This window comes from Phalacrocorax carbo, chromosome 9 (genome assembly GCF_963921805.1).
Source record: "Phalacrocorax carbo chromosome 9, bPhaCar2.1, whole genome shotgun sequence".
Classification (NCBI taxonomy): domain Eukaryota; kingdom Metazoa; phylum Chordata; class Aves; order Suliformes; family Phalacrocoracidae; genus Phalacrocorax; species Phalacrocorax carbo.
In genome coordinates this window covers 24447749-24728444 of record NC_087521.1, presented here as the reverse complement: position 1 = coordinate 24728444, position 280696 = coordinate 24447749, and the positions used below count along the sequence as shown (strand labels likewise).

Here is a 280696-nt window from a genome sequence, read left to right as displayed (position 1 = left end):
CTGTGTATATACATATACATCCAAACTAGGTATGTATATTCAGTGGTGGCACCTCTTCAGGAAATGGCAGCTTAATGCTCAGTACGGACCAAAGAAGCAAAACAAGATGCCTGACTGTATCAGTATTAAAGGACTGTATAATCTCGAGCACACCCACTGTGTGTGAATACCATGCTTCCTCCCAGCTCAGCAGAGGTGTACAAACAGAGACAGAACAGATTAGGCCTCCAAACTGGAAAAAGGACGACTGAGGGAGGTTATGACAGGGGTCTGGAAAATGATCAGTGGTTTGGAGGTGAATAGAGACAAACTAATCATTACTTTGTATAACACAAAAACAAGGAGGCACGCACAGAAATGATTCGACAGCAAGTCCAAAAGAGGAAGATATTTTCCACAACAAATCGTTATATGGAGGAACTCATTGCAACCGGCTGTTGTGGAGACCAAATCAATAAATCGGCTCACGAGAAGCCAGGGAAAGTGATGGGGGATGGATCCAGGTGCTATCACTGGTCTCAGCAGGAGCTCTGTACTCTGGGAATTACTGGAAGGAATGACAAAACACCAAAAGGCCCAAGAAGACCCCCTAAATGGCCCAAGCTCTGAGGATACACAAAGCTCCCACTGCATCCTTCTGCCTGCCCATCTGCTCTCAGCCCAGCAGCCACTTAATCCTCGCACCAATCTCCACAGCCTCCTATAAACTGCCCCTTCCCTTCTTCCTCCTCTGAGACCTGCTGCCTGCAACCAAGGCCCGTCCCTGTGCTGCAGCCCCTGCCAGCTGGATCCTGTGCCCAGTCTGTCCCTTCGAAGGTTGCCCACCTTGCATGCAGGGTGACAGCACTCCTCTCCACCACCCCCATGGCTCTGACTGCAGCAGGAGGAGAAGCAGGACACCCTGCTGCCCTTTAAAGAAAAGCAGTACACCACTTGCCTGTTAGGCTTTCACAGGACAACTCCATTAATGTACTATTTCTCCATACAAGCTTTACTTACCTGGCTGGAGACAGGATGCTAAGCTACCTGGATTTTTATCATGTCTATTTTGCTGCCTATGGGTCTCTCATGTTTCTCAGCACTATATGAGGCTGCTGCTGGAGTTTTTGTCCCCACCATTTCCAAGGGGTGCTTTCCCCTGCTCCCCTCCCGCAGCATCTCCATATGGCCATGCCCTCTCCGCAGCAGGAGGGAGAGGCTGTAACTCACAGCACCCCCTGTTTTTGCACATCTGATGCAGCAGTCATCTGCCACGCACCTCCAAGGGTCAGATCACTTCGGTTTCCAAATGGAAGCAATGACTGTGCTAAAAGGCTACAATCTGCAGGTTTTCCTTGGTTTTCTTGTGTCATTTCTGCTTGGATTTGAGACTAGCAGGTCTGGCATGGCCAAAGCCTGCCAAGATTTGGGTTTCTTGGCCTGCGCAGGGCAGGAGTTGAGTGCCATCAGCCCATCCAGTTACCAGGGAGTCAGAAGGATCAGACACTCATCGTAAAACTGTGAAGGCTGTAAAAGCCTGTCAGAAGATCCTGGGCTTCTACTTTTGGGTGGCCACCATGCTTGGCAGAGGGGAGGAAGGACACCCGAGGTGCCCTGTGAGAACAAATACACCGGATCACTTCATCCACAGACTTGCAGCCTGTGGGGGGAGAGGGGAGTGCTGCTCCTCCGGGCATTTTGGTGGCCAGCATCGCTTTTCTGGCTTCACATTGGATAGCACAAGGGTTTGGTGGTAATATCGCATGACAAGCTTAGAGAAACACTGACTCGTGATAACGGTCAAACGGTACAAAATGTTAGAAACCATTTGTCAGTGTAGAATGAAGGAAAAGGTGGCTGTATATTTTAAAATATTGTTTGGTTTTTGTTACATTTAATCTTAACATAGATTTTTCCTGAACCAGTAATTCCTTCCTTGGTTTGAAATACTTGCAACAACCCTGGAATGATTTTCCCCTCTGTTTTGGGCACACATGCTTTCACACAGATTTTTTTTTTAATCTGGAAATTATGTTGTTGTTATATTCTCAAAGACCAACAATATTATCTACCTACTATTTCTGTTTACCTTAAATGAAAATAGATTTTTTTAGGGGTTTTTTTTGCCTGTTAAGGCTGTGGTTTTATAGCCTCTTGTTTTCAGAAAAAAAGCTACCGTTTCTTCCCACTGGTCAGGCAATACATATCATGATATAATGCTATGAATACCTATCACTAGGGAAGAGATAGCTAATCATCAGAATACCATCACCCAGAGAAAGTGCTTTAAAACTTTAGTGGCTAACTAATGAAACCCTGTCTTTAAAGTCACTCAGTGAACTTCCTGATGAAATGTTGATTTTCTGAGTTTCATCAATGTTTTTTTTCAGCATACCTCAAGAATAGATCTACTTAGAATAGATAACTATCTGTAAGGTGTTCTTCCATTTGAAATCACTTTCAGAATAATTCCTGTAGAAAATTCCTGCTTGTACCTTGTTTGCGAGCAGATAATAATATGTTTGGCATTTTATAAAATTTGATGGGATAGAGAGGCCATGTGACATATTTCTGATCCCTGCGTAGTTCAGGCAAGCTCTCAGAATAAAGCTTCTCATGCAAATATAATTATCAGCTGATAACTCGCCTTCCCTAAGGGTTCAGCCTGGGTAGATTGCAGAAATTACCTTACATTTCAGGCTTTAAAGATAAGCTTTAATAAAAACTTTTGCTTCAATTCTAACAAGCTTTAGTACAACCTGTTGTTCATATTCTACGGTGTTTCTATACCCTTGAGTGAAAGGTATGATACCAAAGGACTGTCATGTTTTTGGTCTGCCACAGGCTGCACTCGGAAGGAAGGAGTGCAGGCTTGGGCATGCCGAACTTCCCCGCCTGTCACCTTCCTGCTGGGGACTGAACTGCCATCGCGTGGACGTTTTGCCAACTTGCACATTCCCATCAACACAAAGAGCAAGGGAGACGGGAGCTGAACAGAGGAGCAGAGAGCTGGGAACCATTAATTGGTGTGAAGTTACAAGGTGAGTTTAAAAAACTGATGGAACATAGGGTTAGGCCAAATTCCTGCTCTCTTTTGCTTGAATTTTCATAGCCATTTAGTTTGAAAGCATTTCCTGCTCTCTCTTGAGATGCCCAGTATCATGTAGACTGTAAGTAAGGACAGCACAGGCATCTCTTGAGCTGGGAAATACCTTCAGCAGCACGCAGTTAGCCAGAGGGCTGGGTATCCAGGGGCAGTCTGAATTTACCGATAAAATACATTTCTAAATAAAGAGCTTTTTATTTTATTGTTAAATGTCTCCATCTGTTGTGTGCTACTGGTTAAGTACAGATGGTGATTAAATTAGTAACTCTCCTGTAGAATTTACAGTCTAAAACCTCACTCCGCTGCCTAAAGGTCCATAAGGAACTGGTGGGGGTCTAGGGCTAGCATAAGCACTGCACTTCATCCATCTCCAGCAGAAATGCAAACTTCAGGACTGATTTTACTAAGCATGGCCTCCTTTCCTGGGCAGAAACACTGTCCAGGTGGAATCCAGGGACCAACTGCTGTTTAGGGATTTCAGTCCCTCTGCCCAGCTCTGGCAACACTGCCACACATGAGCAATGCCACGTGAAGCACTCGTCCGTGAAGACTTTAGGAGTTAGCCGTGCCTGAGACATGGGCTCCCTAATGCACGTGGCCATGCAGGCGTTATGCAGGGATGCAGACTTTTGTAGATGAGCTGTGAAACATCTGAACATTTTGTTTAACTGAAGGCAAATAAATTCATTGTGTCTGTACACAGTGTGCCTTCACCTTCCTCCATTTGATCACCTCACGTGGTCGCTGTAGTGTGGCAAATAACCGTTTGCTTTCAATAGTGCAAAAGATAAAGTTCTCTGCTCCAAGGATTGGAAAATTCAGGACAGAAAATGTATATCCTCAACCTTTCTTGTTGTATGATGGCAGCTCAGCTTACTATTGAATCTAGCATAGCCTCAGAATTCGGACAGGTTCAGTTATTAATAAATAAATTAATAATCCAGTTATTAATAAAATTAAAAGAAAAATGTTACTTCTGTTCAAAAGTAAGTACATAACTTTCCTCAGTTTATGTATACGTACTAATATGGATAGAAAATGTAAATCAGTAGGCCAATTCTGCTGTTATTTGTGTCAGTGTAAATAATAATTAAATCCAGCCAAGCCAAAGTTAGTGAGGGCAGTAATAATGTTTTTGGAAACAGAAAATGACCCATTATTTTAATCTAATTATCAAGAAACAGGAAACTGAGAAGTGGTATCAAGTTAGTAACAAAAACTTGACCTTCTGTCTGATGCTGGGAAAATCAGCTCCCCAGGCACAGAGTCCCAAGTCACGAAACCTGCTGACCAGAGCATCTTCACCACCGACCCAGCAGCGGCTGCTGTGGCTGGGCTAGGCGAGGACATCTCCAGCCAACGGGACCGTGTGAGATGAGACTGCACGACAGTGTGCTGTGGCATGCCACAAAGCTGCGGCATGCAGAAGAGGCAGATGAAAAACTGAAGCGAGATCTTTCTTCTGTGATGAAGTATGAAGGATAATTTCCTTTCCCACTGCTCTTCCAAAATAAAACCTCAGGTGATGCAAGATCTTCTCAACCTGCCTATGCAGAACAGCAGATGCCCTGAAAGACCTTCGCAGTTCAGGACTTTCCCCATCATGCTGGGCATAGCATGAGCCTCTGGGATCCCAGCTCCCAAAACAGCCCCTGCTGCTTCCTCCAGAAGCTCCTTTCCTCTCTAAGATGTCTGTAGGTGCCATACTGGAAAGGTAGGGACAGCACAAATGGTCTAAAATCTTGGTTTAAAGAATTGCTACACACATAGGAATGAAATACCTTGTGGTCTGCAACTCATCTGACATCTCCCTGAAACCACAATACAGGGCACATGGTAAAAGTAAAGGGGGGGGAAAGAGTGAGCAGTCCGAATACTAGTGATACTCCCTGTGTCAAAAGGAGGTACAGAAATGTAAAATAAAGCCATCATTTTGTCTCCCTATACTTTTGATCAGCTCCAAAGAGATTTTTGTTCCTGTAGCATCCAGAAAACAAACGATCAACAGACCTACATGGTTTTGCAATGGGAAGTTCAGTTCTTCAGAAAAAACAGCCACCTTGGGTTTACACTTCACAAAGGCTTTGTCTACCCTAGTAATTCGTGGTTATAAGGCCAACAGGTAGTGACTCCTGACCTAGCCCAGGGTGATCTGGGAGGGTGCACGTTAGGCCGGGCCATGGGCGTGCACAGCTCGTTGCCTTCCAGTGCCAGGAAATGTTTCCTGGTGCCCCTGCCTTTACCAGGCAAAAAAAAATCCTTCATTTCGGGGTAGTGACAACCAAATGTGCTCCAGTGTTTTCTCGCTTTGGGGCATCACGTCCTGACTTGATCAGGATAAAGCCTTTTGCTGTGTGGAAAGAAGGTGCTGGACCTTGACACCTTTCAAGGCCATCAGAGGCACCTGCTCAAGCCTGACATGCACTGTTGTACTTTTGTCTCCTGCCCACTCCTGGCAGATGTGGAAACGAAAACTCTCAGAGAATGTAACTGCTCATAATAAATGAGCTGACCTAAAACCAGACCTTTTGCCACAGATTAAGCTACACTGGATGCAGGAGTCAAACACACCTTTGCAAAACAGGATGTACAGTGGGTTTAGATGTTACTTACCCAACACGGCCAAATACAGACCTTTGCAGTGATTTTCACCCTGAGTCAGTTGTCACCCAGCTCATATATACTGAGGTCCATACGGACTGGAAGAAGCAAGCTGATCCTTTTCCGTCAATAATATTTTCCAGCATGGAGTGAGCAAGTAATTGGCAAGTTAGTTAATAATAACAACGAAACAGTCCAAGGGTTTAGTCATTGCCAACAGCTAATGGCCCTGAGGAACACGCTACTTGATGTCAGTGCTTACAGCTGGCTGAACACTAGAGGCTTTTTTTTTCCTTAAGAATAGCATCCCTATTTACCACATTATTGTTAAGGAATGATTGCTGTTACCATCATAGCTGCTTTTCTGACTACATTGCAGCATTGCTCAAGGCAGCTCTATAGCTGCACCTGTGCCCCAGAGTAAAGTCTAGACACGAAAAATCCCAGGAAAATCATGCACAAGGCAGCGAGGTATTGACACACATCAAATGAGTTTGGGGTCTTACTTCTTTAAAGGAGGAAAAACTACTATGAATTCTTAAAATGTAAATTTGGGATGCAGTTATTTGTTCTCAAAGGATGCTTACACCTCTCTTCATACAGAAAAAGTGTGTTTATGTCTGAAAGTATCTAAAGGGGCCAATGCATCTCATATGCTGACCTTTTAAAGAGGTCTATTGGCATCCTTCAGGGAGAAAAAGCAGGCTTGGATATCAGTATGTTGTGACTGGTTTTCTCCTCTGCACTTCTGACTTTCTATGTTGATCATAACCAAACCGTGCTGGGCTGAGCTCACGCACAGCAGGGTGGATACGTACTGGGGACCCCTCCATACCACCATATCAACACTAACTAAAGAAGAGCCAGGCTCTGCTCGGTGCATTCCTGGAAGTGTTTTGCTGGGTTTGGGCTGTGGGCCAGCAGCGCAGGAGCTGCTCCCTTGGCCATGCTGAGGCCTAGCACAAAGGTGCTGACTCGTGAGAGGTGGGGGAGAAGCTGGTAGGGGAGATGAAGGCAGGAGAAACACCATGGCGGCACGTGAAGTTGGGCCCCCAGGCTCATCTCTGCACCTGGTGCCAGTATCACCCACAGTGCCATCGCTGAGCTTTCTGAACCTGAGTCATGGATTCAGTGTTATTTAATTACAGGCCACTGTGTTTAGTAAGGTGATATATGTGCCTTGTGCTATTCACACCCTGCAACCTGACACAGAGAAGCTGGGCAGAGGCCAACCTTCCCCATGGGATGTCCTCGTGGCATGCTCCCTCCCAGGCTCAGCACCCAGGTTTGCCAGCATTTGAGTGAGCATCCCCGCTTCAACATCCTACCTCTTTCATTCTCTCTCCATTGATTTGGCAGCAAGCTCTAAAGTTTTTTTTGCAGGTACTTGTGGGAGAATTTGTCTATCAGTTGCCTTAGAAAGAACATGGTAAGTTCAAATTATTTTGGCCTGAAGATAATATCTATGCCACAGACTGCAACACAGCGTGGTGGTGCTTGGGCTGGCTGCTGGGTATCAGGAGCAATGCAAGTGAAAAAAACCCTGAGCTCTGCACAGAGCTACTCTGCCTTGGAGGTAGAGAAAAAGAGGTAGCAAGGCTGGGTCTACACTGTTCCCTTAGAGATATGCTGGGTCCTCCATGTAATACAGCTGTGCTAATATTAGGAAAAGAAAAATTTGTAAGGAAAGATGCAGATGTTCCAGTCTCAGTCACAGAGGTGAATCAGGATAGAAGGCAATAAACCGTATTGCTAGTAGACCAAAGTCTAGGACTGCCACACAACACATGAGGAAGAGTAGCTGCACTGTGGCAACCAGCATTTTTCTGGTCTGTTTTATGACCTTTACCTTGAATGAGCATCCAGGTGGTATACTGGCATGTTCAAAAGTACAGCAGGGTTTATCAGTTTATCTAAAGCTCCATTTGTGTGACACCATGGTATATAAATGCATTTTTAAATTAAGAAAAATGCTATCAATAAGAATCCTATGAAACAGCAGATGATATATCAGGTATTTAAATGTACATGTACTTCTGTGCTTTGAATAGTACAGGCTCATTACTGAAATACCAGGGAACTAGACTGACAAATACTAGGATTTAGAGTAGATATGTTTTAAGTGTGGGAGGGACCACGATGGTCAGAAGTATCTTCCCAGAATCATAACAACGTACTGAGCTGGCAGGCACAGACACGCGTACCGAGCTGGCACACACCTACTTGAATGCTTTCCCTATTCAGTGTAGGCTGGGAGAAAGGATAAGAGGGGAAACCCCCCCTTATTTGCAAGTCTTGTCTCTTCCTCTGCAGATAAATATTTCCCGTGTGAAGCCTGCAGCACCCACGTAACGCCGGCAGCAAACACTGGGGGTGTACAGCTCTGCCGTCAACGGAGCCATGGCAAACCTCGCTCTTGCTGACGGCTGCTCCTCGTGGGCTGGTTTCCATATGCCTTTAGCTGTCACTAGAGACTGCGTGCCACTAAGTGACTGCCAGCCGGGGGTTGGTGGCAGCCACCACCAGCGATATGCAAGATGTAGGTGGCCTCTGCTTATGCTCAGGAGGCTCAAATGGGCTACAGCAGGCATAGGGCAACTAATAGTTAGAACAGATAAAGAATACTTAAGTATGTGGAAAATGATGGTGAAATTCCTGTCTAATTGGTCTATGGCAGACATCCTTGAATCATCTCTGTTTTGCGTTACTTTTGTTATGCAGGTCTTTTTTTACCCAGAATTTTTTAAGCATAACTATGATCAAGATTCTTGTTAAAATCTCACAGCTCGAGCTAGCTGAAGTTTGGCTACGGAGCCAAAAGAAGCGGAAGAGAATCTGGAAGAAGAAAGATTCTATCTCCACTTGTTTTTTTCTTCCAGCCCTCCAGTCCCATCAGGCCAAGAGGTGCCAACTCTTTTAAAAGAAAAATTTACAAAGGGCTGTCTTGTTCCCTGAACGTTTCAATGTGCCTGAAGTGAGTTTCTGCACTTTAAACAGACGCGTTTGCATCTTCACTGCAATGGGAAAAGCCTAATGACATTCTAGTGCCTGATAGCATTTGTGGGTTTTCCAATGAAATAAGAGCAATATTTTGCAAAAGGCACTTTATACATCCCTTTACACTTCCTAAGAAGTAGGGAGACAGAGCTATATTCCTGATCGTCTGCTTTTGAAGGTATTCTTCAATATAAAAAGTATTTAATGGGTATATCACAAAATTAAAGAAAAACTATTTAAAACAAATTCATTTACTATATACATCAGTATTTTAGGCTTAAAAGGACACTGTCAACTTGTAATTGGGGAATTAAATATCCATAGCTTTAGAGAAAAGGCTTTGCTCACGAACGTTGCTGGATGCGCTAGTCGTTTTACATTTGTTGCATTTTGTCTTTCTCATGTTCTTGTGTGAGCAGCAAGATAAAACCTACCCTGATTACATCAGGAAAAAGTTAACCAGGCAAAAGGCTATCAAACAGAGGGACCACAAGAAAGGAGAACATGTGTCTCCAATCAGCACTCAGGTGAAAAACGCATTTCAGACAAAATGAGTTCTGTGGTTTTTAAAATATCCTTTAAAAAGGGGTAAATATTACAGGATTATTACCCCAGTACGTTACCTTTTGTCTAGTTGTTCACACCTGCAAAAACTGAATGCAGAAACACATGGCTTCACAACATTTGGGAAAGTGGAGAAACAGGTACAAAGTATCTCCAGGGTTAAACTGGATAATGGCCCTGTCCATGTAAAAAAGGCCAGATTTTCGTTTTGCTTACACTAGTGTAAACTAAAGAAATATTTTCCAGGCAGAATTTTCTAATTTATCTGATTTTGCTTAGATGCAATTATCTTTGATAACCAATAGGCTTATACTAATAAAAAGCATTACAAAAGAATAATTTTCCTTTAAACTAGTGAATGGAAAGTTAAGAAAAAAAATCTATTTTTGTGTTCTGCAAAGAAAGGCATGGATTTATGCATACTTAGAAACCACCACTCAGAACTGCAGGTAGCAAAGCAAGCCAAACACCACAAACACTTCCATAAGCAAGAGCGAAACTTGGTCATTTGGGAATTTATTTTTTTTGGCAAAACACTGTGAAGCATGGCTGGGGAATGTTGTTTTTTGAAAGGTCAAAGAGCAACAGGATGCATCTTTTTTCTAATCTATAATGGCTGATGTTTGGGTTTTTCTTCTTATAAAAAACCCCATACAAACACAGTCCCTGCCCATGACATACTCAAGTCACTGCTTCATTTTACTTTTTCTTTCCCTCCAAGGCAGATGGATGGGGATGAACACAAAGAAAACAGCAAGATTACTTCAAACAGATGCAGCACCCCCGAGGCTGAGCAGACCCTCCTCAATACTGATGCTGGTTTAGAGGGTTGGACAAGAGGAGACATGCTCTGAGTCCCGCCAGCTCCTGTGTCACCAGTCTGCCACCTCCTCCTGGCTGCACACCACGCCGGCATCCTCCTCGTGGGAGCAGTTGTGTGTGCCGACTTCAGCATGGTCACACTCCAGCAGTGTCTTCTCCTGCCCGGAGCACTGGACGTCATCCAGGAGAATGCGAAGGGTGGTCCCTTCCCCAAACTCTGCCTTCTTGCTGGCCCGCACCACGTAGGGGAAGCCCAGCTGGCGGCACACCACGGCGGCAGCGGGCGAGCCCCAGCCATCGTCGCACACCGTGCCCCACTCACCGTGGATATAAACCTCCACCCGGCCCCAGCTCCGTCCGCGGCCCCCCTGCTCCATCAGCCGCACGGCGCCGTTTTGCAGCGGCGGGGCCGTGCTGGGCGGTTTCTTCTTCCTCCGCCGCCCCCTCCTCTCTCCTCTCTTCCTGGGCTTGGGAGTCCTGCCGCTCGGCGCTGGGGTGGTGGGCGTCCTGCTGCGGTTCCCCGGCGGCGGGGCCTGGCCCACCCAGTCCACAGCCGGCGCGCGGGGAGGTTCGGGGTCCGGCCTGCCTCCCCATGGGGCCTCGGTCGTGGCCTTCAGCTGGGGACGTGGCGTCGGTGTTTTCACAATAAGCTCTGTTGGGGATAAAACCCAGGAAACCATGAGTTTGTCACTCTACAGACACTACTTAAAGACAACTATACAAAACCAGCACTGATTTTTGACTGGTTTAACTCATTTCTTGGAATTTGCTCACTTGATCCTGTTGAGAAGCGACAAGGCTCCAGGTGAGCCAATATTTCCTCGGCAAAAAATGTCGGCTGCCTTTAGTTAGCAGGGAGGACTGCAGGGCTTAACGCCAACCAGTAAGCCCCTCCCAAGAAGGAAACTCCAAGCAGTTTACTGGCAAGACCTCCACCTGGCCATTAAAGGGTGGACGCTGGAGTTTCACAGTCAGAAGAGGAGTTCCCCAACCTACCCTTCTCCCCGGCTGAAAGCATTTTAAAGACAGGCACTATTTCTGCTCTTCTCTTCATTACTAATGATTGGATCGCTACCAGACCCGGAGCACCAGCCTCCCCACTGGGCCAGATGCTTTATTCAGAGGAGCTGAAACCAGGAACATTCAAAATCAATTCTCTCTGGCAACTGGAATGTGCAAAAGGAACAGAGTTGCCAGGACAACACATAAAACAGGATTTGGGGTTGGGTTTTTAGTTCCTTATGAAAAAAAATAAAAGAGCCTTGAACTCTGAAGAGCTGAAAATTCTTTGCTGTCACAGTTTCCAGGCGTTATTGGACTTGCTTATTCACATGTGCTCTATTTTTAGCTTAAAAATAAGTTTTTAGCTTGTCAGAAAGAAGCAATTCAGAATTACTCAGAATAACAATCTACTGAGCTGGGACGGTGTCACATACATTTGCAAAGACATCATGACTTTTTGAATTACATCCTAGATTTCTCCATTCTCATTCATCATTTGCTTTGTAGTACAGAGAAGAGGAGAAATATGACCCTTATTTGTGCTTAATATCTATTGTCCCCAAAAGACAAATGCTTGCAGAGGTCCAGTTTTTCCCAAAAACACTCTTTGGAGAGGAATTGTATTAGTGGCATGAAAGTATTTCCCTTCTTTGGAAGCTGAAGGTCTGAAAGTAAGAAACAAATATGAAAGCCTTACCTGTGCACACCTCAGTTGCTGGAGCCTGATCTGGCAAAGCACTTAAAAATCCTGGAACTCATATAACGATATGTAGGACTGCATGAAAGCTGATGGCCACCTGGGAGTGCTTTTCACCTCACTAAATCAACTCATTATATATTACTCTTCGCCAAGCTAGTTATTAAATATGCTTCCAACAAATGCAGTCGTCCAGCTCATGCAAGCCGCATGCCTTGGCGATTCTTTTACATTCACACTAAACACTAACCAAAAAGAGCAAAATGTTTACAGCTACACATCCTGTTTCCATGCTTCTGAATCAAAATCTTCATGCTTGGTTTTCACCTACACATGAATTTAGTTCTGGAGACACTTAGCAGAATGTCTCCTGCTGTTTCTAAGTTTTATTTTATGATGAAAACTACCTTGGAAACAAACCCAAAAGATTTAGTTATGTATGTAGTTTAAAAATCTGAACTTTGGACTTGCACGCAGAATAATGCATAAGCAGAAACAGAGACAAAGCTGGTTGAACACGAACCAAGTTAATAATATTTGGAAACTGTGTGCAGAACTTGCAAGGAGGATGTTTCTGGAGGTGTGCTGAGTGCTCAGGCATGTCAACAGTTAATAATTAGCTTTAGATCTTGTTCCACCTTAAAGACTCAATCTTGCGAGGTGCTGAGTGCCCTCATTCCTCCCTGAAGTCAAAGCTGTAGGAACCATCAATGACTCAAACACAGTGTAACATGATTAATGTAATTAAAAATTAAGCAAAAGTGTTCTGACATTAGAGATCCTACAGTAATAGTAACTTCACGACAAAGTTATTAGAGTATTGCCTAGGTACTTACATGTGTAAACAAAATGCACAGGGGAAAAGAAAGGTAATGCTGCCTAATCTAATTTCGAGATCCTAATCGCATATTCAGGGTTTTGCACTTAACATAAATAGCATTTGGCTTGCTGCAGATTCAGCTACATCGCTGACTGCTCCAGCTTTAGCAGTACAGTACTTCATTCAGTATGAAGCAATCAAAAAGCCCTGGAGGGTTTGGATAAGCCAAAAGTTCACCTGAATGGTTGATTACGCCAATTCTTTTGGGAGCGTTTTCTCATCCCATATTCTCTCACTTAGGACTAACAATGACTCAGCCCTCATCTTGTTCAATGAGCTATTTCCCAACCCTTTAGCCATCATATCCTTCAACTCCTGAAGTGCTTCTCACTACCTGAAGGCACTGCAAAAAAATCACTTATTACTGAAAAGCACCATCGAGCACAGGATCTCAGTACAGAAACAGTTACAGGGAAATGAAGTTGGTGGTAATGGAACAGGTATGATGTAGCACGGAAAAGGGAAAATGTACAGGGGCAGAAACTACAGAGAAGATTTCACATGTCCAGGAAAGGGGAAATACCTTATGCCTTATTTGGACCAACTCATCAGATCCAAAACAGCTGGTAAGAATTAATTTTGAGGATACTCTGAAGAGTCAAGTTCTGGGTGGTCTCCACACACACATGTGAGCCTCGAGTTTATATTTACTGCCAGCTAACATGCACCAACAGTAAGCAGCAACAGTGACACTCACTCTCTTTTGGCACAAACTGGATGAGCTTGCTTTTTACTTTCACTGGCGATGGCTCAACTCGGCATTTCCCTGGTGGTGCTCTCCTGCAAAAAAAGGGACACATACAGTGTACAATTAATTCCTTTTCCCTGGCATCATGAGCCTTTGCTTCCCATTGTTTTTCAATGAATGCAATGCTCACTGGAAAAAACAACCTCTGTTTAAATGATCCAAGTAATCTCTTACAGTAGAAAACAATTAAATAATCACATATCTGCTTTGATCAAAGTCCAAATATTCACAAGGCAGTGGAGTCCTCTGGTTGTGTTTTCACTTGCTATTGCTGAATCCATTAAGGAAATAAAACATTGGCAGGTTCAAGCATTACAGAAAGAGATTAATCAACTTGAAAATAAAAATCACAAAACTACACAGTATGTGTTGAACACCTGACATAAAGGTCATGTGTATGCAAGTTTTCAGGCTGTCTTTGGAGAAGCGAAATAACACACTATTATTTGTACATAAAGCCCAAACAAAAGACTCACTACTGCAAAAGTAGTTCCAAAAATGCATTAGTTTCAAACAAGAGCTCTGAGTGTCTCCTACAGGGGCTTCCTCTTAGAACAACACATTATTTTGACACAAATTCATTTGCCATGGAGGTATATCTCACTTCTGAGAAGTTACATCCAGTTCATCTCATCACTTTTTCCTATGCTGGCTGGCTCGTTAATCTCCAGCCTTCTTCAAAGGTTTTCAAACTGGTTCAAAAATGCATTGTGTTTGCATTTGGAGGATATAACTCCTTTGTAATTAGGACTGTTTGCATCTGCATGTCTGTGGAAGGCAAAGAGCTCCCCTCTAAACTACTGCCACAGGGACGTTCCCTACTTTTACGAATTTTCCTATGAGTTCCTTCTTACTCATTTTGCTGTACTCAACACACTGAAGAAACTCAAACCTACAACTTTCTTTTGACTTCTGCTTTCTTTTTTTTTACTAAGGTTGCATAATACTAGCCGCTTAATACACAGTTTACAGGAACTCTTCTACTGTGTTAGATAATGGAAAATGCTCCAGACAGAGGAGGAGTCAGAGGAAAACAGGAGGCAGCTGTGGGGGCTGTTTAACTTTGGGGTCTGCTTCCAACATAAAACAGAAAAGTGGTTTGGTTCAAAATGCGCACATAGCTAAAGCTGTAAATGTAATCCTTTTAAAAATACAAAAACTACAAAAGTCTCACTCTGCATGTCTGGCGAAAGTATTTTGGTGTTTTGCCAATAATAGTAATGCTTAAAAAACAGGAAGATGACAAAACCAGCTATAAGTATTCCCATAAAACACAACTATTCCCCGCCTTGCCCAGCCTGAAGATACTTGCACATGGGATCCAGAAGGTGTAGCGATGGTCTTACTTCCTTGTCCAAACCATTTTCCAATTTGAAACATAAAAAAGAATGTACTTAAATTTGACATTCATTTCTGGTTTGCCCGAGGAAGCACTGCAGGTCACGCTGGTCAGCTTTGGCTGCAGCTGCCTGGCCTCAGGGCTCTTATGGGAGACGCAGCTGGCTACAAGGGATGGAGAGGAACTGAGAATAAACATCTTGAGAAAAGCTGCCTCCTTTTGGGCAGAAATCTAGAAAAACTTTGCCTGAGAAAGAAAAGTACTCCGTTAGTTTCCAGGAACAGATCTCCCAACCCACATAACACCAACAGGCCCCATAACAAGTTGGTGATCAGCAGGCAGCATAGGCTCCCATGACCGCAGGAGCAAAGCAGACCCACAGCAGGTTGCTCCAGCCGTTCCTTGATCAAGTTCCACATAAGGGCCCAGCATGGGTGAAGAACTAGTTAGTTAGTCAGTCAGCATCATTTACCCCATCCACGCCTGGACACACTGCACCACACTGAGGCTTTGTAACAAGAACATCTCATACCTAGAGGTGTCCACCACTTTGTACACCACTCCATGGGGAGCTGTGGCACTTGGTACGCCAGTAGACATGAAGTAAAGTTCTCCTGGGGAAAAAACCAAACACAGCATGAAAACTCTCCATGGAGCTCCTGCCCTGTACAGCAAAAAGGCATTAACTCTGCCTCACAGGTCAGAGAGCATCAGGAAACCCAGGACCAACACGGACATCTGCCTACTGGAGGAAACAAGGCAGGTTTGTATTTGGGTTTGTAGTGAGAGTTTATCTGCAGTCCAGTGCCATAAAATACTCTTAGTGAGTGGGAGCTTTTTCATATTGTTATGAAATATTATTTGGACAAATTTCCACTGCAGGTTCAGTTGCCCAGACTTTAGCTGTCATCTCAGTCTGATCTGTGTCCCTTAACTTCCCTAACACAAACCCTGAATTCCCTTTGTTGAAACAAAATGAAAGGAAATTAAGTATGTTCACACTGTCTTCTGCTCTTTTGGATGAAGCACTCCTTTGGGGTGAATTACAGAAGAACAAGATTTTGCTTTTGCTTTCTCTAGCACATTCAGAAAGTGAGATGTATCTCACATGAAAGGCATTTAGTTCATCACAGCTCTGTCAGGTCATATGGATAGGGCTCGACCTTCAGCCAAGCAATGTCCATCACCATTTATTGGACTTATTTTCTTTTAACAGCATTTCCATCCGTCTCCTGTTGTGCAGTGGAGGCTGGGATAAGCAGTCCCTCCAGCACTCTCTTTTTTGCCAGCTCAAGTGCTTGAGAGGTGCAATGAAAAGGATCTGAGAGAAAAAAAATTTTGCCGAAGTTAAAAAAAAAAAAAAGAAGGCAATGGAGACGTGTTTAGTGAGTAAGGCAGATTTCTTTGGGCATCCTATGGGTACCCTAGGGGAAGGAGCAGAGGGGTCAGAGTGAGCAAAGGAAGATGTGGGCAGGAGAGGCAGCTCCTGCTGGCTGCTGAGCCTCCCTCCTCCTCCCTGCTCTCTGTGCTGCCCTGGCCGAGCGCCTCCGGATGCTCCCACGGTAAAAACCAGCCACCCCTGGCTGGTTTCTTCCTTTTTCTGGTGGGCTCCATTAACCACAGGCCAGAGGCAGCCTTGACCCAAACAGAGATGGGAAACACCTGGCACTGTGTCTCGCAGTGCAGTGATGTGTGATACACATCCCACCCCCTCTCCCGGAAATTATCAGGCAGAAATATGGATGCTGCGGCCATGAAGCACACTGGCTGTATCACCTGTGCACCCCACAGACATAGCACAATGCCTGGGGTGTCCCTGACACGTTCAGCTGCCAGGAAAAGGGACTGCTGGCTTCATAAAAGCCAAAAATATAGGTGTCCCCACTGCATAAACACATCCACTGCACCAGCCAGAATAACATTCATCAAAGCAACAACCCCAAAAACAAACACTTTCATGAAGAAAAGCTTGTTAAAATAAACTGTGTGATAAACTTGTAAAAAAACAGACTCCCAGCACACCAAAAGGTGAAAAACTGTTCACTGCAGATAAAGAAAACTCACTAAACTTCTATCAACAGATTTCTTTCCATTATAATAAAGCAAACACAGGCAAATAACTACCTCTGAGAACAGACTCCAGCCCAAACTTCCACCCAGCTCTACCATACTTAAGCAAAGTATGCATGAAAAGTGCAGGGCAAAAGAAGGGTGGCAGCGTTTCAGCCCCGCTGTGCAGAGACTCTGCCCACAAGTGCAGGACGAGGAAGATGCCGCTCCCCACGTGCATGAGCAAGGGCTGCAATGAACAGCTTGATACTGCACTTGGCAGCACTCTGCCTTGGCATAAAGCTGATTTAAACTAAGTTATTCTGATTTTAGGATAAGATATCCGTCTCACCACAGCAATGCAAAACAGCTCTAGCTTCCATGAACATTAAGCATTAAATAAAATGGATTTTAACGCCAAAAAAAGATAAAATTTCAAAGTCAAACTTTTGAATTAATACTTAATTTGGATGATCTGCATTTACATGATAAAATTTGAATTTATATGATGTTCCACACATGTTGCATTTGTGCAACATCCACAACCGACATAATCTGCAGGAAAAACAGCAGTTTAAAAATTGGGGCATTCTGGAAGTGGGTGCTTGTGACCACAAGCCAGGACCTCCCCACAGCAGGGCTCCTGCATTACTGAGTCACACACGAGGCTACTTAGCAAGGGTCATCCTCTCCCTGTCCCCAGCCAGCAGCAGCATGCTCTGCCAGGCCCACCGCGGGGCTGGGCAATTAACCATACCCTTGTACAAACAAAGGTAGTGACCACCAGCTTTCACCCTGGGACTCTTTATTTCCTCCTTCTCAAACTGCAGCAGCTCCCCTCTAGAAAGCAAAATATCTCCAGTCTTAAAAACACAGCTATGCAAAGCTCTGCTGAGACTACATCCCTCAGTCCTACGCAAGGCAAAATCCCAGCTGACACTAATAAAATATGGACTTAAGCAGCCTTTTGCTTATGCCTCACTTGAGACATAACGCAGGGCTTTCATTCTGCTTCACCTCGAGAGGTACAACTATTCCAGGCCAGTGTGAGCAGGTGCATAATTATTGCTCATTACATCTGCTTCCCTGTATCCATTAATAACACCAACAGCCTTCTTGACTAGCCAAGAGCATAGAATAAGTCTCACTTGGGTATTAGCTTCTCAGCCTCTCAGGGCCTGCATTTCCCATGGCATGGCAGCGTGAAGAATGAGGTTTCTTTTCTAATTGTCTTTGCCTTCTGCTGTTCCCCATCCCTCCAGACCATAGGTGTGCGGGCAGCAGCCCACCCACACTCAGTCTTGCAGGGAACTGACCCTCCAGCTTCCCCCTCAGTCACTGCGCGGCATGCTGGCCACTGGAGGAGGTGCCTCAGAATTAGGACTGTGACTTTGGTTTGATATTCAACATATTCATCAGTGACCTGGATGATGGAATAGAGTGTAACCTCAGCAAGTTCGCTGATGACACCAAGCTGGGAGGAGCGGCTGATACACCAGAAGGCCGTGCTGCCATTCATCGAGGCCTGGGCAGGCTGGAGAGCTGGGCCGAGGGGAACCTGATGAAATTCAACATGAGCAAGTGCAAGGTCCTGCACCTGGGGAGGAACAACCCCATGCACCGGTACAGGTTGGGGGCTGACCTGCTGGAAAGCGGCTCTGTTGGGAAGGACCTGGGAGTGCTGATGGACAAGTTGACCACGAGCCAGCACTGTGCCCTTGTGGCCAAGAAGGCCAACAATACTCTGGGCTGCATTAAAAGGATTGTGGCCAGCAGATCAAGACAGGTTATCCTCCCCCTCTACTCTGCCCTGGTGAGACCACATTTGGAGTACTGTGTCCAGTTTTGGGCCCCCCAGTTTAAGAAGGACAGGGAACTGCTTGAGCAAGTCCAGCAGGGAGCCACGAAGATGATCAGGGGACAGGAACATCTCCCTTATGAGGAAAGGCTGAGACACTTGGGTTTGTTCAGCCTGGAGAAGAGAAGACTGAGGGGGGATTTTATAAATACCTATAAATATCTAAAGGGTGGGTCTCAGGACAATGGGACTGGACTTTTTTCAGTGGTCCCCAACGACAGGACAGGGGGCAATGGGCTCAAGTTGGAACACAGGAAGTTCCACCTCAATATGAGGAAAAACTCCTTTCCTGTGCGGGTGCCAGAGCAGTGGCACAGGCTGCCCAGGGAGAGTATGGGGTCTTCTTCCCTGGAGACATTCAAAACCCACCTGGACGCGGTCCTGTGCCCCCTGCTCTGGGTGTGCCTGCTCAAGCAGAGGGGTTGGACAAGATGATTTCCAGAGGTCCCTTCCAACCCCTGCCATTCCATGATTCTGTGATTTGGGAGATGCTGGGAATCTCACCCACCAGCATTTTAAAGACTGACAGACTCATGCTGTGCCTCTCCACCACCCACCGCCTCCCAGGAGCCCCCTCTGACCCACTCTCTGGTGTTTTAATCCAAAGAGAAACCAGTAGCATGCCATTCAGTGTGATATAAAGTTAAAAGATTACCTGCTTCGTCTTCCGCAAAAGAGATGATGTACTGATAATAGTTATTGATAAGCCCAGGGAACATGCATGTTTGCCCTGTCCCCATGCAGATTTCACTGTACTGCCATTGTCCGGTAGCACGATCCTCCTTCAGAGACATCAGGTGCCTGCAAGGCAAAAAAGCACTTGCACCAAGCAACCAAGGTAATGATTTATGAATATTAATCAGGACACCTGAAAGGGCGTTCAATGCTTCCCACCCGCATTAGCTACTACAGGAAGTGTAGCTCCTCCAAGAAACAAAAGATTGTTAATATTAAAACATATTGTCTTTCAACACTTTGTCTTTCAGGGGCAACACAAGCACAGGAAAAAATTACATAGGAGGGTTTAAGGGATGTCAGACCGGGGGGACCTTGCCAGAGATGCAAGCACTTGGCTTCACCACAGCTCTGTGGCAGAAGACCAGTGAGTGCCTCAGCTGGGGCAGGCAGTGCAGGGGCTGCGCATGAGAGGCCTGGGAGATGCAGATACAGCAGAGGCAGAGGAGGTGGGTGGAAAACATGAGACTGCCCCTCATGCCTGCCTCATCACAGGTTTGCAACAGACTCAGCCAGAAAATAATTTTTTTTTCTTTCAGTTTCTTCTGTGTCTGGAAACATTGCATCAGAGTGGGGTTGGTTTTTTTTAGGATGCATTCAAATGACTTTTTACACCGCTTCCAGGACTTTAAATGACATCATAATATTGCCCCTTTATTTGTACTGGCACGGTGTGACACAGCAACATCAACAGCTGCTGGAATGCGAAGATTGCATTCCTGCACAGCACCATGGACTAAAAGTTACATAAAACACGCCACATGAGCCCGAGCAGTCGGGCTTTGCCCAGCGCTTGCGACCAGCAAGTGGCAGCTTATACTGCCTGAGCACTTGCAGGCAGGTGTAGTATTGCTGGAGGGCTTTGGCTGGGGGTACAGTGAGTATCTGAAGTATTTACTTACCCACTCATAAAATCACCAAATATGTACAGTCCATTCAAGTTTGGAGACTCACAACCCCGATAGACATAGCCTCCCGTAACGGATTTCCCCATTTTGTGTGGATATGCATAAATTGGGAGCACATCATCTACAGGGAAGAAAAGATCTGTGACTTGCCTTGTTTTATATATGATGCAGAATAGCTGTTTATCTAGGTAGTTCTGAGACTAGCACAATACTATCAGGTTCATCTGAGCACCTTATTTAAATGAAGTGCCAATGGTGTCATATTTAGTTTGATTTTTGCCTTTTCAGAACCACGTTCGATAGCCCTGTCTGTGCTGACCAAGGACAAGCTAGCTCAGGAGACTGGTGGCTGTTTCACTTGCAATATGAGCTGAATCCCTGATAAGCCTGAGTGCTCTCTATCACCGAGACACCTCACCGTTCTCCTCAGCCCTTCTCTGCCTGCTGCAACCCAGCTCTGTTAGTGCTGCTTCTGGCCCATTTCTGTACAGCCTGGCTGGTTTTGCCTTGAATTTGCAGGTTACTCTTAGAGTCACTGCACCCATGCCAGAGACGTTTGCCCAATGCAGCTTTGTTTCGGTGGTGAAAGGGAAAAAAAGAGACAGGGTAACTCCAGACTGCAGGCGCAGATGAAAAGATATGTCATACGTCAGCGCAAATAGCTTCTGTTTCTCTGAGATGGGGGAGCTTAACCTGAAAGGGCCATCAAATATTTATGGCATGGCACAGGAAAGATGTAGTACTGGCATATTCATTGTAAAATATAAGTTAAAACACACGACAGAGGCAAAATAGAGGAGGATGCCTTCATTTTGAGGGTCTCTATTGGATGCTTCCTCCCCTTTCTTTTGAAACTCCTGGGGTACAGGTATTTCCTCGGGTACCCACCCCTCCTCTTCCTCACAGCCCTTCTCCCTGCCCGCGTAGCAGATGCCTCAAGCAGCAAATCCAGCAGCTCCACCAGTGGGGAACTTGCACCAGGGGCATTTCATCTAAAGCAAGTGTTCTCAACACTGCAGCTGCACTTATCATGTTAAAGGGGCTGTGACATTTCACTATTCTAACAAAAGGCATCAGAAATTGTTCCAAATCCCCAGAGACCTCAGTAAAGTGCTTCCCATGAACGCTCATGCAGGCGCTGTCACACACACAGGAGCACTAAATGGGCTCTCTGACAACTGCTTCAGCAAAGGGGATGCAAAAGATCTGCTCCCTGCTCTCGAAATTTTTATAAAAAACACTTAATCCCTACCACTGTTCTTGTAGCTAAGTTAATAAAAGGAAGGAAGTTAAACTAAGTTAATAAAAGGAAGGAAGTTAAACACCACCACACAGCACACAGAAGAGGAAAAAAATGAGAATCTAGGCTAGGGGAAATCAGTGCCGGCCCACTGCCCCCCTGGATCTCTGGGGAGATGCTCCAGCACAAGATGTGATCCACATCTGACCTTGCAACACAATCCACTATGACTTCCCAGGTGCACTAGAATTTAGCCAGCCAGCACATACCCTGAACCCAGGTTTGAAAAGTAAAAAAAATATTGTGGTTTTCCTTCTTGTCATAGCTAAAAGAAATAAAAATACACTGTCATTCAGTTACCTGCAAAGCAGGCAGTCTGCAAACTGGTTGGCCAGCTTACACAATATGTTTCTTTCTGCTTTTTTAAATAAGGACGCTACTTTTGAGTTATGGAGAAAAAAACAGTTCTCCAAATTTTTCTCACTTCTGCAGGAAAGTTTATTTTATATGGAAAAGATGAAATTGTCCCCCTAAATCACAGAATCGCCAAGCAATTTGACTAACAACACAGATTGCCTAGAAAAACAACAGCTAGCATGTTTCATTTTCCTCCTAACTAAAAAATAGTAACATTTGGACTTTCAATATTTATCTCCAAGTCAGCTCCCTCCCAGAATGAGACTGCATAGATTTACATCTCAGAAATGCGTGTTTTCCATCAAGCAGCCAGGCTTTGAAGGCAGGAATTAAAAATGATGGCGCAGAAAACTGCACGGTGTGAGACACAGGTAATTTAGAGAGAACATCTGTTTACCTATTGAAGAATTGGCGCAAAGTTTTTTATCGTAGCAGCTAAACCCTTCCCTTGCCCTCCAGCCGTAATTTTTCCCCTTCTCAACAATGTCGATTTCTTCGTATTTATTCTGCCCCACGTCTCCGCAGAAGAGCCGCCCTTTCCCTTCCTTGGTGTGAGGATCGCCCCTGTCGAAAGAGCAGCGCCACATATTTCTCACTCCGTACGCATAGATTTCGGGACGAGCTTTAGGGTCATTGAGAAACGGGTTGTCAGGAGGGATTCGGTACAGAGGCCCACGGTCGTTGTTGTTCACATCAATCCGCAGCACTTTGCCCAGCAGGGTTGATCTGTGTTGGGAGAAGAAAGGAAAGAGCACAATGAAGAAATAAAACCAAAATTTGGTTAAATATATCTTCTTGCTCAGAGATGGCTTTTTGGAAAGCCTAGGGTTTCATTCTTTCTGGTTTGGAAAAGACAAGTCTTTAAATATCTCTGAAAAAACCCAACCATTTCAAGATCACTTCATTTGTCCCAGGCCACTGAAGAGCCTTTATGTGGCACTGACTTCCCACGACTCACTGCCCCACGGATGCACACTCATGGCTTGGAGCTGCCGTAGGGATGGGTCCGCTCTTCCCATTTCACACTCCCCTCCTCCAATTACAGAAATCTGGGCTCCGAGCAGGCATCTGGAAGGCTCAGCAAGCTATTGCTGCTCACAGGGAAAAAAGACGCACCTCGATAACCTCCCCTAAGGAAAACGGAGTTACACGGGAGGTCTATGTGCCCGCGTGTGAGCACAAGCATCAGTGCGGGTGTTAGGTAAAAAGTGAACCTGAGACAGAAAATCCCCTCCTGGCCTACCCCCGCCAGTTTCTCTTCTCAGCCCAGGAGTGACAGGAGGGACACACAATGCACACAAGGTTTTCGGGGCTCTCACTTGTTCTGGGCGTTTCCAAAGGTCCCAAAAGGATCCCCAGCCATGCCTCCGTCTCCAGTAAATATATAGAGATACCCATCATCTCCAAAGAGCAGCTCTCCTCCGTTATGGTTGGAAGCGGGTTCTTCTATTTCCAGGATTATCCTAACCAAAAACAGGGAGGAAGCATTACCTACTGCACAAGCCCTAAGCAAAGGGCAGAGCAACATCACTCCAATGTTGCCCTTGACACAAGGAAATGGCTACAGATCAGTTTTGCTGCAAATTCCTCCATATCCATGTTACTGAATTTTACTTGGGCATAACTGATTTTCTAACCTTAAATAATTCCAACATATTTTCCAGGTTACAGAAACACCAAATTGTGTAATAAGGAAAATGTGGGAAATCACATGACAGAATATACTTTTAATTAACTATACTCTTCCTCTGATTCTTCCTCCTTGATAAACTTCCTTATTTTTATTTTTTTTTTTTTAAGAAAAGGCATCTTGGCTTAAATCCAATTGTATACTGCAAGAGAAAGGACTCAAGTCCATCTGTGCATCTGTAGAGCATTCGGCTCAATCCTGACAGGCACTTTCAAGGTGAACCTAAAACTTTTCAAGCATTAAGTAACAGCAATAGTTAAATTCTTAAAGAGAGAAGAATCCTTAAATGATAATTATATATGCAGGACTTTACCAGATTAAAGAGTGGTTAAAAGCAGCCCCACCAACAAATTAACATTTTGACAACAGTTATTCAAAGCTGCACCAACAACCTTTAACTTCATTTTAAACCCTAATTCTCTCTTACTTTTATCTGTTTATTTTACGCACCTGGCATCCCTTTTGTAGTAAGAAAAGGGTGAAATACATAAAAGTATAAATTTATAGAAAGGAAAAGCCACAAATACATGCAGTGGAGGTTCCCAGGTGTAATAACTGAAGCTTATTTTACTCCAGCTTCTAAAAAAGGCCAGACTTCGTGCTGACAGTGCCTCTTAATAGCTGCAAAACCAAGCGATAATGATCACTTACACCACCTCATTTTTAGTGAGTTTTCTTCCCTTCTGCAAGTACTGATAGTTTGTTATCAGATCGTAAATTGTGGAAAGGAACCCAGCTATGTAATTATTCTGTCACCTGCTGCTGAACATCACCACTTCTGAGCGAAGGTAACTGCGCAGGAGCGCACAGACTCCAGCCGGCAGCAGGAGTGAGGGAGGATCCCGTATGGACACAAAGGTGAATCCTCCACAACTTCCCACAGAAGATGGAAGGAAGAAAAACACACTGAGCAACAATCTGCAGGCAAACAAGACATACGCCTTCCTGCTAAGGCAGTGCACGCCACGTGTCTGCCAAAGCTGCCTCTTGGGCAGCATCTGAGGATGAAGTCAGTGGGAGCTGTGCCTACACAAGCACAACAGGACCACAATTTTGTTTTCTTAAGCTTTCACCATACTAAATAAGCACAGAAAATGTTAAAAACATAGAGCCTGAGGATTTTTAAACAAGAAAGCTCATGGGCCTCGACATCTGCAGGTTTATGCTCCTGACCTGCTTTCCTGAGGACCACGTTTAAATTCCCCTCACCTGTCACCCACGGTGCTGCTTACACTGAATTGCTGTCATTGCTTTATAAACCAGCATCCCCTTTCTATCATTAGGCTACATGCATTTTTCAGCTAGAATCATCCACTGCTGAGTATTTGGAAAGCCCTAATAAAACCCATGTAACAAAACAAAAATCTTAACATTAATAATAGTCAAGGGTCTCTTAAAACAGTGGTTCTATTTTGTGGTTCTGCACCAGGTTATAAATCTACAGACTGCCTCCACAAGCAAACCTCTAATCATCTGTGCATATTAATGTGGATCAGCTGCAGGATCAGACTCAAACAAATCAAATTTCCAATCAAAATGCACTCAGTAACATCATACTGGTTTGCATTTTATTTAATTTGATATTAAATTTGTAATATCACAGGGTTGAGCTGTCATTCAGATAAAGAAATGTGGGGCCTAATCCATCTTTGGTCTGGTATCACTGAGTTTGTTTATACTGATTTTGGAAACCTTTGGCTTCGGAATGAATTTCACTCACGCTTTGCAGAAGCTTATTTTAAAGGGTAATAATTAAAATACCAAAAAAATCCCAACCAAAAACCAAACCCCAAAATACTAACTGTAAATCACGTTTAATCAACGTCCAGTTAAATCTTCTGTCATACCAGAACAGAGAAATGTAAATGTTTTATCCCCGAGCACTTGCAGTTCATCCACAGAGGACGGGCATATTCTCTGTCCCAGTAAGCTAGATACAGAATTGGACTAGCTTGCTGCCACACTGGAATGCAAAAACTATATTAAGCTAAGTAAGTCTCATTCATTAATAGTCTTTAACAATGCACAAGCTGCCCTCTGAGATCTTAAATACATTTGCCAGAGAAACATGTGTACAATACCTTTCAGAACCATGGTCCAAAGCATTCATGTCAGCAGGAGAAATTCTGAACTCACTGATTCGGATTCTCTCTTCATAATGAACTTCAACTGAATAGTAGACATACACTTTACCATTAAATTTGAATTTAGGATGGAAGACAATACCTAGAAAACCTCTCTCGTCTCCTTCCCAAGGTGAAGTGAGTACAGCTTCGCTGATGTTCAGAAATGGCTTTTTGAGCCTGGATTGATCGGGAAGGTAGGTCCACACCAGGCCAACCTGCTCCGCGATGAAGAACCTGTGGGTGCCATCATTGGCGTGCACCATCGCAACGGGATTGCGCAGCCCGTTGGCGACCTCCACAAGGCAGAGCTGGAGGCAGCCCTCTGCGTCGGCTGTCACTAACCCCAAGTTTTGGTTAAGGTTCTGATTATCCAGCAGGTGTGGAAAGCAGTAGTCTGTGTCCTCCAAGGACAGGTAGCGGCAGAATTTTGCCATGTTGTTCTCCAGGGCAATTAACTCTTGGTCTGCAGAGAGATAGCGAAAAATGGAGCGGCATTTTTGCCACACTTGCAGGCAATAATCTTGGCAAAGTCCTGGTATCGTCCGCACGGGGGTGGAGGGATCCTCGGCGTCGTACAAGTGAGCTGCATATGGAGAGCATTCCTAGAGGGAGAGAGAAAAAGCCTCAAGCCATTTCTTGGACCAGATTTGAAACAGCTAAGCAGCAATACTAATTGGAGAAATTTCACCTTAATTACAACGTATGTTTTGCTTTATTCTGAAGATATATTGACAGAGGAAAAGATCATAGAAAGGAGGTTTATCTCAGCATTCACAGAAATGATCTTCAATATTCCTGGTGAAAGCTGGCTTCCTCATGCAGGTATTCATTTATTCCAACCATAGCACTAACTCAAGAAAACCAGTGATGACACATACCTTGCTACATCACCCTAGTAGGCTGTTCTGGGGAAAAGACACTTTTCTGTCTTTGATGCTTTCACTTTATCTATGAAATAACGAGCAGATTCACCACAGCACAGCAGCAAAACCAAGGAGGAGTTAGCTGAGAAGATTCAGGTCCTGCATCTCCAGGCTAAGGAGGGAATGGGAATGGTCGGCAGGGCCAAAACCTGCAACTTCCATACCTCATCATCTGACAGTCCAGGCTTGCACCTCAAACACAGACATGATCTGCAAGTGGGAAGAAGCAGGATGAGAAAGTGTAGGAGTAGAGAAGGACACCCATCCTTTGTACTGGACAGTGCACCCAGCCCTGGGATGCTATCAGTGCATACACCATCCTTGCTCAGATCTAGCTGCCTTTGCTGGTGTATATTTGCCTACAGACACTTTATATACCTGAACAGAAGAGGTGAAATACATCTCATGATCAAGACACTTATCACCAAGTTCTGCGGGGGATGCTCAGGCTACAGGATTTCAGACAGTGAGCACCAAATGGCCATAATCCAGGCAAGGTCCAGTGACAGCGGCTGCAGCACTACCCTAGTTTATGGAGGGTGCAGCCTTGTAAATCCACCTAAGGACTGAATCAAGTTCACGTAGTTCATTGTATTCTCCACTACGAGAACTCTGACAGGCACATTTTCCTTATGTGAAAAGTCACTGCAGTCCAGGAAAACTGTCTGTAAATTACAAACTGAGCAAAGTGACTCAGTTCTGCTTTGTAAGGGCTTTTTCTTGTAATAAACACAGAACATTTTCCAGTTGTAATGCATCTTCCCGACAAGCATCTTGAAAGTGCTCTCCAAATAATGTAACATGACTCAGTGGAGGCTCAGTTATTTCCACAGGGCAGATAAAGAATTGAGGCAAAAAAGGTAGGAAGAGAAACTATGCTTCTTGAATAAATTCTGCATTTTTTAATTCCTAGATGGCACTTCTTCCCAACAAAACCGGCTTAGTTTAAAAAAAAACAAACCAAAACCAGAGAGCTGTTTCTAAATCTATAGGGAGCTATTTCTTAATGCAGATTACAGCACTATTCAATAGTTGAAAAGATATAACATCCAAGATACTGATGTATTTAAATTAGCTGATAAGTACACACAATATTTAATTTTTATTTTCCATTAGATACCATAATAAACTGAGAGGCCATATAATACATCATTAGTGCACAATAAGCTTTCCTCCTGGAATGTCAAGTCATTCATTGCAAAATGAAGGTTATTATGCCTTCAAATGAGCAGCAATTAATGTAGTATAAAGGAGATTGTGTGTGACACAAAACACTGAAATTACAGGGGCAGATTGGGTAACGGCACTCGGCTCGGCTACACGAGGTGTGCCAGGGACAGAAAGAGCCGGAGCATTGCCGATGCAGTTGTTATGAGTGAAAATTTGGCCTTAGAGAACAAACTGAAACAAGACAGAACGGGAATGTGAAGGCAGGGCTGGATGGGAGCTCAGTCTGTTGCTGCCTATGGAGGTGTCACATTCAGAGAGGAAGACCACTGCTGGGGTACCGGCGTGTATCTGGTTCTCCAAAAGCCTCTTGCAAAGCAAGCAGTGATCTTAGGCATTATAAAGCAATGTCCTGGCTTCAGCATCAGAATTAAAAATGGCATAGGGGTATGGTTTCCCTGTCCCTTTGCCACTGCAGGCTGTTCAGCCCAGCCTCAGGTGTACTTGAATAGCAGACAACATTGTGGATGACTTCTTCACTCCTTACCACGTTCCTGGTGGCATACGGCTGGCTATTTATAGCAGCATTAGGCTGACAGTGATGTTCAGCGATCCATCACTAGCCAGACAGAACCCATGCATGTGTCTAGGGTATCTTCCAGCCACATTTGGAATATCTTCTAGCTTTCATTCCACAAGAGATGGAATGTGACTCCTGATCCTGAATTTCTCTGCTTCTGAAGCTAATGATGCAGTCCTTCACCCTTCACATCGCCTTGTCACATTCACTAACTCAAAACACCACGAAACTCTACACTCGGTCACAGCCCAGCCCAATTCTCATTTCCAAATGACATGGTCTGTTCATTCATTTTAAACTATGATGTGATCCAAAGACCAAGGAAACTAATGGGCAGGCAATCAGTAATGTCAGTAGGGCTGGAACAAGCTCACACTATGAAAATAACTCACCAGAAAATAAAACAAAACAAGTGACATTAAGATGTTAGCCAAATCCATCCTATCTGTTCCAGGAATTCAGAGGCAACTATTTATCTGAGGAATTGCAACAGTCTGAATTTGGACGAACACCCACATCAAACAATGGCTTATTTACTGCTGCTATCAGCCTGGAGGAAGCAACAGGAGTCCTCAGGAAAGCGTCTAACTTTCACGTAATCCCTGACCTTCCCTGTCCACCTCCATGCAGAAAATCAAGGCTTTAAGCAAGCTGTTCCCCGAGAAGCAGAATGAGGCATCTGCTCTCCCACAGTTTGGTGTCGTGCATCCCACCACAATAATCCACACCCACACATGTCTCCGGAGACCTGCTGCCCCCACCAAATTACCCCAAGGTGTTGAGGCCATGGGGCAGGCAGGGAGATGTCCCACTGCAGCTGTCCTCTCCCCCACAGCCAAAGGCACCCTCTCAGCCTGCGTGTGTCAGGGGAAACCCCTATTTTGAGGCTGGGGGATCATGGGCAGCACCGAGGGAAGGATGTTTCTGCTCTTCCACTTTCCCTTCCACAAGGAACAGAAACAGCACCACGTAGCAAATCACAATTTAAGACAGGGTAGGAATCCTCACCACAAGTACAAGCTGAGACACTTGTCAAAATAATTTGATCACGTTTGAGAGAAATCACAAACTGTGAACAGAGACAGAAGTGTGCTGAATAAGTCACAGAAACCCGCTTATTAATTCAGGTCTAGGATACAAATTGTATATATAACGAATGAATGGAAACAGAGTGTTCTGGAGTGTTTGCAATGCCTGAACTTCCATTTTGTGCTTGAGCAGACAGAGTTGGTGGTTTGTAGCCGCATCTGGGCTGATGATGCACTGAGGTCATCAGAACATTTGAGTGAATCATTTTTCCCATACTGAAATATTTCACGGCTTCTGAACAAATTTTCAGTGGTCGGGTTTGTAACGTACACAGGAGACTTAGTCATCACTTGCAGAGGCAGAAGGAGTGCTTAGCAGGCACTGCTAACTGGATTCCTATCCGCAAACGGACTTTTGGACACCACTTGTTTCAGGAATATATTAAAAGGTTTTTTGCTTCCAGTACAGTATGAGATGAAATAAAAGGCAAATCTGTTGTGCAAAAGGGTTGGCTTTCTCTTCACGCTTCCAGGAACACAAGAGATACCCTGTAAAATGCTAGGAGCGGGACTTCTGAAAAGCCACTTTGATCCCATCCGAGCACAGCGGACAAGACTCCTCTGTCTGAATTAATTTAAAATTTATACTTGCACTGCACAGAGCTGCCACTGCCCTGTCTCAGGGGCATTTTCGTACACACAAGGCCACCACTAGTGACAGGGCACGGACTGGGATCATCCTGTTATCGTATCTGACCACAGAACATCAACCCTAAGTGGAAATCTCCCCCGTGTGGGATGGTTGCCACAGAGGTTTCTAGGTTACATCCTCCGATATTACACTGCACCCATCATCAGGACTGTTAGCACCTGGCACACGCAAAAAGCATGTCCGTATGCTGTAACCCAGTACAAAAACCCACCTGATCCCATGAGTAGGGTGTAACAAGGAGCAAGGTGCCTGCCGATCCCCTCCTGGATTGGCACGAGGTCCAAGGATCTAACCCTGGCAGGGTGAGGGGAGCCTGCAAATTGTAACTGCCCACACACCCACCTCAGAGCACTGTTGCTCATAAGTTAAAGCGGAACAACATCCCTATTCCTCTTTCAAACACCTGCCAAAGGTGGAAAAGTCCACTGGGAAAGCTAATGATGGACAGTTGCTCCTGACAGTGCCTGGGAGCACGTGTCTAGGCTGCTGAACTAATCCCTGATGCACCCGTACGTGGGCCAACGCATCCAAGCCTGGGCTCGGGCGCTAATGCCACGGCTGATGCATGTGTCGGGGGTCTCTGTACACCTGTCTGAGCTGGACACTAATGCCACAGCTCACACACCCCTGGGCTGTCCAAAGCCGCTGCACCAGTGCTGATGAAGCCCTGTACAGGTGGATGCAGCTATTCCTGGGCTGATGTGCCCATGTCATGGCTCATGCACCCGTGAGGTCCAAAATACCTCACAGGGTATTGGTGCCTGGATCAACGCACCCTGCACAGACCAATGCACCCATGCCTGGGCTGTAGCATCCATCCCTGGGCTTGATGCAGGCCCGCATGGATGGATGCACCCACAGCTGGGCTCAAGCACGCAAACCTGGGCCAAAGCACCCTGTGCGGCCAAAGCACTGGGGCTGAGTCCCCCTCTGTGGCTGAGGCCCCCCCGTGCAGCAGAGGCCCCCGGGAGCCCCGTGCGGGGGCCGGGCGGGCCGGGACCCCTCACCTGGCAGAGCAGGTCCTGCAGGTGCCCGGCGCAGGCGGCGTAGGTGGGCCCGTCGAGGCGGGCGCTGAGGCGGTAGAAGCGCTGGAGCAGGGCGCGGTCGCGGTGCGGGTCGCAGCAGCCGAAGTCGCCGTAGCGGCGGCAGAAGGCGAGGCCCCGCGGCGGCCGGAACGGCGGCTTGAAGTCGAGGCACTGCGGGTGCGGCCGCGCCGGCCCCGGGGCCAGCGCCGCCGCCAGCAGCAGCGCCAGCGCCGCCCGCAGCCCCCGCATGGCCGCCCGGCGGGCGCGGAGGCGGCAGCGCGGCTCCCGGGCGGGCCGGCGGCGGGGCTGCGATCGGATGGGCGGGGAGGGGACGGAGGCTGCCTCCCGGCCCGGCCCGGCCCGGCCCGGCCCGGCCGCGCGGAGGCTGGGCCGGGCGCGGCGCCCCCCTCCCCCGCGGCAGAGGGGCGCGGGGAGCGGCCGCCCCGAGGTGTCCCCGCCGCCGGACGGGCGGCCCCGGGCCTGGGCGGCCCCGCGGGGCAGCGCCGGGGACGCGGCTTCCCCCGCAACACGCTGCCGTTTCGGTGGCGGTGGTGGACAGGCGCTTTTAGCCTGATTCCGCCCAGACCGCAACCGGGCAGGTACTCGGCCGAGGAACCATAGAATCGTTAAGGGTGGAAAAGACCCTTAAGATCATCGAGTCCAACCCCCGAGGAGTCGGCACGGGGGTCGTACTGGAGCGCTGGAATGTATCACACTGGAAACCAGTTGCTTAGACTGACCTCTCACATGTTGGCTGCTGGGCTCACTTCTGTTTTTTCTTGTATGAGGGAAATATGATGGATAATAGTGCTCCGAGTCTATATGGTCGACGGACATATTCAAAACCAAGAAAACCTGGCTTCGGTCCAGGTAGTGCTTCTGCGTCCGTGGGCATCCTTGGGCAATCTCATCCTGGCATGAGATTCTCATGAGACTCAGTTCTGAGGCTGGAAAGGAGAGGTCTGGTGTAGCCTTCGCACCATGCGGCCCTAGATAGCCCAGGCGACGCGTGCCCCTTTATAAAGATACTCCTCCCACTCAGAATGGTGCTCCCTCCGTGCTGCCCAGGTACTCCCTGCCCAAACAAAATAACATTGCTGATGATACTTTCCCTACCTCAAAGTGCTTCATGGCATACCCCGGGAAAATATTTACTCCAAATGCTGTGGTTTTGTGTATCATATATGTGATGTTATCAGCTAGTAAGAACAAGCCCCGTGTAGGTGGCATTTTTTTTCTGTTAAACGCAGCTAGCCACAGTGTATTTCAATATTAATCTGCAGACTGCCCATAAAAGACAAAGAATGTGGAGTTCATGCTGATATGCTATTTTTGACTCCTGCCTTGAGACCAAAGAACTGCAGTACGGTGCATATGGACTTTAAAATCACTGCATGGCTTGGAACATCCTGCCAGGAGACCATATGTGTTACAGCATTTAATACGAGTTTGTTTTTCTCTCCGTATGCTTATGTAACTGCTGCTAAGGTCACTAAAACCTTTGCATATGTGCAAGCAACCGGAATACCTGATGATCCCACTTGAAAATTCTCCACCCTTTTATTTTTGGTCATTAAAAACCACTTTTTCATGGATGACCTTGGTAAGTGACATTCAGAGTCTGAAATAAAAGCATATTTAATTTTTTTTTTTCCTTCAGAGTAAAAGTTCTGGAAGCTCTACATAAAAATTTAGAGGAAAAAAACCCCTGTCTCAACCAAGATCCTTCTGCATAATGATGTGCCTTCCACTGCCCCTGAAACTTTGCACACCGTGCAAAAAATGAGCATGCAGTTATGCAATCACATAACTGTGTAGAACAACTGATATAAAGGCATCTTCCTATTCATCCCAGTTAATCTTTTACTTCTGTGGTTAATACTGGCTGTTGTCTCAGTGTTTGTAATGATTTTCAGCCATTGTTAACATCACAACAATGCTTAATATACAAAGAATGGATTGCAATAACCAAACACATTCTGTGATAATGAGATTTGTCTTACAACCTCTTGATTTGCTATTGCAGCTCTTGATTAGTTTGGCATCTATGCAACATTTCAGAAATGAAAGGAAAATTAAATGCTGCACATATTTAGCAGTGAGTTGTAGAACAAAAACTATAGATCTGATCTGCTCATCACTGCAAAACAGCACAGAGCAGCTTTGGGAAGTCCTCTGTGTGCATTTACAATACATGCCCCCATGCCGGAGCTCCCCGTGTTTTGTTCATTCAGGAAGGGCAATGCTTTGGTTACCTCTCGGACTGGGGGCTGCACAGAGATTCACGGGCAAGGCACTGAAACGGAGACCGTAGCTGCCTCGGCCTCGATAACGAGCTAATTCTGTCAAGAATGGCTCATTTTACATCTTGTCGTGAGCTGTATTTGGAGGCTTCCCAGGCCACAGGTAGGAGCTCATGGGCTGTGTTTGAGGGATCCGTGCCGTGGTGGATAGGAACACACAGCTCTGGCTTTTCTCTCCAGCCCTGCCTGGACACTTGCTGTGTGATCATTCCCAAGCTCCTATCTTTCTGCCTGGATTCTCCCATTTGTAAAACGAGGATAGCCCATACTCACCCGCCCCATGGCAATCTTTCAAGTGTCGTTTATTGATACTTTTAATCACTGTTTTGTTATTCTTTATGAGATCTCTGCTGAGCCATTGCTACAGACTAAGCTCAGGAGGGGAACTGTTGCCCTCGACCTGAAATGCTAAATTTGAAGTTGCCCTTGTTGCTACCTGAAGGCAATAACATGCATCTGTGGAGCAATTACAGGCTGGGGATGGGGTTTGATTTCAACAGTATTCACCAAGACCATGTGGAAGTTTGAGAACTTGTTACTCAGGAGGTTTTGTATTAAAATTTTAAATATGGATAATTTGAACATTCGTATTTGTGCTTAATGACCTGTATCAATCAATTGAATATTTTACACTGTGTATAAGTTCTTGAAAAGATTTTTGGTTGTTTGTGGGTTTTTTTGGGTTTTTTTTGGGTTTTTTTGTTGTGTTTTTTTTTTTTAATTAATAGATTGGATAGCTCCTATTCCCTCTGAAGTCCATAAGAGTTTTACCAGTTGACTTCAATTAACTCTCAAAATCATTGTTTGTATCGATGGATGAAATTGAAGAAGGCAGGTGTGAAAATACAGAATTTGTTTGCACACAACACAACATTAAGGCAGAAAAAAACTACCTCTATAAAATATTGGCTGGTTTGGGGTACCAAACCTGAAATCCTTAAGGCAGTTAAAGCAACTGATAGTTGTAGACACTCTGCAGCTCAAAACAAGAGTTTTATGTCCCTCAGGCTGAGCTCCTTAAATGGGCAACATCCAGATTTTTTATTCTTTCTGCATAGGTTAGAATTTGGTAGCATTCATGGGACAGAGAGAATGTGGGCACATTGCTTAGAAGTGTAATCAAATTGCATTTGATCAAATTGCCAACGTTTGACCAGGTGTCTAGAACTCCATCCTCACGTGCAGTTTGGGTCAACAGCAAGAGTTTAATGCTCTAAGCTTTAATAGTCAAAGGACCTACTGCTCTTACCCAAGCCAAATGTGAACACCATCCCTTAAAAGGGATTAAACACAGAGTTATAACTCTTTGTAGGCTTTGCTTCCTCATTACATGTCTGATCGCAAAACCCTTCTGTTCCTCATTTGTCTTCTAAGTGTTTTATTTCCCTTCCTGGCAGAGATTCTGAGAACAGATTATTATTATAAGAATGAAAGAAAGAAGATGTGTGTGTGCAGGTACACAGCATATACACACAAACCCACAGATGCGAGCAAGGTAGCGCTTGCCTTCCAGTGAACAGAAGCCATGCTAGGCAGCAGGGAAGCGATCCGCTGGCATGCAGACTGCTCATCCGCACAGCTTTTAGTGTTCTATACAAACAATAGAAAAAAAAACATATTAAGTCTTTGGAAAGATGCAAGAATAGTTTTACGGCACAGCCAAAACCAAACGGGCATCTTCTCGTTTAAGGTGATTTGTCAGGGAACACAAGGATGCGCTGAGCGGTGGCTGGTCACGCTGGCTGCGATAAGCCTACTGACACATGTTGGTATTAAAGAAGCGTTTAATGCAAGAAACCTGAGGAGCCAGCCCAGTGCAGGCAATATCACGTGCTATATCAAGAATATTATCAGGGGATTTGATAAGCGGAAATCCCGCTGCCTCTGGACATGCTGGGATGACTCAGATGTGGAATGAAATGTACCGCTGCAGCACTGAAGCCCTAATTTCTCCTGGAAATAGAACCATGCGACTCCCTCATATCCTTTAATCCTGTTGTGATGAAGCACCTCCTCCTGCCTCAGCAGTACCCTCTGGTGCACATTCCTGGGCTCTGTGTCATACGTCACAGCAAATGCTTGTACAAAACACTAGGGCCGCCCTGCAGACAGTGTAAATCAGTGGAGCTCAACCATATACTTGCATGTGATATCCAAGACTCCCATAAAGGTGGCATGCTGCTAAATGCTTTTCCTGTCCTTCCTATGCTTGTTTTATACACAAGCAGGATGTAAACGTCACAGTTTTACAGCAATCAGATAACTCCTCTACTTCTTTTGCTTTACAACTTTCTACCATAGAAATTCTATCACAAGGGCCCTAAAGAGACCATATGGGCAGTAAACATTCCTTATGTATCCCATGTACAGAAAGGACATATTTTCTTATTGGTTCACACAAGAGCAGATCATGCAGAAATTATTGTTTTTTAAATTACTACTATTTTCCCTGCAGTAACAGCAATACAACAGTGAGTAACTACCCTTGAATGGTTTCTGTCTATTTTACAGCAGGGGGATCTTTTCCCCTTTTTGGTCACAAGAAAAATAATAAAGGCATTAAAATGTACGTTTCTTTTCAGAAAGTGTTGTATTGATTTTATGTAACGTCTGAATGCTTTGTGTTGTAGGTTACATATAACCATATAATTTGTCTGTAACAAGAAATAGACCAAAAGACTTGCTCAGTGAATTGTGCAAATGAGCCTTTCCTCATCAGTGATCCAAGGCATAATAAAAAACCCTGCTTTTTTAGTTCCCTCTAAGAGGTGAAAAAGCTCACTTACAGAAGCAAGTATATTCCACTGAAAGAAAAGGTGATTAATTGTAGATTGAACCCATACAGAAAAGGAAAAACCCAGTTTGGATCCATGCTTTTGTTCCAGGATCATTCAGTCTCATCTCTAGTTTGGAGAGAACAAGGGGTTTTTTGATTAACAACCACAAAAATGTTACTTTTATGGAACAAAGCTAACAGCAGCCAGTGCTGCCATTACTCCACCCCTATTGAAGGACAAGGAGCTAATAAACAGGTTGTTCGGTTATTTTCTAATAGCTGAAAATAGAAGGCATAGCCAATAAAAGCAAGCTGTAACTTGAAAAATTCAAAATTCTTCCTTGAAGTAATCAGGTCTTGCAGCAAAAGAGAATAGATGCTGGTCTAGAAACAGAGAGATTGCCAATTTAGTATTTCTGAAACCTTTTGACTGAGCAACGAGGTACATAACATTGCCAGCTCTTGCAAGCCCTCAGACGATTTTGACGATTTTCATAAAACATATATCTGGGGACCGAATGATCTTTCAGGAAGGACAAAAGAGGAAGGAAAAAAGCAGGAGTTACACAAGTCCACGTAGACAACTTAGTGGGCTCTCTTCTGGAGGGGCAGGGACCATGCAAACTTAGACTATGCATAGCGTAGGGCCCCCAGAGGGTCCTGGCCCTAATTGGCAGCTCTTGGGTAGTTACATCCCTTGCATAACTGCCCCCGTACTAGCAGGCAGCCAGTAGCCACACTGCCACTGGTTTCCAGTCAAATCCAGTGTCTTCATGAAATATGCAAGGAACGACATTTTCTGCTGAGGGAATATGCAAATTTTCAATTTATTTAGAGAAGTATGGCATTTAAAGAAGGCCAAAGGTGTCGCGCTCCTCCATCCACTGATTTTGTGCCTTTTCTTTCATGTTCTCTGGGAAAAGTCAAGAAGAAATGCATATCATCATTTTGCTCCCCAAAGCTGGGGAGGGCTTTGGCCCCAGAACTGCTGTCTGCCACCGTGGGGTATCATCAAGTGTCTCTCCTGGTAACAGTAAGTGCCACAGAGGTCTGAGGAAATGGCAGTGCTGGACTGGCTTCAGAGGGTCTCATAGCCTCAGCCAAAACCTACTCTAGGTGCAATAAATGGAAACTCAAGGGAAGTGCTGAACATGTTCAGATTGCTTAGATGGCTGTCCTGCCCTGCAGAACGGGCTGTAATGGAGCAACAGTACTGTAGACTGTTAAATTTTTTCACAGCCTAACTCTGGTGGAAGTTCATCATGAAAAGCTTTTTACAGTAAGTCCCAAGTGGGTTAGGTGCCTGCCATGCAGGCTCAGTGTCTGATGTGCTTCAGCATCTTTGGCATTCCCACTGTCTGTACATGCCTCTAGAACTTTGCAAATCCAGCTCTAAACCCTTATTGATTTAAATCATAGGATTAAACCCTAAATTTTTAAAAATGTCATTTTCAGACACTTAAGAGTTATTCTGCAATAATCAAGAAGTCTCATCTTCTGTATATCAGTTATGATTTATGACTCAACCTGACATAGCTCAAAATGCTAAAACAGATTGTGGCACTTACAAAGGGATGCAGCAACCTAAGAGTGACAGCTGAAAGGGCACGGCTGCATCGACAGTCCAAGGCTCAGGTACAAATTCTAGGTGTTGTACAGAATTTTTATTTTTGCAGACTTTTCTGAGATCTGTTGGAAATAACTGTAAATCAAGAGCTATATTTATTTGATGTTTAACTCATGAGCAATAGTATCTGTTGCTGTATGAATATGTGTTTAAAGTAGTTTCTCCTCTTGGCTCTCCCCTGGCCTCCCCTGGCTGCAGCATTTTCAGTGGGGGCCTAACAGGTGTCAAGGGTTGGCAGCTTTGGCCATTGCAGGCAGGAAGGAGCAAAGCTCAGGAGCCGAGGGGTTTTCCCTGGCAGTGACCTGCCACAAGCCCTGAGCAGGTCATACCTGGGAAGTGATGGTCTGATCACCTCCCACGGCTTCAGTGGCCAAGCAAGAGGGAGGTCAGATAAGGAGGTCTTGAACTAACTACAGCTAATATATGTCAAAATTAGCAGCCTGAATTACACACACAGATAACTGGGAGGTCACTGGAGATCACACAGCTTTGCTATTTCTGGATGCCCTTGGGGTGTGCTGCAGTAACCCAAGCTAGATTGAGCAGAGCCTGGTTCACTGTACCGACATCTGGGTCTGGAGCAGAAGGAAATCCCCTTTCAGCAAACATCAGTAGTGAAAAAAGCATCGCTGCTCCTGGTGCTTTGGCTATTCATCAGCTGCAGAGGATCTGGTGCCGTTTCTAAACTCTGGCCTTGTTTTATGGAACCCAGGCAATGCTCCATGAAATGCTGTTGTGGTTCAGCCCCAGTCGGCCAACTAAACACCACACGGCCGCTCGCTCACTCCCCCCACCCCTGTGGGATGGGGGAGAGAATCAGAAGAGCAAAAGCAGAAAAAAAATTGTGGGTTGAGATAAGAACAGTTTAATAATTAATAATTATAATAATGGTTATTATTATAGTAATAACAATAATGATAATATAATAAAATGGAAAAGGGAAAAAGGGAAAAAAACCAGAAACACAAGCTATACAACCGCTCACCACCTGCTGACCAACGCTGCCGGTCCCCAAGCCGTGACTGCTGCCTCCCTCCCCCAGCCAGCCCCTCCCAGGTAACATACTGGGCATGACGTCACATGATATGGAATATCCCTTCGGCCAGTTTGGATCCACTCTCTTGTCTGTGCCCCCTCCCCTCCCGGCTTCTTGTGCACCCAGCAGAGCATGGGAAGTCAGAAAAGTCCTGGACTAGCACAAGCACTGCCCAGCAACAACCAAAACATCGGTGTGTTATCAACATTGTTTTCATACTAAGTCCAAAGCACAGCACTGTGCCAGCCGCAGTGAGGAAAATGAACTGTATCCCAGCTAAAACCATGACAAATAGCCACCATTTATCCCTTGGCTGAGAACAGCTTCTCAGGGGCCCTCAGTTCTTTACTACCCCCAAATGCTTGTGTGGGGAGCAGACAAGGTGGCCTTGCAGGGTCACTCCAAGCCCAAGGCAGGCATTGAGGTGTCCCAGGATGGGTTGTCTCCCACAGAGGAGATGGTTGGCCTGTTGGGACAACACAAGTCTTGTAGCCATGCTGAGCTTTCATGCATGAAGGTCCACTGGGGTACAACCACTTCTGGCAGCAGAGTCTCAGGCAGGTTGTGGAGATGCCCAACAACGCATACCCTGCTACCATATGGATATTTTCTGTGTCTGACATGGCAAAGCTAAAGGGATCAAGTATTAGTGCTTTGTTTTCGTGGGGTTTTTTTTTGGTTTTGTTTTTTTTTTATGTGTGCTTTTTTTTGTTTGTGGGGTTTATTTGTGTGTGTCTGTTCTTGCTTTTTTTTTAATGCAACATGTGTACAGTGTTTTGGCCTCTGGTGGATCTAAATCCAGGTTTCACTTTGGAGTCTTTGCCTCAAATCTCATTCAGTAACACCTAAGAGCTATTACCATACAAATAGCTGCCATGTGAGCTGTATCAATGGTATCTTTATTAGCCTCTCTTCTAGCTTGCTGCAGATGGGAAGTTGGCTTGTCAGAGCCCTGTCCTCACCAGAGAGTGCCCATGGTTAGCCTTCTCCCCCTCCATGCCTCTTCATCCAAGCATGTACAGCATTGCCAGCTTTCTTCTCTGGAAGCTCTGGTAGAAGATTTCCTGACTATCTCAACTAAATAGTCACAGAATCCTGCATCAGTCTGTACATTTCTCTGTAATGGGAACCAGCTAGCCTCAAAGAGGTTCAAGGGTATTTCCTTAGAGAGTTATCAAAAGACAGGAGATCTCTACTTGTGTTGCCTTCCTAGAGAAAGCTGTTTGGGAATAAACCATTATTACTCGTCACAGGGGAGAAGTATTAAGTGCCTTGTGACTTGCACAAAAGGGTCTTTACAGGTTGCCCAGAGAGGTTGTAGCTGGAAATATTCAAGGTCAGGCTGGACGGGGCTCTGAGCAACCTGATCTAGTTGAAGATGTCCCTGCTCACTGCAGGGGGACTGGACTAGATGGCCTCTAAAGGTCCCTTCCAACCCAAACTATCCTATGATGCTACGCTAAAGATCCTGCCTATGAAGCAAAATGTTGCCTGCATCTATACTTCATGTTGCATGACTCCATCTCCTGGCAACCAGGGGTAAATAAAGCCAGATGCTATGTGGGGGTCTCAGGATCACTCTTGGGCTTTTCTTGTTACATGGAGTGTGTGTGTCCCCTGGCTGTGCCAGTGACATCCTGGGGATGTAAATGGGAGCTCACCACCGGGCTTGGATGCCTCCAGTGTGAGACCCTCCCATGGTCAGGCCAGCCTGAGGTGGCCAAACCTGTCTCTATTATAACTGCTGTGTACAAATTGGGGGTGCTTGCCCCATACCTGCATGGATCTCACCTTTGATGCTTTAAGGAAGGTTGAGTCCAGCCAGTGGTAAAGGGGTAGCCTGGATGTTGACAGTTTGAATTCAATTTCCTTGTAATTAGACCACCATGTATTAAAGGTGTTTGTGACATGCAAGGCAGGAGCTTGGAACACGTAGTCTAATTTCAGCATTTAGTCTCTCCTTGCCCCTGTTTCCATCAGTGAAATGGGGTGACAGTCCTTCCTACTTCACAGTGCTTTAATATTGTACCAATGCAAGCTATAAAAACACCCAGAAGTTCTCTTTCCATCTTCTCAAATAACGATTTTATTCATTTTGGACAAGAACATCTTATAAGACTTTAAAATACAAGTAATGGAAACAAATATTGATAATAATGAAAATAGAGAAGCTATAGAGAAATGGCAACTTATGCAGCAGTTCACTACAACATGCGAAAGGCTCCTAGAAATGGAAGAATTCCTCCTTCACAGTGATGACTCTTGCCCTTTAAAAACAGCCAGATGAGACTCTTTCTACCCACAGGGCTCTCCTGCAGTGACAGCTACATTAACCTTTGCTGACAAGCACTTCTCTTTGCTTGTAAAATCAGCTTAGTGAGTGCAAAATTCTTCCAGACTTTAAAATGGTTACTATCAAACGGAGATACGCGTCATGCAAAACAAAACAACCTTGTGCCTTACAATTACTCTTGTGTTATTAGCGCTGCTCTGCAATCACTGGATGGGCTGATACAGGATGATGTCTGGGCATCTGTCTGCTTTGGCTAATACTGCAGAATAGATGTGAATGCAGGAGAGGACACAGGGCTTTTTGCTGCACTTCTCTCCCTGGGCATTTTTGCATGCTTATCACCACATTGTCTGCGCAGTGAGCAACATAAGAGAGGAGCTTGGATTATTTGTCTGTTGCTATTAGAGCAATTCCTCAAAACTGCACATAAAGCCAGCATGCTCCCTCCTGCGCACGGGCACACGTGCACATGAACGCACGCTACCTTCCTGTCATCCTATTTCCTCCTATTAATTTCACATCCTTCTTGCTTATACGCCTGAGCAGTGCTTTATATGCAAGAAACTCCTCTCCAGTCTCCTCCTGAACCCATCACAGCACCAAGCCTTTGAAATTGGGTCACATGAGCTCTGCCACCTCACCAGAGTCAAGCTTTTAGATCACCTAGGGCCATTTCAAAGACTTTGTAGCCCCATGGATTGAATTTAAACTATGCAGTGGATGCAATTTTGATAGAGTTGGTAATTCTATCATATTTCTATGACATTTTTTGATTGCTGGCCAGAAATACCCATGAAATGCAAGTCAGGCTCGCAATCTACTCCGCCCCTGCCAAAAATCTGTCATGTCCAGAAGACCAGATCTCAACAAGGTACAGGAATCCAGTACATCACTGAAGAGATTAAAAATGCTTAGAATAGAATAGAATAGAATAGAATAGAATAGAATAGAATAGAATAGAATAGAATAGAATAGAATAGAATAGAATAGAATAGAATAGAATAGAATAGAATAGAATAGAATAGAATAGAATAGAAAAATGCCCCAAAAATGCCTGAAATTACCTTTTTGGGTAATTGGCTAATTTTGCAGTATAAACACAATACATTGTTATACTGCCTTTCCTTTAAGGCTCAATTGCCAATCCATTATATTTATTGCAAAACTCCTACTGAGCTCAAAGATGCAAACCTGGCTTTCAAACCTGTCTTTTCACTGTATTTGGTGGGACTGGAATTGCCTGAGTCAAATAACTGACTGTTAAAACCTTAAAGTAAAATATTAAATCAAATGTCAGAAAGGAGCAACATTCTGCTGCAACAGCAATGGGAAATTACTTAGCTGCAAGCACAGATGCAAATCAACTTAAGTTACTTTTCTAATAGCTTCCAAATTAAATCGTTCCTATTATTTGTATTATTCTAGGATGTTGGACTTGTCACCGTCTTTGTAGGGATGCAATGTTAACTAGCAAATCAGGCAAAGGATGCTGAATTTCTAATCAGCTTGTTGTGTGTACTTAGTATTAAAAGGTGAAATTTTGGAGCTGACCTTGTCTCCTACATGATAAGATTTAATTGTATAGCACTGTTCGTTAGGAAAGAGGTCCATGAACTCTTGCTAAAACTAAACCAAGTGCCATGTGGAGTATATTTATGAAAATTTTTTTCATGGTGCTTAGAGGAAAAATTATTTTCTGTCTCCTGTATACCCATGTGAAGGACTGCCAACATCTTGTTTAACGGAGGTATAATTCAATTATTTTGACACTGAACAAGAAAAGAAATCCAAAATAAATACAGCTGTGGAATTCAGAGCCGTTTTCTGTTGATCACAGAGGCACAGTCTTCACCTTTGTAAGTCAATGGCAGCACAGCCCCTGACTTCATTTGGGCTAGGATATTTTGTCCTCCAAGCTTGCAAGTGAGAAAGTTTAAAATAACCCACTAAGAAAGGAAAAGACCATGGAAAATGCACCCATAGTGCATTGCTCAAATGGATTTTACAGCTGTATGCTACAGACAGCTCATAAGCCAAAGCTCCTATCTCCAAAACACAGCACAGTCATTTGGATGGTGAGCTCTTTGGGACTGAAAGTAATTTGTTGGGTGCTTGTTCAGCACCCAGCACAGCTGGCTCCGGTTCCCAGGGATGGATCCCAAGTGCTACTGCAATGTCTCCAAGTACTAAACCTAATTGTGGCATGTGGGAAGGAGGTTATGAAAGAGAAGAGTAAAGGAGGTATAAACTAGGATTTAGGAAGAGTTTTTACAGCATATATGCAGTGATGAGCAGCATTTAAATTAAATGAATGATGGGGCTGATGTACCCCTAGAAAGCATTACAGGAACACCAGCAGCACATGCAGGTTGGGGGGCTCATGGGCTTAGGAGAAAATGCTGTAGCTGCTGCAGGCTAGTGGTGCAAGCAAGCCCAGAGCTGCCTCCCCAGCCTGACCAGCAGCTCTGCTGATTAAGCTATCAGAGGTGGGATTCAGAAGTAATCTTGCTTGTCCCTGGGTCAGCAGACACTAGGAGGAGCGGGAAACAACCCTTCCCAGAGCATTCAAAGCTGAGTTTGCAGAAGGGAGCACTGAGGAAGGTAATGGCTTTTTAAAAGTAATCAGCAGAAACAGAGGAGCATTAATTCAACAAACAGGGTTGAGATGCAGGTCCTGCATGACCACATAGCACATCACTCCTCTGCTGCTGCCGCCGTGAGCAGCCTCTCTGGCTGCCACTGTCCCTTGGGTGATGAAGGGGGCAGAGAGGCTCCGCCTGCAGCCCCAGGCTCCTCCATGCACTGGTTCTACCAGCTGGGGTGCAGTTGGCCCCTTGCACTTTGCTGGGGAAGTGGCGCTGCAGACTTTGGATGTATTGGTACAAGCCAGCTCAGGTCTGCTAGTATTGCTAGCCCCAGCTTGCAATTAGCCAGGCCAGAGCCAGGCTTGCTCCAACAAGGCTCAGGGATCTGTGCTGTGCTGTGCTTGGCAGCACTGTGTTATCCATCTTTTTCCCTCTTCTGTGGTATCCCAGCCCCATACAAACCCGAATGTAGAGGGTAGAGGCTGCAGGGGGCATGAAGCAAAGCACTAATGCGCTGCTGGTGCCAGCAGACAGCCCAACCTCTCCTTCGTGAATTTGCACACCAAAGATGCTGGGACGGGCTGGCACCCCATCCAAATGATTCCAGTTAATGGAGCTAATGAGGCCTTACACTTGTCACTTGTGCAAGTCTTTTTTTTTTTTTTTCCCTCCTAGTATCCCTGCCCATTTAGCAACCTAGCATTAACAACATGGCTAGCGGTGGTCAGCTACAGGTAATAAGACTTCTTCCTAAACAGTATGCCCCTTTACTAGGAAAGGGGATCATTTAAAAGGAGTATACCACTCATCCCTCCTGGTCACCTGTCCGCTCCCCCCAACCTCAAGATAAATATTAGCTGTTCTGCTGCCAGAGGTTCCCTCTTGGCCCCTCTGTGCTCATCTTGCTCAAACTCTAACACCTTCTGGCTGGAGCCTGGTTTTATTTTGTACCTCATGAAATTTTGAGCCTTTTTTTGATCAGCACCAAAAAATAAATCTGATAATTGGCTCAGACAGCAGTTACTTTGGGGATGTTTTTTATTTTATTTTGGTTGGTTTGCACCTAAATTGCTATGAATAATAAAACACCAGTTCAATTTCTCAGTTTTAACAGATGCAACTGGCTGCTGTGTTTACTTCACAGTTTCAGCTATGAATAAAACTAACCAAAGCATGTAAAGAAACCTGGGTGTCAGAACAGCTCAGAAAAGGGTCAGTAGTAATCTAAAACTGTGGTCGGAATGTCTGGATTTTAAACCTTGAAAGAGCCATGGGAGGGGGAGGCTGTTTTTTACTGCACTTAGACACTGAAATTCACAGGTAGGAACACTGCCAGTTTAACTGCTGCAACTTCTGTGACTTAGACTATCCACAGTTTCTAGAAACAAACTAACAAGGCCTCAGATGGGTATTTGGGAAGCAGAGTGATTATTATTCCAATCTGATCCAAGATCTAAAAGAATTTCTAATTTATCATATCAAGGTTTTCTGATGAGTAGTCATGAGGGACATTTCAAAGGTCAGGAGAAATGAAATGCAGATTTAAATTCAAATTAATCAGAGGCAGACTCTAGACTGGCTTACACTTACATGGGTAAACATTCACCGTGGGCTATATATCACTCCAAAATGCAGAAATATGATCTTGAACAGAATTTTAGAGCAGTGGAAAAAATGTAAACCGCAGGAAAAAAGCTGTGATTGTAGATGAAAACCAGACAGCGGCTACTGAGGAGCAATGGGGCAGGGAAAACAGGTGGCTGTGAACTCTGAGAGTACCCAGCCAATCCATATCACACACTGGAGCAATCTGAAAGCTGCTCTAATTGATGCCATCATTAGCCTCAAGACAGTTTTCCTTGGTCTGCCCCCTGACTTGCTCCTTTTCTGGGATTTGCCCCTCTTGCAGGAGCGGGAGGGGATCCCTGAGGACCTGTTGCCGCAGCTCTATGGATGGCTGTGCCATGGCACAGAGGCCATAATGCTGCCCAGGTCTGAGGCATAGGGATTTCATGTGTGAGCTGTAGAAAGTTTGGAGATTCTTGGTCAAAAGTTTGTCAGGCATATAGAAGCTCTGGTAGATGTGTTTGCTTTATTTAATCCATATGTTTGCCCATTAAATAATTCAGAAGATGTTACATTAAACAGACTTCAGAGAAAAGTGATGGAAGTGCATTTGCTGAAGCAAGAGCTTGTATAATGAGACATTCCATAAAAGAAGCTGGACTTTTAAAGTCAGAACGGATTAAGGGCATGAATTCATGTGTCCCATGAGAACTTATTACTTATAAACTCGAAGGACATTCAGAGACCTTCAGAAAGAAGCAGCTCTCACGCTTGAGTTTAATTTTAATATCGTTGCAGTTGTAAATAAATTGTTTTTATAGTTGTTCCAGTGTGAGTAAGAATTTTATCTGATCACCCAATTAGCAGTATGGGGGTTTTGTAAAGAATGAGGAATTTATTAGGGATTATTCTACACACTACTGAAGACAAAAAAAAAAACTAAAACAAACAAAAAAGAACTATAAAAACCATGCCTTTCTTTTAAGACTACAAAAAAGAGAATTAAATTATACCAAATAAATCACTTTGAAAACAGCCAAATGTGTCTTTCTCTATCTGTGCCATTGTTACAACATAATCAGCCTGGACACTGATAACAACCTCATCAGGTTCATAGCTGATTTCACATTCTCATACAGTAATAATCGTATTATGATCACTCTAACTACGGTGTTGCCAAGGCTGCAGGGAAATGATAATTTGCCTTAAAGTGATACCTTCAGTGGTGTGTGAAAGAAAGAAACCCAAACCGGAAACTTTCCCATTAGTCCCCAGTTGCAGCTGAGGGTCTTGTTCCCCAAACCTGGCTGTGGGTGCAGCTGGGGCAGTAAGGATGAGAGGGATGGTGATGCAGGGGCCTCATGCTGCCTCTCACCCTGCTCTATTTCCCTTTCCCCCCTCATTTTCACAGAGAATTCAGCCATCCTTTGGTCATCCCAGTTGCGGGGAGGTTAGCCTCCTTAGCAGTGATTAGGCATAGCCAGTGACTTAAAAACAGGAGTCCTGCTCTTAGCTCCCACTAATGAGATAAAAAAAAAGGGCTGTATAAATGGTCACTCTACTTTCACTCCTCTGTGATTTTTCTGTAGCAGAAATAACATGTCTCACCTAGTTTTCTAGAAACAGTTTATTTTAAAATTGCTTTTGAGCAGTTCAACATTATTCCTGCATCAGACACAAGCTACCCCTGTTATAGATGTGTGCAAAATGTGATAGAGTATTTCAGTTGGAAGGGACCTACAATGATCACCTAGTCCATCTAAGGCTGCCCCATATGACGAACTGCTTTTGCCCAGCTCAGGGGCAGCAGACTTTTAAATATCACCCATTAACCATGCCTGCTGCCAGTGAGACACTTTCCTGCAATTCTTCAGCAAGGTTTACCACTCGTACACAGTAGGTGAAAGATGACAACTGATCTGAGGCCTGGTTCTCATTTGATGAATTCTGCTAATGAAGTAACATGTGGACAGTCGACAGCTTTCATTAGTTGTCCATTTTTTTCATGCAGTAACTGCTATGCGTTAGGTTCATAGCCAAAGTTATGCAGGATTGTGAGACAGGGTCTGAGAAGGGGAAATATTAAGCTTTCTTAGGTACCAGGTTGCCCTCTCATCATAACTTTAATGTTAAATAATGATGTAATCAGTTAACATAATGTTTTTTATTAAAAAGATCTGATCTCATTTATCAACCGCAAATTAATTTCACCTTTTCCCACCTATGAATCTGAGATTCATTTAAGACTGATCATGCTGTGTGTGAAAGCAAGTCCTATTCTTACGTAGCCAAAGTAATATTTGCAGTGTGCTTACACCTAAGTTGCATTTCTTGCTGTATCAAGCCTTTTGTGTTTCAGTTGTCAAATACAAATATATAGAAGTTGCTGTTCTGAGATTTTTAAACCTATAGTGTTTTGTTTTGTTTTGTTTTGTTTTTAAAACAAAACTATTAGCCCAATATTTAAAGCACTTTAATGACATGATCGAAAAAAGTCTCCTTAATTTGTGTTCTCTTTGTCCGGCTGCTGTAGATACAGATCTGCCATCTCTTGCCTTGTACAGAAGACTTTGGTGGGCAGGGACAATTTCCCTAAGATTAAAGCAGTAGACTTTGAGAGTCTTTTAGCACTATCACAGTAAAGAGCAGGAACAATAACGAGTGTGTGGAGTTGTTGAAACATGTAGACTTGATATTTCCAAAGGCTTAACCCTTCTGTTTATCCCAGGGGTAGCAAAGGGAAAGGGTAGTTTAGCATAAAACATTTTTCCTCCATCAGCGCACCCCACTCCTGGCTTGGACCATACTTCCAAGCCCATCTTGGTGAATAAGTAATTAATCTCTCTTATATCTACTAAATCACTGTCAGGGACGAGGCTGATAATTGGGTTCTCTTTGTGGTGTTGAGATGTGGACACCTGTTAATGAGAAAGTTAACCAAGGACACCAACCCAATTGACACCAACCATTTAGCAGCTGTCAGGCAGTAATGACACCCAGTCACTGCCGTCTAGCTTGGGTTTGAACTGGTAACCCAGAAACAAAGGGCTCGTATCTCATTATTGCCGATCCCTCAAGCCACCCCATCCCCCCGCAGCAGATGTCTATTGCATTAGTGTCAAAAAGAGATAATCCTGTGTCTAAAAACCGGCACTGGAAGAAGTTTGCAAAGGCACATCTGTCCAGGACCTAAAAGCATCATCCTGCACCCAAAAAGTGCTGGGGCAGGGTGCTGGGGGGCAGGGATGTACTGCAGGCTCCATCCCCTGTTCTCTCATCCCTTTGCATCCCAGTGCCCAGTATACTTCCAGATGGGAAAGAGGCTTCAAGTCTTTATTATGTTCTTATTAAAACCACTATGTGTGGTCTTCTAAAACAGCTGGGGGACAGAGGCAGGGGCACCAGATTACAGAGAGGTATAAAATCCATTCAAGTTAGCCTAGCTGCTCCCACTCATCCCAAGAGAGGATTCAGCTCACCCAGTGAAACTAAAATGACTAGATGTACCTGTCTAGCATATCTGATAAGTACAAGGACTGCAAAATAAGCTGCCTCTAAGAAGATACGTAAAAATACCAGCAGCCAAACGCACTTTAATTTTGGCTTCAGTTTATCAGGAGTCAGATCCAGCTGGTATTCAGCAGCAACCACAAGCTAGGCTGTATTTACAAGCCCCAAAACAGCCTGTTCCTGGGATAGAAATGGCAATAAGCCATTACTTGAAGAAATTACATGTAAAAATATCCCTTACAGCTAGGAAGGGATATTTCTCAGGTTTTAACCTGGTGATGCTGAGCTCTGCCTATGGAAACAAACAGCTCCTGCCCTGGTAGGGACGCTGCTTCCAGCAGGACTGGTGCTCAGTGGCGGGCAGGGTCCCCTCCCAGGCCCCACCGCAGCTTTTCTTGCCTGTCAGGTCAAGTAAGTGAAGCAAAGAACAAAAGCAGGACTGTGTGCGGGAAGGGAATGGGGCGGCAGCAGTGGCCTGTGGCTCCCACAGCACACCTTGCCGTTGTCCTGGCCCCCAGCAGTAAGGAGAGACCTCTGCTCAGGGGTTAAAGCTGAGGAAATGCTGCTGATATTGGTGGCGAGGTATAAGTGTGAAGAGGAGTTGGCACGTCTCTGAAAGGTTATGATGATGATGATGATGTTGATTATTATTATTACAATTTTTATGACAGTCGTTTCTGTGGTCCCCAACTGCAGACTCCAGCCCATGAAGGGTAAAGCACTGACTGCAGAAAGGCTTCCTCCTCTCTCAAGGACACCAGAATTGCATCTAGGAATTACTTGCTCTTCATTATCTGCACAAGAGCAGCAACAGCAATCCTTCTGTACAGTAAGCTGTGCAAGACGTCGATGTGCTCAGCAATCAAGGGGGTAGGAAAGGGATGTGCAGCTCTTGTGCTGTTACAGATGTCACACAAACGTGGTTCTGGGAGCGGGCAACAGCAGACAGGCTCGAAGGGAGGAGCAAATACCAAGTGGCTGAAGGGGCTGTCCCACGCGCAGGAGGATCGGGAAAGGCTCTGATCACTGCTTTCTGCTCTCCAGGCACTGGGCTGGCTCCTGGGTATATTTTCCTGGCTCCCTGTGATGGAGTTAGACCTAACCTAGACCCTTGCCCTGACCTGCCTGCTGGGGGAACTTCCCCCTTTTCTTCATCCCTCTCTCTGGTTTCATTACTTACACAGGGTTTGCATGGAAATGAGCCTCCCAGTTCAGGTAGTGTGAAACTCCCTTTCCCACAGCCTCTCTCCTTCACTGTCCTTTGCAGGTCCCTCACCTGCAAACAAAACAGAAGTACCATGTACAGCAGTGACTACTGTTTTTCTTGACACAGAGAAATTCATTGCCTGGGACTGTTTCTGTAATCAAATATCCAAAGCTAGACTTATTAAAATAAGGACTGTTAAGATAAAGCTTTGGAAGCTTTATGGACAGACTGGATCCCATCTTTTGCTGGTGGCAACGCGGCTACTCCCTTGTTGGCACTACACCATTTGTCACCACCCTGCCATGTTTTCTACTCTTGAGCACTGGCTGAAGGCCAGCCCAGCTCAGTAGCAGACCAGTTGCATCCGTCAGCAGAGAGCCCAAGTCCACAGGGCCCAGCTGGAAGCACCAAGAGGGTTGTTCAAGCCACTGCACATTTTAATGGGCAGGTGATCAGACCAGAGCAATCTCACCCATAGGGCTGGTCCTCATGCGTGATGCTGTTGGTGATCCCAGCAATAAGGCTGACCTAAAGGACACGGGGTTAAACCACAGGGAGCACATGGGCATAATAAATTTGCTTTGATTCGCTCTGTTCAGCCGGAACTTTGGTTTCCGGTGTTGTCAATTCTGGAAACTTTCCTCAGCATTACATTCACTTCTAATGAAGGCAAAGCAGGGATTGTGGCAAACAAGTTCAAATCTGCAAGCAGAATTGATCAGTTAAGCCCGGTACGCCCTGCATGCTATCAAAATCAATGTACATCATGGTTTAAAGAAGTATCTGCACAACAAAACTCGAGTTGTACCCAAAATGTGAATCCTCAAGTTTGTCTGCTCTGGAAATGAGGGAAGAGACTAAAAATAAGATCATAAAGATGAGGATCTTTGCTGCTCTGGCTGCTTGGCACTAGAATGGTTCCTGAGTCTGACAGATTATCTCTGCACCGTTAAAAATGATCAGAGCCCTAAGGCAATTAATTCCTCACTTTCAGACTTTTACTTCTGCAGCAACAAGGATTGCCACCAACAATAATGTGAGTTGGTGAGAGGGGAGGGTTTGGTGCGGTGGTAAACAGCCACCCAGCAGAGAATGAGCGGCAAATACAAAGGCATGGCAACCTGCCAGCTGGAGGGAGAAGCCCAAGGCAGATCAGCGCTGCTGCGACCCTCTGAGCTGGGGGGGAAGGCAACACCAAGCAGCAGCACGCCGGTGACCGGGGCGCAGGGAATTTAGTGGCAGGCAGTGCCATGCTGGGGAAGGTGCTGAGCTTCACCATGGCAATCTGATTACCCTGCCACCACCTGGGCTTCCCTGGTCTCCTGTGGGGAGGGCGTGGTGTCCTGCCTCCACTTTGTATTCAGATGGAGTCCCCATTGGTAACGGTGTCCCTGTCTGACAGCAGCGGTGGACGTGGGCGGAATGCAGAGAGGCAGCAGTCACCTGCTGCCAGGATCTGCTGCGGCCACCCAGGCCAGGGAGGGGATTTCAGCCGAGCCAGTCAGTGTATTGACTGAGAGGAGCGCCACGTAGGAGGTCTAAAATTACACTCTTGGTTCAAGTTTGCAGATGTGCATCCCGTGGTCCCCAGCCCCGACCACGCAGCTGGCAAGGTGTTGGTGCTCGCAAGGCGTTCCCCAGCACCCAGCCCAAAATATCAGACCCAGCAAGGGTCACAGGTCTGAACTAAGGGGCGGGAAGCATTGAGTAAAAAACAAGTCTGCAAACTCCAGGGGATTTCTTATTTTCACGTGCGCAAGAAGAGACGAGCTGGAAGCACTACGTTTTTATGTTAATTGCAAGCGTGATTTCCCAGAGGGCTTTCCTTCGTTCAGTTTGGTGTGACGAAGAGGGCCCTGTGGAAAAAACACCAGTCTGGCTTCCATCCAAAACATCTTCAGAATTCAGGAATCTCTGATGCACCAGCACCATAAACAGCTTATCTCCAGCCTTTGCTTTGGACTTAATTGTTTTGAGAGGCAGTTGTTACGAGAAACTGAAAGTGAGCCATAGTCTGAAGACCTGTGGCAGCAACCCGGGGTTTTCCACGACGTCTCACAGAAAGAGCACTGGGGAAGGATGCTTTGTTCTTTCTTTCCAGTCTGGGTCCAGTTTTCTTTCAAATACCACACAAGGCGAAGGTAAAGGGTAATGTGTCCGATTGCAAGGAAATCCCTGTGTCTGGTGTATCACCCCACACCTTGTAACACTATTGTAGCTCTTCCTTGGAAAAACTGATGACGGGTTTTGTGTAAGAAAGAAATTTGTGGAGGTTTTTATTTTTGCATAGGTTGTACTAAAACCAGATGTCGCTTATGCCACTGTTCCTTTAACTTGCACTGCTTGACACTATGAATTATTCAGATATCTCTGTGATATATAGAAGTGGTGTCAGCATTTTAGGGCATGACTCTCCTTTCTCATCTGCTATAAAATCCCAGTGGCTTCAGTAAGCTATAAAAGGCAAAATTAGGTCCTCAGCAGTGTTGTTGTCTTGCAAGCAGAAAATACACTTTACTACTGAGTGAAGGGTACCAACAGGCCTAGCTGATATTATAAAACTGGGTATTTTTATGTCCCTGGTCCATCAATACAACCAAGAGGTCATTTATTCATTTGGAAATGTGAAATAAGAGTGTAAAGAAGACTGGGGATAGTGTAACGTTGGCTATTTTCTCTACTGCAGAACCACTCAGGTTTCATTGACCTCATGCTGCTAATACCAATGGCCTCATCTGCTTCAATAGCGAGGTGTCTGTTCTGTAGCCACCAGTGCCAAGCTCAGTGCCTGGCCCAAGCACGGAGCTGTGCCAGGGAAAAGGAGGATGTACATGGTACGGAGTGGCAGCGGGGGAGCCCAGAAGAGCCCTGGGGGCTGCTGCATCCCGCAGAGCATGGGCTGCTCGGGGGGTAACCTGCCAAGCTTGGAGGCTGCTCAGGCTGCAACCACTCGCCATGAAACTGAATGCTCCCTGTGAACACTGCTGATATTTTTCCAGTCTTGTTAGTTTTTTTCCCTGTTTTTAAATCAACGATGACAAACATCATTCAGTTGAAACTGGTCTAAATCCGTGTCACACAGGGAACAGCACTCTGACTAACGCAAACCATCTGCAAAGAGCTCTTAGAGTTGTAAGGAAAACACAGAGTCAGTGAGAGAAAAGAAATGCATTTAATAAGAATATATTCTCATCAAAGCCAGTGTTCAGATCACCAGTGGCTTAAATTATGCAGTTCTAAATCCCAGGAGCTTCCTGGGCCTTGTGCAGTGGGTGGGTGCTGCGCACCCAAGAAAGATGTGACTAAAACCTGGGAGTGGTGTCTTTGTCTTGTGAAACAACCTCCTGCTAGTACCTCCAGTCTGCGGGGGCCAAGTTGTGCCCCCAGACACTGAGAGCCCCCTTCTGTGAGTTCTGCATGTAACTCAGGGCTGAATTTGGCCTCCAGGATGTGCCCTGATGTCACGGTAACTGAGGGCTGCAGTTTAGTGATGCCGAGATGGATGCAAAACCTTACCTTCCATTTCTCCCACCTATTTGATGCATTACCTGTGTTTATAAAGGAGTATTTACAAAAGGCAAAGACCTATCAAGCTATCTCTGGCCTTCTTCCCAGGTTAGATAGGATAGTAAATATTTTTGGAAGGGATGTAAACCTTAATGATTCTGGGAAGAAGCCAAGGAGTACCAGATGGCAGAGAGGAGGAAACTCACCCTATGGGCAGGTTTTTCTCGGTATTCTCATAAGCATCTGGTATTTGCCACTGGCAGAGACAATACAGGGGCCAGTGCTCTGATCCAGTCTGCCTGCCTCCCTGTTCCTGCTACTGGCTGATTTCTTACCTATTCAGAAGAAGTTTGGTCAAATTTTTATTTCTTACACGTACTTGGATTCAAGGTCTCAGCGGTACTCCTCTGGGTAGATGATGGTGGAGGAGGTGACTCAGCTCACCAGCACATGGCAATCCTGGTGATTCAAACATTTTAACAGGAGCTTGGGGATTTTCCTTAGTACTTGAAAAAAATTGCTCTGATATTGTATGCAGCCTTGTCACTGCACAATGCAGTTGGATCCCCACCACACACTAAAGTAGCAGGGAAATTTTTGTTCTAGCTAGTATGTATGAGTTTGGGAAGTGTCAATCACCTGCAGCTCCCAGCTAAGAGCAGCATATGCCTATTGCTTCTCAGGATTTGTCTTCCAGTCCTTTACCAACATACAGATTAGGGATGAAGGAAAATAACTCTATTGCATTGCAAGAAATGGTTAGAAACTTCTGTGAAAATGAAGCTTTGGTGAACAATGTGGGTGAGGGGTCTGGAGCAGGGACCCTGACATCTTCCTGGAATGCAAATATGACTATAAGGCAATCATCTTACTCCTTAAATAGTAGACAGCCCAGGGCCTGCATGGCAGGAGGCTGTACAGCAGGATCTCTCCTTGAGTAGGGTCGCTTCTCAAGGCTACTGCTCAAGGTTGAGAGATTCCTTGCCACAGCCGATCCTCAGTAAGTGACTAACAGAATGCTAAACTTTGAAATCTTAGCTAAACCATGTAAAGGATTGACTGTGCATATGTAATCCTTTAGACATAAACCATTGACCAAGTCTGGGACTAGGATTGGATCCAGCCACACCCAGACTCCTCTCTGAGAAGGAGTTCAGAAAGAAAGGGGGTCCTTTCTGAACACCGTGACTCAATGGGAGGGTCTCCTGGACAGTTTTGTCTGACCCTGTCCTCTATGCAATAAATAATCAAGTGTACCTTGTCATCGAATCTTGCTAAACCACTGTCGCATTTACCATTGAACCTTGTTAACTCACTCTTTTATATCAATAAAGTATATTTTTGCTTCTCCCTAATGGGTGAAGTGCATCACTCCATCTGCAAGAAAGGCACACCTTGAGCACACACACCTCCCATACCTTTGTTCAAGGACCAGCTCTCCATCTCTCCTGGTCTCCGGTTTGGATGCTGCTCTTTGCAGCAGTGTTTAGAGGCTACCACTTATGCCTTTTGGAGGACCTATTCTTCTGGTACAGCAAAGAATTTGCTGGTCACAACGATAATTCTTCTCTGAATATCTTTAAGGCTTTCAAACAAGTCAGTCCATTTTAGAATTTTACTAGCAGTTTCAGGGCACAAAATAAAAAGGCTTTGTGGACACAAGATGAAACCTTCCACTAAAACATACTACTTTCATAAGGAGAGTGAATGAACTGGATGGCCTGGTTATATTGCCAGAAGCCAGCGTTACGGGGCGTTGCATAATCTAAGAGACTGCTTTTTCCTCATAGCTCAGCATGGAGGGATGAAGGCTTTTCACAGGAAGGTTCGGCTGATCTGGGAAAAGAAAGGAGAATAACGCATGACAGTTCTTCAGGTAGCTGCTACCTGGAAGAATGTTCTGGCTGAAAATAGTGCTTAATCAGGCTATAAGCGAGGTGTCTATCTTGATAGCAGAGCTTAGGAACATTACACATTTTTTGTTACTGCACAGCTTTATTGCACAAAACAGAGCTCTGGCTGTTGCAATCTGGATGGTGTATTTCAAAACACTAATGGAGGATTAGTCCTTGGCACTGATTTATGAGAAAATACCAATGCCGCAGAGGATTTATAACCCATGTAAATGATTCATGGAGTACATGTTTTGCGAGATGGGTCCTCTGTATGCGTGAACTGGAGCATGGCCTTGATGCACACACGGCGGCATGTACTTCCTTAGCTGCCTTGGAAAAGCAAGGTTCTGGGAGAGTCCCACTGGGATCCCTCCTGCCCTTCCGCCCACTCCCACACCTGACGAGTGGGCTTTGGGAGAGCCACGCCTCTCGGGGGGTGGAAGCGGTAGCACGGGCTTGAGCTCTGGTGGCGGCTCCTGTAATACTAACGTAGCCCTGTAGAGGGAATGCTTTGGTAAGACTTCAATGAGGCTGTGTATCGTTGTGTTGTATCAGGGACCAAATTCATTCTTTGTGTCACCTGCTGAGTTCAGGAGTTAACATCAAGAGCAGTTTTACCCAGTAGGTTGGGGTTTTTTTTCTAAAATTCTTATCATGATATAATTAGCTTTAAAATTTCACCCCTGACTGAAGAGGGTAGAAGTGTCCATTTGATTCGATGGAAGGGATAGGCTCTGATGCTCTCTTACATGGGCATCAAAAGCTTAAGATGACATGCATATTAAACATGCTTTTCACTGGCAGCTTGCAGGAGGCCCCATGGCCAGATGTAACAAAAGGGAATCTGTGGCGTGTTCTTTACCAACCTCTCCTACACTTCATTTCAAACTGGCACGGGGAAATCATAACGCCTTCTGAACAACACCGGGAAATGGGGCTTGTTCACTACAAAGGAAATCACAAACCCATAAAAAATACTCTGACATTATGCATTATTTGTGTTGATTAAAAATCTGCTTGCAACACTGGGCTTGCTATTGATCCTCAAACTGTGCACTGACCTAGCCTTTTCCCTCCAAGGTATCAAAGCACTTAAAAACCTACCTCATCCCAGGCCTCAGATCCACTGTGCCCATAGATCGTCTGGGCCACAGACACTTTCTGATACCTCCAAGCTTTGCCCCTCTGCTCTAGCACTGCTGCTTGCCTTTCCTAGATGAAAGGATTTTCCTCTTCTGCAATGCAACATCCACCTCGAAGGGAAGATGAGGGAGCAAAACAGGCGAGGTGTCTGCTCAATTCAGGTCTCACTCACTCAAATGCACTGATCCCATTCTGCTCTTTTTGTTGCTAATGGAGGACGTTTCACCAGGTACTCATCAGGACCAGACACCATCTGGACATCTGGCAGCTTCGATGCCACCTCCAGACCGTACAGGGCTCTGGATGCCCGAGCACAGCAGGTTGCCATGCCTCAACGGTCACCTGAGCACCAGAATGACAGCAAACCCCTTGTGGATAGCGGCAGGGTGGATCTGTGCCATTAACATTTCCGAAAGCACAAGACATGCCCACTCAGTACTGAAAGCAAGTCTTAATCATCACAGGGACTTCCTCTTTGGATATTAATAATCTCCTCACTTCCTCTGAGGAGCCCCCCTGTCTGCTGGGCTCAGTCTCTGCAGAAGCATCAATAAAGCTCAAACTTTCAAAGGTTTCACCTAGAAAAAACAGCTTATCTTGGAGAAGAAATGAAGCAAACATCAGGCAGGCCCAGCAATACAGTGCCTGGGTCAGGCACCACCACAGCGTAGCTGTACCCGTGTCTGTGGTGCAACTGCTGAAGGCTTCTCCTCCCCTGTTGACTTTGGGCAGCGATGAACAATTGCCCTGCAGTGTCCCCCTGCTCTGCTCCTCCTTCCCTCAGTCACTGGCCGGGGATCTGCTAGTCAGATCAGCTCTTGGGAGTGTCTGGAAGAAGCACTTTCCGCTTCATGTGGGGAAGGATGTGATTAAAGCCTTGTAAATAAAAGGCATGACTCAGAAAATGCCCGGATGCCTTCAAGCCACGATACAGCCACAAGCAGTGGCAATGTGCCCCATTACAGAGGGTGCTGCCTTCTGGTGGCCTGGCTCAGGGTGGTGGGAAGCAGGAGACTTCGCACAGCCTCACCACACACCCCACACTGGCCATGGCCTGTCTGGGACCTGTCAGAGGGGGGCCAGGCTGCAGGAGCAGTGACCTCTCCACACAGATGCCTGCTGGCTTCCACGTCCTAAGGGATGACTCTAATGCTCAGGCGGCAACCTCAGGAAGGGCTGACCGGCCATGGCTGGGACTGCACCTCCTGGAGAGCTGCCACCAAGGTGGGAAGCCAGGTCAGAGCACAGCTGGTCCTGGGTGGGCCCTGCTCTGCCTGCTAGGAGCGATCCCCCCAAAAGGAGCAAACAGCTGGCTGGCACAGTGGGGTCCCCTCCTTTCCTGGGAACTACCCTGCTGTGGGTATGTGCTAGGGGACAATTGTCCTCTTCACATCTTCATGTCTGTGCCGCCTGTTACCAGGGGTCCGTCACCTGCTTATCCCACATGGAATGAACTAGTGTCCATGCTATAACCTCAGTTCCTCTTACCTTTTTTGATAATAAAGGGATAAAAGCTACTCTGGGAGAAGGGCCAACAGCACCCGCGGAGGAGATGAACTCCAGCAGGAGCAGGGAAGTCCTGCTGTTCTGCTTCAGCAGGGAACAGGCAGTTGTCTTAGTTTGCCAAGGGTATATCTGGGCTCAGAAACCAAGGAGCACAGACTCGTGCAGAAAAACATCCAAGAAACTGCAGCTTTACTGACTGAGACTTAGTAAGATAACACCAAAAGGCAGAAGTTGCAATCCTCCATCCCTCTCGTTCTGATGTTCCCTCCATGCACAGGCCATCTGCTCTGCATCCCACGCTCTGGCATCAGATTTGATGTTGCTTTATAGCTAGAGGGTGTCTTGACCAGCTTTCCAGTGTGGTCGGAAATCTGAGGTTGCACTGGGTTAACCCTGGAGTCAAATCATTTACCAAGGTTCCTCAGGAACACAAAGCTGGTGATTCCCTGTGGCTTTTTAAGGATACCTATGTGGGAAATAGCCAGCAGCACTGCTCTGTCCTGGTGCATCTTTCATTTTTACAATGTGATACTGGCCAAAAACAGCCTGCAGAGAGCTAGTGTAACCCAAGGAAAAGTGCATTAGGCTAAAAGTCAGGGGATATGATGCAAGGATATAGGAAATCTGCCTACATGATGCCTAGGAAATCCACTTTATGAACTTTACCAGGCTCTGTCTGATGCGTGCAGAAGTGGTGGTGGCATGTGTGCTCCTGAGAGTAGGGATGCTCAGGACCTGGATGGATTTTACCGAGGAGTGAGCGGTGTGTGCCTCTTCAGGGCAGTTTCCTCCCAGAGCACAGCACAGCGCGGGGCCGAGGTCTGAAGGACACGCCGGCCGCAGGAGCGGAGAGGCGGCAGGGATGCTGGAGCCGGCTCCTTCAACCTGCAGGCTCCGGCCGAGGCGGAGGGACGCGAGGACAAAGGCGGCCGCCCCAGGGGAGGGCGGGCAGAGCGGAGCGGGGCCGGGCCCCGGTGACAAAGCCCGTGGCGGGAGGGGGGCAGCCGCAGGGATGCCCCGCGAAACCCCGCTTCGCTCCCAGTCCCTCCCCGCGCCCGGCGGAGCGGGGCCGGGGCCGGGGCCGGGGCCACTCCGGCGCCGCTTCCCCGGGCCGCCCGGCGGGCGCGTTTTCCTGCCTGTCCGGCCCCACCCTTCCCCGCGCTGGTGCTCCCTCCGGTAGTTTTTCTTTAAAAAAAATAAAGATCAAACAACAAGAAAAGGCAAAAGGGGGTGGAAGACCCGGGGGGGGAGCGGTGGGGCGGCAGGGCAGGGCGGGCAGCGGGAGGGGCCCCGTCCCTTTGTACCTGCCGTTGGAAGGCGCCAGCCCGCCCCGCATTGGCTGCGGCGGCCGCGGCTCCGGTAACCCGAGCCGGCGGCGGGGCGCGGCGCACCGCACGGCACCGCACGGCACCGCACCGGGGCCCGGCCAGCGCCCGGAGCCCAGCCCGGCGGCCGAGGGGGCGGCGCTGGCCTCGGCCCGGCTCCGCTCCGCCGCCAGCAGCCGCCTCTCCTCCGGCGCTCGGCTGGGCTCGGCTCGGCTGGGCTCGGCTGGGGCAGGGCCGCGCCTCCCGGCCAGGCAGGAGGTGGGACCAGCCCCGGCGCTGCCGCCCGCCTCCTCCCTCCCTCCCTCCCTCCCTCCCTGCCGAGGGCTGAGCCATTCCGGGAAGGATCCGGCTCCCCCACCGCTCCTCGGCAGCACCGCACCGCACCGGCATCGGCCGCCGCCGCGCTGGGCTCGGCCCCACGTCGCCGCGGGGCTGCGGGCGAGCTGCGGCGGAGCGGGGCGGCGGGGGCGCGGTGCCCGGTCCGCCGCGGCGGGGAGCGGCGGGGAGCGGCGGGGGGGCGGGGGCACAAGTGGCCGGCGCGCCCGGGAGCGGGGCGGGGGGCCCGGCCCCGCGTAGTTGTTTTGCCCGGGGTAAGTTGGGCGATCCCCTGCTGAGGCTTCTCCTGGAGGGGGGGCAGCGCTCGGCTCCCGGCTCGCTGCCCGCCCCAGCCCCCTTGGGGGGGCGCCTTTTTCCCCCCTTTTTCACCCCCGCGGCTTGTGGTTTTTTTTATTTATTTATTTATTATTTTTATTATGGGGTCTGTGGGGAAGCAGATCTTCCAGTCCGGCGTTGCTCTTCTTCCTTGTCCAACGATCTGCGGAGAACTATAATATTTCTTCCCCGAGATGCTGCAGTGAATTTTAGTCCCAGGAAATCAGGCGAACAAAATAATCCGAATAACCCGAACCATTTGTTAACCGCGTGAGAGCAAACGCTGCCTAGGCACGGATGATGGCAAAAAATTCCCTGGAAGGGTCTAAAGAAGACCTGAGCAAAATTTCGGAAGAGGAGATGCTGAGGTGGAGCAAGGAGGAGCTGGTGAAGAGACTGAGGAAAGTGGAGAATGAAAAGATGAACTTAATGGTGGAACACGGCAACTTAATGAAGGACGTGAACCGGCGGCTGCAGCTCCACCTGCACGAGATCCGCGGGCTGAAGGAGGTGAACCAGAAGTTGCAGGACGACAACCAGGAGCTGCGGGAGCTCTGCTGCTTCTTGGACGACGACCGGCAGAAAGGCAAGAAGCTGTCGAGGGAATGGCAGCGCTTCGGGAGGCACACGGCCAGCGTGATGTGGAAGGAGGTGGGCATGTACCAGCAGAAGCTGAAGGACCTGGAGGCGAGGCAGGAGACCCTCCTGCGGGAGAACGTGGAGCTGAAGGAGATGGTGCTCATGCTGGACGAGGAGCGGAGCGGGGCCGGCTCCCGGAGCTCCATCGACAGCCAGGCCAGCCTGACCAACCTGAACGGCGGCTCGGCCACCAGGGACGTGGGGGACGGGAGCAGCACCTCCAGCACGGGCAGCGCGGGCAGCCCCGACCACCATCACCACCACCTCCACCACCACAAGGCCGCCGACAGCAAGGCCGGGGCCATGCGGAGGTCTATGGATGACCTGTCGGCGCCCCTTCACCACCGGAGCATCCCCAACGGCCTCAACGGTGAGCCCCCCCCAGCCCCCCAGCCCGCAGGTGCCGCCCGCCGTGCCCTGCGCCACCCTCCCGGCAGGTCCGGTCCCCCTCGGCCGTGGGGCGAGGGGTGCCGGGGGAGGGGGGTCCTTGCCGTCCCCACCCCTGCCCATCCCTGGTAACCTCTTTGGAGGAGCAGCCCCGGGGCCGGGAGGGCCACCTCTGTACGGGGGTGTGTGTGTGGTGCTCCTTGACTGCGTTAGCTGTGCCTGGGGCTGAGGGTCGGAGCCTTTTTTATCCGGAGGGTTGGTGTTCTGCTTTGTTTGTTTGGGTTTTTCTTTGACAAAAACCAGCCTGAGTTTTCAGGGTTAAATAAATACTGATTTTTCCATCTCTTCCTCTTCCCCCCCCCCCCCCCCCCCCTTAAATGTTTCGGTTTACGTTTGGCTTGCATGTTTGCAAGTTTAGTAGGATTGGTATAAAGCCTGGATGTGATCTGGGAGCACCTGATGAAAGCGCAGGTCAGCCCCACAGAGCATCACCTGCTAGCTCCGTGGGCTCTCCGGGCAGGCTGGCTCCGGCATGCTGAGCAGTTTTGGAGAGGTGCAACTCGGTTCCCCCCCACCGCTCCCCTACTCCGCTTCAGACAGGTTTGTCTGTAGAGAAGAGGTTGCTCTCGAAGGGACGCTGTACTCACAGTTTTGTTCAGCCTAGTCATTAAAGTTAGAAACAAGCTCCACTGTGAAATCGTGCCAAGCCTCCTCTGACAGTTTGTATTCAAGCGAAGTTTCTCCTGTTATCTAATAGAGATCAGGCATTAAAATAATAATGTTAGAATATCTTTAAGATGGAGATTTTTTTCCTCTTTTGAAACCAACAAGACCAAATACTTGACTTCTAGAAGGAGTAGTTTGGCCAAGAGGGTGCAACAGGAATCAAACCAGGCACCAAGCTAATTAATTGTCGTATATAAGATTCCTTTTAATGTTCATAATCCTCTTTTCCAACCAGAGAGGACTGTTTTGTGGTTGGGATGCCCTTGCCCCTCCTCCAAGCACAGAGGTGGGGCTGGAGCCCCAGAGGTTGGCTCCTACCGCTGGTGTCAGCAGTGGATGTGTTTACCAGATAACTGCCTTCAGCTCCCAGAGCTTTTGGTGGCCCTGGTGGGACCAAGGCGTGCTTGTCTTTTTTTTGTGTGATTTATGGCAAGTCCTTCTGCCCCAAGGGATCTGAGGGCACACAGCACCGGTCAGCCCAGTTCTCAAGTTCATGAATTTGCCATGCGCGGTCCAGTTGTTGCAGCTGCATGTCTCCGCTCACAGCTGGAGATGTTCTGGCCACCTCACCCAGTAGACAGGGATTGCTGGTTTCAAGGGTGACCCAGTCACCAGATGCTGCAGGGTACAGCAAGCATCTTTAAATGTTTGTTGTTTTTCCTCTCTCTCTCCTAGTGCTGTGTAAATCAGAAGTATCTGGTTTGTAAATCTGCAGATAGCTTCTGCTCCTGATTTGACTTGACTTTATTTTCTTAAAGCATTGCTTGCTTTACACAGAGGCCCGGAGAGCACTTGGCAGATACCGAATGTGCTGTTACTGTCTTGGGACAGGTGGGCTTTGTAGTTCTGGTTTGTGAACCTGAGACCACATCCCCTTTAGGGATCGACAGCTGACTAGGACAAAGCCAGTTGAATTCACTCCTGTTAGCCCAAAGCTCTTGTGCATATGGGACACCACCGCGGCCTCAGACCTGTCCCTTAAAACCCGGTGTGAGGCACCGTGGGGTTCTTCACATGGGATTCAAGTCACCCCTGCCTGGGCGAAGAGAAAAGTCTCTGCTTGCAGAACTCAGTCCTTATTGCCATCCTCAAACGCTGTGTGCAGGATGGTGCCCAGCAGCATCACTTGGAGGGGACCGAGAGCTGAGTCTCATGACCTACCCTATGTAGGGTAAGTGCAGAGAGGGGTGGTAGAGCATCAGCATGTGTGCATGTTCCCGTGTGTGCCAGTGCACCCTTTCTCCTGCTCCTGTATAGAAAGGAGGAGTATGGGCTCCAGCATTTCGTGATGTGAGCTTAGGTTTTAGTGACTTCTGATTTCGGGGTGCATGGGGAGGGTGGTCTCTTTGGGAAGCACTCTTTGCTGTGAACATGCGCGGCTTCATTTCTGAGGTTGGGACAGATATGATCAGCGCTTTGAAAGCTAATAATCCTTGTAAAGATGCAAACAAGTCTCATCTCTCCACTTAGGTAGTAAAGCTGTAAAATGACTTGAATAGTTGTCATTCTCAGATAGCATCGGCATTCAGCAAGGCCATTTCCCTGACTGTGCCTTTGGAAATGCCTCTCAATACATATGCAAATGCAGAGCTTATCAGGCCCCTTTTTTGACTGACAGCAAGAAGTCGGGGGTGGGGTGGGGTGGGGTGGGGGGGTGGGGGAGCTTGCCTGGGACCAGACCGAGCGGCAGTTCTGTTAAGCCTATGACAATGTGGAAGAGCAGGGCAGGTGGACGTGAAAAACAAACCCAGCAGTCACGCGGGTAGTGGAGCTGTCACGGAGCATCTGGCAGAGAGCATCGTTCCATGTCTCCTGGTGCCATCTCTGCCTTCTGAGCATGCAGCTTAGATCTCAGCCTTTTTATACTCTTTTCCTGATGATTTTTCTTCCCCTGGGAAAAAAAAACTGAAGGGCAGAAGAGGAGAAAGTGTGGCCTTTCACTTTTTGGTTGCAAACTTCAGTTTGGTTTGCTGTTGTCTCATGTCTTTAAAACACTAGATAACTAACGGGTGGATAAAGCAGAAACTGCCCGGCCAGCTCAGCGAATACGGCAATGAACAGCCCTTGTATTCTTTCTTGCAGAGGGTGGAGGGGGATCTCAAATGGATGCAGGGCAGGGTTTAGCATTTACGGTGGGAAGACAGCAGAAGCCTTGGACTACTGGTCGGGGCAAGGCATGGCAAGCTGTTTGCTAGAGCACTTTTGCATACGGAAAAGCTGGAAAGTCCTGAAATGTGCAGCCCCTGCTAATGGTATCAGTGGGGCTTCATGTGGTGCTCTGCTTTTCTAGGTATTAAACAGGGCTGCTTCGCTTGTTTAGTGCTTTTCTAAAGGAGTCAAGAGTATGGTGGCTGTTAAAGGTCCTATGGAGGTAGCTTTTTAATGAAATCTTAAGTAGCAAAGGTGGATTAATTGTTTGATTTTTCTCTTCAGCAATCCTTTGGAAGAGAGTTGGTAAACCAAGGCTTGATTTACTGGCCCACCTGACCCACTCCAATGTGAGGTGATGAACTCTAGTTTTGTAATGTAAATTCTGTATAAATGGTATAAGTTTAAAAAAAACAAAAAACCCAAACCAACCTGTGATCCACCTTCCGTTTTCTGAATTCTGTTTACTTTTATAAACTGGCTTTTTGGTGGCCAATACCTGGAACCTGATGATTAATTATCCACTCACAGAAGATAAGGTAATAAGTATAACTGATAGCATGAAAATGGCTAATATGAGATCACACATGTAATCTTATGCAGCTCTGGATATTCTGCTGAGAGCCAAGAGGAAGTTGGCTTGATCTGAACGTAAACTGTGTTTCCATTCTCCATGTGTGAGCTGGGTCCTGGGCTGCGGGTCAGGGGCATCTCCAAGCTACATGATGGGAACTGGCCAGTTGCATCTGTGTTGAGTGACATACCACGGTTCCCATAAATCTACCCACTGACCCAGGACGGAAGTCAAGGTGCTGTTGCTGTGTTGTGCTTGTGAGTGCATTGGCTTTCCTTGTATGCACAGCAGGAGTCTCTGTGTGTGTACGTAGTCTTTCTGCATGTCCAGTTTTAGGCAGCCCCGTTGGAGCGATAGCCATTGCTACTGCATGGTTCCTTCCAGAATAAAGTTTTGGGGAAAATACTGAATAAAGAAAAGAGGAAGCCACACTGAGTGATATTAGCATGACCTGGGGAAAGGAAAGAAAGCCTTCGGGTACCATAGGATACGTCCTTGGACTGTGAGGTATGTGGGAACTTTGGGAGGAGTGATTTGAAGCTCCCTGGGGCCAGGGCAGCGGCTTCCACTGGTTTTAGCCTTATCTAGATCTGACTGGGACAACTGTTTATCCATCTGCAAGCCTGGAGGCATACAGACTCACTAGCTGGTGATATGCCTGGGACAAAATTCTGTGCATGCAGGCAAAGCTTTCAGGCTTTAATTTCCATCGCCCCCCATCAACTGAATGTTGTTCTTAGAACTTCTTCACCTTCCACTGAAGCTGTTTGCTCTGGGTTGCCCAAATAGGCATTTGCTTCATTCCAGTTGGGTAAAATGTTAATGCATTTCCTTATCAATGTGAACCGTTGGTTTGTTTTTGTTGTTTTTTTTTTTTTTTTTAAATTATTAAAAGCATCAACACTTAAAAAGTGGTCAGAGACCAAGAAGAAAGCCGTGGATATGGCAGATAGCCTGTACGAGCAGAGACATTAATCTATGGCCTCTTGCTGTTGTCTGCTCCAACGGAAGAAGAATGGTCTCTCCGGGTGAGGGGGTGGGAAGATCTCTGCTTCTATTGATTCCCACTTGTAAATGTCCACATATTTACCTAGAGGGTACGATATATTACAGTTAAAATGGTGGCAAAGAGAAATGGCTGTTCCCTGTGGGTTGATATTGATCGGACGTGCAGCTACCCTGTACTTATGTCTCCTCTTCTTCACACACCCTTTAGGCCAAAGTCCTTTGTTTTTATTAGTGTATTTATAATCAATATACATATTATTTATTATGACGTATTAATGAGGCCTTTGAGATGACAAGATGCAGGGGCAGAAGCAAAGGGTGAGGTTCATCCCATTTAATTTGAGATATCTTCAGTATAGACTTTAACATCTATGTCCCCTTGGGCTTCCTTTATTGGCCACGTGGAGAAAGGCACTTTGGTGTCATGATTTATGTCAACTATGTCTGCTTTAGAGGGAGAAGAGTTGTACGCTAATTGTGCTCTTTCTCTCTGCTGATGGGAAGGCAGCCTGGATGGCTAGTTCATGTGCAACCTTCTAAAGTCAGGTGAGATAGTCCTATTCGAGGTGTTGTGGCGACCATTGTCCACTCTTCCAGTGCAGCTGACCAGCCCTGGTGAAAGAGAGGAAATTGCCTTTCTCAGTAGCGGTCGGATGTCACCCCTTGCAGTCCCCGTGCTGCCTTGGCACAGCAGCCTGGCTTAAAGAAAGCCCTGTTATCTGTGATGGGGACCTCAGAGCTCAGTGGCCCCTGCCATGCTTAAGCAGAGGTTCAGCTACTTGACCAATTAATATCTTTCCTATATCAAGAGCACTTTTCATCCTCTGAACATTGCTTTAACTTTTCTTTTTTCAATGCTGTCATATTTAACTTGTCAATATTTTTGGTGCTGTAGGCTGCTACATACAGGTTCCTTGTGATTAAGGCAGGAAACCTGCCCTGGGCTGGTATACTAGATCTAAGACCTCTGTAGAAACACCTGTTTCCGTCTCTTCTGTAAGCTCAATGAGTTCTGCTCATAGGCTTATCAATGCTGAGGTCTCAGGCACTAAAGGTACAGCCTGAGTTTCTTGTAGCCAGTAGTTGCTGGACACTTGTCCAAGGGGCTTGATGGAGGGCTCTGCCTGAGGCATCTTTGTTGTTGGCCGCTCTTGCCTTCTTCCTGGGGCGCTGCCTGTGTGCCAGCCTGCTGGGCTCCCAAACTTCAGGGTAGCTGGTGTCCCTGCAAACAAGGCTCAAGACACTTAAACTGGGAGCTAAAATTGGGCCATATCTGGAAATACATTCTCCATAGTAGTGCATTCAGATTTGTTTTCCTCTTTCAATTTCTATAGAGATATCTTGTTCTCAGCTGTCCCGTTGGAGGAAAAAACTTTTATTGATTAAAAGGCAATTTTCTATGGGCCTTTGATGGAATTATCCACTTATGCTTGTCAAAAGCAATCAAAATAAGGGGAATAAACTGTGTTGGTTACATGTAAATGATTTGGTCCTCTGGAGGCATTTAATCAAATAAAGCTGAGGATCGAATTAAATGGCGATCTAATTAAGTGGCAGGCATGGGAACCCAAAATGCAGCCTTGGCAGGTGTTACACTCTGTGTGTGTGTGGAGATGAGGGGCATGAACACTAACACTAACAGAAGCATTGCATCTGAAAGCTCGAGGGTTAATGCTTTTGTTGGGACAAGGCTGACCACATCCATGCAACCTGGCCGATACTGAAGGCCTAACCTGGGAGGCACTGGGCTTTTTATCTACGCCAGCATGGCTGTGGCCTTGCTTGCATCTCACACTGAGATATCTGTGGCAGGGTCTGCTGATGCTGTCCTCTCAGGCTGACCCTGTGGCATCCTTCTGTATTGGGGCTGCTCTTTGGAGATGCTCTGGGAGCACAAGGATGGACAATGGCTGATCTCGCTGGTAGGTGAGATGGAGATGAGGTGTTTAAACTGGGAAAAGTGTCTGGTATACATCAGAAGGTGTGGAGTGAGGAAATTAAAAAAATTATAAGCCCATTTAACATACACTTAAAACACTTGGCCCCAGGAAGGCTGAGGTCCTTTCCATGCTCACAATCAGGCCTTAATGCATCCCGCTGCAAAACACACAACATTGCTCAAGTGGAAGAGGGAAGATTTGGGGGCTGCACATCCAGTTTTCCTGCGAATTAGCAGCAACTGGCTGGGTTTGCTTCTGCATTTTGTATTTTTAACCTGGCTTTTTGTCTGCCAGCCAGAATTCATCCTGCCCTGTCGCCAAATGTCATTATCCCCTTGTGGTTAACTTGCTGCAATTCATGAAACACTTGGCTGCCATAAATAGTTATGTGTAGAGGTTCCTCCGCACGTGGAGCGGGCAGAAATTCGCAGGCAGTGCTGCTAGGCACTCATACACTAACATGTCCACCAAGAGAAAGTTGACCCACTTCTGCAAATAGATAACTCCTGGCAGAAAAACTAACACTGTCTCAGAGAATCTGTCTTTCCTTTGCCTACTGAATTGTGAAACAAAAAGCAAGCGAGCTCCATCTTCTGAATTAACAGTGAGGTGAGCACAGTACTTCCCATTGAAATAAGAGTATAAATCAGCCCTTGATCTGAGGAGGGCTTAAAATGGCCACAATTCATTTGTGGGTGTTTTTTTTTTACTATAATGAACGCTTTTGTTAGTGAATGAGGTGTGTAGAGTTCAGGACTCAGCTGCTATTAGGCATTAGGAAACATTTATCACCATGGCAATTGAAGGCTGCTGTACAGGTTATTTTGAACACTTTTCTAGTGACTCATGTCTGGGCCGAGGCGGTTTATGTCAGGTTACTTTGGGCCCCGTGCGTACAGGTATATGTATACTCTTCCCTCCCTTAAATTGCTTCTTCCCTTGCTCTTTGTCCCTCTCAGGAAGCTCATTACTTGCACTGACTTCTTATGTCTCCAAGCAATGGTGGTGCCCAATGTTCACCTTCCTCAGGGACTCTCCTGCAAAGGGTCTTTGTGAAACATCGCCCTTGTGAAGTGCATTACAGGTTATTTGTTGGTTAGATTTGAGACTGGGGCTCTCTAAAGCACTGTGTGAAGTGCTGTCAATATTGCAGCCGTGTCGCCTGGCTTAGCAGGTGGCTATAGACCCTCCACTTCCAGGGATCTTGCGGTGAGATTGAAGCCATCCTAAACCTGATGTGAGTTATCTCGTTGTCTGCATGGGTTTTTCCTACAGGCTTCTAGGATGGAGGATGGGATGCCTCTTGTTTGCCTGGGGTAGGTGTGGTGGGAGAGGGCTGTGCTGTCTGTAGTGGAGGGAGCAGCAGCGAGTGCTGGGCTTATGGCATCAGGGCTTTGGCGAGCTGTGAACTGCAGTCACAGGGGTGACACGCTAGCTGTCTTGTGTGGTTGTGTCAACCCTGGCTTGCTGGCAGAATTAGTTCAATCAAAGCTGGAGCGCTCTGAAAAGCCCTTCAGACATTGCTCCATCCCCCAGCTCTGTGCAGTGGTGCTCAAGACTGTGTGCTACTGCTTCCCTCCCCCATTTCATCCCCAAACTCCTGCTGCTGGGGTTTCATTCATGTGCAGGGCGGTCAGCACATTTGAATGTTTGTGGGAGATGGGGGAAATAGTGTGCGGAGCAAATGGATGGAGCAGGGCTCGGGCTGGAACGCAAGAGGAGATACTTTGCTGCTGGTTCAAACTGCCTCCAGGGCAGTAGGATGCTCCAGGGCTGCCTATGCCTTGGGGTTTGGCAGCTGTGTCTGACCTGCCCCTGCCTTCCTGGGACAAGGAAATGAGGCCATGTGCGCTGAGAGCCCCACTTTGGGATGGTGGGAGAGCTGTGCAGCGACTGCTGCAGAATACCCATGGAGAGGAAGGGAGCAGGCAAAAGGACCACTCAAAGTAGGGCAATAAAACCAAACCGTTATTTCAGAAAATAAGAAAAAGTAAGTCTTACAGCATTTCCAGTCCCCAAAGCTTAATATTTCTATGGAAACCAATGCAGCATGAGGCTTGCTGTCAGTCTCTGATCTAGTGGGGTTGACTAGATTTTAAAAAATGTTTGGCCATCCCCACATCTTCCATCCTGGATCATCTGAAGGCAGGTTGCTGCCCATCACAAATGCAAGGTTAAAACCTGCATTCATGGTTTCCAGCTCTCCATTAAGTGCTAAGTAGTCTCTGGAGGGTTGGCATCCATCTTTCATCTGCAGTTTTTTACTTGCCAAGGTACATTTAGTTCACTCTATGACACTTATTGATAATGTCTTGCCTATAAATGCCACTCATGTGACACTGTGCTGCTTGAAGGATGGCCGTGACTTCGTGTTAGGCCCTGGACTGATTATTAGTGTGGTACATCGCAGTGCCCAGTGGAGTTACTGTAGGGACACTGTTTCACTTGAATGGAGTGACGACTTGGACACCTGCTTTGGCCTTTTATGCAAAGGAGATTCATAATGTCATTAATATCTACAAAAGGACATAATCTGGCCTATTTAGGTAATAATCTGCTTGATTTTTGGCTAGCCAGAGGACTACCTCTGGTTATATATGTGCAGCTGCTTACCCATGTCATGTTGATGTTTTCACTAGTTTCCCCCCATTTTTGTTTTGAGTAGGATCTACTAGAAATGGCTCCAGGACAACCTACATAAAAGTCCACAGTTTTATGCCAGAGTAACATTGTCAGGTGCTAGCAGAGTATCAGTAATAAAAAAACCCCTCCTTTTGGTTGATGCTGAATCTTTTTCAGCTCCTAACAAAGGTGTTAAGAAAATTTTATTTTTATGTACAATCTTAAAGGACTTTTGTGATGCACGGTATTATTTTGTCTTCCTGGTTTCCTTTTCGAATCTCCCTTACTGGGGTTTGCAGCCTCATATTTATATATTTCCCGGCAGCTGAATGTAACTTTGATCTATGCTTTGGATCTGCAGAGCTTTTAATCCCGTTCCATTGAGTTAAAAGCTTGGTTGCTGTTGAATGTGATACATAGTTATAGGTTATATGATCTTCATCAGCGGCTCATGCATCGCACAAAGATGGCATATTGTGAAAAACTGATAAAATGTCCCCTTGTTCGTTTTCCTGATTGTAACTCAAACCCAGCATGGGAGTAAGTCAATCATTTGCTCCCGTGCAGACTGCTGATACACCTGTCCTTTGCTGTTATGTATACCTGTGTACTCACTTGCTTTATTTCAATTATTCATTCATTTCTTTGTGATGCTTATTTTTGAGGCAGTTGAGTATTTCAGCCAGTGCAGCAGGCTTTCTGTCTTCCAGTTCTGATAATCCAGGCCACGCTGATGTAGCTGCACGTGTGTGACTGTATTCAGCCATCTTCTGAAAGTTGTTCTTTTTGAAGTTTTGGTGTAGCTGTTTGCTTTCTGGATTCTGAGCAGATTATTTTGAAGACTCCCATGCTTGTCTCCTGGCCTATTGTAAAAATACGGCCCTCTCTTTACGAGGTCAGTGAAGACTATTGATTTAGGTGTAAACTTTAAAATAACAAAAGAAGGGTGGATGGTTTTGCAATTTAAAGCGCTGGATTGGGATGCAGATTTTGTGTGCTTTCCCACTGTGACATGACTTTCTGAAGTAGTCTTAGGTAAACGATGTGATCTGCAGTTCTTCTTTTATACAACCGGGATAATATGTTTCCTTTGTCTTCTCCAACTTTCTTGTGGTTCATTGGGTCATTTTTAGCATGCTTATACAGTGCTCAACAGAATTAGACCCTTACCTCAGATGGGGCCTCTCACCATTGCTATGATACCAGTGATATCAAAACAACACAGGTTTTGAGCTATAATGAACTAGCAAGGAAGGAGCAGCCTTTATAGCAACTCCAGGCATTTCTAATTCCCACTTTTGGAGTTGTTTCAAATCCTGCTTCAACTTCACTGGGATAAAAGCACTTTACGTGTTCGGGTGCTTCATTATGTACTGTATATACTTCTTGGGACCATAGGGCGATGAAGTGTGGATGGTCTCCAGCCAACTGTCAAAAATAGAAATTTGTCAAATAATAATTCTTCTCCCAAATGAGAAGGAGCAAAACAAGTTGAAGAGCAGTGTTTGCCTCTCCACGGCCAGAGACAAGTGCAGAAAGATGCTGCTTCTGTCACAGCAACAGGTTACCTCCATACCTTTCAGAGAGTAGGACAGCATCTGCTGTTATTTCATCTCATCCCATCTGCGTTCCCCAGCTGAGTATCATATTCTATATGTGTATTTGAAATACTGTTTATCTGGCAGCCTAGTGCAGTTTCGGCTGAGGTGAAGAACCACAACTGTGAAGCGGATGGGTCCTTGTTGTCACATTGCTCCCGTGACACTGCAAAGCAGCAGTGTCTTTGCCGTAATTGCTGATGACACCTTTCCACTTTCCAATTAAATTCTTACCTGATCCCTTGATTGCTCTATTTCTGACGCTGATAATTTGGTAACTCCTAACAAGTCCTGACTGAAAAGTCATCAAAGTCACACTTGGGTGTGAACCCAATGTTTCTTAACCACCTTGGGCTGTTATTCCCATTTGCGTAGTGGAATTTGTAGGGAGTATCTATTTGTCACCCTATCACTGAATCATTAGGAGGGTGACAAGACTGCAGTAACTCTTCCTAGGCAATTAGGTATGGAAAGTTGTCCGTATGAGTAGTATGGGAAGTTAAAAGCCTTAATTTTCATTTGGAATTGAAGCCCTAATGACTTTCCACTCCCACAGCTCATAGGGACCTTGTTTCAGCCTCAAGCTGACCAAGAAAAAGGAGGGGGGGTTTCTTTTATTGCAGACATTTTTTGTGCAGGATTTTTATGAAAAAGCAGATTTATGAGTCACTGTTCTTTGTATAAAAGATAATTACTGGAGTAAAACCTCAGAAAAGTGACATTTTATGACTTTGCCGCTAGCCACGCAGTGTGAGCTTTTGCTTTCTCTCTTTTCAGTGAGTTAAGTTAAACAACATCTCGGTTCGAAAGGACTAATTATATTCCTGTTTGTTGTTTTCCTTATACACTAAATGTTTTCTATGTGTAAAGCTAAGCAGTGGAGAGGGGGAGAGAAAGGATCACCCCAAATGAATGCTATTTAATAATTTAAAATGATGGGTGTAGATCCTGTGGGGTTAAGTGGCTTGTTTTATTCTGTCACATCCATCACTTGCAGCATAGTAAGGAAGAGAGAGAAACTGGATCACACAAATACTTCTCTTAACCATAGGACCATAATTATGTTCCTCTGGAAATTTGTTCTTTAAAAACACATTCCTCTAAACAGTAATGTTTAATCTGTGCTTAAATGTAAAGCTATGTGTTTATCCACTTCTATTTTGTAGGTTTTTTTTCCCGATAAGTAAAGGCAGCATTTTGTAGCGCAGGTACATCTGCTGGCTAATGCAAGGGAGAGCTCAGGGTGGGTGTGTACATAGAGGTGGCACGTACAGGTCACAGTCCTGCTTTGGCTCTGCAGCAGCAGGTCAAGAGTTTGCATGATGGCAAGCAATCTGGAGCATCTCCGTTTTTGGGCATCCACCTGGGATACCTGAAGGGCATCTTCCGTTCAGAGGACAGGTGCTCAGCATTTTCAGAGTATTAAGTATTCTGAATGTGATTCAGACTTTGCTCTTGGCGGTATCTGAGGTGACTTGCTAATATTGTTGGCCATGGGGCTGTGCACTTGCAAAAGTGTCACTGCAGAGCTGTAAATGCCCTCCGTCTGTGACAGCGTAGTCCAGCAAGGTTTCTGATCCCACAGCTGTGGAGACAAGTCTGCTCCAAGTCCTACGAGATGAGGAACGGATCACATAAACAGCAGCTGATGCAGTTGTTGGAGAGGTCTCTCTTTTTCCTTTCAGCCTGTTACAGCATCTTGGCCAGGTTGGATAGGAAGGTTTCCGATGGAAAATCTGCTGTCCTGTCCTTTCATTCTGCCTTATTTGGATAAAAATTAGAGGGCTGTCCTTTTTTTATTTTTTTATTTCGCAGTTTGAAGTAAAGCAAATGCAATATTTTTGGCGAAGGCTTGGAACCAGCCCTGTAAAAGGAATGTTATCTAAAGGATAAAACTCCCTGACTGTGTTATGTTTAAGGATGGTGATATTTGAATTTGGCCTTTTCTTTTTAAATGAGAGATTTAATATCTTAATGTCTGGATTTAAACCAAAAACATATCAAACATAAAGGGACAGGGTTGTTCTGTTGAAAACCACATCTGTAGAGCTGGAGGGAAGGGCTGGGCAGCATGGTGTGGGTGGCCTGGGGCAGGTAGCATGGCATGGGGGGCCATGGAGGTGCCAACATCCTGGACCTGCTGCAGGAGGGTAGGGAGCAAAAGGACAGTTGCGGGGAGAACTTGTGTCCATCTCATATGAAGCTCTCACACAGCCCTTGTGCTGAGATGGGGGGAAGACGTCCTCACGGTGGGTGAGGAGTGGGCAGCAAGAGTTGCCTGCCTAGCTTGGGATGGAGTTGGAGACCACTGTGAAGGGGTGCAGCAGTGGCCTGAAGGAGGAGGTGGAGTAAGTGAGTCCAAAGATGTGGTTTGGGAGCTAGCCGATTTCACTGAACTGGAGTGCGCTCCCTCCAGCACAGCATTGATGATGGTGCCTGGAGCTATGAAGATTGTATTTTGATCAGCAAGTCAAAAGCAAGTCTACCACTAGTTATGAATACATTTCCAGAATTGCAGGTGAAGGAGATCCCAGAATAATAATGGGCAGAAAAAAGTTGTCTGAAGGAACCAGTTTCCTTGATAAATGCTGGAGGAGGTACAGATGTGAACTCTGCCCTCCTTCCCATCTCAGCTTTTTAAAAATGTGCGAACAGATCTAGTACCTGAGCTTTGAACCTGTTGAAATCCTGAGTAGACATAATGCAAGACACTGAAAAACCGATAATGATGGAGTTTTGAAAATACAAATGGTTCAGCTGAAGATGTGTGGCATGAATGAGGAAAAAGGTGCCTGTGTGTCCTGTGCTGTATATCGTTGACCCAGTTGGTTATTCAGTGATGAAGTCTGATCTGTGTGTTTCAAATGACAGATCTGGGTTCTGAAGTGCTTATGATTAGATTAGGACTGTGTAGTAAACCTTAATGGTGCATGAAAAGCTACTGCTGGATTTGCAGTAATACGTACTTTTCTGCCTTAGAACAGCATGGATAATACTTTATGGTTGTATAACTCCTTCCAGACAAGGAGTCTAGGAGGGCTTTGTAAACGCTAATGAGTTTGGCCTCATAGCATATTTATAAGCTAGAGAAGTAGCATTATTCCCCCTTTTTATGGTTTGGATGTTGACTAGCCTAAGTGTGTTAAGAGCAGGCAACAGACCTTTCATCCTCTGACCCTTAGTCCTGGGCCTTATCTGCAGGACTCGGTAGGCTTTCTAAATGTGTCTGAGGCATGCTCAGAAATTTACTGCAGATTCAATCCAGCAGAAGGGTTGTTTTTTGCAAACCTCTGGGTATCCATTGTAAAGCAAAAAGCATTGTAATTATTTGACGGTAATTTCTTGCTTGCCTTTTTGTTCTACAGCAACAGAGATTGAAGCTAATCCTCTACTGGAATGAAATCAGTTTGGGCATTATGAATATCGTTTCCTTGCCCAGAACAAAGAGGCTAAGCTAATGTGAATGAAAACTCCTGTTATCTTTACATGGGAGTTGCAGGTGGGTAAGGAATGCGAGGTCAGCCAGGATTGGGAGCAGATAATTGCCTGTGTCAAAGGGCAGTGAGAGTGATGCCTGTGAAAAGCACCCTGCAAAGTAGGTGGGATGAGCACACAGAGATTTTTCTTTATCAGCTTCTTCAGTTGTTCATCCCTGAATGTCTTCACTATTTGTACTCGTTTATATAGTGGGATGTTCGGTAGTGTGAGCATTGTGTGGTTTGTAGATAAATTTTATAAATATTTTCTGTGTGAATTCAGTGTTTGGTGTCAATTGCCAGCAAGATGGTTCTAGAGGGAGAAGTCCTCTTTGGCCACAGGATGAGCATATACAAGCGGACATTTCACACCCTGCTTTCACATTCCTAACCTGAAAAGCTGCTTCCAGATCGGTGCTTTTTCAAGGACTGGAGGCCAGTGAGGATCTCAACTGTAAAGCTCTAACTGTGGAGGTGATTATCTTCATGATATGCATATACATCTAGCAGAGTTGGTTGTTAGGGTGAGCAGGATTTGTGGTCTCAGATATTCCTTCTTTGCCCAAGGTGGTCAAGCCAGGAGACTAAGGGTCTTGTGAAGCTGTTTTCGAGCTCCAAGTTGGGAGGGATGGTGACTGTAGTGGATGTTCGGTGGTAAGGACTGGAAACAGAAGAACATACCTGTATTTTCTATAGTAATTTTATTAGAAAAGACTTGGGGAGTTTCCTAGGAAGATTTACATGTGGTTGATTATTATTTTTTGGCATGATGGAGACTGCAATAATAAGCTAGTTGGCACTTGAAAAAAGGTACAGATTTTCTTTTTTTCAGAGGCAACTGGTTTGTTTACTGTCTGTATTCACACATGTAGATCAAACTTGTTTCAGCTTTTGAGATGTTACTGCGCTGAAGAAGGCCATTTTTTGAAGCTGTTTACATCCAGTTAGCTGAGTTACACCAAGGATGAATTTGGCTTGTGGTCTTGTGCTATGCAGGTTATGACCGTGTGAACATGAAGAGAGTTGTTTGGTTTCTGTCAAATTAATACTAAGCATATGAATGGCAGCTGGGGTCATAAGCAGAAGGAAGGAAAGATTTGAAGTGTATGATAAGGTACATTACCCGAATGATTTTGGGAAGGCAATCTCTGGGCTATCAGTATTTCCTTCTACCGTGACATCCACAGATCCAGAGGTATGAGAGCCGTACTACACTGGGTTCTGGAGCTGAAATTGTGTTCAGTGTATTGCTGCACTTCAGACATATGTCTCACTGAATTAAATGGCGTTAAAGCTGTTGGCTGTTCCATATGACTGGCCGGTGTTTTTAGTCTGATTTTGGTCTATTAAATTCTATATTGACATGTGACCTTTTTACTTATCTGGCTACTTCTGAAATGCAACCTAGCCTTAGCTCTTCGGCACTGAACAAAAGCTTTTCTGAAACGCTGTTTGCTCACGGCTACAAATCACAAACTTCAGGTGATTAGCAAGAGGCTTTGGCAAGTCATGCAGATACACAGGGTATTTCAATATGTGACGTGGCATTCTTGCAGAGCTGGGAGCTGGAGCTCCTATAGAGAGGCTCTTACTTGACTGCGCAGTGCTTAATCTTTCTAATGCAGCCCATAATGTGTAGTGAAAGATCTAGATAATGCAAGAAAACAGTTATTTATCTGGGATTAGCCTACATAAAACATTTACATTGAGCAGAAACTAGGCCAGAATGCCATTCTTTTGTAAATGATGATGATGAATTGCGACCTGATCCAAAGTCTTTTGAAGTCAAAGGAGCTTTTGTAGTTCCTGCAGTGAATGGACTTTGGACCCCGGACTTTGACTTAGTGGACCCTTTGGACCCCTGGACTTTGGCTTATTACTACAGTCTACGTCTATCAGTGTTCTCGTTGCAAAGAGGAAAGTCTTAGTTTAAAAAAAGAAAAAATCAACCCCAGCCCCCCAGGCAAGCACACGAAATAAGCAGAGTACAATTAATATAATATTCGTAACAAACTCTCGGGTTGGCTAGTTATCGATGCCTCTTTATGAAGAATAGCCTGCCTGCTTTTCTGAATCCCTGCTCTGCTAGCGGTGCACAGGGCATTTTCCTGATGATTTATTATGGTAGGAGCTACAGAGTAATCCTTGGTAAATAGATTTGTACATGTGACACTCTGCTGAATGGGAGATTTATACTTGGCTATTCCGTTGCTGCTTATTACCATATGATGTTTCATTGAATGCAATTATATGTCTGCCTCTACTCTTTAAAGGCTAGAACTGTTCTGCAATATTACTATCTTCTTCTGCTCAGCAGAGCCTCACAAAGAGACACTTTCTGATGTGACGGATGGGGTTTGCAGGTTTTGGCTGTTAGCAAGACTTGTACTGTTATGCTGAAGGTGTTTTAGAAGTTGAGCTTAATTTTGCCAGCTGCCTGAGCTCTCACAAAGTTTGTCACTGCAGAATTGACCTGGTTTGCTGTGACTGGCTGTTAGTTGGGAAGATCCTTGTAAGTCTTAGAGGACGTGGAGGTATTCCATCTTGATGAATTCAGTGTAATATATTCATTACACCAGCTGAAAATCAGAATAGAGTATTTTCTCTGATGTTTGGAGAATGGTTTAGATTTTTATTAGCTGGCATTTGTCACCTAGTCTTTGGTATAGATTCTACTATTTACTGAAAACATTCTCATTAAACTAAAATAATTTCTTTCCCCTTTGGAAATCAATACAGTGTAAAACGTTTTCAAATCAGTGGCTTAAAACAATGGGATCCGCTGAGTATTTTACTTAGTATAGATGTTTTGGGAGACACCCTGGCTGCGATGAGGTCTGTGGCAAAACTTCCCTTGGCTTTGGAAGGACTAGGATTTCACTTCTTATTTTCTGTTTGCTCGTAACTTTTTATTCCTGGCTAGTGCATATTACATCTTTAATGATTTCATTTTGACGTGGCTTTTAGAAACCGTGACCTTTTTTGTCCACGGTCAAGCCCTGTGTTGCTGTGCCGTTGTGCTCTGAGGCCTCATTCACAAACATCTCTCCAAACACGTCTCTTTATCCTGTGTCCAGGGATGCGAGAGAATCCCAAACAATAGCGAGGCTGAGACAAAAGCAGCCATTGTGGAGGGGGCGCTGGGGCGGAGGCGTGGAGGGGCCCGGGAGCCTCGGCGGGCTGGGACCATTGTGCCCGTAATTGGATTTCTGCTGGTGGTGGCCAGCCGGTGGGAGCAGGAGCGGGAGCGGGACCTGCTGGGGCAGGCATGCCCGCCGCAATAGACCTGGCAGTGATTGGAGGAAGCAGGTGACCTTTAAAGCCCATGTTGTCGAGCGAGACCTAATACGGTACAAATGCACCAGGTTGCAACTTTATTAGTGATTAGACACAGAGATAAGCCTCAGCACATTGCCTAATCTGCAGACCCTAATTCCAGGCATTGAAGTCAGGGATGCTGATGCAGACTGAGCGTCCGTTCAGTCTGAGTGAGCCGGAGTGACTGCAGACAGTATGACAGGGAGTTTCTGGATAGCCTGGGTCTTGGGCGGGTCGTGATCAGCCTCTGCTCTGGGGGTGCTGGGACAGGGAGGAGGCATGGAAAGTGTGAAACTGCGGAGAGAGCCGTACAATTGTTGTCTTCAGGCCCAGGATAACTTCCGTGGTGGCTGATCAGAAGAGTATTTACAGCGGGCAAGGATTCGTCCTTCCTGGCAAAAGTAAGGTGAAGGCTACATCCTGAAGCAGCTTGTCAAGTGGAGTTTTTAAGGGGGAAACAAACTCTTCTATATTTCCATTTTTCCATCTGAAGCTGTGCCTGCGTGCTCTGGAGCTATTCTGAGTTCTTCTCATCTTTTGGACAGGGTTCCCTTTCCTGCGGACCCGAGTAAAGGCTTACACGGGTTTGGCCCATGCTGATTGATCCATGCTGGCTGCGGCTGAATCCTACTAATCTGTCTGCATGAATGATGGTGGAAAATGTTAGAGGTTGCAAGCAAAGATGAATCACTGTAGGCCATGGGTTAAGACAGCATGGCAAGTATAATGCTGTGGTATGTTCTGTTATTGGATTTCCTCCAAGGATTGCTCTTTGAGAAGTTTGGCCTCACAGCATGCTGCAGAGACCTGCTGCTTGGTGCCATCCTTTAAACATAATGTGGGAGCCTTCGGTTGGATCGTATACAGATCTTGGTCTGTGTTACAAATATATGCATTGCAGTGCTTGGCAGATTCACTGTGCAAATCCAGACAAGCCCATGCAACCCTAACTTTTAAATCCACAGCTTGTAAAACTGCCTCTGAGAGCCACTGCAAACTTCTTTATCCTGGACTCTCTTGGGTGGCATCTGCCTTGTCTTCAGACCCACCTAGACAACCACACAAATACGATCTAAGAAACAAGCTTGCCAACAGCCATACCTTCTTTAACTTTGTCAACCAGAGGAGCTCTTTTTGACCTTTATTTGGACAAACTGGTATTAAACTAGTCCCACCGACCTCTGTAGTGACAGGATGACCTATTTTTTTGTTTTAATCTTGTAAAATGATGTTGTTAAAGTTACTGCATCTCACTGCCTTTGCCCCTTGCCTCCAGGCAAAACCCATTTCAGATTCCTGCTTCTCTCATTTTCTCTTAGCCCTCTGTAACTGTGTTGTGACTTGTATTTTGGAACACCTGGCTCTGTATTTGGGGGTGAAAAGGGGTGAGAAGCTTCATTTCCTGTAAGAGAAGTATCACTGGGATAACATTTACCCCCAAGAGGTGGCAGGCCACAGAAACTTCCTAGGGGAAACCAAAACCTTGTCCTTGTGATGTTAAATTCTCCAGTTTGTTAAGAGGTAATTTGGAGATGTTAAATTCCACGATGGTCCATTCAGAACTGGGGCGTGACCTGGCCAAGGCTGAGCTGTAGGTGAGACTGTGGTAGGTCCCAGGTCAGGGCTCCTGTCCCTGGGAGAGCACCTTGTTGGGCTACTGTATCAACTGCCCTGCAGCTTTGCATTGTTTTCCACTTTATCACTCAGCCAGGGCTCGTTGGCTGTCTTTTGCCTCCAGAGTTTTGGAGAGGAGCCACTGACTTCCCTTTCTATTCGAGGAAGCTCTGTGTTAACTAGTCCGCTCCTCTGGCTAAAGAGGTGTGAATCTGAGGAGGAAGTTTCGGTTGCTGTGAGCAAATCTGGGAGTGGGCCTGAGTTGTTGACGCCAAAATCTGTGGTCAACACTGATACAGAGTGCATGTGTGGTGCCAGGTGGCATCTCCAGAGCTGTTTGGGCATCTTCCCTGCAGGTGTAAAATGAATTTTATTGCACCAACCTTGTGTTTCATGCATCACTTTCCCTCAGGGTAGGATTAAACTTGGTTCAGGTGTGCTTGGAGAAGGTGAAGCAGGAGCTTCAGTGGGGAGAGCTTGCTCTGCCCATACCTCCATTGCTTGTCTGCGGTGGGCAGTGTGTGTGAAGGTTTCCTGGACTGATGCAAATTTTGGCTTTGCATATCTGCTGGTTTTGTTTTCTGCTTGCACCTGATGCAGCTGGACCATGCTTTGCTCCAGAGCAACGTTACTGCTGCAGTAGACACCTTCTACGCCATACACTTCTGCCAGAGCTGTTCAGAATAAGATTGGACCTCAAGCTTTAGGAGAAGCCTAAAGCTTTCTGCAGTAGAAGAGGGGAACTCCTTGTTTGCTCTGTTGTCTTGGAAGGTGGTGGTGTGGCTTTTTCTCACCCCCTTCCTTGGTGGTAAGGACAGCACAAGCAATAGATACTTGAGGTAACTTGTATTCGCCTTATGAGAGAGAGCACATGTCTCGGGAGGAGGCTTACCAAGCAGTGTGCTCTTCACTGCCTGCCGGCATCTTCTTCCTCCGAGCCGGCAGCGTTGCTGTCCTCTGCTGCGAGGCCCCCTCCCCACCCGCGGCGGTGGGGGCTTCTGGGGCGCCCCATGGGGCCAGGAGAATACTTTGTTCACTAATCTCCAGACAGTGTGGCCTTAGTTAAATAAATCCATGCCTATAGGCAGTTTTCTGGGGCTCATTATAATACTAATTCAGTTGAATTCCTAATTAGGGACCAGTGGTTTTGTGTGGGTATTTGAAGTTGGTGTAACTTTCTTAGCGTGGAGGAATCATCCACCAAAAGCTGCTTTGGAGACAGAGGCTGGAATGAAATCAGAATCTAAAAAAAGATGTCTGTAAAATAAAACAACTATTTAAAATGTGTTATAAAGCTGGTGTGTTACTTCAGATCAGCCAGGATGTGGAAATATTCTTCTAGTTGACTTTTTGTGGAACATCAGCAAGAGAACTGTGTAAACATGTTCATAGATGAAGAAATGTCTCTGCCTTGAAATACTAGGGAGGACGGTTTTCAAACCCAAGTCCAGTGTTATTTCTTTGGGTTAGGTGAGAGGGCTGCTTCAGGCAATTTGAATCAAGATTGAATAAAGGCAACTTTAAAGAGGGGGAAGGAATCCAAAGCAAGCCCTGCCTGACCCCCTCAATATCTGGGAAGATACCCCAGCAATATCCCTCTTTGACCATTCAGGGTTAGATATGTCCAGAACAAGCAGAACTGTGGTTCCTGCTCATGTATTTTGGTTTTGTAAATTGAAAAATATAACATGTCCACGCTCTGCACTGTATTCTGGCTTAGGCTGATGATCTCTTCTATTTATATTGCCTCTTCTATTTGAAAGGGCTACATTGCAAGGGTTTATTTAGTTCAGGGAGTGTTTGTGCATGTGTTTTTTAGTTGGTGTTGCACTCTATCATTGCTCTAATGGACCTGTGGAGGAATGTGATAACAATAGTTAATGCCGGCTGTGCTGTTAAATAATAGGTCTTTCAGGAAGGAAGTGAAGAATAATTTATGTACAGGAAAACAGAGCAGGTATACAGAGAACAATAAAAATAGATAAGCTGTGATTTCATTAACACAGTTGAGCCAGCTCCTATAGCAGAAAGGTGCTTGGGCTCTGTGATGCCTGCTGGTGCCCTCCTGTGTGCTGCCAGCATTGGCAGCTCCGTGAGGATGCCTGGGCTCCAGGAGCTGAGGCACTCCGGAGGATGCGAGGATGGGGAGTGGGTCAAACCCCGGGGGCTGTTCAGCCAGCGCTGAGCACTGGCAAATGCACACATCCAGCAGCCCAAAGGTAATGTCCTTGCAGATAACACTGCAAAACCCTGCGCTTGTCAGCATTTCATGAGGGGGTGAGTGTTATCCCCTAAGAACAACTTTGGTGTGAGGGGCACTTCTGGAGCTTGTTTATACTGGGAGTGGGCTATAAACTGTGACCTGCCTTTTGATTGTACCAATACACTCGTTCTTGTCTAAATAGATTTGTGCATTAGCGTACTTAAATTATGTGCTGGACACTCTTGACTTTTGTTTGGATAGCCTGCCTTTTGTATTTAAATGTAAATAAATACTGATGGAGTAGATCGTGCTCCATCTGGGTTAGGGGGCTGAACAGGAGGCTGTGCCATGGCTGTGCTCCTCTGAGCTCCTCAAATAAACAGAGACCTTCTCAAGGGCTACTGGGAGAGCTCCCCACTGCTAATTTTAAAAGTAACCTATAAATCAAAGTGTGTCTCTCATTTTCCTCCCTTTGGCATTCCACTTTTGAAGGAGGTTTACTTTTGCGGTGCACAGCTGCAATGTCAGCTTTTGATTACTCCTTGCCTTTAGTCATAGAAATGTATTATTTAAGTGTAAATACATTCTCACAAGAAGCGGTATCCTGTGTCTAAGCTGTCAGGAAGTGATTGCGGTTTATCTTGTCAAAGAAACTTCTTACCTCTTCTGCGGTCTTCACCTGACACCCCCCCACCCCAGCCTGAGTCCCAGACCCTCTCTCTGCATTTCACTTGTGCAGTGGGAACCCCCAGAAGCCTCTCAAGCAGGGCAGACATGAAAGCAAAGAGATCCCAGCCGCATACTTGTAAAGGAGTAGACCACCTGTGTGATGGGGCACCTGGGCACATAGGTCAGCAGTATATTTTGAGAATGTGTATTACCTGTGATGGGGCCGCAGTTTACATTCCCATACAGCGGGGGACCAGGTAATACTATCTGCTGCCTCTGGCTACAGCCCCGCTATCACTTTTCTACTAAAGTTCAGATGGTAATTTTAAACCATGGGAAAACATTTTTTCTCTTTGAAGAGCATTGTTAGTCACTTGAAGTCTCCTCCCTTCTTCCTTTGCTGAGTGCATCAGCCCTTGATCAGATTGCGGGGAGCCCACGATTCCCCAGGTGCCGTGGGAGGGGGTTGCCCACTGTGGGGGTGGATGTGTGGGGCAGAGCGGGCTGGCATAGTTTTTCTTCTGGGTTTGACTCACGTGGACGTGCTGGTCTGTGTTGGGGGCGGGGCAGGAATGAGACGGACACATCTGAATTAATCTTGGATCAAATTAACCAACATTTTAGAGGAGGATTTTTGCAAATCTGCAAATTACAGTTATGTCAAGAAAATACTAATTGCCTGCAATTTTGCCTCTACCCCTTCTCACCTCCCAGCCTATCTGTGTTCCCTCACTGAATAATATTCCACCTCTCTGGAAATGTAGTCAACTGCCTGCATGTATTTCAATGGAAATGTCATTACATTAAAAATGCTTAGTTTCTTACGCACTGCCAGGTGTTATTGGCACAAAGGGGAAATCTGCACTTTAACAGATCCTTGGCTTAATAAAGAAGTGAAAATGATGCCTCCTATCTTAGGGTTGTTTTTTTTTTTTTCCCCCAAACGTTATCCGAGCTCTCCTAGGAACAATGCAAATTCACTCTAAAGTACTTCCATTTCAATAGAACTGACTTTTTTTTTTTTCTCTCAAAATACTGGGATAAGGGAGATCTGATAATGCAGTCTGGGGTGAAAAACCTCTATAACATGAGCTGTTAATATAAAACGAAGAACAACACATACTGTGTTGCATTAAAAGATAAGGCTACAAAGGTGTGGTGCTTTTTTTTGTGGGTTTTTGTTTCCTCGAGGCAAGAGCTGTGTTTGGTCAGGACAAAGTTGGGGTGGAGGGGGCCGAATTCATTGCTGGTGGAATTGCACCCTTGATGAATGCATGCTGCCTGGCCACAGATCCTTTTATAGACATTATAAATAGAAGGTCTTGCCTAGAAGGTGATGACTGATGATAGGAAGCCACTCTTGAGATTTTTTTAAGCTTTCTGCCTTTCTGTCAGAGGTCTTGGAAACTGTTTCTACCAAACATGTCTCCAGTCCCAGGGAGGGTAAGGAAATCCCCACCAGCAGCCTGGTGCGTGGCAGGCGTGCTGCTTGCCCTTACGCTAAAAACAAACCAAAAAAAAACCCCAACAAAACCAGAGCTTGTGCCGCCTCAAACAAAAGGCAGGGCTTCAGGGAAGGGTATGCCGAGAATCTGACCCTGGGAGTGCAAAGCCAAAAGGGCAGCGGCGGGAGCGGGGTTACGGCCATCCTGGCGCGGCAGCTTCCAAGCTGTTTATTCAGTTGCCATTTAATGAAAAGCTTGGGCGGTTGCAGGCACGTCATTATTTATTTATTTGTGCTGCTGGAAGCTCTTATCTTTAGGAGAGTTTATGTTTCTGAAAGTGATGTGGCTTGGGTGTTGGAGAAGTGTGGTTGTCTTTCTGAAGAATAACTTGTGGCATTGCTTGCTCTGATGGCCTCGGTCTCATTGTCTTTGGTGGGCTTGCTCTGGTAATAATCTCACAGCTTCAAAACTGAAAGTAGTGTTGTTAAACTAGAATTAATTATCATAGAATCATTTAGGTTGGAAAAGACCGTTAAGATCATCGAGTCCAACCGGTAACCCAGCACTGCCAAGTCCACCACTAAACCATGTCCCTAAGCATCACACCTACATGTCTTTTAAACACCTCCAGGGATGGTGACTCAACCACAGGGCTTGGCAACCCTTTTGGTGGAGATATTTTTCCTAATATCCAATCTAAACCTCCCCTGGTGCAACTTGAAGTCGTTTCCCCTCATCCTATCTATAAGCATCTCTTTCTAATGGAAAACAGACACCCAGAAAATGCTCTTGCCCAGTGAGAAAATATTGGTTCATTTAGTTTGCTTTCCCTGGTACAGGCTGCAGGCTGAAGTGCACCCTCTGCCATTTGTGCCCAGCCTTATTACCGCTGTTTCTGCTCCAGACAGCTCAAAGGACCAGTCCAGATAGTTGCATGATCCTGTTAGAACTGGGCTTAAATGCACAGGCATTCCCAAAAACGTGATAAGCTGATAGTTTTTTTTCAAAGCGGTAGAGTGCTGTCAATCCATTGATACCAGAGGATTTGTAGAAATATTTTGCTTCTGTGCACCAAGCCCTGTGATCTTGATGACATCCAGGACTTGATATTTCCATGAGGTTTTCAGCAAGAATATTGAATTAAAATTCAATAACATTCTGCTGTCTTTAATGATACCCAGGTGGAAAGTACAGGCAGGTAATTACATGTAATTTTCACTTTTTTTTTTCCTGAGACAGACAACAATCTTCATATATACTAGGATGAATGGCACAGAACAATCTTGCATGGAGTGTGCCTTAATTAATACAAATGTTAACTACTCTTACAAATAAGTCACATTTAAATGTCAAACACTTGTTATTCATTGCCTGTGAGTAATTTTACTTGCTTGCATATGTGTGAATTAAGCGTATGTTTTGAAGTCATGAAGTATCTGAGGTCATTACTAAAAATAGTGAGTGTGCATTGTTTGTTTGCCATCAAGAGTTAGAAGAAATTCTTGATCACAGATGGTTTCTTGATGCATGGTGTTCAAAGGAGGGAGAAGTGCTCTGAAGCATTCATGTGGTGCTACAGGAGCTTCCTGAGTGCTGGAGTTTAGGCAGATTTTTTAGGTTTTGTTCAAAATTTCCTAGTTCGTACAAGTGGTGAAACCATTGCTGCATGGGTGCCCTTCCCAGGTGAAGAGCTGTGAATCCAGATATGCCAGTTTAAAAAGGGTGGGAGACAAAGCATCATCCTTCTGTTTGCTTTCCCTTTGTATTCACTAGTGTATTTATCCTATTGCAAAATGATCAGCAAAGAAATGGTTACCAGCCTATGCATTTAAATAGCCTTTATATGGAAATACGTGGAAGCAGTTTGAACCCTGCTGGGGCTGTGCTGGCTTGAACTTTTGTTTCCTGGTAGTGTTGCTCATTGTAGGCAGCTCCCGTGTCCTGGCAGCTGGAGGAGCCTGCCCTGCTGCGGGCTGACACGGGCCTTCAGCTGCTGGGCTGTTGGATCTTGCAAAGGGCAGAGCGGGCAGGCTGCCTGGTAGCCCGAACTGCTCCAGCCCCTCACTGCTGGTGTGGTTGCTTGGAAGAGCCCTTGGTGAGGATGTTTGGAAGTGTCCTTGTTGGAGACACTCAGAAAAGTCCTTGGTGGGGATGCTTAGGAAAGTTGTCATGTAACCAATCCTTGAAGCTGTTTATCTGGAATGGGCATTGGTTTTTCTTCATTCAGGAATACCTCAGTCACAGCTTTTCCTATTCTAAGAGGTAGAAAGTGAAGTTTTCCTGTGGCGAAGCAGGTGGAAAGGGAAGCTTTTCAGGAAGCCACAAGGCAAGGGCCAAGGTGCTGCTTTCCAGTTGTGCTTTAAGGCTTCATGCAGCTGCTGCTGCTGAGACGACTGGTTCATGAAAATGCTCCTGGAGCTATAATTCTCTCAGAGCAGCCATCTCATAAGCTTGCTCATGGGACTGTGCAAGCATCTGAAGGAAAAGCAAGCTCTCTCTGCTACAGAGGCTGTCCAACACAGAAAGGTTCATTTGTAGAGCAAGCCAGGGAGCGGGATCTGCAGCGCTCGGACCTACAAAACCCCTCGTTGTTGCAAGCTGCGCTGACTCTTGCCTGAGCTGGCTTTCCATGTCCTGCATGGCCTGGCTGTTGAAGCTGCGCTGGATGAGAAGGAGGTGCAGGGACTGAAGAAGCGCTGTCAGAATTGGAAGCTGAAAATGATGCTCTGCATCCATGCATGCTACAGGGAAAAAGTATCCAAAGTCTGGCCTCCCCTTCAAAACTTTTCGTATCCATTTACACCTCTTCACCACAGTGGAGTCCTATCTGATTTTATTCTCTTTGTGGAGGAGACCGGGATGGGGTGAGGGAGAGCAGGTGAGGAACAGCAGCGTGTGGAGGACTTTGCCTGGGATTTAAAGTATGTGCAGCTCATGCAGCGTTCAATAAACGAAGCAATGACCCCTTTGTGGCATTGGAGGAAATCCACCACGAGTGAGCGGGCCGGGGGCCTTGTTTTGGAGCAGAACTGCTTCGCAGAACAGCCTGGTTAAGAGGGGAGACTGACACACAGACCTGGCTAGCCTCCTGCCTCCCCAGCCCTCTGCCTCCACTGGTGCTTGGTGCTGGGACCTAGGAAGGGGCCTCTGATTATTTTATTGCGTGGTTTAGGGCTGCTTCTGGAGCTGTCTTGGGCAATGTGGCTTTGGGGAGAGCTAGTCTGTGCTTTGATTAGGCAATCTCTGAGCAATAAAGAGCCTTAATTCTGTTGCACCAAGGGTCCTGCAAGGCAGACATCAGAGCTGGAAAAACAGATATTTGAGTGAAAGGATCCATCCTGGGCTGCTCAATTTCTCAGTGCTAGGTAGAAAAGAAGAATTTCAGCTGGTGTTACTAATCCCTTCCCATAGCGTGGCCCTGGGTGACAACAAGAAGAAAAAATATTCAAGACAGTAATGAAAGAAATGAAGGGTGACCCCCCCCAGACTGTCCATAATCTCGTTTGTCAGAGATGCTCTGGCAGACTCCCTTGCCAGCCCAGGTTCCTGCTTTGAAATGCCCCTGACTTTTATCTAATCTCTGCTAAAGCATCCTGAGTGATAAGGGATGTTTTTATTTTCTCCATTCCTCCTTATGCTTTCCAGGAGGCAATAAGTATTTCATAAAAGCACAAAGCTGCTGTTTTAGGCAGCAGTACGCTTGTTAGCTACTTGAATCAGGCACCCCATCTTGCTTAAGATTTCATGTGGGACTGACTCCGCTGGCAGCAATAAATAACAGCAGTTCCCTGTTGTGCAGATGGAGGTGTTTAAATGGTCCTTGCTTGGAGGTAGCAAGTCAGCCCTGGGCGTCAGCTGCGGTTGGGTTTACAATGGCTGCATTGAAGTCCTAAGTGACATGGTCCTGTTTGCATCCTGCAGAGGTTGATGTATATCAGGGGTGGCTGTCAAGCTCTGAATTTCCATCCAATGAGCTGGGGTCATGAGCTGATCATGCTGCAGAGCCACCAAAATGTGCCTATGACCTGCTCCAGGATGAGCAGACAGATGGACTTCAGTACCTGCTGGGCTCTGAAGTTGTGCTTGTGGGGACAAACTGGAGCTGCTCTCGTGGCTTGAGCCTTCCCCCCCCCCCCCCCCCCCCCCCCCCCCGAGCCAAGCCAGCAAAACGGGTTCAAACAGGCTGCTGCTGCTGATCTGCTTAATGTCTCGACACGTTGTAATAGCACATCATCTGCTGCTCCTGGTGGGAAACGGGGCTGTTATCAACACTGATTTGAAGTGCCTGGTCATGTTGCTGAAACGGATACAATTTAAGTCACAGAGCTGACCTGCTTCATTAAAAACTGGCTGCATTTATTTAGTTTTGGATTTTTTTTTAATTAAAAGTAAGTAATTATTCCCTAAAAAGGGTTAAATGGAAAAAAAGCTCCCAGTCCTAAGTCTTTAGCTTGGCTCATTTGATGCCTTTGGGTTTCTTCTTGTGGCTGTCCCTGCAGCTCATTACAAGGGCTCCTCTCTGAAAGGAGAGCTGGGAGTGAGTGTAACACTGGGAAGGAGGAGGAGAGCGTGGAGCTAAACCTGCTCTGTTCTTGCATGCTTGCCAGGGCTGGGAGATCGAGAAATGGGAGCCTCCCAAGGTGTGTCCAGGTGTGCTGCCGCAGCATTACGTGCCCGGCTCTTTGGGTTTGGTGCCCGCCTCTTGTGTGTGTTTGCTGTACCCTGTGTAGTTACTCCTGGCTCAGGCATAGTTTTAGCTGCAGGAACATGCTGTGCATCCCTGAGGGATGGGAAGAGAGTGGTAGTGGTGGTGAATGCACATGTGTGCTGGTGTGATGGCATCAGAGCAAGGAGAGGAGGTGCTGTCTCTTCTTCAGCTGCACACTGGCATTGTGATGATGATGCAACTTATGTGTGTTCAGAGAAGGCTTTGGGCAGAAAAGTGGCATTTCTGGAGCTGGCTGGCCCAGTGGAAGAAGTTATAGTTCTTGGTAGCGTGGGACCAGCCCGTGCTGGTTAGTGGCTCCACTGATCTGCCACTGGAGCAGGTCCCTAATTAAGCGGAATCAGCCGTGCTCACAGATTGTTTGGATGAACTCTTTGCCTAACTTGACTGGACCCAAGCAGTCAAACTTCTGGGGCAAGAGCCTGTGTTTTGGTGTAAAAGGAGGAATGGGTATATTGTAATTGTGCTTGTTAAAATAAGTATGAAGTGAAAATAAAGCATAAAACAGCAGCAAAAGAAGGCAGATCAGTGAGCAGTGAAGATGTGGAGGAGGAACGACAACATCAGAAAATGAATCTGGAAGATAAGAAAATGTAGACAGGATCAAAGGAAATAAATGCAAGGGAAAGGCATGGTCAGACATAGCTCCCCCTGAGCGCAGGGTGTGCGGACCCACTCTCGCAGGTGGTTGCAACAGCCCTGCCTGAGGATGCACTGCGGGATCCGTCTGCCTTGGAGGGAGCACATGGTCTCCTGGGTCAGGGTCTGGCCTCCTAACTCCTTTTGCATCAGCAGGGATTCTGTCTGAGAAAGGACCGCTTGCTGAGTATTGAAAAAGAGAGCAGCAATACAGCTGCCATCTCTTCTGTGAAAGAGTAGACTTCAGCGAGTTTTTTTTTTTTTTGGCCTGCATTTGGAAAAAAATAGTGGCAAGAAGCCTTTTCTGAAGCTACTTGGTCTTTTTAAAGCCTACAGAAGATTTCTTTTTGCATGTTCCACCTATTTGAAAAGATGTGGGAAGGTAGGGAGTGAACTGCAGCACTCATCAATATGTACGTGAGCTCCTTAAACAATAGCTAATGAGATTGATCTCAGAATATAGTCAGTGATTTATATGAGGGTGGCAGTTAGCATAAGGCTTATGAATTGCCCTGGGATTTGAATAAAGTTTATATTTTTCAGGAGAGAGCTCTCCAAGCCTTACTAAGCAGTATTTCATTGTCAGAACTGAAGAATGTCCAACTTCCTCTTCCGAGGGCAGCGTTTCAGCGTATCGCATCCTTATTTGTCTGTGATGTTCTGCTTCGATGCCTCTGTCCCGCTGTGGGGTAAGAAGCTCCAGTATGAAAGCCCCAAGGCCTTAAAGAAGAAATCTCTCATAATAAAACTATATTGCTTTCACGCAAATGTGGAATCCAAAGCCAAATTTGCCTTTGTAACAGCCACTTAGAACAAGATTTAATTTGATCTGGGAATAACTTTTTTCCTCCCCCCCTTATTTTAAGATTTTTTTTTTTTCTCTTCAGCAGAAACCAACCTCTTCAGTTGTGTGGAGTGAGTTGTTGGCTGCTGTGCTCAGGCCGAGTTAAAGGTTTGCTGGGGCCATCTGAGTCTTTGGAGGGAATGCACGTTCCCACCTGTCTCCGTGGGTGGGAGCTGACCTTGGGCTCACTGCTTGACAGTGGCTGTGGTAATGGGGCTGTAAAACCTTTAGGAGTCCTTAGGCACTTCCAGAGGAGAAATAACAATTAGGTGTTATGCACGATTCGAGGAGAGCATAGGCAGATCCCTGGTGTGTATGCGGGGAAGGTGGGAAAGTTAATCACAGCCTAAGATGGGAATGCTCTACCACGGTGGGTACCAGCACAGGATCAGATGCACCTGGAGCAATTAATCTCTGAGCAGAAACGGGGAGGCAGCCCTTGCAAAGCTCCTTGTGTGTCCCTGCTTTAGCTGTGACGTCTCCAGTCAGTTGGGGATGAAAAACTTTTGTTTATTTCTGTGTCTGAACAACAGCTCAGGCAAGGCTTGTTGTCTATGACTGGGCTTATAATGCAAATAACAACTACATAATAACAATATTTAAGCAAAAGATTGGTAGCAGGATTAGGATTGCAGTCTGGGTTTTTTTTTAATATTTTCTGGGGTTCTGTTGTTAAGTAAGTGCTGATCAGCTCTACCTGACTGCTTGTCACGCAGCATTTATGGAGAGAGATTTTTGTGCATTAGTAATATCTTTTTATAGAGGTTCGTGAGATGAAACTGTTCAGCTGTTTTGCTGCAGAAATGCTCTGTTGAGTACTTCTGGGGGTTTTCTTTCCCACTGTTGCACTGTCCCTGTAAGACTATAAGACTGGCATTTAATGTGATTTGGAGCTTTAGGCCAAAAGCTGGTCCTTGCTTACAACCATGCAGGTGGTTTTCTACACTTTGGGGTGGAAAGAGGGAGTCTGAGCCTTTTAATTCAACAGATCTATTTATTTATTTTGCTGAAGTCAGACTAGCTGCTTCCCTCTAGAAGCAAGGTGCCAGATCTGGAACTGGATTTGGGGAGGGGCTAGGAAGGAGCCTACGGACCAGGTAGTGTTCCCAACCCCTGGCTGTGTTCCCCCACAGCAGGCAGTGGGTCCATGCGGCGCAGGGCTGTCTTCTCTCATCTGCTTCCTTTGCCAAAGAGAGTGGCCAGTGGGGAACTGGTGCTAATGATTTGGTCCAGGCCAGGTGGAGATGAGTGTCTCCTGCTTGGGAGGAGTGGGGAGGCTGGTGTCTTGTGTTGGTGCAGTTTTAGTCCCTTTGAGAGAAGGGGAAAAGTAGCAGTTGCTGGACCCCGTTTGTGCCCCTGATTTAGCCGCAATGGCCCTTTGCCCTGCTGCTTTCTCACATTTTCTTAACCCCTCTTGTGCGAATGTGGAAATAACCTGGTTTTGGGAGAGTAGGTGTGTAGCCCAAATTCTCAGCCATGCCTGAGTGCCTCATACCTATTGAAAGAAAATTGAGTCAAGTACCTAAATGCTCTTTGAGAATAATGTACATTACTTTGGAGTTTTGGTGAATTATTTGCTATATTAGTCGAGTACTGTCCAGAGCGTCAGACGTAAAGCAGGAACTGACCATTGTGGCAGCAAGAACATTGTGCTTGCTCCAGAGCATTTCCATTTAGAGGCTGGAGACAACTGGCACCTGCTGGGACACATTGTCACTACATGTTGTATTGCTTGGCCCGTACCAGTGTTTCTGTAATACCACTTTGGGGAGTGCAACCAGTAATTCTGCACTTGCATTGTTTTTTTTTGCGATCAGTTTTTCCCTAGCAATTTTCTGAAAGATGCAGGAAACTGCAGATCTGGCAATCCCAATCTTGGATCCTCTTGACCCTTTCAAAACTGGAACAAACATTGTCTGATGCTTTAAAACCTTCCCCCTGCAGGGCACTGTGGATGGGAAGTTGAGCATGTTTAGTTCTTGCAGAGCTGAGCTCTTAAATTGATAGTGCCTGTAGTTATGTGTAGCTCTTGTGATGGAAAATAAGAGAAACATCTTAAATCTTTAAACCTCTCAAGGCCATCCTTTCCCTGCCATGCTGAGAAGTGTGTAACTCCATATAATATCAGAAGAAATCCGACATGAATGTAGTCATGCCAAGATGTGCTTACAGATAAGAAGCTCTCTTGTACTGGGTATGAACCAGCGCCTGCCAGGGTCACTCATGGCAGTCTTTCAAGGCTACTGTGAGCTGTTGTTAATGTACCTGGCTTTTGAAACCATTTCAGAAAGCCACAGAATGTTGCTGTAGTTCTCCATTCACACCGTGTGGATCTCAAGGGTTATTAGTTCTCGTGCTGAAATATTTTTTCTAAAATGACTGTGGATGGCACATATGTCTGACCAGATCTGCTTTGAGTTCTGGAATGAATGTGGGTTGCACTTTCCTTTTATTTAGATTTGGTTTAACTAATGAGAAGCACAAGTAAATGTTGTTTGTTGCCTAGAGGGAGATCTTGAATGTGGATCATTAAGAAATGGGGTCAGATGAAGAAGAGAAAATATCACTGTCCCCAAACTGGAACTTGCAAACCCATGCACTGTGCAACGCCCCACGGAGCTGGAAATCTTCTGTCAGTGCTCATGAGTGCGATGGTCTGCAGCGCTGATAGCAGTGCCTGGCTTCAGGGTCTGTGCTACCCCTACATGTCACAGCCACTGTGTTTCAGAAGTCTGGATTGCATTTCCTCCTGGAGAGTTGTTATGTGCTGTGAGCAATCAGACAAATTTGAAAATGAGTTTGTTTTTAGTAATAAGCCTTCATGGCTCTTGCAAAGTGGGCCTTTCCAGACTGCCTGGGACAGAGGAACAGCTCCAGCTGACCTCTGGTTTGGGAAAACTGACAGCTCACATGGAGGTAAGGTGAGGTTGTCAGGGAAAGGGGGAAGAAAGTTTTTCTCCCACTTATTCTGAAAACCCACAGCTTGGCAAAATATACGTTTCTCCAAAATTCTGAAAAAAATTGAATTAATGTAGCTATAAGTTATGTGAAATAAAATCCAAAGGCATTAGCTAGAATTCCAAACTGTACAGTTATATGAATCCAGAGACCCACACAACTACATTTTCGTATCTGATGTTGACATATTAAAATTCACCAGTTCACAGCCAGAGTTGTCCTTAGTTAATTTAACTAATCCCATAAAATTCCTGAGATGCATCATGACACCTCATCATGTAAATATAAGCCGACATGATTAGGGGAGAACCACTTGCTTCAAAGAATTAATATAGCTGAAGAACTGCTTACAATTTAGAAGAATTAAAATAAGATGCTAAGTATGTCTCCTTATGTCCCCTTGTTAAAGCCAGAACTTTATTAGTTTACACAGCACCTGATTTCTGAGAGCATATTTTAGCCAATGGCTTGTTTACACTTGTTTCTGTGCCACATTGACGGTCGTCTGTTTGGGGCTGCAATGCAGCTTCCGAATGGGAGCTTTAAGGAGGAGGTTGTTCATCTTGGTGGGCTGAAGTGGCACCTTAGCTCCAGAAATGTGCATTCTCCAATGTGAGCTGGCCATTGCCATGCCTTAGAAGGAGGAAATGATGCCCTCAGGAAGAAGGAGCTGGAAGGGAAGCCAATGTTTTAGCTGGAATGCTGAGTGGGGGCTTGCCTGTGCTGTGTTGGGAAGCACAGCCTGGTCCACCTGTGTCGTCTTTGACCGGGAGCCTGGTTTGACCTTCCATGACTGTGTCTGATCTTCAGCATGGGGAGATGCAAAAGGCTTGAGCCTTCCCTTGTGCAGCAGTTTAAGTGGAAACTGTCTGCTCTGAGGTGTATCTAAGGCATATGCATGTCACAAGAGTTGGGTTCAAAAGGTTGATAGGTTTTTGGTGCCTGCTTAGACACCGGGTTTTTTCCCCGCAATGGTTAACTGTCATGTTTTGCGTCTTAGATATCTGTGCAGTGTATGCATGTACAAGCAGACAGAATACACCCTTTGTGATTACAGCAGTCTGCTTGTGGACTGAGGTGGCTGGCAACAAAAGTGTTCATGGAGATTTTCCCTCCATTTGAGAGTACAAGGCTGGGGCTGCATTAGTGACAAGCTGACTGAGGGACACCGGTTCAGGAGAGCAACGGCTACACTCCAGAGTTTTCTGTGATTCTCTGCCAGCTCCACGGTCATTTGGAAATCTTGTCCTTCTGAGCAAGACCAGCTGCTCTGGACCTCCTCTGCTATATGGAAGCCAACGTACAAAGCAGATATGCTCTTGTGGTTGCCTGTTTTGTTGGTAGGAATTTGGGACCTACAGAGCAGTAGTCCTAGGAGGGCTGGGCTTAGCATGAAAATGTGGACGTCAAGAATGGGCCTCAAAACAACCAATGGATTTGAAAATTGTGAGGCTGACTTGTGAACCACTGCTATTAATCGAGTAAGCAGCAATAGGACATGAAGGAGTCTTCCAGGAGTCATCTAGCCCAGTTCTCTGCCCTAAGGCAAGACCAGCTCATATCTAAATAGGTGTTTCAATGACCTAGTCTTGAAAACCTCCACAGATGGCTACTCCTCACCAGGCAATGACTTCTAGTATGGCACTGTCATTCCCCACTGGAAGGCTTTTCCTAACCTCTAACCTAAATCATCATCACTGCAATTTAGGTCTAGTTTTGCCTTGTCCAATCTGCCATGGGAAAGGAGAACAGGTTATTCACTCTTTCCAGCTACTTGTCATGTATTTTAGAGATAGTTATCATGTCTATCCTCAGTCTTTGCTAGACTAAACAACCTAGTTCCTTCAGTCATTCTTTGTAGGTCATGTTTTCTAGGCTGCAGAGAAGTCTTGTTCCCCAGTGGACTGTCAAATCAATCTGCTTCCTTTTTTGAAACGTTATGCCCCAAACCAGCTGGCTGTGCGAGGGCGGTGCTAAGCAGAGAGGAGCTTGTACAGGCCGTCTGCTGGTCACCAGGAGCTCAGTGTGTCAGTCTCCACTGGGAATAACAAGCTCCTTGAGCAAGGCATTGTAACTGGCACACATGCTTCATGGCCTGGCGTCAGAGAGGGAAGAACCTCCTCAGCACATGGGCTGGTGCCTCTGAGGTTCCCACATGTCCGAGGGGGTTGTTGGAGCTCTAGTGGAGTTTGCAGCCTGGGCTGAGTTTGTTGGCAGGACTAGAGGTTCCCTGAAGTATCTATGAGCAAGTCTTTGCTTTTGTAGTCCTGAATTCCATTTTTATTGTTGCTATCTTTTCTATCAAGCAGAAATACATGAAAAAGAGGAGGCTGAGGGAAGGAAGCAGAATACTTGATTTCTCCCCTTGGCTCGTGCAGCAAGTTACCTGAGTTTCCAGAGAGCCTCTCAAGCTTTGCCTCTTAAAAACTTGGCAGGTTGCCATTGCTTCAGGAATTGATTTTTTTTCTTTACTCCTAGAGTTTCAGCTGATTTCATAAGAAACTGTTGGAGTGTGGTGTGTGGGGAGACCTTGTGCAATGAAACCAAACCAAGGGACCGTCCTTATTGTCTTAGTGTGACACAGGTTGAGGAACCTCCTCTGCCTTGAAATCACAGTTTATGCTTGGGCTCAAAATAGGCTTCACAGAAAGTGGTTGCATGGGAGGGGCCAGCTACCCAGCATGTTCTGTTCAGCAGCAAAAGTGGTTGCTCACCAGCTTCTCTTTCCTTGCCACCAATCTGCCATAATTTACCTTGTCCTCCCCTGCAATGACCATGAATTCTAGTGTCAAAAAGTCAAGCCACCTCCTGCCATACAGTCACACGCATGGTAAAGGCACCTCAGCAAAGCAAGTTCCCAAAACATGGCCAACAGGTACCTTGCAGCCAAACCGCTTGCCCAAAGCCAGGCGTCAAGCCCGTGTCCCAACTGGCATTACCTGTGGCAAAGGGATGACTAAAGGAGCCCTCCAGCCTTTTTCCCAGAGCTCAGGATCACACCCCTGTGCATTTTTCTCTCTGCTCGTTGATGGATGCTGCTTCCATGCTTTCCCCTCCCTGAACACGTGGGCTATGTGCCAGCCCTGGGAGTTGCGCAAGCACGCAGCCTTGCAAGGCTGCCAGGCGTGGGGATGTCGCAAGACAACTCAGGGCTGTTCTTGCAGCATTTTGAGGTGATAATCCTAATTTCCCATTTCTTCAGTAGTGGTAACAGTTTTAAAGAATGGAAGATAATTACCCTGTGAAACAGATTTGATTTCCTACCAGGGCTTTTGTCTCTGCCAGTTAGTCTTAGAACTTGAGAGAGAATCACTGATCATGACTGATCATTCAACAGTTCACCTGTGGATTCGACCTTGGAGTATTTGTACAGACTCAGTGGAGCTGTTGAATACAAATGGTTTTTTTTACTTCCTTGGTATTTGCTAAACATTTGGGTCTCGATCATCTGCTGACTTGCCGTTTCAAGCCACACGTGCCAACAAGCAAACTCTGCTGTTTGCACCACTTGATCCCCTGCCATGCCACGGGTTAAACAATAACTGCGTCGGGACATTCATTGCTTGGGTAAAGCACCTCTTGGAACTTGAAACTGGGGCTCTGCTCCAATACACAGCAAGAGTTATGGCCTCGTGGATAAATTTGATTTAGCAGAGCTGAAGCTGTAATAAAATGATTGTATCAGATTGCAATGTGTGATGGGGTGTGGATGGGGGGTCAGGTGGGGCTCAGATACCTCCTGAAAATGTTGACTTTTCTTTTCCATCCTCCTCTCCTTTAAAACCTTGCTAAAACAACGAGGAAAAAACAAAGCAGATAGGTTTGGAAAGGATCAATTCTGGCTGACTGACTTCAGAAGGACGGGTAATTTTAAAACAACAGCATTATTTCTCTGAGGTTGAACTGACTCAGGACATTTCTTCTCCCCTTTCTCCCACCCCAAGGGATAGATTTTATTTTGTTACAAGTACAGGTCCAGCCTGAGGAAAAAAAATTGTTTTTGTTTGTTAAATATTTTTTGGGGGAATTGTCATGGAGAATTAGCCTGTGTGTTAAAATCTTTGAGAAATGGACTGTGCCTTGGTAGTGTCTGTCTTTCTCTGCTCCTTCACTGTCCTGCCTTGAAACACCTGGTGCCTAAACCAGGCAAAAAGCAGCAAGAGACTGCTGGCAGTAGAAGGAAAGGAGGGCGGAAGATCAACTTGATTGTCTACTCTATCCAACACCCCGGTGGGATTAATGCTTTGGCCTATGATTGTTTGTTTGCTGGTTTTGTATGGAAGACAGGTTGTTATCAATAAGTGCTGGATGGAGGCGGACCAAAGCTGTGGAACAAGCCAGGCCAACAGTGTAGGTACAACCACTGATGCATCTGGAAAGGACAGGCCTGTACCTGGCTTCAAAACTGGCATTCAGGTTGTTGCTGCTCCTGTGTGAGTAGGTCTGTCAGTTGGCTAGGGTGGCTTTTCATACATTTTTTGGGTTTAACCACCCATTATTAGCGTGCTTGCCCTGGCTGAGAAGGGTAGGCCAGCACCAAGTCTGTGTGATGGCTGGAACCTGTGACCATTTATTCATGAGTGTCCTCAAAGCAGAAGAGATATAGAAGGCTTATTGGATGTGGTTGTATGCTCCAGAGCTCCCTGGGAGGGGATGAGGGCCAGCCATGTGCTGTAACATCCTTGGAATTAAGTGATCTCTTCCTGGAAAAAAAGGAAGGAGGGGGAGGAACGTATCAGGGCATTATGAAAGGAGAGGTGACTTTTCTCTTCAGGAGCAAAGCAGCTCTCCTTCACCTCACCATGCTTCAGAGCCCCACGTTGCCGCCAGGACTCCAGCCATGCAGACTAACATGAATTACATTAACATACACTCAGTGTAACATAGTCCAAAGCTTGATTTTATGAAGGCTACAAAGTGAACTGGACTGGGGAGGTGGGTCAGCTTTCTCCATACAACTAGTTTTCATTAAAATGATTTGGAGGGTGTGCCTGCACCTTGTCATGGAGTGCAACCCAGGGACTGACGGACACCCATGAGAATATGTATTGGTCAGCAGCTGGCTGAACATGAGCCAGCAGTGTGCTCAGGCGGCCAAGAAGGCCAACAGCATCCTGGCTTGTATCAGGCATAGCATGGCCAGCAGGAGCAGGGAAGTGATCGTGCCCCTGTACTCGGCACTGGTGAGGCTGCACCCTGAATACTGTGTTCGGTTTTGGGCCCCTCAGTACAAGAAAGACATTGAGCTGCTGGAGCACATGCAAAGAAGAGCAACGAAGCCAGTGAAGGGTCTGGAGCACAATTCTGATGAGGAGTGGCTGAGGGAGCTGTGGTGGTTTAGCCTGGAGAAGAGGAGGCTGAGGGGAGACCATATCACTCTCTACAGTTACCTGAAAGGAGGCTGTAGCGAGGCAGGGGTTGGTCTCTTCTCCCAGGTAACAAGTGAAGGACAAGAGGAAATGGCCTCAAGTTGCACCAGGGGAGGTTTAGATTGGATATTAGGAAAAATGTCTTCACCAAAAGGGTTGCCAAGCCCTGGAACAGGCTGTCCAGGGAAGTGGTTGAGTCTCCATCCCTGGAGGTATTTAAAAGAAGGGTAGATGTGGTGCTTAGGGACATGGTTTAGTGGTGGACTTGGCAGTGCTGGGTTAACAGTTGGATTTCATGACCTTAAAGGTCTTTTCCAACCTAAATGATTCTATGTTTCTGTGAAGGCTGTAGCAGTGGATCGGAGCATAATGTAACCTCCTCGGGGGAAAGTTGTGCGTCAGGACTTGTTCACTTGGCCGCAGCGCTATCCTGCTCTACTCGCTTGAGATCTGCTCAGCATTGCTGTTGATTCTCCCTGCCACACCTACTGCAGGGAGCAGATAAGCACTTTTGGGGGATGATGTAAGGTTTTCCATGTTCGAATGCCACAATGCTGATTTTAGGGCAATAAAGCGAGATTACATCCTGCCTAATAATGAATAGTGCTGCTCGGATAGATCTGACCACTTAGTTTCAGATCTTGTGCAATCTGGAGAAACAGCTGATGTTTGTGGAAAACAGGTGATCACAGTGCAGTAGCAATACTGAGTGAGAGTAGTTGTCGGTTAGGTTGCACGTGAGATTTCTTTACATTTTATATATATGTATATATTTACAGAGGTTATAATTCTAGCAAATCAAGTAATAACAATAGTGGTTGCAGTCTGAGAATTGTGTTTGGACATTTTGTGGACGCAGACATTTTCTGGCATTGAGGACTATAGTCAGTAGAAACCCTGCTCATTCCATTAAAAATAATGTTCGTAATTGGTCTGTTCAAAATTCACCAGTACAGATCATTGCTTTCCAGAAGCAGCATTTTATGCTTTTCATTGGACATTGCTTACAGCATCAGTGGACAGTGCAAGGAGAAAAATGTGCTCATTAGATATGAGCTTAATTGAGAGTGACATGGCTGGGTATTAATATTAGTCTTGCTGCAGGCTTTTCCTTTCCTTTTTTGTGTTTATAGTCATGCTAGTAGATACTGAGCATGTTATCTGTTTACCAAATTCCACAACAGTGCCACCAATAAAAGGGATAGATTTCCCACTGTATTTCTAAATGGAGATGCAGCATCAGGGGTACATCTCCAGATGTGGGAGCCAGAGCAGCAAGTGCAGGAGGGCAGGGCTCTGCCTGGCTCCAAGCACCGGCTCACCCTTGCTGCTGATGTGACCTTGTTTTTTTGATGGTATTTCTGTTTGCAGGAATCTGTGGTTATGGTAGCTTATGGAATTTAACTTGGCATTTGTTTTTCTGGGGAATGGTCTAGTGACAAGAAGCTGATGCACATTTCTTTGGGGTCCTGTCCCTGGGCACTCCTGTCTCTTCCCCCTCCCCCCCTGAATGTGCTTTGGAGAAGAAATAAATTAATTAGATGAAATGGAGGGGTCCGTTTTCACTGACAACAAGAGAAGCACGCTGGGAAACGTGGGTGAGCGGGAGGCTCTGATTGGTGCAGTGGGAGGCGGTGGTTTGTATAAATAGTGGGATGCGCTCCTTTGTGCCTGAGAGGTTTCCCATGTAAGGCAGAGCAAAAATGACAGGTGTGTTGCTGTCACAACTAATTCAACTCTTTTTGGTACATAAGCTTTTTTTTTTTAGGGCACACTTCCTTTCTTCCAAGCCTTTCCTTGCCCTGTGCACTCTGTACATAGACCTGTGAGGCACGAGACTGTGCAGATGCCTGCTGCACGGTGGTTTGCGGCTGCACAGTCCCTGGCTCCACTCACTGTCCTGCTGCTCACGGCCAGGACAAACAATTACCCAGAGCGGTTTGTCTTACAATTCAGTGCCATCTGTGCAGGGCGCCTTGTTTGCCGTACAAAAGGATTTGGAGGGGCTGAGGGGCTATGGCTTTAAAAACCCCCAGCTGAATGGAAGAAAGGATGCTGTCACCCGCTTCTAACTGCATGCAAGAGCATTATCCCCTTCTGAAACGTTCAGCGTCACTTTTATTACCTGCAGCCGTGCCAGTGCTCGGCAGCATGGCATTTGTTTGGGGACAGGGTAACAGATTCAGTCATTCTGCCTGCTACTGATACGTTTTCTTTTGTTTATATACGTTTTTACAGGGCTTGGTCTGACAGTTTTGTCTCCTGGGTAATTAAGCTGAATTATTTGAATTACTGAAGGCTCTGAAATTAGCACTATCATTTTTAATAATTAAAATAAAGTAAAACTGAGCCTGTTTCACGAGTTACGTTACTTCCTCTTCCTGATTTTGAAGGTGTGTGTGAACTTGTTTGGAAGAATGTGAGCACTCAGGTAGCTTGGTTTTAAAATTTTGTTTAACAAAAATATGGGAAAAAAACTAGGTCTCCCATAAGGTCTCTGGAAACATCCAAGCCTTAAAAGAAAACAGAGCAGTAGGTAGGAGAAGTCAGTGTATGGTAGGCACTGCTGGTAGCAGTCTTTCCTGCCTTCTGCTCTAGGCAAATACTAGACTGTGTTAGAGAGTAGCCTAGAGCAGGGAAGGAGCTTTACAGATAGATTATTTTCTTTGGTTTTTTTTTTCCTTAAGTTGTAACGCTGCCCTCAGAACTTTTACTGGCTTGATTATATTATGTGTTTAGATCTTTTAAAAATTTTTCTTCAAACATTTGAATTTCATTTTTCAAGTCAATATTGGGACTTCCTGTTTGCTGTGGAGTTCGGAATATTCCTCGTTTGCTGTTTGGGAATTGTAGGATGGTGGATTTCAAGAAGCATGGTTTGTGTATCGCCAGTGATAAGACTGAGGTTCTGCTCTTTGTTCCCTAACTTTGGGCCAGTTGCACGCAGCTGCACGTCTATGAACAACTTGGGCTTATTTCTCTCGACAAGGGTTTACAAAATCTGGCTCTTACCTTTCTATACCACGTTTTACTGTTTCTTGCAGAGTCAAGAGCTGTTAGCATGGGTAATTACATTTATGTGTGTGCAGAGCTGCAGCAAGGGAAGGGGATGCTCCCCATGGGGGTGGTCAAATGGGGACTTGAGAAGCTCAAGTCGCACCACCTGGCAGGGATGAGCATTTAATGGCAGTGAGGGACCAGTGGGAGGCAGAGCATTGGCCAGGCCAGGTCAGAGGATTGTTCAGGCTGGAAGGGACCTCAGGGGATCTCTAGTCCAACCTGCTGCTCAAAGCAGGGTTGGCCATGAGATCAGAGGAGGTTCCTCAGGGCATTGTTCTTTTGGATCTGGAAAACCTTGAAGGCTGGAGACTGCTCAAACTCTTTGGACAGCCTGTTGCAATGCTGGACTGAAGGAATGAGGAAGCTCCACAGGCATGTAAGTCTTTCTGTGTCTCTACTTGTGCATATGTGATGTCTAAAGCCTCAGAGGAGAAGGTCACAGGTGGATTAGGAGAGCTGGAGAACAGGAGGAGTGGGTCCAGCTCCAGTGAATTTAACTGGTTTATCTATGCACACCCAACAATTTTTATTGATAAACATATTGTGGTTATTTCCTTGGCAACAGAGTCTGTTATGGCAACAGCTGGCTCTGAGTTTGCAGCCTGCAGGTAAGGGAGACGAGGTGATGGAGAACTTGGCCAGGGCAAGGGCTGGGGCCAAGGTGCTGGATTTTCTAGGGGAGGAAATACTGGCCATGAGCTCTTGTTGCTGCATGAGACTTCACTGCTGCTTTCAAATTTGCCAGCTGCTGCAGGGCGCTTGCCAAGGAAGGGCTCGAAGATGTGGCTTTACCTGTGAAATGTCAGCAGCTCTTATGCTTCAGACTGGTCACTACATGAAAACGAGGAGCTGGTGTGTGGTTAAGGTGCTGGAATTGGCCTCAGACTTCTCGTGTAACCATAGGCAAGTCACTTAGCTTCTCTATGCGTTGGTTGCCATCTGTGATACCGGGATAGCAAGGCTTCTTCCATTCATCGTGTCCAGCTGAACCAGGAGCTCTTTGGGCAGTGGTGGCTTCCCTGGGCATTGTAAAATGGGGCTTCAGACCCTGCTGTGGGTTGTCCGGGTGCTGGTGTCACACCCAGCTCCAAGGCCAACATGCTCAGGTAGACCACTGCTTTAAAAATAAGGAAGATTGTGGTATGAGCCAGGAGGACACATTCCCTAAAGCTTGCCACCCACCGGTCAGTTTGAGTGGGCCGAGGTGCCGAGTGTCAGGTCCTCTGCACGGTACGGGGGACATCTCTCCCTCCCTCGTCCTGCGGAAGGAGAATCTGCTCGTTTACGTCTCTGCAGCTGTGCTGTTGCATTTTGGGTTTGCAGAGCCTCTTCGCTCCCCACAGAAGCAGGAGCACCTGCTTATCCATTTAAGGTCCTGCATGGCAGTGGGTGGCTCAGACCTGCCCGGAGGGGTTTTCAGCATCTCTCTTGGAGGACCACTTTGGGCTGAGTTTGCTGAGCTCAGGGGGAAAGGGGACCGGTGGGAGGCACTGGACGTGGCTGCATCATGGTCCCCATCTCTGAGGGGTTCACAGGCTTCTGAGTTCTTGCTCTGTCTTGCACCTATTTATCACCACTGAGCATTTGCAAGAAAATAAGAGGCATTCTCAAATAACGCTGCTGTTACAGCACATGTTTTAAACATTTTTAACTTTCTCTACCCTCTGGCCTATGCTCCCTCTTGTCCCCTCGCAGAGGAATGGGTGAAGTGTGAGGGTATCACTTGGGACATGTGTGTCCTGGAGAATATTCACCAGAGCATCTCCCAGATCACTTGCAAAGGAACAGTTCAGGATTCAGATGCCGAGCTGGTACTTCAGAAAGCTCCTTCAGATTAAATACTTGGCAAATCCATTTTCACATCTCTGAAACTGTGGGAAGATTTTTTTAATTGGAAAATCTGGTTTGGTCCCTTCCTAATTTTCAGGAAAGACTGATGGAAGGATTATGACCAATCCTAATTTTGCAAATGAGGTAAGGAAGCAAAGCCAGTACAATAAAACCACAGGGTAATGTGTCATCTTGTGCCCTTTCTTCACTCACTAGGCGCATAGAGTTTAGTTGTAATGATGTGTGAACTTTTTTCCAAGTAAATCTTCTGGAATATGTTTTGCCGAAGGAAAGAAGTCTCGGTAATACCAGATCTCATGATATCTCCCTGCTGTTTGGGGCATGCAAATTATGGGCGAGTTTCTAATGTGTTAAGTTCCCACAAGCCTAAACCAAATCCTTAAGGAGAAACCAGTGGGAAAGACATTTCCCAACACAGCAGGACTTTTTTTTTTTTCTTCCCACTAGCCTTGCAAAGAGTTTTTTTTTTTAAACTATTTAATGAGCATCAATATTAGCTCAGATTCCTCCTCTTAGGAACAAAATACATGAACTTTCCCATTGCCATGTGGGCATGTTGCCTGGGCAGGGACTGGTGGATTCATCCTGTTGGGGCTTGGGTTTCCCAGCATTTTCATATCGGTGTCTTTGAACTGACTCCTTGATGCCGAGCAGGTGAAAGCCTGGGTGACCACGCAGGAGGGTGTGAGGAGCTGCCCTGAGGATGATCAGAGGGCAGCGGGGCTGGGAGGTGCAGGGCACAGTGCTGATGTGCAGATGGGTGCTGCAAGAGCAGGTTTGGTGTCTCGTGGGGGCTGCGATGGCAGGGGAGAAACCTTGCTGTGGGATCACACCTACCACTGGTGGAAAAGCCCGTCTGGCTCGTCCTGCCTGTCACTGTAACATTCATGTTGAACTGGCCCTCTAATGTGCATAGTCTTCCCAGGCAGCTGCTTTTCCAAACAGGTGATCCCTGGCTCTGGCTGATACCTGCCACTGTTGTTATTTTCTTGGTTTCCAAGTGCTGCATCCCATTGCAGTCTGGGAACCAGGCACAAAGCATTCGCCCAGTATCTTTTCCCCAGGTAAATATTGCTTTAGACGATGCAGCTGGATTATGCAACACAGATAGGTGGGGCCGATCTTTTTTCTGCTGGCAGTAGAAAGGGAAAGTTGTTTTGCTAAGATAAAAGTGGGATTTTCTCTAATAGCTTGGTGCGCAGTATAACATCCCATTCTCAACTGTGTTATCCTTGGCAGCCGGGGACTGCTGGAGCTCTGTTTATGGGAGAAGAGGCAGTGGCTGAATCAGACAAGGTTTTGGGAGTACATCATTTTTGACCAGAGTTTTGAACCTGGTCTCCAGGGGAAAGGAAGGGGAGGGCTCTGCATGCGCCTGGGGTGGCACGCGGGGATGACAGTGCTGGCTGTGCCTGCCCCCTCCAGCTGCGAGCCTGCCTGCACTTGTGGGCCAGCATTGCTCTCCTCTTGCCGTTGTTCTCCATGCGCCCGTCAGCTGAGACGCAGCTCCCGGCTGTGTCCTCGTGCTGTTGCCCTGCGTGGATCTCACCAGAGATTTGCTGTTGCTGTTACTGGGGCTCTGCCACTGCCTGCCGGCTGCCTGCGTCTGCATGGCAGACGTCTTCCCCAGACGCTAGCAAGGCTGTTAGTGCTAAAATTAGAGCAGTGGGTTGTGGGTCCCCGAATGCCGATGGCGGCACGTGCATCGCCATGGGGCTGCCCGCTCCCCGCGGCGGCAATGCTGCGGGCAGGGCTGCCCGCAGCCTGGGAGAGCCACTCTGCAGCAGAGCACAGCCAGGCAGCTGCCTCGCCCCGCGCCCCTGGCTCTGCTGCCTCGGCGGCACCCGGCGCGCTGGTGGTCTGAACGAAGTGGAGCAGTTTGTGCTCTTGTGCAACCGACTGACCGGCAGTTTGGGGGCCAAGAGGGAACAGGATGAAAAGTTACATTTTCTGTTTTATATCTGTGTTTTCTTGCCCTTGATGGTGTCCTTTATGGGCAAAACCACAGACAAGTAAAATAAGTGTGCGTCTTTTTCATATCTTTAATTATAATTCACAAAAGGTTTTGAAAAGTCAAGGATGACCCAGTAACTGTGGTAAACTCCCCATGATAAACTTTCCAAGGGCTTTGTGTGATGAAGGCCCTGTGGCTCTTCTGGCAACTGCAAATCCACCGGGTAAGTGTATAGTACCTTAACAAGCTGCCAGTGGAAACATGAGAATATTTTGTTATGGTGTTCTTTAAGTTATTGTCACTGAACTAGTGGTTCTGGCATCTGAATATTTGAGATCTTCTTAAAAAATGAAGGCAATGCCAGTACAAACAAAAAACCCCAAACAGTGTATCTTTACCCTTCCTCCGCTGCCTAAATTAAAATTAATTACCAAGAGCAAAAATATTTGCACTTTATTATATGGGGACTGACTTTTCCGACTGAGGGATCATGAGATTGTGAAGAAAATTCAGTCCAAGGATGAGCCCAACTTGGAGTCTGTTAAGTAGTGTCTGTCGTCTTCCCTTCTTCAGTCAAGCTGTATTAATCTGTCTGAAAGCTCACATTCCCAAGGGCCACCCGGTGCTTGCTATACTGTGGCAGTGACCTGAAGGAAAGTGTGTTACTTGTTTTGTAGAAAAGCTGGAACTAAATTTTTTATTTAACCAAAACCATCAGTGAAACAGCAGTTGAAGTGCTAGAGGATCCTAAGCCAAAACGCACTTTTATCTATTGCCTCCATCCTGGACATGCCCATCTCTGCATGTGATTGCATTTGTCCAAAAGATCCATTACCCCTTTGCAGGCATACAGCTCATCTGGTAGTAATGAGACATGGGTATTCAAGTTGGCCAAATTCATCCCTGAGGTCATTTCAGTGACTTCAGTAGAATTAAACCAGGACTGATTTTGCTCCTGAATCTTTATGTTTGCAAATTAATTTGGGTGGAATCTACTTTTAATTATGCTGTACCTAATTATAGCAGATTTACTATCACAAGGGAGGAATGCTCTAATATCCAGAACAAGCACAGTTAGTATGGCCATCCCCTTAGATTAACGTTACATTGATGCTATGTGTGACGTGGTGATGTGTGTATATGTATATGTATGCAAAATGCACCAGTATTATAGGATGTGTGAGACCAGAAGGGACCTTTGGGGTTGGTGAGTGTGGTCCTGTGCCTAGTGAGTCCTCCCACTTGGTCCTGCCTGCCTTCTGAAATTTTTGTCCCTACTGATTGTATTGCAAGGCTGTTCCTGAATCTCGTACTGCCTTTTCCTAATTTCTGGCCTAAATGTCTTAAAATCTAGTCTATGTTCATATTCTCATCCCTTTCAGCTGCTGAAAATTTTGCTTTCCCTGCCATCTTGTAGCCCAAGGCAAATACTGCTGAGTCCTGAAGGAACACAAGCCTGTCGGTGTGAATCCTGAGTTCTAGTATCACTATGTCCCTTTCATCCTAATAGCAGTATCTAACCTCATAATCTTTATTATGTATGTCATAGGCAGCCCTGCAAAATGACCCTTAACCCTTCAGCTCCCACCTGGGAACCTGGGCTAGTGCAGTACACTGGAAGAAGACCTATAGGAATATAGTCAAGGGCACCTTAAAATTCCCAGATGGTTGTTACATTTATGGAGAAACATATTTGAGGTAGCTTTGGCTCACAGAAAGAGTAGTGTGACTCCTCTGGCTTGCGCTATGCCGCTGTGCCTTGCAGCTCTCTGCTCAGCATTTTTATCTGGTGTGCCCTCCCTGGGCTGTTTTGAGTGAAGATGAACATCGGTGCTAAGGGTCTTCTCAGGGATGTGCAGCACTGTGCTAGTGAGCAGGACATGTCCCTGCCCCCTTGGCTGTGCCAGGCACGTGGGGAATAGCGGGGAGAAGGCAACCTGCTGCCTGAAGCGCAGGGCTTGGGGGCAGGTGAGGAAGAGTCTGCTCATGGCTGTGCTGAAGGCTGGTGATGCGCAGCTCTGATGCAGCAAAGCATATGGATATATGACTGACTCTAGGCGCTGGCTTTTTATCATTCCTTGGGTTACTGAGCTGTTCATCCAGGGTGTAACACTCCCTTACCTCTGCAGGAAGCTTCACTTAGCTTTATTGATATGTAGTTTATTCACATTTTTTCCCTCGAAAGAGAGGCCCAGGGCAGCGCTCATGGCGGGAGTTTGTATGGCCTGGCAGTGCCAGCCTGGTACCCAGAACTTTATCAGGTTGTGTGGGAAGTGCTGTAAGCACTATGTAGCGTATTGGCAGTACCAGATTTGTTCATGGTGCAGGGACAACACGGTTGCTACCCAGCGTGGTTGGGATGCTACCTGGACTGAACTACTGCTGTATAACAACATGCTGTGCTTTTCATTCCGCTTAGCCGAGTGTCCTGCGCCATGGAGGGGAAAAACCAGCGGGGAGCTATTAGCTCCAGTTCGGAGATGAAGCGCTAGGCATGTGGTTTTGTGAGCGGCTTCGATTGACCTCGTGTTGGGCAGCTGCCAAGGGCTGGTGCCAGCTCCCCATGCCCAGCTGCACGTCCCCTCCTGCCTCGTGCTGGCCCCAGCCGGGGGTGCTGTGCGTCACTGGGTCGGGATGCCATGGGGCAGCATCGCCCCTCTAGGCAGCTGCCTGCAGTTGGATGGGCCCAAAAGTCTAGGTCTTGCCTATCGTTAGTGGCAAGCATTTAAGTATAACATAGACTTTCTAGCCCCCAGGCTTTGGCTCCCTGCCTCCCCCATACTCTAGTCTTTGCCCTCCTGCAGTCGCTCTTACAGGATTTCCCAGATCCGAGATCCCTAGCCAGCAATGTTATCTTCTGTGGCTGAAAACAGCACTTTTAGGCACTGAGGGAGTAAGTAGGAACCCTTTTATTTTTGTGATACCTCTTAATGCATTTTGCTTGAGGAAGTGTTGGTTAAAAGGGTCGAGTAGGGTTAGAGAAGATAAATTTGGGCCTCTGGGTGTGCTGTAGCTTGATGGGCACGAAGCTCTTTTTGTCTCTGCCCCTGTCAGAGACTCGCAGAGCTGTCATATCAAAGGCTGGCACCGGCTACTGCAGCACCATCAGCACTCGCTTTTCTCCTCCTTCTGGCAAGAAATTTGCGTGGAAACCATTTATATTATTTAATAATGATGACTAATACTTGAGAGTGGATATCTGTGCAATGTAGGACTGTGTCTGTCTGAGGTCTCAGCACTTACCCTCTGTTTTCTGTGCCCAAGAGCACAGCCTTCTCTAAAAGATAAAAATGAAAAATATTTTGAGGAATCCTTTTCATTCTCCCTTTTTGAGGGTGAATCACCCTGAAAACTAGTTCTCTGAGACTGCCCATCTCAGTGTGTGTTGAGGAAAAACTGGGTGATAAGTAGTTTTGGGGGAGAGGCAAAGAAGTGCTGGCAGCCCTTGTCTCTTCTGGAACATGCATTCTTGTGCACTTTTGAGGGCATTTTGTCCCAGCACTGGGTAACAGCCAAACCTCCAGCATCTTCCTCCTTCCCTCCCTTGTGTGTGGAGGCAGCAGGGTTACACAGTGTAACCCCCTGGTGTAGGGACAAGGGACACACATCTTCATGATCCTGGGGGTTGTCAAAGGCCGGTCTTGGCTCCTGGTAGCAGCTGAGGATGGCAGGAGGATTCTGAGCTATGAGGTGAAGGGCAGCTGGGCTTTTGCAAAGGTACCCCCATGCAGTCCTATCCCAGTCACTGCAACCCTCACAGCAACCCACAGCCCGGACACCCTGTGCTGGGCAAAGTCTGAAGAGCTCCTTGGAGGGTCCCAAGCAGCTCAGTATGATGGAGCAGCCTGATGGAGCACCCTAAAATTAATCCACTCTGTGACACGTGCAGCTGGTTGGGCTGAGCTCACCGGGAGCGAATGTTTTGCCTCACACATGCCATTTTTGAGCACCAAGTTATGACTTCTGTATTGCTCTGCTTTGGCCTGAGTGTCCTGCTGCTGGGTACTCATGAAGCCTCCAAGGTCTGAGAGGTCTCTGTTTAATTTAATATTTTTTTTTTTGAGGGGAAAATGATTTACTCAGTTGCAATCTTACTCTTTTCTCCCCATCACCTCTCAGGACAGCGCCTGCTTCCTTTCTAAAGAAGCCATTAGCTTACATGCTCTGAACCAAAATGTTAGCTCAGCTGTAACAGATGGATGGATATGGGTATCATGTGGCAACTTAATGAATAATATCTATCACCTAATTTCCTGAAAGTTGGCATGTAATGAGGCTGGTGCCATGATTATTACCTCTGTAAATCATGACTTTAAGATGATGACAATCCCTCCTGCCCCAAGGATACAGGACAGCCAGACAATGATGTACACTTAATTGCTGTGTGAGAGGCAATGTGTTCAGGAGCATGCCATTGCCTCTAAATTATCTTATGCAGCACAGACGCTAGAGGAGATTAGTGCAGATTGGAGGGGAGGGAGGGCCCTGACGTGCTGTGAGGTGCTGTATATATTTGTGTGTTTACTCACTTGAGCCAGCCGGTGGTGGTGGTGTGAGCTGGGCGGGGTGGGATGGAGGTGAGACTCCCAGGTTTGCCTTCTTGGTCTCTCCCCAGGACTGAAGGAGCAGTGGATGGAGAGGGGATCACTCACAACTGGGTGGAGATGCTTCCTTTGTTTTTCTGACGAGTGCTTGTGGCGAATACTTCTTTGGACAGAGGACTGTGACCTCCTAAACGGTGACCTTGGCTTGGGGGGGTGGAAGCTGCCAAACCTCTACCCAAAACTCCTTCCACTACAGGAAATCTCTGTCGCCGTTTCCTTCCTACCACACACTGCAGCTGGCCATAAAGCAGAGCTGATGCCCACATTGTGGGCTGTTGGCTTGCTCATGCAGCTGCTTGCTAGCCGAGGGAGGCGTCCCTGCTTGCAGGGCCCTCCCAGACCATCTTGTTCTTCATCAGTTGATTGGTAACCACTCCTAGTTCAATTCTTACTCTGCTGGGCTTTTATGGTGTCTTTCATTGGGTGCTATGCTCTGACAGTTGACAGGGATGTGGCTGGATTGTGGATGGATCAGGTACTGCAGCTGAGCCTTGGAACCTTGGAAAGCTGCTACTGCCAGCCTGCCTGTGCTGCTGGTTAGTGCTGCTTTTTTTTCTGTGTTGCCCCCCTTGCTTGAGTACTTCTTTGTGTTTAAGTGTTCTTTCCCTTTTAATTCTGCCCCCATCTCCCTGATGCGCTGGCCAGCGTGGTTACAAGCTGGCTGGCTGTGGGGCATAGCAGTGGACGTGCTGCTGCTCTGGTCCTCTCCTCCACTTCGGTTCTTCCAAGCCGTGTGATGAGCGTAGGTGACAATAGCCTCAAAACTGTGACAGGAGCTGCTTTGAGTTGGACGAAACATCCCACTGGTCTGATGTCTTGTCTCCAGCAGTGCCCAGGGAAATTAAAACTAGGGCAATGTGATGATCGCATACAATTATGTGTTTCCCTACAGTGCTTGTTTAGCCTCCAGTGATTTGCAGCACAAGGACTTCCCAGACCAGGAGTGTTACCTTCAGGTTTGGTGGTCCCTGTGCAGCCACCAGCAGCATCATCATGGCTGCTTCCATTTCCTGCAGCGCAGCCCCCAAATCCAGATGCTCGCCTGGTTTGCAGGGAGATGGCTCTAAAACCAGCAATACCATAACGGCCTGGATAATGTGAGCCACAGGCCACTTCCAAAGCCACCCCGTGCTCTGAACCACGTGGGATGGGATTGCTTGGCTGCATGTTGCCAGGGAGCCACCAAGGTGCTGGAAGAAGAGACCCACTACACCAGCAGCCCCCCATGTGTGCGGGGGAGTGGCGTGCCTGAATTAGCCTCTCGTCCCTCTGATGTTGGCTCCCACAGTGGTGACCAGTGTCACCCTCCCCTGGCCCTGGCCTGCCGGGCTCCCAGCTGGAAATGCGGGCAGGTTCTGCAGAAGGAAAGTGAGGGCGTGAGCAGCCTGCACGAGCACAGAGCCAGAGGGGGCATGTGTGACTATCTTGGTAAGATCCTTCTGTGGCTCTGCAAGCAGCCACCCTCAGGAGCACCCTTGGGTTTGCTGTTTCCCGAGGATTTTTGCAGCTGAAAGGTGGCCTGGAGCATTTATTTGCTTTCCTTCCCCCAGGTAAGCAAATGCCATCCTGCCAACGCTTTGCAATGACAGAAGATGTTCCTGTACCTGCTGGAAAGAAGCTTATCTGCTAAAGCAATGGTGGCCATGCCAACTGATTTCCCAAAGTAACATGGGTTTCTTCTCTTTAATTCTCCATGGTGAACTGGTTGCTGTTGGTCTGAGACTGCGCTGAGCCCTTTTGTCACTAAAGACATTGTAGTGCTTATGGCATTAGCGGTTACATAAGCTGACTGTCTCCGAGGGGGCTTTGCCTGGCGTGATGCTCCTTTAGGGTTAGGTAAGAGCCAGCCACAGAGCAGGGGGATGTGAAAAAAAAATACACATCTGTAGTCAAGAGACTTATTTGAACTTAACACACGCTGCAGGAAAACCCAGGTTTTGGAGTTTTCATGTATTCTCTCTGGCTCTGCAGATTAGAGGGGGACCGTGGGAAAGCTGCCAGAGCTTGGAGATCAATCCGGCCTTTGTAAATCCTTTCATCTGACTGTCGGCTTCATACAATTGAGTGTAACCCAGTTTATTATTGTTCGTTGATTAAATTCCTGTTGGTCAACACAAATAGTGCTGCACAGGCTGTGTGTTTGTGGGATGTAAATTGGCATTGCAAAGCATTTCCTAGAGAAAGGCAGGGACGACCTGTCATTTAAAACCACATTCAGGGGATGTTTAGGGGGAGAAAGGACAAATCCCTCCATGCAAGCGACTTTCCAGGCATTTCTCACGTGTCTTTGGAGGCTGAGCCTGCAGTGAGCGACTGTGAGGCTTGGGTCCCTGCTGTTCTGGCAGTGAAGGCAAGCAGCCTCCGGAGGGATGTGCTCACCAAGCCCCTGTGTCTGCAGGGTGTGGGAGGCGTGGTGTGGGGTGGACCCAGCATGTATAACTAAGATTAATGGGATGAAATTAGGTGAAGGAGAAAGTCACCAGGAAATGTTTCCTCAAGGTGAAAGCTATTAGGCTGCAGCAGTTTCTCGAGGGAAGTGATGGTTGCTTACTTACTTGGATCATATTATAATGAGAACATGACAAAAACTTGGCTGGGAAGAGGAGATGGGTGACATCAGCGGCTTTAGGGGGCTCTGGTGGGACGTGAACCCCCCCAGGAACAGTGTGTTTCTGGGAGGGATGGAGGGAGCAGTGACTGGGACTTTTGCCTCTCTGCAGGGCAGGGTCTTCAGCTGTGGTTTGAACCCAGGGGAGCTGGGGGTTGCTGTCTGCCAAAGCAAGACATTACTGGTACCTGGCAGCAGGGGCTTGTCCCAGTTTAAGGCAGAGCTCTGGCAGGCCCTGAAATGGTATGCCCCAAATTTGTTGCCCTTCCTCTTTCTAAATACTTGCCTGGCTTGTAAGGAGGGAGGAAGGCATAAGACAGAGTTCTTAAGAGCGGGAGCAATTGGCTAACAAATAGTTTGGGAACCTCTGTGCTAGATGACTTGAAACATCTTTATGCTTTTATAAATGGTGTTAACTTGAATGTCCGTCTATTTTCCTTCCACATCCTTGTGCCCAAACCAAAGCAATCCCCTTTATCTTTGGGTGTAACGATTTGTCTCCCATCTCCATGCAATATGCACACCTAGAAAATAAGGCCACCTGCTTATTGAAAGGATGCCTGTGCTTAGTAGTCTTTTTTCTTCTATGCGTGTAATGAAGAGGTATTTGTGGAAAGAACGTCATCTTCTCTCCCTCTACGAGTTCTCAGATAGTCCTGAGATGCGGGCGCAGATGAGCCCCAGGTGACCCTCTGCAGTGAGCAGACAGGAGATGCCTCAGGCTGTACATGATTTGGAAGGAAGGCGTTCATGTCAGGGTCCCTTTCTGCATCCCTTCCCTTTGTCCCAGCGCTGCCATGATGTGTGTAACCAGAACTGACTCATGGACGTGACACTATGGAGCAAGCAGGGGCCTTACTGCTGAGAGCCCACTCTTCAAGGCCAAAATGCAAAACATGCCTTCGAAGGCCAACGTGCAGAGGTGGATCCTGCGGCGCCTGCATGCTGCTGGAGCAGCGAGGTTGAGAGCGAGCCATGGAGGCCACCTTGGAGACCCAGAGAAGTGCATGTTAACTGGCATTGCAGAGAGCGGTCAGGCCACAGTCCAAAGGTCTTGAGTGAGAGGTAATAAACCTGTTAATAAATAACAGGGAAAGCTGGCTGCATTGCATAGTTTCAGTTTTTGAATGTAACCTCAGGGAAACATGGTAGAGGTTTGCACAGTCCTTTTGCAAAGACGTAATGGGCACTTGTTTGGCTTGTGGGAGCAGTAAGACTCCAATTGCCTGGTCTCTGAATCATTGTGGCATTGATTTTATTTTCCCCAGTGGCCAAATGCCTGGGCTCTCCTTGGCTGCCCCAGGCAAGGTGACAGCGCAGCTCCCTGCTTTGCTCTAATCACCAGGGGACTTGTCCTGCGGGACGCTCCCAGCCGCCTTCCCTTGCAGGGGCGGTTGCTCAGCATCCCCTGGAAAGGGTCAGTGCTGTCAAGGACCGGCTTTGTAGAGCACTTCGTAAAAGTCCTGGCTGGTGGTGGTAGCATGGTGGAGAGGGAGTCACAGTTATCAGAGAGATTTATCTGAGGATTTACTTGCTACTTCTAAATGATTTCTTCTATTTTTATTGCAGTAATGTTGTACTTCTAATTTATTCTAAAACAGATTTTGTTTCCTGTTGTCTCATTATTTCAATCCAGCCCAGTGATACATTGTAATCTGCTCCTCCATCTTGTTTCTACTCCCTGTAGACATTATGCTGTTAGGAAGTGCTTAGGTATTGTCTAGCCTTTCTTTCCAGGCATTAATTATATGTTTACTATATTGAGATTCATAAGCCAGGCCACGTGTCACACACTGTAAGTATCTGGAGTCTCTGTTTTGCTCGGTTTTGGGATACAGCATATTTTTGGCTGGCCTATTGCTGTTCCCAACTGGCCCTGGCAGAGCACGCGCTGGTTTGGCATAGCCAACACATTATGCTCGACAGCCCTTTTCCTGTTTAATTTCCTTTCGCTAGCTCCTGCGGCAGGGCAGCGGGAGCAGGCAGGAGAGGGCTGCAGGTAGGAGGTGGGGCATCGCTGCTTTCCAAAATGAGGATTTCCCTCCACCCTAGCATAAGGCCATAGGCAACACCTCTGCTCTCTTTGTGTAATTTGATGGCATGAAGGGGCTCCTCTGTGTTGAATTTTATCTCAGGTGAAAGCTGGCAGGGATTGGATCCATGCCATCTTCCAGCTTGACACCGAAGGGCCATACAGTGAATTAACTGTGCACACTTTATCGTTTTTATGCGTGGCTGTTTTTCCTGTCTGTACTGAGTCCTTAAAGGTGTTTGGTAAGAAACGCACCTTCTTCCCACGGTCACACAGCCATTGGAATGTGTTTATGAAAAGTGAGTTAAAATACTAGGCAATCACAGCACATAATGTTTAACTACGGTCTGCAGTAGGAGAGCGTGAGGCTGAGTGGTTTTCTGCTGCTGGGTGGAAAGGAAGAACCGGGCAGGGGAAGAGGGAAGAACCAACTCAGAAAATACCTCAAATCGGAGGGGACTGTGTGGAAGGGAACGGGGTCCCTCAGTGCTCTGGACTGGAGCAGAGCTTTGCTTCCCGAAACACTGGCTTGCTGGGAGAGACAAGCACATTAAAGCAGCTAATTGCAAAATACATGTAGATTCAAAACTGAAGTATGGGTGAATGCTGGGACCTGTGCAGGTGTCCGTCCTAGCTGGAAGGAGCCACTGGATCTACAGCTGCAGTTATTTTTGGTGAATCGGACCGGGCGCGGGGTTTCTGCCTGCAGCGTAGCCAAGCTTCGTGTCCTTGGCCATAGACATCCGTTGTGTCTTTGACACAGACGTGCACAATCCCCAACTCCAGAAGAGCTTAGTGTGCAGGGACTTAGCCATTCCCTGGTGATTGCCTTAAGCTATGGGCTTGTGGCTATTTTAGGCTTTCTCCCTTTCTGAGGGTCTGACCAGAAATTTCATCCTGAGCTAGAAATTGCACATAATTGGAATCGCCTGTGTTAAAAATGGTCACTTGATAAATCAGCGTTTTCCTATGAAAAACTGCTTTACCTAAAAATTCCCAACCAGCCCTCGTCCCAAGGAGCGTGGCAAGAGTGGGTGACACCGTGAAACCACGTGTCTTGCTTGTCCCTTGGGTGAAAGCCCTCCGCTGCCAGCCCCAGCTGTGGGAATGAGGTTTGTTACCATCCTGCCCAGTGTGTAATTGCCAGCCATTACCGGATAAATGCTTTTTGCTGGAAAAAGACCAGCAATTTTTAACACCTTTGCTACCTCGCGCTTTTTTAGGCTCAGGGGGAGAGATGGGGGCAGCCAGTGCTGGGGCTAAGGGGGGGGTGTGGGGCAGCCTGGACCTGGGCGGGGGGCATAACGAATTCCTGGGCACACAGAGGCGGTTCAGCAAGTGTTGGGCTCCAGTGGGCCTCTGGGTGGAAGGTCTTTGATCTGACTCCAGCCTTTTCCCACCGAGGCATTGCTTTTGAATGCGTTCCTGCTCTCAGTCTTGCCACGCATGGCAGACAAAGGCGAGGGGAGCGGGGAAGGGGGGGGCCCTGTTTACCCTCATCAGGAATGGTCGAGTGGCCCAAGTCAATAGAGCCTATTTTTCATTAACCTAATCATTAGTTTTTTCTCGCTGCCAATTACATTTTTCCTGTCGGAATTGAGAAGGGCATTGTGTGCATCTATGAGATTTTTTTTTTTAATAGGGGGCTGCCTGAACATGGTGGGGGTATTTGAAGAGTGAAAATTAAAGTTTAATTTCTCTCTGGACGTAGTGGAAGAGGACTTTTTGAGTTTTAATTATCACACAGCTTGGATTCCTGACGTTTGAGGACTACATTGGAAAGGCTGGTTTCCATTGTGTTGAGTGGATAATTATGCAGCCCTCTCCCGGGCTCACTGTGTTTATTGTCCAGAAGAATCTTCCCAAGCAAAAGGGAGGAGCAGATTTACAATCCAAAATGCATTTTCAGAGCCTGCAGAAGTTTCAACTTGATGTTTGCAAAGAAAGACTTTTGCAAATATATAAGATCTTCTTATTTACCCTTTTAACAAAAAAACACAACCCTTTCATCAATTTATCTGGTAATCTGCCTTTCCCCCCACAGGTTGCTTAGGAAGTAGTTTTGTAAACTAAAGAAAGCCCTTCTGCAGCCGGACTGCTTTGCGCTATCAGTTTCTAAGCAGGATTCCTTCAAAGGCAGTGGGAATTTCTGCATGAAACCTACTGTCCCATTTGTATGTACGATGTTGAATACAAGATTTATAGCCATCTGAAACTTGGCAGTGCTTCTTACCTGGGAGGTAAAGTTAATCTATCCAGGAGAAAATGTTGAAGGATTCAAACGAACCTAAAATTTCAAAGCAAAACTCAGTCACAACTGTTCTGTTTCACAAGGCTTTGGATTAACCTGATACCCTTCCCCCAGGCTTTTGAACTGTTGGTGGTTAGAAGTTTGCCATAAAAATGGAAGAAACTTCAGCAAAGGTCTCATCAAATATGGTGAAGCTTTTGCAACTGCAGCACCCTACCTCCTCCCCCCGCCCCAATCTTTCAAGGGTGGGATCAAATCTGCATGTGTTTGGGAAGGTTCAAATCTGGGGGCAAATGTATTGCGCAGCTTTGGTCATTGTGGTGAGTTCAAAGAGAAGAATAGTGATTGTGGGTGCTCACTATTTCTCCTTGCTGAGAGGTGGAGTGGCAATAGTGCACAATGGAAACCAGGGAGCAGGTTCTGGGATACGCTTGTGCTCATTTCAGTGGATTTGCCAGAGGTAACTAACAGGGCAGTTGGGCGTGCAAATGTTTCAGATCAGCCTGTTTTCCAGAGCTCTCTGGCTGGGACAAAGTGACAAAGGGCTCTGAACCCAACTTGACTTTCATTTGCAACTCTTTTTGGTTTCACTAGTGCAAACTCAAGAGTCTCGTAGCTACCTTCCTATCTTGAAAGACCATGTGGTTGTTTTGGGGAAGGTAGCAGCTTATTATGGGGGTTTCTGGACTATTAAATTAGCTTACGGCAACTTGGTCTCCACTCCCCACATACTCAGTTTTCAAATTAGCACCTCTGTACTTCGTCTTGTGCAGCCCAAAGACTCATAGACACGGACACAGTTGTCTCTGTAGCCTTCTGCAGCCCCTTCCTCTGTCACAGTGCCTATGAGCCTTGACTGCAGTTGGACTGTCAGTGCTGCTGAGGCTGTTTCCTAACCCACATGGTTTCCTGGCATTTCCCAGCTTGTCTGCATTCACTGAGCATCTCTTTTTTAAGCTTTTTTGGCTAGAGACCATATGTTGTTACTATAGTCATACCGAGCCTCATGCATGTTGGCCTTCTGTGATTTAGGACTGTGAATTTCTGTGGAAAAGCTGGGAACAATAACTCTTAAAGATAAGAACTCTCTTTTTTGGAGGGGTAATAACTCTTGAAATCTCTGACTATGTTTTAAAACAGCCAACTGTTTCCAATATAACCTTTTTATTGCAAACATCCTATTAGTATCAGAAGGCCCTACCCCAGCACTTGTTCTTCTCCACACACCCTTGCCAGCTCTGCTTTCTTCTTTGCAAGCCACCATGCTGTTAGGTGAGACTTTCTGCATGTGATGGAAAACCAAAATGCATGGATGGTTTTGGGTTACTGAATCTGACATGCCAATCAAAGGCTGTTTAGTGATTTCATTTTTGCCTTCAAATAATTGTGCTTGATTTCTGGAATGTGAATGAAATAGCCACAGATTTTCTCATGCAATATTTGTACAGGGTAGGCATGGAAAACAGAACTGAAGGGGTCTTGGGGTCACCTAACCCCTCCCTTTGCCCCAAGACAGACTTAGCTCTACCTGAACTACTATGACAGATGTTTGTTTATGGTAGGCCTTGTTCTCACCAACAAGGAGGGGCTGGTGGGGATTGTGAAGCTCAAGGGCAGCCTTGGCTGCAGTGACCATGAAATGGTGGAGTTCAAGATCCTTAGGGCACTGAGGAGGGCACACAGCAAGCCCACTGCCCTGGACTTCAGGAGAGCAGAATTTGGCCTCTTCAGGGATCTGCTTGGTAGAGTACCATGGAGTAAAGTCCTGTAGGGAAGGGGGGCCAGGAAAGCTGGTTAATATTCAAGGATCACCTCCTCCAAGCTGAGGAGTGATACATCCCAACAAAGAGGAAGTCAGGCAAAAACGTCAGGATGCCTGCATGGATGAACAAGTCACTCCTGGACAAACTCAAAACACCAAAAGGAAGCCTACAGAGGGTGGAAGCAAAGACAGGTAGCCTGGGAGGAATACAGAGAAATTGTCCCAGCAGCCAGGGATCAGGTCATGAAAGCTAAAGCCCTGATAGAATTAAATCTGGCCAGGGATGTCAAGGGCAACAGGAAAAGCTTCTATAGGTATGTTGTTGGTGATAAAAGGAAGACTAGGGAAAATATGGGCCCGCTCTGGAAGGAAATAAGAGACCTCGTTACTCGGATGTGGGGAAAAATGAGGTACTCAATGACTTTTTTGCCTCAGTCTTCACCAGCAAGTGCTCAAGCCACACTGCCCAAGTCATAGATGGCAAAGGCAGGGACTGGGAGAATGAAGAACTTCCCACTGTAGGAGAAGATCAGGTTCAAGACCATCTAAGTAACCCAAAGGTGCACGGGTCCATGGGACCTGATGAAATGCGTCCATGGATCCTGAGGGAACTGGTGGATGAAGTTGCTAAGCCACTGTCCATCACTTTTGAGAAGTTGTGGCAGTCCAGTGAAGTTCCTACTGACTGGAAAAGGGGAAGCATCACCCCCATTTTTAAAAAGGGAAAAAAGAAAGACCTGAGGGGCTACAGGCCAGTCAGTCTCACCTCTGTGCCTGGCAAGATTATGGAGCAGATCTTCCTGGAAACTGTGCTAAGGCACATGAAAAATAAGGAGGTGATTGGTGACAGCCAGCATGGCTTCATTAAGGGCAAATCATGCCTGACAAATTTGGTGGCCTTCTATGACAGGCTTTGAGCATTGGAGGATAGGGGAAGAGCAACTGGCATCATCTACCTGGACTTGTGCAAAACATTTGACACTGTCCTGCACGACATCTTTGTATATTGGAGAGACATGGATTTGATGAATGGACCACTAGATGGATAAGGAATTGGCTGATTGTTGCACTCAAAGAGTTGTGGTCAATGGCTTGATGTCCAAGTGAAGACCAGTGATGAGTGGTGTCCCTCAGGGTCTGGTGTTGGGAGCAGTGCTGTGTAACATCTTTTTGAGTGACATGGACAGCAGGATTGAGTGCCACACTCAGCGAGTTTAGCAACAACACCAAGCTGTGTGGTGTGGTCAACATGCTGGAGGGAAGGGGTGCCATCCATAGGGACCTTGACAGGCTTGAGAGGTGGGCCCGTGCGAATCTCATGAAGTTCAAAAAGGCCAAGTGCATGGTCTTGCACCTAGGCTGGGGCAATCCCAAGCACAAATGCAGGCTGGGTGGAGAATGGCTTGAGACCAGCCCTGAGGAAGAGGAGTTGGGGGTGTTGGTTGATGAGCAGCTCAACATGACCCGGCAATGTGCGTTTGCAGCCCAGAAAGCCAACCATATCCTGGGCTGCATCAAAAGAAGTGTGGCCAGCAGGCTGAGGGAAGTGATTCTCCCCCTATACTCAGCTCTAGTGAGACCCCACCTGGAGTGCTGCGTTCACCTCTGGGGCCCCCAACATAAGAAGGACATGGACGTACTAGAGTGAGTCCAGAGGAGGGCCATGAAGGCCCTCGTTTGAAGAGTTGAAGAGGAGGGTTGTGATCAGAGGGCTGGAGCACCTCTCCTATGAAGCCAGGCGGAGAGAGTTGGGGTTGTTCAGCCTGGAAAAGAGAAGGCTCTGGGGAGACCTTAAAATAACCTTCAAGTACCTGAAGGGGGACTATAAGAAAGCTGGCGAGGGACTTTTTATAAGGGCCTGTAGTGATAGGACAAGGAGTAATGGCTTTAAACTGAAAGCGGGTAGATTTAGATTAGATATAAGGAAGAAATTCTTCGCTGTGAGGGTGGTGAGGCACTGGAACAGGTTGTCCAGGGAAGTTGTGGATGCCCCAACCCTGGAAGTGTTCAAGGCCAGGTTGGATGGGGCTTTGAGCAACCCGGTGTAGTGGAAGGTGTCCCTTCCCATGGCAGAGGGGTTGGAACTAGATAATTTTTAAGGCCCCTTCCAACCCACACCATTCTATGATTCTAATGTGCCTGTGAAAGCCGTCATCAACAGCAATTCTACCACCTCCCAAGGCAATCTCTTCTAGCCCTTAAATATCCCTGTTATTAGAGAGCTTGCTCTTCCTGGGAGGTCATGGAGAACAGTTTATTCACTTCATGATTTTTTTTTTTAACTTTTGGACAATCATTTACATATTGAATCTGTTTACTACATCTATGTTTGGTCTTTTATTTGCCTGGCTAAACAATCTGGGCTCCTTCAAGCTCTCCTGCTAGATAATACTTTCCATACTCTGATCCTCCTTATTTCTCTCCTGAATTCCTTCCAGCTAGTCCGCATGAGTCTTGAAGCATGACGCCTAAAACTGGACACAGATCCCTATTTGAGATCTTTAATAGCACCAATGAAGGAGGATTATTTCGCCTGTTTACATACAGGGCTCTTGTTTCTGCATCACTATATGATCCCACATACTGCTTTTGCTCAAATGAGACACTGTTTCATGTCCAGTTTATGATTGCAATAGCCCCCAACTTCCTTTTTCACAGAACTGATGCATACGAGGAATCGAAGGATGCTGCCTTCGAAAAGTCTAGGTTGACCTCTGCAGAGGTTTTGAGTGTGGCACACTGGCAATGGGATGAGCTTAGCCTTTGGTTGTTGTGTAGAGACAGGGAGAGTGGTTACTGCAGTGGTAGCCAAAGTCAGGTGGGAAGGGCTGGATTTTGGAGGTGGCAGGGAGGGATTAAGTAACTGGATTGGTACAAGTAGAAATGAGTACAGCCTGTCCCCTTGGTTTTAGGGTTTTTCCCTGGCACTGTACTCTCTTGGTGACTTCTAGAGGCTGCGGCATTTGTTGAGGTGCCCCCAAAAGGAGGGCATAGAGCAAAGTGGGCTACTCTTTCCGAAGCATCCACACCATCCCAAATGTTTTGAGTCATTTGTAGCTGGTGGAAAGCCACTAATCGGCTTTGGGGCTTTTTTTGACCAGGTCATGTGACCATGCTACCAAGATTAAAGCAGCACGAGGAAGGAAAAGAGGCTTAAACAGATGAGGGTGCCTGGCAGGTCATTTTAACCTTTTCATAATCATTAAAGCTGCAGAATCCCATTAATGGTGAGTGACTTGCAGCTCCGATACCCAAACGAGTGCTGGTGACACAGCTTTCTGTTCACCTCTGCCTTCCCCCAAGGGAGAGTCTGGCACAAATGGCTTGTAGGGTCTGAACTTCAAGCAGAGAGTCTGGCAGTTCCTTTGTGTGTATCGAGGAGTCCATCGCACCAATGAGAAGGAATCCATGGATCTATCAAAAGCGGAGGATTTGTCTCTCTATATCTAAAATTAGACTCTCATGGAAAGTCCTGCTTAGGCCATACTGTGGTAGATCAGCCCTTGCCCATCTGTGGCAATAGTAGAGAGGTACAGGATAAGGAAGATTATGATGATCTCCTAATTCACTGCTTTGGCACTGGTCAATGGGCTATGGCTTTACTTTGCTGGGATTGGTGACAGCAGAAGCTGCAGTGCAGCTCTGACAGGGAAAGCAGAGTTTTTTGGATGGATCTACGTTGACTAATGCACAAGGCAGTCAAAGAGCCTTCAGTTTGTTGGTGTTACTCATCTTTTCCTCTCTTGCAAGTTTTCATGAGCACAGCATCATATCCAGTAGTCAGTCTCATCTTCCCCTGTCCTTCCTTCAGCTTCTGCATCTTTTGTTGTCATATCATCTAGTAAGCATTGATAGAGAAAAGCTGGTACCATAGTATCTGGAAGGGAGGATCACTCTGATCCACCTGCAATTTGAACATTGTCCTACTTTCTCTATAATTGTCTTTTCTGCATTCAAGCAATCCTTCACTGAGTACATCTACGTTGTTGTACAGCAAATGGCTTCTTAAAGAGGCCAAGGAAAACCTGAATTCTGCCTGGTGCCACTGGGTTGTGATGGGTGTTGCAGGTATCACAGCACCTGGAACTGATCCAGAGAGCACCTGCCTCCCTCGGACAGTGCAGGCTTCTGTGTGCAGGGAGCAAGAGTGCCGCAGCGGATGTAAATTGGCTTTCCCCTGATACATGTACACCAGTCAAGACTGTCTGGCTGTGCGTGTCTTGGACATTAATATTTCTATCACTGTGTTTGCTTATTGCATCTAATTACAGTATGTCCACTCTTGCTTGAAAGCTCAGTCTGACGCTGGTCCTCAAAAAACTCACACTGTTCTCAGAGCAATGCCTGCAGTCAGGTGTTAAAATACAATTTGTGAAACAAACGCAATCTTTTCCTTGGTTGTTTACCTTCAAAATCTCTGGGGGATAGAAGGAACGATTTCTCCAGGAAACCTGGACAAAGAGTAGCGACTAATAGCCGGGGCTGAGCCTGTCTGTCATGCAGGCAGCACGTCCTGAGGGGAGCACATCCCAGCAGCCTGGGGAAGGTGCCATCCTCTTCAAGCAGGCTTACAAGGAGAGCTATGGAAAGCCCTGGAGAGCCGCAGCAGCACTGTCTGCCCTTGCCCACTCCCGGCAGCAGAAGAGGAGCTACCGGTTGTCCCCCTCAGGAGAGGGGAAGCGTGGTGTCAGACTACCAGACAGAGGTGTTTTACTACCTTCCTGTTAAGCAGGTTTTACAGGTTGAGTGGGTTAGACATCTCCAGTGGTTCCTGCCATGACAGAAGGATGGCCCCTGCGAAGACTGTCATGTAAAGGTCACCCAAGCAAGGAAGAAGAAACCAGTGGCCACTTTCTGATGGGATGGGCCAGCTCTCTCCCAGCTGCGCCGCAGTACGCAGGCACACACATGCACACGCGTCTCCTGCCCAATCAGCCGCCTCCTAATGAAATCCTGATAAGATATCAGGAGCTCTTGAGCTCCTGTTGACAGTTGTCATGGGCAGATGTTTTGCTGTGTGCTGGGATGATGTCACGGCTGGAAGTCGCAGTAGTGAGCTGTAAAAGCCGAAGGCAGGAGAGACCTTATCAGACTGTTACAGACTGGCTTGAGGCCTCTAAGCTCCCAGACAGGCCTAATGAACTGGAACTGAGTTGGGAGCGTGCAGTCTTGAAAAACTTTGGACCTCGTAGTTACAGGCTTGCTATGAAATATTAATTAAATAGCTGCAGTGGCATATGTCCCATCCTGCCGGAGCAGTGCTTTGCATCAGCACAGCCGTGTCGCCAGTGCGTAACCGCTGCATTGTGAGACTTAAAAAAAAATCATTAGTCTGAGACCAGATTTCTTTGTTGTTTGTGATTGGACTGACAACGGCACTTCTCTGTTGTTTTGACTAGCGTTTGAATACCTGTTCTATATCTGAGCTATCACCTGCACCTTGAAAATGAGTTCCTACCGGTCTTAGACAGATGTTATCATGGGTGGCTCTGGAAGCTACATATGGGCAGTGTCTCTTCAGTAAAAGTGTGCTGCAGCACCTCAGCTATGGAAATAAGATTTGGCCTTAGTTCTGTTTCTGTAAGTGCCCTCCTGCCACCTCTTAAACTCTGCCTGACAGAGTGCAGGGGAAACTCCTCCCAGTACAAGCCATGGTGAATGAAGTGGTAGGGCATGAGGTAGAGCAGGTTGGTATGGTTTGCTTGCAGAATATCTGGTAAAGCTACAAAAGGCTGAAGCTTCTGGCTGCCATAGACATTGTCATTGAATATTCTCTTACCACGCCCCAAGGGAGACCCCAAATTGTGCCCAAGCTCCTGCTGGGGAGGTGTGGGGATTGGGGTTAGCAGAGCATCATATTTTGGACCTGAGAGAAGGAGGGTTTAGGTCGGTGAGGATCTTCACCTCACTGCTGGAGTACTTCATTTGGCTTTTACATGCATTTTGTCTGCAGACCTGCCCTCTCATCCACTCACTTGCTTTCCCAGCTGCATTTAGTGATATTTTCAGTGGGGACTAGCTGGGTTGGAGCCTGGGTGACACTTCTACTCAGGCTGGAGAGCTGCCTTTGTTCAGTGATGACAAGGGCTAATGTGGGAACGGGGACCAACTCCCTTGGACACTGGCAGCATCCTCCAGGTTCTGGAATAAGTGGCTGAAAGCCCTCGCAGTGCTGTAGTTGAGGGCAGCATCTGCAAAAGCCAAGTAACTCAGAAGTGGCTTTGTGGTGTCCTTGTTCATATTTGAGCCATCCACTGAGTTAAGCCTGACATGAAAATTGCCTCACACACCAGTCTGAAACAGGGCATCAGGAATGGGGTTTGCTGGTAGGAGCAGAAAGATGGGGGGCTGCCTAGGAAAAAGCAAGCATTGTGGGTTTGTCTACCTCTCTCAAAAATTTCCTTTGATGACAATATAGAGAGATGTGAGCTTCATCTGCTTCCCAGCTGCTCTGAAGGAGCACTGTTACTTTAATAAATGAACTTCTTTACAAGAGGTAACCACTGGCCCGTTTTTCAGCCTGCTTGTCTGTGTCAAGAAGCAAAACCAGCAGAGCAATATGAGCCTGAAATACGGTGTTGAAGAGCAAAGGTGTGGTAACAAAACTGCCGACAAACAGCGAAATGTTTTATTGAGCACAGGTGAAGGTCTTTTTACGAGACAATCTTTGATGGAAGGGGAGGAAGTGAAAATGTCAGCAGCCCATCATGTGAAGGAGAAGGTGGCAGCTGGCCACAAGGTGCAAACCTGGCAAAGCATCACTCTTTCTTGAGGCTTTCCTCCTTGGGTTTTGATTTGGGAGAATGCCTTTAGGGTCGCTCCTTTTTATAAGGGAAGAGCCTTGTTTGCAGGACATTGACAACATAGTGCCTTAAATCACACTTAGTAAAAGTGGCTGCTAGGGAGAAAATGCAGTGGGAGGCAGCGGGTGTCCAGCCCGCTGGGGGTGTGGGGTGCCTCCATGGTACACGCAGGGATGGTGCTGGAGCAGAGCACCATGCTCCTGACCTGCCAGACAGCACCCCAGCCAGACACTGTGTAACCCCTCTTTATAGCTGACGTAGAAAAGACAAATCAAACCCCAGTGGGATGCCGTGGAAGAGGACTAAAGCACCTCTGTTGGCTTGAGTCTGCTCGTGCCGGGTTGTTCTCTATTGCCCAGGCTGGGTGTAGGGGCCGTCCCGCTGTGAGGGAGCCTGTGTTGGAGGGCTCTCCACAGCTTCCTTGTCTCACAGAACCTGCATTAACCTTTCCTTGCATCTCTGCTGTGAACTGCCCTAAGGAAAAGGATTGCATTTTTTTTTCTTATATCCATTTAAGAATATCATTGTCAAAAGTTCTTAAATAGAAGTGTCTCGATCTCAGCCATGTAGCTAACATACAAACCTCTGCTCTGCATACTCATGGTTTGGAGAAATGGCAAACAAGGAAATAAAACCATTTATTTTGCTACTGTCAAAATAAATGTATAATTCATTGTATCTACCCCTCTGACAGATTCCTCTGAAATCTCAGGTGAAGATTGGACAGGGTCTAGTGTTTCCAAGTGTCTTTTAAAGTGACACTGTTCTGTGCTCTGCAGGCTGAGGGATTGTTTTGATTGTTAAAACAGTTTCTAATTTATGTTTTAGAAAAGCTTCAGGAGCCAGGCTGTTCCCTGCTCTCTCAGAGGCCACTGAGTCAAAACAAGGTAGAGTGATTTGTCTTGCCTCAATTTAGCTGTAATGAGTATTAAGTGGTTTATCTATGTGGAGAAAAGTTATTCAGTTAGATTACATCCAAGTTGAATTACACTCCGTTCCAGATGGATTATATTTTTTAAGACAGTAAATCTTGAGGAGAGTGGATAATAACAGTAATGCTCCTTCCTGGGCTGGAATGTGACTCTTCTACCTCTTGTGGAGATAATATGTGGGTCTACATCCAACTAGTTTTTCAAAGGCTTTGTAAAGAAACAGGCCTCCAGGTTTTACGGCTCTGTGAACATTTTGGCTTGAAACATTTACATTGTACAAGTGAGCGATGGCTGATGGTGATTATGGTTTTCATCCATTTTGCTGTTGTGGGTAGCAGCCTGGCAGGGCCTGACTCTGTCTCTCTCCCTCAGCTCTTCTGCACTAAGTGTGATGGCTCTGACAGGGAGGGTGTTGGGTGAGAGGTGAGATGTTTTGATGGAAAATTCCTTCCTTCTGGTGTTATCTGGTCCACTAAGGCATCTATTGTTCATGCAGCTGGTGCTTTTCGCCCTGAGGAGTAACCGGAGGAGGATGTTGGCCCTGCTGGCATCCCACGTGGCACCAAGTGCCACACCATTCTCCCAAAAAGCTTATTCTTGGCCACGTGGCCTTGATCACCATCCTTGTCTGCTTCCCTGATACTGTGCCTCCCCTCACTGTGCCACACTTCTACAGAGCCAGCCGGCATAAGTTGACTGGCCAGGGTAGGACGAGGTGTCGGGTCACCAGTGAGGCACCAGCAGGCATAGGTGGACTCGAAGTCAGTGCCATGAGGTGGTCACCCAGGCAGGTGTACTGGGATACATGCCAGCACCCAGGGCTGGGAGCCGCTTGTTCCACCGAGGAGATGGCATTTGGGCTGGTAAAGGTGGAGCATTCCTCGTGGCTGGTGGCAGGCTTTGACAAGGCGAAGGGGACTGTCTGTTTAATTCCCAATGAAGGGGACGAGGGGGTCCAAGCTGCCAGCGATCCAGCTCTACCACCTCTCCTGGGTGGGTCAGCGAGGCTGTCCTCATCTCACAGCTCTGGGGCAGGCAGGGGAGGAGGGAGACTCACTGATAAGAGGAAGGTCAGAGGCAGAAAAATGTTGGGAATGTGTTTCTTGATCCAATGTGGGAGAAGACGCAGCCTGGGGTTTTGCTGCTCAGCCCAGCAGTGTTACTGCCTGCCGTCACGAGAGTTATGGGATTTTTTTAAACCTGAGATCAAGATGCAAACGGCTCATCTGGCACCTATCTCAACACAGGCAGGTCCAGAAGATGGAGGCAGTTCATCTCTGAGGGCACAGTGAGGATGGTGGTGGCTCTGAGCACTGTTTCTCAGCCTTTGCCTGAGGTGAAGCATCTTCTGCTCGCAAAACAGCTCATTTGCTTTTTTTTTTCTTCTTTTCTCCATATGTTTTATGTTGCTGTGGGGTGTTTTCTGTCTGAGGTCAGACATTGAACATAGTTTGGAGTTGAACGGTGGCATTAGAAGAATTGTAGCAAATTTCAGATCCGGCTTTCAAGGCTGGAGATAGCTGCAGTGTGCATTTGCTTCTGGGGACGTAGGGACTGCATTCCCAAGGGGGTACCCTTTTTTTGCCAGGGATATGAAACCAGTGAGGAAATAATTCTCTTACCATTTCCTTTTCTTTGGTAGCTATGCCCTGGTATTTCCATCAACCAGCCAGTCTTTTTTAGTATCCAGGGCCTGAACACAACAGTTTCTGTGTCACCATTCAACTGCTTAACCTTAATTTCATGTAGCTGTTAGCAGTGCTGGAACCTACCACAAACACATGTTGAAGAGGTTGCTCATGAGGTTCAGATTGTCAGCCTCCATCTTGGGTAACTTCCCACGGTGCTTGAACACAGAGCTGCTGGAGAGGTCCTTCTCCAGTTCCTCTGCCCTTCATGAGCATGGGACTGGGAGAAAGGGCTTGTCTGCATCAGAAATATTTCCCATAAACTTTTTTTTTTAGTAGCCGTTCTTTGCACACGATGTGGTGTGGTGGTCCACAATATAAACATGTATTGGTGATAAGAGAGTACAGAGGTGGGGAGGGCGGGGGAGGTTGGGGCACAGCATATAGCGGGCTCCCTGCCGCTTGAGAAACAGGCTTGGACTGCTCACAGGCACAGACTTAGTAAGTGTGGTTCTTATGGAGCCTGTGTCTGTTGCTGCCATCACATTGAGATCTTCTTTTGCATTATCAGGCAATTTTACCCTTGTTAAAGCAAGTGTTGCTGGCTGTGCAATTTATGCATATAGAGACTGTGCTTGGTCCAGAGGCGTATCTCTGATTCCCAGGCAGGCGTGGATTGAGCCTCTCCTTCGTTGCTGCTTTGAATCTTTCCTTGAAGCTGCTTTGAATGCCCGATACTTTGAGATAAAAATCAGGACTCCTGTATCAGGATCACTGCATTCATTGTGTAGAGGCACTCAGCTCTCCTGCTGCCCTGGCAGCATGCAGGTACCCGTGAAGCTGGAGGGCAGATGGGGAAGGACATCTTATCTGACCAGATCTACCGATGGAGGCTGTTGTATCCAGCACATGAGTGGAAATGGTAGAGTTTCTGGTTGTCTTCAGGCAGAGCCAGAGGCTGTTCTGAGAACTGTTTAGCCAAATGGGTATTTCTGGACTGAATTTAGGGTTAAATTAACAAAGTATGGTGGCCTAGGGCACAGAGGAGGTCAGACCAAAGGGTCCCTGGTCTTCCTGGCTTTGTATCTAAGAATCTCAAACTCCCCTCTTGCCATGCTGGAGGACAGGCTCGTTACTAATTCAGCAAGTTGTTCAGGCTGATGCTGAATTCTTGCTGACTGAAGTACTGCTCTTCTGCAGCATTATACTTGCCACCTTTTGATATGCATGACTAAATTCATGATGCTGTTGGCAGGAGGCCTTCGCGGGGAAGGTGCTATGGATTGGTCCCATAACCTACTTGGTTTGCCCTCTTCCCCTCTGACCTGGAGACTCCTCCCACGTTGGGGTGGTTGCTGGGCAGAGGTTGTGGTCCCTGCATCTGGGGGTGATATTGCTGTGAACCTTACCACCACTTATACTGTTCACTGAACTTAAATAGCTTCCTACCGTGTCTTAACCTTTTTCATGAGGACTTGTTTGGATTTTCTGGTTTTGGACAAAGCACAATCCAAACAAAAAAGTGAGCATATTTCCTCTGAGAGTATTTGTGCTTTAGATGGGCACTTGACTCCGATCCGTCCTGCTGTTTCTTTATGTGCGGTTTGGCACTTGTCTGTGGCAGTACTTTTTCAAGCATATTCCAATTTTTCTCTTGAATGGTCAAAGCACCCCCAGTGATTAGCTGTAGCTTGCATGCTAGCTCTTCTGCTAAACTGCCCGCAGAGTGGCCAAGAAACGGCATTCAGGCTTGCTCGGCAGCTACTGGCAAAGGCAAAGATAAGCCTTTTAGCGCAGAGCCAGCCTAAACCTTATATGTGCGCGTGGGTGTGCGTTTGTGTGCGTAGAGATGCAGCCAGTGGTGCCTGCTACCCATGGTGGGCCTGATCCTGAAAGGTGCTGGCAATTGCCAATGTGCATCGGCGTGAACACCCAGTTCCTCTCCAGTTCACGCTTGGCAAGAAGTCCTGTGGTTGAAGAGCACATTTGCAGTCATGCTGTAATACATGGAATGACGTAAAATATCATTCCATTTCATATTTGTGTAGAAAGTGTTTGAGCTTTTTCATATGTTTAAGCTGCAAAACTCTCTTTTCCTCCTGCTGTAACAACTCACAGCCTCTGCTACCAAAATTAGTAGAGGAGAAATTTTGTAAACATCCAGATGGATAGAAGGAACTATTGCAAACTGCTAAGCTATAATGAAAATGGAGAAAAGGTTTTCCCAGGTTCCTTTATTTTCTTCCCTGTGAAATTTGAAAATGTGTTGCTTCAAAGCATGTCTCAAAACGAAAAACAGATGTTTTGGAGAGCAGTAAGCCACCCACAGAGCTCTCCAGCAATATATCTTCTACGCCAGGTCATCCTATCTGGTGTTGCTGTCTTACTGCAGTGGTAAACTGGCCATTACATTCCTTCAGGTTGAATATTACCGTTTTATGTTAGGTTATTCTGTATTTTATTGTCCTGGTATTTCTTCTGTTCAGTGTCACGTGCTTCCACTAGAAAAGACAGATGTCCTGGGTAGGCACTTGCTATGTACGTCAGGCTGTGTGCATCCTGCAGCTCTGTGGTCTTGCTGTATACACTTCTTCCCCTTTTACAGCACTGGGACCTGTGGCAGTGACCTCCCTGTAGAGCTGTGCCAGCAGCTTGTTTTTGTGAGTTTTTCAGTTGTTTTTGGAAAAAGAAAGGCACGTGTGTGCAGTTGTTTATTCAAACCTAAAAGGAAGCATCTTGTTCTGTAGTTGAGTATTTTGGTGCATTTTAGATGAATAAGAATGGTGTTCGAAGCTAGGAAATTGCTTCTAAAAGAATTACGAAACACAATATTTCAACTTCAACCTCCCACCCCCTAACCTGGTGGCACTGATATGGATTCACAGAAGATATTGCTATTGCTGAATCTCACCTTTTTAGTGAAAAAAGCTTTTAGCAGAATCCGCTTCTTGCCCTATACGCTTCGGCTTTTATTCATTAGGTGTTTCCCAAACTTGCCTTCCACAGAGGGGGAAAACATATTGCTGTCTGACAGTACTTGCCTGTCACATAAGAAGCCTAAACGTGTTTTTTCTCTTTTCCTAAAGATTCGTCTTCCAACTATATCAGGCAACTTGAAACAAAAGTGAAACTGCTGGAGGATGACAACAAGCTTCTTTCCCAGGTAGGTTTTTTATTGCCTAAGAGATATTAATGCGGCTCAGTTCTCCTGTTTCTGTATAGTTGTGTCTGACTGCCCACTTGGATGCACAAAGGCTTTCAGTGGATGTCCTACCAGGGGAAGAGCATAATGGCCTTTTAATATCAACCCCTCACTCATAGAACTGGGTCTCCTTTTGTTTTAAAAAAAAAAAAAAAAATTAAAAAAATAATATATGCTCTGTTAGTGTCCTTGTGTGTTTTGGAGATACATTAATGCCTCCCTGCAGAACACCTTGATCCACTGCTGCTCTTGGGGATGCTGTGAGGGTCTGGTGCTGCCTGTGCCCTTGCTGTAGGATTTTGTCTTGCTTGCCCATTTACATTGACTTTTATCGTGTTGAAAGAGGAGGCTGTAGTCAAAGGACAGCCTTGGGAATAGTTTTATGCAGTGCTGGCTCCCAGCTTTTATTTGAGATCTTGCTTAAAACCAGACAGACCTCTTTAAAACTGTCAATTTTTGCTTGCATCTGCCCTTCAAAGTCTCCTCCACGTGCCACTGGGCTTTTGATCACTCCTGGTGCTTACCTATCTGTATATAGGAATGTCAAGCAGCGGGAAGAAAACCGTGATTCTGTCTGGTATGTCCCCTGGATCCCCACAGAACACAGCACTTGGTGTAAACAGAAGCAGCTTTGCTGAGATCAGTGAAGACTGTCTATTCAAACCATTGTAAGAGTTACTCTTTTTCTCTTGTTCTTTGCATCCTTTCACTGCTGGACTGTTCTACCTTCCTGGCATTTTAAAGGGTTTTTTCTATACGTTGCTTCTTACTTCAAGCACTGAGTTTCACAGTCATTTTGTTCCAGATTCTTTCCAATTATAAGGACTGGAAGTAAAAAACCCCTTCTAATTTAAAAAAAAAACAAACAAACCTTTTTGCCAGTTTATGTTGTGCTGTTCTTTGCTTTTCTCCAAGTCTGAAAATAGACTGCTCCAGGATAACACATTTCTAAAACATTCCTGCTTTAAAAAAAAAAAAAAGAAGGCTCTGTATTTACTGAAGTTACAGTAAAATAATTTTGTTAAACCTTATTTTTACTGAAATATATATTTTGACCTGACTGTGAGCTTTTTTTAAAGATTACCCCAAATTTCCAGTGTACTCGTTGACATTGCTAGCCATGAAACAAAACTCACAGGGCACCGAAGGGTTAAAACCCCCCACAAACGTTCAACTCAAGAGCTACTGACTGGCTTTATATTTATTAATCAATGCTATTTTAATTTTAACTCCCTCTGTCTTTCTCCCAACCCATGAGTGAGCTGGTGGTCGTCAAAACCCTGACGCTATTTAATCGGAGCTATTGATGAGCAGATGGGCTGTGCATGGGCAGTTGGATTCGGGGATGGGCTCGATGTGCCCTTGGCCCAGCTTCATCCTGCCACAGCCAAGCACAATATTCCATCGGATCTGCCTTGTGAGGTCAAAAAAAAGTGGTTGGTAATTAATGGGTGGTAAATTAATACGGGCTGAATAGTTGCCTGGGCTTATTGCATTGGGAGGATGAAGCCAGTTAGTCTCAGGGTGCTTGAGGCTGAAGCAGCCCCACACATCAGCCCTTCACCTTCATGCTGTCCGGGGTGGGAAGGCTGTGCCTTTTCCTCCGTGTGCACAACTGCCCTCAGGTGTCCTCACCTTTCAGGCTCTGTCACTACAAATGTTTCAATCCAGGAGGGAAGGAAATTATCGTAAAATAGCTCTGTGCTCCGGAGAGGGCCAGCCACCTCCCTGGCAGCTGCAGCCGCCAGCACCAGCCTGGCTCTGTACAGCCCCTGTGCCCTCCAAAAAGACCAGGATCCAACTTACCTCAGATGGCACTCGAGAAATACCTGTTTTTTATCGTAGCACCAAGACAGGTCTCCTTAAAGTAACAGAAGTGTTGAAGCTGCCACGGTCTGGGTTAACTCCCTGGGAATCCTGAGCTGCGTCTCCTCTAAAGCTGTGATGCTACAAACCTAGATTTTGGTTTTTTTCTCTTTTAACGAGAAAGATGAGGAGAATCTGTATAGGCACAAACTGAAATGCGTATGTACACATTGCTCAGAGCACTTTCCCGGAAAAGTATAATCTACTTTATTCTTTCTTGCTTCATCTGATTGGAAAGTGTTTAGCTGTTGCCATGCAGATCTTGGGATAAGACTCTAGTCGAAAAGGATCCTGGCAAACTTTCCTCTTGTTTTTAAAGTTGCCAGGTGATCCTGGCTGTTTGAACTCTGTAATGCCAAACTGGCTTGTCAACACCACAGTCACATTTTAACTTGGCTTGGCTTTCTCCCTGGGAGTATTGACATTGCAATAATATTTGCAGTGTGGTGTCAAGAAGTTCTATCGCCAGCGTGCTGAGGAGTGATGAAACCTGACGTTGTAACTAACAAACAGTGCCTGTGCATTAAGGGATTAGCAAATCAGTGGTGGTTATGGAAGTCTTCCTGGCTTCTCTCCAAGTGCTAAACATAGAGCTGAAACAGTGCTTCATCCAGAGACACCTGAGAAGGTCAGTGCTGCAAATGATATTGCAACCTCTGTGGGAGGATTTAGATTACAGTGGCCGGTGACACAATGCCCCTTTGCTAGCTGGTGCATCCTGGAGATTTGCTGCTTTATCTTCTTCGGCATCTGGGGTGTGAAGCTATGCAGAGAGGTGGTGTCTTTGTACCGCCTTCAGGCATGGAATTAAGTTGGTGCAGGGATCCTTAGCCTGCACTTTTTCTCCTGCTTCCTGACATCTCCTTTCTCCGTAAGCACTTCAGAAGAAAATCTCGGTGGGAGAGGCGAGAGCTCTCCAGCCTGTGCCGAGGCAGCCGCTCTGCGCTGCACGTGTTACCTGCAGCACAGGCGTGCGGGCATTCACACTGCTCTTTGCCTGGTGACTCATTTGAACAGATTAAATGGAGAGAGCTTTTCCTCCCCTTGGTAGATCAAGAAGTACCATTTCACGAGCCACACTTTGCAGTGGGAGGGAAGTAAATGCAGAAGTGGATGTTGTTTATAGTAGCCGTGTATGGATTTTTTTTTTTTTATTATTTCTTTTGCTTTCTAGGCAAGGAGATGTGTATTTCCAGTTGGGAAATGAGCTGCTGCTGACATTGCTAACCCATCAGTAATCATTGCTTTTCTCATTCTCCTTTCTCTGAGGAGAAATTACTCCACTTTCATACCTTTCTTTGACTAAGGTTTACACTGTAATGTTTTGCTGGCATGGCCATGCTAACTAGAAAGTCATGCTCTTGGATGGCGTCACTGTGCTGGCAAAATCCCTGGCAGCAATTCTGAGAACACACAGTTTTTGTTGCCCTGGTATATATTGGTTGGTGAGATGCTGTAGCAAATGCTACTACCAGAAAAGTCCCCTTGATGCCTGCTCGCTGGTGCTGGTAGGCGCCTGTGGTGTAACCACAGTGGTGGGGACCCCACAGAGCAGGCGGGGACCTCTGTGTCCTGGGGTTAATGGTGTCAGCCTTTCTCACAAGTGTAACTGGTTTCTGGAAGTTTTAGTCAAGGTGTGAAGAAGATGAACGTAAGCTCTGAGGAATGTTGGGTGTTGGCTTTGGAGAGCTTCACAGGCACCACTTTTATAGGCTCAAATTCTCTAGGGAAGAAGCACACTTTCTGTTATGTGCATGCTGTTAATCCATGCAACATCATGTCTGTTTTTCCTCTGTGTCATTGTGGGGAGTGCTCAGGAGAGCTGGTGTTAACCTCTCTTTCACAGTGTCTGGTTGACTAGATGAGGGTACCTTCCATGTTACTAAGATATAACTCCTGAGAGGAGAGACCATATTTCCTTTCCTTTCCTCTGAGCTGAAAGTGTCCAAGCAGGAAATAGACCCCTTAAACTAAAACTGGACTTGTAGTTATACCCTTTCCCCTTGAGATTAGAGAAACGCGCGTTTATGAGCTTGGGAGCTCCAAAGGTCAATTCTGGTTAGTTTTATAACTAATGCATGCATTTTAGAGATAATAACAGTGACAAACTTCTGGCCATTCTTTCACATTATTTTGCATTTTTGGCTCATTCTGTGCAATGGCAAGGATTGGGCATTTTTAACCAAAACTGAAGTTCACAGGCTTTGTGGACTCATCACCCTGTTCTCTCCCCTCATAACTAAGGCCTGTGTACCATAGGCTGGCTGTCAGGCCTTGTTTTGGTTTATAGTCTCTGCTGAGCTGTGCCTGACTTTTCCCTTCAGAACAGGAATGGCAGAGGCATTTTCCTACTCAAAGATGCCCAGGGCACATTGCACACCTTTGTTTCAAAAAGACCAGCTTTGAACAAAGCAGATGTATTGGGCAGGTGAGACTGAATAACTGGGACAATGAGGTCCTGGTACATCTTTCAGGGAAGATTTCAAGTCCCCTGGTTCAGAGCAGAAATACAATAAATTCTTCTCTAGGGAGTGGACAACTCTTGGGATTTACGAGGATCATCAGAGTATTTAATTAAAAAGTTGCCAAATAGACTTCAGTATTACCAGCACTTCAGAGCATTTCAGTATCTGCCTGCTGGCTAACTGGGATTTACAGTATCCTTGAAAGATCTTTACAGCATCCCTGGAAGGTCTTGAAAATGGTGCTTGATCTTATTTTTAAGAAACTGCATATTTAGCCTGAATTAAAAGAAGGCTGCAGCTGTACAGATAGTAAAAGGGAAGTAAATAATGCCTGTAAACACTGCTATTAAAACAGAGCTGAGGTTTTTGAGCTAGGAGCTTCCATGGTAAGGGCATCTAGAGGCTGCCTCTGTTCTTAGGCAAGTATGAACTTGGCACAAACATGCACTCAGCAGACAGTTTCTAGCATATTTTTCAGAAAATGAGGGGGGAAAATCTGGACCCCAGGACTGAAGAGAGCCTGAGAATCATTAGTACTGCAAATCTCTTCCTGAAGAGTGGAGGACAGAGGAGAAAAAGAAACTGCCCACAACGTGCTGGCTGGCTCCAGGAGAGTTGGAGTGCAGTTTCCTCTGTTGTTTTATTATCCGTCGCTTCTGTGCCAAGTCTGCCATTAACAGTTCCTGCTTGTGGAGTTGCCTCTCGGCTCTCAGAGTTGCTACTGGGTCTTAACGTTTGGGCCTCTCCTTGAATTGTGGCTCTGGAGTGTTGTTGTGAGGCCATGGCTTGTGCCAGGAGCGTTGCACATGCTTACCGTGAGCGCAACAAAATTACAAACCTGTCTTATTTCCCCAAAGTCTACCTACTGTTTGTGTGTGAGGAGGATAAGTATAATGGCTTTAATTTAAGGTCTCACAAGGGAAATTGGATATTTTTGTAATAGAGAGCAACTCAGACATGAAAGCTTTCCAGTGCATTTGGTCTCCATTTAAATTCAGAATACTGAAGGGGACGTGCCCTGGTTACTATAATACCATTTTTTATGTGCTGTTTAAATGTTTAGCTGCATATTAATTTTAACTAATCAAAAAGGAGATGCATATTTGGGGCCTCATCCAAATATTCCTTTCAGGTTGGTGGTGGGACTTTCTACAGGACTCCATGCATTTTGGAGTACAGCTCACGCAGAAGCAGATTCTCATGAGACCTTTCATGAGACCACTCTCCAGACTTTGATTTAGGCATAGCTTACATGCGTAAATGCAAAAAATGTTGACATAATCCTCCAAATGTAGTTTCCTTAGCTGTGGCAGCAGAAGCTTCAAGAAAACATAACATGCAAAATCAACTTATGTCCAAGTGTGTTTCATTTCACCTCCTTTTATGAATTAAAATGAGGCTGATCTGACCAATTTGCCATCAAATGAGTGGACTTGAGATTTAAGTAAAAACCCCATGTATTTATTGAATAAAGTGGGCTCCCCCCCCTACAACTGAGAGATGTCCAGTTTGATAAGAGCAGTTCAAAGATGTCTCAGATTTGCTTTCAAGAGACCTTCAAGCCCTTTAAGACAGTGGAGTTCCTTCTGTTGACTCTGGTCATAAGGGTCTTGGGCTGCTATCTACCAAAATAAATATTCTCTTGATATTCACCTGCCATTCATGGGTAAGAGAATGTCTAAAAAGCTGGATCAATGACAGAAATGAGCTTTTGCAACTTGTAATGAAAGTTGGATGGTGTACTGTGTGTTCTGGGGCTTGTCACCTGTGGAATCAAGGGATTTTACGAGAATGTCACCCGGCTCATATAAATTGAGCTCCCCAGAAACCTAGGAAATGTAATTCAAGAAGTTGAATAATAGATGGACAGAAACATACAGTGTTGTTTGAGTCTTAGGAATTTGAGACAATCATATTATTTCTTGCAACTTAACTAAAAATTTTCAAAGGACTGGAGCTGAATTTCTGTGTAAGAGAGTGTGAGTGTGAGAGAGATGCACACACGCAAAGCTCTGCCATGCCCCATTTGTTTCTGTTGTGGGTAAGCAAGAACATTGGGTTTAATGAGGCTCAGTTTAACCTCCAGCTGTGAAATAGGGGATTAGTCATATCCTGTGCTTAACCAGCTTTGTAATAATTTCATTAGATTCCACTCTTTTCTGTGTATGAGGACAGGGTCAGGGAAAAAGCTCAGAAGTGCAGTTAGATCAGGCTATGAAGAAGCAGCATTTTGTGTCTTTGAAACATGTAGAGAGGTTCAAGTACACAGATTTTCAGTGACTGGTCCACCTGAGAAGGACTGAATAATGTTTGAAGGGAAACTAAGCAATAGCTGCAGAGGCTTAAAAACAAATTTTTGTGGTAAGTTCAATGCCAAATTAAAGACCAGCTCAAGAAAGATTCAGTGTCTGATATCTGAAAACAACATGGGGAGGTATGGGAAGGCTGTTAATCATTCATTGCTTTTTTTTTTTGGGGGGGTGGGGTGGGGTGGTGGGGGGAAGAGGCTTTGCCCAAAACTGTAAGTTTGTGACAAAATTTTTTGGTGTTGTTTTGCTTTTCATGAAGCTAAAAATGCAAATCTAAATCTCTGTAGGAGGCTTTTAAAGAGTATTCATACTATCTCATGAAAATTAAGACTGGCCATAACTGATTCTTCCCAATTATTTGAGTTCTGATTCAGCAGAGGGCTTTGAACATCTGGGTGGTCCTCCAGAAGAGAAGGGCTTGAGTGTCCATCTTGCCCTGAGCGCCATTCGAAAGAAGAGAGGCCAGCAGAGCCTTTGGCCACCTCGGTCCCAGCATTACTTAAAGCCTGCAAGGGACCTTTTCTGATTTATGAGAAAGGAATTCAGGCCTTTGCCTTCCTCATTCCCAGCTCCCTTGTTTTATGGGGTATGGGGAGTGCCTTGTAGGCAGCCCCAGTGGCATTGCTGCTGATGATCTTCTGGGAGGAGGTGCAGCTGTTCCCTTTGGTGGTGTTGCCTGGAGTGCAGTTGACAGAAGAAAATGAAAGGTGACTCCAGGGGATGGTCCAGTGAGTTTATCTGTGTGCTTAATACTACATCCACATCTACATCTACTTGCCTGATGGAACTGGGGCAGCATTCCTTAGCTTCTCCATTGACATCCCTAATAAAGAGACTGATTTTGGTGCTAATGAGCCATGGATGGGCTCCATTTGTCTGAGACTCCTAAACTCATTGCATACAAGCAACAGACCAGACAAATGTCAATGGTTATAGCTCCATTTGGCTTTGTTATGACAGTGTTATTGACTATTGAGCTGCATTTCTATTTGGGTTATAGACTGTGATCCTTGAAGCTCAGCTGCGCCAGCCCATATTCTCTGTTGAGCAAAGCCTGCCAGTTGTGTGATTATAATTATATACTGCAGTTTGCTTTGCGCTGATTATCTGAGTGTCCCATGAGTTACGGGGTTGATCTTTCTCTGCTGATCTAAAACAAGAGGAAAAAAATATAGACACTCTTGAGTATTCACAGTGTACTGAAGTTCCCTACCTCAGTCACTACAGAGAATGGAGAGCTTTGAAACTTGCACTGCTTTTATTGCCTGTACCCCACTGACATACTAATAAAAATATTTTTCCAAGAGTGGTTTTACATGGCAAAATCTGCGAAGCCTTTTACTGACTGGTATTTATTAAGCCTTTCCCAAAGTCTTAGCTCTCCTGACAATAGAGAATTCCAGTTGTCACCACTGCAACCAGATGAAATCTGCTGCTTTGCCCCTCCAGCTTGTATGAATGCAGCTCATGATATGAGGGGAAAGTCAGCACACAGGCAGAAGTGGGGATGCCTGTTCCCGTGTTGTGTTTGCGAATCACATAGATCCAGCCATGGCACAATGTCCAAATGCATCCTTACAGCTCCCTGTGCTGCTGCTGTACAAGGGCCTTGCACCTCATTCTGAGCATCGTACCATTTCCAGTTCCCCATGAACAACTGAAAGTGGCCTTACTGATGACACTGGCTGAGGTTGGCTTGTGACCTGCTGGCTGAATACTGGAGAGAGAATTGGGAGAGTAGGCCTCTTGGCAGACCGTCGTCCTCAAAAGCCTTTGTCACCAGTCTAAGGAGTGATCCCTGGATGTGCTGCATGTACAACAGGGATATGAATTTAATCTCTCCTGTTACAGAAAGCTCGTATTATTACATGACATGGAAGATGTTAAATAGTTTTAATCTCATCCCTTAAATTTTTTTCTTATTTGCAGAAATCAAATACGTTGATTTTTATTGCATTCTCATGTGTGTAATTTCCAGCTTGCCTGATAAATGCTGTTGAAGCTAATGGGACTCTTCACATATACTTAAAGTCAGATATGCGCTTTGCTGAGCTTATTTTTGCTTGAATATGTCTTGTAGTGATAACTGCAATTACTGAACCTTAATTCAATTATTTGCTAGCTTCACACAATTAAATTGCCATCCCTCAACTTCCTGATGCTTGAGACCCTAAAACATGGATTAATGAAATAAGGAGGAAATCTTTGTGCAAGGTCATGTGGTAGGGGATGTTTGTTGGGGCACGAGGGCGCCTGAAAGGGCCGCTCACATGTGGTGCTGAGGTCTCAAGACGCCGGGGCCATTGCCCTGGTGCCCGTGTGAGAGCTGCACAAGGCAGGTGCTTTGCAGCATCTCCTTTGTATTATTTTAGATGCGTTTCTGCTTTGCTTTACCTCAGCAAAATATCGCTGCTCTGCTGGACTTATTAAGGATAACTTGGGCCAGGGCCTTCTTACAGAGTGGTGTGTTCTGATGCTGCCATTGAACTCTGGCTATAGTAAAATATCTGTAGTTGTGAATGAGAGTAAGGTAAGCTTAATCAACTGTTTGTGGGGTCGCCGTGCTAAAGATTGGGATAGTAAGATGTTAATGTTTGTGTGCATAATAACGGGTTCTGCAAGACTTCATCATTAATATGGGGAAAGGGGTCAAAGTTCAAATAATAATTTTATCCTGTCAAGTGCTGCGTGTAAGACCAGCTTATTTTGGTCATCTGTGGTAAAGATGGAGTTTTTCTCCAAGATGATAAAATAACTTTTTTCTGTTAAGTTTCCAAATGTATAATGTTCTTTTGTTCCCTTCTAGCTGGCTGGCGGCAACAGTTTACCAAGAAATTTCAGTAAGGTAGAGAGAGCTAATGCATCCACAGACAGCTTCTTGCATCTGGGGGTTGCCTTTTAATATTGCTGCTGGTTGTTTGGGGCTCTGCTTCTTCTTTCACATGCTAATGTTGGCGATTTCCATTTTTTAATCGTCTGAATGTATTAAATATGCCCCTAATTATTTTTTATTTCCCTCCTCTGCTTGTGCAAAAGACATTGGTTAGTAACATCTGAGTTTTGACCAACTTCAGATCAAAACTATTTACCTACCTGAAGAGAAGTTGGTACTTCTAGTTAAATTGCTGCAGGAAGTAACAGGGAAAAATTTTGAGCTAAACATTCCATTTAATTACCCAGTTGCAAACAATGGGTTGCTGAGTGTCAAAATTGAGGCAGTTTCAATTACTGGAACAATTACGGTTTAGAAAATTGTTGCCGGTAGGTTTAAGAATTTATATTACAGTGACAGGCAAGTAATTCAGGTAGTGGGCAGCACAGGAGTCTATAAAGATGAAGGCAGCCTGACCCAGTGCACTGAAATAAAACCTTCCTCGTTTTTCTCTTCACAAATATATATAATCAAGCCAAGGTCTCAGCAGAGTTTTCCATCTAACATCCAAGATTTATAGGGTAAAACTAGAATATGAAGTAAGAATGATATTTTTTTCATATAGACTTTTTTCATATGGAGAATTACCCAAATCATAAGCCCAAATCCTCATGTGCTTACACGGTTAGGGTGGGATGCCCTTGCCCTGTTGCTAAGGTCCAGGTTCACTGTGATATTTAAATGACAGCTAAGGGAAATCCTGTGCTTTGTAAAAGGGTTGAGTAGCCACAAAAAAATGGTAATCACTTGTCTCTCTGAGGGCTGGGTGATGGTGTGTCATATTCATTTGTCCGAATAAAATCTTCTGAACTGGTGTCAATAAGGGTATCTTCTGTTGCCAATACTGAGTTCAGCACAGTATTCCTTTCCATCTAGTTGCATTTCATGTTAAGATACATAATTTCTTCTAATGCTATGTTGAAGAGCAGATTTAATATTAATATATTTAAGTGGTGTGGTGTGTAATCTGCTGTCTCTTGAGCTTAGTGCCAGTGGGTCTGCGTTTAGGAAAACGAAGCTGATTGATTATTATAAAGCCTCTCAAATGACAGTCCTCTGGGAGGTCTGCTGTTGGTCGCTCATGTATACTTGTTTCTTCTCTTCATTCTGGACACATTTTCCATCTGTTTGTAGAGGGAACCCCCAGAGGTAAACGAAACGGGGCTTTGTAGGACTCCTGGCATTTGAATTGGTGCTTGTTTTTTTGTTTGTTTGTTTGTTTTTTGTGTTTGGGTTTTTTTGCCTTTTTTGTAATTTTTTTTTTTTTTTTTACCGGCATGTAGACCAGGAGAGGCAGCTTTCACAATGCAGGAGGTTACAAATGAGTTATGAAGAAGTGATGAGAACAGCATCTCAGGTGCTCAGACGTAGTTCTCAGGTGCCACCAGGGCTGTCCCTCCGGGCTCCCACCATGCACCAGAAGGATGTGGGTCTCTAGCAGCTCTTCATCACATCTGCCAGGCCTCCGTGGGTGTCTTGGATACGCTCAGGCACAAAATGCCTGTGTGTAGGCACCCAAATTGCTCCAAGGAAACGCTGTAGCCTGTTGGGGGAAGGGAAGCCGTGGCTCTTTGTAAAAGCTTTAATATTTCCGCAGGGCACAGGGTCAAACTGATCATTTATGATTAATTTCTTTTTTAACCTCTGTTCAGCCTTCAGCTGTTACAACTTATGCAAAAGGAGAAAATAGTGTTTTCAATTAAAGGCTACTTATGTAACAACCCTGTTTTGAATGCTAATTTGTGAATTACTGGAAGCTGACAGTGTCGCTTTTTAATTTTCCTTGGTCACTTCGGCACATAATTCTAATTGAAATTGTTCTGCTTTTTTTTGCTAATCTCTTTCATAAATGCTGAAAAATATCTGTCAAGTGAATTTCTGTCTTTCTGTATTTAATTTCTGTTAAGACTGGTTCAACTTTTCTACACCAGAGTGCCTTGGAATTAAATCCTTGTCTTCTTTTTTCTCCCATCCAGCAGAAGTAACACTGAGGGGTAACAGAAAAGATGATTTGTCTAACTTGTCTATAAGTTTTGAACACTTTATCTTCACAGTTGGTTCAACATGGCGACTGCACTGATCTGACTTTACTGGACAGAAATGGAAAGGAAAATAAATGTTTCTTTTTAGTACTTTGACCTTAAAATACCACAAACACCATCCATCTTCGTGTGTTATTTGTGTTATTTTCAAATTGAATCACTCAGCACATCAGGTCAAAAAGTCAGAGGCCACTATTTCTTCTCCCTGCTAGCAGGATAGAAAGCTTTGATAGGAACAAGTGTTTGCTGTTCTTTAAAAAAAGGTAATTTTAGGCTTTGGTAACCACCAAGACTTTAATTTCTATCCAAAGTATTTAAAATGATACGTTATTTTTTATGGGAAATACATACTACTTTCCACCCATGTTAATAATCAAATTGCTTCTGTTTTCTAGACAGAGAAGAAGTTGGGTTTGCAGTCTATTTTTACTAAACCTTTGCTAAAGATTTGTTGGTCCTGTTCTTTTCTCACTGATGACTAGGCAAAACTCCCGTCCCTGCCAAAAGGGACGTGTCTAGGTCCATTTCTTTCATAACAGGGCTGACAAAGGTCTCGGGCTTTGGTCCAAGAGCAGTATCTTCTGGGGTCGCTTCAAGTTCTGCCTAGTTGAAAAATTTAGCAATAAATGTCATGTCTTTATTTCCAGATAATGGAGAGTTATTGTGTCTGAGGGATCACTGTGGAGCTGTCAGCACTGATAGTGTGTAGCACAGGGTCGTGCTGGAGGCGAAGGTGTTTTGTCTGCAGGCTCATCCCTGTGCTCATCAGCCGGTGAAGGGAGGCAACACCATGTAGAGTGATGTTGAGTTAGACCTAGGGTAGGTCCTGCACTTTCATACCACTGTGAAAGTCAGGAGATGCTTTCTTTTTCTCAATTTCCTTTTCCATTTTCTCTTTTTTTAAACATTTGGATGAAACTAATGAACGAGAGGAAATGGCTTCAAGCTGCCCCAGGGGAGGTTTAGATTGGATATTAGGAAAAATTTCTTTACTGAAAGAGTGGTCAGGCATTGGAACAGGCTGCCCAGAGAGGTGGTGGAGTCACCACCCTGGAGGTATTTAAAAGACGTGTAGATGTGGCACTTCAAGGCATGGTTTAGGAGACATGGTATTGTTGGGTTGATGGTTGGACTTGATGATCCTAGAGGTCTTTTCCAACCTGAATGATTCTATCATTTTAATGTTTGAAAAAAATGTACAGTAACAGAGCAAGAGCTACTCCAGAGTAGTCAACGGCCAGTTGTTGGCATTTGCTGGGGACAAGTGTATTTCAGGTTGTGCAAGTTGTAAACTTGATCAGGTTAAGTAAAGGCTATGAGTCTCCTCAACTCTCTTTTGGTCTCCTTTTCTGTGTCCTGCCCTCTCTCTCTGCTCCTCAGCTTAGAAAACATTCTCAATAAAAGTTCAATCAAAATAGCACTCTCCCATTGAGTTTGAGTTCAGGTGAAAATGATTTTGCTGATAAATATCTTGAAACTCCAGAAATCTGAAATAATTTTACCTGAAGGATAATTTATTATAGACATGTTGCCCATTAATTGAGATAATCTCCAACAATGATGATGAACAGAGATGATCAGGGATGGTACTTTTAAAATACCATTCTGCCTAGAAAAGCAATTTGGGATCCACTTACATCTCAGTAATGAAAATTGGGTAAGGTAATAAGAGATTTCATTCTGTGAGTGAATTGACAATGCAAATACCAGGATTTTTAATTTAGGTTTAAGTGGAGTAATGGCTACTCATTCTGATGCATCATTAGTCATATTGCTTTTTAATGAGGGATTCACTTTCTTTTCCTGGTTAGCTCTAACACTGATAGCAAAGCCCGATGAACGCGTGATTGTTTAGGGAGGGCTGATGAATATGTGTCACTGCACCATTTTAATTTAAAAAAGGAAGAAAAAGCAGTTTTCCTTCTCTGACGAAGAAATACAAATTTGCTTTTAGTGCAAGGAAAAGAAATAGTGCAGAACTGTGATTGACAGACTGTTGTAAAAAATACTTAGAGTAAGATACATTTAGAAACAAATTCTAGAAAATACAGAAGGAAAATTGCATTGAGTGCAGTGCTTGGGAAAGGGGCTGGCTTTACAGCTGACAGCGATAGGAAAAAGTGGTTCTTTGGCCATCTACAACACGGATGTGTTATAAATAATGGCAGATGAAGATTCTTATTGCCCTACCAAACCCACCCCATGCCCCAAACACCTCATTCCTCTTCTGGATAGAGCTCTGATCAGTATTTCTATTTCTTAGATGTCTTTTATTTTCTTTTTCTTTTCCTTTTAATTTTTTTCCCTTTCTTTTCTTTAATTAAGAGCTTGTTTTGATGTTCATTGAACTCAGTGGGAATCTTTCCACCAAATTGGATGCATTAGGACAGATTCATAATCAGCAGTCACTCTAACAACCTAACAATAGTTTTGTCGCACACAAGTGCACTGTCTTAAATGGGATTTGCTTAAAAAAAGCAATAGAACTAATCCATTACAAACACTTGTTAGAGCAGAGTTTTGACTGTATCTGTATATTTACCAACCCAATTTCAACCAATTTAAGCCAAATTGAAATTAATGCAGACTTTTGCTCCAGGCAGGAGCATAGGGCAGTTAAATTAAATCAATTTAAACTAGCGTATTTATAGCCACAGCAGTATGATATTGTGTGTTGACTAGACATGGGTCTGGGTGCCTTATTTCCTTTGGTGGGCAAGGCATTTTGACTGTCCGTGAGTTAAAACTGTAGTGTGATGAAACACATGCTACATCTAATGTAGACCAACCCATTCAGATTTGGGGCCAAGAGAACAAGTTTCTGGGAGACAAACAAATGTCCACCAAATCTCTTTCTCACGCCTATTTCTACACTCCTGGTGCCCCATAAGCACGTGGCACCTTGCAAGTCTCAGTGCATTTTGCAAAAGTCAGAGCAATCCAGGGCCTCTAAACACCAGTGAGGCAGTGCATGTCCTTCTGGAGCAGAGCCTTCGAGGAGATCTGTGACCTCTGGGGTCTCCAGCACGAAGCTACAACCTCACATTTTCTCTCTGCTGTTTTATTCTGCTTCTCCCTTGCCCGTGCAAGTGCCTGTTCATCACAGATGTCAGGGAAGGGTACGTGAGCTCCTGAGCTGGCAAACTAAAGGAGTGGGTAGCAGTGTGTCGGGACCTCACCTCGGGACCTCCAGGGGGTCGCTGTCCCGCTGCGCACATACAATAGTGAAGAAGAGGTTGCACACAGCAGGGCAGTGGAAGCATAACCAGCCAGGGTACAAAACCTTTCAGAATAACCACCAAGAGACCCCTACACATCCCGTGCCTGGGACAATGCCAGTAAACTAAGAGTCTTCTCATCATCTTCCTTTGTGACCTGCTAACCTTCCTTTGAAAATATATACCTCCCAGGCATGGTGGAGGAAACTCAGTTCTGCAGCAGTCACTTTTTAGCTTCAGAAGGAGTTATCTCCTTCAGATCTTTGTGTCTCTGACTCTCTATTGTGAAATGCAAAAGGAACATAGGCCACGGTCTTTTCTGATGCTACCTTGTAAATTCAAGGGAATCCCAGACATTGAATATGCTGAAGTCATTCTGTATCACTTGACTCCATGTGCGGTACAACAGTTCCCCGTAGATTGGGTGATATGAGACTAACATCCGTTTCTCATGATGGCTTTCTTGAAAACTGCCCTTCTTTTCACAGCTTGTAAACAGAAAGCTGATAGGGTGAGTGTGCCAGAATGGTTATGAAAGCACTGGGTCACGTGAGATGTTTTAACCTAAGAAAACAACATTTTGAAATAAAACCGAAGCTGAACATGTCCTAAAACAGGCCATGTAGCTACAAGAAAATGTTTTTGACACTGATAGAAAATTCTGTATCCACTCTGAACGCACCAAGTCTTCTCTGCTAAATGCGATCAAGAAATCGAAATGAACTTTCCATATTTCCAGAGATCTGTGCACGGCCACAGTCCCCAAAGTCTCAGTTTTGGTCAGGCCTTTGGGGTTACTGAGGGATTTTTATACAGTTGAGCTGATTTATGAGGTTTCCTTTTAAATTTTATTGCACCAGTGGCTTTTCTTTGGTTCTTTTGAAGTAGAAAATATTTCTGCTGCGAATGCAAGTTAAAAGTCTTAATGGAGCATAAAAATCTGAAAGGTCATGATTTTACAGTTTTAAAATAGACTATTGAATATTATCTAATTAATATATAATTTGAATTATATTGAATAAAGTCGACTAATAAAATATCAACAGTGCACTGCTTGATACTCTTAAAAATATGGAAAGTTAATGAGTGTGTTTGTTAGTAATAAAAAGATATAATCTCCCGGAGCTTTGATTTTGGCTACTGGCGCATAGGCTTTTTATGGGTGTACTTCTGTAAATGAGAAACTCTTCTCATTTAGCACCATCCCATTTCAGAATGACAGAAAGTGAGAACTAATAACACGAGGCAGCAGCTTTGTCCCAGGGAGATTATTCACAGCTCTGGACACCCAGTGCTGCTTCTCCCTCTGAGCGCAGACTATTGATTGCATTTATCTGGTTTCTACGGTCATACAGACTACCTTTATTTATTTGACTTTGTTTAAGACCTGTGGGTGCATACAAATTTATAACCAAATAAGAAACCGCTCCTGTCACACACATTTTGCAAGCTTACGCAAATCACAGTAGCACGGTTTACAAACTCTCATTGCTTTCCACATGCAGGTGATTGGAATGGCCTATGCTATTTTAAAAAGAAAAAAAAATCTAGAAAATGTCTCCTGACGGATTTCTTCTGCTGTTTTTGATTTAATCTGAAGTCTTAAAAATATTTTTTCATTTGCATTTTAATATGTTTTTAATGGATATGTAGGGACTTCGGTAAAATGAAAATGCCTTCTTGCTTTATCACTTAATGGAGGAGACTTTGAACGGTTCACCTCCAGCTGCTTGCAAATGTTTTCTCCAAGTGTGGACATGGAAAAAGCATTTTACTACAATGTTCACTGTCACTGCTGTCTCAGGGAGAAGTAATAGGAACAGATCGCAGGACAGAAGCGGTCATGGAAAAAGCCAATACAGCAGGAGGGGCACAGCTTTCCTTCTTCTTAATATGGACTGTCCTGTTTTCTGTTGTTGTCTTCACAGCAGTCCAGCACGGGGGACCTGAGGACCCTGAGGAAAGGGTTGTCCCCGTACCACTCTGAGTCACAGCTCTCATCACTGCCGCAGTATCAAGACGCCCTGCAAAACGTAAGAGATGTTTCCTTACCTATACAGCAGAGCCGCGGGTTTCCCTGAAAGCGGGTATGGCTGGAGGGGGGGCACATGAAGATTACGGGGGAGCTCTCGCAGCTGAGAATTCACCCTGGAACTGATGGTGCAAGTGCGCAGCTGAAACCTGCAGCTGTTGGGAGGATGGGGAGCTCCTGGTAATGTTGATCTCTACCTGGGTTTGGATCATCAACCTCCCAGCATAGGTTTTTCAGTTAACTGATGGTCACTGTCTTGCATCTTTTAAAGCAAGGGTGTGAGTCTTGTTACACCTGCACCTCCTTCTTTGTAAATGCCCCGTATGCCTGCTGTCAGAGCTGGTCGTGGATGGGGCGAAAGATGGTTTGCCAAGTGTCTGGCGGTACGTGGTCAGGGTTGCTTTAGCAATTAAGTTCTTAGGACTTTCATTGCAGGTTTTTCGGAATCACAAATGAGGTTTATGTTTCCTAAGTTTTGCCTGCGTTGCTTTTTCTCAAACAACAGAATAATCTTTATTGAAGCCTCTTGCAAAAGACATATACTGTGCTGCTGTGCCAGGGCTCCTCCTGCACTTGTGCGCCAGGCATGGCTGAGGAGGCCGAGCCCTGCCAGATGATTGTCTTCCAGATGTTTGCCTGACTGCCCGAGACACTACATTTGCTTGGTGACATGGTTTTCTAGATTGAAGGAGAAGCTAGATGCCGACAGGGAGTCCTGCTGTGAGTGGGCTGCGAGTGTCATGATCATGAGCAAAAGCCTGATGGTGGCACACCCGGGGGACCTCCTCCCACCCCACGTCTTCTGCTCCGTGTCCAGGGCACTGGTCAGCAGAGCTGCAGGTACTGTAGGACCAGTTGTATGTTGGCTGCCTGCTTGGGTAAGAGTCATTCTGCAGATTTAGTGTGCCTTTTAGAGCTGTGAAAAAGGGGGTAATAGTAACTTCAGAAAGTTTGTATAAATAAAACTTGTGTGAAAGCAGAGCTCCTGCTGAAATGCAGGATGGATGGAGACCCTCCAGCCGAAAAAAAGGGACAAAACCATGCAAATGAAATGGAAGACTGTGGCTGAATATCCACTTTTTGGGGCTTTTGCTTCATTTCCCTGTGCTCAGGCTTTTGATCCCCAGCTTGGTTCCAGGTGGGGGACACTTAGCCTGTGCTGGTTGCCCCAAGGAGTGCCACTACACACAGTTTTACGTTCATCTTGTGGGTCGGGCCAGGATATGGCTGGCAGCTTTCTGCAGAGGAGCTGTGCCTAGGCTGGGAGCTGGCAGGAGACTTCCCTGCCTGTGCATCGGCCCCCACAGCTCACTGGGGCTGCGTGAGGGCTGACGGCAGAGGGTGCTGCCTGCTGGAGCCCTTCCTGGACACTTGTCCCTCCTTCCTCAAGGAAGAGGTGGCACCTGGCATTTATGGAGAGGCCTGGGTACTCATGACACTCATCATCTTCTGTCACCCTGGCTCTGTTCCACCTTTGCAGGAAGATGATAGAGAAAAACCGAAAACAGCTCTGGATCCATATCCACATCATCTGGGATACTTACGTAGCTATTTATATACTTATTCCTACCAAAATCCCTTTGTTTTGTGGCTTAGCGTGATATATTGCATTTGTGATGAAGGATAATGATGACAAATTCATGCAGATGTCTTTGAATGTCTTAGGCACCTCCCAGAGGTGGACAGTTAGGCGTACCCGACTTTCTCTGCAGCCTTTTTTTTTGATAGAAGGCACGAGTTTGTAGGAAATTTTTCCTCTTTGTGCCTGTGCAGGCTTCACATGGGTGAGTGATGACAATGGGTGTTGGCTCCAAAGCTGTCACATCCATTCAGGATTTCATCATCATCAGTGCCTGTTCAACTCTTCGGGTAAGTTCCTTGGCGCATCCCTCACTGTCACACAGTTTGCATGTAGGCATCACTCCAGCTCTCCATGGCCCTGATGCACCTGAATTAATGAAACAGTTTGGTGTTTCTAATGGATCCTGGATCGTAGACACCAGTGTGCACTCAAGACACAATTCAAAGACACTCATAATTGCAATCTGTGCACTGTTTAGTCAGTGGTGCATCATGCAGAAGGTGAGTTATAGACTTGCTCTGTGGTCTGCTGCAGTTACGAAATATCCAGGAAAAGCAGTCCCAGGGGGTTAGTTCTGACCTACAAGCCCCTAGCCATTGCAGGGGAATGTGTAACATGAATGTTCGCTTAAACTGAGAGCAGGCTGGTCAAACTCCCCCGCCCTGAGAACTGCAAGCCAGGGTCATCTCATGGTGTACCAGAGGCTCCCTGTGTCCTTTGGGAGGTGAGGGTGATTCCCTCAGGTGGCAACAAGCAGCTGCTTGTGGGACCTGCCATTCCGCCAGGATGAGAGGGGCAGGCTCCAAGCCAGGCTGGTTGGGCTGGCTCAATCTTTCCCACCATTGGTAGCCTCCAGACCTGCTCGGCCTCGAGTCAGATGATAACCCAGGCATGGGAGCTGACGTTGAGATACCTGTAAGCAGTGCAATGCTGCAGATCAGTGGCCAGCCTGGTGTCTGGGTGTCAGCAATGGAAGTGGTCCCAAAGGATCCTTGGAGGGCTTGTGCTTGCATTTGCTGTCTTCAGTACTTTGGTTCTCCATGGTAGCTAGAACAGATTTTTTCACCCATGTTGCATTAGTGTTTTACCTGCACTGCATATGTTCCCTTTGTGGCTCCTCCATGTGGATGTGGCAGCACTTGGGATGAGTTATTGCACTCAGATTAGCAGCCCTCTGATTTACCGCAGGAAGCTGTTGGAGGAGTAACGCTGGGGACTCTCAGATGTGCAGCCGGAGTGCACAGAGAAGGTGACACTCAGTCTGTCCTGGAAACTCTTCCAGGTCAGAGCTCTTCTGGAGTTTTACAGTACCGGGTGGGAGTTACTGACTTCCAGTTTTGTTTGTTGGCTTTGTCCAAGGAGTCTGGATTGCTCAGTCATAGGGTCTCACCTCTGGATAGCGAGGTGGTAATTATATTTCAGTAACACTGAGAGTTTTGGGAGAGGAGCAGCGGTTTTGGGTAATTGCTGTGGCAGGGGGAGGAGGAGCCCTGTTGGTGCAGTCAGGACTGGGAGCTGTGCCTGCCACCATGGAGGGACTCTTCTCTTTTCATCCCTCCGTACCTCAATATTGTCCTTGAAGGAATTGGGTGGGAAGTCACCCATTCCATAGCATGCTTTTCAGGCAGTTCTTTATTACTAAGATAGATAGCACTAAGTGCTTCAGGATCCTGCAGGGGTGGACACTAAAAGGCGGTGTTTAATTTTTGGAACAGTGTAGTGTTGCTGGAGAATTCACTTGTTTCTCTCATGGGCTTTCTCCAGCATTAATTGAATTGCGAGTGAAGGCTGGGAGGTGGAGTTGTCCACACTTGGTGTCAGCTGTCAGGTCTCTCGCTCTCCGTAAAGCCACCCTACACTGTGCTTAACCTTTGGTCACATCTAGTGATTGCTGAGTTATGTTTCTGACGTGGGGAGAATGTATGATGGAAAAGGAAATTCCCCATCCACAGCAGTAAGGTGGCTCTTTTGTTAGTAATAGTCATGTTTCAGCAATTCATTTTCTAAGAGGTGCGATCTCAGCTGCTGACTTCTGGAGCATTCAAGGCCCCTGTAGCACAGCCGAGGGTGAATGCAGTGGCTGAGGCATGGTCCAGAGCTCGCATGTCTGTCTCTTCTCTGCTCCCTTTGGCTTCTTGGGCACTCTGGCTGCCCATGTGGACACACGGTCCCTGCAGACCTTCACATTGCTGCCTGCTGCCCTGCGGCTGTGCTCCAGGCATGTCTCAGTGCCCAGGCATGGGAGGGGGCCTGAGGGCTGCTCGTGTTCCTATGGTTGGAGGTACCTTCACTTTGAGAAGCTCATAAGCCAGCTGCTTGGAGGAGCTATTTATCCACATCAGGATAAAACACCATTAAGTGTGAGACAGCCTGTTACTAGCAGTTGGAGCTAGCCTGGCTGGCTTAGACTTAGAATTTAGCAGCGTTCGTGTGATTTATAATAGGAATCCTGCTTTTGGTGAAAGTAACTATAGAGGTTTGTAATGGAAATATTAAGCTTAGTGTGGATGGAGTGTGAATGGAAAATGTGTGTGAAAACACCAGCAGGAACACTAGAGCAAGGGATGCAGGGATGGCCTGCGCTGACGAGCAAAGACACAACCGACAGCAAACAAGTGGGTTGTTGTAGTTTAACCCCAGCCAGCATCTGAACGCCACGCAGGCGGTCACTCACTCCCCCCACCCCAGTGGGATGGGGAGAGAATCGGAAGACCAAAAGCAAGAAAGCTTGTAGGTTGAGATAAAAATAGTTTAATAATTTAATTTTTCTTGTTCTTGTTCTTCTTATTTTTATGTAATGAAAAGGAAAACGAGAGAGAGGTGAAACCCAGGGAAAAAGAAAGAAGTGGTGCAACCGCTCACCACCTGCCGACCAACGCTGCCAGTCCCCAAGCCACGATCGCTGCTCCCCCCCTCCCCCCGCCAACTCCCCACAGTTAATACAAATGAGCGTGATGTTGTTCGGTATGAAATATCCCTTTGGCCAGTTTGGATCAGCTCTCTTGGCTGTGTCCCCTCCCGGCTTCTTGTGCACCCGGCAGAGCATGGGAAACTGGAAAAGTCCTGGACTAGTGTAAGCACTACGTAGCAACAACTAAAACATCAGTGTGTAATCAACGTTATTCTCATACTAAATCCAAAACACATGGATATACCATATAACGCATACCAGTTACTAGAAGAAAAATTAACTCTATCCCAGCCGAATCCAGGACAATATCCACCCCTTATTCTATGCCATTTATGTCATGCCCAGGTCCTACCCTTTCGAGTACATTCCAATTAATCACCACTGACAGCAAACAAATGGGTAAACACCATGGGGTGTGTGGTTTGCATCAGGACCAGGAGGTCTGTGCTGTGATAAGGCCACAGCACAGATGGCTCATCACTAGAAGACCTGTTCCCTGATAACGGGAGCAAGGTTACACTGTGATGTGCCATTGCGCTTCCTGTGGTTCCGACAGCAAGGCTTAGATAAGGTGCCCAAAATGAAGGAAAGGAGACAACAGGCACAGCTTTCCTAGGGTTTATGGGGGGTGAGTAAGCAAGATGCTGAGATAAAGATCAGCCTGTAATAACCGTTGAGTCCTAAAGCATGCGAAAAATGTGTCCAAACCCAGTTCTTTGCTGACAATGAGGAGGGATGCCAGAGCTGCATTAGGACTTGCTACTGGGTGTCCCTTGTGCTCTGTGTCACGCACAGTGACCCTGACCACGCCACATGGACATCCACCTTTTGGTGAGTGCATGAGTGTGAGTTCGTAGGTGTGCGGGTGAATGTGACACATTGGAGAAATCAGTTTTAGGTTAAAATAAATATCACCTTCCCCTTCCTTAAGTTTTTGTACTGAGTTTGTACTCTGATAGTTTTCTGTGACCCGTTGCTGAGGAGCAGGAGCTCCCAACTGTGCTCTGGCCAGGTGCAGGAGGATGGCTGTGGGTGCCGTAGGTGGTGGCTGGAGGAAGGGACCTGTGCTCATCTGGGGTCCAGAGCTGGGAGTCCCCGGGGAAAGTGCCTGCAGATACACTCTGCGAGGCCTGAGCAAAGCTCCCTCTTTTGAGAAGACAGTGATGACAGTGCCATTGCCCAGCCTTTCAGTACATCCCTAGGGACTACAATAAGTACCTCCAGGAAAAAAGTGAGATTTCCATTAGGGTATTCAAAGCTGCACCTCTCAGGAGTCTCGTTTAGACTACAGTCCGGGCTGGGAAGAGACAATTCCATCTTCCTCCCTAAATCTACTCCAAAACCAGCAAGGTCTATAGGAAAACAAAGAGGCAGGACAAGTGTGGTTATGTAGCACAGAGCACTCGACTGAGAGGACCGCTGAGTCCCTGGCTTCCCAGCACTGCCTCTTGTTACATTTTTCTCCAGTGCCTGTTCTGTGCAGGATGCAAAGCCTGGGAGGTGGCTCTGGCTGCAGCACTGGCTTCTTCAGCTCCTTCCCTTGATTCCCACCACGCTGTCACAACCAGCTGCGTTTCATAGCTCTGCCTTGCAGAGTTGCTTGCGAGAAGCGTATTTCATTTTGCCAGATGGCATGCATGCTATTATAAAAACAAACCCAAATGTTTGTGGTCTGTAGGTGTAAAGAGAAGCCGTTAGATGGGGTGGGAAAGGATGATAAGAGAGTCCTTGGCTGACGTGCTGGCTGTCTCCTGAGCCTGCAAGACTGATGGTGAGGGGAGGTGATATGAGGGCACATAATAGTTAAACCTCAGCCACAGTGTAAGTCCTGTCTCTTCCTTCTGGCTGGAAAGATGGTGGTTTCCATCCCATTAGGCACAAGGGATAAAGCAGAAGAAAAGTGAGGGGGTGACTCAGTATCTCTCCCTCAGCTCCCTGCAGAGGAAGGACGAAGCTGGCCCCTGCACCAGCCAGGTGTAGGTGGGGAGATGTGGCTGTGGCCCAAGCCGGGTCTTGGGACTCACTGGGGAACCCAGAGTCCCTTCCTCAGCCTGCATGAAAGTAAATCTGCTCCTCTCAGGGAGAACTGGATTGGCTTCTTAAAGCCAACCTGACTTTTAAAATCAAGTTTGAAATGGCCAGAGACCACTGTTCCCATCGGGGTGCCCAGGAGACGCTCCCGGAAGAGCTGGGGGAGCCCTCTGGGCATTGATGCCGCTGCAGAGTCACCTGGAGCACTTGGGGACCTTAGCATGCCCCGCGGTGTCCCTGCACAGCACAGCGACCCTGCTACTGCCAGCATCGAGCCCCTGGCCCCCTGCTGTGCTGCACGAAGCCCCTGGGCGTGGGGATGCCTGGGCTGCCCAGTGCCTCTGGCATCCCCAGGACTGCTCTTGGCAGCTTAAGCATTGCTTCACGGCCTCTCAAAATGCCTTCAGTCCCTTCTGTCACTCCACCAAGCCCATCCTGTGCAGCACTGCAATGGTCCCCCGCCTTCTCCCATCCACACACCCCGTCCCTGCAGCTGTCAGTTGAGCTGAGTGCTGCCGGCATGTGTCAGAGGGCGACCCCAGGCCTGTTTCTTGCCTTCTGCCCGGCAGTGGTGACAGCCACGGTCTCTTTTTAGGCAGGGGGAAACAATGATCGAGGAGTGCGGCAGAAGGCAGCTCCTTCCCACCGGCAGCATCGATACCACCACGATGCTATTGAGCAGACAAAGAGAGAAATTGAAAGCAGCCGTTTTGCTGCTGTGGCAACAGCGGCTGCGGAAGGGAAAGTAAAATGAAAGGTTTGTCGGGATTTGCAGCCCAGGGAGCACTATTGTGAAGCTTCAGAGTGTATTACCAGCAGCTGAGAACAAACCAATCCATTTTTGAAGGCAGCTGCCCTTCATCAGCAGTTATTGCAGCCACTCTGAGCAGCGGGTGGCTTTTTTTCCCCCATGGCAGCCAACTGGCACAAAGTTTGGCAATGACAAAGTTTGGGGATTTGATGAGCAGAAGAGGCACTGGCAGGCCATATCCATAGTCTGCCCTTACAGGTAACCGCAGGAGGCAAGTACAATTCATCTGCTTTAAGGATCTGCTGTAGGTTCTCATGCTTACTTATTGTGTGCGTTTGTGTGGGGCTGGCAATGGGCCAGGGGGGAGACAGGGGCACAGCAGACCCTCGCTCTGCCCCAGGCCTGGGAGGAGGCTGCTTTGCCAGCGATGGCTGGTGCAACCGGGCTGAAGTGAAGACCTGGAGGGGCAATACAGTTGTACAGTTGTGCGCAGGTATCCTCCAGCATCTGTGTGCATCCTCCACCCACCCAGAGGCTTTCACTTGGGCCATCCCCAAATCAGATTTGCTTCAAAATCAGGGAGGTCTTAAGAATACCCACTGTTTCCTTCTGTTTCCAAATGTGCCTGGCATTCCTTTATTAAAAGAACTAGCAGCTCTCAAAATACTTATGCTGATAGTGCCCCTGTGAGTCAGTCAGAGTTAGTGCACTCTGTCTGCAGGTACATGGGCATGGGCTCGTTCTGCCCGTAGCAGGCAGGCTTCTTGTTTCCTTGTATCAGGCAGTTACAGGCTGAAACTGCTCTGAATATGTTATGTTGACAATAATTTCACAGTCTGAGGGGGCAGCTGAAGCTGTCAGTGGGACTTTTTAACAGTGTGCACCTGTTCCAGCTCCGCAGCGCTGTTACCAACCCAAGCAGCGACCACTCTCCTCTCCCCTTCTGCTGCTGGAGGAAGCTGGCTCACCGGCTTTGCATGCACCAAGGAGTTTCCCGGAGCTGGAGCTGCGATCCGCCGTTAGCGTGGTGCTGAGAAAAGACACCCTTCCTGTTTGTAGATGAGATCCAGTTGCAAACTGTGTCCTGACTTCATTTATTCTGTCTGGGGCAGTCTCTGAAATCCTCCTTTTCCTTTGGTGCCCCAGCACAGCCCGTACAGCCAGTGCTGTCATGCCTGCTGGGGAGAAGAGCTATTCTTTTGTCGGGTGTCCTTAATGTTCATGCTCAGAAAGCAATGAAACAGTTGAATTCTTTCTTTATTAATCAAAAGGGCCATGTAAGCCCTTTTTGTTACTTAAGTAGATATGTGTGGAGGCAGCAGAGGCTGTGAAGGTGCAGGAGGTGGTGGCTGAGCTGAACGGACAGGCTCTGCCTGGGTCCTATGTGAGTGAACCCAGCAGTTAATTCATGGATTTAAATGTTTACATGACCAGCTGCTGTCTATGATTAAAGGCAGCAAATTAAGTCATGCCAAAGGAGATTAGCATCTGCAATAAAGTCCCTTGATTTTATACGGAAGATGCTAATATGGACTACTGAGGTCTCCTGCCCTCACTCCTGCTGGTGACCAGGACACGTGTTGTGCTGGGGGGCCGGTGTCTGCCTGCGGGATCTCCCACGTGTTCCTTCTCGTGTGCCTGGTGGCAGGGTGTCAAGCGCTCGCAGCTGCGAGGCAGCCCGCTGTGACTTTGGGAACGTGGGGCCGTGCAGCCATTTAAGTGCACAAGGCAGGAGCGGGTGGTTTGTTTTGAGCTGGATGCTGGCAGGCTTTCTGCACAGTAGGCACAGAATAACAATAACCAAGTGTCATCATTGCTTTGGATCATCTGCCAGGCAGACTGGATGCATAAGGGACCTGGGTGCTCCCTGGCTCTGGCAAGGATGTCCCCTGCTCAGGCACGAGAGGTCTGGCATTGCCCACAGCAGGGTGGCAAAAAGACTGCACTTTGCACAGTATGGTTTGCAGAGGAGCCGACACCGGTTGCTTCTTTGTGCCTCTGGGAAATCTCCTTCTTGCAGCCAGCGAGGAGCCCTGGCGCTGCTGCCAGGGTACCTTCAGGCAGCCTTGTCCCTGCAGAGCCCTGAAAGGAGCCGGGCCCCCTCAGGAGCACCAAGCGCGGTGGCAGTGGCAGAGCTGCCATGGGCATGAGAAGATGCAGCAGGGAGGGAAGGGGCTTTGAAAGGAAGGGAGGGTGAAATGTCAGCCTGGAGTCATGTCACGCTTCAGTGCCGCACGGCACCGTGGCTTTCTTTCAGCCGTTAACCCCCCCGCAGCTGCAAGGCAGCCGAGGATGGGAAACATGGTCCAGGCTGCAAAATGATGAGGGGGTCTGATCTGCCTTGGTAGGGCCCAGGGAATTTCTCAGGCTGGTGGTAATGCGAGATTTTTTTTGTGTGTGTGATCTCCCGGGGATGCCACTCATCTCTGTGTTAAGGGAGATTTCTCTTTCTGAAATGACTGCCTGTCTGCGTGAGCCTGGTACTTGCCCTCTGTGCCGCCTATGCGACGTTTCTGATGGGGACACCGTGCTTTGGGGCTTTGGCGCGTTCCCTGAGAAGGTCCGGGGATCCTTCTCCCGTGCCAGAGCAGCCCCATGCTCTCAGTCCTTGGTTTGCCGCTGGTTTTCCCCATCTGCTCCCCAGTGCTGTCTCTGGCTGGAGCTGCTCCAAGTGCTTTCTAAACTTTGTAGCCACAAGTGCCATTCACAAAACGAAAATAAGCTGGGCCCCCAGTTCTGCCAGCATGCCGGGGCTGGGGTTTGTCGTCAGACAGAGCATCTTTCCATGTTACTGCCCGGCTCTGCCACCCACTTTCCACGTGGCTGTGGGCATGTTACTGTCTCCTGCTTGTCCTTTAGCAGTTCCTAATTTACAGAGCGGTGTTAGCACCTTTATTTGTGTAAAACACCTGGATGGTGATGGGTGCTAAGGGAGGGCCCAAGTATAGTTGAAACCTGGGTAAGCAGGCTGCAAGCAAAACCACTGCGAGATAAATAGACGTGCCTGGGAATTTTATTGTGAGTTGTCTGACAATGCCTGCCTATAATGTAATTTTCCTTGTTCTGTCTCAGCAATAAAAACTTCACAGTGTCTGATATAACTCCATTTAGCTTTAATGTTCTCTGAACTATGCCATTAGAAAAGTGTGGTTTATTTAATTGGGACTGAATCCTAAATGTCTGCTTGTTTTTTGAAATGGTAGACAAAAATTAATAGAAGGCAAGGAGAGGATGCGAGGTTCAGAAGCATTACTGCTTGCTTGCATGTTCCACATTGCTCTGAAGCATCCTCGGTGCCTGGGCTGTGACGGTTAGGTGAAGTAAAATCAACATCACTTCTCCTCTAGGTTTTGAAACTTAGTCTTTGGCAGACTTTCTGCAGATCAGGAATAACTCTCGGAGCTGAGGTAGGAGAGGATGTCATTAAAAGGCAGAACTTAATTGAGTAGAAAGAGATTGAAAACTGGTGGCAGGACCAAGGTCTCATATCTTCTCAGATCCCTGGAGGAATCAAGGAGAAATTTTTTATCACAATGTCTTTGTTCCTTTTCGAGATCCAACCCAAAACCTCTAAGAGAGCAGTCACCTGTCATCCCCAGTTAGGCTCTCCTCTTCATGGGTTCCAAAGCATTCCTGCTGTTATTAAGAAATATTCCTATTTTAAGTCTTATTTTGCCTCTGTGTCATTATCAGGAGTTCTCAGTGTGCCCTATTACAGAGTTCTATTGGTTTTGTTCCTCCAAATATGTAGGAAAGGACTACCAAGAGCGGTGCTTTTCAGCATCTGTGCTGGACCACATCCCATGCAACCAGATAGAGCCAACAAGGACTCATTCGGCAACTTGGTCTTAGACACTGGCAGTGCCATCGTGGCTTGATATAGAGCAGCAGATGTTCCCCAGCAGCTGTGAGTTGAGGCCTCTGTTCTTCATTTTTTGTTGTCAGATTAATGAGGATCATTGGCAGTATTTGTGGTCTTTGGATTTTCTTTCTCACATCAGCGCTGTTGCTTTGCTGATTGTCTTTGGGTTCTGGGCCAGGGCAGTGAATGGGCCTAGTTTGATTTGTTTTGTTTCCTGCTTTGGATTTGAGGCTGTCACCAGGTCAAGCATCATTCTTAGCAATAGATAACTGGGGGATTTATCCCCTGTGTGTAGCATATTGCTTCAAGGATGCTCTGGCATGAGAGACTGCAGCATTCCTCTCTCTTTTCTTAGTCCGTTAATGATAGAGCTGGACTGTGAATCTCCTTACAGACTTGGAGATTGAACCACAAGCCCTGCAGGCTCCAGTGAGAGGTTTCTGGGAGAGTCTCAAACAGAATTGGGCTTCTCTGGTGGATTTGTGGTTTGGGCGTGCATGATGTGGGGCTGGCGGGATGGGAGGGGGGCTGCTGCTATGTAGGAACAGTAAGCTCTGAGAAGTGCATTGGTCCCATCCCAGACACCAGTAATTATCCAGCGCTGATCTGTTTGAAATGGAGGAGCAGGCGAGGGCTGAAAGGGAAATGCTTTCAGTGGTGCTTCAGTACTGCTGCCTGCACAGAGGCAGCAGAGGAATAGCTCTTGTCATGGTTCCCCCAGTGGGAGAGGGGCTGGGTACATGGGTAGCTGGCACTTGCCTCCCATGAGAGATGCAGAAGAGCCTCAACAGGAGCCTCCCGGGACACTGCAGTCCCAGAGCCATCCTGGCAGCAGATAGGGCTGTGCTTTCCAGGGTGGAACTCATCAGAGATCCACGCTACAGTGGTCTCAAATGCTCTGAAGGGCCACAGTGGTTTGCAGAGCAGCAAAAGCACCAGCTTACCTAGGAAGCATCGGATGGGTCACACACCACTCCACAGCCCTTGATTCCCTAGGACTTCTGCTTCTTAAAGACATATCTTTGAGAAGAGTCTCTGGGTCTCAGAGGTGCAATATTCAACAAACCCTGTGCATAGGGAAGATAAGGTGCTTCCTCCAAGCACTCGGGAACTACAATGCATCAGATACGTAATTTAGAGCCTCCCACTCTTAATTAGGCTGGTAATTCCACCACTGGGCAGCTCTTTCTTTTGGCAGCATAACTGTGGCTGTGGATGAAACAGAAAGCGGCGTGCAATGTAATTCTACCCAGGTGACCATTTGACATCGCAGCATAGATGTACTGTTGTTTTCTTTTTGAATTACAAATTAGTCATATAAGTGATGAGTTAAACAAGCTAACTTCCAGTCTCACCTCTGCTGCTGTAAACCTGGAGCAACTCCAAGCTAGTTGGGGCCAAAGAGAATAAGAAATTTTGCATTTTGAAATAACTCAGCTTCTCATTCTGTTGAGGTTCAGCCTCTGCAGAAGTGAACTAGAAAAACGACCAAGATGGTATTTCTCAACAGCTTTATTATAAATATAATGGCATCTTTTTGGTGACTTCTGAGCTGTCTTTTAGCAGCATTCATTGATATAATTATGTGGCACCTCAGCCATATGTCTGAGGATGAAGAGTGAACCGTCTCCAAGCTACCAAGCGCTATGAAAACCTAGCAAGTGGAAAAGCCAGATGTCCAGAGAGTAATGTCCATAATACACAGAGTACATGTTTGATAAAGCCAGACAGGGAGAGAAAATTGAGAGTGATGATACATGCCCCAAAACACACCATATTGCTTTTTGCCTTTATGGACAATTTCTGCTCCTTAGGATGTAACCAGATTAACCTTGCTATTGTTGTCCATCAGGGTGCTGAGTCAGCCGTGTTCCCATGGCTGTGAAAATGTCAGCTCTAGGGAACGGGAAGGGCATGGGTTTCTGCAGTGATGGAGGTCCTCAGAGTAGCTGAGTTAAAGTGCTGGGGTGCAGCTGTGGTAATTCTTACCCACAGTTTCCAAATGCATCTATTTTGGGCATGAGGAATCTCCTCCATCTGTGTAATTTCAGCTACTACCTTAACACTGACTTCCTGAGATTTCCCCCGTCCTCCTGCCCTCCTGCCCTTCTTCCAATCTCCCATCTCTGGTTCCCCCTCCCTTGCATTTCATCTCAACTGGTTTCCTGCTGAGTAAAATGCACATCCTCCTCTTTCTTCCCATTCCCTCCCTTCTCTCCCACTCTTGGCAGTTTTCCAGTCCAGCAACCTTGACCTTATCTCCAATTCCTTCCATTTCCTCCCCTTTGGCTAACACTATCGGTGAACTCTGCCCATTTTCCTTTCCTCCATCCTCCAAAGGCTGGCCACGCATCCTGCTGGATATGCTGTAATTTCTTTCCTTGCTGACTACAGTCCCCTCTTTTCTGGTCTCCTTTATGTATGCCTCCATGCAGGAAGCTGATAGGGTTTGGCTGAAGGCTGAAGCCTTTTTTTTGTGAACCACACTGCAATCAGTGGAAATGAAGCACCTACCCCCCCTTTATAAAACTTTGACTCTTTATGTTCCTGGAAAGAGCCTTTTCTAAGGGTGCAACTGCACAAAAAGCACTAAGTGTAATGATAACTATTAAGCCACCCTTAGCAGTGTGGGCATTTTTACTTGTTGCATCCTACAGTTGCAAAGAGCAGAGATGTTGGTGAGATGCTTGCTTGCTCCCCCACTTTCTTCATGTGCATGTTTGGCCTTTTGTAGTAACAGTCTCACATGGTGGGGAGGTCCCTGTGGCTTGGGGCATGGCGGGCCTGCAGCATGGTCTTTTGGTGCCCTCCCCATTGGTGACATCCGTTTCAGTTGGCTGGGGGTTTTGGCTTCCAAGCTAAGGATCAAGGGTCATGACTTAGAAATGAAGTCACCTGTTACTGAGACTCCGATAGCAAGTTTTGGGTCTACCTCTCTAGTTGCATCCCTCATTCTTTAACATTATTTTCCTCTTCTTGAGTCAAATACTCTACCTAAGTTCAGGTGGAGCTCAGTTGATTGCCCTCGCTGAATTTCAGCCACTTGTCTGAGAAGGAAGGTGACCTTTTGAGCGCTTTTTCTCTGATACAATATATATATCTGGTGCATTACTGTGCTTACAAGATCACTTCTATCATGTCAGTAAGGTGATTGATTAAGTATGATCAAGCTCTTTAAAAACATTTCTTTCTAATTTTTCTGGTTGCATTTGTATTCTGTAATAATTTTGAGAGTGATTACAATCATGGAAATACTTCGTAGCTCATTAGTGACTTCAGTTCTGTGAGAAGCTGCCGCCGCCTGTCATACAGACCTTGTGATCTACTCTGGTTTGGTCAGAAAACTGTATTTAAAATGTTGTCAGCAGCAGGATCCAGCAGAATTCCTTTTACTTTGTCAGATTACTCTCAACTCGGAAAAAATATTGGATGTTAGACCTTTGCTTGGTATTTCCTCTGTTACTTCTAAAGAGGGCTATGGGGGAAGATCCATATCAAGTGTGGTTTGTGGCCACAGACTCCTGAATATTCTGCTTTCCGTTGTCATGATCTTGGTCATTTGTGGAAAGAAGGCAGGTTTCCTGCTGAAGCCAGAGGAATTATACATGTATTGGTTTGTCTGACCTCTGTGGGAGACTGATTCTGGAAGGACTCTGTTGCATTTACCAGCCCTGTGAGAAATTTGTAACCCATTTTGCAGTCTTAAGTCTCAGCTGTAGACTGGCTGGACCCAGTCCCTGGTGCTCCCTCCCCAGCCTCTGCCTTTTCTGTGTGAAGTTATGGACAGGGTGCCTGAGGGCATGTCCCCAGCTGGCCACAGCTCCAGCAAGCTGTAACCCTCTGCCAGCAGGTCCAGAACCATACCCAGCCTGTGAGTGTCTCTTGGTCTCTGTGCTTCAGCAGTCTGTTAAATCTCTTTGGAGAATTATTGTCGAGTTATGAAGTCTAGTTTTCCTTTTTCCTGAGATGCCTCCCTCTCAGAAGGAAGTTCTTGTATCACCAGCAACTCAGTTCGTGCAGGTCGCTATTATGGGTAAATGGCTGTTGGTCATGACATGGGTTAAGCACAGACCGGTGGCCTAGGCATGAAAGGCTTTAATGCTATTTTTGTCTGTAGCGTAATGGATTGGCCCATCTTTTTCTTTTAAAGTATGCACGTGAATACTTTTAGTAGTAAAAAGGCCCCCACAAGCTAAAACATTTGGAAGAGTGAGAGGTGGTGAAGTGCCCCTCTGTTAGTCCGCCTTTCTGTCACAACTAGCTTGCTGGCCTTGGCTTAGAAGGCAAGGCGATGAGATGGAGCATAAAACATGCTGTGTTTTTAAACATGGAAAAGATGAGAATGGAGTGCCTCGTGTGTTGAATGTCAAAGCATTCCTGTGATGGTGCTACATGCCACTCTGCCATCCTAATTTGCTTTCAGAGGCCCCCAGTATGATGATTCTTTGTGTTTCCTAAAGGATGTGAGGACTAAATACGAGTTTGGTCAATGGTGTCATTGTTGATTTCTCCCACTGCTACAAAGCAATGCACAAATGTTAGGGACAGGCAGGGTGCATCTCACTGAATAAAGATATTGTGTCTCTCATAATCCAAGTCAGACGCCTTTAAAAAAGGAAAGCCCTATGAAAAGTGCTTACAAGGCTGTTTGGACAGTAGAAATCTTTTGTAAAGTGTAATTTCAACATCCTTCCCAATGGGATCCTTCATGCAGGAGAACTGGCCAGCACTTTGGAAGCAAACCCAGCCAACATTAGGTATGGACATCTGCTTGTTTTAAGGTTGCCTTCACAATTTTCTCTGTAGCTGAAGATTGGTACTTGATGTATATGTGAAAATGTTGCCAGAAAAACAATGAAGTCATGCCAACTGTTTCTTTCACAAATGCAGCTTCTTAGAAGTGACCGCTTTATGCTGGAAAATCATCTTGTTTGCATTGCTCCCTTGGCTAGAAGGATGAGAACTGTTTGATCTTGTCCTTGTACAAAGCTATCCTAAGTGAGCAAAAAACTTTTCTTGGATCAATTTGGCTTTAAATGGGGGTGATCTCCTGCCTGAGCAGATCGAGACTGACTGACAGCAGGCTTAAATGGCATTAAATCAAGGCACTTGTGAGGAAGGGGTAGTGGTGTCTTTTGTCTTTGCAGGTGGCTGAAGGGGATTGAATTTGAAAGAAGATAGTGCTCAAATTTTCTGGATATTTTCTTCCTCCTTGCTTAAGTCACCCAAAGGGGATTAAAGTGTATCTTCTCTTATTTCAACAGGGACCAGCTCGCATGACATCTGATCTTGCATCTTCTCCTGCAGGCGGATACGTCCCTGTTGGTCAGAAACCGGAGGCTGTTGTGCATGCTATGAAGGTAAGGATGCCGCTGACGGCCGTGCAGCACGGTGCAGTACAGGGCGGTGTGGTGCAACAAACACCGAAGTGGCAGAACTAGATGCTCGTTCTTCTTGTGGAAACACAACAACTAGAAATACAAAGTTAGTCCTCAGGCAGATTATCAGTAACCAGCACCTGTATCATGACGAATAATCATTACTTCAAATAGTTGCAGAGTTAAGCAAGATCATGCGTGACTATTTTTTTCGGTGGGAAACCTCCAATAAAAGCTGCTGAAGGTGGTGGTTACGCTTTCTGTTCATTAGTCCTGCATAAACTGGGTCTCTGGGATGAAAGCAGTGACAGAAACGCTGTTTTTAAAAGGGACACAAACCTGCAGTTCCTATGTGTGTTTTGTTATTGAAAGTCCTGCAGCATCTTTCAAAGGAGAAAGACTTTATTTTATGTAAATACACGTCAAACCATGGCATCATACCCATGTAGATGTGCATCATCAGCGGAGATTGAAGTCAGGACCATCGGCAATAAAAACCATGGGACACGGCTAGCTGAGTTAAAGGAGAAAACTTGCACCATGATTTCACAGCAGTTCTCAAGTCCTAGTGACAATTCGTTAGCAGGAAAAATGTAATACCCTGGTGTTACATGTTTAACTAGTTAAGCAAGTTACTTCTGAGTGTCTAAGGGACACAGAAGCACAAATCCTTTCCAAGGTGCCATAGGGATGGCAGGAAAGTCTCTAACTAAATTAGGCTCTGGTTGGAATGTACCGATTTATAGATTTGGAATTTTTGAAGCTGAAAAATTTTGTACAGGGTTAGAAAGCTTTCGTTAAATCAAAGGAGGATTCCTGGATGGCTACTCTGGAGATCATATTCCCATGGTTATAGCTGGAAAAAAGGTCCAGCAGTGGCATCAGCGCTAGCTTGGACCATCCTAGCCTAGGAGGCTGGTGTGTACAAAGCTCTTTGCTTTGTACCTCTCCACATCTGACAGCTAAATAAATGGCACAGACGTTGCTCGTAGCTTTGATTTACAAGTTCCCTAAATTTTCTAGTTTTTAGTGTTTTCATCTTACTTTTTTGTGCCTGTCCAGGGTCTTTTGGCTCCAGGACAGATGTAGCAGGTGCTGGTGGTAAAACCAACAAGTGTTGGGAGAAGCAGTAGTGCAGCTGGCAAGGGTGTTTGTTCCGCTGGGCAGTTGCAAGATTGTGGGAGGATATTGAGTGTCAGTGTTTCTCGGGTAGTTCGTCTTCTATGCATTTATGATGTGTGAGGAATTATGAAAGGAAAGACAAGTTTGGTTTGATTTGGATCAAATTTGAATTTAAATATAAAAGATCCTTCAAGCTGAAGAACTTTATTTTTCAGCTTACTTGAGGCTTTATAAACCCAGATTGTATAACTCTCATTGGATCTTAAGAGAAGGCTGTCCAGCACTGTCAAAGGTTAAAAAATACCTTTAGTACAGTTTTTACGAGTTCTGAAAGGAGCCCTGACCACACGAGTGGCAGTTCACTTGCCTACATATATTTGTCCTGTGTTTTCCAGACAAGTTTCTTCTTTGCTTGTTGTGAATGGTTCTGTGCTATCAGAAAGTTGCTGTGCTCCATCCTGTACTATGCTGCCTTGTGCTTGTGGGTGGCATTTCTCCTGTATACGTATGCATATGGATCCGCTAAGCTGACGCCTTGCAGAATGTTGCAGACTCATGTGATACCTTTGTTTTTCTGACACTTTGTACTACTTTTCACCAGTTTTCACTTGCATTTAACCATCCGAGCCCTCATGCAGCCCAGACTACCGCTGCTGGCTTTCTTTTTCCAAACTGTGGGGTTCGTACCTTTCTGCTCCTGCTCTTCATTGCGTTTGGTGAGGAGGTGGTGAAGGACAACATTAAGCAGAGTTGATAATGTTTTTAAATTACAAGATCAAATAGTTATAAATTGATTATGAACACATTCTGGGGGGAAATTAGGTTCCTGTTTGCTTCAGGGGTTATGGGACAGAATTTCTTAGTAAGGGCAGGAAATGTAAATGATTTTAAGATATAGTTTGATAAGCTTATGGAAAGGATTGAAAATTGATGAGGAAGATTCTTGGAAACTGGAAATTAAGTTTGGGAGGTCTGGCGCAATGATGAATATAAAGGAGTTGAAAGGAAGTTGGATGACGGGTTGTTTGCACATATCATCATCATCATCGTCATCATCATCATCATCATTAATCCTCTACTTCAGAGCTTTGTTGATCACTAGGAAGGGCTGGAAGAAATTCCTCTCTGCAGTTTCGTAATTTGGCTGGTGGGGCATGTTTTTCAGTCTTCAAGACCCTGGAAAGTGCCATGGCTGGGGTCAGGAAGCAGGCGGCATGTCAGTCACACCTCACGGGGCATAGATGATCTCATGTGATGTGTCCTGCTCACACACTTAGGGTTGAAAATATTCTCACATTTGAAGCAAGGAGGAAATTCTCCTGTAGGTCAATGTGGCAAGGAGGGGCGAGAAATCATTTATTTTTCCATCCTGTGGCCCATTTGAAGGATCAGCTGGAAACAGAGAAGGCTGAGGAAACTGGCCATGGTCTCAGTGTCTCCTCCTGCCTTCTTGTGGCACAGTGAAATTGTGGCTGTTGGTTTCCAGCCACGGATCTTAAACTTGGTAGAAGATAACGTTTTTGGCCATGGCATGCTGTGGCATATGGAGTAGGTCATATTTGCACCCTGCAGGACTGGGCAGCTTTTCCAGTGCCAGCCCCTGCACGTGGGAAAGTCAATGCTGCTACCAGCTTAGATCCTCACTGCCTGTGATGCAGCTCATGGCCTCCTCTTGAGGAGAAGAGAGTAGCTTACAAACAAGACTTTGTGCTTTGGCTACACCACATCAGATATTAGAAAAAGCCCTTCCTGGTTGTGTAAAGAAATCCTTGTGGCTGTAGCAGGCCAGCTTCTTACCACAAAGAAAGGCAAGGACAGTTGGAAGTCAGCTTTGCTTGTCTTGCAGGCTGCTTGAATGCAAGTCTGTCCAGAAGCAGTGTGGCCGCAAGGATGTGGCTCTGTGCCCAAGCAAAGGTCACTGAGGGGCTGTGCGCTCTGCTTGGCTCTGCAGGGCTTCTGGGTTGCCTCCGACTGCACCCATCTATATAATGTCCCCTAGGCTTTTTCCTTGGCTTTTTCTGGCAGCTGAATGCTAGCTATGTGGCTGAAGTGTTTCCTGCCATTCAGCATAAGTCCTTCCTTGAGTGCGTTTAGGGATTTTCTTTATTTTTGCTTCTGAAATAGTTTTTATTTATTTGCTCCTACTAAATAAGGAGCAAGATGGCAGGTTTGCACTCCTAACATCTGTTTTTGCGAACAAGAACAAAAGGTACATATGCTACAGCTCAGTGTCTCGCTGAACATCAAAGCACTTTTCATAGGAATTTAGCAAACCTGCTAAAGACGTGGGGAGGTGAGGAGGAGACAAATGTACAGGAACAACATTTAGCCTATAATCCAACTCCCCCTGCAGCAGCAGCCTGGACCTCTCCTGGTGCGCAGAGCATCGAGCAGGTGATCAGTCACTCCCACTGATGTTGGGTAAGGCAGGATTTGGCTCTGCCAAAACTAGGGAAAAGTCCTAGCAGGACATATAGACTGTTCCATTGCCGAAGCAGGATGCCATGCTCCCAGCTGCTGCAGACCATTCCAGTCGACTTCTAAATCATCAAAATCAGTGAGGCTTGCATACTTCAGAAAGCATCTCTCAATCTCAGAGTGCTTCCATTTCTGTAAAACGCTTACCTCAACTTTCAGCTCCCCTTCCAAAGCTTTGCTGCAGTCATCCTGACTCTTTGGTGGGTTTTTTGTTTGTTTGTTTGTTTTTCAAATTATGCATTGCGTGGTCATGTGGGGCCACTACAGCAAGTCAGCAGGGAGGTGGATGTGATGGACTGGGTGACTTGGAGGTGACACTGCCTTGGTCACAGACATCAGTGCAGTTACAAAGGAGAACTAAATACATTGTAGGTGTTCCTCACCATTTACGTATGGGCAGGGAAAAAGCCAGATGAGCCAGTGTGCTCATCGAGAGTGAGATTGTCTTCAGCAAATGGCATCCCCGGGCAGAAGAGCAGCATTACCCGGTCCAGCCCCATTCCCCTGCACAGGGAGTTGCCCCGTGCCCAAGCAGAGCAGGCTGACCTCGCCGGCTGGTGTTTTACCCAGGGAGATCATGTTGTGCTGGTGCATCTGCAAAGGGCCAAGTGCTGTCGGTGCGGCGTGATGGAGAGCAAAAAGGAGGGGACGGTGCGAGCCACTTCCAGCCTGGGGTACACTTGTCTGTTTTCTGTAGGCTCCTGGGCTGGCATGTGGCAGAAATCATGAGAGGATATACCCCAGTTTCTTAGATCCATACTGAATCCACAGTCCTTGAACTTCAGCTGACCCATGGACAATTTGTGTGAAGGCACATCTGTAGGTGTAATGGGGGGAATATTAACCTGGTCCTTCTAAACAGCTGAGGCGGCGCCTGGCAGGATCTGGGAACGGCTGGGGCTGGGTCAGCACTAAGAGGCCTTCCTGTCTTTCTTCAGGAGGTGATTTCACTCCACAGAGTGTATCTATTTCCAGCATGCCTTTTCAGGATTGGCTGTTGAGTTTCATCCCCCAAATCCTTTCTTCCCATACCCAAGATGCTAACACATCTTCACGAAGTGCCTACCGAGACGTGGGGTAGGCCTGGGGAGCAGGCTGGTTTCCAGGGTAAATGGGTCCTAAGTCATTCAGAAATTAAATACAACCATAACTTCCATCTGATCAGCTTTCAGCTTCAGCTCTGCCTAGTTTATACCATTAAAAGACATTTCCACTGAAAGAAATGGGCTGCGCCACCCTTCTGCACCTCCTGGACTAGGGCATGTGGTTTTAGTTTAAGCACAAGTTGTAGAAAAACAGTTTATTTTTGTCCTGCTGAGACTCTTGTGCCTGCAAGATTGATGGCTGGTGGAAGCAGAGGCTGGAGCTGATGTGATCTTTAACTAATCTAAACTATGGTTGTCCTTGACACTTGCCCTGTGGACACAGCCGGTGCTTAGCTGCCAGCCAGGCAGCCCCAGCACTCCGCACAGGGATGTGATCCGGCAGGCTGCTGCCTTTGTAGCCGAGAGTCGGAGGCACACTGGCTCCAGAGGAGTGAGTTTGACATGCAAGTCCAGCTGGATCAATAATTAATTCCCTCCTTTTTAGCAAAAAATAGATGCTGTCTTTGTCAGCATGCTTTTGCATCCCTCTTGCCCTTCCTTTCCTCTTAGAAAGGACGTGGATAATTCTTATTTGTGCAAAGATTGGTCCCAGCTATGTTGGTTAAACTAGCTGGTGCATTTTAGAAGTAGGTTAAGGGCCCTAGGAGAATGACCTATTTCTGTTCATAACACAGTCCGAGTACAGCAGGATTGCTGTGCTAAGGCAGACAGGGGGGATAATCTACCCTGGTATCCTGTTTTGTGGAGCAGCCAGTGCTGTATGCCTCAGCAAAGGGTGAAACCCATCCTTGCACCGCATCTAGCTCTGTACTTCCCCAGGAGGTCTAAGAATATTTATGCACACAAATAACACCTGCTGTACAGCTTTATATGCGTGTGGATGTATCGTGGTGAATAAGATCACGTGCTTTTTGTTGGCATTGGGTGATTCCAGTTTTGACCCTGCACACTGAGCTGACCGCCTTGCTCATCAGTGGCAAAGCCCTGGTGAGGTATAAGCCTGGTCAGCAGCAGTAAAATCTCAAGGCAGTTCTGCACTGTGATATGCCTGTCTTGTGCAACGTGTTCTGTGGGTCAGTGAGTTTCCAGCGGGAAATGAAGCCTGCCTTTAGCCCCAGGCAGCCGGGCACTGCCTCCCTGGAGGTGCTCCGCAGGGGTGGCTGGGATGGTGCGTACCCCAGGCGGGACATGGGGGCTGGGACTGGCTCCCAACTGCTGCAGAGGTGCGAGGTGTGGGCAGCACGTGGTGGGACACGGCAACCACATAGACATTCTGCGTCTTACCAGCCGTGTGTGGCCTGGGGATCAGCGCTTGGGGAACATGTCTCCAAGTGCTATTTAAAAGAAAGATGTTAAAAATCACACTTTTTCTATTTTCAAACACAGGCGACCTGGAATCCGAGAAAATAAGTCACAGGCAGGATGTTTCCGCTATTTTTTGCAGTGTCCTGAGCTGCTTTCAACAGCTCATTTATGTCTTCCCAAGGCAAATCTGCAAGTGTGGCCCAGCCACTAGGCTGAGTGGCGTCCAGGGAGCCCACAAACACAAACACTGGATGTGTCAGGCCTGGGGTGTCGGTGCTGGAGCTGTAACCTCTCTGTCTTTGCAAGGAAACGTGGTTCTGCCCCAGATCCAGAAGTGCCTGCTGGAGATGCCCTCCGAGAGGCGGAGCAGAGCCTCCTTGGAGAGTCTCAAATCCTTCCCCCCGTCTCTTTCAGGCTGTTCCTATGCTTTTGAAGCCACATCTCCATTTTTTGCAGTGCTTTCCTCCCATTAACATCAGGGGAAAAGCCCTGTAGTCATGAGCAGGAGGGAATGGAAAGCTGATGCCTCTCTCCTCCAGAGGCTCCTGCCGGCAGGGTGCTGCAGGCATGTACCTGGGCCCGCCGCCTGTGGCCAGGCATGAGAGGAAAGACAGCAAAACAGAGCTGCTTGTAGAGGCGCTGACAGGCCTGGCGCCAGCACCTTGTGGGTATGGCCTGTATTCATCGGTGTTTGTACAAGCTGAACTCATTGAGCAGCCAGTAAATGTCAACCCTGTAGCTGTGGCTGCAGTCCTGGGTGTGGGGGTGTGTGCAGGGCTGTGCCAGCCTCGGCCAAGGGCCACCTATTCCCCTACCTGTACGGGGCATGCGCTGTGGGTGGAAACGGTGCTGGTGGAGATTAAAGTAAAGCTCAGGGACCTGAGCTGATTATCTCCATCTTCAGAGGGTGTCTGTGGCACAAGGAGAGGGTGACCCAGATTCACCACGACACTCAGCACTTGGTGGCGACGGTGCCTTCAGAGGACTGCAGTCAGCATGCAGGGTCCTGGGAGGCTATACTGGCTTTTTCCCTGCCCTGCTCCCATCCCCATCGCAGCCTAGCTGCATCCAGCTCAAAGAGGGAGTGGGTGAGAGCTGGGAACCAAATCGGGATCTCTGAGTCCCAGAGCTTTGTGCTAACAGTCTGTCTCTTGCTCACTGTCATCGCGGGCCTCCAAGGGGTTCCCTTGAGAAACTAAATGGGTTAAAAACAATTTTCAGCCAAAAGGTGAGTTAAATTGGCTGTGTCTGTGTAAGATCTGAAAGTTCATGGCTGATTGGAGGCCGCACTTAAGCCGCACAGTGGGTAATACTGTGCTTTTCAGTGGTACAAACCTCAGTTTGCCTCTTCCCGTGATGGCTAAAACTCTGTTAGTCCTAAAAGCTGCTGAGCTGGGCTGACCACAGTTGCCCCGTGACTTGGATTAGTAGAAGGGAGTGGAGAAATTCCACTCCTGCGAAAGAGGGGAACGGAGGGAGCACAGGTTGCTGGGGATTGCCTTGGGGGAGCTGCCTGGAAGGTGAGGCCACCAGCAGCCTTCCTGGAAGAGATGTGTTTGTGGGCACAGGCAACCAGCTGCCAATTGTCACGTGGTCCCCCAGGCCTGTGGGGCAGCCACACCATGCAGGTGCTGGGACAGAGGCATGCCGTCACCGGGGAAGGGGCAGGATGGAGGCGCCCAGCTTGGGGTCGTGCTTGTCCTTGCAGTGCTCTGGCTCTCAAGGCTTTGCGGTTCCTGCCAATTTAAATGCTGGTTAATGAGGTTGTTAGGGACACTTAATTATTTGAGGAGCATAATGCTTTTGTAATATTGTTTTTTGTAGGTCCTTGAGGTCCATGAAAATTTGGACAGGCAAATGCAAGACAACTATGAAGAAGACCTGAGTGAAAAGGAGAAGGCGATTGTTCGTGAAATGTGCAATGTAATAACTTCTCTCAGCAACTCTAGGGGTTTCTTCCGTGGTCTTTTGTTAGAAGTACAGTGGAGCAGGGGTTTGCTGGGTACAAGCCCTGTTTGATGCAAGATCCACAGGCACAAGAGAAGAGTGGAGGCTCTGCTGGCCACTGCTTTGGGTATCAGTAACCCCAGTGCCTTGTTCACTGCACAGAGCAGCCTTTGCTCAGCAGATACATCCCGCTCTGCTGCCTCCAAGGGCGCAGAGCAGCTAGTCTCACTGACCGAGAGCTGCGCAAAGGGCTGTCCCTGGCTTGGAGGGTCCTGTTAACAGCTGACTCCAACTGTGTCCTTAGGGACTCAGTTTGGGCTGAGCAGCAACTAACTGGTTGCTATTTTTTAAGCTGTACAGCTTGAATGGGTTTCAGCCTAAACCATAAGATAACATCAGAGAGAGAATATTCGTGTCCGAAGCCATTGAACGGCATCATGGTGTGTGGGGTGCTTTTAGCACTGCCAGTGTGTTGGGCAACCACAGTTAACTGAGCTTGCCACATCCTGTACGACGAGTGTTCGTACCAAACCTCTGCTCTGTGGTGTCTGCTGCTGTGGCACTGCCTTCAGCTTCAAAGCACCTTGGTCACACTTTACCTTTGAACAAAGAATCCGGGATGTCTGCTAGAGCGTGGCTCAAGCTGCCTGTTGCCTGCAGTCAGGGATGTGCCGTTCGACAGTACCAGCAGGGCCCACAGCAGGGAGGAGGATGCTTATGGAGCCTTCTCTTTTAGAAGTCCATGTTGGCATTGTTCAGTGCCTCACAGCACCAGAGAGGAGCTTAACCCTCCATTTAAGTTCTGAAAACCACCTCAACCCTAAAAAGAGGCTGTAAAGAACACAAGTGCATCTTGCAGAGCTAAATCACTGCAAGCATCCTTGGCAAGGGCTGAGACACTTCGCTTTGGTTACTGGGTCCTTATAAGCAAAGCCAAGAGCAGAGTGAACAAGGGCCTGCTTTTTAGGATATTTTGTCTGCTTAATGCCACATTCCCTTGTAGCTGTGCAGGGGGAAAAGGTAGAATGCCGTAACTTCATCCTCCCAAATCGACTCATTTCTGTTCGTGTATCATCAGCTGGTTTTTCTTTAGATGCTCATTTTATGTAGACTCAAGGCAAGCTATGAAGTGCTTTGCAGTTTCTTCTTTTTTTAAAAATAGCCTCCCTTACCCCAGCGGCCCTAGAGTGATAAAATGTATGTTTTTAGCTAGTCATAAAAATATATATATATATATATATAATTGTAATCATTATCTTTTTCATTATCTTTTCTGTTCATGGTAACATCATTTCTGTAAGCATGGCAGGGTTGACCTACCATTGAACTTAACTTCTGAACCTCGTGTATTTGTTTTATACTACTACCCCAGGCAAAAATGGTTCTAATTTCAAGAGACTAATTAGAAAAATGCATCAATGGCTTTTTTCCCCCTTGGAAACTGGTGCACGGTTGCCATCCAGTGGCTCTACTGAGAATTACAGCCCAGCTCTAGGAAATAGCTTTTTTGATTTTCAGGCTGCAATTATGAAAATACTGGAACTCGTCAAAGGCTTTGGTTTTGTTTTTTTGTTTGTTTGTTTGTTTGTTTAATTCCTATCTTTCTCTCCCCCACCCTTTATTGTTTCTTACAGGTTGTCTGGCGAAAGCTGGGTGATGCTGCGAGCTCCAAACCCTCCATCAGGCAACATCTTTCAGGAAACCAGTTCAAGGGTCCCTTGTAGAAACACCGTCCTGGAGGCTGGAAGTGATGGATTCTGTGAAGACTGAAGAGGCAGAGCTCAGCGTTTCTGGCTGCCTGGTCTTTGGGAGTTGGGGTTGAGGTGGTTTTTTTTCAGGGTTTCCTTTTTCCTTTCATTTTCTTTTTCCCTTTTTTTGGCTTTTTTTTTTTTTTTTTTTTTTTTTTTTGTAATAATAGTGTAAATATGGCAGCTAAAGGCCTGATTTTCAGGCTGTGGTGCTCTGGAACTACTGTTCAATGGGTAACCATCCAATAATGTCAGACCTGCATCATTTGTATTGTAGTTCAAACCTGCTTTGTCGTAATGGTCTGTTTGTAGAATTAACTAATTTGAGAGAATTTCTAAGAGGAACAAGAACCCTTAACCTGCGGAGAGGTTTGTATCACTCCGCTCCACCTGCTTGTCAGTGATTCATAGCTGGGTTAGTGGCTCCAGGCAGCACCTTCCAAGGAGAGAGCAATTTGAAGTCATTGGTTCACTGCCTGCCAAGGTCCTGAGCTGCTAACAATTTTTTTGAGGTCCTCATGTTGAAGAAAGACACACAACTGGTTTCAGAAGGCGCTGTGTACAATATTGCGTGGTCAGCTAAAACCACTGGTACCACTCTGTAGCGCGTACGGTGGTACTCGTCCCACAAGCGTACAGAAAGGCTTGCGACTCCGTATCAGCTGTTAATGAACTGTTTCCATGAACAAATGACACAAGACTTCTGCAGTCATAATGTGAATGAACTGACGTCACTTAGCCACACACCAGTATTCCCTACAAATATGGCAACACTTTTCATGTAAAGCTTTTACTACAAAACAATTCAGCAGAAACTGCCGTGCTAACAGTGCTTATGGCTTTCACAGGATCTTCGAGAGCAGCTCATCTTTCACTTTAGGAAGATTTGGGTATTTTTTTTTAAATGTTCTTGCTGGATCCCTCACCTATACTGGTTCCTGTGTAAGGTAACCAAACAACCTTGCAGAGCTGAATAAAAACTCCAGAAACACAGGCTGTTGGGTGAGACTACTTCCTGCCATTCAAGCTTTATTTTTATTAATAAACCAAAACAAGTGGGTTTTCCCTTCTTCTAATGGTTGTATATAAAACAGTGGGACTTATATTTTGCTATTGTGGAGTAGCTGCTTGTGTAGTTGTAAGAACTTGACCCCCTTCTTTTCCAAGTTGTCACAGCAGCTGTCCCTGCATTTTATTAGATGTTCTTTCCCAATAGTCCAAGGAAGCAGGGCTTGGTTATTAAAATAATTGGTGTAAAATAATTTTAAAGACAGGCACGTGGAAAGATCAAAGCCTCCTCTTCAAAAGTTAAATTGATTTTAGTGATTATTTCAAAGAGTTAATGACCTCAAACACCATCACTTTCTTTTTTTCCTCCATGAGAATCAGTCACAGCTCCAGACAGCTGAATTAGCTGGGCAGGTTCTTCCTCTTAAATGAATTTGTTCTACCAGTTGAGTTCTGGACTTGGAGTATTGTATTAACATGTAGCATCGATACAGTACTAAGGAGCCCATGCTGCAAGTTATGAAAGGTAACTGGTCCCATGGCATACAATAATCTACCTGCCTGGGTAAAGAATTTGGAGTGTCAGCGCTGACATCTGTAACCAGTGAAAGAACGGAGAAGGAATGCAACCAAAATACGTAGCAACCAGTAAGAGTAAGCACCACTTCATTATTCATTGTAGAAATAAAAATGTGTACAGATGAGTAGGCTATTTGGAAAAAAAAAAACACAACCAAACCAAACGCCAAGACCCACCCCCAAACCACAAACGCCCACTTTCGCTCACACACTCGCCAGTAGTTTTCTTCCTACTGCTCGGTCAGCAAACCCTGAGCTAGCTAAGTCTAAGCCTACATCTAGTGTGCCTGGGAAGTCCATTCTAGACCCTGTGTCCTTTAAAACACAGCATCTTTGGAGGATTCTGGATTTCATCCTCTTTGCTTTTTGTTTTGACCTCCACTTTCTAGTCACCATTAATTACTTGTCTTCCTCCTGTACAATTTATACCTTGAGATTTTTGTACGAGGGAAGGTGGTGTAAAGCAAAGGCATCTTTCTTAACACCTAATGTCCAACAGAGGGTTACTTCACTCTATCTGCTTGAAAGCCCATTTTAATTTTGGTGGCATCTAATCACTGGATTAAGCAGAGAATTTAAGCATATTGGGAACAAGGTTAATTTACGTCAGTGAATTTTAACGAAAGCAATGCAAATGTTGCCAGCACTTGAAGAGCGTTAATTGCGTCGATGACGTGCTTGCTATTTTAGGCGTATATTAGACTAGCAGGTCCTCTCAGCAAGACAAGAGCTATACTAATCAGATTACTAGTCTCACCAGCTATGTAATGCGCCTTCAAATATCCCCTGCTATCAAATCTTTCTCAAAATCTATTCAATGACTTCCAGCAAAGCTCTTTCTGTTCCACCTGCAGATCTCACCTACAAGGGAAATAGTGGTGTAATCCAGGTCCATCAGTGCTGCAAGTCCTGAAGAGCCAGTTTACAGGGTAGCCAGTAGTTCAGCTGAAGAGTCTCGACACTCTTAGGGTATAGCCCATTTCTTTAAGGTTCTATTTGGCAGCATAAATCTTCCACGTAAGAAAGATGTGCATTTTTGATTTTGAGAAGAACACGACAGTGCTGTACATTGGGGTGTTATTTTGGGGGGTTTTTCGGCTTGCCACTCTTCATGCTTAGCTCCATTTGAGCTATACAGTGTCTTCCTGGGGTAAAATGACGCTCAATGACTTTACAGGATGACTTGGGTGCTGAGTTTTCAGTTGTCTAAAAAGATGTTTTATGTGCATATTTACATTCACTTAGCTGTGTGCATCCCTTGAAATAGCGGCCATTAAATCGATACATTTGGGGCAGTAGCGCAAGTTAATTTCCTCAAGATTGAAGCCCTGGGTTCTGCAATCCTCTGGCAAAGAAAGCACCCACTGTTTACAAATGGACTTTGCTTGCTTAAGGAGAGTAAAATCACATCCTTGTCTGTTGTTGGAGTGACTGAAGCGAATGGCATTTCCATAAAAGTTTCTGAAATGCTGCGGTGTAACCAGCTTCAGTTGGCTCTTTGCACCTTGATAAGACTGCTGAGCACAACCTTGTTTGAGAATGGCACATTTTTATCCAAATATTAGATATTAAAGAAATCAGTGTTAAAGTGACCTTTTATCTTTTTAGAAACTGTGGGGGAAGAGTACTACTGATCTTTTTCAAAGTGCATGACTGTAAAGTGATAAAATTGTATATTTTTCATAATGTGGGGAAAGTCTATTTGTGCTGCTTTAGAAATCAGTTTAAAGTTTGATTTCTGTTAAACCTGTGGTCTTACAGCCCTGCTATATTTTCTGTATATGATTTACAAAGAACTGGAAAAGTTGGCACCTGCTGTTGTGTATATAGCAAAATTCTTTAGACCTTAGCACGCGTTTTTACCTATTATTGAACCACTCTGGCTTTTTTGGGGAGGGAAAGTAATAGTACAGATTTTTTTGATAATGTGTGTAAAACATTCATTTGAAATATTTTAGTAAAAATGAAGTAAGAGATTGATTGTGACAGTGTATACTTCTAGTTGAATAAAATAAAATACATTCTTTTTAAATAAACTGATGAATAAGATTTGGGAGAGCACTGCTGAAATGTCTTGCAGTAAGTACCATAGGTCTGAATTCTGCACTAATATGAAAAACCTGGAAAGCCACTAAATTCAGAACCAATTTTATTTGGGTAGATGTGAACAAAGTAGTCCCATTTATAGCCAGGATGTACATCACAGTAGGTTATTACATTCAGACTTTCACACTTAGAAAATATATATATTATGTACAGGAATTTGCAAATAGGTGTAAACATACAATACTTTAAGATACCAGTACATTCCAAAACAAAAATATCAGCAAGGCAAACACTTCAAAATGATTCCAGTCAGCTAGCATTCAGAATCTCTCTTAAATAAAGTAGCTTTTATGCTTGACATCGTGTTGGTTTAATTATTACTAAAAATGAAGCTTCTTACTCTAGATCAAATTTCACGGTATCTGGTTATTTTGATACTCAAGAATAGGCACTGATTTCTAGAAGGAAATTTTCTTCTTACTGATATAATTGAGCCAATATGGCTGGTTTTGCTAGTACAAAGTAATCCAGTGCTGGAATAACTCAAGACAATTTAAACTTAAGTCAGATGTATAAAGTTAGAATATATACTGCAAAGCTGATTAAAATCTAGAAGCCTATATAACTCACCATAACCAATACTGCAAACAGATCAGCTAAATTTTAATTTCACCACCTCATTTATTCATCTAAATTATACAAATCACCCTCCTCTTCATCTTTACAAAGTAGGTTTTGGCTAGCTACTCCTGCCTAGTTAACATAAAGGGATATTGTGCAAATCACCTCATGCTATCTCATCCATGTAGCACGTCCAAGTCCTGCTACAGGTGGCATACCGGGTGGTGGAATTGGAGGTGGTACAGGTGGCTGTCCACCTGGGGGAACAGTAGGCGGGGGGTAACTAGCTGGTGGCATTCCCAGCCCTGGAGGTGGATGAGGCGGTACTGCATGAGTTGGAGGCAGTCTTGGAGGTGGGAAATTAGGGTTGTATGTAGGTGGAGGAGGATATCCAGGAGTAGGAGGTGGAATATTGGGTGGGGGGAATGAAGCAGGGGGTGGAGGTGGAACAGGTGGCGGAGGGTTGGGAGGATAGACATGAGGATGATATGGTAGGTGAGTTGGTGGTCCGTAGGCTGGTGGTAAAGCTCCATAAGTTGGTCCTTCTGTTTTCATCATTGACTGAAGACTTTGATAACCCTCCCCTGACATATAAGAATTTGTAGTAGACATCCCTGTAATGTAACTGGTGGGGGGTGGGGGAGGGGGGCGATGCGGCAGAGGTGGAGGCTGATGTACTGGGGCAGGATGAGCAGGGGGAGGGATCTGGACCTTTGGCATATCTACCGAGTCCACAGTAGTAGATTGCTCTGCTTCTCCCATTGAAACTGCCGTTGTCAAAGGAGGCTTGCGCTCTGGAAAAGAAATTTCAGTTATGTTTTTGAAGGACACTGGCAACAACAGCTTCTGAATACTTTGGTTTTTTCTTCAGTTAACGTATCAAAAGAGGACTCAATTCTCTTAAGTCTCCAAATGCTATATGGTATCCAGTCAGACCTTCTTGTATCACTGGAAAATAACTATGCTGCATAACAAAGCTCCAAGTTCGCTTTCCTGTTCTGAAAGTTAAATACCTCTTCCATTCTTACTACTATTTTCTTGTAATTTAAATCTTGTTCTACAGTCAGCAGAAACTAGCAGACCTGATGGACAGAATCAGAACTAGCAGATTTAAAAAGCCATGGGACCCAAGATACCAAAGAAGTTTTTGATCAGGCTTCTATCTTCTTTAGTCCAGGCCTCCCTTCTACCTCTTTTACATACCAGGAGGTGGCCTGGGATTACCCTCTGCACATCATTTATCTCCCATGTCAGGAAGTATTATTTGAGGATACAGGCCAAAGTCACAAGTCTGTAACACTCATTTCTAAACCAGTTTACCAAACGAAAGAAAGAAGAAAACCGGAGGGCAAGTAAGAAATTGCAAGAGATTGCTTGGGACTTTGAAGCTTTGTTCCACTGATTAGTTTCAGGGAACTCAGTACCTGACAGTCTGGGGAAGTTCACAGAAAGGTCAGAATTTTACAGAATTATACTTGGCTATTTCTGGAAGAACCTGCTTTAAGCTGTCTTTTCTATAAATAAGAATCTCCCCCCCGCCCCGCTCTTAATGCGGACATAATAAAGTAAGGAATACCACAATAAGATGACTGACCTAATGGCAACATCTCTGTAGAGTCATAGAGTCAGTATTAAAATGCCCAATAAAAAAGAGAGTTTGGGGCATCTTGATATTCATCTTGCTTGTATATATAAACGTCTAGAACATTCTTCAGTAAGAAAAGTTACTTAGAAGCAGATATAGGGCAGTAATTTCCAGTGACACAGAATCCCAGAATGGTAGGGGTTGGAAGGGACCTCTGGAGATTGTCTTGTCCAACCCCCCTGCTTGAGCAGGCACACCCAGAGCAGGGGCACAGGAACGCGTCCAGGTGGGTTTTGAATGTCTCCAGGGAAGGGACCCCACAGCCTCCCTGGGCAGCCTGTGCCACTGCTCTGGCACCCGCACAGGGAAGGAGTTTTTCCTCATATTGAGGTGGAACTTCCTATGTTCCAACTTGTGCCCATTGCCCCTTGTCCTGTCACTGGGCACCAGTGAGTCTGGCCCCATCCTATCGACACCCGCCCTTCAAATAAATATTGACAAGATCCCCCCTCAGCCTTCTCTTCTGCAGGCTAAACAAACCCAAGTTTCTCAGCCTTTCCTCATAAGAGAGATACTCCAGTCCCCTGATCATCTTCATAGCTCTCCACTGGACTCTCTCCAGTAGTTTCCTGTCCTCCTTGAACTGGAGCCCAGAACTGGATGCAGCACTCCAGATGTGGCCTCACTAGGGCAGAGTAGAGGGGGAGAATAACCTCCCTCGACCTGCTGGCCACAATCCTTCTAATGCAGCCCAGGGCACCGTTGGCCTTCTTGGCCACAAGGGCACAGTGTTGGCTCAGGGTCAGCATGCTGTCTGCCAGCTGTCCCAGGTCCTTCTCAGAGGAGCTGTTTTCCAGCAGGTCAATCCCCAACCTTTACTGGTGCATGGGGTTGTTCCTATTAATCCACCTTCTAGTACTTCTGTTCACTTGGTCAATAAACATTCTTAGTTTTCACCTGATTTTTCCTTAGAGCCCCAAAAGACAAGAGTTGGCCTCTAAAGACTGTGCTTAAAATGTTTCAGTGCTTATGCAATTATTTGCTTGTATAAACAAATTCTAAGAGGAAAAATGTAAATAACAAGGGAAACAAATTTGTTACCTGCCTAAATAGGATTTACCTTATCTAAGTAGTCATAAATTTAACTTCAGAATTGTCCCTTAGGACAGCTACATAATTAGATCATGCAAGGTGGGTATGCTGGCTGTGGTACCTATGATTTCAATGATCTCTAGGTCTTAAATTATAGCAGGCAATAATTTCCCCATTTGCTCATTTTCAGAATCATTCTGGATTGAAAATGTGCATTCAAAATTTAACAACTGAAGGAATAATGAACATGATATTTAGGAGAACCCTTTCATCCTTAATTACATTTTAATAAATGGGAAAAATGGTCCTACTGTGTTTCAGACAATCATTTTTCTCTCTCGTACCTCCCTGATAGAAGCTGTCATCTTACAGTTACATTATGGATGATGCTCTATAAAATATTTATGTCATATTTCAGGGTCACTAGAAGGACAGCTAACGCATCAAGGCACTGGAAGCACATTTTTACAACAGTACAGTTTATTTTGCAAACACAAGGGGTGTGTGCAGTGTTAAAGTTCTCTGGCAGATGGAAGTCCTCTTTTGGGACACAGCAAAGAAAGCATCCCCATTATTGTTTAGAGGGTACACACACCTGCAGAATTTCTATACTTAGGATGAAACAGGGAGGACTTTAGGACAGTTGGAAGCTACTCTAGTAATATAATATAGCATCTCCACCCTTTTGAGAACATAAATCCCTTTTTGCCTGCTAGTGACAATTAGTTTTAGTCTTCTATCCCTTTAACAGTCACGGCTTTGTTTTGCTTTTTGTCTACCTAGTACAGACTTGTTTCCATCATAACTTTTTTTGCTTGTGTCTGAAAAAGCCTGAGCTATTAAGATGAAACTCCCTCTAGACCTTATCTACCTAATGCTTTTACTTGCCCAGCTGATTAATCAAGGCAACAACCCCTGCCCCACACCACTGCCACCATCTCAATGAAAAGCAAGGCATTTAATGGCAAGAGAGAATGTGTTTAAGAAAATAAAAGCTTACCTGGAGGTGGATGTGCAGGAGGTATTGGTGGATGTGAAGTTTCAATTTTAGGAATTTTAGATGGTGGTGGTGGTTCTAAAAAACATTTGGAAGTTAGCTATTGCTCTGCAATATTTTCCAAATTCCAACTCTGGTCTCAAGCTAATGATTATCCTATCATATTACACTATGCAAAAGTACAGTTGGAATCCTATATACTAGGTTTAATAAAGAAAATTAAAATCAAGACTTCTATATAAAATGGCATCAAGTATCACATACAAGTCTTCCAAAAGAACACATGCCTACAAGTTCAAGCTATGTATTTTTATAACTAGAGACAAATTGTCCCTATAACAGTGTGTAAGTGAAAATGGGCACATATACATTTTCTAGTGCAAAACTGTAACTTGTAAGTAGTTAAAACAAATCTTGGAAGAAGTTGAACTATGCTCTGCTATGGGAACGTGTGTCTAGAAATCAAAACAGCAACTGGCCAGGAGAGAAGAGGGAGAATAGACAGCTCTCTGGAATCTATCTGCAGAGCTGGAGAGGGAGAAGTCCCAGACTTACTTAGGAAAGGTTACAGAATCGCATCCTAGCTATCCTGAAACACATTGTTCCAAACAGCAAAACTGAGGAAAAAAAAAACCCAAACAAAAGAACTGTATGTCAAAAACATCACTGATTACCAACAGACTTATTAGTGCAGGTATTTAATGAGATGGTCCCTTCAGTCCCTTCAAGGTCCCACAGCCTGCTGAAGAACTACTCCAAAAGATGCATGTAGTTATACATTGAGAATTGAGTAGTTTAGCAAGGCTTCTACTGAATAGGATGCATTAAGGGACTCTTGGGGCATAGTTATACTCCATTTTTAATTGTATTGCAGTTAGGAACATTGTAAAAATAATTACAGTATATATTTAAAGACACATTATTAGGACCAAAATAGTTTAGAACTGCTGTTTGCTTACAGGCTCAAACTAAGCACACGTCAGCAAATTACTTATTCTGCTTAAAAAAGTAAAATGAAAGCAATGTGAATAGAATTATTAACATTTACCTGATGTCTTTGTTTCTTCTTTTGGAGACACAGCCTGTTGAAAAAAAAAAAAAAAAAAAAAGGAAAAAATGGAAATAAGACCACTGCAAAATACAAAGCATTTTAAAATGGCAAGAAGCAAGCAAAATAGGAAACAACTTACAGCCTGAAGAAAAGCTTTTATACAGATCTGACTAAGCCAGAACCAGTTTTCAGCTCAGAACCAGTTTCCTCTTCCCTCCCCTAAAAGGAGGCAGGACAAACCCTTTATTTGTTCCTGTATTTTTATCAGGAGGCTAATAATGTCCAATCTGTTTAGACAGATGCAACACAAACACTGAACAAAGTCAAATCACATTGGGAAAGCCCAGCTTAACTGGTAGAATTAAAAGACTGAAAAATAGCAGCTATTTTGGATGCAGCATTTCCTGCTGTTCTCACTGTTGAGTATTACATCTCGTTTAATTTATTTATCATCCACTGCACATACGTCATGGTCTGGTACACTGCTCACTGAGCTGAAAGCAAGAGGCTTGGCCTCTGTTCCCAACTCTGCTTTGCCCTGTCATTCAGCCTCTGCCAAAATCACTTCAGGCCTTTATGCTTTATTTACCAGGACAGGAGAGCAGTGAAAGTGTTGCTCAGTGTAAAACATTTCAGAAGCCTTCAGATGGAAAGCACTGTAGAAAAGCCAAATGTTATGCCGGGAAAAAAACAAAACAAAAAACAAAACAAAAAAAAAAAAAACAAAAACAAAAAAACCCAAACAAACAAAAAACCAAAACCACCAAATCTATACACACTGAGCAAAACCAACAGAACCTCACATCATTCCTCCAGTGGTGTTCCAAACGGTGGAACCAATGTGGTTCCAAAACCACTTGTCACTTCCAATCATAAGGTTTTGGTTTTTTAAATTTTTTTTCTATGAGTTTTTTCTAAAGATTCACTGACAAGGGAGTAAGAAAAAAAAATCTTTCCAGCTTACTTAGTCCAACCGAGATGGCTAGTTGATGGTCTTTAAGAAAAGCACAAAACCTAACTGAAATTTTAAGTATAAAAAGCTTAGTTACACATGTATTTAAAATTAATGATAAAAGACAGCAGGGAATGGTACATAGCTTCTCCATCTTTTGGATGAAAGGGGTTTTCTTCAGGGACTATTTACCTCTAGTGGCTTTACCTTCACCAGCTGTTGCTTGGTTGCCATCACTTTACTTCCTGCAGCAAGAATGGGCTTGCATTTCACTCCAATTTGAATGAAACTTCCTTAATTCTGATGGGTGTTCTCAAGATTTCTGCTGTCCAATACAGAGGTAGCCAAGAGCTGCTTGAGGCTACCTCAATCTTATATTCCTTTGATAGACATTTCAATTCGTCTTCAGCCACCTGCTGGCTGGTTTCCTGCTTTTTAAGGACTATCTTTATCTTCCCATTCCAAACATACACACTTCTCTGAGACTCTCACAAACTCATATGCTGCCTTCATTTTACTTGGGCAGCCTTTTCTCGATTTTCTAGCACTAAATTCCTTGTATGTAAAACTGAACGCAAACGACATCTCCTTTCAAACAGAAGCAGGTCTCCACTACTTGCAACATTTCTAAAATCACTCAATCTGTGAAGTCAGCTGATAACTTCACGTGGCAAGCAATTCAGTTGTTGTGTATTTGAAAATAATGTCATTGAGGTATACCATTAGAACAGAACAAGCAACTGAGCCAAATAGCTTGTGTGTTAAAGAAACAAACATGAGTTTAAAGTATATTTACGCTAAAGGAAAAAAAAAAGAATCAAGAAGCAACAAAACCAAAGCCTGTATGAATTTAAATCACTTCTCTAGTAATGGTGGCTGCCAAAAAAACGATAAGCCTTTTTTGTCTTTCTACTGCACTGTAGTTTGTATTGCTCCAGTCATGACATCCCAGGGTCAGCTTTCCTGATTTATTAGCATGGTGATTGTTATTTAATGCTTTCATAATAAGCTCAATGCACACCACAATGGAACTGTTCTTTTAGTGCTGTTTCTATGTGCATTAAAATTGTTCCAACTAACAATTTCTTTGTTTAATCAAACTAAATACACTATTTACATCTAATGATCCACCAGCGTATTTTTAGTGAAGTCAGCTGAACATTCAAGTGCTCTTCGCCACCAGAGATGCAGAGGATGTGCAGATACTTCAGGTATCTATCTGTTAGGGGTTTAAGTCATGGGCCAATGCCTCACCTGCTTGAAGGTATCTTGGCTCAGTAGAAGGTAATAGAATTATAAGAGTTCATGTAAATGGAAAGTCTGGCCTCCAGGAACAAAGTGTATTTATGTTCTGTACAAACCAAAGGAGAAGTCATGCAAAGCCCTATTTATAGGAGGTGGCAAACATTTTAAGTAAGGTTTATGGTCCATCTAACTGAAGACCATTTTAGAAGCGCCAAGTAAATCTTTCAAACACTACATATCTTGTTCTCCCAGGCTGCTCTCTGGAGAAGAGACCTTCAGTGCAAGAACTATATATTTCAGTGCAGATTTTTTCCTCTAGCAATAGGCTGTATCTTGTAATTACAAGACCACGGTTTTAGAAAGTTGCATTTTTCTCTTTTTTGGGAGGCTGCTATCGTGAAGGTCCTGCACTCTTTTGATTCCATTTCATTCTATCATTTGTTGCTTCTTCTTGGGTTTTTGGGTTTGGTTTTTTTTTCCCCCCCTTTTCTTCCCCTTGATGTCTGCTCTCTAGTTTGGGCATGCATTAATTGCAAGTTAGAGCAGAAGTTGTAAAAGCTATATAAAAATTTACTTCCTAAACAGATTTGTTCCAAAGACTGTAATTCTGAAAACACTCTTCTTTTTAAGTATATCCAAGATTTAGGTAATTTAGGTAACACTTAAAAAAAAAAAGTATTAATAACTTACAGGTGAAAAAGAAAAACCACAAAAGAGTAGATTAAGGTCTGAAGCTTCATTTGGACTTGACGACTGTGGAAAAGCGCTCAGAATGCTTGTAATATTATCCAATCACCAATGTACTTTCTTATTTTCAATGATAAGGTGATAATACAAAGTGAGACTTTAACATATGATGCATTTATAGGCTTCTCTGTTATTAGATTATTTTGAAATACTACTTCTAAGAATTTTGACATACTTTGAGAAGCTACCATTCTCTTAAATATGTAATCAAATACCAGAAAGTCAAATAATGTCTTCATCAGCATTGTGCACATCTCTACATTCAGGTGTGGCACAAGAGACTTTCCCTAAATCAAGCCTGCTTAACAGTGAAAACAACACAACCTGATAGCAACAGAACCACAAAGAGTTAGAACCTCGATAGGTCATGCAGACTTAAAAGTTTCTCCGCTGGTTTTGCCTCAAGCGGAATGAGAATGTGGTACGCCAAAACTGTAAAGGCTGTTCTACGCTATCATACTTGCCATATAGCCAACAGAAATCTACTGTGCACAACTGATCACCAGGCTCATTCTTAAAGCAAACACACGTCTGCTGTACACTGCAGCCTTTAAATCAAATGGACGTCAGGTCAGCCTGAAAATAAAATGCAAGTTAAAGTTCAAAGTTAAACTTACTGCTGGTCTTTTAATCTGTCTAGGAGGGCTTGACTGGGGAGAGGGCTTTTTAGATTGCTGTGCTTGTGTTTGCTGCTGCTGCTGCTGCTGCTGTTGTTGCGCTGACTGTTGTGACTCTTTTTGTTGCTGAGTCTGTGATTGCTCTGAACCCTGGGATTGCTGTGATTGCTGTACTGTGGGTGCCTGGGGCGTAGATTGAAGAGATGGTGGCTGCTGCAACTGGTGAGGAGTATGATGAGGCATTTGCTGTTTTCCCTGTGAGTATAGATCCAGGATCTGATGACAGATATCTTTAAAAGAAAAAAAAAATCCAAAATATTATACTCCCATAAAGTACAAGTATACATTTAACGCTAAATAATGAACTAATCTTTTTACTGAACATCAACTTTGGAAAAATTCATTGTAAATATTACTCATTATAATGACCACAGATTTGTGGTTTTTTTTTCCAAACAGACTTTTCCATTTATACTTGCATTTCTGAGTTTCTCCTGCCTATGCTAAACTATATGTATACGCACACCTTCCAGAAGAACAAAGTGCCTTGGTATTAATACATCATATGTTATTATTGTGTTCTTGGAGAGCCAGGTAACAGTGTAACAACAGGACAGTAATATAGTAAGAAAGTGCATGAAGGAATGTTAAAACATATACATCTCCTTAGTTTCCTGAAACTTTTTTGATAGGCCTAAGTAAAGGACTAGTACTAAATAATTCTTCCAACATGTTAGGAGCTAATGGTCTGTCAGAAAACATGTAGGACCAAATGATAACCAGGTGCAAGAGCAGCAGTCGAGGAAAAGAAATCCCTTCTAGAAAAGCTAAATGAGTTCTTCCAGTGAGCATTCACTGATGCAGTAGCAGAAACTGGAGGGACTCCCATTCTATAATCCTCTTTGGCAGGGATTCAGCAGAGACCTATGTGAAACTGAAGTGACTCTGAAAAAAGCCATGATACAAACAGAGCTAGTAACCATTTAAGAAATCACCAGAACTGTATGGTATTCACCTAAAAGTTCTAAGAGCAACAAAAGCTAAACCACCTAAACATCAACACATACTGTTTCGTTTAAAACTTCCTAAGAAGCAAACACCAGATTGTGACAAGCATAATTTTTAAGGCAGCTTTTTTGCAATTTATGGAACCAGAGATATGCTTAGCCTGACATTTGTACCAGCTAGTAAAAAAGTTTAATAAAGACAAATTAGTGGCCACATAACCACAATTTACTTAACAAGAGTCAAGAGAGGTCCTTCTTTATTTTATGAACTTCCTGGGGGGTCTCTCAAGAGGACAAGCAGCAGGTAAATATGAGCAATGTATTTACACAAAGGGAACGGTGTTAAAATATCAGTATTGATGAAAAACATCTGTAATTCATCCTCTATCAGAATTCACACACACACACACACACCCCAGAATTCATCCCCCATAATCTGATCCTCCGTCATGATACACTGTAAAATGTAACTGCAACCCTAGCATAATTCAATTAAAGAGGTCAACAGAAAACCACTGGAAACCAGGCTCCGTTAGTTCCAGAGTTCGCAGAGCTGCTCATTTAAAAGGGGGAGAGGGAAATAATTAAAAAAAAAAAACCACCAAAGAAAACACACAGCACAACAATTTAGCAGCTAATTAGCTATGTTATAAGCTAAACGAGTAGTAAAGCAAATATTGAACAGATGACTAATGATGATAACTAAAGATGCTTCCAGACTAAGCCAGTCTTGTAAGTTTAATTAAAAACCTGGGTAAGGCATAGCACATACGTCCTGAGTTAACATCCTCCACGGGATTATTTTAACTAAAACCCAGGTGGAAAGTAATTTGCATTTACCAATGACTTAGATCACACAGTTAAAGGAAATACTCCTCTGTTTGTGGCAAATGTTTTTCATACCTTCCAGAACATCAACGGGAACATCTTGGACAAATTGCTCCCACCATCGCCTGTACATTGGTTTTGATGTCCATTCCTGTATTTCAAACTTGCACAAGCGGCCTGCTAAGTACATAACTGCAACAGCTATGATCTCAGGTTCCCACTGCAGTGAGAGTGTAGTGCAGAGACTGGAATGTAAAACAAAACAAAACACAACCCTGAAGATAATTCCGATTGTCAAAGTACAACAGTTTAATATACAACAGCTATAATTAACAGGGTATAAAATCCCACCACACTTTAAAATCTCAATTTTAATTCAAAGCCTTGTTAAGCAAGAGTTTACAAAACTAAACTGTTTCTGCGCTACTGCTAGCATGAAACAAGGTAATTTTACACACATAATAGAGGGCACAGGCGTACAGAAGCAATACACCACATAGGAACATCAAGTTTGGAGTTTAAAAATAGAAAATCTAACACTATATAGATGTGGAAGAGGAGGGAAAGGACAGCACTATATTCCGAGTATAGGCAGCTACATTGCACTCTAGCCTCACCTGTAGCGTTAACTAAATATAGCTTTCATGTTGGTTGCTACTCAAGTGTGCTGTCACTGCGTTACACTGATTAGGGAAAGATGTCCACATTTGGATTTGAGAGTCTCCAAATGTTTCTAAATAAAATGTAAACGTTTACTAAAAAAACCCCACAGAACAGCCAACATGAACTTGTAAAGCAACTTGTCAAGCATGATGCAAGTCTTCAACAAAGCTGTAAAAACTGTAAAAGGCTTTCTCTTGAATAGCCTTTGTTAAAGCTAATTCTAAAATAACTGATATTATTGGTATTATTGATATGAACTAAGTTCCTGTTATAATCAAAAGTTACTGTTTCCTGATATTAATTTTATATTACAACATTTGTTTTTCTCTTTTTTCTTTTCCCTTTTTTCTTTTTTTTTCATCCATAGATTATGTAACATAGGGTCTGCTTTAAAGAATTTTAGATCCAGCTAGCCAGCTAATTTTCTCCAAATTCACTGATTCATTCAGTATTATGCCCTTAAATGCATCAAAATAGTAGCCTAGACAATGGTTTAAATCCTTTTTGTCTCCAATGGACTACATGGGCCAATGGGATACTTAAATACTGGCAGAATCAGGTCAGCAGTAAAAAGTAAAAGACACAAGAACTAGCTCTTAAAACACCGACTTATTATTTTCATGATATTTACTTGGAGGGGTGGGGGGGTGTACTGCAGCTGTGTAAGAACAGAACCCCTTGCTCTAAAGGCCTGCAGTGCAAAGTACAGAATAATTTCCCAGGATCCTAGAAAACAAGTACCCTTCTAACATGGTGCCTAATAAGCAAGCAGAAGAGCACAAGACAGCCTCTCAAGAACAGAGATAAGTATTGTTTGAAACAATCACTCCAACTTCAAACTAGTGTTTTCCTGAAGTGCATTTTCTTTGATTATTAAATTTCTTAAATTGTTAAACACCATCTAATTCCGAGTGCACTAGCATCCAAAGTTTGATGGATACATAACAGAAGTTTTCCCTGACAAACTGAACAGCAACAGTCAAGTCATATTTTTGTTCCACCTGTAAGATCATCACCTGCAAGACTGACAGCAGCTGAAGTAAATATCTCCTGACACCCAAGTACACTGAGCAACCTTTTGCTCAAATTAATTTGGAGAGTTTGGGTGAGATCTACAGAATTTGGACCCACGCTCGGCTAACTTCAAATGAGGCATACGAATAAAAATGCACCTCTTTTTTAAAGGTGTTCTACTGCCCTAGGTATGACTGAAAGCTATGTATATAGTCAGGCCACTGACACGCTTTCTTAAGAGTTTGCTATGGAAATTAAAAATTACATTGTAACCATTCTTGGTGAGTTAACTTGTCCAGCTCTGTAGAATCCCCCTTAACAAGACTGAAGCATATAGAGTTGTTTTGGTTTTTTTTTCCAGTACCACACTAAACATGAAACATGCTTCTACACACACTCCCGTAACTGACGTGATCCTTGTGCTGCAAATCCATTAGTCAAAAAATTCTAAATCTAACACTAAAAACTATTCCTCACTGAATTCAATGGCTAGTTTACCATTACCAAAATATCGCTTAAAAAAAAATATTGACCAACATGATGGAATTGGGAAGTTGTTTCTTTTCTCCGAATGTGCCACATATCTTAGATTGGTCAACAAACCAACTTCTATCCTGGCGATCTACAACTTCATTTGGCTCTTTCAAACAGTAACTTTTTTTCAATGCAGCACTAAATCGTTACCACACAATTGCAAAGGTCTTAAAGGTCCACTTAGATACTCATCCTAGATTCCCTCCTGCTCAACGGAACTATCATAATAACAACAGAAAGAAAAACTGATGAACATGATCAGAAAACATAACAAGCAGAAAACATGTAACAAACATTTCTCAAAGAAATATCTAAGCCCAGAACTAAGTAAACAACAGTAACTATTTCACTTCCAAAAGGCCTCCTAGAAGTATCTCACCTGTCATTGACAAATGTCCATGCCATTTGAACCAGTTTTTGAATTTTATTTTTGTCTCCTGAAAAACAATCAGAAAAGTTGTAAGAAACAAACGTAGGAAGGACAAACAGTTTGGAATAGAATATTCTTGCACTGTTAATGTAAATCAAGTTCCAAGTATTAGCAACAGTCATTACTTGCTCACCCTGTAGTATTTTACCTTTGAGTTGCTTGGCATACTTGAGAAGGAATTGGTATGGATGTTCCACTTGCAAATCAAACTTAATTGTTTGTAGTAAGATTCTTTCAAGGACCATCACTTCTTCCTAGAGAGTGTTACAAGGTAACCACAATATTATTCCTTCTTTTACCCACAAATATTTTATGCTGGTATAAAGTATGACTATATAGCATCTCCAGGCAAACATGTTTGTCCGCTTTTGCTTGATTAGGGCTTGTCTCCAAGGAGAACAGAAATCTCTCCAACTTAAAATGTTATTCTAAATGGAGATACTTTTTCTTCACATTTATTTGGATCAGGAGAAGGGATGTGGTGTTTAAAATTCCTTTTTCTCCTTGAAGGGAAGAACTGAACCAGACACAGCATGAAAGTGCCGAATATACAAAGTCACAACAAAAAGGTAAGGTCTCATCACATTTCTCTCCCGAGTTTCAGATCCTTCTGCTATTTATAATACGCAAATTTTGAGAAAAGCATAGTTCTGCTAAGTCAAATACTCTAAACAGGAAACTTCTCAATACTTTTGAGATGCAGTTCTCTTACTTGACTTAAGATTTGCTATTAATTGCCTCCTAAAGTGGCATTAAGGGTGTCAAATGTGATTTATGTCTTGATGACATTTCTAGCCCTGCCCGGAATTACTCAAATTTACTTTCATTTTCAAAACAACATCAGAAGTTACATGAAATCAAATGTAAACTTTTTATACAAGCGATTATCCCAGTGGGCTCCCAAAGCTGCTAGTATTAGCAAGAATTATTTTTGTAGTTACTTATCACATTACCCAAAAGAACCATAAATGCATGTGGAACATATTACAGTTTAGAACAACTGAAAATCAGCCAGTGCTCTAATGATCGTATGTCACTTTGCTGGAGTACAAGAGGATGAAATCAATTTCAACATCAATATTTTTACCTTTGGGTCATCTCCAAACTGCCCGAACTGTACATCATTTAGCAAGCTACGGGCTGTTTTAATTATATCTTTACATTTCTTAGGTGTTTCTTCAACTTTTCCTGCTAGGAAGAGACAGCAGGCTCCTGTCACCTAAAAAAGAAACTGCTTTCAAAAAGTCGTCTGCATGTAGGTATGCAATGCAACATAGCACTGTAAAAGCACTGTCGGTTTCCATTAACAGTTCTGTAGAAGTTTCCCAGGAAAGACTTTATACGCATATTAATTCCTAATTTTATTACAGTATTAAGCTTTTACTTTCTCAAAGGAAAAATAGAGAATTTGGAGGACTGTCTATTTTACACAACTTTATTTCAAGGTCAGAAACCCAAAGCAGAATTTGTCCTGGTTCAACATTGTCTGTCAGGCAGTTTTAAAATGCTACTACACTTCTTTTTTTCTTCTAGCCAGCACAGGAGTGCCAGAACTATACCTGTTACTCTTTCCAAAGAACACCATCAGCAAGCCATAACTGCAATAGCAATATTGCAAACTGCAATATTTCCAAGCATAAATAGAAATGTGTAAACAAGCAAGAAGAGTAAATTTTAAGCTGCAACGATTAAAAGATAAAATGCTTATTCATTGGTGGCCAGCAGTAGCACCCAAGAGACTTATCACCATTTCAAATAGTCCATACCTAGTGCAATCACTGTATTAAGTCACGAATAGTGTAAATACTTACATATCTTGGGAACTGTTTGAAGGAATGAAACATATAAAACCGATGGAAATAAATTATTCCGGTTGCTAGAGTATCATAATGTCTGTGGTGCAGAATAAGGACTTTCAAACGGGGAATAAAACAGATTTAAAACCAAACATGCACAAAGGAAAAGATATATTCTGCTGTATCAAGTACCTCAAGTAATTGCCCGTTCAGTGACAAGTTAGAAAACACTGTAAGCAAACAAGGAGCTGTAGGAAAAAAAGCCACAAAACCCCTTAAGGCTGTGCGGATTCAGCCCAGATGCAGTTGATACCCAAAGCATTTATTGGAAGTGTAGAGTCTCAATCATGTTTATAGGAGGATCCACACAAGGTCACCTTCATGTTAAACTATACCTGCTCCAGAGAAGGTAAAAACCAGCAGTAGGTACATGAAGGAACAGAACAATTATCACTTCACATTAAAGTGTTGTTGTGGAGGAAAGTTACTATTTACACCTACAATGCAAATAAAAGCTGAACGTGATCCCTGCTCTTTAAGGAGAAGAGTAAGATTTCATCTTCACCAGGTTTTGTTAAACATAGAACTAGGGAGATTAAAAGAAGCATAGGAATATAGGAAGCAAAAAGTTTAGGTGGCAGTCCATGAGGGAGTGGGACGGAGGGAGAACTTACTAATATATACAAAGTTGTAAATCCCAACCTAAACAAAAAAAACAAAACTAAGAGTGGGGAGACAGAGGTTAGAAGCCTCAGAGGCAAAATATGTAGAAAAATGAATGCAAAATTCAAAATGTGAGAAGTTACGCAGATTCATGTAGTAAGAGAGACCAAGTTTCATAATTACCAACAGTTATCCTTAACTGGCAAGTCTGTATCACCTTATCTGTATTGCTAAAATGGTTCCGTTGAAACCTTGCTCATCCAATGAATGGAGAAAAGTTGTGTAGGAACACATTACATCAAAAGGCAAATAAACTCAGAAAGATTTTTGATTAATGAGTAAGAAACATCTGAACACCTAACTAAGCACATGACATTTCTTGTACGTTTTATTCTGAAAATCCCCATTCATAAAGACATTTCATACCAACATGAGTTGAAAGGATACAGCCCTAAACGTGTTCCCACATCGAATATGAATCTGGCCCCTTCCCTGCGGTATCGTGCTTCAGTAGCTGGATCAAGCCCTTCCAGCTGTGACGGTGTATGTGCCAAATCTTTCTTATCCCAGTACCAACATGGCTTTGTATGGTCCAGGTTTGCCAAGTTTACAGAAGGGCTGGAATTTTCTTTATTCTCCTTCATTTATTAAAACAGAATTGTTCTTGCTTTTCAAGTTTTCAAAACTGAAGTCTTCAGATAGTCGCTTCAGCACCTTTAAGAAAAGACAAAAAGTTTTCTTTAAAATGGAAGGGACTTCCCCCCCCCACTCAAAGATGAGTAAAGAGGAATAGTGTTTAACTTTGCAGGTTGGAAGGGACTTTTTCTACACTCAAAGACAAGTAATATTTAACCTTTCCCTTATTCTCCCCATATACTACAAATTCAGTTCCAAGAAATTGACACAGGTTATCTTTGCTATTACATGTTTAATAAAGAAACTTCAAGAATGTGTTAACAACACCTGCTACTTCTTAGTAGAACAACTTTCACCTACTTTGTCCACAAAATAAGGAGAAACAATTCAGTCATGGTAACAGCAAGATTTTAAAAGTGTGTGTGGGTGAATTCACTGTTCACAACTAGGAAACACATCTGTTAGGTCAGTCTGAATGGCAATTTAAATACCCACCTGGTCTCCCAAATATCCCCGGGTGGTGAGATAACAGCAATCACTTTGCAAAAAGCTTTGTAAAGCAGTCTGCACTTGTATTACTTGAAGAAAAAACAGGTAACAAAAGTAGTGTTTTTTCCCTACCAAGATCAAGATAACTGATGTGAATCTGTAGGGTAAGGTGGCATCTAAAATAGTCTCTAAAACAAGGCAGCTGATTATGCTCAAAGAGTGAGCTACTTTCCTGTGTTCACCAGTACTTAGCCTACGTATACTTACAAAGCTTTGTAGGCAACTTTCTGATGTCTGAGTTATGGCTGATTTTTAGCCATTCCTCAGCTTAAAGACAGAATGAAGACTGTTTTGCTGCCTCTATTTCTTTCAGAAACAAAACTAGTCTTAGCATAATTCAATAAACTACGCAGAAATTACTGCACTCATCTGCAAAGGTTCGCATAATAAATAATGATTAACATATGATGCAATGTATTAGCTCTAAACAGAACAGTCAGAGAAAGACCCAAACTTAAACCTCTTAAAATTAAGCTGTTAATTTTCCAGATGTTTCCCTTCTGAAAACGGAAGATCATCACATGAACTGCCAGAAAAACAATGCCGGCAATCAGCGCCTCGCTCCATTTCCGAAAGTTTCTCTTTTTCCGAGTAAAGGAAACCGTCTTTGTTCCACGTTGGTTTTGGAAGAACCTTCACAACTAATGGTACCGGTCACAGACCGATCTAAACTCTCACAAATGAGTGAACGGCGACTTACAGCAATTTCCAGAACTAACAAAAGAGCGCTGTGCCACGACCACGCATTCCCATCGTATCTACCCAGAAAATGTTATTTTTTAGAACTGCTACGGCTCTTCTTTCTTACAAGTTATTTTGCTTCCTAATGCTCTGGACAGTTTTAAAACACAATTAAAATCGTCCGAAGCGACAAGACCTGCTCCTGTAAGCAGCGAAAGCATTTCTGAACACAACATGAGGAATAAAAACCATCAACCCCCAAAACACCCTCCACGAACCCCCTCAAGTGTCCCGATCCAAACCGCAACGACCAAAAGAATAACCGAAATTTCTCCCTGCCTTCCCACGCCCCCCGGTAACACCGAGCAGATTCCGGGAGCTCGATCCCGGCTCTCTCACACCCTGCCTCGCACGCACCGGCCGGCCGAGAGCCCAGCTCCGTCCCCTCGGTTCCGCCCGGCCCGCCCGCCGCAGCGGAGGCGCTCGCTCCCGGCCCGGCCTCCCCGCTCCCGGCCCCTCTTCCCGGGTTCTCGCCAGCGGGCGGGCGGCGGCGGCGCGACGCACTCACAGGCTGGGGTCGGGAAAGGAGAGCCCGGCGCGGCACGGAGCGGAGCGGAGCTTCTAACGACAGCGCAGCCCCCGCGCCCTGTGCGCCGCCATCTTGGGAACCAGGCCAGGCCGCTCACGGCGTCATCACGTCGACGTCACAAGGGCATCGCGCGCGAGGACGGAGCCCCCCGCCACCCAACAGCCAATGAAAAGCGGCAACCCCCGGCCAATCCCGTCTCTTTCAGCCGCTACCAAGTGCGAGAAGCAGGCGGGCGACGTGCCCCGGTAGTCTGGGAGCAGACCAATCAGAAGGGCGGAGGAAGGAGATTGCAAGCCTTAGGAGCCAGTACGAGTCTGAAGGCCTCAGTAAATCCCAGCCAATGGGGGAGCTGCCATGCCCTTTTTTCAGCCCGGTAGCGGAGGCGAAGGGGTGGTCACTGGGGATTGGCCGCCACGGGTCCCGGAGGGGGTGGGGCCTCCCGACTGGAAGCGGCTGAGCCAATGGCGGCGGGGGGCGAAGGAGGGGGCGGGGCTCGGGGCCGGGCCGGGAGTGCGGGGCTGGGGCGAGTTCGGCCGCCGCCTCCTCCCCACCCGCGGGCAGCGGCCTCCGGTGGCAGCGGCTGGGGCTGGAGCACCGCGCCGCGCTGCTCTCCTCGTAGCAGGCCGGGCAGGAGCTGCCACCGCGTGGGAGGTAAGGCGGGGCCTTGCCCGGGAACCCCTCTCCCGCCTCGCCCGGCTGCCCCTCGGTCAGGTCCCCCCCGCCCCGCTAGGTTCCGTTCCCGGTCCCTCTCTCTCGGTCCTCCCGGGGCCTCGCCCCACCGCCGCCTGCCCCGCCGCCTCCCCCCTTCCCGCGGGAGGCGCCGCTCTTTCCGGGCACCCCCTCCCCCACCGCCCCGGGGCGCTCCACGGACCCTGGCCCCGCCGCCCCCTTTTTGCCCCTCACCCCCGTCTGGCGGCCGCGGCGGGCCGCGCCGCCGTTACCCCACGCGCGGGGCGCCCACGCGCCACGCCCCTCGGCGCGCGGGGCCGCCCCCGCCCCCTCGAGCCCCGGCCTCCGTCCCGCAGGGTAGCGGGGGCCGCCGCCCGCCCGCTCGTCGCGGCGTTCCTCCCCCAGCCCGGCCTCGCCGGGGGCGGCCGGCTGCGCCCCCCGCTCCCCCGCCCCGCCGTGGGTGGGTCGGTCCCGTTTCAGGCCGGTCTGCGCGGGTTTGTAGTGAGCGAGGCGGTGACACCAGCGTCTTCACCCCCGCTTCCCCTGTGTGTCCCCCCCCAAGAGAGGCTGATCAGAAACCAGAGTAAAACAAATGGCTTAAAACTGCTTTCCCCGTGATGTAAGTCTTTTTTTTTTTTTAAATGTGTGACACACTTTGAATACTCCCTACTCCTACTTGCTCAGCTTTCCAGAGAGCCTCCCTGCCTCCAGCTCTCGGGGGTCTGGCTCAGGAGCGCTTCTGCTGGTATCTGGCTCCTCGGAGTCCTCCTCTGGCAGGAAGAGTGCTCTGGTTTCTTTACTTTCCTCACCCAGTCTGCAACCTGCTTTAGTAAAGAGATTAAACCTTTGGAGGAAAAAAGGTGGGTTTTAAAGTTAGAATAAATGATTTAAACTCTACCTGCAGGGGTGTTACTCCTGAGACAGCCCAGGTCTTTCAGCCTGCCTCTGTTACTGCAGCAGCTGCTGAGACAGAACTTCTCTTGAACCCTTCCTCATCTTCCTCCTTACCCAGCAACACTTGCTCAGAGTTGCTTAAGCTGAGGCTGTGCTTTGCGTTTGTCTTTAATTCTTAGCAACTTCCTACATTTTGAATTCAGGCGGCATTCGGGTTTTTACCCGAATGCAATATTTAGCTGTCAGGACAAGCTCAGTTCTTCTTTGTGGAAGTTGTCCCTCGCTACTCAGTTCAAGGCTGTTCTCCCGAACTTGGTGTCTGCTCTGTTGGTTGGACTTGTCCTTGGAACCTAAGCTTGCTCACGAGGTAAATTTGAAAGCAAATTGCTTTTGTCCCTTCTAAGGGCACATAAGTAAGTAAGTGCGTGTCTCTTCAGGTGACAGCTTTGTTCTGTGAATGTTGCTGCTAATGGTAGCTTCAGGTCTCAAGTGTTTTCTGCTTTCAGTCATTGTAGGCTTCTAACTATAAAGTGAAACATAATGTTTTGTAGGTAAGTAAACAGCTGTAGCATTCTGCATGTCTGGTAGCTGGTGCCTGGTAGAAAATAGTACGCCAGTGTACAAGTTGTTGGAGAGAATGGTGTGATGGGCACAAAGGCGGGGGTGTTTCCAGATATTTTTACTCAGTTAAGTAATTTAATATGGTAGAGATGCAAGCATGCCAGCTTGCGCGTTAATAGAGCTTTCAGTTATGTTTAGCCAGCTGGATTGAAGTATATCTTGAAGTAAAGTTGAAAATACATCCTTGGCATGGTATGCCTAGAAATAGGTTTAGGGTGTTGGGGGAAGAAATGCCACAAACCCTGAAATAATTTGTAATCTGTACATCACTGTTCCCAGTTAGAGGTGGCCTGATCTATGGCTGAAGTCAGATCTGAGTCTTGCAATAGACTTTTAATTTCAATATTATACATAATTTAAAAATAAGCCATATTATGCCTCTCTATGTAGAAAAGTGTACATCCTGATATTTTTGTAATAATAAATATGAACTTAGACGTGTCTACTGTATCTGAAGTATTACCTACTTTATCATTGTGGTGCTGATTATACAGTTGAACTGATGTATTGGGTAGTTTTCAGCAAATGAGTGTTCTAGTGGTTGCTTTTTGAAATAAAGAGGCAGTGTAAGGGTGTTGGAGATCTCGGGGGATCTGTGTCTTTACCAGCAGAATGTTATAGTGTTCAGTGCTTGCTAAAGGACACATCATGTTGCCTGTGGCTTCAATATTGAGTGTTTTTGGAGGCCTGGGCTGTTCTGTCCATGCTGATGACTGAAGTCAGTGGCTTGCTTCATTCTCAATTAGGAGTTAGATTTCATAAAGTGAGGTTAATATTTTCTGAATAAAGAACGTATTTAGAAGCATGCAAATAAAAACAGTACATTAGGGTTTTTAATTAATTCTGCTCAAAAGGAATTCAGAACAAAAAGTGTGGGAGTCTTCAGGAGGAGCTGAACTCAAGCAAAAAAATTAAATGACAAAAGTAGGTTGGCAAAGTGGTAGAGCTTAACAGTTCATTTATTCTTTTCTTTTCTGCAAAGAGTGAATGCTTTTTCTGGTGAAATAGTTGTCTGAGGAGCTGGCTCAAAAGAGAGGCAAGGGGGTTATTAATCATTAAGAGCTTGAGTTGTTTCCTGTGGGGCAGTTAGTAAGCTATCTTCCCTAGAAGATCAGTGAGGTGTTTATAGTAAGAAGCGCTCCTTCTGCCTAAGAAAGCTTTAATGGAAGGTGGGGGGACATAGGAACAATCCTGTAGCTATTAATATAATAGCTCAGAATTGGCAAGCTGATACAAGTGATAATATTTATGAAATACTGTTCTTTGGGATGTTGTCTTGGATGTAGCCATTTTTCTTTGCCCTTTAGCATTTTGTGTTACCTTCAAATTAATAATTGCTTACCAGAAGTTTATATTTAATTTATGAGGCAGCCTTGTATTTAGTGTCTAACTAGGTTCAACTGTAATGGGTGGGGGAGGCTAGGAGAATGTCAAACTGGCAGTACTTACTTAATTGTTGGTAGATTGCAGAGTATCTTGAGCATCCCAAGTCAGGATATTTCAAGACATGTTCTCTTGAATTCAAACTGTAAGACTAAATATCTTTGGAAGTTGCTTCCCAACAATTAGCTAAGTTTGTTGGAGTTGGTGGTTTAAGTGCATCAAATAAACATACAGCTGATTTTAGTAACCTCTTTTGATGATATTCTGCAGAGTGGCTTATTCTCAGTATCACAGTAATATTTATATACCATCATTCTTTCCTAAACCTGAAACTAAAATGGGATTAATTTTGTTCTTTGTAGGGTAGATGCATGCAGTATATACAGCAGTGCTTCAATCTTCCCTCTTCTCCAGATGCTTTAGACTTGTGCTAATGCTGGCAAACTTTTATAGCAAACGAGGGATTATTAATTTAATTCTGGCCATCCTTTGCCAGCTAATTTACTAGAGACACTTCAGCTTCCTAGGCCTGGTTCTAGGTGTTTAATAATGTTTTAACCAAGGATACTAAAATATGAGAAAGGACACCTCAAATCTAAATAAAGTACACTAGGAATTCATTGTACTGTAAAAATGCCCCATTTTAGCCAGTGTTGTCTGGCTTTAGTCTTGTGCCTTTGGAGCTAGACTTTGAAGAGGCTTGTGTTATAGTAATTAAAAGGTAAGTTCAGTTCCCAAGAGTTTTAGCATTGCTTTGCATTCTTGCTGTTGCCCTTCCTCTACTGTAACCTTCTTTGCTCCCTTTTTCTGTTTTTAGCTACTCTGCCCTACATTGGCTCTTCCCTGCACCTCTTCCACCAAATTACTATTCCAGTTGCTCCATCTACCCTGTCTGTCCTTTACCACTTACCATACCGTTCAGCAAGTCTGCTAATGCTTTTTCTTTCTTTGAAGTAAAGAACAATTAGCCTTGTGTTTCAATTCTGGGATTTGTTACCAGGTTAGAGCAGAAGACCTGCAGGGAAGATTCCACCTGTCTCTTTAGCCTGGGCTGAAGCATGCTGAGGTGTGAATGACTGCGCTTGAGATCAGTTTTATCTCCAGTGAGTACAAGCAAACAGGTGTTTACGTGCTCTGGAGCTGGCCACATCTAAGTAATACATAAGGCAGACATAAAGGAAAAGGCATGTTTCTGAGACTGCAGCTGCTAATACCCTATTAAGAATCAAAGTAGAATATCACTTCTAGTTTGAGAGATTTCTTTTGCTTTTCAGAAGAATTTTTTGAGCCCACAGTTAAAGGTTGTTATATTAAATATTAGGGGATTACAGATTAGTCTGCTTCCCGTTTTGTTTTATTCTTGGATGTCTTCCCAATATCTCTGAAGGAGTTGGCTGACCTGTGCTGGAAGTGCCTGAACAGCAGTGCTTGATCCACCATGGTTTTCAGCCAGGGTGTTAACATAGGCCAAAATTGTCTTTGTAGCTAAAGATGGACTGTAAACTGTACCAGTTTTAATAAGCTGCTTTTCAGTTGTTTCTGTTAGAAGTGTGATCAACCTCCACTGAAAGAAGCAGAGTCCATCTCTGGGGCTCTTGTGTTAGCAGTCTGACCCTGGCCTTTTGCATGTGGGTCAATTTTTAGGTTTTGCTTTTTATATATATTTGTATATAACTTAGGGTATGATATACAGTGATGGAATTATGCAGATCTCAGTAAAACTAAGTCTGTTACATTGCAGATGCTGCCCGTATTTCTTAGCAAGTAGTTAAGAGAAATAGCAGAATCTTCCTTTGTCTTTAATGCTTTATAGCACTAGCACCTGAAGTTTTCACACAGTGTTGGTTTAGTGCAGTGGGAAGAGGATGTAATGTGTGGGTTTCCACTTCCATGGAACCTGCGGTGATGGTCCAGTACCTCCCGTGTGCTGGGTCGTGCTCAGTGTGCCCATACTGATGATAACTTAAGGGAATATGAGTTACTTTGCAAGGAGGGGATGGTGGCAATGAAGCATGAGGTGCAGGCTGTTTCCTGCCTCTGCCAGGCCCTCTGGGTGGTTGTATTAATTGTCTTTGTGGCCACTCTTGGAGATATTTGGTCATCTTTACTTGATGACACAGTTTATAGATGTAGCCACATAATGACTTCAAGTACTGAGAGAAGGAGCTTTTGGGTTTAAGGTCTTTTGTATTTAAATATTTCTGACAGGGACTTCTGAAAGATCTAGTTTTGCAGATCTTCTTCCAGGTAATTAAAGTGAATAGTGTCTTAGTGTCTGCAATTATACAATCCATGAATCTGTGTGTATATTCTGTCGCATTGTCCAAGTCATCAGTGAATATGCTAAACAGTGTTGGTCCCAGTATTAATCGCCAGGGTACACCACTGTGACTGGCCTCCAGCTAGACTTCATGCCATTCATCACAACCTCTTGAAGCCAGCAGTGCAGCCAGTTTTCAGTCCACCTCACTGTTCACTTAGTTGGTACTTCATCAGCTTGTCCATGAGGCTGGGATGGTACACAGTGTCAAAAGCCTTACTAAAACATCTAGTGTTCTGCCATGAAGGTTAGCAGGTTGGTCAGGCATGACTTCCCCTTCATAAATCCATGCTGACTATTCCCAATCACCTTGCCCTTCATATGTCTGGGAATGGTTTCCAAATTTACTTACTTCAGCAGCTTCCCTCCACTCAGCACTGGTGTGGCCTTACCTGGAGTACTGTGCCCAGTTCTGGGCTCCCCTGTACAAGAGAGATGGAGCTACTGGACAGAGTCTGATGAAGGGCCACTAAGGTGATAAAGGGACTTTTTTCATATGAAGAAAGGCTGAGAGAGCTGGGACTGTTCAGCCTAGAAAAAAGAAGGCTCAGCAGGATCTCCTCAGTGTGTATAAATACCTGAAGGGAGGGTGCAAAGAAGGCAGAGCCAGGTTCTTCTCAGTGGTGCCCAGAGACAAGACAAGAAGCAATGGGCATGAACTGAAACAGAGGGATTTCCTTCTGAACGTCAGGAAACACTTTACTGTGAAGGTGACTGAGCACTGGCTGATGACTGAGTCTCCATTATCTGAGATATTCAAAAGCCATCTGGACATGGTCCTGGGCAGCTGGCTCTAGGTGGCCCTGCTTGAACAGGGTGGTTGGACAGGTCGACCTCCAGCAGTCCTTTCCAATGTGAGATTCTGTAGGTTGGTTGGTTGGTTTGGGGTTTTCTTATGTGTGTGTTGGTTTGTTTAGGTTTCTTTGGTTTGATTTTTTTCTTTTTCCCTCTAAGTTTAAATGTTTCTTTTCCTGATGTTCTTTCTGCAAGGATAGGACTTCCTTACACCAGGTCACAGGGCCTGGGATTACTGAAGGCAGGTCTTACCAGTGAAGAAGGCATGGAGTAACAAAGTCTGTCTTTTTTTTTTTTTTTTCTTCCCTCCCCTGTGTTGTTTGTAATGGTGTCATTTGTCACCAGGTCCCCTGCCCCATTCAGCAGCAGGCTCACACCCTGCCTAGTCTTGCCTTCCTTTAGCTCCTGTAGAAGCCATTTTTACTGTCTTGCCCTACTTCATGTCCCTTGCCAGATTAAACTCGAAGTGGACTTCAGCTTTCCTAACCCCATCCCTGCATGCTCAAACAGTGTCTTTCTTCCACCTCGGTCATCTGGCCCTGCTTCCACCTCTTCTGTTTCTGTGTTTGAGTTTTGTCAGGAGCATCTTGTTCATTCATGCAGGCCTCCTGCCACCTTTGCTCGACATCCTGCACATAGGGATGGACCATTCCTGAACTTGGAGGAAGTGATCATTGAATGTATCACCTCTTTACAGTTCTTAAAATATGATGGAGTAGTAGGAGAATAGCTTTCATTCCATGCTTCAGTTTTCAATTGCATGCTCTTAGAAGAGGTGAAAGTAGTAGGCCACTAGAGTATATTTTGCGTGACTAAGAACAGATGCCCCAGTTAGCAAATACTGAATTATCCTCTTGTATCAAATCTCTGGTTCTGGGAAGCTATGTAAGATTTGTCAGAGCATTTGATGTTACCTTTTTTTTTTTAAAAAAAAAAACATAACATACTATGATTTACCTTTAGATAAAAGTTTTCAAAATAAGTGTGTTCTGTTTAGGCACGTGGATGATTTTTGTTACATTTTTAATACCTGTACAGGTGGCATTTCAGTGTTTGTCGAAATAGTTCTGTTTTATTGCTTTGATAGGCACTACATCTTATTCTGTTTTTAAAATTGGTTTTCCAGACTTTCACTGGGATATAATGAATTGTCACCAATATGGTCTTCCATTGACTATTGGTGGAATGGAACAGAGCTTGATATCAGTGTTCACAAAGTTGGGCTTCTTAATTCTTCAAAACCAGTGATAAAACATTGATTTTCTAGTCTTTGATGCCCTGCACCTATTTACAGTTTAATTTATTAAGTTCTACCAGTTGAACCCTTGATACAAAAGCATTTCTTTAATGCATCTGCATAGGTTGTTTTTTGTTGAATACGTTACTAGGAAATAGCTACCGTGTGAATCTAAAAGCCTGTGACTCATTTGTCCAGTTTTTAGGTTTTTGGCTTTGAGTTTTTTCTTTTAGTTTTTTGTTTGTTTGTGTGGTTTTTTTTTTACATAAACAAAATTGACTTTTCAAAATAGGCTCCCAGCCTTTTGAGTCAATGCTTCATTGCCTTGCACAGGCTGTGGCATCTGGGTGGTCTGTGAGCTTCCAGGTGGCATGGCTAGAGCTGCTGGGATTCAGGAACTTGATGAGACTGACCCATTTCAGCAGTCTTTGTGGTATTCTGTTCCTAACCTCTCTAAGCCAGCAGCACTTCTATAACTACTACTGCTCACTGTGGAGGGTAATACTGCCTGGGTTTGGATATTCCTGGTATGTCTTCAAATTTGGCGGCTGTTGTAGATGTATCTATGATCTTCCTACTGGGTAGTCTTTTATTTGGAAGCTGCCTTCCCCAAATAAAGTGGGTCTTGGCAGTTAGCTGAGCTGTGTATGGATAAATTTCTTTCCTTGAGGAACCTTGCTTGCTGGAATAGTATTTTTAGACTTGCAGAAAGTAGCGAGGGTTGACTGGTGAAGAAGAGAAAATGGTTGTCTAATTTGGATGACCAGCAACAATGTTTAATCTTCTACTTTGCTAAGCAGAGTTGCATTGATAGCATATTAATATATTAACTCTCCTTAAAATAGAGAAGCATCCATTCCCTCTGGAGTATGCTGCACCTGATTGTGTCAGTCAGGAGCAAGTGAAATGGATGTTGTGAGACCAATTTGAGAGGCTTTGTGTACTGATACAGTGAAGAAGCTGATATAACTGTAAAGCTTAGAGTTGCAGAAAATGACCATTGGGTTTTCATGTGGTTGTCAGATTCAGATTGGTATCTGTTCTCTGCCCCTTTTTCTAAAAGTCAGCATTCAAGAAGTTATGTCTCACTTTGTTCCTAGCTGATGCTTTGTGAATAATGGTGAGCTCTATAAGGGTTCATTAAATTACAATTTTCTGCATTTCTCAATGCTCTATTAAAAAGTAGGATTCCTGCTTTCAGGACAATGACAGGTAATGTTGTGATTTCCTTCTATCACTGTAGAATGCCTGGTTTGTACAGCCTGTTTCTCTGGCTTATTAAATCTTTGAATCGATGCCTGAGTATAAAAAACTGTCCCATTGCACTCTGGGCATTTAGAAAACTAAAAATGAAATGGTAGCCTAATGTGATAACTGCTCGCTTTATTTTGTAGTGTTCTGTAGCCGGTCTCTGTGAGTGGTGTAGAGGTATAGTGCAGAGTTTCATATAATGATATGAACGGCTGAAAACTTGCGAACTCTAGTAAACAAAGGTCTTGGTCTTAAAGGTACAGTATATGCCTGCTTTGAATGTGGGAAGTTACTGGAATGATGCAGCTTTAATTTGTTTTACTGGTGTTTTACTGTTGTACTTGAAGAAAGCAAAATTCTGTGCAACTTCAAGGAACGTTTTACCTTCTGTAAAGATACAACTTTAGAGAAAAGTCTTGGAAATTTCAGATCAGGCTAATAACAGAAAGCTGGTTTGAGCACATTTCTGAAGACTTCTACCCTGACAGTAACGACGTGTTGGCCTAAGGCATAGGACATGAGCAGTCTGGTTTTGGAAAGTACCACTGCCCCATAATGCATTTTTCTCTGGTAGGCAGGGATTTACTAATATCACCTGCAGCAAGATATCAGGAGTGTCTTCTCACGTGCTCATATTCTGTTCTGTCCTTTGTGTTCGGTAAGGAGGAATTGGTCAGAGTAGAAGTTATCTCTCTATCTAGAAATTTACCAGACTTGTAGATAGTGGTTCTATTTGTGGAAGCAGGAAACACAGCTACAAGACTGGGGAGCAGAATATTAACGCTACCAGCCACTCTAGTCGGGAGTCATTCTGCTGCTTTTTCTCTTGTTCTTGAGATTATATTAGGTAGGAAAAAATCTCCATTCTGGGCTGATGGATACAAATTTCATTTTGCAAGTGTTTCTGATGTGGCTTGCTCATAAATGCAATGTCCACTTCACAGTCCTTTACTGGAGAAGAAGAAACAGCAGTATTCCTGGTGAAGGAGATGGGGCTGTAGCTGCGGCAGCAGGCCTTCAGGCTGCTTCTTGAGCTGTGGCTCCCTGCAGTGGCACAGGAAGCCATGCAGGTCTAAGGTGAGATTGGAAGTTGCTTGGATTCTCCAGAGGCCTGGGACTGCTGAAAGTCTAAACCATGGGAGCCTGAGGAAAGTGAGTTATCTATGCTGGCTGTGCAGGCATGAGACAGCCTCAAGAAAATAGGAATATTGGTAGCTAGAAATAACATTAAAGTCTTAGTTTGGAGGGGTCAGGGGCAAGAAATACTCAGGCTTCCTAGATGTTTATAGGGGGACTGCAGAAGTGGTGGCAGGTCCTTATCTGAATACTTTGGAATATCACTTGTAGGGTTTGGTCAGCCCTACTCTGGGTTTTGGTGCATGGCCTGCCTGAGGGTCAGAGGGATAGGCTGGTCATGTGGGTAGTGGTTTGCATCAAAATAAGACAGGGTAGAAAAACTGATTTTCAGCAGGCATGTTAATAGTGCATTAGTATACTTGAGGCAGTTATCTTGTGAAAAGATGCTTTTGATTCGCTCTCCCTTAATACAGAGAAGAGGGCTATGTTCAGAAAGTGGTGTGGCCTTCCTGGCTGTGTTCTGGGACTGGAGGGGGCCAGTGCATTTACTCTACGTGTGCTAAAATAAATGTTCAAAATAATTTCTGCTTTGATCTGTTTTGTCACCTGCAAATGAACAAAAAAAAAAAGTGCTACCAAGCAGTTCTACCATAGTAGTTCTGAATTGTGAGTATTAAAATTCTGAGAAGCTGATGGCAGTTTGCAGTGCCTTGTGGTCTGTACACTTGGTTATTACTTTATCAAACTTCTGAAAGCTCAGGGGTGAAGCCAAGTTACACTTAATATTGCTGCATCTTTCTTGTTCCTGACAGGCCAGTAAATGCCTGTGTTGAAAGCTTTCTTATTTTAAACCACTGCAGTGTCACTAGTTTGAGTAAACTTGGAGGAGACTCTTAAGGGCTCAAGTTGCCAACTATGAATGCCAGGAGATAAAAAGGGGCCTGGAGGAACCTGCTCCTTCATTTTTCAAGGTCTAGAATAAAAAGATCAGAAAACTGCCAGTACTTTGCCTGAAACTCCTAGTCATGCTTTCTAGAATGGTCATCACTTTAACTCCTAGATAGGGAGTGGGCTTAAGGCAAGCGGGTTTGGAAGGCTTTCCAACTGGTATTAAGCTCTCAATTACATCACTTACTGGGCATTCATAGCAGAAGCTGCTTAAATTCTCTTTTTTTTTTTTTTTTTTTTTTAAATTTACAAGTGCATAGCAGTTAAATGTTGTCAGAAAGTCTTTTCCAAACTGTCAAAATAGATTCTTCTGGGATTTAGAAATGCTGAGTGCTTGGTCTGCCATGGGTGTTTTCCATGGACACTAAAATTACAGTACCTTGAAGTGTAACCATAACTAGGCTTGAGGGCTGTGATCTCTTCAGTGAGTGTTCCCCAGCAAAGAATGCCCCTAATCATTAGCACCTGCTACAGGGCAGGTCTGTAATAATTTTATTGGGAAAGTTTTTCCTTTGAGCTTTTAAATACTCTGGAGGTGCTCTTTTTATCACTTGGAATGCAGTAAATCTGTGCACTGCTACAATTTATACATTGGTAACCATTGTGTGTCCTTACCATATAATCAGGAGCTCAATTTTCTTCAAACTTCACATGGGTACATATGGAATGAATGATAGTAATGCTGATTTCTAATATCCAAAAATGACCAGTGATATTTTTTATATACAACTAGCTGATGTCACTCTGCACCCACAGCAGGGGCACAGGCGGGTGTACTCTCTGGGTGTGAAAAAAGTGCAGCATGCTCTCACGGAGGTGGAGTGCCACTCCAAACTTATTTTTATTTCCTTACTACCATGAACCCAATCCTCTTTCATTATGAGCTGTCCGGTGTCTTTCGGAATTGTACAAGGCACATAACATCATTTAACAGCAAGCACATTAACTGGCATAGATATTCCCACATGTCCTAGAAAGGTTAAGAAAAGGCACATATACCTGCTGGAATTCTCCGTGCTCTTATCTTTTCCTTGTTCACACTAGTTTGTACTGCAGTACCTGACTGCGGCCTGGAAGTCCTTGGCATTGATTACGCATTGAATAGACACTTCTGTACCATTTGGGTGTGTTTTGTTCTTTGTGGTCTGAAGGGATCCTACGCACTGCTGGCTGGGGTGAAGTGCCAGCAGTACCATCTCTGAGCACACCTTTAGGGAGTTAATCTGCTGTAGGCAGAAGCTTGGTGGAACAGCTGTGCTTCACTCTTAGCTAGAGGAAAACACAGTGGTTATTTTAAAACTGCTTAAATTCTCTTCAGTAAGGACAGGGTATTCCAGGAAACAACACAAAACTCTAGCTGAATTCAGATATTTATAACTTCAAGTACAATTTAATTGTGCACATTGGGTAGTGTCAATTCAGTGTCCAAATATAGGTCCTTAGGCGTTTTTTTGGTTCCAGCAGTGGTACTGAAACATTCAGCCAATTTAAATTGTTACAAGACATGAATGTATAATGAAATTCATTTTGAGGGCAAGAATCACATATGCTGCCACATAGCATAGAACAGGTCTTAAAGCTTGTAGAAACTTGTTTTCTGCTGTGGATATCCTCTTTCCTTCCTCCTTGTCATTAGAGAGGTTTGCAAGATGGTTTTTGTCACTTCTTGTAAGTATTGTGAGGACTGTGGGTAGGAAGTCCCTTTTGAATGAAAGGGATGTGGCATATCTGATGTGTGGTTACATCTATATCACGTAGCTGCTTGGAGGAGAAACTTTGACGTGTGAATTAGTTACGTTAGAAGGGCCCCAAAACTGTGACTATCTGCTGCCTATGCCATGATTGGAAGTGTGGGTTGTCAGTATGATGGCCCTACATAATTATCAGATTGGAAAGGAGCAGCCTAGCAAGCAATAGTAAATCCTATTGGAGTTGCAACAGAATTGTAGAAAGCAGAAGGTAAGCAAAGGTGTTAAGACAAAAAATAAACAGAATTGATAGAATTTTTCAGTGCATAGAAATAATTGTGGACCCTGTGGAAATTGCTACTAGGTTGCTTGAGGGCATTCCACTTAGGTGGAATTATTGTTGCAATTAAACAGTAGTCCTTGGCATTAAGCATCTTGAGCTTTAAATCTCTTCCTTGGAGACAGTCCAGTTAATTGGAATATATGTTATTGCCTAGTTTTGCATTATTTATGCCATTGACTATAATGCAATTAAAAAAGAACTTGGAAAAAAAAAATCTATGCAGCGATACCCAAGACATTTTTTTTGCTGTTCAGCCAGGCTGTTTCTTCTGCTCTAGCTGTTACGTGAAGCAGATGCAGTAATATATAGTGATACATATCCAATATGCATCCAGCACTTTCTGTGCATTCTAGAGAATTTACACACAAAATACATATCTGATGTTACACATGCACCCCCCCTTTTTTTTTCCAGCCACACATGGAGGAATGGGTTAACTTCCTGTTAACAGTAGATTTTCCACCACTTCAAAGAGGTGCAGCCTCTTTTTTGGTGGTTAAAGTTATGATTCTTAGTGACTGAGAAGCAGTTGCAGTGAAGGGTGACCCATGTGAAATATACATTTTGGGTTAAAAAACCAATGCCCATTGAAATGATGTGTGCTTAGATACTATCATCCTAAAGTTTTTAATTGCATCTGAGGCTCTGTCAAAATTTCAAAGCGCATCAGCTGTCTTGTATGGAGACTGAACTTCTGCTCTTAGTTGTCCACTCTGCGGTGATGTAGTGAGTGTTCTACTGTTTTGTTACACCTCTATTAACATAATATTGCCGAATTTTAGCTCTTACTGATGCCTTCATAGTTATCTGCAATGTCTGATTTTCTTACTGTTGTCACTTAGCCTGCCTCTAAGCAAAAAACTGGAAATGGTGATAAAAAGGCCTAGTCCTTGATCACATAAGTCATTGTTGATATTAAGGTTTACATAAAGTAGTTTTAGTGACTATCCTGTATTTACCTTGTGAAGTAAGTACACAGTTTGTGAGCATGTTAATGTGGTTCCAGCAGTCACTGTCTGAAATGATGCACTAAAGCGATTTTTGAGTGTTGTTGGCACATTGCAATGGGAGGTAGAACAGCTTGTGTTAAGCCATCATGGGAGCTATTTTGGAAATTTATGGAATTTTGGATCTTTACAAGTCAGTTGAAGTACAGGCAAAGGTAGCACTTAGTTACTAGTTCATGCCTTAGCATATGAACATTTGAAATTAAACATTGTGTAGTATGTTATTTCCTGATCTATCTGTACAGTATAATAGGTAAAACCAAAGTAACTTTCTAATTCTTAAGTCTTGCATGGTTATGACATACTGGCTAATAAAGATTTGGGGCAGTATCAATGTTTCTGTATTTATGGCTTTACCGTTTGGTGAAATTTTCTTCTGTGAGCATTGGGAGGGTAGCTCTTAACAACTATTCTCATTCCTTTTGTGGGACAAACCTTTTCTAAAGTTTCTTGTATGTGTTGCAGGGGTTGCTTTTGGGATTACATGGTCATAGCGAACAGCTCTTACAGAGTAAAACATGTTAGCGGTGTTCTCACAAAAAATAAAGCATTTTACATCTGCCTTAATTCTACAGCTGAGCAGTTTACTAAGTAAAATTAGGATCTTGTTGAAAAACAGGTGCTTTGCGTGAACTGTATTTTTCTGTGTAAGTACAAAAGCAAAAATGTTATCTCCCAATGTTTTTGATGTACTTAGTTGGTATTAACTGTTTTTAAAGTAGTGACAAATGTACATACTGAAACTGTACTCAAACCCATCCTGTAGGAAGAGAAATAAAGCATTCATTTGGAAGCATTAAGAATATAGGCATGCTTTTCTAATGGTTTTTTTTTTTTTTTTTTGCCAGTAAGTTTTATTCATTAGTGAAAACTTAAGAAACATTTTCAGTATAGTGGGTTTTTTTCCCCTTCTGGTTGTTTTTGCTCATTCAGTGTTTAAGAATTTATTCTTAATGAGTTCATTTTAGATGATTGTACTTTTGATATGACGCTGTGCCTACTTTAAGGAACAGCGACACTTACAACCACTGGCTTGGTAGATTTCTTGAAGAAAATAGATGTTTGGGAGAAGCAAGGAGCCCAGAGAGTGGAGACAGAGGTAAGAGGTACCTGCCTCCTGAATGGGATAAAAGCCATCTACTAACTGATCGTAAAAGAAAATAAAAAGTGTGGGGAGGAATACCTAAATCAAAAAACATGAGGCTTGCAGAGAGCTTATCTCAGGAAGACTGTTCTTGTTAAGAAGTGACAGGGACAACCTATTTATTTGTTTTACCTGAGAGAAGAAATGTGGGGAGTCCCATTACAAATGGGTCATGTGGCTAAATCAGGTCTTTGAAAGGAAAGTAAGACTGAAATTCTGTATGGAGTAGGAGAAGCTGACCTGGGTAACTTCACAACCTCATGAAGAAGGGAAGCTTTCTACATTGCAGCTTGGGCCACAAGAAGCTGGGTGGACATAGTGTGGAAAAGTCCCTCCGTTGTGCTTTTCCTGTAGCTCTTCAAGTGCCTGCTCTTGGTTGCTGTCACTGTTACTTTTCGTCCGGTGAAGGACAGGCTGGGGGGAGAAGAGAAATAAAGAAGACTAAGACAAGGATGAAAACTGTAGACTTTAAAAAGAAACAGAGCAGAGCAACTTCTGTTCTCACTGTTCTTCCAGGAGATGGTGTGGATGGTGCTCAGTGCTGTTCCTTAGAGATGGGAAGATACTAGGGGATGTGGTGTTGTTTAATCAAGAAGACTGAGGAAGAAGCCCTGTGACTTTGTGGGGTCTTGAATCTGGGAAGCAGACACAAGGAAAGGAGGGAGGAATGGTAACCAGAATCTTGTAAGATGGAACTGGAAGAAAACTGCAGTGTGTAACCAATATATGTGTGTGCCAGGATCTCCCTCTTCCTGCCGAATATGCTTGTCTGGAGCCATGGGCTGCTGCTGGAGCCTGCATTCTTGACTCGATCAGATGAAAAACCTAAGCATGGAGGTTTTTATAGGAGAGAGTTTACAGGTTCCTAACTAGCATGAAGGAACTGTATTTGAGGGGTGCAAGTTGTTTTGGGAGAGCAGAACCACCTAGGGCACTCTGTATTTGACGTGCTGAGATTGGACTGTTTCTGAGTACAGCATCTTACCACAAGGAGCAAGTGTATCCTTCTTAGAGAACGAAATAGTGTGGGTTATGGCTAAGCAAGTTCTTGGGAAACATAAATTTACATTGTATTTTAAGTGTAATGAAATCCTAAGTGGAAACAGTATGGGCTTTTCTATCATTAATCTTATTAGCGTTTTTAATAGGTTATTTTTGACAGCTGTGTCATCAGTGTTATGGCAATACTTCAGATCCTGTTAACAAAAAACAAAACAAGGGTGCCTTGTTATAAGTACTCTGTAATCACAGGAGCTTCTACTTCCAAAAGAGCGTACAACTTAAATAGAAGAACAGAAACATGCTGGAGAAAGAAAGTATACAGAGTGAACTGCAGTGACATTGTATTTAGAGGTTTTGGGGCAAGTTTATAGAGGAAATGAAGAAATGGAAGAAAAAGGAAAGGGCAATGGTGGGAGAGGAGAATTAATAGTGAGAAGAAGGGGTGGAGTGCAGCAGAGGTGAGAGATTGAGAGCGGGGAGGGGAGGGATTGAATCAGTAACTAATTAGTCATTTATTTAGTGGGAACATCTCGGTTAATACCTTAGGAGTGATGAGAGTGTTAATGTGGTTTCCAAGTGACATGATGTAGGTGGTTTTCACAAGCAAACATAGTGTTCATTGTAAATGTATAAACTGAATTTTTCTTAAAGATCACAGATCTCTTCCTCCACCCACACTGTTCTTACACTTCTTGATTTCATGCTTTCTGTTTGCTATAAAATGTATTTATCTTTTTACCCACAGTCATAAAATTCAAGTTTAGGAGAGGGGAAAAAACCTTCATCAGTGGAAGTAGAAGATCACATTCCCTGTAAACTTGGTCATATCAAGTGTAAAACTGTGTTCTCCTACATACAGATTGGAGAACTCCTGTCAAGCATTAAGCTTTTCCCTTAAGACCCTGGGTGCTCAACATATGTTGATACAAGAGATGATACACTTCCCTCCCTGAAGTAGAGGGGAAAATTGCTTAGAAAAAAAATTTGCAAGCCTGGTTTGTGTACATCCTACTCATCTGTCCTCCTTCTCAACGCAGCCAAAGAACATATCCCACAACCACCTACTATACTCACCTCTCCATGCTCTTTGCATGGCTTGAGAATTCCCTTGTCTTCTCCTTGTCTGCCCTTGTCGACCCATATCTGTCCTTCTAATAATGATTTGAGATCTGCGCCCCTCACCTTCTGTGCTAGTATATGCCAAGATGCGTGGGGTGGGAACTATTATGTAATGAGAACATAACGTAATTAGCATCTGCAAGGAACTGAATTAAAGAAGACACAATGTTAAGATACTGCATTGGAAATATACTGAGTCCTTGAAGCAAAGTTAATCTTGAACGGATAACTCTTGCTGTGGGAATTCCTAATGTGGTCGTTATTGTGAAAAAGCTCAGCACATTTGAGAAGCTGATTTACTACTCTCAAGTAAAAAGCTACAGCTGAAGCAAATAAAGCTTATAGGCTCCTGTCAGGTCTGTCTGCTGGGCAGTTCTTCCTGCTTCACCCATCAACTTGTTGGATGCTTTTAATGAAATTTGACAGTGGGAGAACTCAAGCATAAGTCGGCCCAAGCACTAGGGGAAAAGCTGTGTTGGGAACAGTTTCTCTGCTTGGCTTGTTAATTAGTCAATCAACATGTGTGCTGGTGTTTTTCCCCAACATACACAGTTACACTGAAACCTGCAGAAGATGATGCTGCCTGGCTAGTAAGGTCATGTAGGGAGGGAACTGAAAGCAATGTGGAGTCCTGGAAGAGACGAGGACGGTAACTGAGAGCACTGCACAGGTTCTGGGACCACTGGAAAAGGCATGTGTAAGAAAGGGAGGCACACATGCAGAAGAAATCAGACTTCATATATTCTACATCATGTAGGGTAAATTCTTTAAAACTAACACAGATAAAACTTAAAAATTAATATGGTGTTTGCTTAGTGCAATGATTGTAGTCACAGTGGTGTGACAAAGGTTGCAAGCCCGCATTTTTGCCCAGTGAGTGAGAAGTAGGTATCTTTATAATTCCTAACTTAACTGTAGCTCTACATACTGCTGCAGTGAACTAGGTGGTCATGTGAATGTAAAAAGTTGGGGGAGTTATTAATCATTAAATGGATTAATTTTTTTCTGAAATATTGTTTGGGAAAATCCATATTTTATCATCCAAGCTTGGCATTGCTTCCGTATGGAAATGTGGTCAAGCTCTCTAATACCATAATAGCTTTCTTAAATAAAATGTTTAAGCAGTCGTGGGTTTTTTGGTTGTTTGGTTTTTTTATTGTTGTGGGTTTGTGTTGGTTTGGGTTTTTCGTTGTTGTGGGTTTGGTGTGTTGTGTGTTGGGTTTTTTTGGGTTTTTTTTGGTTTTTTTTTTTTTTTTTAATAAAAACCCCAAATGCACACACTTAGTAGCAATTCTTTAGTACATCTTTTGGGATTTTTGTACAGACTTCTTATGGTTACCTTCTAAAGCTGTTAGGTGAACATGCTCACTTCTTAAAGCTGTAATTCAGTGGGGGAATATTTTACAGCTCATTAAAATATTATTTATATGTGATGGGGAAGTAAGTTCAAAGTATGACACAATATAACTGCTTTTTGATAGCAGTATTAGAGGGGGGAGATGGATCATTTACACCCCTCCCTGCCGTTTTTGGCATGATTCTTTTTGCCAAGCCAGCTGATACACTATATTTGGAAATGTGGCCGTGTTGTGTGTTACCAAGCTTATTCATCATTGCTGTCAGCGTACTCTCTCTGCAGAATGCTTTCAGGAATTTTCAACAATGTTTATTTGAAAGGAAACAAGGCATAGTACTTAAAAAATATTTACCAGAAGAAAACTAGAAAAGTGAACTTGAAAAAGAAAAAACCGAACAACAACAAAAAAAAGCCCAAACAACTTTTCTGCTGAAATGTGTTGCTGCCTCTTCAGAGATTTATGAAGTCTGCAGTTCTTCTTGGTCCTGAAGGATTTTTTTGTTTTGTTTTTCTTTTCATGCCAGGCAGCTATATTTTATATTGGTTCTTCTGTTGTCATGCATGTGCTGGCAAACAGCCTGTCCCTTTATTGCTGTGTTGAGAAGCAGGCTCATACTTTATTTCTTTCTAAATGATATTTTTAGTGACTTGCAAAAAAAGACGCTTCATATCTGAAGTTAAAAATCTGTCTGGAATTTCAGGGTTTTCTTTAGAATTGAAATCTAACTTTAAAATCTCTTGCACAAACTGTAATTTTATTAATGCAATTTTAATTGCAAAAAGTAGGTTCCCAAAGGAACCGCACTTACTTTCTCCATATTTTGTGTCATGTTATCAGTATAACTCATCATTTGCTGGTTAAACGTGGTAGAGAGCATTGCTCAACTAAACTGTTTTGGTTGGTTGTTTTTTTTTGCCAAATACGAAATGAGATTATGCGTTGTTAGTTTTCAGCAATTTTGAAAAAGCTTTCATAATCTATTTTTAGATTATATATAATATAAAATTATGTTACGTTTTTTCTTATACTAGGCTGCTCCGCTAGGTTGGTATTTAGAACATGTTTTCTGGACAGCCAAGTATAGCAGTGATTCCTTTCAAATTACGGCTTTTACTAAACAATACATGGCAGACACATTAGATTTTAAATAGTTATATCAGTTTCATGTAACTGAGCAGTGAATGGAGACAAGCAATGTCGGAAGTGGAGACCTATTTTTCTGATTCAGAATTAGATAAAATAAGTACAGTTTTGATCGATAGATGATTCCTTAAAAGGAAATATTTCCGTAACAAGATAACTCAAGATATCAGTCTGCTGGTTTTGCTTTTTTTCTATGAGATAGACTTGCTGATTTAATCATGCATGCAGAATATTTTCTCTGCAGAAATTCTGATGACTAAGAAGCAATGGTTTAGACAAGATACATGCATCAAAGGCAAGAGTAAAGATACTTACGGAGGTTATTTCATGTTCATATACTGGTAGCATCCTACTGAAAAAATGCATTTCGGATTACGGTGCCATCAATCTAATGAGTTGTGTTCACCAAACTTGTTTTTTCCTGTGATGTGTTTGCTGCATGTTATCTGAGCCATAGGAGCTGGGACAGATCTTGTATTAGCCTTGAATTTCTTACTTGTGTAGAGCAGATTTCAGCTAGAGAATAGTTTTTGGCCTCTAAAACAATATTCACCTGTGATAATAATGCAAATACTGAGCCTTGTTCTGATTTTTCTTTTCATCGCATTTGGGAAGCTGAAGCTCACATGCCCTAAAATCAGTCTTTAGACATAACTCTTGGCAATGCTTTCACTGCAAAAATAGATTGTCAGTGCTAACATGTTTCATATGGGCAAAAATGCAAAACGTAGTGCTGACCACGTACCATATTCATACAGCTTCATATATTGGTATGTACCATTGTTCTGATTGCATGGTGGCACTTCTCATGTCTCCTTGTATTATGTGTGCACAGTTGTCTGTGGGTCTTTTCTCATAAAATCTGATGGATGTTTATACTCCAAGCCGATCCTTCCTCTACATACAACTAAAAAAAAATGAAAAAAAGAAAAAGGTGTGCAGTATTTTGGTAGTTCTGTATGCAGAACACTTAGACTCCATTTCCTCAATTTGTTGGTCAATAAACTTACTTTGCTCTTAGATGTGAGAAACCAAAATCCTTAAATTATTTTGAAGTTGTTCAACTTATCTTAATATTTATGAACATCTTGATATAAACTATATGTCATCATAATTTGTAACTTGTAACATGGAATACACTGTATAAGTGCTTTAATTTTCTGACGATTCTAAAGATGTAGGGGATTGTGCTTAGAGGGAATGTTAGAAAACCATTTGTATGAATCAACACAGAACTACATTGTTCTGGCCATGAAGATTTTGGACTCTGTCCCCAAACCGGCTGTTGGATCCATTACAGACCTGTCTGACTTGATTTCTTTTAAGAGTAGAAGGGTCTAAAAGAAATGTAACAGGATGCCATATGGGAGAGTGGAACACTCAAGTAAATAAGTGATGTGCAAATAAAGTATTTGTGAAGGTGGCCTCAGACCAAGAGCTCTGTTTTACAAGTACAAAAGCATTATTAGGGGAAGAAAAAAAAAGTGTATAATGGGAAGACCATGAAAATAAACTTTTCAAAATTCTTTTTTGTTGATATTGTTCTTCTATGGCTTGGTCTTACACTATATTATGGCAGGTTGCCACTTACATTGATCCTATTTCCGATTGGTACTACTATAAATTCAACGTGGATCTCATTATGAGCATTAGTCCCTGCTTCATATGAGCTGGTAAATATTATCAAATCTTGTATGAAATGTAATTGCTTGTGGTAGAGCAGTGTCTTTCAAGAGGACATCCAGTGTTATTTACAAACTTCCAGGGGTGTTACCAGCCATCATGATTACGTTGAATCTGTGGGATCTCTCCTTGCCAGCCTGCATATGAGGGCTTTTCATGGTAGAAGCTGTACTGGGAAAGTAAGTTATGCAACTCAAGGGGGACTGGTAAAATTAAGCAGTGTAGATAGGTTGTTTGAGCCTCTGATACCTGATAGAAAGCACTGAAATTGAGGCGAGGGGGTTATGTCCCAGGACTTCAGTCTCCGTGCACTCAGGGATAGTCTTGGTCCTTGCACTGTGTTTAGTGTCAGAAGATGAAAGAATTTGCTTTGTTTGGCTTCCCTTCTGAAAACACTGTACAGTTGTGCCTTAGATTTTTTTCTTTTGTTATGGGGTGGTGTCTTCTCAGTCAGTTTTGAGTTCCTTTAATTTTGAGTTAATAAGTTAACATTGTTAACCTTAATTTGCTTCCTGATCATTCAAAGTTGTTATTTAAAACAAGCCTTGGGATTGGCAGTTTCTTGTTCACTCTTAATCATAATGGAAAATGAAAGCAGCCAGATTATATACCTTTCCCACTAGAAGCTTTTAACGTATAGCATTTGTATTTAAAACATCTGCCCTGTACAGTTACTTAACATACAGATTGCAATTGTTTCAGCCTTGGTCAGTGTGGAGAAGCAGCTTTTCAGCTGCTGGTTGATACATTCCAGTGTTAGTATCAGCTGTCAAACATTTTGATAGAGTACGAAAGGAAATATTTCATTTTGGGTAAGCTAGGCTATACTGACTGTGTATATAAAAGGATCCCTTTTATATACACAGAGTGCTCAGAACACCTGGAATCCAAAGTACTACTTCTGTACAGTGATCTTTAGCATTTTTAATTATTTGACTGTGTAGTGTGTGATAAGCTGCTGTGGCTGAGGTGATCTTGATGACTCAGGCAGTTGAAATCTTTCAGATATCCAAAGTTACTTGAATGTGTCTGACTCCCCTCTCACTGCGAAGTAACTAGACATAGAATCTTCTATACTGTACAGGAAGATATTATAGATCACATAGACTACATAGGCTGCCTGTATAGAGGTGAAAACATCAGCTGCAGTAACATGTAGAATCATAGAAAAATGTAGATGGGAAGGGACCTCTGGAGATTGAGAGGCTCAATTTTCTGCTTTAACTTCAAAGTTCAAGGGCCTTGCTTAGTCAAATTTTTAAATTCTCCAAGGTTGCTTGGAGAAGCTGTTAAATCTCCATCCTGTTCCTGTGTTCCACCACTGTCATGGTGAGGAGTCGTCTTACATCTATTTGCAATTTCCCTTGCAGCATTATGTGACTGTTACCGGTTGACATTTTGCTGTGCCTGCCTGAGAAGAATCTGCCTCCGCCCTTGGTATAACTCTCCATTACATAGGTGAAGGCAGTACTGGGCTCCTGTTCTCCAGACTGAACAAACCCAGCTCCCTCATAATGTCTTTCATCTCATGTATCAGCCCTTTTGCTATTTTAATAGTCTTTCTCTGGACATGCTCCGGTTTGCCGGTACCTCCTGTGCTGCTTGGCCCAGAACTGTGCAGTACTCTTGACGTGGCCTCACCAGTGCCAACCAGAAAAAATAATTAATTCCTTTGACCTGCTGTTCATGCTCTTGCTTATGCAGCTCAAACTAAGGTTAGTTTTCATTGCTTTAAGGATGCACGGCTGGCTTATGTTCAACTTGCTGTCCACTAGAATCTCCAAGTCCTTTTCTGCAGAGCTGCTGCCTGTCCAGTCTGCAGCTGTAATGCTGCACAGGGTTTTTTCTTTCCCAAATGCAGGACACTTTAATTTGTCGTTGTTTAACTTTATAACTTTTGGCCACTTCCTCCAGTTTGTTGAGGTTCCTCTGAATGGTGGCCTTACCCTCCAATGTGATGACTAATTTCCCTGTTTTAGATCATCTGTAAATTTGCTGAGGATGCTTCCTGTCCTAGCATCCAAATCTGATTAAGATGTTGAGCAGTATTGACCACTGAAGAATACTGTATCTAACCAGTTCACAGTTAAACTTAAAATTATTGACCACAGCTCTTTGAACCTCATGGTCCAAGGAATTTTTTGTCCACCTTGTTGTCCACCTATTCAATCAATGCCTGCTCAGTTTGACAACCAGGATGGTATGGAAGACAGTGTTAAAAGCCGTGCATAAGTCAAAGCAACTGGCAACCACTGATTCTCCTTGGGCCACAGGGCCACTTATTTCTTCAGAAGGCGATCAGGTTGGTTGTATGTGGTTCATCTTTAGAAGTCTGTCGTCTGATCCCAGTCACATTCATGTCCATCATGCCTGGAAATAGCTTCTCTTTAGGACTTGCTGTATGTTTTGTACAGCAAACGAGGTGAGACTGACTACTATCTAGTTCCCTGGATCCTCTATCCCCTCTTGACCCCACCTTGCTTTTCTGTTGGCTTTTGTTTGTAAGTTACCTGTTTCCTGTCGTAGGCAATCACCATGATTTTTCAAAGATGATAGCCAGCAGCCCTGCAGCGACATCAGCTAGCTTTCTCAATAACTTGGATGTTTCTCATGTGGTCCTATGTACTTGTGTAGGTCCAGCTTACCTAAATAGTCTTTAACTTGATAGTTCTTCTCCCTCAGGCCTTGCTACTAGATGCAGAAACCTGGGAAGCCTGATAGCAGACCTTGCTGGTAAAGACCTTGCACAAGGTGTTGGGTACCTCAACTTGTTCTGTATCTTTTATCACTAGGTTGCTTCCCAATTCAGCAGCTGAATTATACTCTCCTCCATCTTTTGCTGATGGTGTACCTGTAGAAGTGTTTCTTCTTGCCTTTCACATGCCTCTTCAATATTGACTCCAGATAAGCTTTGGCCTCTGTCTCTGCTTGCCCAGATAGTGCATCTGTATTTTCCTCCAGTTGCCTGTCCCCCCTTCCACTTTACCAGTTTCTGTTTCATTTGAGCTCAGTCAGTGAGGAGTCCCTTGTACAGTCAGCGGGCCTCCTGCTGTGTCTGCTGATTTTCTTGTATGTTGAGAAGGCTTGTTTTTGTGCTCCGAGAAGAGTGTTCAGGAACATGACTGGTTGTCATGGGCTCCTTTGTAGCTTCCCAAGGCATTATACTTAGCATTCCCTGAGCAAGCTCTGACTCTACTGTTGTGAGTCCAGAGTCTTTAGTCTGCTTCTTTCCTTTCTTTCTTTCCTCAAGATCTTACACTACCATTTCAGAATTACTGCATCCAGGACTGCTGTTGGCCATTATATGCATGAGCAGTTCTTCCTTACTCATGAGGACCAGATGCTGCACAACTCCTTCCATAGGAGCCTGTTCAGCACCAGCATCAAAAATTGCTCCTAGTGCATGCAAGAAATTACCTGGATGTTTCATGCCCTGCTATGCTGCCCTTCCAGTAGGTGTCATCTGGTTTAAGTCCTTCGTGAGAACAAGGGGCTCTGAATTTTGGAAAACTAGCCTAGGATGATGTTCCATTTATTGTGGTAACTGAAAATAAATTTTTCTTAACTAGTTGTCTTGAACCACAAGAAGCTGCTGTAAAGGTATACATGTGATATTTTTATTTTGAAATGGAATACTAATTTTCTGTTCATTTTGAATTACTACATTAGTGCAGTCACAAATACTAATTCAGCTGATGTCCGCAGTGCACCTGGTGAGGTAAAATAACCTGGTTTTGTATGGCATGGATACTTTGGTATCCATAATATTTGCTCACAGCTAATGAATTCGCAAGTGCATCTTTTTTCTTCAATTTCTAGTTTCTGATTACCCTGAGGTAATTAATGTGCAACTACATGAAATATTGCTTCCAGTTGCACTGTATGGCTGTCTTACATTCAGGCTGTGCAAGTAATACTTGAACATATATATATGTCAGAAACAACTTCTCATCCTCTTTTTTTTTTTTTTTAAGTGACTAGTAAGAGAAGATCTTGTCCATTCATCATTATTGTTTTTTGTTTCTTAGTAATTGGTGACAGTGTGCTTCTTATTCTGTTTTAGTTGGAAGATGGGGAAGAAGAGCCGAGTGAAAACTCAGAAGTCAGGTACAGGAGCCACAGCGACAGTATCTCCAAAGGAAATGCTGAATCTAATTAGTGAGTTATTGCAAAGTAAGTTTCAATTTCATGCCTCTCTGGGAAAGAGGGATGGTGTGCAGACCACTCAGAAATGTTCTCTTGTTGAAGCCAGTGAATTCTATTTGTTTCCTGTAAGCAGCCAAGCTTGCTATTTCAGCCTGCTGAAGATAGTATAGTATGCATTTTATAGTATCTGTCTCTGTTAGTATATACCATTGTTGGCTTATTTAAATGTGGTATTGGACATACCATATTTCTGGCAGCTTTTGGCTTTACATTTCAACACAAGCATAAATACTGGTGGAGATGAGATTGAAAGAAACCTGCTCTAGGTAACTTGACATTGAAGCTTTGTCAGAGATGTTTTTCATGCAGACCTCAAGAACTGCACTGTTTCTATTTATCAGTTGACCAGTACTTTGAACCGATATCAGAGTAGAGAAATTATCTGTGGAAAGCAGCAACACAAATCAGCTCAACTGCACTGTTATTTTTGCTACTTAAATAGATTTGTTGTTGTTGGTTGGAAACCTTTTGTAGTGCTTAGTTCTTAGTTCTTGTGTATAGACCAAAGGTTGTTTCACTTGTGCAGGAACTTGGGACTCATCCATTATTTCTAAATATGAAAAACAGAGCATAAGTTGATACAATGATGCGAAAATATTGTTCACTCTTTCTACTGTCATTAGTAACTGTGCTGAGCTACACTTCTTGTTGAAACACAAGTCCAAATTTTCATATCCTGGACACATCTAAATGTTGCTTTAGAAAAATTAGAATTTTTCTTTGCATTGCTTACAAAAAGGAGACGAGGAGTTGGCAGAGCAGTTTGATGCTTATGCTACAATTGGCCTCTGCTTTGCTACCAAAAATAAAACGTAGATCTAATTTTCTAAGCGAAGATAAGTATCAGCTGTTCTTTTTGTCAAGCTTCCATATTTTATTCAACACGAAGATTTTTCAAATCAGTTGAGCAAAGTAATCTTCAGCTGTCCACTTGGGTTTATGTGGCTTAGAACAAGAAATCGACACACTGGCATTGAGAATATTGTCAGAGACACTGTGGGTACTATCTGAAGCTAAAGCTTGGCTAGGAGTTCCTTTGCTTGTCCTTCCAGCACACATGCATCTATGAAAACAGCATTGACTTGGCAGGTCAAGTGTATGTACCAACAAATTTCTTAATTACTTAAGGTAAGCTCTGTGCTATTGTCATCTGCTTTCATTACAGCAAGAATGATGGCAAGCAGGCTAATGTAAACAGAGCATGTTGTCTGGATTATTAAAAACTGAGACTTTGTTTGTTTATCTGGGAGACTACTTAAGGGTCTGGTTATTTCCTTTTTTTCTTCCTAGCTTTTTAAATATTTGATATTTCTTAAATCTGAAAGAATATTTAAAAAAAAAAAACTTGAGGCAAGTTATAGTGTGAAAATTTTAAAAGTATCTATTCATTACATTTCAAAGAATGGGATAATTATAACAGTGGAGATTATAGTGTTTACCATATTGCTATGTTTGAAGGACAAGTAGTACTAACGTTCAGTTGAAGTTGCTGTGAAACTGTGACCTTTTCTCTGATGTCAAAAAAAAAAAAAGTGTATATATATACACACAGACACTTTTTTAAAGAAAACACTTTCATGTGATGTTTTTATTCCCAGAATGCAGCAGTCCTACCCCAGGCCCTGGTAAAGAATGGGAAGAATATGTACAGATTCGTTCACTTGTTGAGAAAATTCGCAAAAAGCAAAAAGGTAAATGTGAAAGACTAAGATAAGGGTGGCTCATAGTATTGATTTGCCTAAAGAATTGTCTGTTGACAGCTAAAAGGAATATTTCTGTTGTTGTTTTATATAAATATTATGCAATCCTATTATTTTAGGATAAAAGTCTTAATTCTCTGACATGCAGTTGCTTTTTACACTTGTGTTTCTGAAGTGTTCTGGTGGGCATGACCACTGGCATTAACCATTTCAATACTTAAAATTCTGAATGAATATCACAGACAGCTGATCCTGTGATAATTCTGTTCAATAAGTAGAAAAAAGATCTTGAGGTTATGATGAGATTACAGTCTTGAAGGACTAGAAGAAAAAAACCTTTGAGAATAGTATTAGGCCTTTTTGATTACTGATTGCATAGTCTGCCCCGTGCCTGTATAAATCTGCACATTTTGAATTTAATTTTATAACTGTCTTATTTTAACCTGAACACTTAATTAGACGTGGAAACAGTTTCAGCAATTCAACATCATGACATTAAATTATGACAAAAATACTTAAATGCACAAAATAAATACATCAGCTAATAACTCTAACTGCTATAAACCAAGCACGTAATTAAAATAAAGAAATGCTTATGGTACCACAGTTAATATGGAGTTTTATTTCCTATTTTCTAAGTGTAAGATATGCTTATTTTTTAGTACAGGACAGTTTTCTTCTGGTATGTTCTGCAACAACTCACTGTTGTTGATATTTTCATATTAGCTTTGTTTTTATTTGGAGGTATGGTCTAAAAATGCTTTTCATGTAATTTCAGAAAAAAGAAACCCTTTTTTATGACTGTTGTATTTTAATGGCAGAGAAATAACAATAACAATTATTTTGTCTCTGATATTTATACGGTGATGGCAAAAAAGCCAGACTACATTTAAAATGAAGCTTGAGTAGTTCTTGTATTTGGTTGAAGAAGCAGAAGGCTGTTCTTAGAGGCTCGAAATGTCCTTTTCACACCTGGTTTTAATAATTTTGACTAATGCATAAGAATCTTACTTCATGGAACAACTTTTAAACCTCTGAACATCAGTTATTGGCAGAGGGCATATAGAAGAATAAATGATACTGTTTGAGTGACTGCATCCTGTAGCTCTGTAGGGGTGAACTGTCCTGTGACTTCTATAAACGTATGATACATGTTCTGGTTTTTATGATGTAATACATGTGTTACGGTAAATTCAGGTTAACAAGAACAGAGTTAGCATTGGGGTTGGGCTGTTTTCTATATCTCCTGTGCCAGAAAGTTTGAAATGTTCATGGGGAAGATGGCTGCCGGCAGAAGTGGTAGAATTAGTGTAACAATATTATGTTAATAGGACTTATTTTTTCCTTGAAAGATGCAAAACCTACTAACCGCAGTACTGTTGACATACAAATGGCTTTTAATATAACATTTTTACATCCATACTGAGCATGAATAGTATGGTATCTTTCAAAACTGTTTTTTAATGGAATTTAGTAATTTATACTACACAGTTTTCTAGCTTAATAAAAGCTTTAAACAATTAACAAAGGAAGTATAAATTGCTTTTGGGAACTCTAAGTTGTACAAATTAATATATATTGCCTGAAGTGTCATACTTTGTGCTTTTCTTGAATAAGAACACTGGGTTGCAGAATGTGAACTAAAATGATCTTGATTATTGAAAACTGAGTATTTCTACTTTCTAAAATTTTTCCTTGTTTGATTCATTAGCAAAATTTTAAATAAAGTTCATTTTTCAATATAGAGTTTCATCAGTATAGCTGTATTTTGTTCAGTATAGAAATAAATTGTTCCCCAATAGTGCTTGTAATTTAAAGGAGCCGCTCTTCTCTTTAATTTGGAAAAATGTGGGAAGTATTGGACCACATAATATATGAGGACTAGAGGTGGAATTTCAGAGATGCTTACAGAATGGTTCCAGGTACAGATGTTAAAAGCTTTCAGTAACCTTATACAGTAATTAATGTTGGAAATCAAAAGAGCAAAGTCCTGGACAGTATAAACATCTCTCAAGTTCTGTAGAAGCTATGCAGCTAGTCTTATGAGATTTGTGAAGCCTTAGCTCTAAATATATTCCACAGAAAATAGCTTACAATAAAGGAGAAATACCAGCTTTAAAAAAAAGAAGAGCCAAAACACTGTGCACCACATTCTCATTGTATTCAAAAGATACTATATCAAGTTTTCATACTGCATCATCAAAGACTATAATTTTAGATGATACTTAACTTTTATGTTAACTGCAGACTTGATTGGTTCTGGGGCTTGAAATGCATGATTTGGAGGGGGGAGAAGAATTCAAATACACTAATGCTACTTTCTTAAAATCCTTTTAATCTAAAGATGTGTGCATCACCTGTGCTTAACCGAAATATCCTTGGATGTAAGCAACTTGCTAATGACATTTTGTTACTCATAAAATGGCCTAAGCATTTCAGGGGCGTTTGGATGCTTTCAGGGTGATCTGACACTAGAGTTAGGGTTGAAGAGGAGACAGAGACAAAGAGGTACAGAAAAAGCTGGCAGAGTATAGCTGGGAACCATAATGCATAGGTTCAAATCAGATGAAGGTTAAGGGGAAAGCAGAGGAAATGCGTGAGAGTTGCAATTTTGCTGGTGGACCCACGTGCCTGTTGAAGAAGCCTAGTGTAAAAATTTGGATGAGCTCTGTGACATCAGGAGGATGATCAGTCCTTCATCATTCTAGTAGCTTTTTCCTGTAGCATACAGATCTAACTGCCATGTATATGAGAGAAGGAGCTTGAGATCTGCTTATCATCTTGTCCAGTGCTGACTTAATGAAATTGCAGATTGCCTCTCAAATTCCTCCTTGCGTCTGTATTAACATGTTGTGGTGATTGCATTTATCATCAGTATTAAGCTGGGAAATATTTTTGCTCATCTTATTTAAAAGGGAAAGAGGAGGGGAGCTTCATATTTCATCATAGCTCAGTTCAGGTGGTTGTGTTTTTAAGATTACTGGTAAGCCAATTTGGCAGAATATTTAAGTTGACGAAAATTGAGTATGACATTTGTATACTACTGAGTAATGCTTAACAGTTCTGACTCAGCTACTTCAAAGTAGAACTGCTGTGGGATAGCAAATAGCTTTTTACATGTGCTTTTTATATTAAACTTCTTTATCTTTTTAGATTCTCTCATTTCTGCATTCGTTTTTAAATAAATTGTGTATATAGGTTTGTCTGTTGTCTTTGACGGAAAAAGAGATGACTATTTCCCTGAATTGATAAAGTGGGCAACTGAAAATGGAGCATCCACAGAGGGTTTTGAAATAGCTAACTTTGAAGAGGAGGGGTTTGGTTTGAAAGCAACAAGAGAGATAAAGGTGAGCATGTGAACATTTGACGTAGATTAGAAAACTGTGTTTGGAATGTAGCTGCAGAGCTCTGAAACACTCACCACCTTCCCCTTCCCCTTTTGACTGCTTATGAAACTCCTGTTCTGAAACGCTCTCAACTCTGTGTACTCAAGAAATAATTGACAAAATTGAGTATTATTTTTTTATGACTATTGCATAGTACTGTGAATTTTGAATCAGTCTTTTTTTCCTTTGTTGCCTATACTCTTTACCTATTCACCAGAGTACTCTACCCCATTGATGTATCCCTCTTTTCCATGTTTTCTAGCTACTTAGTCTTTTCTCCTCTTCTTTCATGTCCCTTCTTTTAAAGCATTGGTCTTTTTGCCTCAGAAAGAGGTATTTGCAATACTTAATTTCCAGTGAAAATGAAAGGGAAAAAAAAACCAAAATACAAATTTACCTGATAATTATAAACATCATCTTTTGTTAGGAATATAGGCACATGCAGTTAGCGAACTGTTAAAAGGTAAGCATTTAAGACTGCCTCTTACCATTCCCATTTTACATATGGGAAACAGCTATGAAGAACAATCAGCTGTTGTAGAAAGAATATTAGAAAACTAGCATATTATGTTCATTTTAGGGCTTTAGGAGCACGCAGTTAATAAGGCTAGCACTACTGGTTGCTAAAAATCCTGAACAGTTCTTCTAAAATAAGAATGGGCAATGTGAAAAACCCGCTACTGGGAGAAAATATTTGATCGTGTAATTAATAGCAATACAATGTATCTGGTAGCTGTGAGGTTGTGTGGGCAGTCTACATGTTAGCAGTTCCAAACTGAAGCACTTTATTTTGTAAACTAAGTATCTCTGTTTTAAGCTTCGTGTAATGCAGATTGGAACATTTGGTTACCACAATGTGAAACATAGCCTGTTTGTTTAATTTGCAGTGGAAGAGAAGGAAGAATGTTGATTCAGAATAATTCTGATTTTTTTTTTTAAATGGAAATAACATGTAGTTTAAAAAGGATACATATTTGAGACACGTGGCATATCATATAAATGCTAACTGACCCTCTGTGCATTGTTTTCCTTTCTGTAGGCTGAAGAGTTGTTTCTGTGGGTTCCTAGAAAACTTTTGATGACAGTTGAGTCAGCTAAAAACTCAGTATTAGGTAAGAGCTTAAGGAAGTTCTTAAGCAGTTGATATGTATGGGATGATTCAATAGGAGGCTTTCTTTTTTTAGCTGATCTCCTTCATTACAGGACTTGCTTATAATGCTGACTGTCAGGTTTGGAATACCTAGAAGCTTGAAGTGTCAGTGGAAATAATTTAATTTTCCTCTGTGTTTCTGGCTGAGTGCACTAGATATCTTCCGGAAGTGCGTGTGTTACTTTAAACACGTATAATTTAGCCTGTATAACCCGTGGAGATAGTGTTCTGAGGTACTGAGTATTGTTCTAGTTTTTTCATGCGTTCCATCATGTAATCATACGTGAGGCATTTACTGTGTCAAATAACTTGCCGCATAATACAATGTGGGCAGCTAAATATTTTAAAAATCTGAAAAGCGTTTGTTGGTTTTGTTGTTGAAAATTCTTACATGTTATCTCATCACTTCATTTAAAGTAAACCTATGATTATATTTGCTATGGACAATTAATTTTGATGTTTCTGGGTTAATTCAGGATCCCTGTATTCTCAAGATCGAATTCTTCAAGCCATGGGCAATATAACATTGGCATTTCATCTTCTTTGCGAGCGAGCCAACCCCAACTCTTTCTGGCTGCCCTACATCCAGACGCTCCCGAGTGAATATGACACTCCTCTCTATTTTGAAGAAGATGAAGTGCAGTATCTTCAGTCAACTCAGGCCATACATGATGTTTTTAGCCAATATAAAAATACAGCTCGACAGTATGCCTATTTCTACAAAGTTATTCAGGTAAGCTTCTTAAATGTAGTACATAGTATATGTTGCTCTCATTATTTTTGAGGAAGGTGTGAAAACAGTGTTGGTAAACAATAGAGCCAGTGTATTGCTCTTAAAGATTTGAATCATTAAAGCAATATCCTGCTGGTTTTTTTGAACTGCTGTTAAAATTTTGCAGTTCAGTAGGCTTATGAATATATAAGAATGTATTTAGTTGGTTGAGAGGCATGATTACTGCCCTTTGTTTGGCACTGGCTGAGGCTTCATCTGGAATACTGTGCAGTTTTGGGGCCACCAGCATGAGAGACATGTTGACAAACTGGAATGAGATCAGAGGATGTAATCTGCTTCAGCCCTTTATCTGTACAAGGAGAGACTGAGGGAGCTGGATTTGTTTATTCTGGGGAAAAGGAGATAAGGGGTGATCCAGTTAGTGCTTTCAGCTTGCTACTGGTAGCCAGACTCCAGAAGTTTGCCTGTGGAAGTTGGGCTAGGTGACCTGCAGGGATCTACAACCTATGTCACTCTGACTCTTTGAAAAATGTATGGTTTGCAGTAAAGAAAGCAAAATTATAATTGTTAATTGGCATAGAATAAAACAATTGCATATGCTGTATTTCTGATGACCATGGATTAACTGTTGCTTTCTATTCTATTTACCATAATAATTTTGATTGCTTTCAAATACAAAGACAAACCCATCTGGTAACAATTTGAGTATGGGGAGGCTTGAGATGGGTGAACTTCTCATCATGTTCTGAAGTAATGATTTAAACTGAGTTTCTGAGATAGAACTGTTAATCTGACTGATGCCTAGACATAATTGATGTTGTACATAAATGGTGATATGTTGTTGTCAAGGTAGTGCTCAGTGTCCAAACATGCAGAGCTTTTTGTGGCACCATCTGTGTAAAAAGCATAGGAGTCTATGTACTGAATTTCCACAGTTGTGTGATATAGAGACAAGTTTTTTGGCCATAGGAGAGATCAGAAGACACATAGTGTTAAAGAATAGAAGTGCTTTCAGAGTTCCAAAGCTTTTCTATTAACCCTTTTAAGTCAACAGAATTTTAAATTATTTTGCATAGCTGTTTGGTGTTTGAAGAACTCGTATGTTTCAAACACAGCGTCGATTTACGAAGAGTAAGGAGCAGAGGGATATATTTTGAAAACTAAAGTGATTGAAAATAGTGGGTGAAAACCAAATAAGATGCACTTCATTTTGAGGCAAGAAGTATGGTAGGAATGATGGCTTTGGTATCAGAAAGGAACAAAATTCTTCCTTCCAGGTGTCACAATTCAGGAAATGATAGTTTAGCCAACTCTCTTTTCCTGCCATGTGCTATTCGAGACTGCCAGGCCACACTTGACCTTCCAGCTTTTCACTTTTTTCCCCTTAAAATCTACTGCCTGAGCAAACAGAACTCCTAAATTTTTCTTTGGAATGTCTTTTTACCCCTGAATAGTTCTACTGTTTTTAAAGAGTTATTAGCAGAATATTGTGTAACATTATCCAGTTCTTCCAATTGCTATTTATGCTCTTGCAGTTCTTAGGTAGCTAAACTATCACTGTGACTAGTTCCATCATTTTCATTGACTAATCCTGCACTAGTAGTATAATGTCAAAGGTTGTGTGGTCACAACATTAAAATAAATATTAAAAAAAAAAACAAAAAACACAACAAACCACCCTGAAATACAGTTTTACAGATAATTAATCTGGAATGAAACCCTGGATTTTGACTGCCATGTGTCCAGTATTTCAGAACCACTTCTCAGTGATTGATGAATACATGTAGACAGTTACCAAAGTGATGCAAGCACAACTGAAGAACGTATATAATAAAATGAAGTTGTGTAACATCAGTTGAGGCATGAGATATCTAATATGTGAAAAGCAACTTAAATGTTTGATAAAACATTTTTTGTTTATGAAAGTTTTGTGTGGCACATAATCTGCTTAAGGATGGCAAATACACTCTATTTCTCTTATTGTCTCCTAAAGCTAATCAAAGATCATTTATATAGCATTTAAGCTAATGTGGTCAGAGTAATGTCTCACTAAAATAATTGCTATTCAACATCAAAGTCCATGCTGTTGACTGTTAAAGAGTAAGAAAAGTTACAGTTTGAGCAAAGGAAATAATGTACGTGAGATGACTTTAGGGGCAGACTGTCTTTAGAACCCCAGGGATGATGTGCTGTACATGGTAACAAGCATTTAATACTCTGCGCTGTTGTATTTTCTGTTTTGCATTTGCAATTCTATGGAAGCTGATGTGGCAGCTTATGGAGGAAGTCTTAGTCTGATATTGTTGAGACTGATTCAGTTTGGTTTGATCTGCAGCAATGGGAAACCTTTGTGAAAATAATGTTTAAACAAATGGCTGTCTTCTCTTTGAGCTTTATATTAATATACCCAAGAAAGCGTTTAGTACTGTACTACTGCCTTTGTATGAACTGTTAAAATGTAGGTTCTGGTCACTTTGGTCAGAAATCTAGACAAGATTTTTTTTTTTTAATTCTCCTGACAGGTGCTCTTATTGCTTGCATTATGTTCTTGTATAATACAGCTGTTTCATGTTGAACATGAGCATGAAGGTAGATCAGGGAGGAATCATTTGCTTTATTTACATGTTCTTTGGAGAATGAGTGGTGATAAGTATTAGGTAAATTTTAGGTGTGTTCTGGTTGTTTGGTACCATGCTTCCGCACTGCCACATAACCACAGTTTCAGCTGAATGTTTCTTTGCTAGTACTCAGTAAATGTCACATTAGGAAAATAAATAATTTCAGCTGGCTCCAGGAGTGCCAAGTGAATGTACTAGGTACCTATTGACCCTTTTGATGGAAACTCATGGAAAACTTTTTAAAACTTTTTGATTTCTGTTTCTGCTCTCAAAAATAAGAGCTTGTAATTTATGAAATGGTGGAGGAAAAAAATTCATAGGAAAAAGTATCTTTTTCCCTAAAACAAAGAACCATTTTTCATTATTCAGAAAAGCTGAAATGAATGTTAGTATCATCTTGCATGCACTCATATCCTTTTATGAACAAAGCTGACCCACAAAATACTAGTGCTAAGGGTAATTCATGAGCATATGGGAAAGGGAAAAAGAGGTGGGGAGAAAGAATTTGTCATACAAATGAAAAAAGCAAAGCAAAACCACTTTCCTAATAAAGGCAGTGTACTCTGCAAGCTTTATGAAAGTGAATGTTAGATTTTTTTATACCATCATTTCATTCAGTACTGCTGCTGCTCTAGCATAAACGTTTTAATGCAAGCTGTCCTGTGTGAGCAGGATTTTGATATTGCTTCAGGTATGCAGACTAATATTTTTTAAAATTTACAAACACACTTTTTGTAATATAAAAATCTTATAACTATATTTACTTTCTTGATAGCTATTCCACTGTAGAAAATAAAACTAGCAGCATTTTGAAATAAATGGTGCGGTTTTCTGATATTTGAAGACACTGGAAAGGGGAACATTTTGTGCAGGCAAAATATTTTAATTCCTTTACAGCATTTTTTGTCTGCACAATGTCTCTAATGGCCAGGAGAATAAACAGGTTAATAAATAATTTCTTCAAAAGCTTCATTCTCTTTCTTTTTCAAATGGGGTTGCTATACTATTATTAAAATAATTTGGCTTCTGATAGGTGTGCAATTCTAAACATTGTTTGACAAGTGCTGGTCTGTTTTATTTCCCTAGCTTCTCCATAAGGGTGGCTTTCTCAGAACTCTGCAGTTCTTACTCTTTCTCCAAGTGCGTAGTCTGGATACACATGAAGAATGGGCAGATTTATGAATTTCACAGCTGTTGCAAGCTAAACTGTAGTCTCGTTTGATAAGTAGAAACAGGTGGGATGTTTAGTAGACAAAAATAAACCCCATAGCATGTTAGCCAGGCTCTATAAACCATACTGACACCTTTCTAAACATGTAATTTGATAACTAAAAAATAGTTAACAGTTCTTACAGATGTACTTTAAAGGAGTGTTTGGCCTCTGCATTGCTCTCAAAACACAGCGAATGGTCAGAAGAGTACTTTCATTGCAGCAGACTTGTAGTTTGCAAGATGTTTTTGTAGTTTGTTCCATAGAGAAATGTTGTAAACCACAGGGTTTTCTCTTCCCCTCGAAGGTATGCGTGTGACTTCCATTAACATTTATGGTCACTGCATGCCCACTGAAGGGTGAACAGAGCCCAGATATTTATGGCTTAGTGTTAAAATTTTTTTTTGTACACTGAAATGTGGTGTAATAGGCACAAGAGGGAGCCATATAGTTTACAGACATTCACAGTGAGAATATATTCCTAAAGAAAATACAACCAAGTTTGAACCCTTTTTAAAAGAATATGCAGTGGTCTTTGCGTTTGACTTTCAGGTGCATCTGCATGCCTGTTTGTAGTCTACTACAGGGATGTTCTTGTAAATCAAAACAAGACGTCAAGACAAGGAGTGCTTTTGGAGAAGGTGGAAGTTCCCCAAATCTATTTGCATTTTGGACACTATGGGTCTGAAGAAGTGTTATATCTTTTCCTCAGGTGTAGTAAAGGCTGTTATTACCTGCCTTACTAAAACACAATTTTATAATAATTTTAATTAACTTTTAAAATTTTTGAAGTGGTAAGTCTGAAACTAGCAGAGCCTATCAGCTAGCCATAGCTTTTGCGATGGTAGCCAGCTGTAAGCATTCAGTGGCACTCTATGTGTAAGTAATATCTGTATGTAGCTGCCTCTCACGTGCTGGAAAAAGGATCAGTTTTGCAGGACTGTCCAGGGTGGCAGTGTGGCATTTATTTAGGCAGTGTTTTCAGCCTGTAGTCTCTGGACAACTGGGAGACTTCAGATTTTTCTGAAGGGCATCAGCAAGCTAGCTGTCTTAAAAAAAAACCCAAACAAACAAACAAAAAACCCCCAAAACCAATATGCCAATATGGGTGACACTGTAGTGGGCATCTGCTATAGGATGCTTGATCAGGAGGAAGGAGTGGATGAGGCCTTCTACAGACAGCTCACGCCTGCAGGCCCTGGTCCTCATGGGGGACTTCAACCACCCTGATATCTATTAAAGGGACAACATAGCAGGGTATAAGCAATCGAGGAGGTTCATGAAGAGCATCGATGACAACTTCCTGACCCAAGCAACAGAGGAGAAAATGAGAGGTGGTACTCGCATTCATGGACCTCATACTTACTAACAAGGAAGGGTTTATTGGGGATGTGAAGGTCAAAGACAGTCTCAGCTGCAGTGACCATGAGATGGTAGAGTTCAGAATCCTGAGAGGAGGGAGCAGAGCAAAAAGCAAGGTCACAGTGCTGGACTTCAGGGGAGCAGTATTGGCATCTTCACAGGTCTGCTTGGAAGAGTCCCATGGGATAAGGCTCTGGAGGGAGGAGGGACCCAGGAAAGAAAACATGGTTAATATTGAAGGATCACCTCCTCCAAGCTCAAGTGCAGTCCATCCCAATGAGCAGGAAGTCAGGCAAAAATACCAGGAGGCCTGCATGGATGAACAAGGAGCTCCTGGCAAAACTCAAATGCAAAAATGAAGCATACAGAGGGTGGAAGCAGGGACAGGTAACCTGGGAGAAATAGAGAGATATTGTCCAGTCATCCAGGGATGAGGTTAGGAGAGCCAAAGCCCACAGAAACTGAACCTGGCAAGGGATGCAAAGGCACCCAAAAGGGCTTCTGTAAGTACAAAGGTGACAAGAAGCCGACTAAGGAAGATACAGGCCTGCTGCTGAATGGGGCAGAGGGCCTGGTGACACAGAACATGATAAAAGCTGAGGTACTGAATGCCTTATTTGCATCAGTCTTTATCAGCAACACCATCCTTTAGGAATCCCAGGACCCAGACATCCGGAGGAAAGGCTGGAGCAAGGAAGATGTACCCTTGGAAGAGGATCAGGTCAGGGAATACTTAAGCAAGCCAGAAATGCCAAAGTCCATGGGCCCTGATGGGACACACCCACAAGTACTGAGGGAGCTGGCTGATGTTACAGTGAGGTGACTCAAGATGTCTGTGGGATTGCGATGCCATCCAGAGGGACCTGGACAAGCTCAAGAAGTGGGCCCATGTGAACCTCATGAGGTTCAACAAGGCTAAGTGCAAGGTCCTGCACCTGGGTCAGGGCGACCCCCGGTATCAGTACAGGCTGCGGGATGAAAGGATTGAGAGCAGCCCTGAGGAGAAGGACTTGGGGTATTGATGGATGAAAAGCTGGACATAAGCTGGCAATGTGCCCTCACAGCCCAGAAGGCCAATCATATCCTGGGCTGCATCAAAAGCAGCGTGGCCAGCAGATTGAGGGAGGTGATTCTGCCCCTCTGCTCTGCTCTGGTGAGACCCTACCTGGAGTGCTGCGTCCAGCTCTGGGATCCTCAGCACAGGACAGACATGGACCTGTTGGAGCAGGTCCAGAGGAGGGACACAAAAATGATCAGAGGTATGGAATGCCTTTCCTATGAATATGGGCTGAGTGTGTTGGGGTTGTTCAGCCTGGAGAAAAGAAGGCATCAGGGAGACCTTATTGTGCCCTTTCAGTACTTAAAGGGGGCTTATAAGAAAGATGGGGACAGACTTTTTAGCAGGGCCTGTTACTTTAGGACAAGGGGCAATGGTTTTAAACCAAAGGCAGGTAGATTTAGACTAGATATAAGGAAGAAATTTCTTACAGTGAGGGTAGTGAAACACTGGCACAGGTTGCCCAGAGAGGTGGTAGACGCCCCATCCCTGGAAACATTCAAGGTCAGGTTGGACGGGGCTCTGAGCAACCTGATGTAGTTGAAGATGTCCCTACGCACTGCGGGAGGCTTAGACTAGATGACCTTTAAAGGTCCCTTCCAACCCAAACTATGACTCTGTGACTCTCAGTGATCTTTGAGCAATCATGATGATTGGGAGAGGTGCCTGAGGACTGGAAGAAAGCAAATACCACTCTATCCTCAGGAAGGAGGACCCAGGAAACTACAAGCCTGTTGGCCTCACTTAAGTCTCTGGGAAGGTGCCATCCAGTGGGACCTTGACAGGCTGGAGAAATGGGCTGAGAGTTGAAGTTCAACAAGAAGTGCAAATTCCTGCACCTGGGGTGGAATAATCCCATGAATATGTTGGGGGCCAAGCTGAACATGAGCCAGCAATGTGCCATTGCAGCATAAAGGGCTAATGGCATCCTAGGTTGCTTTAGGAGTGTTGTCAGCAGGTTGAGGGAGGTGATCCTTCCTCTCTACTCACTGGTGAGGCCACACCCAGAGTACTGTGTGCAAGTACTGGGCTCCCCACTACATGAGAGATTGGTAATAATATTCAGTTAAACTGAATGGAGAAAGCAAAGTCACATGTTTAACATTTTAGCAAGTTAATTTAATTTTCTTTGACTTAGTTTTATGTTTCTGTGCTAAGTTAATGAGAAACTACTTGCAAATGCTTTCTTTGCCTTCTGTCAAGCTAGTGTTACTCAAGAAGGCAGAAGCTGCCCCATGAATCACGCTTTTTTATTTTTAATGGAATCTATTTGGTAGAAGAAGTCATTAATACTTCTAGCTAGTATCTGTAGTCTGGTTCGTATCCAGTCTTCCACAGGAACACTCTCATACCAGTTTTCTGACCAATGTGTATTGATAACTGGACAATACTTGTGAACCTGTTGTTGTAGTCCCACTGTGAATACAATCCTTGCAGTAATCTATCCAAAGACATTTTGATCTGTTTGTGTGTACTGTGGGGACAGAGAACTTAATTTCCTGGAGCCTGTAATCCCTTTTGATCAGATACTAAATTTGATATATTATTCATATAAAATTTGAGTAATTGATTTAGCATGAACGAAATTCTAAAATCCAGTTATTGGCTGTTGGGCACTGGAATATCATTTTAGTTAAGACATTTGAACACATTAAGTTCTAGATCTCAAAATAATACTTAGCATCTTTAAAATCTGGTATGACATTTGACTCTTCAATATTAGGTATATTAGGTGAGATTTCACATCTCTAGCTTAATTTTGACAGCATTTTTTGAAGTTGTGATGGTACTTTCAATAAAACTTAATGGTCTTATGTTATTTTTCTGTACTGTTTCTAATCTATCCTGTTCCAATAAGCATACAATTTTCCAGGTCAGCTTGAAGTAGAACATCTGGTGTTTCTCGGTACTTGGCTCTAAGATACCACCACTTAACTTTCATGTGCTAAATAATGTCAGAGTTGAATGCAGACAAGTATACTACCTTTTAAAAAACTCTAAACTATTTAAACCTTTGGAAGTCGTTTGTTATTTTTAAGTTGATACATTAGAGATATTCTAATGCTTCTAAAGGGTTCAACCAATATGCAGTCAAAAGCAAATATATTTGGCAGCAGAATAGTTTTGATCATGTACCAGGTAGGTCCCTGGGGTTTTCAGTTTTCCACCCTACTTGATTTATACTCATTGGCATGCCAGTCTAATAGCTTTTTTTCAGAAGCGATGCCAGTGACACTGTAAAAGCTAGGTGGAAGAAAGATGGCAGTTGTAAACCCTATAAAATATTTCCCTTTTGTTTACTTGTCTACTATACATGTCACCTTAAGGATAGATATAAAATTCTATTTTAAGTGGGCAGTTACAATGGTAGAACAGTGTTGCTATTTAATTTGCTTTGTCTGAATTTTAACACCTGAGTTGTTCTGCTTGATCGATACTAAATCAATAGGCAGTTAATAATGGAATATATTCATGCCTTTCTGTGTTTTTCCTCTCTGGGAGGGCCAAACTATTGTATTAATCCATTTTGCTGGCAGCGAACTGAAGATTGACTGTATGCTTGTACTGTACCACTTAGCGTATCTACCGGAAGGTGGTTTAGGCTTTGCAAACAGGGGCCAAATTCCTGATTTTTGTGTCACTTCTGGTATATCCCACTCCTGGCTATGATGACAATAATGGCAGATCCCAGGGCTTTGTTGGGCCATTCCTGTGGCTGTGCCTCTCCATCAAAAAAGCAGGTACAGGCTTGGCTGGGTTGCACCTGTCCGTCTCAAACAAATGAAGAGCTCAAGTCCTTGCAGGGGTAGGAGGTCTGCTGCCTCCTTCCCTGGTTCCTTCCTTGCCTTCCACAAGAACACGGTGACAGCTCTGGGCTTTGAGCCAGCTGGACACAGGGGGAGGAGTTTGGCTGCTTGGGCAGCATTTGCTCCTCAAACAGCTGCTCCCTATCTCCTCCAAGGAAAAGGTGGCAGGCCATATGGAGGCATGCTGTGGTCCAGATTCAGCCGATGGGCAGAAGTTGGACTGTGCTGGCCTAGATCAAAATATAGGCATATCCCACTTGGTCTCTGCTGTTTCTTAGTCAGGATATTTTAAAGTTGGAGGAGGGCAGACAGGATAAAACATACCTTTAATTTTAGATATAGATATTATCTTTCTTTGGACATTCATTGTTAAGATCTCCTAATAGTAGGTTTTATTTTATATTTTGAATGGTTTGGATGCTGTTGTACTAGCCTAAACGCCCTCTTTCCTCTAGAGAAAGAGATATGTACTTCAAAGCATATATGCCAGTGCTAAACAAAATTTGTTTCTGCACAGTTTAAACCACGTCTGGGAGGAATAATACGTTCTCTTGTTAGTACTGTGGGCTTTTAAAGCATTTTTTGGGAAGACAGGGTTCTCATCCGCTCTCCTAGTTGAGAATGCAGATAAGGATGTTTTTACAGCCAATAGAGTGGAGAGGGTGTTTTGTTTGCTTTCCTGTTAGTTGCTTTTATTTTTATTTTTTAACTGAGTTGCACTTTCTGGGGCAGTTGAGTTTATCCCCAGAGATGTTGTCTCTGTCTTTTGTGGAAGTGAGTGCCTCAGCAGACATCAGATCATCACGCACTTACAAGTATACTTTCTCATATAAAGTTTGTACTTATTGCGCAGATTTAATATTTTTCCTGATATAACAGCAGTTACAAATGTTCCATAAATTTAAAATATGATAACAAGCTGATGTTTCTTAGAATGGAATACTCAAAGGAAGTATTCTTTAAGCACTGCAAAATTATACAGGGGACTTATCTTTGTTAAAATTAGTAATTTAACTAAATTACAAAGTGGATTATCCTCTTCAGTCAGACCCAATGCTAATACTCTACACAGTAGGAGATTGATATGATGCTAAGTAAACCAAAGTTTATTTTCTTGTGCTATGGTTTGAATGCGAGTTGAAGTGATAAGTTTTTAGTTTTGGATGTGTGTGCACCATAGTCCCCGTACATCTGGATCCAGGACTTACCGCGCCCCGCGTGCCACGCCAGTTGTGTAGCGCAGTACCTTGGTTGTAGGATGATCATGATCCAAGCTTGCACCTCAGAGTGGCTCCTGGTATGATTTATCTGTAAACTTGAGTAGTTGATTCACAAGTAACAAAACTTTGGCCATGCTGCATAATATTAATGCTTGTTAGGAAACTCTTTTGATGTGGAGGGGTTGTGAATAGGAAATATTGTCCCTGTCCTATTAAAGCAGTTCAGATCAGGCTTTTCATCACAGCATTTTATTTGTGTCTTGTGATTCACTGAATTAATAGTAGAGTTGCATGATGGATGTGTGCATGAACATAGCGCACACACGTTGCACTAAACAAAAAGAGCAAGGTAAATCTTGTACCTCAGGAGGAGCCTAAAGAGTAAATAATAGGTCCTCGTATGCAAGCACAGACCTTTGCAAGGAAACTCTTTACCGTAGCTATCTTACTGTACCTGTGTGAATGAAGTACTATGGACTGAACCTATCAATCTAACACTCAACATGAACACTTAACTCCTATTTTGTGAGATTTTACTACAGGAGATAATGAACCTAGTGTGTCTTTGTTACATGAACGGGGATGGGAAGGACTGGGGAGGCTGTCTCATTGCAAAACATGTCTGGTCTTAGCCCAGCTTGCTCTCCCACTTCATCCTGTCAGCCCTTTGTGGGGCTGCATTCAGCTCTAACTGATTTTGTGAAAGGACAGGGAAAGGTATAGAGACAACTTGGTCACAAATTTAAATGTCATATCTGAGCACCTTCTTTGCTGGGAAAGATTAGTATTTTAGAATTCTCTGTGTTAAGGAGTATTCTATAAACGGAGGATTCAAACAGTGAATGTTAAAAAGCCCGTCACTGTCTTGCCTCTATTTAATAAAGGAGATACCACAGGACTGTAGGCAGGTACTCGGTTTGCAGTCAGTTCAAAATTATTTGTGTGTACTCCACCAGCCAAATGCTAATGTCCATTTTGCATGTGAAGTGGTTTTCAGTCCTTCAGACCCTCCGGTTCGTAGTTGATGTCTTGGTTTGAGTTGTCTGTTACGCCACTGCTGTCTCATTAACTAAGAACAATTTTTGCAGGTAGAAGGTACAGAAAAAGGGACTGTGTAGTTGAATTCCATTGCACCAGAAGGAGTCATTCCACTCTGCTTCCGCTGCATGAATCCCCTAATAGTCTGGAACAGTGCTTTCTTGTGTATATTGGCGAAAGTAAATAAAAATTGCTGACATAAAGAATAAGCAAGAACGTTATTTAGATTTAATAAGTTTCAATCCTGTGGTACCTTTTTAATTTTAAGATTTGTTCTATTAGGTTTTGCAAAGTAGGATGCTGTTTCTTCCATTAGAAAAGTCATATAACAGCACAGGTTTGTGGATGTGGTTCCTAGTGCTTCATGAATTGGGCTGTTTGAAAATTCCAGAGCATGCCTCTGTAGTTATTTTACTTTGTAATAACAACTTATAATCTTTGGCTTTGTCTCCTGTCCAGTACAGTGAACTAGCTTTCCCTCGTTAGGTTAGGCAGCATGTGTCCAATGGAAAAAGCGAATTCTTGTTTCCCTGTAGATCACTAAGATCCCCCATTCTGAATTCTTTATTTTACTTAGCTTTAGGGCAGTTAAAGCCTCAGCAGCTCCACAGAGAGGAGTTTCTCTTCAAGGCTGCTGCTTCAAAGGATTTCCAGAGCTGGGAAAGGGACAGCAACCAGCAAATGCTGACAGATCTTCCTGCTTCTGGCCCTGAAATTGTGTGTGTGGTGTGTGTTTGTGGTTTTGTACACCTACACATTGGCCTGAAACCATCAAGTAGCATCCAACAAGGCTCGTAACGAAATCTCCCCATGTTAATGAGTACCTTAGAAAGAGGGGAGAATCTGCAAAGAAGGGGAGGAAAAAAATTGTTTGGTCAAAAGGAACAAACCCTTGGGCTTTATGTTCAAAGGAATGAAAGTTAACAAGGTGGAAGCTTAAACTGGTTTTGGCTTTAACTGTTTCAAGTACCCTTAGTGTTTTGGGGACTGAGAGCAGGGTGGAGTGATGGCCTCACTATAATTTCAACACTTGCTATGATGCTTTCCTGAGATAGAAATGGAGTTGTCTCTACTTCAACGGTACACAAGAGGTTTCTGAGAATATTGAAATCTGATTTAGTAAAATTGATGCAGTGATTGCCCACAACTTTGCCTTGGACTTGTGAGTACTTGAAATATTCTTCATACTTGAAATATTCTTCACAGAAATCCAGCCATTTCTGTGTCTACGAACTGAGGAAACCAACAAAACCAAGGATTTTTAAATTATTATTTTTTTTAGTTATGTATTACAGCAGAGAATTAGATCACTCTGGTCAGCTTATCTCAGCTGAGAGGTGATGTCTCTTCAGAAAAAACCCACTAACTCTGATCACATCCAGCATCTTTTCTTACTTGGAGTATACAAAGGCTAATGATACAAAGGAATATGCTGGCCAATATGACTTCACACCAAAATACATCAGTTCTTATCAAGACATCTAGTAGCATGGATATGAACACATATTTAACACTATGTAAACTTTTGTACTCTAATTTTAACTTTTACTCAGACATTATATTGCAAGTTACAGTAATACGTCTTACACTTTGCATCACTTGGTAAGCCAGCAAATATTAAACTAATTTTAATGGAAATTCCTTGTCAAGATTAGGAGCTCTGATAAATGAGCTTTGGCATTTTGTGATTGAATGGGGTAAGGGGTTACTGCCTCGAACAGTCTGGCCGCTCTTCTACAGGAGGTTAATGCCCTCGTAGGCTGGATAGCAGAAGTGAAGGTTATGATGATGGCTTCTCAGCTGGAAAAGCACCTACCCATTCTACATTGAAGCCTTCATGCTGTCCAAATAAAAACAAGCCTTCTCAGAAGCAGGGTAGTTCTCTAGCATCTAGTTTGTAAGACTGATAGCGAAATTATTAGCGCAAAGGTCCCTCTGCGGGTGTCAGGAGTTGTGCTTCCTTGTGAGACATTGAACGTGGGGCAGGAACCACTGGATATTACTGCTTCCAGAAAGAGAAAGATGTCTGAAAGTGTCTTCCCGCCCCTCCCCTTTTCTCTGGTTGCCATACTGGGTAACTGGCTTCTAGTCTGATAGTGTTTTAGGTGACTAGAATAACAGTCTGTCTCTTTCCGCAGTGGCTGCAGACAATCTGGCAGCAATCACTGTCACTTCTTAATATTTCTGGTTATTTTGAGATATCCTCCAAATGTCTCAAAGAAGGCTTGGAACGCTGAGGGGAAGAATGTTGGTTTTTTTTTTTAGGAATAGCAGCATCAGGAGGAAAATGAAATTCAGCATGCCACTATTTGTTTTTGCGGTGGTCATCACCCTGATTGCCAGCTCTGACAATATTTTCACAGAAAGGGTAACTAAATAGATGGTATTTGTTCTTTATAATAACTCTTTCAGTAGAATGTCAGGACGTGCATCAAAATGAATATATTCACATTTTCATGTTCCCATTTTTTATTTAAAGCTTCCCCTCCTAACTTTCTGAAACTACTTCATGCAGACTTGGTAAGTTAAAATTAGGGTTCCTGTAGTGGATAATGTCACATTTCAAAGCTAATCTGCAGAGACCTAGCTGCTTGAACCTATAAAAGCTAGATCTCTTTTTTTTTTTTACGTATTAAGTGTTTGTTTAGTTTAAATATGTCTGTATCTTTTTTGATCAGCCTGAGCAATTTGCATGCTATGCAGCAGTCATCTTCTATACTTTATTAAATATCTGTCAATTATAAATATCAAGGTTTTACATTAATGTCAAGATAGTACATCAAAAATTCATGGAATATGTGACTTTTTTCAAGGGTATTTAATACTTAATGCATTTGTGTCATTTTTCTTTCTAGATATATTGACAGGTTTTATTAAGTGTTTGTTAGGGAGATTTCATTTTTGCCAAGAGACTATAAAGAGAAGCTGCATAATAAATCAATTTTTTAATCAGAATATTGTTCTTTTTTGTGTGTCTTCAGATTCTTGTAAAGTATAGGGTAAAATGGCCCAAGTCAGAAATCTAACATAATCAAACATGCTGACGTATCTTAACTGTAAAATAGCTACCAGAATATCGTACCATGGAATGTTATAAATACGGTAATTCTGGACACTGGGATTTTATTCCGCCTCGTGTCTTTTAAGACCATATATTTTGTCCGTTGTTGTAATTTACTCGTGCCTTTATGTGAAGGGGGTCTGGACGCCGTCCGGAGGGGGCAGTCCCCGAGTCCCGCCGGCTGCCAGGCGCGGCGGCGTGCCGAGCCTCGGCGGCACCCACCGCCTTCGCCCGCCGGTCGCGTGGCCGCGTGGCTCGTTCCAGAGGGCCGGCTAACGGCAAGGGGTGCCTAACCCCACGGCACCCTGCCACGGAGAGGGCGATGGCAGCGCGGGTGTACCTTGCTCCCTGGGCCGCGCGTGCGCCCGCGCCGCGCGCGTTGGGTCGGGGCTGTAAAACCCACTTTTAACGCCGCTCAGCCCTTTGCAGCCTGCGCCGCGCCTCTTTACGGGCCGCGCGTTACGCCCCGAGCGGCCGTTGCCGTTGGCAGAACCGTCCGTTCCGTGGCAGGCTCTCGTTTGGGAAGAGGGAGGGGGGAGCGGCGCGCGGGGCCGCGAGGGCGGGCGGGCTGTGCCCAGATGCGTGCCCGCCGTCGGCCTCCCGCCGCCGGAGGCGAGGCGCCGCTCCCCCGCGCGCTGCGCGGCCGGCACGCCGCGCCCGCGGCGGCCGGGGCCCGGCTCCGTGCCCGGGGGGCGGGAGGCGGGGCCGCTGGCGCAAGCCGCGGGCGGGCGGGGCGGGGCGCTGGCCGGCCGGCAGGGGGCAGTGCGGCACCGCCGGCCGCGGCCGCGCGCGGGGCGCGGGCGCGGGCGGGGGAGGGGCGGCGAGGGGGTCCGGGCCTCGCCGCGCGTGTGAAACGCGTTCGGCTGTGGGGAACTTGAGCTGCGCGGCGAGATTCCGGCTTCTCGCGACCACGAGCCGTGGAACAGGCAAAAAGCATTGCGCTGTCCTTGAAGCGAAGCGGGTAGGCTCACGTGTCCCGCCGTCGGCCTTCCACGTTAGTTCGTTACACCAGATTAACAACACCAGCAATAAAAGTTGAAATTAAATTGCCATAAAGGAATAATGCAGGATGGTGTTTGTTCTTAAGAATTGTTATTTCCAGTTGAAGGCTAAGTTTCCACATTCATTTCTGGAATCGAGTCCCAGCTGGTTTACTGCAGTGAAGACGCCTCCTGAAATTTACTGGTTTGGGTGTTGCTTCTGGTTTTGTACTGAAGATTTCTGTGAGAAGAAAGAGCCCTGTAAAACGCGTTGCTACAATTAAAGTCGAGGGAGTGTGTTCTGCCATGACCGTATCATCGATGGGGGTGAAAATCCCAGGGACGCGCAGGGTGCTTAAAGAGGGAGGGAAAAAAAAGAAAAAAGGGGGGGGGGGGGGAATGCGGGGAGGGGCAGCAGTCGCTGGGATGGTTAACTTGTGTCCTGCTTCAGAGAAAGCCCATCCAAAGGGTTAACTGGCGGGGCTGAGGGAGAACAGACACCTGGGACCTAACGCCCAATTGGCAGTCTTTTGTAATATATAATTTGCCTAAAATTGCGCACTGAGCACAGGCTTTTGTTTTTTAATTGATTTACGGTTTGAGCCACTTTTGCCTCATCCCCTACTGTCCTGCTCACAGTGCCAGCAAGTACATTACAGTGAGAAATGATAAATTACCGTGCACTTGTGATGCTAATGCGTCAAGGGTAAAAAACTGCATGCTACATGGAGCTTCGCGCATTAAGAGTGTCGCAAAGATAGAGCTGTGCAAAAAAATCATTTGTGTCTTCTGAAATAACCGTTTGATCATTTACTTCAATTCGTCTCTGAGACCTAATTGAACCTGAAGATTAAAATTTATGCTATTATGGCTTTCCATTTGTGAATTGGGACAAAGTTCTAAAGAAAGTGTGCGAGCGTGGGCTTAAAATTACCTGTATTTTTCAAGCTTTTAATAAGTTAATTGATCAGAAAAGTAACAGGTATTATAGCTTCTTAAAGCCTTTTTTAAATGTGGGTATTGTGCTTGTTAATAACAACTGCAGTAAGTGTTCTCAAATGACACCGCACCACTTTTAGATGGGAGTATATGTAGATGGCATAATGTAGGTACTATCTAGTTGATGTTTGTCACCAAAACTATTTTAATCTGTCTTATTTCAGAGGTATAGTGCATCTTGTATTGAATAAAACCTTTACAGGCATTGAGGAAGAACTGAAAATATTGGATGTATAATTTTTGCCTGTGTTTGTGACATACCTTACTGATAACCCAGAGAGAAGGAAAAAACGTGGAAGTTGGTGAAACCTAATATGTGCTTATTGTCTGATTTCTTTCCCCTACTCTGCGCCACAGGCAGGGTTTTGTTTTACCTTCACATACTCAGTCCACCTTAAATTTTTTATTTTTGTACTATGTCTGTGGGTTCCAGTCTTGAAATATGAAGAAACAGATTTATGGCGGCTGCTGGGCACAACAAATTAAGTTGACAGTGATGTATGAGAGCATAATAGCATGATGATCCCTCTGTAGCGCGGCTGGACGCCTCCTGCTTCATTTGGCTCTTGTTAGGATCTGTTAGGCAGCTAAATAATGAAATTCTGCTGACTGATTTCTGATTTCTCTTTTCTTTCTCTTCTCACCTTTTTCTGAAACTTGCATTTCCCAGACCCATCCTAATGCCAGCAAACTGCCCTTAAAGGATTCTTTCACTTATGACGACTACAGGTTGGTCTGTCTCTTTTCTTTTGTTTTTGCTTTGTTTGGGGTTTTTTTTTGCTTGTTTGTTTTTTGTTTTTGTTTTTAATATAGTGAACTGTGGGACCCTGGAAATGCTTCATTGGTGGGAACGCCCTATTGTTATTTAAAAGTTAAATGTAGGATTTAATACTAATACACTTTCTTAATGAAGACGAGAGTAAAATAAATATGCAGATTTTCATTGTTACAAAGGAACAGTCATTATGAGCGGTTAATTTAGCCAACTGGCACACATAGTCTGAGATTAGTACGGTAATTCATTGTTTCTTAAGAAAATAATTCAGTTGATGTTGCAGGAGGTTTGGGGATTTTTTTTTTTATTTATTTCTTCTCTTATAAAAGGCTTCACCAGCACAGAGTAGTAAAAACTAATACTTACGGTGGCTGTTGAACAGGAGAGCTGGAGAACTGAAGCTGCACACGTCAAGCAGGAGTGTCACTTGGAGGTGCTATGGGGGGTGACATAATTAAGATAAAAATAAGAATAATTAAGATAACAAGAGCTTTAATTCTTTTAAGTGATTAAAATAGCATGAATAAAAGGCATTCATGAGGTCTCACAGGAGATTTTTTTTTTTTTAAGCCTAGTTGTACTTCTGGGTGAGTCTATGAAAGTGGGATTTCCAAAGCATGTCTCCTTCAGTGGCAGGGTCACAGAGGAACGCACTGACTTACATGTGAAGTGGTCTAAAGTTTTGCAGATGAAGTACAATTAAAAAGAAACATATTGCTATTATGTTTCAAACAGTGTTTGTATATCAGAATTATCCACAATTTTAACTTGCATTTTTAGAAATTAAGTAGATTTCAATTTTACAACATCTTTCTAAGCAATTTCTAGCCCTTCTGAAAATCTAATTCTGTGTATTAAATTATTCTTTGCCCTCTGGCATTTAATATTTATTTTTATCTGCAATAAAATGAAAATAAAATTTTGGAAAATACTGAAACTTTAAGCTTTTCTGAAGAGTCTTAAGTTTGAATTAGGTAGCTGGCATTTCCTTTGCTTAACCTGATTTAGAAGAGTTTTGAATGCTGTCTGTGTGCTCAGCTATGTTATACTTTCTTCATTCTTTTTACTGAGATATCTGTTTGGGGGATTGGGGCTTTTTTCGCCCCTTTAGTCTGTTAAGCAGAAAACCTAGGAATACTGATCTAAGCCAAAAGCTCGCAAACTGAAGAGAAGCGCTTTCCAAAATGTCATGCATGTGTCAAGTGATGACACCGGTTTCCAGTTCATGGGGTACATGAGCTTTCTAGGGAGCGAGGCTCTGATGAGTCTGCCAGGCAGTAGCTGTGAACTACTCTGAAGCCTGCAGGAATAGCTGACCCCAGGTTTGGGATGTGTGGCAGGAGGTATGAGTGCAGCGAAGGGTTGGGGAAGCAGAAGGTGGCATGGGGGTGGGTCCTGGTTGAGGTGATGGAAGGTATGAAGGCTCTGTTGCACAGAGTGCAGAAGAGGGGTGGGATTACAATCCCGATTTGGGAATTGGTCTATATGCATGTCTTGGAAACCTAGAAGCTGCTGCTTCTCCTGCAAGTGTCATTGCCTTCTACTGTTACTGTAGGCAGTGTGATCTTTAAGAAAACCAAGTTTGGAAATACCCAGCCTAAATGATTGCTTCAGTTTGGACTACAGCCAGTCGTGTATTGGTGTTTTGAACATTGACCATCTAGTGTTTTTAATTTTTGTAGATGGGCGGTTTCCTCCGTTATGACACGGCAGAACCAGATTCCCACAGAAGACGGTTCCAGAGTTACGTTGGCTCTAATACCTTTATGGGACATGTGCAATCATACTAATGGACTGGTAAGGATTTCTTCAGTGTTGCTGAAAGGCTTTAGGGCTTAAGTATTAAGCCTTTCAACTGCTGTAGAACAGTTTAATTACTCTTTTCATTATGCCTCTCAACGCAGGTATTCTGTCTTCCCAAGTGACCCTAAAAGACTAATATCTGAAAGAAAGATTTTTTTTCCATTTCTTGAATGTCTTGTGATAGCTTTTCAGGGAGAACTCTCTTCACCTAGAGAAAACTTTATAAGTGTTTGCATACTTGCATACAGTTATGTTCCATGTACCTATCATATGCCTTTAAAAGTTTTCATTTACATGATACCTTTTTTTCCAGCCAAGTTTGAATTTTCTTCTGACACAGACTTTTGTTTCTGGCGGGCTGAAAAAGATTCACAATACTGGACTCATTTGTTCTGAGAATAGGAAAGCAGAGAATGATGGAAGTTGCCTCTTGCAGCTACCACTAGGGAAAGTGGTTAGAAATTTGCAGCTAAGAAATACTGCCTGCTCTCCTAACCATGCCCAAAGAGCCTTGTTATTGAGACGGCAACAACAAGAACAAAGCCTAGTTCAACAAAAACAGTACATCTGTTACTACATCAAAGAAACAAAATGCAAAAATACTACTTTAGGGCATATTAAACATTTAAAAGGTGACATATGTATCTAGAAAGTCAGACCTGCTGACATTTTGGTTAACGTGAGCTAGTTCAGAAGATGGTCTTGATTTTATTAACAGGCTAATTAAAGTTGAAGTGAGGAAAGGGAAGCCCATAAGAGGAAGGTTTATCAACGTTATGTATCCAGTATCATGTACGCTTTAAAATTCATACCAGTAGAAAGTGTTATTTATTGTAAGCCGTGAATATGACCATACTAATCAAGTAATCTAGTTCTTTTGCAGGAGAGTTGGCCTCAGTGTTAGGACAGCATCATGCGTTAGTATTGTTGGTATAAGGAAAGCCTGGTTTAAATGAACAAATTGTAAGGGAGGTTGTTTTTTGCTTGACATTTAGCTAATCTAGTGCTACTATGACTGTACGAAATACAACACGGCAGGCTAGGCTAGGCTACAAAGTTGCAAGTGTTGGGGTGGGTTTGTTTATTTGTTTTGCCCTCTTAAGAGGTGATTACATGTTGTTCTTCAACAGCGATTCTTGCCTTTCACTATTTATTATGCAATCTCATAACTTCGATTTAGCAACAAAGCTTGATGAGAGCCTCCCATGTAAAGAAAATAGCTTAAAATTCAGAAATGTATATTTTTGTAATATAAGTCTTAGCTGCAAGTATCAGTACTTCCTGTACCCTTTTCCTGCTGGGCATCTCTTTCAGATGTTTTTGCAGAGACTTGTCTGTATTCATTAGACAGCCCTTAATGAATGCCTTCAAAGTTGGGATTAGAGGAAAGAGGAAGAGAATTAAGGTTCTGGGAGGGAAAAAATTAAGCAACCTATATTAAAAGAGCAGCTAGTTATGTTGTTTTAATCATTCAAACTTCTATTTGAATTGGTAAAGTAATTTTTATTTTTATTATGCTCTTTAACAATAGGTTTGATATGGAGCCAGCCTCTGGAGCCAAACCTGCTAGTGCAGTAGTATATCAGGGTTGGAAGCATCTTTTTTTTTTATGCTGAACTGTATCCTAAAGGGCGGAGAGGGAGGGGGTGTGCTCAAATTAAGTATTTTGTATGTACATACAGACTTTACTCATTTGTTTCATATTTCTACAGAAACTATTTTAGATGATTACAGATTTAGGAAGGATAGACAATTGTAATATTGATAATGGGCTAAGAAAAGCAACTAAACCCATTTCTCTTTTGTGTCCGTCTCCTTCTACTGTTAGAAACAGGGAAAAAACCTGCAAAGATAACTGTAAGCTGTCTGTGTTGTAGTTTATATTATTGTAGAGTGAGATGAGGGTAGGTTCTTCTCTAATTATGGCACATCCTTTTAAAATACATGAAGGGAGTTGTTCTTCATTGCAGGAAAGTAAGAAATAAAAGATGGTGTATGTGCCCCTGTGTAGTAGTGCTTAAATACTTCTTGAGTCAATCAGCTACTGTAGAAACCTGTTCTTGCTTTATTCCACAGGGCCCCTTTCCATGAGCTAGATAATAAAATGTTCTTTAGGTTTTAACTGGAGCTAGGTCCATCCAGCTTTTTCTTGCTTCTGACACTGTTAATTAGATCAACCTGCCTCTAAGAACTAAATCAAAATGGTTGTCTTCATGCATTTCTCATTGTTATTCTTTAGTGGGATTGTATTTTGACAGTCAGAGGTTGATTACGAGTTCTGCCAGAGCTTTAAAAAAGCTACATTCTGCCTGTTGGGCTGGGTCCATCCTTAATCACTGACCAAGCAGACTATTGCATGCTTTATACACAACTTGAAATTCATGTATCAGTCTGCTTCAGGAATAAAACTGAAGGGATGCAATTTGTCAGCTATCATGTGGGAAGAGAAGTAAACACCCTGTTAATTCTCTTACATGACTGCTATTAAAAGAAAGAGGAAATAAGAGTCTAGCACTCCATTATGCTTTATAGAAAAGCCTTTCAGAAGCACTGCTGGGTGGTGTGTTTTTTATTCTTTTTTTTTAAAAAAAAAAAAGGCAAAAACCCACAACAATCCCAGTTGTACTCTAGTGAAGCATGTTTAAACTGACAGAATCCTTCTTTTAACATACTGGAATTTCCTCAGTCCTTGAAAGCCTCCTGTCCCACAGGCATTTCAAGAAACTGGAATAGAGTGTTCACATTCAGAAGTATTTCATTGAATTTACCCACTAAGAAAATTTCCGGACAGGTCAAGTGCTGTCAAGAGTTCCCTTTTTTGAATGGAAGTTGCAGTTTTTCCCAAGATGACTGTATTTGAACTTGGAAGGTACATTTGTCATAGTGAAGGTAAATCCTCTAGCAATTGCAACCTGCAATTCAGGGTTAGATAACCCTCTGAACAAGAGATATTAACTAAAAATTGTTCAGTCCAGCATACTGAATGTAAAGGAATTTCTGTGTTCAAGTACTACAGCTTGTGTTTTGCAGTGGGCCGCATTGCGTGACTCTCGTGTTCTCGTCTCATCTAAACATACCGCAAACCCATTGATCACCGAAGTGATGGCATCCACACGCAGAGCAGTTCTGCAAGCCTGCGCAGGGCCAGGCTGCCTGCGCTTGTGGCTGCCATTTTGGATTTGCTGCATCGTAGACAAGCTCCCCGTGCTCACTTTGAAAGCACTGTTTTGGCTGACAAATGCACGCTTGATGATGCAAGCAGCGTAAAACTATTAACATGCAAACAATCAGCCAAGCTTTCAAAATAATCCATGGAGTTCTGTCTTTGGATGAACTGCATCCAAGATGGAAATCAGGGTATACCACAACTCACATGTAAGTCAGCTTACAAACAAGTATGTTTTCACTTACAAAGTCTGAGAGAGACTCTTCGGTGGCTTCTAGGTTTTTCCTCAGGCCCAGAGCATATTTTTCCATAAGTTAGCTCTGTCGGTAGTGAATTCAGAACACCTACCATAAAAGTTGCTTCCTGATTGTTTAGCAGCTTATGGTCCATCCTGTGGCTGCATCTGTACCTGCATTTTTGGTAATACTATTCAAGAACATGCTGTTTGTCACTTTAAAAAAGTATTAAATTTTTAGAATAGCTTTACGTGATAGCGTGACCACTGTATGGTTTTGTAAGTTTTTTCAGAGAAGTACAGGTTTGTTAAGAGACTTTATCGTCTTCTGTTGCCTGCTACCATAAAAAAATCCTTTTAGTATTTTGAGAGTATTACTTAACTTTAGATAAAGGGATTATTTGGAAGTAAATTATAATTCTCTGAAGATTGTATCCCCTAAAGATCCACAGTTATCTAATCCTTTTTCACTGAGAGATCAAAAATGTGCTGGCAGTTGAAGGATAAAGCACAGCGTATAGAGCTGTCAGTGTCTTGCTCCCTTGGGCCTCATGGGAGTGACTGGAAACTCCAGAACTTTATAAGAAGCTGCCAGCTTTAGCACAGGATTGTCTGTGGTCTATGGAGGGTGCTTTCCTCAGCCTTCCGTTCATATCAGGTAAGTTATTTCTTCCATTAGATTTCTTTAACACAGAGATTTTTTAAAAAGGCATTGCTCAGGAATCATAAAACAATTACTACCACCATATTATATTGTGCAGAGAAAGAAATGTATGCAATTGCTATTGTTAATATCTATTTCCAATAGGACAATATTTTGTCGATGGTGGGGGAGATAAATATAAAATGCTAAAGGTGCTTTTGTTACTCTTTCCTTGGATAGATCACTACAGGCTACAATTTAGAAGATGACCGGTGTGAATGTGTAGCGCTTCAAGATTTCAAGGCTGGAGAACAGGTGGTGTGAACAATTATCTACATAATTTTTCTCTAATTAAAGTTTTGTGAACACTTGGTAACTCCCTACAAAATTCTAATAACAGAGTGGTGTGGATTAAGCCCTGCTACATTTGAATTTTATTATGCTGAGCTGATTTTGTGTGAAAACACTACCAAACTAAATAAGTGCACATTTTTCAGACTAAAATATTTTCTAACACTTGGTAGACCCCAACTTTAAGAGAGTTTTGATTCCTTGCATTTTAGAGAACTATTTGAAATACTTAATCACTGGTAAATGTGCATACACAGACACTGAGTTTGGTATTCTGGATCAGATTAATAAAAGGCCATATCCAAAGGACCAAAGATAAATATATTTTAGATTTGGGATGTCACTTAGTCTGCAACAACAGATTATAGAGTCTTTCTTTAAATTCTTGTTGGTTTCTGTATCTTGTTAGTCTTTATTTAACAAGAGGTTAAATGCAGTATAGTTGCCAGTCATTTTACCCATGTCGCCATTCCTTTGCTTAGTGAAAATGAGAAAGGACCTAAAAATATATTCCCTCCCTTTCACACAGGCATGCACACGTATATACCCCGCCCTTCGTCCTGAAACGGACAGTACGAAAGGGCGAGTCTTGCAAAGATGCATGGAACAGTTCAGAATATGGTATTTTGTTCAGAACTGCTAAGGAACAAAAATGAGCGTTAAAACTAGTGATGCATTGAAGACAGTGGTTCCAGGAGTGTAGGCAGTTTGCGGTAGGAGGGTTGCTGTGCTGTGTCAGCAGCCAGCCTAAGCCCTCAGTGTACTTGCACTCCGTTTTCCCTCCTGCTTGTGCAACTGTAGTCAGCGTGACTAGAAAAAGACTTTGTCTGTGAAACATCCTGAAACGTTTTGTAACTCAGTCTCTGAGTTATTAACTTTAGTGCATTATTTTGCCAGCCTTACGCATAATAATATTTTTATTTTCATTTTTCTTATGTATTGTTACCTTCTTTCTTTAACAAAGATGTGTCTTAAAAATTTTTTTAAGTATGTCTTTCCAGAGGTATATTTATCCTCATTGCTATGCTGAGGTTTACAGTGATTGTATATTTTTTGTGTTGCACTTAAAATTTGTTATGGTAGTCAAATATTTGCTGTTTTTTCCAATACCAGTATGATGAGTTAAAAGGGGTCCGCAGTTTTTCCAGAAGTGATCCAATTTATAATTTTCCACAGCTGGCAATGGATGTGTCATAGCTGTTCTGGCTGCTCTCTCAATTTCAATTATAGAGGCTTCCTCTATTTCGATTTTATTTTAGTAGTTTCACTTTGTCTGCTATTTATCAGATTTTTTCCAATTTCTGTGCAAACCTTAAATGTTATTGACATCATTAAAGCACTTTAATTATATAATGCTTCAGTCTTTTCATATACTGTGCAGATGTTATTTCTTACAATTTCAGCAGGAAGAGTGGATGATCCTTGCTTTTACTACTAAAAAATGTGAGGCAGCAGAAGTCCATAGAATCTATCAAACACTGGCCTTGAATAAAGCATCTTTCTCATTCCATTCGGTTGGCTTTTTTGTAGAACAGTCTTGGAGTGTAAGAGCATACTGTATAATCTACACAATATGTGACTTTTAGTTTAATATGAGATGTATCACAGTAGTTTTAAAACCTGAGAGGGTTAGCAACCCTCTCCTTAACCTAGGCAGGTCACTTGTTCGTTATACAAGTTTGTTACAGTATGCTGTTCACCTGATGTTATATTAAATTATAGTACTTAAGATAAATAGTTCCAATCTAAAATTGAAAACAAAGAAAGTAAATGGCATCATTAGTGTTGTTGAGCCCTTAAGAGAGCACTGTGCCTTCCTCTGTCAGCTAGAGGGGAGTGGAAGCTTACAGGTATCCAGAGCTGTAGCCTAAGGTTGGCAAGGGAGTTCTGTAACTGTTGAAACTTTTTTTTATGATTGACAATTCTGTTATCAAGCAAAAGGGGAAAATATCCTCTTGATGTGGGAGAAGACAATTGCTGCTCTGAACTCTTGTCCCATGTACTTCATATACGTTCAGCCTAGCCCTGAATTAAACGCTTTTTGCAGGTTATATCTAGGAACTTCTTTTTTTTTAATGTGAATTAAAGTAACCTATTTGCCTTAGATAAAGAGTTCAGGGTATAAAGCAAAAATAAATAAATACAGGATGAACCCAGATCACATCTCTCTGTATGATCTACTTTGGTATATCCGTGCCTTAAGGCAACATAAAAACAAAAGCAAAGTTGATCCATCAGCAGTGTAGGTTACCCTTTTGGGTGGACATATGGGAGGGAAAATGACCCCAGAAACACTGTTTCTTTTAATGGGCCCTTCTTGTCTCAGATTTTTAAGCCTTTAAAAGGCATGGGATCTTTGAAAGCTTATTTCCATATACCGATATTTTATGATAGTGTGAGAAAACAAAGTATTTTTATTTTAAAGTATAGAATAAGAACCTCTTCTCTCCTTGCAAAGTCTCTTTTACATGGATATGTTTACATCTAGCTCTAACGTATGTTGCCACACTATATACAGCATTTGAATTGATACCAGAAAACAAAGCATTTTTCTTTATATAACCAAATATACCTTGTACTCGGAATAATAACTCTTTCAGGAAATAACTTTCAAATTATGTCAGTTTTGTGAGCTGATCTTAAGCTTTTTTTCCTGTCCCTTCACTTCTCTTTTCATCCTTCTAGATTTACATTTTTTATGGCACTCGGTCAAACGCTGAATTTGTGATCCACAGTGGTTTTTTCTTTGATAATAATTCACATGACAGAGTGAAAATAAAGCTTGGCGTGAGTAAAAGTGACAGGCTGTATGCTATGAAGGCAGAGGTCTTAGCTCGTGCTGGTATCCCAACGTAAGTAAAACACAATGCCGTGGGGTTTTTAAAACATTTCCAAAGTATATAGTGTCCAGTAGAGCATATATAAAGCTGTTCTGTGATAGTTTCTTAGGTGTAGTATTTCTCCTGTTTGTATAGCAAATTGAAGTTATTGTAATAATATTTACAGAAGTTCTCTGAGCTTATATTATCATCTAATTTGGACCATATATAAGGAAAAAGTCTTTGCTTTAATAACCATTTAAACAAAAACAGAGCAAGGATTAATTTGAAGCAATCTGTGGTTTTTCTTTCTTTCCTATCCCTTGCAGACATACTACGATGCTCAGTATGTGAACCACAGCATTGTCCTTTAGTCTTTTCAGTCCAGAGGGTACTGTTAGGAGCAGCAGACGTGAAACTTTGAATTTTCATGAATTGTTATGAAAGCCGTATAAAAATAATTGTAAGTGTAAAATTGTAGAGGTAATTGTTCTTTTCAGATACAGGTTAGGGAAGCTTTTCCTCATCTTGAACTAGTATTACCTAATTTTTTTGAAGTTGCCTTTGTAACAGTGTGTTTGTTATATACTTTAAGGTCTTTTATGTTGAAATAAGTTCGAAGGTATGACAATAGAACTTGCATTAACTGTTGCTGTTTGATTGCTTCTTTTTTTAGTTCTAGTGTTTTTGCCTTGCACTCCACTGAGCCTCCAATCTCTGCCCAGCTTTTGGCTTTCCTTCGAGTGTTTTGTATGTGTGAAGGTAAGATGTTTTATAAAGATAACCTAATTTACCTTTTTTTTGGAGGGTTTTGTTTGTTTGTTTTTTTAACGCAGGAATGTGAGAGACATTTATATAAAACATTAAGCTAAAAGACTGGAAAAGTTGAGGAGTTGAGGTTAAAAAGGGATCTATAAGCTAGTGAGAAACCCAATCTTTGACCATGTTGTCTGAGGGAATATTTCAGTAACAGGCCTTTCTGTAACTCCTAAAGCATGAGGTGATGCAATTTTTTACTTTTTCTAATCTCTGTGAATCAGTGAGCTTTGGAGCTTGATCTTCAGTTCTTAGGTGTAAAAATGGTTCACAGAACAAGATCATGTGAGACCTAAGGGTTTATATGCTTAAAATCATAGCATATTAGCCATCACTGCTAGAATCATTTAGGTATGGAGTTAGAACATTCTGTACTGTAGGAGAAATATGGAAGAGACATTTCAAAGTTCAGTATTTTCAATATTTTGGTAATTCTTAATCTAAAACCAACTTATGTATTTGCAAACTGCAGTGTTTCTCTTAGGGGGTTTTATGGGGAACATATATGTACAATTAATAAATATTCATCTAATTTGTGCATGTGACACTTCTGATGAAATGTCTGTAATAGCTAATAGCTGGTTAGATGCAGTTTTGGAGGTTATAGATGTGCATTTTTCAAGAGAACTCCCTTGCAGTTAGGAATGCGGTGGAGATTATGTGGATTTTAATACCAGTAGGAATATTGAAATTGTTAAGTTTTTGTATGTGCACTATTTGCTTTCTTTAATAAAAACAACCTGCCTTATTTAGTGTCCTGCCTTCACTGCGTCCTGTCATCCAGCTTTTAGACCTTCTTAAGAAATTAGAATGGAGTAGTTCAGTTGGAAGGGACCTACAGTGGTCATCTAGTCCAACTGCCTGACCACTTCAGGGAAGTAAATTCAAGTAAAGAAAATTTTATGATGCCGATGAGGGGGTGAGTCCTGGTTCAGAGGAGGAAATATAGCTAGTATACATTTTAATTGCATTACTCTGATACATGGTTGTGTATAGATTATTCATGTGTCTTAAATACCGCATAAGAAAACTGTTTATTGAGCAACTACATGCAAGTGGTTTGTGAAGTTTGTGATAGATGCTTTGCAGGAGTGAAATTTGGTAATTAAAAGATTAATGGAATTTGTATAATGTCAAGGAGCTGATTAAACATTTTCTACTCTGTGTGAGGTTTGTTAGATGGATGTCTTTTTTGACCAACTTTTCTGCTACTGAAAAAGATTACCAAAACAATAGGAACAGTAATTCCATTGCTATTTGCACACTCTGGCCTGTTCCTTTTATTATCAAAAAGTTCGCTGAACTCTTTAAAGAATTACTCCCTTTTATTTATAAAGTATTATACAAAACATTCTGTCTCACTGTCACAGACTTAGCTGTGTATGAGAGGCTATGATATATAAAGTATCTTCATTTCAGAGTGAAACAGAAGGTCCATCTTCTGCTAACCTCAAGACTTCCAGTTGCCTCTTTGAGGACAATCCTAGAAATAACCAGCATATCTGATATTTCTTATTTGGGGAGAGGTTTCGGGTTTTTTTGTTCGCTGCTCAAAGCTGTACTATTGAAAATAAATCTTTCTGCAGTTTGTCAACTGACAAAGTGAATGATGAGATTGTTTTTAACAGATTGTTTTTATACTTACTGCAGAAGAGCTGAAGGAACACTTGATAGGCGAGCATGCCATTGACAAAATCTTCACTCTGGGGAACTCTGAGTTTCCCGTTAGCTGGGACAATGAAGTTAAACTTTGGACATTCCTAGAAGCCAGAGCATCCCTTCTTTTGAAAACCTATAAAACAAGTGTGGAGGTAAAATTATCATTATATGTAAATTAGATGTCTGAAGTGTTTTGTGTTATGATTGTAGGAAAAGATATATTGTCCCCCATCTTGTCTTTACAAACTTGAATCTGAATGTTAGTACATAATTCATTCTGTACTTTTTAAAGTGTAGAAACAGATTTGCATTATCTGAGGAAAATCAAATAAGATTGCAAAAAAAGAAAATTTTGTTAATGTAATATTGTTTATATATTTTTCTCTGATTCTCAAATAGAGGCTACCTGCTTTTTCTCTGCAAGTAAAATGGGAAATCAGTTTCAACTTGTCTGTTCGTTACAATCTCCAGACTGCACAGAAATGTGCTATTATGGCCATCGTATGAGTGACCCTACATGTTGCATGTATTTGCGAAGTCTCCTGATTTCCCTTGTTATGCAGGCTGATCTATGTGGAGAAATTTTTGGCTTCTTTGTGAATTCTTGACGGATTTCACTGGGGCTCCATGCAGACCCCCTCATTTTTATATGTCCATTTGGCTCAGCCTGAAGAACCCAGTGTCACTTATTGTTAACAGAGAGAAAAATAGAGGGATTTTTATTTTGTGCGTTGGTTGTTTCTAACAAACTTGCTTTTCTAACAGGATGATAAGTCCTTCTTGGAGACCCATGACCTTACTTCACATGCGATAATGGCTATCAAATTGCGCTTGGGTGAAAAAGAGATCTTGGAGAAAGCAGTGAAGAGTGCAGCTGCTAGCCGAGAGTATTATACCAAACAAATGGCAGATGGAACTCCGCTTCCTAAATATGAAGAGAGCAATATTGCCTTGTTGGAGAACACTGTGGCAGACTCTAGACTCCCTATTGTCTTGAGAAACCTAGAAGATGTGGAAGAGCAAGGGGACTTAAAGATTGATGAAGCTATTGATGCTGAAGTCACAGAGAATGGGTTTGTAAATGGTGAAAACTCTCTATTTAATGGGACCAAATCAGAAAGTGGAAATCTAAATAAAGAGAAAAGCAACAGAGGGACTGAAGATGCCAAAGAATCTTCTTCAGAAAGTACTGATGAGGTTAAAGAATAGTCCTAAAATTTTACTTTCTTGTGAAATTAAATTAGCTGAAGTTTATGAACAGTGCATTTATGTTGGTGTGTTTCTTTGTTAACATTTCTCTTTCTGCAGAGAAAAATGTTTTTGCTGCTTATATAAAAATGAATTTTTAAGTTATTTAAAAGATTTAGCATCCCTTTTCAATTAAGATTGCCATCTTGCTTTCAGGCAAAAACTGGGGAAAGAGGTGCCTTTGGAAGATTTTGCAGCCCTTTGTTGAACCAAATGTATTTTCTTCCTGGGGAAGAATTAAGCTCTTCTATCTGCTGTGCTTTTGTTGTTCTGTCACTCTGACTACCGAAATTAAAAGCTTGCTCTGCCTCCTGCCAAGAAAAGCAGAAGGCAGGACTGACTCGGTATTCAGCATGAAGGTGGGAGAGCAGTACAGCAGAAAACTGGATAAGAGGATCAGAAACTTGGGAGACTGGAGGAAAACCTGTTTAAAATCAGGTATGCCAGTCCAGAAAAAGGTAAGGTGGCAACCTTATGTTTGGTAGTTTTAAATATTGATGAGAATCCAAATTGTATACACTTAAAGTGATCTCTGAAGATTTTGGTTTACTTTGTCTTTTGTTTACTGTATAAAAATATTTCATCTTTCTTCTTCAGTCAGAGTTAGGCTGCTACGATACAACATTCACCGACTTTTAAAGGCTGACTTCTTTTTATTTCCAGGTGGTACCTTTTATTTACAAGGTTGGCAGTGCTACTGGAGGGTTTGAAAGCAGATAGGCCAAGCCACAGCTTTAAACTGTACTGTTCAAAGTGAGGTTGCTTCCCAGCTTCTTCAGGTTTTCACAACTAGCTAGAGATTTTCAAAGCTACACTTTTGACTAAACCATTATTAAAAAGAAAATATGATTAATATTCCTGTCTGCTACTCCTTTTTTTCTGTGTTGTTGGATGTAACATTGAATGTGACATGCTTACCTGATCTTACTCAGCTTCGTCTTTTGGTTAAGATCTTAATTGATGCTGTTTTCTTGAAGACAACGGCAGGCAGGCTAACGTATTTTTGGCACAAGTCCAGACCACAGCCAAGTCTGCAGTACGCTTTGGCATTTAGTTTGTGTCTCCCTCTGATGCACATTTCTTGGGATACCTCCACAAGTTAAGCCAGGTCTATTGTCTCCAGCAGTTTTGGTCACCCTCGTACTATATGTTTTACCTTCTAGGTGGAAACAATACAATCCTAGCACAGTGCAATATCAGAATAAGGATCATTCCAGTGCTTGACTTTGAAATTACCTGGGTATTGGGAGGAGGGTGGAATATTTTTATTTTATGGGTGAATGGAGAAGAGTATAAAGTGATCTAATTCTGTCCTCAATATTAAGGACTTTGTCTTTTACTTTTGTATCCTTAAGTTCAAGGTAATGGATAGAAGGGACAAGCTTGGACAATTGTTTAAAGTTCCGTAGATGTTGCAACCTGCGCATCCAAGATCAGCTGAAGTAAAATGTCTTTTAGCATATTCATAGTTTTATTAGATTTTGCTTCTTTTATACTGCAACCTGGAAAACGTGTTTTTGCATAAATCTTTGGTGCAATACACACGACAAGTAGTGACTTTCTTTCAGGTTGTCATAGCAGTTTTGGTGTTCAGCTAGTATCAGTGCGAGGAAAATAGAAAAAAATAGTTTTTTAAGAAATATTTCACTAGGGATGGCACATTGCCATTGCACCTTGGATATTGCTTCACCACTAACAAGATGCTGGACCAGTATTTTTGTAACTATATGTCGCCTTTGGTAGAATGTTATGAATTGTTGTCTTGACGGTTTAAATGTTATACAAAATACATTACATTTCGGTTTTTATTAGGACGAATATTCCATTTCTGTTTCTGCCACTTTCATTGCACAACATTGTACTAGATACTATGATGCAATTCTGAAACTAGCCTTCCCTGAAAATTATAACTGTAACCCAGAATTTAAATGCTTTGATTCAATCTGAGACACTGTATTTTGTTCCAGTATTTGCTGATATCTATGGCTTAGCAAAGCCTGTGGTCACCACAGGACAGAATGTGTGGGTTTTCTTGAATAAAATATAGTTCTACCATGTCTTCCCTAGTGAGTGTATTATGCAAACAAAACCTCTACCTGCTGCCGACTGCTGTATCTTTTGGGATCTCTGGGGAGAGGAGTAACTGTCCAGGTGTATAGATAGAGATTAAAGGAGAAAGAGCTGGGGGGGAAAAAAAGAGGGACCCTAGTAAATAGAAAGGAAAAGTGGTCTGTTAAGTGCCCAGTCAAATTCTTACTCCTCATTTGTTAGTGTTGTTTAGAAAAACACATTGCACACAATTAAATAGTGAGTGATCTAATTTTGTAATTTGTGTTTTTCCTCTATGCGTGTAATGGTTTCTCAGAAGCACTAATCTAAAACTTAAGCTTTTGAAAACTGAGGTGGAAACAAAATAAATTGGCACTGATGAGCCCTTATTACCATCTGTCATGAAAACAGACCTTTCAAAGCATTTTAAAGTTAACTTTCTTCATAATGTTTGGTTATGAGGCTGTTCACACTAATCCCAGGCTAAATGCCAAATCTTGCTTCTGTTTAGCTATCTGAAGTATTCCTGTAAGGAAGACATCACTTGGATTTCTCGGACTATTCTCCAAAAACAAAAGGCCCTTCTGAATTTTGCGTGAGCCCGCCTACTGATGGATCATTTCCCTAACAACCTATAACTTCCTTGGCTCCGTACTGCAAGCTGATGTCCGTATAGCCCTGCTGTTAAAGTCAAATATACAAAATTGAGCAGCAACCTCCACTCTGAAAAAATGCTTGTCAAGTATATAAACTCAGCCTTAGCTTAAGTGCTGCCATGAACACACGAGAGCTGAGAGCCTTCTGGCTGTGGAGGTAAGGTGGTTTAGGGTCTTGGCTAAAATAAGTATTCCTTCCTTTGGACATTGTTACAAGGAGGTAAGTACAGAAAATCTGTGCAGCTCAACAGTAGCTGCGTTCTTGAGGCTAATTTGCCTTTTAAGAGGAATGATCATCATGGAGTCATGAAACTTGCATGTTTCAAAGGCATGCTGGAAGGCTGAGGTTACACAAACTGCTCTTCTCTAGTTCACATGTTCAGAAACCATTTAAGACCTGTGGCTGCCGCTTCGAACACCCTTATTTTATGGAAAGGCATGTGACATAATTATGAAGCATAATTTGAAGCATTTCAGTCTGACACAAGAAAGATGCTCCCCAAATCAGCTGCTCTTTTTCTGATTTTATGGACTGAAAGTCAGTCCTTGCTATTTCTCATACTCTGTGCCAAACAGGAGCGTTCAGAAAAAACATTGCTCTACCAAATTTATCTGATGAAACAACACCCGTTGCTTTTTCTCTGGAATACTTTTACCTGATCCTCATTGGAGCCAGATATGACCACGTGATTGTCACATAATTACCATCTATATTTAATGGTTTCTAACATGCTTCCTTCTTTGAGTGCGTTGCTTGCTGTACAAAGTACAGCACGTAAATTGGTGACTCACGGATAGAAAAGCTTCCTTGGCATTTCTCAGTTTCTACATCTATTTCCTAATGGACGCCACAAGTTTGGAAACCATGTGGAGGATTTTTTCAGTTAAAATAAATAAATCTCAATCCACACTTGAGAAAAAAAAAGCCACAAATGGTCCTGGATTCTTCTGGGTTTTGTGTCTCCTTAGGTTCACTGGTGGATTCAGTGTATTTCAAAACTGAGTGACTGACTGCTATAGAATTAGTGTAAATGACAAACTTGAGCTTTAGTAATACCAATGAAATCTCTCTCATAACTTCAGTGAAACACAAACTGTAATTTTGCCAAATGTCAAAGTGCCTATCCTATGTTATGGAGCAGAAACCAAAACACCCTTTTTTTCCCCCCTTTTTTGTAACCTTTTGCTGAATATGGAGTGCTCTAGTACTTCTACTCCTGGATTTATCAGTAGAAGGCTTTGAAATATGCTTGAATAAGCTGTTTTGTGTATGGGTGTATGTTGGGTGATACAGGGTACTCATGCACTTCTAACAAAATGCGATTTTTGCCTTGTATGCTGTCTTCAGTCATTAACAAGTAACTTTATTTTCAGTGTGTGTAGACATTGAACTTCACTCTCAAATTAAATTTTTCTCTTTTACATCGGTAGCAGCATGAACTGGACCGGGCAGTTTACAAAAGCAAGTTGGTCGTCAGCGTTTGCATTGCCCAGAAAGTGTTGCACAGTCAGTACTGGAAAGGTTAGAAACTAAAAAGCATTTGACTTCTGCCTTTGTCTCTCATGCTAGGAAGCCTTAACAGCTGGAGCTGGTGCCATTTTTCATCGTGAAAGATTAAGCTAGGTAGGGGAGGAAAGCAAGGAGATGTCCTTAAGTGGAAGATAAGAGCTGGACAACTGAACACTAGCTAGCTTGTCTCAGAGGCGGTGGTTGCTGTCCTGAAGAATCAGAAGTTTAGGAATTATTTCAGTGAGTGTTCGAAAAAAAATAGTATCTCCAATTAGTACTGTAATTACTGTGGATTTTAAAGCAAGCCATACATTTCACAATTAGACAAGGGCTTCATTTTCCCTGGGAACAGGGGAAAACGTATGAACAAACTGTTATAAAGTGTTAAACTGGCAGTGAAGGATAGATATGAGTGGCCGCTTGCCTTGCTGTCAGTGCTGAGGGCGACCTGAGTCAAGTCTGGGTTGGAGTCACTGCTGTCCATTAACTTGCTCATCTGCCGTAGTGGGAGAAGTACTCAACACTGGGGGGGTGAGGAAAGGCCCTGTGAATCCAGCATGGAAGGACTGGACAAAGCCACAGAGAGTGATTTGAAAATAGAAGATACTGTTGTGTTCAGGACACTCACCTGATACATAATGTGTCTAGACTTGGGGACCTTTGTCCAAATAATATTTTTCTGTATAGGACTATTTTATTATATAAAGTTGATCAAGCACAGAAGAGGCTTATGAACCCCAGTCTTCCATCTTCCAGGTGATTCCTTTTGTTGGCTGTGCCCTGAACTCCTTTTATTTCTTGTTTTCTGATTTTTATTCTTTAAAGTGTTTTTTTTTTAACTTTACAATTATGAGAAACTAGACAATCGTTTTCCAAATAAATCCAGTGCAGACATGGCAAAACAGGTAATGCTGACCGTGACAACTTGTGCCTTTGAGCAGCTCGACATTAACTGGAATGAAACAGACCTGTAGCCCTTTGAGGCTTGACTTCTTCAGAAAAGTGTTTAAAATCTGCATTGAGGATAAGGAATAAAAATCTTGTGTGTGTGAGGAATGTTGATTTCCCAGGTGAATTACCATTACTTACGCGCAGATTCAGATACCAGCAGAATTAGATAATTGAACTTAAACACTTAGGATTTTATTTAATATTAAGTTCTTGAAAACTGGGCCAATTTGACAGCCCTGAACACACAAGTCATTTGTCCTACAAACAGAATCAACAGGGGCAAAAAAAAAAGTTTCCCTGTAGCATCCCACTGCTCTTCCTCTGCGTGGCAAGACCAACAGCAGCCGAACTCCAGCGTGGTGCCTCGTCCCACTTACAGATGTTACTGGCCAGGCAACCGCTTGCTTTGTGTTAGACTGAGGCCACCTACCCTAGGTGCACTTGCTACCCAGAGGAGAAATACTGGCTGTCCTCCTGGCCAATTCATCCGTGTTTGACATGGGTAGCGTGGAAGTCACGAGGTTTCGCAGTTGTGCTGCTGACTTGGTTCCGTGCAAATGCCGTTTGATTTAAATATTCTGCAGTTTGTTGTCATATTTCCAAAAGTTGTCTGTTCCTCCTCTGTAAGGCTGAAATTTGGGAACTGTGTGGGTGTCCCGCATCCAGCAATTGCTTTACGGTGTGGGTTAAGGCAAAATCATTTCCCTTTGCTTTATTCTAAGCTGGTTCACCACTTTCTGTGCTGTTAGCAACTCAGCCAAGGCTCCTAATTTCAGTGCTAATAAGTGGGGTTGTATACAGATTTGTGGTGCAAAGGTATGAAATATTAAAACTGAATCTCCATACTGAAGCAGGCGTGCACCAACAGCCTCCTATGAACTGCAAAGGAATTTTTAGATTAACTTGAATATCTGTAAGAAAGCCTCACTGCCTTGCAGCAATTAATTCAAGTGATTGGATGCTAGGAATGGTTTATTATAATTGCATACAGGTAGTAATTTATTAGGGTGGCTGTTTCTTTTGGCATATGTCAAGAAGGTCAGAGTTTAGACTTTTTTGGACATTAACCTAGTCTTCTGAAACTCTGAAGTTCCACTTTTTGGTCATTAATTTCATACATGCTGAGATTGTGACAATTAACCCACTTAATAAAGGTCAAGTTTCAATTTTTTCCAATTTCTGGAACACTTAACTTTATTCCTTCTTGAAAATGGGCAGATACAGAATGATAAATAGTTATTAAATGAGAACGAAGATGTAGTTCTGCTGTCAAGACACTATTGAACGGTTAGTAACAAAAGGAGCAGAACTGCTATGGATCTGAAGTAAAAGCATAAAACAGACTACAGGAAAAGTATAGATCACAATAAGCTGTTTAAAACAATTTCCACCAACATCCCTGTTAACTTCTCTACCTTAGCTCCTAATTATGCAAATCCATAATTTGTCCCTTTAATATTTTTCATGTATACATGTGACTTTTCCCACAGCCCTAAAGCAGCATCTAACCACAGCTGAAAGGCGTAACCAAGCAAAGTGAATAAGGAAATGGTGGTGGTGTTTTCAGATGACCAAAACCTTGTTCTACTGCATTTTAATAATACCTGGATTTCAGTAAGCCACACGATTAGATAAAAATAAGCCTTTGATTCTGTGTAGTGGCATCAATTCCTGAAGGATGCATTGGTATGTTGGATCTCCTAAACTACCACTCAAAAATTAGAGCTGAAGTGTGTTGCCATTTTTGAAACCTCTGAAAAGTATCCATCAAAAGCATATTTATTAATTTTAAATTGCACCATCCAATGAAGAAGTGTTTGCAGGTGAATCAGAAGTAGTCATTTCCTATGTTAATAAAATCATTGCACCTTTAGTATTGTGTCAGCACTGAGTGATTTTTGGAAACCTATTTTTCACATACATTTTTGCATAGTTTTTAGGCATCAGCTAAGATTGTGAGTCCTTCTGGGGTATTACTGCAGCAGTTTTATAGGTTGATGCTGAACACTTTAATGCAGGAATGACACACGGATCTTTCCAAGAATAAGAAGCTGTGTATTGAAAATAATAGTTTCCTGTATAATTTTTTCATGAAGTACAAGTACTATTACCCAAACTTTAGAAATGGAGATACAGTCACAAATTCTCAGTCCTGCTTTGTGGAAGTTGCAGCTCTGGGCTTCTGAACAGGCTCACTTCAGGTACAGGGGTATGAAGTACCAGCCACTATTAACATGTGCACCAATGTAATTGCACAACATTCATATTCTAATGAAGACTCAAGATTAGATGACATAATTTCCCCCCCCGGAAAAAAAGAGTGGCTTTTGCGTTTAAAATACTGCAGCACAGTTTGGCACTGATGTGGCTCATTTTTCATGGGAGGGGTTTAGCTGTCACTTTAAAAACTCTTGCATTGTCCCCAGAGGTTTTTACATGCACAGAAGCACTTGAGATACTCTTTGCCCCTTCTCCCTTTGAGAGGAGTTATAAGCCTGTACTAATGCTGTCTAAATGCTCACTAGTTAGTCACAATACTTGTGGGACAGATGATTTATAGCCACTTGATTCAAAAGATTTTCAGCTAAAGCTAAGTAATAATTTCAAATGATCAAATATCACCTGCCGTGAGAAGCAAATACACAGCACAATGATAGTTATCAAGCTTACTCTCAGCAAAGTATATTAATCTTTTTTTCAAATTTTACTTTTGGGAGTAGTAATATTCTCCGACAGAACAGTTCAGTCATGTTAAGCTGAGGTTCAAGAAGCAGCAGCATTTTTCCTCAGTGAAATGAGGTTCAACAGGTAGAACTTCAGCCTAAAAATGATGTGTGATCTTGAGGTGGACCTCATGATTTTCCATCACGAGAAATTAGCTAGCCTTCTCCTCTTCTTTCTCTTAATTAAGAAAGCTATTTTTGTTGTCCATATTGGGCAACTATATAAAAATAGGGAAGTTTTATATCTTGGCAGGATTAAATGAGAAGTATGTGTGTCTTTTTTCATATCCTTGAATATCAAAACAAGACAAGCCTATTTAGGAACAAGGATTTTATTGCTTAACATATATTTGCATCATGCAGTGAAGACATTCACTTTCATGGCACGTTTTCTCCCAATGGTTTCCAAATGCCTTGCAGCTCTCACAAAGCTGAATTTTTGCAGTACTTTTCTGAGATGAAGAAGGGGTTACAATAGGGTGGCAGAGCCTGAATCTGTGGTTCTGGTCACAAGAGATGCCTTTGTTAAATGTTTTCAGGATCATGTGAAATAGTTTTGTGAACAAACTACAAGATTGTTTCCAGAAAGAGAAAAAAAAATGTGCCTGCTACTTATTTGGAACAAATGTTTACTAAAATAAGCAGTTCATCTTTAGGAATAGAAGATCATTAAGCATTGGGGATTTTTTCTCCCTCGCCACGGACTGGGGGAAGAAAGTAATGCTGCAAGAGCAGTGCTAAGCCTCCCCCAAGGACAGGCTGGCATTCATGGGTGTAATCATACCTGTTCTGATCGAGACTTCTCTGGGTTCAGTGGTGGCAAATGCGAATAAAGTGTTAGCTTGGAAAGCACTGAAGAACACATAATGATGTGGTCTGGTCATCGTATTTCCAAGAAGATATAAAGAGCCAAATACAGACAACAAAGTCAAGGTGGGGCTTCTATATGAGAGAGCCTCTAAAGGCTTTTCAAGGTAAAGAGTAGTTGTGACACAGATATACAAAGCAATGAAAGGTGCTGTAGGGCGAGGAATAGCTTTAGTGACAAAATGCTCTCTCAGGAAGGTATTAATCTAAACTCACACATCTGCAGGACAGGGTGAGATTTAGTACGTCTTCCTCATGTAGAATACTTCTGAAAAGATTGGATCTGTCAAAGCATCCCTATTTTGATGTTTCAAGGATGATTTCTTAAAGAAACAAAAGCTGAGCTGTGACATGATCTCTTTGCATTTCCCCACATGTTACTTGTTTCTTAAGTTACTTAAGTCTTAAGAATTTTTTGCTCAGCTTCAGATTTGACAAAATGGTGGAAATGTCAGAGATTGCTGAGTCCCATCCCATGAAAATCACCAGCCAGGTAAAGCCCTGCTTTAGGGACAGACCCACTTCATAAACTCATATGTTGTTAGCCTACAGAAGAACCACATGGAGACAGCCCAGTCACAGTTCACGGTCAACCATGAGAGGCAGAAGAAAATGATGCGTCAATCACAAGAACCACTTAAATTTAAAGCCTCTGATTTGGGTTTGAAATTACCTTTTATTTAAGAGTGCAAGCTAGTATGATTTAAAGAGTTCAACCCATTTCTCTGAAATGTTGAAGCAAAAGATTCACAGTGATCAATAGCTTAATAACTTTTTGTCCTTTGCTGCAAATGGTCAAGAATGCATTTTGCTGCAAATTGAAGAACAAACTTGGATTTGGATTGGAAAGTTGCTTTTTGGTCCAGCCCCAGTCCCATTCATCCTTCTCTGCATCTGAGGGGCAGGGAACCTAAAACTGACCCAACAAAACATAGGTGACCGCTGATACTTCGTGCTATAGCAAACAAAATGAGAAATCCACCACTCAGGAGGAGTCTGAAAAGGCAAAGCATTGGTCTTAAAGTTTCAGATTTCTGTTAGAAGAAATAGACAAAATTAAGAAGATAATTAGCCCTCAGCCCCAAGATTACAAGCAGATTCAAATTGAGGGGGGAAGGTTAGAACCTTATCCCATGGGCAGGTAATTATGCACCTGTCTAAGGAGAAAGGGTTTTGCATTGCTTTTGATGCTTTTTCTATGCATGACAGAATGGAAGTTCAGTGGTCTGAGCTGATTTCCTACATTCCTCGAAAGACCAGTCAGACCAAGCCTTTGATAACAGACTCATCAGTTTGACAATATAGAGCTTGAGGAAGTGTGCATAAGTTTCTGTCCTATTTTATTTTATTTGACAACCTTTTTTTGAAGATCAGAGCATACTTACAATTTTTATAGAACCCCTAAATCATTAAACTTACCGCATATGCTTATAAATGGCTTTTGTAGTCTGCTTCAGTTTTTTCATATGCTGGGTTTGTATCAGGTAAACTGGAATGAATGCAGGCTCCTGACTCCCACCTGATTCTCAAAATCCTCATGAACACTTGCTGGCAAATTGAATTAACTCTCTACCACTTGAAATAGCCACTAAATATGGTTCACATGCTTTTCACCCTTCTGACCTATTTGGTCTAGTCACAAGTCAAAAGTGAGCGTGTAAGTGGTATACCAACATCAGTAGAGGTTGATAGGGCTGTCCTTCATGTTCAGCCTTCACAGGTTCCTAGAAAGTACAGCTGCTTCAGTCAGCTGGCGTTTGGCTATAGGACCTCACCAGTTACTAATGTGAAGGAGGAAAATGTGCATAGAGCAGGTGCCACTGAGGTGGCTGAGAAGGCTGGGATGAAATAATACAGATAGAGCAGTAGTAATGAGTCAGTTGAAAACGTAAACTCAAACACAGAAATGTTAAGCCTAACAAGCCTAAAAATCTGAGTGTGTCAATTTTCCTGTTTGTTTAGGTTTGTTGGGTTATTTAACATCTATTGTATTTGCAAGATCTCTAAAGACACCCGTGGCCTCTCTGGTAAAGGGATAAATACGGTACTTACTGGAATGAGATCTCGTTTTGTTCCATTTAAAACCAAATAAGTGTGCTTTAGAGTTGTTGGGAAGTGATTTACCTCCAAAGCTAGCAAACCAGCCATGGAACAAAGGGAGAATAGCCCTTCTTTGAAGTCAGTGGTTACCAAAATGCAGTATGTTGGCACACCGAGTGCCAGTTTTTTCCTTTGTAAAGCATGCTGCATTATTCTGGAGTAAATGCCTCATGCTGTGGTGCAGGATGTCTACCCTTGCTGTCCCTCCTTCTCCTTTCATTCACATGCAGAGAAAACTACAGCATGGACAGCCTCTGTTGCATTGTTCTCTATACCTGTAAGCAGAGTGTCAGATGGGACATGGGAGAAGACTACTTCATTAGTAAACGTAAGAACTGCAGAAGGCCTCAGTGTCAGCTGAATCCCCGGCCAGAACCTTAGACATTGGCTCCAGATTATCCGTTCAGCCCATAGCAGGGAACAGCTGACTCTAAAGGTACATCCAGAAGTGCCTGACTTCAGACATGACGGAGCCAAACTCACAGCATAGGTGCAGCCCTGATTTCGACACAAGTAGCGTCACCATTTTTTTTTAAAAAAGGACCTGACCATTTCCTGTGCCCTCTGAAGGGTCTGGAAAAAAAACTAATTCACAAGCTGTTCTGTTGTGTTTCTGGCTGAATCTCATCAGGCAGTGGCTGGTGCCATGTTCAGAGCACTACTTCTTAATTCTCTCTCCTTCACTTCGTACTTATCTCACTTTAGAGAGTGTGAAATTTTTCAGTTCATTATGTTCTGAACTCTTATTTAATTGAAGCCCCTAATGTTCAGTCAGTACACATTGCACACAGTCATTTAAAATATTCCAGCAGTGCACATTTTTTATAAGTGGTTCAATTGGAAGTGATCAAGGTTTGAGACTTCCAGCCTATAAAGGCTTCTGCTGTGGAAATGTGAAGTGCTGCTCTCAATAATTTCAAACTGCTTCCTAAGCAGGCCCTCTGTTCTGACTGTCTTAAACTGCAGCATAATTTCTCAGCACGGTGTATGCCCAGAACCCCCATTTAAAGGAGCAAGTTGCAGGATCTGACGGAGCCCACTAGCTGTGGAGTGTGGTGGGAAGCCCTCCTCTCTAAACAAAAAGATTGGGTGGGAGATTTTTGTTTCCCTCGCCCCATCTTGTCCAGAAGTACTGAAACAGAGTGACTGCCCTTTCTTCTGCATGGTGTGTGTCATGCTTGCAGCTTTGTCCTCCGTTCACAAGATCTTGTGTGCAGCTGAGATACAAGCACTGGGAGTCTCTCTAAATTGATTTCTTCCAGCAGAGCACTCTGAAACTCCAGTGTTGTAAGGAGGACACCACCCTAGGAGAAACTAGGAAGAACCGTGGCATCAGGAGCTCAGATCACAACCAGCTGCAGTTTCACTGCCCCAGAGCGAGGCCACGGTGAAGAGAAAAAACTACCCAGGAATTAGGTGCAGCAGTGCAGCTATTTGAAGTTTACTCAGTGTGTATTTTGGACATAGCTGCAACCTGTGACAACACAGACTGCAAGCTTACTTTTCTTCCATTTTCCACAACCTGTGCATTGATGATAAAAGGAACTGTGTCAGGCAATCGTTGCCTTAAATCTTCCCAAGCCTGATTCTGCACAGCAAAGGAAAGGCTCCACTTGTGAGGGAGAAAATGAAGCTCACCACCTCCTTTCTCCTGCTGCTCAGAGCAAAATGATACTCAGGGATTACTAGCTGTCTGTTGTGGTGGGACAGGCTAGTGGCAGTGGTAGACATCACTGTGTACCACACAGAGAAGAGTCTCCATCACTTTTCAGTGCTCAAATTTAAAGCCAAAGATGAGTCAGAGATTCCAGTTTTATTGAAAATGCTTCGTAATCTCTAGTAATGACCTAGTGTAACTAAAGAACAAGCACTCATTAAAGGTCATTTATCTGAGCAGAGAAAAGTGTTCATTTTCCAAGTGCTGTCATCTTCTACTTTAATTAATATCAGCCGTGTATGCTGTTGGCAATGGCTTCAAATATTGTAGTATGAGAAGACTGGACTTCCAGTGACATTTTTAATGATAAAATATAAATCATGTCTCAAGAATACTGTCATCGAGGTATTCATTAGCTAACCCTGGACTGCAGAGGAACACCTACAGAAACAAGCTCAAGTCTGTGCATCTTGGATAATTTTGTAGGAATGAGAAGTCTTGCAGACATAACCCAGTAAGTTGCTATCAGCGAGGGACATGTCTGAAGGGGCATGGTCCAGGTAGTCAAAAAGATCATGAAAAAGGCAGGTGAAGCACAAGCAGGCAAGATCTACACTATTGATGCTTAATGGAAATGTAGGACAAGTAGCTCAGGAACATGCAGATTTGGGAAACCACTTCTGTAAAGATTCTTACCCCAATCTTTTAAAGAGATTGATGAAAGCCCTGAAGCACAAGCAGAAGCTATTATATCCTTTCCAGAATGCACTAGGAGTAACCGCTCCAACTCTAGATTTATACCTTGAGAGGGGAAGGGTCCACTATATCATTGTCTCTGACCTCCTTAATTTAATCCAGTTACATGTCCGTAATGTGCATTTGGCTAAGACGAAGGCATCCAATGTTGATGCAAAGATAGGTAAAGACGGTGATTCCATTGCTATTCTTGGCAGCTTGTTTCAACGTTTGATCACTCTCACTTTCAAAACAAAAATAATTTTCCTATTGCTTCAGGTCCTAATGGTAGATTTTGTACTGCTTTGTTTTGCTGGATGCAAAAGCTCTCTTTTTAGTGCCTGGAAATTTCCCTCTGTGAGTATACTTGTATGGAGTAATCAAGTTTACCTCCCAGGCTTCTTTTGATGAGATAGGTAAAGAAGCCTCCCACTGTAAGCTGTTTCCTCCAGTTTGAGTGCCATTTTGGGGTGTCCCCTTGGTCTTCCTCTAATTTTTCAGCACTCATCAAAGATTCCTCCACAGGAATACATGCTGGTATTTGTAACACCAAGGATGTTTATGGGGGTATTTCTGTTTTTAATTGCCATTTTGCCTGGTCAGATATCAAAGTGTTTCAGTAGTCCTCTTTGTATTAGTGCTTCTTTGAAGCTCCCATTGAGTTCCTTACTCACCTTTTGAATGACTACTACTGATGATACAGTTTCCGCAGTTCACAGGTGGAGCCTCTATTTTGATTTCTAGACATCTGGCTTTAAATTTAGGTGCATTAAAAAGTTCTGTTTTCATGATCCCACTTTAGCAATTGGATCAGAACACATGAGCTCCATTATTATCTTCACTTATCATGCCTGAAATTGTTATGTCTTCTTCAAGTCATTTTTCAGATTATTTTTATTATTTCTAGAAGTCCAGTGTTGGGTTTTTTTAAATCTTCCTAAGTTCGTGTACTGCATGCCATGTTCTGACAAGAAGCTCTATAGTCAAGTTTAATGTCTTCTGGAATATTTTTACTTGCATAGATAAAAATAGGGACATGTTCTCCAGTACATTTTTTTGGAACAGAGATTGCTAAACTCCACACTTTTCACATTTAGTCATAATTTTAGAAAAACAACAGTACAGAACTGCTTGCAAAGTTTGTGAAGTTCGGCTCCAAATCCAGTTTTCCCAACAGTGGGTTGAATCAGAACTTGCCTCTCCAGGTACCTTCATGTTTTACTGTGGACAAGGATTGTACCACATGCGCATTTGTGGCTCTTGTTAAGTATGTTCATGCTCAGCAGTTAGTTTGTACAGTCATTCAGTAAGGAAGAACATGGATCATCTGCACTAGGCAATTCTTGAGGCAGGCATCTCCTAGAAACGGTCTGAAAGAAATACCTCTGCTCAGTCAGGTTGTGTCAGGGCAGAGACATTTGCAAGATGTGTCAGAGCTGATGGTTTCTTACTGGGGACTGCACAAGCCTTCACAAAGAAGAGCGATTGGACTCTCAAAGACAAATGGCCCTCTCAGATTGACCGAAAAGTCTCAATAAGTATGCGTGTTTTAAACATGCTCGTATGAAGGACTGATGGTTGTTAGGCCTTTGGTGACAGAAGAAGGCTAAGTCAGATCTCATTTTAATAACTGGGAACAAGGGCAGTAGGACCTGCTCACCTAAAGATGTTTCCGGAGTAAAGAACTGAAGTTGCACTGCAAAGACCAGGCAAAGGAGATGGGAAAGCTCTGATGAGTGAGGGAAGTCTTTAAATTCTCTGTTTTCTATCAGTGTTATAGAATATTTAGATTCATTTTAAACAAAGGTGTTCTTGTACGTGTTTGCCGAAAGTAGTTTGGCCTGGATCATTATCTACCTTCCCCCAGCTATCAATTTCCAATGCTCCCTAACACATTGTGAAAGTGACACAAAAAGTGCGATTAGGCAGTGCAACCTCCCACTGAAGGTGAGGGTTAAGCTCAGCCCATACACATTTAGTTCCTCTTTAACTCCAGTGGACACCCCCTGTGTTATTGCCTGATTTGCTGTACTGAAACTCACCTGCAGAAAAGGCCATGGCCAGGAGTGACCTGAAACTGTGCGAGTGAGAGTGGAATCTGATCTGAGTGGGGTACTCTCAAAGCACACACGCGTGGAGCAGAGGTGCAGGCCTGCCACCTCTCCCCATCCTGAGCCATGCTTTTCATGTCCCCTGTTTTTCAGACAATTTTTTCTCAATTCCTCCTGCGTTTTTTTCCAGCCAACCAGTTGTGTACCTGTCATCACAGATGCTGTAGTCTTTGTCCCTCACCCACAGAATCCAAACAGAAACCCAAGAACCTAGGTGATTTAAAAATGTGAAGTATTTCCTGGTTTTTACAGCCATGTGATTCACATTTTGGTGTGCACATAAGGATGTCAGGTTGTAGCAGCTTCTTGTGATGCTGAAAATGCGTACTAGTAGGTTTTGCAAACAGCTGGGAAAAGGAAAATGTAATGCTAATTATTTTTACTGTACTGAAGCTGGAGGCCACGGGCAGATTGGTGACCCATCACACTAGAAACAAATTCCAAAGCGCTCCTAGCCTAATGGCCTGTCATTGTTTTGTGTGAACATTACATTCCACTGTTCCAAATCCTAATGACAAGTCAGCTAGTGAGAGGTGTAAAGCTCTGGGAGAGAAGATTTCTCAGTGAAAGATCACAACTCTTTCCAGTCTATATGCCCCATTAATATCCAAACCACTGGTTCATGCTATGAACAAAATGAGATAATAATCTTCATTTCACCATGAGGCTGCGTTTGTACTCAGAAACTTGCAGTAAAGATCTCAATGACAAGTTTATATAGCATTTTAAAAATACCTTGGAAGAAGTTTGAACCTTGTTTCCTTAGGATCAAGCAGAATCATTGTTGGCAGTCTGAGATGCAAATTGCTCCCTACTTTCCTCCAAAGCTTAAACCAAAGGAATAAATACTTTTTTTTTTTTTTTAAAAAAAAGTTCAAAATACCTCTTTTCATTTTGACTTGAGTCCATTGTGACTACCTTGTGTCTGAATCATAGAAGTCGTAGCATTTAGTTACCCTGGAACAGCTACCCTAATTTCCAAGATGAGTGGCATGCTTACTGTACAGAGGATGGGCAGACACCTCTGTCTTAGTAAGTCTGGTTCCCTGAAGCTACTGCTTTTCATATTTATCTATGATCCCAGTCATAAACTCATAAAGTTACAGTTTAAAACCAGTTATATTCCTTGATCCCACTGCCTGTACTTAGGAGTTGCTTCCCGAAGCCCTGTTGATGTAGATGTGAAGAGTCGGTTTCTTCTCCTGTTGAAAACGGGGTTCTTCTACAAAACAGGATTGGTTTGACAGATACTGCTGTCTTACATGCAATTCATTAAGGCTGAGACTGGTTTTATAGAAGGGAAAACAGTCAAAATGCTGTGAATGAAAGCATGTATCAGCACACTTTGGTTACAGGTGCAAATAAAGAAGAAATTTTAGCAAGTTCTGTGAACCATGACGTACCTGCACTGCCTTCACTTAAACTCCTTCTGCTTTCACACTGCTTCAAGCATCAGCATTTGAGCTGATTTGTGTGGAGTTGCACTAAAATACACATTTTTACACAGAGCAACAAGCTTGTGTACTCTTCTCTAGTGGAGACATGTAAAGTCCAGTTGAAAGCCATTATGTGGATATTCCTGATTTTTTTTTAAGGTGCCAAACCCAGTAAACCCTTCTGGTAGTACAGCCTTGGGAACTTGTAACATCTGTGAACGCTTGAGCTGCTAGGAACCAAGTTACTTGGAGTTACTGAGCAAAGTTTAAACATCTTGAAGTGGCTCAGCTGATGAAATCACTGCAGCGTGTGGAGGCGGTGCTGCCCAGTAGGGCACACTCAGACAGTCAAGTGTCCCAGCTCTTCCACTGCCCTACCCTGTGACCTCGAGAAAGGTGCTGTGTTCTTCTGTGCCTGCTCTTCACCTATAAAAAGGTTAGCATTTTGAGCTAAGTGCTTTGAGAGTAATAGGTACCATCCAGAGATTCCCTGGAAGAACCAAGCTAATTTGGTATCTGGGATGTAGCAGGGTTTGGTAAGGAGATATATATATATATATGTAAAAATATATCCTGTTTGGTAGTATGGTCATACCAGACAGCACTGGTAATATTGGGAAAGAGACATGCTTCAAATCTCTGCAGTTTCTTCTCCTTGTGACTGGTGAGTTTAGGCTACAGTGCCATTTCATGAAATTAGTAAGAAATGAGGCTGTTGAGCTATGTCCTAAACTGCTTCCCACATTAAAACAGGCAACAATGTTTGTAGCCAAGTGTGAATAATGGTACCACATACCATGGTGCCACGTACCATGACAAATCATGTCATCATTGACGAAATACCTCAATGGTACTTCATGCAGAGAAGGCCCTATGGACCTGCCTTTCAGGAATGTCATCCACTTACACTGCCAGCCCAGTCCTGAAAAGCTGCACCTATTTGATTCTCTTGGTTAAATCCAGAGGCAGAAATGTTGGAAGTAGTGGGTTTGGGCAGGCTGACTTCTGAGGAGCCATGTGATATTTCTTCAGCACCAGCACCAGCCCACTGCGGGCACACAAACAAAAGTGTTGCTTCTAATCTCAAAACTTGCATTTATCTGAAAATAATTAGCTGAAGGGAAAATAAAATGCCTTCTATACTTGCAAAGCTGGGAGGAAAGGGAAGTGCATATAGGAGTGCTTCAAATGAAACAGCAAGGCTCAGAGGAACCAGAGGCCTCTGCTTGTATGCTGCATGCCTTACTCCCGAGACAAGTTTATGAAGGAATGGAGTGTCTTTAATCATTTAATTTGGTTAATTTAAAACTACATATACATAATTTATTTACAGAGAGGTAAAAACCTTTAATTCCTGCATTTATTATTGTAACACACAGTATTAGAGTGATTTTTTTTTACTATTGCAATCTGCACACTGTCTGAGAGTGTTAGTGTTCTACACATCATGCTTGAACGAGTGTGTTTGAGGGCGTTTGAGACTCCAAATCACATATACCGTCCTCCATAAATTATGTACATAACTTCCATTTATATACAAAGGCATTGCAGAAATTATAATACAAATTAATTTACAGGGCTTTCATTCCCAGCCATTGTTTTATGCCCCTTGTCTTAAAAGGGAAAAAAAAAGGTCTTCTATTTCCCACTCCACACTGTGAAGGGGATTTGGTTTTGGTGATACTGCAATAATGCCTTATGCTGAAGGAGCATTTAGCTCATTCACAGCAAAACCCAGGGAAGCCGTCTTGTTGAAACTATCTCCAAATACAATTTATGCAGTCTATTCATGTAAGTGGGACACCTTTTCTAATTCCAGCTCATGGGAATTTAATTGCTAAGTTTGAGCCTTTGTCAGGATATCTATCACTTTTCAAGGACTTCATGGATGGATAAAGAATTCAGTGAGGTACAGATCTTTACAAGGCTTGACAACTAATTCTGACCTTCTCAATGTGTAAAACGTGAGCCCTGGAAGACCTGGCTGAGGCAAAGAAAGAGAATTGATTCCAGAGCTGCCTCATTCCTAGGTAGCTTTAAATTATGTTCCAGCCTGACCCAGAAGGTTTCTCCAATATAAGTACCAGCCCACTCACCTTTAGGTAGCTGAATTTTCCCTCATTTGTTTTCTGACCTGGGCTATACTTTGAGCAGCCAGTTTCACTGAAGGCATTGTGTGTCCACCATAATGCCTCTCATCACTAATTCACAGTCCCTTGGTATGTATGAAAGCTTAAATTATTTCCTGCAATGTGCATTAGCTTGCACATGTCTACACTGAATTTCATCTTCCATCATGCTGTCTGGTCAAGTCTTTCTGGAACATGTCGTAGCTCCCCATAGTCTTGAGTAACCTAAAAAATTCTGTGTCATCCAGACATTTTGCTAATTCACTATTTACATACCTACTCCCAGGTCACTAAGAAACATCTCTTACTACAAACTTTGGACCAGCAGGCATAAATTCTTAATGTGTATTGAAGCCATGAGCCAATCTAGGGCTATTTTTTAGTTTGATTTATTTGGAGTAGCTTTTAATGGCTTATCAGTAGCTGTTGAAGGCAATTAAATCTGCAGTAGCGTTACAGGTTTTGCTTCCTTGAGCTGGAGTGGCCATTGGAGACAGTGAGGCTCACATTCTGCTCCCCTGGACTAGAATATAGCTCTTTCCTAAACCTGTGTGGGACATGATCCTCTTCCCTGCACTGTATTTTTCCTGTGCAGAGAGGATAACAACTCCCAAAGGTGGCAGCAGCTAGTCGTGGTGCAGCAGAAGTATATGTCTCTATTCCAAGAAACTGGGTTGACCTATTCGTCTGCCTGCTCGGAGGTGGTTGGCACAAGAGGAGGAAACAGAGGCTGACAGAGGCAGCCAAGAGCATGCACGGGGCAGGGAGAAGGGATGCGGGCCAGTCCTGGCTGTTTCTGAGCCTCCCACAAAGGTTATCTTTCCTATCTCTTCTTGTGTGTTGAGGCAGTTGCTGACTTGTCCCTCAGAATGTCTCCCTGTCTGCTCTCCCTGGAAACGCTGAAGGCGATATGGCAATATGGCTCTTTTCCCCAAAAATGAGATCCTTAGGACTGATGTGCCATGTTGAGCACAGCAGGTGCAATGTCGCACAGTGTCCCTTGGGAAGAAAGTGTGATGTGGCCTCATCCTTTAGTGTGGGACACGCCTCAAGCGATTCATTTAACCTACCAGGTTCCTCACTTGCCATTGTAGAAACTTTATATTTTACTTTGTAAATACTCTCTGTTTCTTCCTAAGCTATAATGTCAATACTTGTAGTGACAAACAGGGAGGTGCTGTGGGCCATTGGTTGCTTTGGATGGGGTGGGGGGGATCTGGGTGTTGTGGGTGACGTAGGAGGTGATGTCAGGTTTTGAAATTTTAAGAAGTAGAATTTACAGAGAAGGAGGAATCTCCTTTTTCTCTCTCCCTCACATGATCTCACAATCACAAGCACAGTAACACTATCAAGCTGGGGCAAATCCTGTGCTTAATCTGGTGCTACTTGTCTGGGGTTTTACCTAGTTCAGATTCTCATCTTTGGTTGTTTCCTCATGAAATCACTTCCTGGGCTAGACATTTTAGGTAGAATCATTTTGCAAGAAAAAGATGGAGGACAGAGAAGTATTTGACTCTCAGGCTGACCATGCTTGGGAAAACACTGTTCTGCCCACAGCCCCTACTTGAACAGAGGAAGAAGGCCACAGAGGTGCACAAGTGCCTTTGCAAACCATTGCTCATTCATACTGTGGCAAGGGGCTAGCATCCCCCCAGCCACTGGCTCAGGCCTCTGGTCCTGCTGGGCTAACCAGCAGCATAAGCTCCCCCCATGCTGTTCCAGCATCACACAAGGTAAGGAAGAAGAGAAAGTCTGATTCCAGCTTGTCAACACTACTGTCTGGAGCAACGCTTGTGCAAACTTCTTCCTTTGGTGTTCAGCCTTTCATACGTGTGTTGCATTGCTTCAGCACGCTTTGGCAGAGAGCTAATGAGCTCTGTTACCTCTGGGTGGGGGCTGTGCTGCAGGTGCTGTGAAAGCATCTGCTTCCCCCAGATCATGTTCAGTCACCTGGTTCCCAGCCTGCAGGCTCTGGACAGCTCTATCTTAGATTACATCTTCCACGTCATCCCGTACCTCTTCACCCTCTCCACCCTCCTCCCTGTCCTCCAGCCTTTCCTCTTCCCTCCCGCCCTCGGCTACCCTCCTGCTCCCTTGCTGCCCCTCCAGCCATCCTGGCTCCCATGTCTGCATTCCTCTCCGTCTGCCCTGTTTGCCTCCGACTGCAGCATCTAACAGACTGTGCCTTTGTACAGATGGACTGGGGCAGTCACGGCTCTCCATGGGGCGCTGGTCCCCAGTGGGCAGCAAGGGCTGTTTCCCTACTGCTGTATTTGAAGTGGCTTGTAAACTCCCAGGGCTTGGTGAGCACTAGAGCAGT

General features: G+C 44.0%; 4 protein-coding genes across 8 annotated transcripts; 2 read left to right on the top strand and 2 right to left on the bottom strand.

The window, feature by feature from the left end:
* Nucleotides 1–9745: 9745 nt before the first annotated feature.
* On the bottom strand, nt 9746–31704 carry HHIPL1 (HHIP like 1). Its single transcript, XM_064460742.1, has 9 exons — nt 31176–31704; nt 25714–26360; nt 23262–23405; nt 22340–22668; nt 20280–20406; nt 19298–19443; nt 15268–15349; nt 13346–13428; nt 9746–10721 (listed from the first exon to the last, which is right to left on the bottom strand). The coding sequence occupies exons 1-9, from the start codon at nt 31440–31442 to the stop codon at nt 10120–10122; spliced, it is 2427 nt and encodes an 808-aa protein (XP_064316812.1). The 5' UTR covers nt 31443–31704; the 3' UTR covers nt 9746–10119.
* Nucleotides 31705–59462: 27758 nt separating this feature from the next.
* CCDC85C (coiled-coil domain containing 85C) lies at nt 59463–178421 on the top strand. Of its 2 annotated transcripts, XM_064460740.1 has the most exons (6): nt 59468–61132; nt 131598–131674; nt 148474–148578; nt 164979–165074; nt 172928–173026; nt 174685–178421. In XM_064460740.1, exons 1-6 carry the CDS (start codon nt 60421–60423, stop codon nt 174772–174774), a joined length of 1179 nt encoding a protein of 392 aa, XP_064316810.1. In that variant the 5' UTR covers nt 59468–60420; the 3' UTR covers nt 174775–178421. The 2 variants fall into 2 exon arrangements, with proteins under 2 accessions (XP_064316811.1, XP_064316810.1); XM_064460741.1 differs by lacking the exon at nt 172928–173026 and having other exon boundaries at nt 59463–61132.
* A 96-nt stretch (nt 178422–178517) lies between these two features.
* CCNK (cyclin K) lies at nt 178518–196881 on the bottom strand. Of its 3 annotated transcripts, none has more exons than XM_064460737.1 (11): nt 196708–196881; nt 194721–194987; nt 193626–193707; nt 192902–193033; nt 191963–192068; nt 191764–191821; nt 189249–189418; nt 187339–187628; nt 183775–183808; nt 182730–182804; nt 178518–179846 (listed from the first exon to the last, which is right to left on the bottom strand). In XM_064460737.1, the coding sequence occupies exons 2-11, from the start codon at nt 194915–194917 to the stop codon at nt 179224–179226; spliced, it is 1767 nt and encodes a 588-aa protein (XP_064316807.1). In that variant the 5' UTR covers nt 194918–194987; nt 196708–196881; the 3' UTR covers nt 178518–179223. The 3 variants fall into 3 exon arrangements, with proteins under 3 accessions (XP_064316807.1, XP_064316809.1, XP_064316808.1); XM_064460739.1 differs by lacking the exon at nt 196708–196881 and adding an exon at nt 196557–196680; XM_064460738.1 differs by lacking the exon at nt 196708–196881 and adding an exon at nt 195405–195540.
* A 346-nt stretch (nt 196882–197227) lies between these two features.
* Nucleotides 197228–260307, top strand: SETD3 (SET domain containing 3, actin N3(tau)-histidine methyltransferase). Of its 2 annotated transcripts, XM_064460736.1 has the most exons (14): nt 197228–197379; nt 201296–201398; nt 222474–222583; nt 224215–224307; nt 227515–227663; nt 228742–228814; nt 229329–229585; nt 246608–246666; nt 248395–248509; nt 252800–252874; nt 255596–255762; nt 256406–256491; nt 258196–258356; nt 258970–260307. In XM_064460736.1, exons 3-14 carry the CDS (start codon nt 222481–222483, stop codon nt 259411–259413), a joined length of 1782 nt encoding a protein of 593 aa, XP_064316806.1. In that variant the 5' UTR covers nt 197228–197379; nt 201296–201398; nt 222474–222480; the 3' UTR covers nt 259414–260307. The 2 variants fall into 2 exon arrangements, with proteins under 2 accessions (XP_064316806.1, XP_064316805.1); XM_064460735.1 differs by lacking the exon at nt 201296–201398.
* The last annotated feature ends 20389 nt before the right edge of the window (nt 260308–280696 follow it).

What these genes read in the sequence shown, in the direction of transcription:
- SETD3 (XM_064460735.1), top strand. Translation starts at nt 222,481, where the DNA reads ATGGGGAAGAAGAGCCGAGTGAAAACTCAGAAGTCAGGTACAGGAGCC. An exon ending in AATTCGCAAAAAGCAAAAAG is followed by an intron (nt 224,308 to 227,514) that starts GTAAATGTGAAA and finishes TTGTGTATATAG; the next exon opens with GTTTGTCTGTTGTCTTTGAC. An exon ending in AGTGTTTTGTATGTGTGAAG is followed by an intron (nt 256,492 to 258,195) that starts GTAAGATGTTTT and finishes TACTTACTGCAG; the next exon opens with AAGAGCTGAAGGAACACTTG.
- HHIPL1 (XM_064460742.1), bottom strand. Translation starts at nt 31,442, where the DNA reads ATGCGGGGGCTGCGGGCGGCGCTGGCGCTGCTGCTGGCGGCGGCGCTG. An exon ending in TTTGGAAACGCCCAGAACAA is followed by an intron (nt 22,669 to 23,261) that starts GTGAGAGCCCCG and finishes CTCCCAACACAG; the next exon opens with ATCAACCCTGCTGGGCAAAG. An exon ending in TTTTGCGGAAGACGAAGCAG is followed by an intron (nt 15,350 to 19,297) that starts GTAATCTTTTAA and finishes TTTTTTCCCCAG; the next exon opens with GAGAACTTTACTTCATGTCT.
- CCNK (XM_064460737.1), bottom strand. Translation starts at nt 194,917, where the DNA reads ATGAAGGAGAATAAAGAAAATTCCAGCCCTTCTGTAAACTTGGCAAAC. An exon ending in GTGGGAACACGTTTAGGGCT is followed by an intron (nt 193,708 to 194,720) that starts GTATCCTTTCAA and finishes TCTGCACCACAG; the next exon opens with ACATTATGATACTCTAGCAA. An exon ending in TCAAACAGTTCCCAAGATAT is followed by an intron (nt 193,034 to 193,625) that starts GTAAGTATTTAC and finishes TTTCTTTTTTAG; the next exon opens with GTGACAGGAGCCTGCTGTCT.
- CCDC85C (XM_064460740.1), top strand. Translation starts at nt 60,421, where the DNA reads ATGATGGCAAAAAATTCCCTGGAAGGGTCTAAAGAAGACCTGAGCAAA. An exon ending in ACAACAAGCTTCTTTCCCAG is followed by an intron (nt 131,675 to 148,473) that starts GTAGGTTTTTTA and finishes TTGTCTTCACAG; the next exon opens with CAGTCCAGCACGGGGGACCT. An exon ending in ATCAAGACGCCCTGCAAAAC is followed by an intron (nt 148,579 to 164,978) that starts GTAAGAGATGTT and finishes TTATTTCAACAG; the next exon opens with GGACCAGCTCGCATGACATC.